The sequence below is a fragment of the Castor canadensis genome, chromosome 5 (assembly GCF_047511655.1).
Source record: "Castor canadensis chromosome 5, mCasCan1.hap1v2, whole genome shotgun sequence".
NCBI lineage: Eukaryota > Metazoa > Chordata > Mammalia > Rodentia > Castoridae > Castor > Castor canadensis.
Genome location: NC_133390.1, coordinates 54,629,827 through 54,918,184, shown reverse-complemented (window position 1 = coordinate 54,918,184; position 288,358 = coordinate 54,629,827). Strand labels below are relative to the sequence as shown.

The following is a 288,358-nucleotide window of genomic DNA, read 5'->3' as shown; positions in this document are numbered from 1 at the left end:
ATGATAGCTGATTATAAGCTATCAACATGGTATTATCAAACAGAATTGAGAAAAGATACACAAAATTGGTTCTCGTGAGCCAACACAAGCTGGTTCCAACACTCCACTGGGAATGCTAAACGAGCCTTACTTTATCCATATTATGGAACATTATTCAGCTCTTCTCAGTGGGAATTAAAGTATTCCAATGGCTTTAAAGAGATCTCCACTATATGCTCATAGATGAGATAAGGAAGAGGCAGAGAAGTGGGTGTAGTGTACAATCTCATTTTTTATATAAAAAAAGACCCAGGGTAAACACTGTGTATTTGTGTGTATATGAATGTAAATATTATATGTGGAGAAATGTATGGACATGTACACATCAGGCTAATACTAGCTCTTTTGTAGGAGAGGAAGGAAGGTGAGGCTGGTGTAGTGAGGAAGAAAAACTGATGCCACACTTGCTGGCAAATTAAGGGCAAACATATTAATGAAAAATAAGGACATCAGCAATGAAGTTCTTAAAGACAATAGACATTGTAACATAAACTGAGGAGAATAAGCCAGAGGAAAACTCAGAGCTGTTTCAGCACTATTCTCTCAGCCTTAATTGGCAAAGACTCTACCAGTTGCTTTGAAAGAAGGAACTGGAAACTCATGAAATCCCACTCTATCTATAAAAGATATATTTTTTATATATCTTTATATATCTTTTGAACATTATGAAATTTTATTTGAAGATCAAAAAAATTAACAGAGGCAATTTTATGTAATATTTTATGATATAAACATATGTTTGCAAATAGTCTCATTAAATTTTCTTAAATTAATATATTGTAAATGTTCTAAATTCTACAATAAAAATATGAGAAGTCATTCTCATTCTTTCTCTAGAGATGAACTGTTTTCGGTCTATTGAAGGCATATTCCTTTCCTAATGAACTTTACTATCACTTCCACTACAAAGCAAAACAAAAGATAGGAGAGGAGTTGAAATCAGCAGGCAGAGTAACTAATACACAGACATAAAAATCTCAGAATGGGAATTTTTTTAAGTTGAGTCTTCCAAACACTCCTACCATAAACAAAAAATAAATAAAGCAATCTTATAGAGTTGCTATCTTGTCCTGTGCTTAGGTTATCTTGCTGAAAAAAAACCCAACAAGTCAAGACACAGGTGGTATTGCTGTGAGTTTGCATACAGGAAAGGTGGAGGAGGGGTAGAATGACTCTTTAGAGCTGTGCTTTCCTCAGTACACATGTGCACTTTGTTTATCCTTTGCTGTAGCAACCCACTGAGCAAACCTGTGCAAGAGCTGTCTGTGCATCTTTCTACCAAAAGGCTAACATGTATTATATAAATACATGTTATTTATGTGAAAGTGCTGATGCTTTCACAATGCACATGGCTTGTCAGATCTCTCCGCTTCTTTGTTTAGGCCAATCAGTCTACCTTCTCAGTGTTTCTCTTGAACTCTCTTGAACTCTGTGATGATTTGCATTATTCACAGCTTCTTCCCTCCCTGCATTATTGAATTTCATTCTTTTACATTTTTCCTTATAATTAAATGATCCCTATCAGATTTTTATACAAGTGTATACAGAGTTTCCTGTCAAAGACTTCTTTCTGGTATTTTCCAACTCTTCTCATTTATCTCTTCTGTACACTAACATTATGTCATCCTGACTATGTTCCAAATTCCTTTTCAACTCCTGCTTGTTTTTGGAAAGGCAGTTACCAAATGAATATTGTAGCCCCAGATATCTTTGGATTATAATGTGTCTTCTGTGATGAGTGTGTGCAGCCAAACACAACCCTACATTCCTGAGTGCACATGCAGTCGCCAATATTCTGGAGTGGTGAACACGGGCAGCAAGGACAATTTTCCTATGTGTCTACTCAGAACCAACTTTGGACCTGAGTGTCTCATACACTAGGGTGTTCCTATGAAATCTTTCCACAGGGTCTGCTTCACCATGAAACGCCTCCAAACAGGATTTAAGGAATAGAAAAAATAGGATGACTCAGTAAGAGAAAAGTATACATATAAAAAAAAAATCAGGTGAGGATATTGCTTTATAAGGAATGACTAGAAAACTGGGGGAGGAAATTTCCTCCAGGGTATTGCACCCTAGGAAGATAGGATCTTTGTGAATGGCTTCCTCCTTAGCAACTTGTCCCAAAATAAACAGAGGACAGTTCTCTTGATAGATTTTATGACATTCTCTGTGACTGTGACAATTAATTTCATTATAAAGTTCCTAGGAGTGAAATTTGTATTCAATACACTTTTTCAAATGTTGCTTCTCCCTGATTACCTTTTCTGAAATTCATATTAGACATACACTAGTGTTTCTTATTCTTTCTTTTTCATAATTTCCATTAAAAAAAATTTTGCAGCCTCCAGTTTGCATTCTAGCTCAGTAATTCTCTCTTCAGCTGTTCTAATCTATTCTCTAACCAGTTATATAATAATGCAGAACGAGTACCTGTTATCCAACATGTTTGGGACAAGATGTGTTTCAGGTTTCAAAATTTTTTGGATTTCAGAAAATTTGCATATTCACAATGAGACATTTTTTAGATGGGACTCTTATGTCTAAACACAAAATTCATTTGTTTCACCTTGACCTTCTACACATAGCCTAAAGATAATTTTATACAGTAATTTTGATGTGCCTATTTTTTTGACAGCAACCTCTCACATGAGGTTAGGTGGGGAATTCCACTTGTTGATGCTCACAAATTTTCAGATTTTGAATCATTTTTGACTTCTGATTTTTGGATAAGGATGCTCAGCTATAAAGCTAATAATACAATAGTTTGTTCTTATGTATAAGTTCTCTGGGTAACTTTTTTCAAGTATTCCCTCTTATTCTTATTTTGTGGATTTTAGTCCTTCCTCTGTCTTCTTGAAGAGTTTAAACACACTTATTTTCAAATTTTTTTTAGATTTCTCCCTTGTGTACTCTGTGGATTTGCAAGACTATAGTTCTTCATATGTTTCCTTATTATCATTTATGCTTTTATCCTTAGAGACTTTTACGGTCTACCAGATGCTTATGCATGAGTCTTAAAGAGACCCTATCCTGTGGAATTTGTCCAAAGGTCTGTCCGAAGCTTACAGAGATCACCAGTACCAAAGAAATTAAAATTAGGTTAAACCTTCCACTAATGTGTGATATAGGTTCCAAGTAACAAATTTTCTTGAATGATTCCTTTCATGCTTTTGAGCCAAGGGACATCCCCTGTCCTCACCCATGACTGAAGTAAACCATTCCTAATCCTAACTTTTATTTATGCAGAGAGCACCAATTCCCATGTAGCCATACCCCAATCCAGGGATTAGACCCTGCACCTTCTGGCTTCCAGAAGAACCATTTTAAATGTGATTTGTGAGAAGAGAGAACTGGATCATATCTTCCTTCCTGTCCTCCAAATCTCCCAAAGATTCCAAGACGGAGCAGAAAGTACAGCAGGGGAGCCCAGGCCTCAAGTAGGAGTGAGAACAAGGCAAGATCCCTGTCTTAGAGAACTGGGGCAGGTTATTGAAGTGGAAACTCACAATTAGAGAAATGCAAAATAAGGATTCTGGACCTCTGTAACTGGAATTGGAGCTCAGTATGACAGCTTGCTGAACTCTTGAACTTAAATTACCCTCTGAACATGAACCAGGGCCTGGGGCAAGCTCACCAACAAGTGTAGGCTAAATGCCTTAATTGTAAGGAAGACTGGACAAGAGGCAAGAAGCCAAGCAGGTCATTTGTTATAGTGCTGACTGTCTTTGGATCAGCACTCTTTTTGCACTTAAGGAATGGGAGGAAGTAGGGTGTTTACTTATAATATTTTTCATATATTTTTGTGGTAACATTTTATGGAATGCAACTTTATTATTTATTGTAATTTGAAAAGATCCAGATCTATAATTCCAGACTTTTATGATGAGATTCTAGGATCGACATGCAAAAGACTCTAGTGAAATATTTATTTTTCATATCTTAATCTTATGAATAATTTTCAAATAAACCATAAAGCCTAATTGCTGAATTATTTTTGGGAAAGAGGTCTCAATTCATAGAGACTACGGTAATAAGAAATGTATCAGGAGTAGCTTAAGGGATATGTTTTATTTCATGATGATAATATTTTGGAGCTAGACAGAGATGGAAGTTGCACAATATCATGAACGTATTAAGTACTAATGAGTTGTTCTCTTAAAAGGGTTAATTCATGTTCTGTGGATTTTACTCCAATAAAAAAGTATATCAGAAAATATTCTTGATATTTACATATTTTGTTCAACACCCTTAATTATATTTAACTCAGCTATATTCAATATGGGTCAAAAATGAAACATGGAAATGGAAAATATTGTCCAATATCAAACTTAAATATTAAACTCACCATCTATAAATTTGCTGTTCCCATTATTTTTTGTTTATCTGTGGCACTTGAGGATTGAACCCAGAGCCTCATGCTAGGCAAACACTCTACCACTTGAACTATGCCACTAGCCCTGCTTTTTGTTTTTGCTTTTGAGACAATTTTGGAGTGGCAACAAACTCATGATTCCCCTCCCTCTGCTTCCTCAGTAGCTGGGATTAAAAGCATGTGCCACCATCCATAGCTCATTAGTATTTTTTAAGTATTAATAACTGTATTTAATCTTCTTCAGTCCTGGTTTTCATTTTGACACAGTTCTTTCCACAGCCATTGGTGGAGTCACAGATTCAAGCACCTGGTTTCCTAGTACTTAGGTCATTGGACACAAGGTAAAGAGGAGAAATATAGGCAATAATACATTTCAAATTCAGGAAAAGAAGCAATGATTTTTATCTAGGCATTCCCAATCCATAGTAAACAGATCTCTAAGCCAAGACAAGTCTTTCTAAATTAGATGGGAAATGAGAGCAAGCTCTATGAGTCAACTTGGAATGTGAATGTCAGGAGACCAAGGCAAACCAGATCATGAATGAAGGATATAAGGGAAGTTGCCCTGGGGTAAATTTAGAACTAGCTTTAACAGCAACTAGGCATCTCTATTTACTGCCTCTGCACTGACCTCAATTCTCCTACTGCTGATCAAAGTAGGAGATGCTTCCCTGTACATTCCAGATAGTAAAACTCTGGAGAGCAGTGACTGAACTGTCCAGATCCACTACTAAGCAGGAAAATAAAACACTGATTGGCCCACTCAGGATCATGTTTCCATCCTGTGCCCTGGAGTACAGGACTTGTGATTGGCACCTGTCACAAGATTGGGATGCAGGAAAAGCAATTCACCAAAAGAAGATGTTACTGCTCAGCACATTCAATGAGTTTACTGTACAGGAAAGTAAACATGCTCTCATTCTGCATTAAGCACTTTTCAAACGTACTTCATACATTTCTCATTTTATCCTCCTATAAGATGTGTTATTATCACTGTATTATGTTCATTGAAAGTCAAGTTCAGAGAGGTTGGACTTACCCAAAGATAGCGCATATAAAGTAAGGATTGTAATAATAAAAGAAAAAGGAAAGGAAAAAAAAAAAGAAAAAAAAGGAAGGGGGAGGGGGAAGGGGGGTAGAAATGACCCAAACATTGTATGCACATATGAATAAAAGAAAAAAAAAAGAAGCCAGAGTGCCATGGACACATTATTCCAAAGCCCATGCTCTTTTGCTGTATTGCTGGAATGTAGGATCAGTGAAAGCTTGAAGAATGACAGTTTCCTTGCTAGTTGCCACTAACTTGCTGGGTAGTGCCATGCCACAATTTCTCATTTTTGCATTTCCAAATATCCACAAGGATCTACTGACTGGAATGCACCCTTTCTGAATTTCAAGCAGCAGAACTAGCAAGACCTGGAATGTCGAGTACACTGTGACATACTTCCTGTTTCATAAAACAAAATCTTCTCTCCAGTCACTCTGAGAATCAAAATCCAGAGCAACCTCCCCCCCAATGCAACAAACATACAAAGAGAAAAACCACATATTTCCTCTTATATAGTGCTTGTATACCTGTGTGGCTCAACCAAGGGATGTGTAGTGTCAGAGAAGGCTCTCTGGGGCTTTCTTGCATATGATAGCCTGGTGACTGGCACTTTCTGGATGGCTGAGCCACTTTCTCAGTTCCTATGCCACTTCATTTCACTTTCACAAGAGAAAAAGAGATGTCTCTGGGATGACACAGGATATGAGAAGTGGAAGTTGAAAATATAAAAGCCCAACTTTTTTGACATCATGATTTTGTCCAGGGCTGCTCTTAAATTACACCCTTTCAAAGATTGTAATTTGTTACTAATAAATCCCTCATATAGTTATTGCAAGTCTCCATTATACCAAGCAGTGGATGTTGAGCCCAGTGAGATGAAGTCTCCACCCACAGAGAGGGTACAATCATATAAATAAAAGCTTAGGTAAAGGGATTTTGCTAATCTTTTTTTTCCCCTTATGATTCAAACCTGCCTGGGGTGCACTGTGGTATATTAAGTCACTCTAGAGTTCAAATTATACTGTCTTCAAGGAATTTATCAGTTGAGAAGTCAAGTCATGTCAATGGCCATACCACCCTGAACGCACCTGACCTCTTCTGATTTTGGAAGCTAAGCAAAGTTGGGTCTGGTTAGTACTTGGGTGGAAGAAGTCAAGTCATAAACCAGAGATTAATTAGTAATACAAGGCAATATATGGTAAGTAACAAATGACCTGTGGTATCAGTGGATTATTTCAAGGAAATAGAGATTACTGTTTATTTACTCGTTATGGAGTTATAAGACGGTTTGACTCTGTAAAAAAAAAAAATAGTGCTATTTCATAGCTCCAGTTGCAAGAATTATAAAGAATGATGGAGAGGGCAAATCTAACTAAGATACATTGTAAGTACATATGTCACAACATACAAATATTGTACATATGTACAAATGTTGCAATGAAATCCTCCTGAACAAGTAAAACTTTTTAAAAAGAATTGTGTTCACTGATTAAAAATATAGAATAGCTCTAACAGTTGACAGTAGGAGCATAGTCACCTAAGCTGAAATATAAAGCATGGGTGAGAGTGGATATTCACTATAAAACCATATATTATTTTTATTGTTCTGGGGTACTTTGTGGCACTGACAAATTTCTTACAATATATCATACTTGAGTTCACCATGTCCATCGTTCTCCTTTATCTCCCCTCCCCCAGTTCCTAGGGGAATTTCAACAGTTCTCATTTTTTCCATTCACATTTATGTGTACACAGTGTTTGCACTATATTCACCTTTCCCCACATCCTTACCACTCCCATTGGTATCAACCCTCAAATAGGACCTGTTCTGCCCTCCTATTCTCTGACTTTGTATAAGAAAAAAAGACATTTTTGTTTGTTTATGATAGCTATATAGGAGTTTCCTTGTGACATTTCCATGTGTACATGTATTATAACCTGAACTGGTTCATCTCCTCTATTTTTCTCCTTTCTACCTTAGCTCCCTTCTTATGGTGATATCAAGAGGTTTAAAAATTCTAGGTTCATTTTTGTATAGGAAGTACATCAACCATATTCACCTTCTTAACTTCCTTCTTTTACCCTCCGCCTCTCATATGTGACCTCTCTTTAGTGTGACCTGTTTTTCATATTGCTTGTATTAGGTCTATATTCCACATATGAGAGAAAACGTGGTTTTTGGTCTTCTGAACCTAGCTAACTCACTTAAGACAATGTTCTCTAGTTCCATCCATTTACCTGTGAACGACAAAATTTCATTCTTTATGACTAGCTTTAGGTATACCACTGTATCAATGACAAAAAGTCTGGCAAATATCTATTTCATATACTCTTCTGAGATAAATTGACACAAGTTTAATTTCTGCTCTATCTGACCTCATTTTTCATCTTTTCTCCATATTAGTTTTAACACAATAATTATTAGCATTTATTGAGGAAGTACTGTATATTATTAGGATTATCTCTAATTCTTATACTAACTGTGAGTTCAATTCTACTATCATCACTCCTTGTTGCAGATATGAAAATGTGGCAACAGAGTGGCTAATAACTTGATTAGGGGCACACACTTTGTAAATGGAAGGGTCAAGATTTAAGTTCAAGCAGACTAACTCAAGTCCAATTTTCTACCATTATATGGTTCCATGCATAAAAAGGAACATCAGAACTGAATCCATAAACTAAGGTAGTCTTGGTCTTCACAAAAGAAGGCTTTCATTTACTTTTTCTTTTAAGTGTTCATCAGCACTTCTCTACTACTTTATCCTCAAGTCTGTAAACATAGAATAATAGCATGTGGATATCGTAGTGTTTTCTAATAACATCTTAGCATCCTTTGGCCAAAAACAAAAAATGCATTTTAATTTACTATTTTTTCAGACCTCACTACATTTCACCATTACTGCTTTGTGATCCAATAACACAAATGTCAATGAAAGGGAAGACTGAAGCTGTACACAGAGTAAAGAATGGAAGATGAGTTGGGAGGGATGAAAAAGGTAGTAGCCATTGTAGTGTGAATTTGGGGAGTGGATCTATTTATTTAACACTGGAAGATGTGTACAATATTAAGAAAGGAAGGGGTACAGAATTCTGTGATGGTTTACTCTGTGCTATAAAAGGAATCCTGCAGCTCACCTCAATTCTGTATTTTGTTACCTTTTGATAGGCTTCATTATAGGTCTAACTTTCCTCTTCTCACCTCTTCTCTGCTCTCCTCCCATTCCTCTCTTCTCTTTACCTCATTAAGCTAGTGTTGGTATTTCTTCTGAAAGCTTCACCAGACAAAACACAAACATCTTTATCTATGCTACTCTTTCACTCATTCTTAGTTTAATTATATAATTGGTTCTATAGCAATGTTTTGTGAAACAAAACATGTCTCTTAAAAACAGAAAAAATTGTAAGACTTTAGTGAAGTTTTTGAGTTGCATATTCAATCTAATTTCCCAACAAACATCATTATTTCCATTTGTGCTCTTCACAATCTCTCTATAATCATTGATAAATCTCTTAAAAGCATACACTACCTCAATTTTCTTGTTTGCAAAGTAAAACCTGTTCTTCTTTTTACTAGAACAGAATTTAAGTGAGAAGTAACTAATGAGAGAAAAGCACCATAGAGCCATAAAAATTACTATAAATGTTAGACTGCATTATTGTCCGGATCAAATTATACCTTAGGTAGTCATATTCTGTTTAATGATTTTCCTTTAGTTCTCATTATTGGTCAAGACTTCCTATCTTTTTATATCCTTTACTTATTTATTTCTCCCCCATTTTCTCTTCTATAACCTCAGCCTTCTATCCATCTCTCTAACCCTGTATCTGTCTAACTCTCAGATTACACTCAATTTCTTTGTATTCTTTTTCCTCTTCAGTTCTCACTCAAAATATCCAAATTTGCGTTAATTCAGGAATCTGCCTTCTGTAGTCCTAAACCTGGACACTGAACATCTATGCAGAAAACGTTAAAACAAACAAACTGTTCATCTTCAGGACAGTTTCAAATCTTGGCTAGCTCATCTGTACCATAGTGGATGCTTTTGTTGTTGTTAGTGGTTGTTTTCCATTTCCATTCCTGTCAATGATTGTTTCAGATCCAAATCTCTCTTCTTAAGTTCTCTAATCAGTTCCCATACTATCTTTTATAGCAGAATTCCTTATTTCCAATTGCATTGACACTTGTGAAGCCATCAAGATGATACATCTCAACTTCCATGCTCCAAATATGTAAAACCAAGTTTTTTCTTTTCCCTGTTGACTATGAACTCAATAGCTTCATGTATATTTTAAATGAATCCCTAAGCCTGTATTTTCCTGATTCTTCTGGGACCTTGCTCCTACCTCCCACCTCTATATTTTCAACCTCTCCTTCTTAACTTGCTCTTGCCAATGAGCCAATAAATGTGCTAAATCTCCCCGATATAAATATATTTCCCTTTAATAGAATATATCCCTCTATGAACTATCTTTCTCCATTCTTTCTCATCTAAATTTCTTAAAAGATCAGTTTACATTTCTATCTCTAATTAGTCCCTCATGTAGTCATGCCTCACACAGAATAATAAAGATTCTTCCCCATCACATACCTGGGAAAAAAAATTTACTCATTTAAGATATCAGTGACTTCCTTATCACCGTATCTATAGGTAAGTATTATCTCTTACCATTCTGGACTTTACTCTTGCAATTGAAATTAATATTTTTTCTTTCTAAAAACAGACTCACTCACATAAAACTTTGTAGACCATGGGGTTCACATTCTCTAGCTTAAATTTCCGTATAACTTCTGGTAAATTCCAGTATGCCTCCTTATTGAGGTTTATACTTCTGACCTCTTAAAACTGCTTCTCAAAACTGCAAGTACACTATACACTTGTATGAAAATGTCATAAAGAAATCCATTTCTACAATTAATATGCACTAATAAAAAAGGAAAAAAATAAAAATCACTTCCAAAGCTCTAAAAAGTAAAATATAAGAGAAAAGCAAATGTAAGGAGCAGCCACTACTTTCAAAGCTGGAGTAACCACCCAGAGGAGAGACTTCTTCCTCTCCAGACTGAGAATAGGGAGAACAGGGAAGAGCACAACTGTGACTCAGTGAGTGTCAAAGAAATTTCCATCATGTTACACTCTGAGAGGAGTGCCAGAGGAAAATATCACTGGTGCTGTTGGCATTTACAGGAGCCTGGCACTGGGTAGGTAGGTAACCAGCCCTGAGAGAGGCTGATAGCAGAAAAGCAATGCATGGTGTAGGAGCCTATTGGAAGCAGCAACTGCAACAGGAAAGAAAGCCCCTTGTTTCCCCAAAGTTTATCACCATTCCATTTGAAAAGCCAAAACATTTAAACAGTCCACCTCTATTTTTATGATGTATCCAATGATGGGTGATTTGGAGAGGCAATAAATTGATTATTCTCTCTCTCTCTCTCTCTCTCTCTCTCTCACACACACACACACAAACACACACACACACACACACACACACACACACACACACAGAGCTGTGTTGTGAGGTTATTGGCTTCATTCCATACACTTTTACTAGAAGATCCCAACCCAATCATTAGGTTTAGCTATCAAATATATGAAAACAATTCTTAATTGGCATTTATGGTTAAAATCTCCTTGGAGTTTTGACCTCATATATATCTGGATGTGCCAGAAAACTCCAATTGGAGGGCTTAAAGAACTCCCTAAAATTAAACTGTCTCAACTTCAGCCCATTGTCATCCTCTCTAAATCTATTTTTTGGGATTTTTTTATACAAGATAGGGGCTATTCCTATCTACCTCATCTCTCTCTTTCTCTCTCTCTTTCTCTCTCTCTCTCACACACACATACACACTCTTACTTGTTCCATTGTCCTTACCTTTCCTGATTCAATAAATATGCTGTTAACCATCAGAACATTTCTCCGATATATCTAGTATTTTCCTTTCTTTCTAGAACTCCACGTTCTGAAAATGCATTATTACAACAGCATGTTGGTTGGTTCTAAGAAAATCCTGTCAGATTCATTCTCCATGTTATCTATACATGTTCATACTTTTTCTATGTCTCCTCCTTGTTTATAAGAAGAAAAAACAAAACCTAACATAATACATGATGGACTCTCAATTAATATTTGAGGCACAGGTGGCTCATGCTTGTAATCCTAGCTACTCAGGAGGCAGAGATCAGTAGGATCATGGTTCAAAGCCAACACAGGCAAATAGTTTGTGAGATCCTATCTCGAAAAAACCCTTCACAAAAAAGGGCTGGTGGAGTGGCTCAAGGTGTAGGCCCTGAGTTCAAACCTCAGAACCACAAAAAATATTTGAAAACAATGAATAAATGACTAAAGTCATTATATCAAGAAAATTTGGAGTTGCGAAATTTAACATTATCCTCTATGGTACCAGGTACAAGCTCATATTTTTTGAGGCAGATAATCATTATTTGACTTTCTCCACCCAATGACCTTCAAAGGTAATTTATTTTAATGAGTTAATATTGAACCTTTATGCTTTTCTTCCAGGAAAGCTCCTTGTCAAACATCTTTCTTCATACTGCTTCTTACCTAAGAAAAAATTTCTGTTTCTTATTCTTCATTTCCTTAATTCTCCCTAATGACTTGATGGTATGTGGACTTTCTTAGGGAAAATAAGGAGAAGCAAAGGGTTAGAAATACTGAAATAATTTATGAATAATCTCTCCAGGAAGTTTATATACCAAGAATCCAATAAGAGAATATTCTCCTGCAGAGCTCATATGGGAAGAACCTGAACAGTTTCATTTCATTGTCATTCATCTCATAAATAAATGTCAATTAGCCAAGAAAGTCCTTCTGTGAAGTAAGTGATTATGAGGAGCAGGATGTGAATTTAATGAATAAGTATGACTTTGAGGGATATCAGGTCAAGAGATATAAAATCAACAATAACATATCACTGGGGTTTAGTGGTTGAAGTGATGCCATCTAAACTGTCAATTCCTTTTCACACATTGTAAGTCTATCTTCTCACAGCAGTCTATTTGCTACTAATGGACTCACAATATTTTAAACAAGTAAAATGCTGTTATAAAAAGAAACAGAAATTAACTTTTGTTTTAACACATATATCAAAAAATGAGTCCTTAGATTCAATTTGATTTATTTGCTTTAACATGAAAATATCTATAAATTTATTAATGTAGGTCAAATATAATAACATAATAAAAACAGGTGATGTGGATAAATTAAATTTTATCAAAGCTTCAATCATAAAAGCCAATTATAATTGTCAGAATGAAATAAGTTTCTATGCATTTTATAATAACACTTTCTGTAACCTGGCAAAGTTACAGCTAAAAAGACAAGAAACATTGTAAAACTAAGGATTACATTTGTCAATGTAACTAGGAACATTTAAAACATCCTGGATACATACTCCAAGAGGGAGACTTCTCAGAATGGGGCATTCTAGTGCCTTGAACTTTCAGTGGCATTAGGAATCTCTCTCAAAAGGAACTAGGTGGTGGTTTTTCTGTTTTAATGTTTCCAAAGGCTTTGATGGTACATGATAAGGGCTTAAAAAATCCTTCAGTTTTCCAGCAGCTTGTCTCTGCTTCATAACATTTAAGTACATGATCCATAGGTTATTAAAAACCTGTCAATGTTTAGCAATCACTAATTTGCTTTCTGTATTTGTCCTTCCAAATAAATTCCAGTACCTTTAGGATGTCTATTTTCCTTTTCTGTTCCATGATGACTTTCTTCTGCTACCAAGAGTTATAAGTGAGAATTTGGCTTTCATTATGAAAGAATGAGACAGGCAGTGTTACTGGAGGGCTCCTAAGGATCCAATCGGGTCAAATTCATGGACAGGTTTTCCTGATGGATTTCTGGAAAGACGCAAAAAATCATCTCAATAGTCTACTTGAGAGATGACTTTAACATTTTACTCTAAAAGATTACTGTGCATATTGGTTATGTTTTAAAATTTGTACTTTTCATCTATGCCAGTTAATTTTTTTAAAAACTCACACAATTAATATTAATAGGCTAAAATAATACTTAAAAGAGTTTTTAAATGATGACTTAACCATAGAAGAATCATACTATGATAATTATTTAAGTTGTAGCAAATCACCATGAACTGATTTTAGTAGTTTTTAATATTACATATTTTAGATCCAAAGTCTCTTTACTGAATTGTTGAATTTAAACTCCTCTGAAACATTAGATTTGAATCCTCTCTGAAAAAAGATTGCAACGCCTTTAAATTGGACAAAGGAAAATAAAATGTTTCTCAGAATGTACTCCTGGCCTTATAAGGCTTTAGGAAGTATGTGGAGGTGAACTCTTTCCTGAGGTGTCATCGTCTCTGAGGACTAAAAGGGGATTCATTTGCCAAGTGACGTTGCAACTTCATGGTTGGGCTGCTGTCTGGAAAAAGAGTCATGCTCTGTTTAGTAATTCCAGTATTTCTTCCTCTTCCTGTAAATGAAGAGCATAAGAGTAGGAAACTCATTCACAAATGAGGAATAGAAATATGTATCCCATGGGAAGGAGCCATTTATAGAGTTATCTAAAAATATGCATTTGGTCAGGTCAGATGAGATTTTGCAACATTACTGTTCTATCCATTAAGTTTGTACACTGGCTTTGTGTTCCTTTCTGGAGCAGGGGTCATTTTGAAATACTAGGAAACCAGAGTTGCCAAGGAGATAAATTATTATATAGCTAATTTCTTTGTATCTAGATCATATGGGCTCACCCAAGCAGAACTTACCCATATCTGTAAGGTTAAAAAAACTAATAGTTTACTTAGGATTCCTTACTGATAACATTGCTTTCATCATATAGTATTACAAGTTATAGTCTTTTTAATACAGCATATAATTTTATGAGTTATTAAATAGGTCATAAAAGTAACTGGGTAAGGGAAAACTGAGACACAGCAGGAAAAATCCAGGTCATGGAACTTATCAGGCCCACTTGACTACAAAACTGATCATTCTTGGACTCTAATTGCTGTATTAGAGCCTGGAGAGGTTTGTATCACAGTTAAGGGTCCATTTGAGAATGGGCACAGACATAAGGGACACTCATTGTAGACAAGAGCCATGGTTCCACACACAGACACAAACACAGTGATGCTAAAAATCAGATTTTGACTGCTTTGGGACTCAGGCACAAAGCCAGGAGTGAGAACTAAACCCTTTCTAAGCCTCTTTTTGGCTCTAGATTCTGATTCTCTGTTTTGATATCTTGGGCTTTCTCTCAATTGTAAAGGAAGACAATTTTTCTTGTGATCCAGATAAAAGAACACATTCATATTTATTCAAGGCAATATTCAACTGATAATTAACCATGGTTTTAGTCTCTAAAAGTAATGATTAGACTTTCTGGCATATATATATATATATATATATATATATATATATATATATATATATAAAATTTTGGAGGGCCTGTACTGAGTTTGACCTTAGCCTCAGGCTTGCTAAGCAGGTGCTCTACCACTTGAGCCACACCCTCATTCCTTTGTGGCTATAGTTATTTTTCATATAGGCATTCCTGTCTTTTTGTCTTGACTGGCCATGTTCCTATTTAACCCTGCTGAGTAACTGGGATGTCAGGCCCATTCCACCATGCCCAGCTATTGGTTGAGTTAGTCTTGCTAACTTTCTGCCTGGGCTGGTAGCATATATTTTTATCCATGTGACATCCAGGAGATCCATCACGTCCCATCCTTTAGAGAGAAGCTACATCTAGCTCAAAGGATCAAAATGGAAAGGCAGAGGTCACACTTTTTCTGAGATGATGATCACTGACTGCTTGGGAGGTTGCTTTCTGTCCAGGGTCCAGGGTCAGCTTACCACCTCATTCGTTTAGCATCCCCAAGACCATCCTGCTATATATGCAGCTATATGTGCTTTTCTTTAGTGAAATTGTGGTGCATTTTAAAGGGATACCTAACAAAAGAAGAAAAAAGTAAAGCTATATGGAAAATAATACATTCTTAATTTCCAAAGAGAAAGCACTAGAGCAAAGTTCTTCCCAAGGGAGTCTGCACATAATTATGTCCCCAGACACTTCTTAAACTTACCTTCATCCCCAACCTCCATAATGAAGTAAATGGCAATCCTTTTTAGTACTTTCTTTTCTAAAACTGCTCTTGGCTAAATTTCACTTTTTTTTTTTCAGGAAACTCTAGCCCTGCCTATTCCCTAGATATTCTTCTTCCATAGTGTGTTTTCCCAAATATGAGTCATATACTTTGGATGCTTGAGAAGAAAGCATTTTAAACACGTAACAAGGAAATATTAACTAATTAACTTCTGTAATAACCCTTCATTAGAATGGAGGAAAAAAATAAATTACCCATCCTCCAATTGAAAGTTCCTATCAGTGTCCTCAATCAGAAAAGTGAAATGAAGCTCAATTTGAGAATGAGAAGTATTACCCTCTCTTTTTCCACTCTCCTGGCCATTTGGAGGTATCTTACATATGTGGAGGAGGGGGAGATACTTATGAAACTAGGTCAGGAAAAGAAGAGCTCAATAGCAACAAAATGCGATCATCATGTCAGCAGAGTCAAGTGTTGATTACAATATCAGCCACCAAGAGTAACATTGCTGGAATGTCTAATGGTGTCCAAACCTGGTGGTGACAGGAAGAGTTGTTCCTAAATTTTGTGTTTAATTTTTCTGATTTCTGGTTTTGTAAAAAAAAAAAAAATAGGTTTCTTGGCGGTAAAATATTATTGTCCTTTTTCATGGAATATCTCCTACCAACTCAATCATTTAACTCCTGGTTATCTTTCATTTCCACAATTTAGTATCATGGCATGTGGGAAGCCAAAAGATTGTTTTACCACACATAAATATGTTCACTTATGGGGTTTATTAAACATTATTTGGATTTGAGTGTGCTATTCTTGCTCAACATAAATTCTGTACTAGTGGAGAAATAAAGAGAAGGGCTACATATAAGTAAAAATATATCTCTGCTTTATATCTGATAAAGGTAGTTTATGAAACATCTTGTCCATGGAACCAAAATGGGTTTCTTCTGGTGGTAGGCTCAGGGATTATCATTTGGGGAGAGTTGGGAAGCAGGTGCATCTTCCATTAGCTGCCTCACATTCAGCTGCACATGGGGCTCAGGAGGAGCCATATCTGCTCAACAACCTTTTGTGTTTTGATGTTGGACATTAGAAAAAAGAACGTAGATCAATGTAAATCAGACTTCCACTGACACAGCAATCACATAAATCAGTCCCCTTTCCCAGGAAAGGAACAAATAAAAGGTCAGAAAAAGGTGGATATTCTGTGTGAAATTTTCATGAACACTGAAGTCCTTGTTTTATAAACAAAGTAGAACATGATAATGAGTCTGATAACTTTTGGCAAATCAACCTGACTTTATGCCATGTCCTGAATGTTAATGTTTTTGAAAATGAGTGATTATACCTAATAAATTTTATACGATTGCTATCTGTTTCTTTCTTCAGTGATTGTGGTAGATTCTTTGTTAAATTTATTTAACAAATTCTTTATAACAGATACTAGGGATTACTTTAGATAATCAAGTGTGTAAACTTGATTATCACACACTGTGCTGAGGGTGGCAAAAGAGGAGAATGATGGGGAAGGCCTCACAGAGATGAGGATTCTTAAAAAATAAAAAAAGGTGCAGAGGAACTGAATTGACAGACAAAGAGAGGGGAAAGTATTCTGGGCAGAGAAGCACACATGCCCCTTTGTTCTATTTCCTTCACTATGGAACAACAGCAACTTATACTAGACAAATTACTCACTGGACTCTGTTCCACTTCAAGATCAGGATTATAACAAAAATGCAAAAAAAAAAAAAAGTCCCGCATTTTTCTTTTTCCTTTTATTTATTTATTTGTTTTGGTGGTAGTGGAGTTTGAACTCAGGGTTTCATGATTGTTATGGAAGCACTCTACTGCTTGAGCTGTGCCTCCAGGCCTATGTTTTGGGTTTGGAGACTGTGTCACTTTATAGACCGGGTTGGTCTGGAACATGTGACACCCCTGCCTTGGCCTCTGAATGCTGAGATTATAAGCATGAATCACTTTTTCTGGTTTTGTATTATTCTTCAATGTCTTTCTTCTATTTTCACAAGAAAGGAAAGTACATCGTAAAACCATGGTTGATTTCCTGGTAGTGTTTTCCTTAATATCTATGTTTGGGGTGAGGGGGTTGGTTTTTTGGTTATGTATTTACATATTTTTGTATGTTTAGAGAGTAAGTACAATTTCTGCCATACATAGAAATAATTTTTATATATAAAATTATTTACTGTAGCTGGGTAGTGGTGGCTCATGCCTACAATCCTAACTATTCTGGAGGCAGAGATTAGGATGATTACAGTTTGAAGCCAGACTGGGCAAATAGTCCACAAAACCCTATCTCAAAAATACTCAACACAAAAAAGGATTGGGGGAGCCATTCAAGTGGTAGAGCTCCTGCTTAACAAGCATGTGGTTCTAAGTTCAAGTCCCAGTACTGCCAAAAAAATTGCTATAGTACCTGTTCCTTGAAGATTTTACAAAAGGCCTTTCCTAGGACATTTGCTTGCCTAATTGCACTGTAAAGTCCTTGAGATCATATGACAAATTGTCTCAGTCTGGAAAGCAAATGTTATGACTGTACCATGCCTGAGAATTCACAACATATCTGGGGACAAAAGTTGATCATGGTAAATGAGGCAAGCATCAACTGATTTAGAGCTGTGAAGTCTTCATAAAGAAAGTATTTGAAAGAAGTAACATGATTGCGTTGTGCCTTAAAAAATCTGAGAGAACTTGACTGAAAGAAGACGGAAGAGACAGAGACTAACTGTTAAACCATTGCAGTTTTCATAGCAATTAATAGCTTATTGGAATTTTAAGAAGGATTAATGAGAGAGAATACTGGGTGCATTAAGAGGTAGTTGGAGTTCAGTTTGACAGAATGATTTTAGGAGATGGAATAATTGAAATTAGGGAAGAGAAGAGTCCTTCACTGAGATTAGGAATTCCTCAGGAAAAGTAGTTGATGGGGCAGTGGGTGGGGGAAGACAGTGAATTTAATTTAAGACATTTTTAGCATGAGGCCTCCATGAGATAATCAGATCATGATAAATTGTGATCATTTTTACAACTAATTAAAAAAGTCTCTAGAAGTGGATCTAATTTTTCAAAAACTGACAAAAATGCCTTCAAAGTGGAGTTGGTATGCAAAGTATGCTTGGTGTGCAAATGATCCTTTTTATTGTTTTTATGTTCAAGCAGTTTGATTATAATTTAGTTATTTATGTAGCTTTCTATATTAATATACGGTGCTACTTTAGCTCACATTGACATATCTCTGTATAAACAAAAGACCAGTGAAAGATAAAATGCTTAAGTGATTAAAAAATAAGAATTGAAAAGGCAAAAGTCTGAAAAGAAAAGAAAAAAATTCTTTGTGGAAATATAGACTATTCCAGTCAAATCTTTGCTTCCTTCTCAGTTGCGTATTCAGTGCCAGCCCATAGTTTTATTCTGTCAGATCTGAGGCAATGTTTCCAATGAAACATTGTTTCCTGACACTTTAACATATAGTCCACAATGACATCAAATTTCCTTAGTTAACATCCATCCCCTTTTTGTAAACTCCAAAGTAAGAAAACTTTAAATAATAGAAGCAAGATATATTCTCAAATATATAATCCCAGCAAATGCCTGATGTCTTAAGATTTTATAAATAGTCTACTTTTGTGAGCTCTCATTAAGAATTATCTGAGAATTACTCAGAACATTAAATAGCAATTATCTATATGACTAAAGTTTAGGTCTTAAAATACTCTTCTTCAGAGGATTAAAATAAGCAACTGTGCTCTACATCTGTCTGAATTCATGTAGTCAAGGTCATCAGTTTCAGGGAAACCATTTACATCCATTAAATATTGCATTTCCCAGATTAATAAAATATATTAAAATATATACAATTAATAAAATTATATTACACAGCTATTTTTGCCAGATTGAACCATGTGTGATATTCCAGGAGGCGTTTGTTTTGGTAGCACAGAAGAGGAGTGAATCAAATTTATCTAAGTGCCCAATAATCTAAAAAACAGAAAATAAATAGAAGACGATTATATAATGTAAAATTCTGACAAAATTTAAAATTTTTTCTTGAATTTTAAGACTGGAGAACCATTTAGCCTGAAAGAATACATAGAATTTCTTAAATCAGTCACCAACACAATACCTTCATTTCGTATAGACCCAACTTCCATAACTACATTGTGTGTTGGAAATGGGCAAATAATTAGTCCTAATATATACATATAATTATTTGAATGTCTCAACAATCATTTGCTAAATGAGCAAATTGGATTAACTATATATATACTGCTTCATTAGGCATATAGTATGATGTTTATTTAACTATGATTTAATAGAGATAACCATATATAATAATACAGAATAAAAAGAATTGTATAAGAAATGTCTTTAACGTTGCAAGGAAACTCCCTGTGTAGATATCTTATATAAGCAAAAATGTCAATTTTTTTTTCCCTTTTACAAAATTGAAGAACAAGAGAGCAGAACAGGTCTTGCTTGGGGTGGGGGGTGTTATACCAATGAGAGGCAAAAGGAGGTGGGAAAAAGTTATGGGAGGATGAATATGGTGCAAATACTATGCACACATGTATGCAAATGAAAAAATAATACCTGTTGAAACTGTTCCAGGAATGGGGGGAGGGGAGATAAAGGAGAATGGTGGAGGAGGTGAATTCAAGTATGATATATTCAATATATTGTAGGAATTTTTGTAAATGTCACAGTGTATCCCTGCCTCGCACAATATTAAAAAAAGAAAAGAAATTTCTCCCTTCCATCCCTACCCATCTTCTGCTGCAGCCTTCCCAGTCTTTCTCTTCCGGTAGTCTACCCAAAGGAAATCAAGAAATCACTGTTATTTTATTTATATATATATTTATTTGTTAATATATATGCTATTTGGAGGGTGGTGAAACTAAAGAGGAGCAGAATAGAAGGTAGTTAGGTCATTGGGTGTGCTCTTGGAGGGGATACTGAAACCCTAGCTCCTGCCTCTTTCTTTTTGCTGCCATGAGGTGAATAGGCTTACTCTGTCACATATGCTTGCCATGATGTATTTTGCCACCTCATGTCCAAAGAAACAGAGCTTAGCAACAATGGACAGAAACCACTGAAACCATGAGCCAAAATATTTCCTCCTTGTAAGCAGTTTAATTTTGTTTTTAATTAACATATCTTGAATATTGGTTTATATTAATGAATAAAGGATTGTTTTTGCTTTTTCATAGTATAAGCATGCATTTGCAGTATATGAATGAGCCATAGATTTAAAAATAACTTTTTCCTAAATATGACTCAAGTTTGGTTAAAAGCTACACAGACCTGTGAAGGCTCAAGAGCAGAAAATTCCACTTGCTACTAGGTCAGTCTTAGTTTCATGTCACTTACTGGAAGAATCCACATGTAAAGGAAGAGTTTCTCCTTAAATGGAAGGGTCTCAGATGTGCTGCTCTGCCTCAGGTGGTTTTCATCTTGAGAATTCAGTCCTTGAAACACTTAGATTTTTGACATATTTAATTGAAAAAAGTGAATATAGTTATAGGTAGATATTTCCTCTGTTTTAAACTTAAATGATACATTTAAAATTTTTTATGTTGACCATATATTAATTCAATAATTTATGTTAATAAATGTAATAAAAAGATGCAAAACTCTGAGGATTGTAGGGTCAGAAAATTCTCAATCAGAGGAAGTTTGTGCATCTGACATCTCACAAGAGTCATAGAAACAGCCCAGCCCATAGGCTTCTGCCTGTTGCTTAATAGTCTGGGATTCTTGAGTCAGGAAGTGAATTCCTGAGATAGTCTGTGGGAATTTCTTGTCTCCCTCCCAGATTCTTATTTGGAAACCATCAGCAGAAGTTACTTAACATAATGGAACTTAGGAAGACTTGATCTCAAAAGCTTACTCAGTTACTGAGCTTGCATGTCATAAATCCACAAAGTCACCTCATACTATCAGAGCTCACAAATCAAGGTAAATAGCAGAGTGTGGAATCCTGTCATTCTCCAGCAGCTTCTCTGGAGCCTCACAAGCTCCTTGAAGAGATCTGGGCTCCCCCAAGACAACTTGATGTAAGATATAACCCACTTCTCTAATTCACTGCAACTGGGAATCTGTATTCCTTTGTATTTCTCAGACTAGTCTTTCTACTTAATGTTCCCTTTTTCCTCACAGAGTTCATCATTTCATAGTATTTTACTGAAACTATTACTAAAACTTAGCAATGCAGATTTTATTTTGAAGGATTGCAGGTGGGGAAAAATGACTAAGTGTATCTCCAAACATACAAGCATACTTTATTTTGGGAACAAAGAGTATCACTAACTTGATTATAGATTCAATGTGACTAGTGCCTGAAATGTGTTCTCTGGTCATTAATACAATGTTTGTTATATTCCATGTTGACTCAGACTCTTAGATAGGATTCAGTCTAGTTTTCCCTCCCATTAGATTTTATTGCATATTAATTCTACTGAACTCCAATGCCTTTCTACCATGTAGTGAGCCGTTATAGGCAATCATTTCTTTTTTCTTTTTTTGGTGGCACTAGGGTTTGAACTCTGAGCCTCATGCATACTAGGCAGGCGCTCTGCCACTTGAGCTACTCTGCCAGCCAGTGAAACCTTATAGATGCAAATCCAAGGCCTTTGATCACGCCCAAGTCTGGATCTTGCCTTCAGTATTTCCTGTCCACAGTTCTGCTACATAAAGGAAGTTCTCCTAATGTGTGGAACTTCATCCAGAATTCTCTGCTGCACTGGCCTAACTAAACTTCCTGATAGCAAAGAGTCTATTATGTCCATGGGAACTTGCTGTCTCCATTGGGCACTATGCATGGGATGGTTTTTCTGAGGCAGTATCTGTAGCTAAGTAAGTTTGTCCAGTTTTTTCCTGCTTTAAAGATTGGTCTTGTACTTACTTATTTTTTACCTTAATACTGTGGATTGTTTTGGTTTGAAAATGATTCATTTCTAAGTCTACCTGAGCTACCAAAATTATCTTTGAGGGCATTTCTTAAAACAATTAAATCTTCCTTTTGTGGCAATGCAATCATGTCCTGGCTGACAATATTGTAGCCAATGAAATTGCTATGGTTTGAGTGAGGTTGAATGACCCACAAGAGTCCAATGTCATTGAAGGTTTGGTCTGCAGGACTCAGTGCTGTTAAAACTCTTTATTGGTAGAGTTTCATAGGAAGTCCTTGGATCATTGGCAGTGTGCCTTTGGAAGGAATCATGAAACACTATTTCTGTCTCTGACTTCCTGTTTGGTAATACAAGCTCTTCCATACACATTGCCTATGGTATGATGTGATACAGTGGAAGAAGACCACCTTCTTCAGAGCTAAGTGGATTTAGATGTCATACCCTTGAATTTCCAAAACGACAAGCTAAGTAAACATTTCCTTTTCTATATATTAACTGCCTCAGATATTTCACTGTAGTAACACAAAGCAGAATAATACAAAAGCTATGTTCTCAAGAAAGCTATTCTTAAATTTTTTGGGGTGTGTTGGGAAATGAACCCAGTCTTGCATACTCTGTACCACAGAGCAACACCCCCAACCTCAAGAAAGTTATTATTAATTGCCTGTAACAGGATTGACTGCCTTTATTTTTCTTCCAATACAGCTTTGATTTATGACACTCCATACTTACCACATTTCACAATAATAAAAAATTGCATACTATTCAGCATCATAGTTCAGTGTTTAGCATATTGCCTGGCATGTAAAAATGCTCTATAAATATTTGCCAAATGAGTAAATGAATGAAAACTGGAGTTAAAGGAGAAAGAACAATCAGAGAGGGATATGTGAATAAGCAGAGAGCAACAGAAATGTGGCATAATCACCATAGATAATTTCTCCAAATATATGCTTATATTAAAAGTCTGATATATAACCATGATTAAACCTTAAGTAAACTCAGCCATATATGGCAATGTGATAAATGGTAATAGAGTAAGATGGATTCTGAACCAATGAACAGGGTAATTTTTGAGAAAAAATGTGTTAGAAAGAACAGTTGGAGAAGGGATATAAATACAATTTATCACAGATTGTTTCCTAGACTTTAACATGAAAGATGGCAAAATGATATTTAAAGACTATCATCCTATAGGTTGTGTGTATCTGTGTGCATGTTTTTTTAAATTAATTTTTTTATTAATTTATTCATGTGTGTACATTGTTTGGGTCATTTCTCCCTTAATTATGTTTTAATGAAAAAAGTATAATAACCTGGAAAGTGATGATGCAAAAATGAATAAATGATTCAGTTGTCACCATGACCAAAAATCTGCATGAGATTAAATACAAAGGAAAGATCTCAAAACATCAAGTGTGTTTAGTAAGAGAATTATAGGAAACATATTTTTGTACTTTATAGTATTTTCTAAAATTATATTTAGGAAGAATTTATTGAATGAATAGTTTACAAATCTTCTTTTTCTTACATAGATTAATTCAATGATGTATAATTAGTTCCCAGGACAACTGGCCAAGTTGTAAATCTGTTTCCTTGAGCAAGCATAACCTTAACCATTGACTCCTTCAACACAATAGGGCAGTAAAACTCATCATAAAAGAATTATTAATGACCAAACTAAACATATTGTCATATCTTTGAAATGAGCTAATTATTATTACAAAAATATTTTGATATATTAAGATACTTGAAGGCAGAGCTCTGTATTTTTTCACTTCCCTGTAACATATTCTTCTAAAAAGATGTACCAAAGTATGTCAACTAGCATTTCCATTTATACTTTTCCATGTATAAATGCACAATTGTGTTATGTGTACAAAATGTATAATATAGATAAGCATATTGCTACTGTCATATATGAGTCCAAAGCTACTTTTGAAAAACAAAAAGCATATAAATTCAGTTAACTTGGGCAAACCCCAAACCCATATTTTAAGTAGGAGTCAAAAAAATCAAACATTCTATGTATGGGTGTGTGTATATATATATATATATAAAATATGATTTTATACAATATAAAATGTATTTCCCTGCTCTTACTGAAAACTAGTAAAGAGACAGATTTTTGGTATTACCATAACTTTTGCATTTTAAATTATGGTTATTTTACTTTTAAGAATGCAGTTATAAGATTAAGGTATCTTCAGTGGCAGAATGCTGACCTAGCAGCACACACAGGGTCCTGGTTTTGATCTTTAGTACTGCAAAAAAAAAAAAAAAAAAAAAAAAAGAAGAAGAAGAAGAAGAAAAGAAAAAAGAATAGTAAAAAAGAAAACAGAATACAATTATAGAAGCTTTAAAATTAAATTATAAGTATTTGTACAAAAGGAATAACTATTAACCCTGGTCATAATATCATAGCTAAAAATCACAGACAATTTAATTTCAGACAAATGTCAAATGAGAGATGGCCCAACTTTTATTAACTGAATACTGTTCATCAGTAAAATTACTAGAACATCAATTACTTCTTATAATTAGTTTTTAATCTCTAAATTTCTGTTATAAACATTCATTGGCAAAAAATCTTGAATTATAATAGTTTTCTAATGCATTTTCTGGTCTCAATAATTAAGCTTCAAATTCACAAAATTAATTGAGCTTAATAAGAAAACTTCATAAAAATTAATGTTTCCAAAATGTGAAAGAAGTAATTTAATGTTGAAATTTATTTTGATATTTAATTAGAAAAATACATGAATGTCACTGTTTTATAACCAACCGTTAGAAAAATCAGAATTTTACATTTAGCTCATGTGATAAATATAGTATAAATTTTATTAAATAACTTTTATGAAACATTTGAGGAACAGACTACAAATTAACACCCAAATTTTAGACTCTTAACATCATAAAAATTTGTTGCTTGCTCATGTGATAGTCTGACTCTTGTTCTTCCTATCCTACCTAGGTAACTTCCTTCCATGTGGTGATTCAGGGACCCAAGTATCTTTGGCTTTCTGTGACTTTAACTCTTAATGCCTTAGAATTCCTTTACATGTATTTGGCAAATAAGGAGAAAGAGCATAGGGAAGAAATACTTACTTTGTAAATGTCTATTATTCTGTCATGTGAAAAGATTGTTATCAAATTGAGTGAAAAGTCAATATTTCCTTTCCTCCATGCCTGTATTTCTGTTTGGATCATGTTAAACTAATGAGTTTTATAGTTTCTATCACTCTGCTTTAGATTTAACCAAACTAGAAAATAATTTTCTACTTACTTGATGAATGAGTGGCCTATTTTTGTCCATTAAAAACATTATTTTGGAACGATGGAAAAATTTTAACTATGTTAAGGTTATAATTTATATCAGAATAGTTAGAAGACACCTTAAGAGAATAAACACATTAAAAACATCAAATCATTTGTCTTTTCCAATTTTACACATTGTCATCTTTCATTCTATAAAGTTAACAGTGAAATAATTAATCATCACTTAAAATATCTATAATTTTATAGGCTTTAAATCAGTTAGTTTTGCGTTCTATTTTGTTCACAGAGAACACAGCCCATAGCGGTTTCATCAGGTAAGTCCAATTTTTGTCCTATACGGTTTGTCTGAGGGTAATGGTCTACCTGTATCTTATCCTCATGGCTGCATGATTGATCTTACACCTGTGGTCCAGGTGGAAAGTAGTAGAAAAAACAAATGACAAAAGTGCTTTATCTTAGCAAATTTTTGCCTCTCCATTTAGGAGGCAATAACTTTCCAGTACCTTTCTCCTACATCTCACTGTCTGACACTGTGTCATGTAGCGAGCTGGACAGATTATTGCCTCAAGCAAAAATCAGACTTCTCTGAGGAAAAAAGGGGTCAAATGAGCAGTTGTGTATTTTATTGTTTTTAAGAACTACCATGAAGAGTTTTGATAATTTCTTTTTAAATGTTACCTTTACAATTAGGACAAAATCATACACCCAAATCTTCCTGAATGATCATAATTTATTTTGCTATCACTCATATATTTTCAAATATACCATGTAACCCTTTAATATTATAAGTGTTCCACAGAAATAATTTAATTGTCAGTTTTTAACTTCCTTGAAAAAAACCAATTTAACTCAGCACTTTGAGCCATTGAAAGTTCTAGCCCAAAGGAAACTAAGTTTTGATTTCATTTTTTTTGAAATTTTAGCAAGGATTTATTTTAGTGTAACAGGATAAAGAACAGACATAGACAAGGAGGGGAGAGAAAGAAAACAGAAACATTTCCTGTTCTCCACACAGGAAATGGGAGCAAAGATTCTTTAAATTTTGATTTCTGAATAGCTTATTGACTCAGTCTTGAAACGGATATTATTTCTTTGAATAGTATTTTGAAATTGCATCAAAATGTTTTGTTATGTTACATCTCTTAGGCTATGTATTTTGAAAACTTGTCATGTATGTATTATTGACGTTTATATATACCCAAGTTTTTACAGCATAGTACTCATGGTAAATACTCATAGCAAATGTGTATTAAAATATAAAGGGTATATACACACTATTGTTTTATAATCTCATTTTAATTTATTTTATCTGCCTTTTTCATAGCTTATTCCAGGAAATAAGGACAAACAAGTCAATCTTGCACTTCAAAGAACCATCATGAATGTATTTTCAAGATGGAAAATACAGATCCCACAGTGAAAATCTGGAAAACAGTACTGGTTGAAGATGTGGCAGGACTGTATAACTCAAGAAAAAAATGCGGGTTTGCAATGAACTCTGAATTCAGATACAAAACCAGGCAGGCCTTATTATCATGGTTAATTGAGAGCTAACTACAGAGACAGCAAGCAGAATGTAGGAACTCCTCACTTGTGTCCTAGACCCTAAGAAAAAACAGGGAACTGTGTATACTGGAAACTGTTCATGCGATATGAATGCGCATTAAAAGAGATCAATATTATGTCAGTCTGCGGTACTCTGGATTCTGGAGGCAGCATCTGGGTCAATTCTACAAACTAAAGATAAAGAGAATTTGTTTCATTTGCTGATTCAGATATTATCCTATCAAATTCCAATACAAGTTCTTAGCCTCAGGCCCAATAATGCATTGTATGTGTAAGGGAGAGTTCAATGAGGAGACTTGGGGTGGCTTCAAAGTCCTTCATCTTAGCTAGGCAGCTTAAGCTGGTACTGAGGCAGTTTGTTCTCCAATAACTTTGTTGCAGAATTTAGCCTGGAGAAATATTTAATTTTGTAATACTTTGGGTTGATTTCCCCATGTTACTAAAGGAGTGAAAAACTGAAAGCTTGTGCCTTGGGTTGTTTGCTCAGAACTGAGACATTAATCTCAATCTTCTTTTGATTTAACTACTTCATCCCTGATTCCTATTCCTTCCAACTGGGATTTACTGATTTGTGAATGTCACAACATGAACAGTAAAATACAAAGCAGACTTTTGTAAAAAGATTGAAAACTAAGTTCATGTTTTTTGTATGTGGAAACAAAGAAGGAGAGACTGTCAAGGATGTAAAATATTTTCCAATATGATTTAAACTTTTAATTTTAAAGGAAATTTTAAAGGAAGTTAAGTAAATAAAAATAAAGCAACTAGAAAAAAGTTACCTTAAAGCAATAATTAGAGATGGAAAATTCTTGAGTCTACATTAGAAATGATGGCGCTATGTTTCTTGGAAATTTCAGTTTATATTGAATTAAAGAATTAACTAATGAGAAATAATTGAATTTCTTTAAAATTGAGTTTATTTAGCAATTAAGTTCATTTCCTTTTTTTTCTCTAATGTTCTCTTTATTTATTGCTCAGGAGGTTAAGGTGAAAGTGTCCAATAAGAGCTATACTATCTAGTATGGTAGCCATCAGACCATGTAGCATTTAAATTTGAATTTTAATTAATTAAATGTAATTTAAGACACAGTTCCTCACTAACATTAATCACCTTTCATGTGTTCAGTAGCCACATGTGGCTATTGGCTGCCTTATTGGAGAGCCAAGAAGAAAGGTTATCCTTGCTGAAGGCCCAGTTGGATTGATACTACAAAAACAACATGGCCTCTAAATTTAAACAAACCTTGGGATATATCTTCAACTTTGGCATTTACTTACAAGCTAATTGATTTCCTTGAACCACAATTTCAATTATTAATATAGATGTAACATTTTCTATCTCATGTCAATGTTATTAGGATGAAATGTTATGACAGTGTTAGGTCAAGAAACCTTAGTTTAGGAATCGTGTGTTCTGGGAGGGTTAGAAGCATAGGCTTTGGAATCAGAAAATTTTGGATTTGACTCTAAGTTCTGCAAATAGTGGTGTTATGATTTGGAGAATGTACTGCTTTCTAAACATCAGATCCATAAGATTGGGAATAACACCTACCTCATAGAGGTATTGTAAGAATTAAAGAATTATCTGAGCATATACAAATATAGTACCTTTCATAGGGCATGATAGAAACTAAGTAGTCAATAAATACAAGCTAGTAAGAGTTATCTATCACACAAACCCAAGACAAATTTGTGTGTTACAAGTAACTTACATAAATTCAACAAACTAAAACAGAAATTATAAAATGTGCCAAATATGGAAGTAACAATGATAGAAACAATTGTCATTGGTGATATTAGTAAGGAATGAGATATACCAGTAATCCAATTAAGTTGCTACTAAACTGAGGTCATTTTGTCATTATTGTTCTGATGGTCAATGTTTTAAATAATACTTCTTATTTAATAAGTTACCACCATTCCTTTACCTAATTGACAGATAAGTCTTAAAGTACACTTAATAGAATGAGATTTTAAATTATAATTTCACTTTAAGTAAATAAACTTCCCCCTTGCCACATATTAAGTTATCTTAACAGATAATGGGTCGTTTGAACACCACAAGTTTAAAAGATATGCATACAATGTTTCGTGATCGCAGTGATGCAAATATGGAATTCTTTTGTTTTTTAAACACTTCCATGTATGCACATTAATTGTACTCCACAGGAAAGACTTCAGTGCATTTTAATTCAGTTTGGAAAAGTTGCGAAATTTAAAAAGAAAGATTCCCGATCATTTGTTTGATTTGTGGTTTTACCTCCATGATTTTTTGTATGGATAGATTCTTTAGAGATGGTATTTAAACTTTATGCTCTATACTTTAACATTTTCATTTGAACCTATAAGTTTTTATATTATGTGCCCTATACTAGCCATGCTGAAATGTGTGTGTGTGTGTGTGTGTGTGTGTGTGTGTGTGTTATGCACATATGGCAACTTGGAGCATCGAAGTATATAAACAACATTTAAGGTAAAAGATGGAGTGAATATCTGCTTATTAAAAAGTAAAAGGAATTGTTAAAACAGGAGATAAAAGCTGCATGTGTAAAGCACTTGGTAGAGTATATGCATAAATATTGAATGGGCAGTAAGTTACAGTTAGCTGGGAAGAAGTTCTGATGTGTCATTGCACACCAGGATGACTAAGTAATGACAGTGTTCTATATGCTTTTTTTTTTTTTAAGAAAGGATTCTGAAAGTTTGCACCATAAAGAAATGATAAATGTTTGAGGAGATATGTTTAACCTGGTTAAAACGTTACACAATGTGTTCATCTGCTCTGACATTACATGGTACCCCATTGAACTGTGTAATGTTTTGATATAATGTATCAAATGAATTAAAATTTTAAAAATACTATCTTTTTCATTCACTACTGGTTTGGTTTTGCAGAAAGAAAAAATAGTTGTGGTGTTAGCAATTCAAAATTATTGTTTCTAGGTTTTGACTACCATGCAAATGAATATGAAGCAAGCTGTCCTGGCTTAAAATGTTAAACACATATGTTTAACATTCTCAAGCAACAGGAGAGCAAAGATTACTATTGCAATAACAGCTAAGTTAAACTTCTCTAGAACTACTGTTTTCGTGTTTACACTATGCATTGTTAATTTAGATAAATTTCATCTTTCTCTAGTTTTTGATGAGTTGGTGAATTACATATCATCTTTGAGTACAGAAAAAATATTTTAACAAGTGTTGATACTGACCATTCACAGATCAGAATTTTAAAATATTGCTCTGATCATTTTGTCCATTTTGGAAAAAGTAATGAGATATTTTTAAAAAGCAAATGAGGCTGACTTCATAAAACTTTATTTTAGCTGCCTTTTCAAAAAAGATATGAAAAATTGAAAAAGAAATATAAATTCCATAAAATGAGAAAATATTTACCCTCCATGAATTAAACCTGGATGGGAAGAATAAAGAAAGAAATGAGGCAATTCATTAAATATAGCTATTATTGAACATCATTTGTGTCCAAAATCTTAGTGTTAACATTTTAGTCTATTAAACAGGAGAAGTCCCAGACTGCAGGCAATTAGCCTACAAAACGAAGTAATACACAAACTCAGGCAAGTAAAAATGAAAGTATTGTAGTGGTTCGTATGAGGGGAACTGCCTACCTAAGGGAATCTGAAAATATTGTAAAAAGAAGTAGAATTTTTGCTTGAGCAGAAGAAACTAGAGGGGAAACATGCTACAAAGAAGTCCTGGAAGGGGTAAATGCAAGTTATGCCTCGATTACACAAAATAGTTCAGTTTGGTGGTAATGTAAGACATGAAAAGGAAAATGTTTAGAAATTATTGGGAGAATGTGCGCTGAATGAAAATCATTTCGAATCTGGCTTCTGTCTACTGTATGGAATAGACCATTGAGACAATAAAAATCATTGTGTGTGTGTGAGTGTGTTTTAGACTGGCTCTGTGATCCTCCTGCATCTGCCTCCTGAGTGATGGAATTGCAGGCATGATTCACAATCCCTGGCTTCCTAAAATTGTTTTGATTGAAGGAGCAACATGACTGGTGATTTTGGAAGACTAAATGAAAGAGATCAGATGTGGAACCTTAATGAATGACTAGTCCAGTGATAGGATGGGGAACACCTGCACCAACAGAGCAACAATATCACTGAGAAAGTTTCTGGGAAATGTACCTGGCAATCGATGAGATGTAATCATAAGGGAGAAAGAAAAATCAAGGAATTTTGAAAATTCGTGCCTGGAGAGTTAGGGTTACTTCTTTGGAAGGGGGAGTGAGACAGAGGAAGGGCCCCTAGAAACTTTCATTGTGACTTCCCTGTGACCTTGGAGTGTGGAAAGAAGGAAAGGCAGGACAGATGATGTGAGGATCAGGAATGACTGATCAGAACTTTGCAGCCAACCAAAATGCTGCTTTCTGCATACCTAATTAGCATAGAGATAAAACTTCAGATCACATCATTTCTCAGCACCCTCTTTTGGGAACCCCCCCCAACACTGGGGGCTCTATTCTTCCACTTTACAGTTTTCTATGTCAATAAACATTCCCACTTTACTAAAAACAATGGGCCTGGAGTTTAGCATGAAATGGGGAGATGATGGTAAAACTTTCACAATTAGGGAATTCAGAAATGTATAAATTTTAGACGTGGACTGATATGGTAAGATGATGAGTTTAATTTTTCTTCATACTTTTAAGAAATATCTGTTGGTATTTATTGAGTGAAAATTTTTATTTATTTATAATATAAATTTATTGATTGATAAAATGTTGAACACAAGAAGAGGGTTTATATTTTGTTGGAGAAGACAGGAATACTTCTTGAAAATGCAAGCAAACATAACCTAAAAGCATAACTAATATGAAAAGCATAAAAAAGAGGAAAAACTTAGTCATACTTGTGACTCCAATAAAAAAGTGTGTTTCTAGTGAACGAAAATGACTCAAACTATATTCTGAAGGATAGAAAAGGAGTCAGAACAGAAGACGATAGTAAAAGATCTTCTCAAACAGAAGCTTTGAGTTTGACTATAAGAACAACTACCATCATTTACAACATTTTATGGAGAGAAGCAAGATGGCTGTGTGAGAAATGGAAAGATGGACATATGGTTGAGAAGGTAAAGGAATGGGAGGTGTAACCTAGGAAGCTGAGGAAAAGTCAAGCCATGCAGGTCCTTGTGAGGTAGGTCAGTGTACTTTATTCTAAGAACAATAGGATGACACTGAAACAAAAAATAAGGATGAAAAACATCATAGTCAGAGGAGGTGGTAATACAGACTGGTGTGGTGTTGTGAAAGAGAAGGGTAAGTGAACCTGTTTAACAGTATTTCAGAGGTAAAAAGTATGGTTTCGGGCTACATTCAACACTGTGTTACAGAGAAGGAAGGACAAAGGTAACTTCTGAGTTTTGTATGGGCCAATGGATGAATAAGATGAGTGTCAGTGAGAAAAGTTCACATAAGAGGAGGCTGTGAGTTGGGATTTGAATATATGTAACATCAACAGGATTTCTAAATAAATATATTTGCATATTTTAGAAATGAAGAAAAGATGTTTCTGAGGTTGGTAAAAATGGAGATAAAGACTTGAAAGTCATTGGCTGGGAAGTGATAGGAAAGCCATTACAGCATTTGAAATCCTAAAGTAGAATACAGAATGAAATGAAGGAGACCAAAGACAGACTTTTTTTTTTATTATTGTTGTACTGGGGATACATTGTGACATTAACAAAAGTTCTTACAACATATCATAGCTGAATTCATCCCCTTCTTCTTTCTCCTTTATCCATCTTTACCCCACTCCTCAAATAGTTTCAGTAGGTCTCATTTTTCCATTTACATGCATGTGTACATAGTATTTGCACCACATCCATCTTCCTACAGCCTTTACTTATAACCTTACACACACACACACACACACACACACACACACACACACACACACACACTGGTGCCAACTCCCAGACAGGGTCTATTTTGCCTTCCTGTTCTCTGTTTTTGAAAAAAGACATTTTTGTTTGTGTAAGATAGATATATAGAGTGTTTTGTTGTAATATTTCCATGTATATACGTATTATATATAACACAAGGCAGAATTTTAAGAAATATCCATATGAGAAAATGGAATACATTCCTGGGAAGGTGGCAGAGAAGATATAATCACAGAGATAGGAATAGAAAATGAATGATGGGGCATCATGGAGTTTTATGAAGACTGAATTACCCATTTAGTTTATGTATAATCTTTATTTATTTCATGATATAAAATATGCAAACATTGTCTTTTGTTGTCTTCTGGACTCATGCCACTCAAATACACAACACACCAACACACATTCACACACACACATGCACACGCACACACATACACTGCTGCCTCAGTAACATCTGCATTTAGACAGATTCTTGCTGTATTCAATTGAGATCTTAAAAAAATTAGAGGGAAGTGAAACACCACTTTTGCATTAAGTGTCAAGAAGCTATAGTTATTGTTTGTCTGAGTTTAACTTGTTGAGATATTATGGCATGGAGCCAGTTTAACTCAACAATGGATGGTATTAGCAATGTAATAACAAAGTCATCAGCTTACATAGAAACTATAAAAGGATATTCACTGCATTGTTTTTGCCCTTGGAATGCTCCTTCCTTCCTTTCCTGTTTTGTTGCTGCCATAGGATGTCAGCTCAGATTTACTGTCATTGTTGTCATTTGGCCAATGAATATCATGAAATGTGGTAGGCATTTAACCTTGTGTGAGTCCACAACCAAGTAGTCTGAAGTCTGACTCCTGGAAAGAGGTTATCATGTTGGTTGAATGTTCTTAGAATACAAATGTGTCAGTGAGGTTGGTCTTTTATCCCCCAAATAGCCCTTCAGAATTTCTTCGTATTTCATACAAAAATTAGAGTAGCTAAGAAATACAATATGTTTTCTCACACAGTTTTCAAAGCATTTCTTCAGATTTAGGTAACATCCTGAAATTCAATGAGAATTGCCCTGAAAACAAGAACAACATGAACAAAATATCATTTCATGGGCAATTAGCCTAAGGCAGGATCTCTAACCCTCAGCATTAAGGAGGTTACTGCACTAGTTACATACTTTTACGAAATGTTACTTATTTTGGATAAAATCATTCTTTGTTGTGGGGAACTGCCTGTACATTGTAGAATATTTTGCAGTATTCATGGCTTCTGTCCTCTAGATCTAAGTAGTGTCTATCATCCCCTGCACAAATAGTAATCACCAAAAATGTGTCTAGACATTGCCATATGTCATGTGGGGGTGGCAAAATGACCCCAGTTTGAGAACCACTGACTTAAGAGATGTGTCCTTAACCTAAATCAAAAATGAAAAGAGTTTATAAAATATGCGCTGTGTAATTGCAAATTAAACTTCCCTTGCACTTTCTGTCATCATATAATTGTACGTAAAGAAGAGATAAAAGCTTCAAAATAGTAAAATAATCTCCTTATAGTAATAATTTTTAAAATATTTATTATCCTAATGAAAAATTGATTAAGCTCTCTGAGGTGGTATTTTGATTTTTTCCATAGTGTTTCAAGTTTTAAATACCAGTTTTATTCACTCATTTAACAGCATGTGTACTTACATTCCTGGCAATAGATGTTGAGAAATAAGCAAGGGTTGCTGCTGCTCCAGCAGAGGTTAAATTCTATTGCAGGGATCCAGAGCGCACAAATAACATTTGGTTAAGCAAAGGATCAATAGAGTTTGATGTGATTGAACAGGGATTAGCAAACTATGTCGGTTCGTTTTTGCAAATAAAGTTTTATGAGCACACAGTCACATTTGTTTACATATTGTCTATGGCTGCTTTTCTGATGCAACCAAGAGTCAGCTGTGACAGAGCCTGTAAAGTCTAAACTATTTGCTATTGGGTACTTTACAGAAAATGTTTGTGGCCTTGGTAATAGAGTGAGATTGACGTGGCACTTTTTAATTGAGTAATTGGAGAACAACATTCTGCATAGATGACATTTAAACTGATAGCTGACTACTAGAAAATGGGCCTGAGAAGGTGAAGGATGAGAGAAATCAAATGGAGAGGCTGCCATGAAATCCTTAAGGCAAGAATAGGCCAGTGTGGGTGAGAGAGAAGAATGGTCAGAGAGGAGTTAGGAAACATAAAGGAGGCTAGATCATGGAGGGTTTTATAGATAATCAGAGCTTTGACTTCAAGTGAAGTGGGAAGTGGAGTAAGATTTGACAGTTTTGTGTGAGGTAAAGGAAGTCACATCTAATTCGGAATAACCTAGTTGTTCTGCTAACTTTGGGATATAGTAAGTCAAAGAAGATCAATCAGGAGGATAGTTGAGAAGAGAATATTGCTTCTTGGACCGGCCTATTCATTGAAGAGATGGAGAATTTGAGATAAGTTTTGGTCTTTTTTTGGCAATACTGGGGTTTGAACTCAGTATCTCATATTTGCTAGGCAGATACTCTACCACGTGGACCTCTCTACCAGCCTTTAAGATAAGTTTTTAAAGTAGAATTTTCATAAGTTAACATTAAGCTAAGCGTTAAGGATAAAAAAAATAAGAGCAATTTCTAAATTTTTATTATGGATTTGCAGAGGTTGCAATGCTGTTTACTGATGTGGGATTCATACAAGTGGAAGTGGGCTTGAAAGGTGATGATATCAGAAGTTCTCTTTGGGGTCTATCACATATTCATGTGGAAATACAAAGTAGATATTTGGATATTTGATTCTGGAGTTGTAGGGATAAATCAAGAGTTGGAGATAAGTATTTAGAATGGATCTATTGATGTTATCTAAGGTCATGAGAGCAGATGAGTTCTCTTAAAGAGATGTATATAGAGAAGAGTAGGTCACATTTACAGATCAGCTACAGAAGAGGATGAAGCAGAAGATAACCTAGTGAGGAAGAGCCAAAACCAGGAACATGTGTTGTTCTGGAATTGTTATTTGAAGAACAGACAATCACCTTATGAATCCATTTTATGCCTCATTGTACAAGAAATTAAGAGTTAATGATATTGGGTTACTAGTAACAGGTAGTAATCAGCAGAGTGAGGACAAAACTCAGATTTTCTTAGTTATCTTACATAGACAGTTCTTGTAACCATGACATATCTTGAGATAGATGCTCTGTTTTTGTCTACTTAGCAACTTTTTGAGGAACTATTTCTTTACTTCATTCTTACTCTATGCACTGTCAGCTTATCAATCTCATGGCAACAGTAACTGTTTATATAAGCCAAGCTCAGGTTTTTTCCTCAAATTGTTTGGTGACTGTTTATTACAGGGGTAATAAACTGTGAGAATGATGAAGGCCTAGAATTGCCCATTGCTAACCAGCTACCACATGGGAGATAAGCTTAAGAACAGAACCAATGAAGAGATAAAATGACAAATGTTCAGTCCCTGGAAACTTAGGGACTGAGTTTAGCAATTGTACAGCTACATGCTGCTACTCTCCATAATTTTTCTCAACTACTTTCAGTTGAGGTTTTGCCATTTGAACCTCGAAATCATGGTACAATACTTTGCATTGTTTACCTCTACATATACCGGCATATTTCTATTTATTACTTTAGAGCTGCTTAAAAAGTGAGTGTTTTATGATAGTGACATGTTCCAATTTAAAATTAGGCAATCAATTTAACTAATATGGAAGAATTAAGGGATTTTCAAGGCTTTTCCTTTCATTTTTCTTTTTTTCAGTTTTTTTGTTTGTTTGTTTTTGTACTGGGTGTGGTACATTGTTGCATTTACAAAGGTTCTTACGATAAATCAAATATATCATACTTGAATTCCCTCCTCTACTTCTCTCTACCATTCCCCCTCCTCTGATTCCTGGAACAGTTTCAACAGGTATCATTTTTACATTTACATACATTCGTATACATTGTTTGCACCATATTCATCCTCCTACCCATTTCCCCACTACCTCCCCCCTTCCACCTGTCCCAACATCCCCCCACCCTCCAACCCCTCTCCACTGCATCTCCTGCAGGATCTGTTCTGCCCTTCTGCTCTCTAATTTTGTAGAAGAGAAACATTTATTACAACAATTTTATAATAAGAAAAATATGGCATTTTTGCTAGTTTGAGATAATGATAGCTACATGGGGAGTTTCCTTGTGTTGCTCCCATGCATATGTGTATTACAGCTCCAGTTATTCCACTTTTCCAGTCCTCTTCACTCCTCCATAGTCTGCTTCCCTTGCTGGCCCCAGCCAATTTAAAATTTCTATATTCATTCTGGTATAGCGAGCATATCAACCTCATTCAAGTTTTTGGTTACCTTTTCTTACCCTATCTCTCCCATGAACAGCCCTCCCTTAGTGTGACCCATGTCCCATAATGTTGGTACATTTGTTTCAGGTCTATAATCCGCATATGGGGGAAAGCATGAGGCTTTTGGCCTTCTGGGCCTGGCTAACTTCACTTAAAATGATATCCTCCACTTCCATCCATTTACCTGTGAATGACAGTATGTCATTCTTCTTTGTGGCTGAGTAAAATTCCACTGTGCATAAGTACCACATTTTCTTAATCCATTTGTCAGTAGTGGGACATCTTGGCTATTTCCATAGCTGAGCTATTGTGAACAGTGCTGCAATAAACATGGGCATGCAAGTGCCTTTGTTATAACCAAACTCACATTCTTTTGGGTATATCACTAGGAGTGGTATTGCTGGAATATGTGACAGATTTATTTCTAGCTTTTTAAGGAGCCTCCATACTATTTTCCATACTGGTTGTACTAGCTTGCATTCCCACCAGCAGTGTATGAGGGTTCCTTTTTCTCCTCATCCTTGGGCAACATTTATTGTTTCTGTTCTTTATGGTAGCTCTTCTAACAGGAGTGAGATACAATCTTGGTGTAGTTTTGATTTGCATTTCCTTTATTGCCAGGAATGATGAGCATTTTTTTCATGTGTTTTTTAGCCATTTGGACTTCTTCTTTTGAAAAAGTTCTGTTCAATTCAGTTGCTCATTTTTTATTGGGTCATTGATTTGAGGGGAGTTTAGTTTTTTTATCTCCCTTTATATTCTGGTCAGCAGTTCTTTGTCTGATGTATAGCTAGCAAAAATTTTCTCCCATTCTGTGGGTGGCCCTTTCAATTTAGAGACCATTTCTTTGCAATGCAGAAGATTTTTAATTTCATGTAGTCCCATATGTCAATCCTTTCTTTTAGTTGCTGAGTCACTTTTGTTCTACTGAGAAGGTCCTTGCCAATGCCTATTTGCTTCCAGCGTATTCCCTGCTTTTGTCTGTTCTAGCTTCTGATATTAAAGTCCTTAATCCACTTAGAGTTGATACTTGTAAAGGGTGACAAACATGGATCTAGTTTCAGTTTTCTACATGCAGATATCCAGATTTCCCAGCAACATTTGTTGAAGAGGCTGTCTTTTCTCCATCCTATGTTTTTGGTATCTTTGTCAAAAATGAGGTGAGTATAGTTGTATGGATTCTTATCTGGATCTTCTATTCTGTTCCATGGGTCTTCATGTCTATTTTTGTGCCGGTACCAAGCTGTTTTTATTGCTATTGCTTTGAATATAGTTTGAAGTCAGGTATTGTGATACCTCCAGCATTGCTCTTTTTACTGGGTATTGCCTTGGCTATTCACAGTCTCTTGTGCTTCCAAATGAACTTTAGGGTAGATTTTTCAATCATTGTGATGAATATCATTGGGATTTGATGGGAATTGCATTGAACATGTAGATTGCTTTTGGTAGTATAGCCATTTTTACTATGTTGATTCTGCTAATCCATCAGCATGGGAGACATTTCCATCTTCTATAATCTTCTTCAATTTCTTTCTTCAGTGGTTTGTAGTATTCTTTATAGAGGTCATTTGCATTCATCATTAAGGTTATTCCCAGGTATTTGATTTTTTTGAGGCTATTGTAAGTGGAATTGTTTTCCTATTTTCTTTCTCAATCTGTTCATTGTTATGGAAAGACTACTGATTAAGTTTATTTTGTATCCTTCTACATTGCTGAAGCTGTTTATGGTGTCTAGGAATTTTTTTTTATCTTTTAGTTATAAGATCATGTCGTCTGCTAATAGGGATAGCTCACCTTCTTCTTTGCCTATTTGTATTCCTTTTTTTTTTTTTCTTGCTTCTGTCTTATTACTCTGGCTAGGAATTCCAAGATTATGTTGAATAGGAGTGGGGAGAGTGGGTGCCTTTATCTCATTCTTGACTTTAGGGGAAATGGTTTCAGTTTTTCCCCATTAAGTGTAAGTTTGTCATATACAACATTTATAATCTTGAAGGACATTCCTTCTATTCCTAATCTTCTTGGAGCTTTTATCATGAAGTGGTATTGAAATCTTATCAAAGGCTTTTTCTGCATCTATTGAAACGATCAGGAGGTTTTTGTCTTTGTTTCTGTTAATACGATGTATTACATTTAATAATTGGTATATGTTGAACCATGCCTGCATTCCTGGGATAAAGCCAACTCAGTCATGGCAAATGATCTTTCTGATATGTTGTTGAATTTGGTTTGCCATTATTTTATTGAGGATTTTTGCATCAGTATATGTTAAGGGAATTGGCATGTAGTTCTCTTTTTGGATGTGTCCTTGTCCAGTTTTGGGATAAGTGTAATACTGGTCTCATGGAATGAATTTGGCAGTGTTCCATCCCTTTCTATTTTGTGGAAAAGTTTAAGGAGTGTTAGTATTCATTCTTATTTAAAAGTCCAGTAGAATTCAGTGGAGAATTCATCAGGTCCTGAACTTTTCTTTTTGGGAAGACTCCTTATCGCTGTTTCAATTCCATTGCATGTTATAGATCTGTTTAGGTGATTAATATCCTATTAGTTTAGTTTTGGATGGTCTGTGTATCTACAAATGTGTCCATTTCTTCTAGATTTTCCAATTTATTTGAATATAAGTTCTCAAAGTATTCCTTGATGATTCCCTTGCTATTTGTTCTTATATCCCTTTTCTCATTTCTAATATTATTCATTTGGGTCTTTTCTATCCTCATTTTAGGCAGATTTGCAAGGGGTTTATCAATCTTCTTTATTTTTTCAAAGAACCAGCTTTTGTTTTGTTGATTCTTTGTATGGTTTTGTTGGTTTCTATTTTTTTTCATTTTGGTCTTTTTTTTTTCCTCTCCTTCTACTTGTTTTGGGTTTGGCTTGTTCTTGTTTTTCTAAGAGTTTGAGATGTAGCATTAAGTTGTTTATTTGAGATCTTTCTGTGTTTTTATATATGCACTCATGGCTATAAGCTTTCCTGTTAGGACTGCATTTGCTGTATCCCATAGGTTCTGATGGGTTGTGTTTTCATTTTCATTAAATTCCAGAATCTTTTTTATTTCCTCCCTTATTTCTTCTTTGACCCACTGATTATTGAGAAATGTGTTATTCAGACTCCAGCTGTTTATTTTCTGCTGCTGCTTTTGTTGTTGAGTTCTAGTTTTATTGCACTGTAATCAGATGGTATGAAGGGAGTTATTTCAACTTTCTTATATTTGTTGAGACTTGTTTTGTACCCTAATATATAATGTATTTTGGAGAAAGTTCCATGAACTGCTCTGAAGAATGCATATTGTGCTGTCGCAGGATGGACTATTCTGTAGACATCTATTAGGGCCTTTAGATTCATGCTGTGATTTATTTCTAGGATTTTTTGTTGCTGTTGTTAATTTTTTGTGTGTATGTCCTATCTACTGGTAATATAGGAATATTAAATTCTCCCACTACTACTGTGTTGAGGTCTATATGTGGTTTTAAGTCCCTTAGTGTATGTTTAACGAAGTTGGTTGCATATAAGTTGATATTTGTTATTTCCTCTTGATATATTGCTCCTTTTATTAGTATGAAGTGACCATCTTTATGTCTTTTGAGTAATTTAAGTTTGAAGTCAACTTTACCTGATGTAAGTATTGCTACTCCTGCCTCTTTGGAGTGGGTCATTAGCTTGATAAATTGTCTTCCAGCCTTTCACCCTAAGTCACTGTTTGTTTCTCTCAATAATAAGGGTCTCTTATAAACAACGATTGTCAGGTCTTCTTTTAGAATCCAGTTTGCCAAATGATGTCCTTTGAGGGGGAGTTGAGTCCCCATTTGATGTTCATGATTCACAGGTTTTTTCTTTTGATGAAGTCACTGAGTTCTTGCATATTACTTTCACAGCTTTTTAGTCTTTTGGCTAAAAGTTCTTCAGTTTTTTTCTTTAGTATCTATTTTGTCTTCAAGTCCTGAGATTGTGTCTTCCACTTGTTCTAGTCTGCTGGAGTTGCTTTCCCTTGTATTTTTTATTTGATTTAAGGAAATTTTTATTTCCAGGGTTTCTGTTTGATTCTTTTTTCTGAGGTTTTCCATATCTTTGTTAAATTCCTCTTTCATATCTTGTGTTTTCTTCTTTATTTCATATAGGTCTTTTTTTATAGTCTCCTTTGTTTCACTTTGGAGTTTGTTGAAGTCCTCTCAGAGTTCATTTAGTTGTTTCTGTCTTCTCAAGTCTTTTATTTGTGGTGTCTTGATTTTCCTTGAGTGCATCTTGTACTTTCTGGTTAACAGTGTCTTGTTAACCAGACACAGTTACCATGGGTTTCTCAGTGATCTCATCCATAATTTCCTTTTTGAAATATTTTTTGTGGGTATCACTGAGTTCATTGGTGATATTTACCATTGTTTTGTTGGGGTCAGTGACTGGGTATGCATTTTCTTCATTTCCCAGTGAATCTTCTATTGAATTGTTGATCTTTGGGGAGCCAGTAGGATTCCCTGAACTCCTTCTTCTTTCCATGCTTCTATGGTGTGCTGGGCTCCTATGTTGTTGAGTGATTAATTGTGGGTTTTAATTACCAGTTATCTTCTCCTTGACTCAATTACTGTGCTATGACTGGTTTAGTCATTAGCTAGGTTGATGTGCTATTTCTGTTCTCTGATGAGGCAGTATAAATTAGCCATAACAAATTCACTGATTCAATGCAGGACCAGTTATTTACAAAATATGTATTGAGTACCTTGGTGATATTAGCTATAATCTGTGGAGATTGAGGGGTTAATGGTTGTTTGGGTAGAGGTAGATACTTAGGTATTGAAAGAGCTGGACACATAAATAGAAGCAAAGACAAAAACCACTTGATCATCTCAATAGATGCAGAAAAAGCCTTCGACAAGATCCAACACCACTTCATGATAAAAGCTCTAAGAAAACTAGGAATAGAAGGAATGTACCTCAACATTATAAAGGCTATATATGACAAACTTACAACCAACATCATACCTAATTGTGAAAAACTGAAACCATTCCTCCTAAAATCAGGAATGAGACAAGGGTGCCCACTGTCTCCACTCCTATTCAACATAGTACTGGAATTTCTAGCCAGAGCAATTAGGCAAGAAGAAGAAATAAAAGGAATACAAATAGGTAAGGAAACTATCAAAATATCCTTATTTGCAGATGATATGATCCTATACCTTAAAGACCCAAAAAACTCTACCCCAAAAGTCTTAGACACCATAAACAGCTATAGCAAGGTGGCAGGATACAAAATCAACTTACAAAAATCATTAGCTTTTCTATACACCAACAATGAGAAGGAATATATGGAAACAATTCCATTCAAAATAGCCTTAAAAAAATACCTAGGAGTAAATTTAACAAAGGATGTGAATGATCTCTACAAGGAAAATTACAAACTCCTGAAGAAAGAGATCGAGGAAGACTACAGAAGATGGAAAGATCTCCTGTGTTCATGGATCAGTAGAATCAACACAGTAAAAATGGCTATACTACCAAAAGCAATCTACATGTTTAATGAAATTCCCATCCAAAATCCCAATGACTTTCATCACAGAGATTGAAAAATCTACTATAAAGTTCATTTGGAAACAAAAGAGACCATGAATAGCCAAGGCAATATTCAGAAAAAGAGCAATGCTGGAAGTATCACAATATATGACTTCAAACTATATTACAAAGCAATAGATTGGCACAAAACAGACATGAAGACCAATGGAACAGAATAGAGTAGCTGCATATGAATCCACACAACTATACCCACCTCATTTTTGACAAAGGTGCCAAAAATATACAATGGAGAAAAGACAGCCTCTTCAACAAATGTTACTGGGAAAAGTGGTTACCCATCTGCAATAAACTGAAACTAGATCCATGTCTATCACCCTGTACTAGTATCAACTTAAAATGGATCAAGGATCTAAATATCAGACCTGAAACTCTGAAGCTACTATAGGAAGGAGCAAGAAACACTCTGGAACAAATAGGTATAAGTAAAGTCTTCCTCAATAGAACACCAGCAGCCAAGCAACTAAGAGAAAGGATGAATAAATGGGACTTCATAAAATTAAAAAGCTTCTGCACAACAAAAGAAATGGTCTCTAACTTGAAAAGACCACTCACAGAGTGGGAGAAAATATTTGCTAGCTATACATCAGACAAAGGACTGATAACCAGAATATACAGGGAACTTAAGAAACTAAACTCTCCTAAAATCAATGAACCAGTTAAGAAATGAGCAACTGAACTAAACAGAACTTTTTCAAAAGAAGAAATTCAAATGGCCAAAAAACACATGAAAAAATGCTCACCAACTATGGCCATAAAGGAAATGCAAATCAAAACCACACTAAGATTCCACTTCACCCCTGTTAGGATAGCCATCATCAAAAACACCACCAACACCATATGTTGGCAAGGATGTGGGGAAAAAGGAAACCCTAGTCCACTGCTGGTGGGAATGCAAGCTGGTGCAACCATTCTGGAAAAAAATTTGGAGACTTCTTAAAAATCTAAACATAGATCTGCCATATGATCCAGCAGTCCCACTCCTGGGGATATATCCAAAGGAATGCAACACAGTTTACTCCAGAGGCACCTGCATACCCATATGTATTGCAGCGCTATTCACAATAGCCAAGTTATGGGAACCACCAAGATGCTCCACGACTGATGAATGGATCAAGAAAATGTGGTACTTGTACACAGTAGAATTTTATGCAGCCATGAAGAAGAATGAAATCTTATCATTTGCAGGTAAATGGATGGAACTGGAGAACATCATTCTGAGCAAGGTCAGCCAGGCTCAGAAGACCAAAAATCATATGTTCTTCCTCATATGCGGACTTTAGATGTAGGGCAAAGGCAGCAATGTGGTTGGAGTTGGATCACATGACAAGGGGAGAGCGCATACGGGAGATATAGGAATAGGTAGAAAACCCAAAATATGAAAACATTTGATGTCCTCACTCCAGAGGAACTAATACAGAAACCTTAAAACAACAGAGGTTATCATAAGCAGGGGATCAGGAACCAATGTAAAGATCAGTTAGAGTTGAATCAACATGGGTCATAACACATGCGTACATGAAAGCAATGCTAGGAATCTCTCTGTATAGCTATCCTTAACTCAACTAGCAAAAACACTTTGTCTTCCTTATTATGCTTATGTCTTTTCTTCAACAAAATTAGTGGTAAGGGCAGAACAGGACCTGCCTGGAACTGAGGGGTGGAGGAGGGGAGAGGGTGAGAGAATGACTCAAACAATGTATGCACATGTGAATAAATGAACAAAAAAAGAAAAAAAAGAAAGAGCTGGAGCTGGAGGAAGGGGTAGGGGGGAGGGGTGTGAGGCTTTGGGGTTTCTAGGGTATAAGTCACTAGTGTATGTTGAGGTAGTTCAGTTGTTGTGGAAGTGGGTACCATTCTCAGGGTTGTTGAGGGATAGGAAGGATGGGATGATGAGTAAAGTTGGTATAATAGACTATTCATTGGTTGGTACGTTTTGAGGAGGTCAAGGTAGTAGGGGGAGAGGGAGTAGGAGGAGAGGATGGTGAGTAGGAGGAAAGGAGTGGGAAGAACCTGGACAGAGGTGAGAAAAAAAATTTGGGTAGAGAAAGGGAAGTTGGGCAATAGAGGACTGAGTGAGTTAGTGTTAGGACAGAATGGAGAAGGGAATTAGGTAACAGAGGGAAGAAAAAGCCAAAGAAAATTAAAATTAAAAATTAAAAAAATACAAAAACTGAAATAAAAGTAAAATAAAAATAAAAAAGATATATATATATATGTATATATATACATACATATGTAAAAAAGTCAGTTCAATGAATGTTCTGGACTTTTTCCTCTGATTTCAGGTTAAGGTGGTGATGCTTTTATATTTTATAGGGACTTTGGCCAAGATTGTCCATTCTTAAGGTTGGTATGTTGGTTTGTGTGGCAATGAGTTTTGCTCTTCCCTGTCAGACAGCTTTGAGGGGGCTCAACTCTGGGTGTTTGAGCCTGGGGTTCCTTAGTGGGGTGGGGCCTCTGCAGCAGGCAGGTTCTCAGAAGTGGCTCCCTGAGGGGTTGGTAAATGAGCAGCCCCTTCCTCTTATAGGGCAAGACTGGCAGGTTAGCAGTTTTTTTACTTGGTTGAAAAAGGATCAGCTACAGGGCAGTGCAAGCAGGCAGCAGACAGAGATTTTGTGTCTGCTTGTGTTTGGCAGGTCTCAGTCTTTCCAGATGCTTACAGCAGCTCTCTTTCTGCAGTTCTCTGTGTTGTGTTATTGTTGGTGCGATTGCAGTCACACTAAGGTGGAGAGAAAGCTGCACAGGCAGGTGGCAGTTGGAGTTTCTGTGTCTTCATGTATTATGGCAGGTCCAGGTACTCTCAGATGCTTGCAGGTCTCTGCTATTCTCTGTGTTTTGTTTTAGCTTTACCGACCCAGGGGGAAGGGAATTAAGAGAGAGAGAGAGAAAAAGAAAAGAAAAAAAGCCCTGGATCATCTTGGGGCTATCTGATCCTACTGCCAGCTGTTCCAAGTCAGCGAACAGATAGGCGGGGCAGCAGCAGCTGCCTGATCCTGTACCGGCTGTTATATACTTTTTAAAGTTAGTTTAAGAGCCAGTCAAAAGTATTATGTGCCCCCTCTTTGTTGGTGGTATCTTGGCAGAAAAAGCAGTATGACCCAATCCTTGCTGCCATGAAAATCTGGAGTAATCGTTTGAAATCATGCATGTCAAGGTCTCAGGGTCCATCAGCTGTCTGCCATCTTGATTCTCACCCCCTCCCCTTTCATTTTTCTACCAAAAATTCTTTCAACCAAAATTTTTCATTTTTCCAAAACTTTAACACTTTAAGAACTGAAAATTTTAACTATTTCTACATTCAAGACCACTGCCTCCTTTCTACTTACTCCTTACTTCCACAGCTTGATGAAGGGGAATAAATATTTCAGAACATGTCTGTGGTCTTTAACATGTTTTGTCATATTTATTTTCTTTCTTACCCTTGCTGCACTTGAGGTCCAACTTCTTAAGTTGGTCTTCAACCTAAGTTCTTACTATGATTCTTATTGTTTCTCTAAATTGCAAATAATGCAATCATTTGGTCATTATTATTATAATGAAATAATTATTCTCTTCCTAAAAAGTCTGCTTCTTTAAACTTGCATCATTGCTTTATTGCATTGAATGGAGATAATAAGAAGTATGAGTCCTCATTGGGTGATGGAAGGAATAGAATTTTCAAGTATTTCTTATTTCATTAGGATGAGAAGGAAAAATCTGACTTCTATGACGGTAAATGACAATGATGATCACATTGGTTCCACATTTTTCCTAGATGAAATGGCAGACACTATTACTTTCTTTTATTGTAAGGGAGAAAGTAGTCTCCTGTTTTCTGGGCCTACCTTAAGGACACTCTCTGCAATCTTACATTTAAGTGCCCACCTCTAGGTCCTATAAATATTCTGATTCTACCTCTGACAGTCTTTATACCTCCAATGTCTTTATACCAGAATCTGTAGTGAACCTTGTTGGCGGTTATGAACAGGGTGGACTTGACTGAAATTCATGACCACCAGCCTCTATGAGTTAATTTTAGTCACTGTACAGTTCATTTCCTCTACTGCTATGTCTTTTTTGCTTCACTGAGAGTTATTATTTCAAGTTCTATTTGTACTTTTGCTGGCCTAATCTGATCTAGTTTTTTTTTTTTTGCATGTTAGGTTATTAATAAAATTTACACTCAGGTAAGTGTCATTCACTCTTAGCATCCCTCCCTAAATCATTCACTATTTGGATCAAAACTGGCACTTACTAAATACTTATATTCACACTTTGTGCTGTAATAACTGCTTAACTCCTCTTCTATTTTTAATGCAGTTTTATGATACAAGCATTGTTGAAGACTCTTGGAATGAATTTCATTTAGTTCTGATTCTACCTCAAACCCTCAAACTTTAAATAAACATTTTATTTTACATAGTGAGAAACTTCCTCATCTAATTAACAATTAGAAATTAGAAGCTATATGTATGCTAAACATAAATCTAAAATATACAAGCATAAAAATATTCTCAAATCCTGGTTCAACTTCTCCTTAATTATGTGCTGTACATGGAGTTTTATAAACATTTCTTCTTCTCTTAGCTTTCTATTAAATCTTAACACCTCAAGAAAAATGTCGAGCCATTGTTAATAGTTATCATTATTATTATGGTTAATAATATCCATTTTAAGAATGAGCTAAATGTCATCTGATGTGAAATAAATTTGAACCTCTTCCTTCATTAGTGAAGAGACCCTGTAAGAAAGATTTGACAAACTTTCTTAGATTTGGTTCTATGAACTGTGGCAAATGTTCTTATCTATCATTAGGGTTTGGTTATGTGTGAATATTTTTGTACATTTTAAAACTGATGGTTATAGAAAAGTTGTAGTTAATAGTTTTATTTAAGCAATCAGCAAGCTGGGTTAAAAAACACTGAGTAGCATTTTCGATGAAATATTTGTTAGCTTAAACAATAAATGACCTGTTATATTACATCAGTCGTATAGAAGACTGCCTTACTGCCTTAATAAACTAACTGCATAAAATGACCAAGTCCAAGTAGTCTTTACAATGGGAGGATCTCTGCAACAGTATCATACCTGAGCACCATATTTTAAGAGACAGAAATTGATCTATGTCCAGAAGAAGAAATACCAAAATCAAATAACTTGAAGATCTGTTTAAGAAACTAAGGTAATTTATCTAAGGAACAGAAGATTCAGAGGAAGATATGTTTTCATATTAACATACTTTAAAGAGTTTTCTACCAAAAGGTGGATTGCATTTTACTTCATGATCCCCACTGGGAGAACTAAGGTCACTGAAATGTCTTTGAGTATACATACATTAGCTCTTTGTGAGGAAGAGTTTTCCTTTAACAATTACAAGTGCCTAAGTGCAAATGGAATTTTTAAGCAAAGACAATTATACCACAAAGTAGGTTTATATTTGAGATCGAAGTATTGCATCTTCCTAACGGAGAGATTATGCTCTATGCTAAAATATTGCCTCTTCTATCAAACTGATGATTATTTAGCAAAATATTGGAATGTAGAGGAAAGCAGCGAATCTCCATGAAAAAGACTTTTTATATGTAGTCTTAAACCAAGGCATATAAAAATGAGTTAATCACAATCTCAAATCTGTTCCCTTTTTTGGGAGGAGGGGCGATACTGAGGTTTGAACTCAAGGCTTCCTGATTACTAGGCAGGTGCTCTACTGCTTCAGTCACGGTTTCAGCCATGCCTCTAAGCCTTTTTGCTCTGGTTATTTTGGAGAATAGAGTCTTGCTTTTGAAACTAGGCCAGTCTGAACTATGATCCTTCAGCCTTTTTCCATTGAGATGGGGTCTCATAATCTTTGCTCTGGCTGTTCACATGCCCCATTTCATCCTCCCAGAAATATCTAGAATCACAGGCGTGATTCACTGAAGCATGGTTCTGTTCCCTTTTTTGACTTCTCTAATTTTGTCAAAGATGTATAGACATTTCTGACCTTTAAAAACCATATTCAACTAGAGTCAAGGTTGAGACCCTAGTCCTTGAAAAGTGTGTCTAATGATCATCCTTTTAATTTCTTCTCACTGCTAGAGCTACCCCATAATTTCAGACCCTAAACTGCTCAAACATAAATAAAATCAATAGTCTCCTAAGAAGAATCCTCACTACTAGTCTTGTTTGCATTTTTTCAGATACTCCACCATATAAATAATACTTCCTTCAAATACTGATTTTATTTTACTTTTCCTCTTTTCATTATAGAAAACTCCCTGTAAAATTCCCTATTGACTATAGAATTGGTACAAATTCCAAACTATAGATTTAAAACTTTCCATAGTTTAACTTTTATTATCTGTTGACTTTTGTCATTTTCATTGTGAACTTTCTGGCATAGGGCTGACATCTTTCTTTCCCTGGGACATATAGACTTGATGTTTCATTGTGTCTCCTATGTGCATTCCATGCCTCAACCTTTAACCCCATTCCTGAATTTATATTTCCTTCGTTCAATATCCTTGAATGTGTCTAACTTACTTGCTTCGTGACAATTCCTTCCATTACCTGTATTGTCTTAAGTTAAACACTTTAAAAACTTTTTATAATAGGCATTGCAATTATATAGCTACAGTAATACATGTTGAATAAGCCAATAGCTCTCAATTTACAGTATGTATGAGAGAAATTCCAGATATTTTAAATCGTCCTGCTCATTTTTTTAACCAAAGACATTTTTCAATTGTGTGCATCTAACCACATTCCACAAAACACTTATTCTCTACAATATTAGACACAAAAGCACATGTGGCAACATTCATAGATAGGAGACGACACTTCCATCGGGTGATTTAAAGCTGAAGAAGCAGAAGACAAGCTATTCACAAAGGATTTTACAAAGAAGCTTGCTTGGAAGCTGGATGAGCCATGGAGCATCTCAAACACTTTGCTATTTTTAGTTGTGCCAAGAAATAGCTAATTTCATGCAAGAATTACCTTGCACCTGACCCAGAGCAAAGACTTTCTGGCTATTCTTTACATATGCTGATACAACAGCAGAACTGTTTCATGTTTAAAAACCAAAGTAAGGCAGAACATAAGAAAAAGAGAAAAAGAAAAAAAAAAAAAGACTTGTAGAGTATTGAACACTTTTTCTTTTTCTTTTCTCTTTATTTTGAAGGGAGTGGGGAAGACTTATTTGTAATTGAAAAAGAAAAACCATAAAGATATTTAGCAAGTGGGAAGAATTGAAGTGGTTATTTTCCCCAAGAACTTTTCAAGACCTTTTTATTTTCTGATGTTCCTTTAGGAAATTGACTAACTTGAGCAGGTAGTAGTTAGGTCTCTTGCTCCCTACCCACTGTTGTTATTCAACTCAAACAATCCCCTCATTTATCCTATCATCTGCATTAAAAAAAATCAATGTTCACAATTTTGATTGCCTTCTCAGCAATCTTCTTGTGACCTGTGAGAATAAGATGGTAAACTGAAAAGTGGTCATTTAGAAAGCAGGCACAGAGGGAAGGAGAAAAGTAGGAAATCAATGGCATCACCTCAGTCCCTTCCCAAAAGGCTACTTTCAAAAATGCTGCCTTTTATTTTCAAATATATTTTTCTTCATATTAAGGTGCAACTCAGCAAGTAAGTAAGGCTTTGATCAGTATTTTTTATAGATAATTCATGAGTACTCTTTCATTATGTAGAATATATAAGCTGCACATATTTCCTGACCTTGTCCTCCCTCTCCTCATGAAAGTATATTTTAATAGTACATCTTTATTGTCATTAGTATTCAAGATTAAACAAAACAAAATCTTTTTGATTCTTTTAATATTGGAAATAGATGTTTCTTCTAACATTATATGTTAATAAGATAACATGCTTATCTTTATTTTCTCTTCGTTTCTTACTAATCCAGAACTCCACAGTGGATCATCTGAAAAACTCAAACAAACAAACAAACAAACAAATAAAACAAAACAAAACACCCACACACACATTGATTACTTTCATTAGTGTGTTTCTGCAACTCCTGTCCAGTTGAAACACAACCTGTTTTGAAGTTACTCTTCCTTGTGTCCAGCTAGAGAAATTTATAAATCCTTTTTGGTGGGCATCACTATCCAATTCAAATTGATCTCCAAAGGCCTCTGTGCCCTCAGAATAGATTGCCAGTTTTTCCCTTTGCTGTTCTTTTCCTTTTCTTCAACCCAAAACATTCACTGCTTTCTTTAAGTGCCTTTTGATTTGAGAAGACAATTTTGTCTCCTACTTCATCTAGTAGAATTAGAAGCTACCAGTACGTTCACCCTCAACTTCTTTCCTCCTCTTGAAATGCATTTATAATGTATACACATAATCATTACCTCCTTTTTATTTTCAGAAGTCTCCTCTTTTGCATGCTAATAGGATGAAGTGCCTTCTAATCTTTCTTTCTAAATCATTTCTCAATATACACACTCATGCTTAAATTTCTCTTATTCCAAAATCTTGGCCTTCCCCATCCCCGCCCATCTCTGTTTATGTATAGGCTTTGTATAAATTCATATTTGCATGCTTAGCTGGATTTCTTAAAAAAAAGAATCTCTGCCGGTCATATTCTCATTTCCCATTCTTTTCAATCCATTCTTGAGTTGACATTGTTTCCTCTAAGGTCACAAATGATCTCTCAGTTGTTAATTCCTATGGATCTTTTGCAATCTTTTTTTTTTTTTTTTAAATCAACTCCTTTCTCACATTAGAAAGTGTTGCTTCCTCCATGGTAATACTGTTCTTCCTTTAATTTCCAGTTTATATTGCTTAACTTTGTTTCTTTTGTGATTTTCTATTTTGTCCTTTGCTTTCCTCTGACTGTTGGTCCTCAGGGTTCAACTTTCTACTAAATGCTTTTCTTACACTATATAACTTCCCCTTATAGTTTAATAACTCTTAAGCCATGTTGCCCAACTTATAATCATATATGTCTAATAAATATATTTAAGATGTACATCCACTTGTTCTAAATATGTCTTAAACATCCCATTTTCAAAACAAAATTCATTTTCCTTTTCCTGGAAATAGACTGTCCTTTGATATTCCCTATGCTCATTGCTAAGGCCATCTTTACCTAGTCATTAATTCTAGAATATAGGCAGTCATTCTTGACTACTCCATTTCCTGCACATACATTTCCTTTAATTATCAGTGACTAATAAATTAACTAATCAGTGGTTCTCAGCCTTAGTTGCTAACTAGGATTGCCTGGGGAGTTTTAAATATATCCCAGATCAATTAAAACAGAGTCTCTAGCAGCAGAGCCTAAGAACTTATTATTCTAATGTGCAGAAAGGATTGGCAATCACTTTTCTCAATGTTTCTCAAATATGTCACTTGTGTTTTTTCCTCCACTACCATTGTCCCATTTCATGTCCTCATCGTCACTTGATGCATGTCTCCTAATTGGTCACCCTGCCTTTAGTCTTATCTTTCTCCAATCTGTTATCCAATCTATTCATCAAGGTGGATATTCTCAAATGTAGATATTACTATTTCACCTCTCTTCCTCTTTCTCCATTCTCTCTTCTGGCTTAAAATCCTTCCATGGTTTCCTATCAAAAAAAATTTTTTTTAAATGGATCAAATCTAAGTTCTTTAAATTAGGCACACAAGGCTTAATTTTAATCATCACTTGATGTTTTTTGACATTTGTTTTTAATTCTTTCCTTCCCATCAAATGAAACTGCTTACTTTCTGTTCATACATAGACGTTTACTTTCTTTTGTGTCCTTGCTCATGAGCAGTCTTCTGACTAAAATGACACTCTCATAATGAATTCCTAATTATATTTATCTTATATATCTTGGTTTAGTAATTACTTTTTCTTCAAGTTGGATTGGCTGGCTGCCTTTTCTCAAGTTTTCATAATGATGTCTTCCTAAGAAATCTATGCTTTCATAACTTGAGTTAAAATGATCTCTTTATGTTCCTTCAATCTGTTTGGAAACCATTACTGGTACTTAATCACCTTTGAATTTCCTTGTGTCTAGTATAATCCTTGGCATTTATTTGATACTTGTTAATGGGCTTATTGAATAAATGAGTGAATGAGTGGTAAGAATTCATGGCTGATAAAATAAAGATCACTGTCTAATAGATTTTGTCTTCTAAATAACCAAAAAATAGATTTAAAATAGAAAAGGATAATTTTTATTCATTGAGAAAGATAAAACCATTTGGGAAGACTTTCTATAGATTTGGGGGATATTAGATCCTCAACAATATTGTTAAGAGTTACTCTTGGAGAGAACTTGCCTCTTGTGAGTTACATAATCATTTAAGATCTTTTTGTGTTTAATTTGGATTTTTGAGTAGAAAAATGGATATATAACTGGTCCATAATAGTTTGATTATCATTAATTTTCACATAATTGCATGGTTTACTTACTAAGAATTAATCTCCTGTTAACTTGGGTTTATTAGTTATATTGTTCAGAGTCTAGTCACTTTGGATAAGTTTGATAATTTATAGATCCATCAAACTGAGGGATGTGATCAGTACCAAGATCTTTTTCAGCTTTAAGATTTCTGATCTTATACTTTTAATTGAAAAATAAAAAACATGTTTGATATTGTATTAATTTGGTATAAATCAAAATCCATGGGAATTGTAGAGAAACTTGTGACAAATTCTTTAAAATTTTACATTCTTTACCCAAAGTGTTATAGTTAAGGAAGATTATTCATATAATTTTCTCAATCAAGACATATTAAGAAAAGAATGGAAAATGCACTGTGAAATAAGAGGAATGCAACCTGGGCATGAAGGAGTATAGAACGATATGGAATAAAGAATAAGTAGCTGAATTTTTAATTGGTTATATTTTTTCCCAGAACAAAACACACATTACATTCCAGACTTTTTGTAGCTACATTAGGCCATGGATCTAAGTTCCGGCCTTGAGCCCTTTATGAGAAATATTTGTGGAAATTCTCTAAAAATTAATTAAAAGAAATGAATTCTGCTGGATATTTGATTTGTCCTTCTGACTTCCTTCTTCACTTTTAGTCTGAAAATCATTAGTAATGGCTGGAGTGCCAATAGCCATTTTGGAATATGTGGTGATTCTGAGGGCCAAAGCCAGGTATTGGAATAGTACAGAAGACAGGAATCTGGGCTTTTCAAAAATTTTGGAGCTACAATATTTACCTGTAATTCCAAACTTTAGGCTTTTTGGGTATGTGAGAAAAATAAGGTTCCATTTTGCTTAACTCGTTGAGCCCAAACTAGAACTCAGAGTCTGTTTTTATCTGACGAGTCCTTGACTTGGCATCCTTCACCATCAATTATTAGTATGTATTAACAGGATAGATGGGAAGCTATTCCTCTATGTAGCAATGATTTGTTAATTCCAAATATGACCAGGTCATATTTCTCTTATTTATACCTGTGAATTTGTGTCCATATTCTTTTTGGGAGATTAGCATTGTGTGTGTGTGTGTGTGTGTTTGTGTGTGTGTGTCTGTGTGATATTTTGTTTTTGTGTTAGGATAGTCAATGGTAATCTACCTGGTAAGTGTTAAAGAAAGACTTGGTATAGGAAAAAGTAACATCTTGCCTGAAATTGTGAATTAAGTGAATTCTCCATCGTGCATAATGGAATCAGCTTTATATTTCCTATGTAATACCTTAAACAGATCATTCATTCAACTGACATTCTTTTAAGCTAAAAAGAGTTAAATAAATTATAAGAGGGCTTTGTTATTTAGTCAACTTATGTCTAATATACAGGGGTCACTGTTGAATTTGGAGAAAGTAGAAAAAAGAAAAGGAGAAAGGTTAGACAAAAGTATAAGTCATTTACCCAGATAATTGCCTTCTTAAATTTTTTCAAAAAACAAACTTTTACCAGCCATGGTAGTACATGCCTACAGTCCCAGCTATGTAGGAAGTGGAGGTAGGAGTATCACATTGTGAAGCCAGCCTGGGCAGAAGTACATTTCCTATCTGAATACAAACTAAAAACCAAATGACTCTGGATGTGGCTGAAGTGGTAGAGTGGAGGCCCTGAGTTCACCTGAAGTACCATTGAAAGAAAAAATATTTCCTGTGTTGAAAGACAGGAATATAATCTGTTTTTTCCCCAGATGACATCAACCTATTGGTATTTAAATTAATATCAAATATTAATGTGTAGATTACAAGTGATTATAGCTGTCTCTTTAGTGCTCTTGTCACAAGTCTTGAGGTATCACATATGCTTATAGTCAGTTTGCTCATATTATTCACTTACTGATCACTCTGGTGCTTGCAAGACTCTTCAGGTAGGAGTCTCTCCATCCATCTCACAGCAGGATCTTCCAGGAGAGCTCTACCCTGCGAAAAGGAGGCTATGTACATGTTCCAATCCCATGACTCCCAGTGATGATGAATTTGCTTTAAACTTCGTGGGGCTGCACACCAACATGGTCTGTTTAATGAGCATACTATTTCTTTAGCCAACTCTGTTAGCTTGGCATTCTACTGCTTATTTCCTGAGTATCACAAAGTCTACTAAGATAACATTTCTTATTTAAAGCACCATAATATGCAGTCTTTTATCGGGCTCTATTTCTTGGACTTCAATCCACCTCCATCCCACCTCCCATCTTTATTCTTCCATGCATTTTATCTCATGCTCATAGATGAACCAGAGTGCTGATGACCCATCAGTTCATAATATATAACCAAACTCTGAATTCTAGTTTGAGCTCAATGGAACCCCTGCAGCTCTAGAACTAAGTTGGCACTCTAGATAGCTTTGATAAATAGCTAGTTGAGAATAAAGCTGCAATTTCTTGATCGTATATATGTCAGTGTGCATATATGCACATATAATACACATGTGTATGCATACCTATATATGTTACATACATATACCTATATGTATAACAATATACAATAAAAGTTGTCATCTGTATCAACGTGATATGTTTGATACCACCAACAGTGCCATTTTTTCATTCTCATCTCTTTCAGTTCTAAAACAAAATACAAAAGGAATGGCACATACTACAACATGTATATTACTTATTCAACATTTATTCAGATAGAAATATGAGTAATATACTTAGTTATAATATGTATGTTTGGTAGTGTGCAGAAAAGCTTCTATACATGGGTTTAGTTCTTTTGAGTTTATTTTAAAGGTTCTTTTTATGACATCAAGGATAGAGCCACAAAATGTTTTTCTTTTTGCAGTCTCCCTTTAGTACCCATCACTAGTCTTACTGAGTAAGAGAGCTACAGATGGGTAGAGAAGATACGGAGAGGCTAGAACTTTTGTGTGTACTTTTGTACACAATGTAAATGTTGAGCTACTTTTTATTGACATAGAAATAATGGCATAAAATGATATAAAAATTACTTCCTGAACTACATTTTATCACCTTTGCAAGAGCACACTTTGTGTGTTTTCAAACAAAAATCTTAACCATCTGAATTTAGGACTATAAAGTATGTTTGTGACAACACAGGATCCTTCACAGTAACAGCCATACGGTTAAAATGCTCACTTACTAGAAAGTGGTTAGACCCATTGAGAAGTATTTTCTTAAGCTATCTGGTTAGAGAAAGATTTGAAACATTTTTTAAAATGATGCAAAAAGTCACACCATCTGAGAAACCCAAGGTGTAAAGTATATCCCACACTACTGTAGTGGAGAAAAGTTCCAAACTATGAAAATCCAGAGCAATTGTTTAGCAGCTTGTGTGGTCGCCTTTAAACAAATAGAAAGAAACAAACGGGGTTCATTCACCATACGATCTTGTTGAAAGAGGGTCCCAGTACAGTAGTTTTTTTATTTTAAGACTAGCCAGATGTGCACCTTTCTATGGACAAAAAGGATGGAGCCACAGGAAGAGAGGTTAAATTATGCTGGAAGACAATGGCAGATACAAGGTTGATTTTTTACAACGGAGAAAAATCTGTGTAAAGGTGATTCAGACAAAATACAACAGCTGAGTTCTCCTCAGTGATTTGTGCAGAAACGAATTGAATAAAAAGAGCAACATACATGTTACTACTTCCCATTGTTTGGTACATTTAACTGCCCTGGCATGACCACCAGAGTCTATTTCTTTTTCACCAGCCTGATGTTTGAATCCCTCTAGAACTAATAGTAAAACTGGAAACACTCAGAACTTTAGGAGTTGTAGTTGGCAAACAGGTTTTATCCTTAGCTTACTGGATGTGAGGTTCACAATTCGTCTTAGAAGCTTGATGACTGTTGCTCTTTTTTGATAGCCAACAAGAAACCCTGTCTCAAAGCTGCTTGGCTGAGGTCCTGGGTAGAAGAGTTTGGCAGCCCTAGGGAGATGGATTTCTTAAGCCTGTGACTCGCCCAGAGTGGAGAAGCAACACCCTCCAAGCCTCTACTCTGTTGCTAAGAAACAAAAGACTAGGAAGGTGAGCAAAGCAGGAAGTCCCGCCTTTTAGCCCCAGTTGGCTTTGGCTCCCGCTCCCTACGCTCACGCCCACCTGCCCACCCTTCATTGGATCGCGCCTTAGGGCTTGCCTCTCTAGTTTCAGGACATTTCCCTTTTCTAATTTCGCTCCAGGAAAATCCAGGCCCATTTCCCTCTGAGTTCCTTTCCTTTTGGGACGTGCGACAAGCGGGCCTTCCTTTGGGGCCATTGTGTACTGTGGAGGACGTGGACCCGGTGGTAGCGCGAGGAAGACGGGCGCCTCCAGCCCATTGGCTTCACCCGCTGTCGAGCAATTTGCGAGCTCTCAGGATTGGCTTAGTGGTTCCCAGCCCCGCCCCCGGCCCCGCCCCGCGGCTGAGTGTCTGTGTATGTTACAGGGGTGGGGTGTCCAGCGAGTGGTCTCCTCCTCATGCTAGTGCTGCTGCGGCCTCCCGAGAGTCGGGCGGGAGGGGAGAGCGGGTGTGGATTTGTCTTGACGGTAATTGTTGCGTTTCCACGTCTCGGGGGCCTGAGCGCGAGGTTGCTCCTTCCCGGAGAGAGTGCCATTAGGGCGGCTACACAGTGCCCGCCCGCCGGAGCGAGCCCAGCGCCCCGAGCTGCGTGCGTGGAGAGTGGGAGCGCGCACACGCGTGTCTCGGGGCAGCCACCGCGCCGAGAGCTCGGAGGGACGGGGCGCTGGGGAGGCTGGGCGCTCGCTCCGCACGGGGGCCCTGGGCAGCCGGGCCACAGAGGGAGAGGGGACAGCCCAGCTTCCAGCTGCCGTGGCGACTGCCCTGCACAGTTTGCAGGGGTCACTTAAAAGCTTAGAACCGGGCGGCCGGGAGGGGAGACCGGAGGCTGGGAGCGCAGCCGGCCCGAGGTGCGCCCACCCTGACGCGGGCGCTCGGACAGCCCGGGCTGCGGGGCGCTGGAGAAGCCAGGGGTGCTTTGTCCTCCCTGCCTTCGTCGTCCTCCGCAGCTGAGGTCCGAGAAGAGGCCTGAGCAGGGAGGGGACACAGACGTCCTGAAACAATGCTTTGGATACCCTTTTACCCTTAGGTGAGATTAGAGGCGAGGAACCCAAGAGTGAACTCTGCCTTCCCTGCCCGCTCTTGTCAGTTTCTCAGCCGCTTTGGAAAAAAACGACCTATTTGTTTGCTGTTTATTTGGCTTTGGGGAATAACTACTCACCGCCTTGGTTTAAAGGACTGTGTGTTCATGTCCGCACTTGGTGGTTTTAACCCGGGAAATCCAAGTCCCTCGCCTGTGTTGACAACAGACATGGTCCTTAAGTGTGTGTAGAAATAGACTTTACATTTTATATAATAACTTGGAGAGATCTAACAGTGAGTGTGAGGTTTCTGAGTGAGGCCCCGAAACGTGTTCTAGGAGTTAAAGTTGTAGTATTTTGAATTAGGGTTAAGGCAGAGAGGGGGAGAACATTGTGTTCTTATGTATATGGAGAGAACTTACTTGTTTTGTTGTTATGAGTTGGGTATCAGTTAAGCTTTAGCTATTTGAAACTTGAGAAGGATGCATCTTTAACTCAGTATTCTAAAAGGAAATCTAGGGTCATTGCTCCTAAACTTACTTTATGTAAAATGGAGAATGCAGTTACATAGGGCTATTGAAAAGTTGATCTAGGACCTTTGGGTTGGTCTCATTGATGGAGGAGAATGTAGTGTATTCAGGTTATCCTGTTTGCTTTCCTGTGGGGTAGAATAAATTCTTTCTTACTCAACTAACTACTTTTTAAAAAATTTGCCTTTCAAAGAACTAAAATTCCAGATGGCAAATTCTATGAATGGCAGAAACCCTGGTGGTCGAGGAGGAAACCCCCGAAAAGGGCGAATTTTGGGTATTATTGATGCTATTCAGGATGCAGTTGGCCCCCCTAAGCAAGCTGCTGCTGATCGCAGGACTGTGGAGAAAACTTGGAAACTCATGGACAAAGTGGTAAGTTAAGTCTGACTGTGTGTTCCTAGCCATATTCATCCTGGATGTGGTTTCTCCAGGTGTATGAATATATACTGTTAATTAATAATTATGGATATGACAGTAGTCTTTTGATTTGTATTTAACATTTTTATTCTGAGTGTTTTGAAAAGTTGGGTTCAGAGCAAAAACTTTGGTTGTTTTTTACCTTTTGTCCTGCTCTTCAAGGTTCAGAGTTCTTCTACATACATGACTCAGATATGCAAAATTTTTACCACTGGCTGCTTTTTGTGGGTGTATGGTCATAATATAGTTTAGAAATGTTTGTTGAGTCTCATGTGAGGTTGTGTTGCTCTTAGATAACAAAAAGGTGCAAACAAGTAATTTAACAAATTGTTTGATGGAGCAATTATGACAACCACATGTGTGATGCTCAAAATGTTTACTCAGGAAAGAACCAGATTAGTCCCCAAGTGAGGAAGTAGTGTTTGAGAGTTTCCATTTTCATCTTTGAGAATTCATCTTCATTAAGAAACTTTTTTAACTTTTTTATTGTTAATGGTATAGTTACAGTTTCTTTCATCTACTATTCCATTTTGAAACAGGAAACCTTTTCGATTGCACATTGTTTATTGTGAAAGGAAAATTTATGTTGGGGGTTGTGGAGCTGAGAGTGTCAGAAACTTCTGTGGGTTTTGCATGTTGCTTTCAGACGAACTCTAATTTTACAACACGAAGTGAAGCTGGATGTCATTTCTCAGAGAAGTATAGTTAAAAAGACAACCTGAATATTTCACAGGGATCTACTGTAAAACTGTAGGTTTCAGGACTATTTATGATTGTAAAATTCATATGATAAAGATATAGTGTGCTGCTTTTCAAAAATTAGTGCTTTGTAAATTTGTAGCAGTTGCACTTCCTGTATATATTGGTAATGTGTGTAGCAACTTATGGCTTAATAGATATTGGGACTAATTATAAATTTAGTTGAGACAGGGCTTTTGATATCATTTTAACTGCAGAAATGGGGATTAAAAAATGCTCTTGCAAATATGTGCCAAAGCCTACCTGAATCATATGGTAGCAAGCACCTTTGCTTTGTTATGTTACTATATAAAGTAACAGAACACTTTACTGTATAAAGTGGCTACAAAGAAGCCACTATTGGGAATATTAGCAATGCAGTAGGGTGACTTATCTTTATGGGAACTATAGATAAGATGGATGAATGATGGGCCTGTCACTATATGGCTAGTGGTATTAAATGCAGAGCCTGAATATTTCTGACATAAATATCCTTAGTTTTGGGTTTCAGTGTGACCTATTTAAACTTCTGCCAATTTATTCAAATTGTTATATTAAAGTGCTCCAGACAGAATGATGTCAGAGTATAGAACATTGTAACTTGCTGCTTGGGGTCAGGTTTGGTTTTAGTATTAGACATTTAAGAATGAGGAGTATGCAGTTGGAAAACATTACATATATTTGGCAGGCATAATATCAGCTGTTTTTGCTTTTCTTTAGAGTTTGCATTTGAAAGTCATTCTTCTTGCCTAAATCATTATTTGGGAGTAAGAGAAGGGCTTCAGGATTTTGTCTAATTTGTCTGTCATACAAGTAGGCAGATAGATTTTACAGAGGAGCTGTTACTGCCTGTCCATATACTTCTTTGAGTGGTCAAAATTTGTGTATTTGTGGAATGAGAATTAGAACATCAAATCAAAAAGATTTATGTAAGGAAGTGGTGAGCAATACTTATTGTAAAGTCATTACTGAAACAGTAAAAAAGGGTATGTGTAATTTTGGCCTGTGACTGGTTATTAACATAAGTTTTATCTGCTTTTAATTATTTCACCATGAGTTATGGTAAAGCGGATGGTTATTTGATAGTTAAACATCTGTCATTGTTTATTTTATTAACCCTTTTGTGGGTTTAGGTTTAGCTTCTATAGTTGAGGAATTTGACTCACAAGGATATCTATTATCCAAAGTCTCTACTTAGTGGGATGTGGGTGAGGGTGTTGGCAAGGGTGCATTACTGTGGCTTTCCCTATTTATCTTCATTACTTGTCAAAGATCAAAATGGTGAATGCATCTGTGGGCTTTGTGGAGAGGAATCACATGAATTATTATGAAAGAGCCAGTACGTTTATTCATGCTCTATCACATAGTAATAGAAAAGCACTGATAATTATTACTTGGCAACATATGTTATTGAAGTGTGTAATGTAGAAGCATCCCCACATGTGTTCATCTTTTTGTATTTGTCACTGGTGAAGGGAGTGGTTCATAATATCAACATTGTCTGATGATTACATCAGAAACTTTATCATTAGTCCAAAAGTCAACTCCTTGACACATTACCTGTTTTTTTTTTTAATAACTGTAATAGCATGAATTTAGCTTGTGAATAATGGAAAACAGGAACTTTCAGGTCTAATTGGCTGTTAAAGAAAAGTCAGGACTAAGTGTGAAGTGAGCATAGTTTTCTTTATGAAGCCTTCTCATAAGGGCAGATCTTTCAAGTTTAACTAAAAAGTAAAATAACTTATTTTATAGGAGATAATGAAGCAATCTTGGACTGTAAGAGAAATACCTGGTGGTGTGGAGTTTCATCATTCTTTGGTCTATAGAACTTAAAATGATCAACTGAGATACCAGTTCTAACTAATTGTTCTGTTTTCAGAGGGCAGGCTTTCTCTCTAAGGTCTCTGACTGTAGGACAAATTAACTCATTTGGGTTCTTTTTAAGATATGTAGAGTGTTTTGTAACAACATCAGTATCACAGAGGTACCACAGTGCTTGTACTGAATAAAGGAAAAGCAATGTATGTCAAAGCATCCTATTTGTTTAGATTTTTTGGTCTTAGCCCTATGCATCAGTCTAAGTCAATAGCTGATCCCCAAGCTTCAAAACCTATAATCAGTGGATGCCTTTTTGATGCAATGATAGACTTGGTCTCATGAATACATGTTTAGGTTCATCTGTGCCCAAAATGAAACTTGGAGTTTGTTCCAAAGTTATTTACAGAAACAGAGTTTCTTAAACACTTAATAGGCATTTATTGAAGACCTAGTATGTTTGTATTAAATGCTTAGTACTGAGATTATAAAGATATACCCTGCCTCTGGTCTGCATAGGAGCTCAGAACAGCACCAGAGCAGAGCATATAAGTGGATAATTGCTGTGTAGTGTGGAAAGGGCTGTAGCGTAGTATAGTGGGAGTAAAGTAGAGAACATCCACCTTATTTTTTTTTGGCCACTGTTAAGTTTTCTGTCTGGATACTCCTGGCCATTGCCTTTTAGGAATAGCATTATTGTGTTCTTGTTGAAAATGCTGAAGTGAGGGTAAGGAAATGATTGCTAATCAGTATGTTCGGAATCATAATTTATTAATATGAGTGTCGTGGTTTTCACAAGAGTCTTAGCCAGGTGATGGAAAATAGAAGAAATAGTTTTCCGTCTAATAGACGCTAAGTGTACTAAGCATATGTGGATGCCTGGGAAATTAGAAAATAATTGATGCTAGAGCAAAGTGAGTGAGTTGAGTACCTGCCTACGTTTTTGTCTTTCTGTCCTTATCATTTATTCAAAATTACATGAGAGTATTAAAAGCATTTAAAAAGTGACGATGTGAAATAGCCCTTTCCTGCCTTTTACTCTTAGTACATTTAGTACTCAAACTTGAAGTAGAATTCATTCTGTCTTTATAATTTCATTATGTCCATGATGTATTTTAAAGTTTATCAATCAAAAATGCTTGGACTGTATATAAATATTTAAAAACTTTATTAAAAACATTGAATTCCTTATTCCTCTGGAAAATATTCTGTGTGGAGTATAACTTAGGTTTTGGATGCAAAGTGTTTGTTATTTTGAGAATATCACCTTTCTAGGACCTTGAAACAGGGAATATCATTCATTTCAGTATTTTTCATACAGTTCCTTTGCTTTATTGAAGATGCTCTCTGAGCAGAATCCTGGGTCTTAGTAGATTTGGATAACACATTTAGTGTCTGGACAATTTTTTTAGTATGGAGTTGGATTTGTAAAATGATCCCAAAGTTTGGTACTTGTGATTACTAGGAAAAGCTTTATTTGATAAAGTACAAGATTTATAGGAATCTAAGTAAGAGTTACTATGCTTTATCCCTGTGATAGAAGGTAAACATACAACAAAATCTTTAATCAGTAGTCCTTTAACTCCTATAAAAATTTTAGCATTTAGATTTTGAATCAATTTCTTTCTTTCAAAAGTTGTTTTGCATGCTTTCTCTTGACTTCCTTCCTCATTTATAAAATCCTAACTATGGAAAGGTTGACATTTATAAATAACTGTGCCACAGTACAATGTAGTAAGTGCTATGAATTGGTAGATACAAAATACTGAGGCATAGTGTGTGGTGGAGGTGAATGCTGCTTGCTGAGGGTAGCAGTTGATAGACAAGGACACATGAAGAAGATACCATGCAGGTGTTCTTACAGGATGATTTGGATTTCAGTGAGATGGATGGCCTTGTTAGCTGAACAAATGATGGAAGATTATTGAGTGAGAGAAGCTAAATTAGAGGATGATGATAGAGGTTTTGACTGCTTTCCCATAGAATTTTGACTTAATTTATTTGGTAGATAGATAATCATTGAAGGCTTTTGAGAATGAAGAAGAAAAATCTAGGCTATTCCTTGATCTACTACTTTATTGACTCTATGAATGTTGGTTTAAGAGAAAAGACAGTGAAAACAGGAATAATGATCAAAAGAAATGAAAACATTCTAGATAAGAAATAATTGGCTTAAAGAATTGACAGTTGGTATAGCAAATTTTGGTTCAAGAGTAGAAGGTATTTTGGAAGTAACATCTGCAGATCTTTACGGCCCTTCAGAGTTAAGAGAATGAAAGAGAAGGTGAAGTGAAAGTGACTCTTGAGGTTTTTCAGCCTAGTTGATTCTGAAGGCAGTGATGCTTTTAATGAGATAAGGAACATAGGAAGGAAAAGATTGAGCTTGGGGGTTGGTGTATGAGTTTGATTTTTGGCCATATTGAGTTTGATCTGCCACAGTGAAATTCATTTTGAAGTTAGAAAATTGAGTATGAAGTTCCAGAGGGAAGTTAAAACTAGTGACATCTATTTGGTAGATGTGTGCATAAGGGTCATCTCAAAATACAGACCTGTAAGATACTTCTAATGCAGAGCAGAAGAGAGTCATAGACAGAGTCAGAGAATCAAAATTTTTGGAGCATTAGGAGGTTTTTAAATGGCTACAAAGAAAAGAATCCTACAAAGAACAAGAACAAGAGGTAGAAAACTGAAACATTGACTTCTTGGGTAATAACAGCTTTTAGAAGATAGCTTGAAGTTTTCAAAAAATTTAGTTGTAGTAGAGAAAACAAAACAAGATAAAAATTTAGAAAGTCATTGAAATTCATAATTAGAGGCATTGCTAATCTTTGCAGAGTAATTTTACTTATTTGATGGGGTTAGATTAAAATGAGGATGTAGATTACTCAGAAATTGTTCTAGAACTGTACCAACCATAAAAAAGGAAGTTCTGATAACTTGAGGATTTAGAAAAGATTTGAAATTAACTCTGTGGTATGTGCATGGGCAGAATGCACTCCACTTCCACTTACACAAGAGAAGTGAGGGAATGAATATGCACAGAAGTTTTGAGAGAATTTGAAAATTTTATGTTGAGTTGTTAGGAAGTAATTTAAAGCATAATATTTGTGATGTTTAACCCTTGTTTTTAGAATTGTGTATTACAGAATAAATAATATATTTTAAACTATCTTCTAGCAATTAAGTTAGTAAATAAGTAAAAAATTGTAATGGTAATCTGTTCTCATCTTTTATATGAGGATCAGCTTAAATACATGTTGCAAATTTAATGGTGCCACCACACTATTTTTAGCTAAAGTTTTATTTTAAAAAAATGTATTTGTAGGTTGCTAGTTTTTTCCTAATAATGAAAGAAGCATTTTCATAGTATCTAACTGAAATTTATAGCTTTTTAACATACTAATATTTAATTGCTTAACTCACTCATACTTTCATACAATAGCAATTAATGAAAGTTATTAATGTTTGTTTTTTCTATTTTTTGGCTCTACTGGGGTTTGAACTCAGGGCTTCATGCATGCTAGGCAGTTGCTCTACTGCTTGAGGCACACCTCCAGCCCATAGTTACTTATTTATGTTTTACCTGTTCCAAGACTGGGTATTTTATCTGTAAGTGTTTTCTTCAAAGTCTCTTGGGTTTGAAGAAACTAGAAGATTCCATGTCAGCTAACAAAAGTATTGACCTGGTCTGGGCCTTATTTCCTATATAGGACATTCCCAATTTTTTAAGGGTTCTGATAGCATGAGGAACTTTATCAGCTAAAAGAACTTTTAAAAAATCATAATTCTCCCCCAAAATGACCAGTGTCCTTTATTTTATTCTGACACTTTTATAAAACCTACAGAGATTTTGTGTCTTGTGTTGGGACATAAAATATGGAAGAAGAAATGCTAGAAAAAGTGAGCATCTTGTAAATACTGAACACCGTGCCTAGCACTTCATGCTTCCTCTTCAAAGGATTATAATACCCTAGGAGGTTTCTAGAAGAAACCTGGCCAAGGTTGTAAAGCTTGGACGTGGCAGAGCCAGATCTTGGATTTGCTTGATTCTAATGTCTGTGTTAGTAGTGTGAGTGGGTCAGGTACACCGCTTCATGGCACAATATGATTCTTCTTCTTTCCACAGAAAGTATATCAAAAGGATGTTTGCTCTTTATATTTGATATTATTGAATTCTTCTCCAAATTTTGTACTCATTTTTAGTGATGTTTATTCAATAATGACACAGATACCAAATTTGTATATTTCTTTTGAGAAATCTTTCCTTACTTTGTTCCTCTCTCCCCTCCTCCTTCCCTCTATCAAGTATTTATTACACATCTACTTTCTGCAAAGGAGAGAAATAGACTTGTGAGGAAAACAATGTGTACTTCACCTTTCAGGAAGTCATATTCTTATTTGGAAGAAAGATAGTGAAAAGAAGAATACACAGCTGACGTTTTAATTAGAACAAGTTGGCTCATTAGTGTAACTTTTTATATCACCCTTCTAAAGGAATTTATCATTTTCTCCAAATTATACTATAACTAATATTGAGCTCATGACCAATTTTACATTTTAACTTTGTTTTGCCCAATTAATATCTGTGAAGAGTGTCATAATATTTCATATTTTTCACATTTTATTCTTTATATAGTTTATAATTTTATATACTTAGAGAGATGAACTGAAATGGAAATAACCCAAAGGACTCTTAGATTTTTTTTTTTTTATGTAATGACATACTTTTATGTAACTGTAGTAAAAAAACTTCTGATGACATTTATCAGAGGAGGACAAGGATTTCTGACCCCTGTGATATTTCAGGGAGAGGGGTTTTTTAGTAGTAGAGCACTTGACTAGTACACTTGAGACCTTGAGTTTGCTCCACAGCACTCTCCCCAAAAAAGTTACATTTAATTTTGAGAGTATGTTACTTGATTGCATGGAATGCTCCATTAAATGAAGTAGTATATACAGTATGGAGTCATATACAGTAGTCATATACAGTATGGATGAAGTCATATACAGTATGGATGCAATTCCTTGCTGCTGAAACTGCTTTTGTAAAATTTCTTTCATATGTTTCAGGAGCACCATGGATTTGAACTTTGTTTGCAGGGAATATGTTAACTGACCTAATATCTCTTTATTAGCTTTTGGCTGGAAATTTTAACTAAGAATCATCCAGGAAATCTCTTTAAATATCAGAGCTCCAAGAATATTTAATAGTGTTGCAAATTCTTATATCAATAGTAAATTCTGTTTTTATATTTGTGCCTTTGCTTCAGAATGGTTAAGTATAAATATATATATACACATACATATATACATACATTTAGGTGTGCAGATACATATTTATTAAATTATGTGTGTTCTGTGTAGATGTTAAACATGTTTTTAGGTATTTGAAGCAATGTGGACTAGATGTTCAAGGAGAATCTCCTTAAAGTCCCTAAGTATATGGAAATAGAAGAGTCAGAGGAAGAGTGCTTCATTCCCATGTCCACATATCAGGGTTCTAAGTGGTGATCTTAGCAGGTTGCATTCTGTTTTAGTATGGTCATGTCAAAATGAGGAAGTTGTCCTTGGTGATTTCCAAGGTTCTCTGTAGAACTTTAAAATCCTTTGAGTCAATGACTATAATTGAATTTTTAGCCTAATTCCAAAACTAAATGTTTTACCTTCTAGTTCAAAAGACAAGAGTGATACTGCTAATGAACCAGTTCTTTTATACACAGTCTGTGCCCTAAAAATTTCATCATTGTATAATGTGACTGAAGATTCGTTTCATTGTGACAGCTCTTCTGTTTTACCACCATCTGTAATTCTGGGAGCAACTTAAATATTTCTAGAAGAGGTTGAAGTCATTTGAATGTAAACATGAACCTTGTGGTTAGCTTGATTTTTCTCCTTAATGTACTGCTTTTAGAAAAGCTGTTATTCTTTCTCTGACTTTTGCAGTTCCTTGTACATAGCAGGCACTCAATAAATATTTATTGAATAGAATTGAATTTGACCTGCTTAGAAGTCATATTCCGGTGCAGGGTTATTCATTTTCGGCAGGAGCTGTCATAAATCACAGGGTTTAATAGTAATCCAACTGATGAGCTGCACATTCAGTGGTATACATTGAACTGTACACTCAGTTTGGTATTGTATGTTGTACTTCCTCAAGTACACATTTAGAAAACAGCATAGCCTGAGCTTTGATGAATTGACTTTGGTCTATTTCAGATCTTCTGTACCACTAACCCCAAAGCTTTCTTATAACTGCATTTTATTCCTCTCTTGACATAGTGCCCCTTAAGCCTTTGCATACTGCTTTGCCTGGAATTCCCATTATTAAAAAAATTTAGATATGCTTTTCTTGATGCCTTTGTTGAATATGAGTGAGCTGCTTCTTTTCTCTTGTAGCAGTTAGTCTCATCACTAACTAGTCTCATCATAGCCCTAAATTCTCCTGTAATTCTTCCTTAAGCCACCAGGCTTTCCCACTAGACAGCTCCTTGAGGGCAAGTCTGTGATTTATTCCTCTCAGTTTTTCTACCATTTGAAACAATGCCTGACATATAAACCTTTGTTGAGTTAATAAATGAGTCCTGAAGTTAATGTAAATTTGCAAATGGGATAAAATAAAAATGGAAATGAGTTTGGAAAGGATCATTAATTATATGTGTAATTATAATTAAATTGTGCTATAGCTAGAAAGAAGACTAGCCTGAGATTCAGAAGATGCAGGCTCTTGTGTTGGATTAATGTTTTTTTAATAGTCCCTTAATCTTTGTAGTTTTTAGTTATTTTTAAATCTGGAAATGAATAGATGGGATGGGATCTTTACTAAGATCCCTTAGAGCAAGAATTACATTGCTCCTAAGTTAATTATAGAGATCTAGGTCTCTTCTGCCAGACCCCTTGAGGCAGGAAGTATATTCTAGTCATCTATAACTTCCTGGCATTAAGCTCAGTACCTTGTATATAGTAGATATTCAAACAATTTCACCCAATAAAGCAATACATTCCCACATGAATTTACAACTTTAAATATGAAAGCAAGAAAAAGGTCAGGTAGAGAATAGTTAATTAGATATCTGTAAAACTTAAAAGTATCTATCAAAGAAGAGTTTTAACTGAAAAACTGTACCTTAGAGATATTTTCATTAATAGGTTAAAAAATTCACCAGTGCAGGAAATGAATTTGAACTGTCCTATCGCCTAACTACAAGTTAATAATTTATTAATCTGTGATATGTTGTACAAGTACATGTTGGTGAAATTAAATTGTGTCTGCTGTAGGAAGTTGGTGGTGGTACTCTTGAAATTTTTGTATACTCATGATAGTCTCTTCTGGTTTAAAGAATTGAAATGCCATATCTTATTTCAACCAACATGTTTAATCACTGACATTGGAACTTAGTCATTAGGGCAGATGAGTTTCTTTGATTATATCATTGTGTCACAAACATAAAAAGGCAGCTGAAAGCTTTATTAGCTCCTTTAACTATACTTTTATAAGATTTGGTATTATTTAGCAGATGAGGTGCCATTTTGCCTTTCCAAGAAATTTCTTAGTATTAAAATAATATTCTTGAATTTAAAGTAAACCTACCCTTCTGGGTTTTTAACTTGTATACTATACTTGTGTTGTTCAATTGTGAAAATAAAGGAAGTTATTCAGTGAAACTATTTGTAAAAAATTGTGTGTGTGCATATACATATATATATATTTCTTTTTTTTCCCCCCCAGAATCAATCAGCCAGTCATCTATTCACTTATCAGTTGTGTACTATGTGCTAAACCACTTTGTTCTAGGAACTATAAACAAAGTGTAAGAAAATACAGTAATGCTGTAGGTTAATGTGAGAATTGGTCATGTTGAATTAAAGGCTAGTGGTTGGTGATTTGAGCTGATGGTCCTCCCCTGCCCTGCCTCCCCACCAACAAAAAGTTTGAGTGATTTCTTAAAGAAAGCAAATGAGGCAGTGAGTGTAAGAAGGGTTCTTATTTTGTTTGTTATTTTCTTAATGTATTGTGTTTTTCTTGAAATTATTGCAGTTCACCTATTTTCTGTTTGTGCCAGGCAGTTTTGTGAGTGTCCAGGGGGCAGATCCATATTTTATGAAGCCTGAAAATCTTACCATTTGGAAGGATGCTTCTAAAAATAAATAATATGAAAGTATAAATACAGAATTGGGTATAAAGTGAATTTTCTTTTGAGTGAGAAAAAATTCACAACAAATTATGCATTTAAAAAAGCTGATAAATCTATAGATGTCATTGAAAATGTCTAGGCTAGTTTTTGGCTTTGTACATTTTATTCTTTGTGTTTCTTTCATTACCCACATACACTTCCAGTCTTGACCACTCTGAGATGCATTCAACTCACCCGATTTTAGTTGTACCTTCCTTCCTGCACCCATGGGAGGGAACTTGTAGTATTTTTGAAACCATTCTTTTTTAAAAAATTACTTAAATTAAAAAAAAATCATAGTATAGAGCTAGGGAGTACAACACAATACTTTGGTATAATTATACAGTGAACTAATTACTATAGTCAAACATTAACAGATCCATCACCTTTTTATAATTACCTTTTGTGTTGTGGTAGGAGCACCTAAAATCTATTCTCCTAGCAACTGTTAAGCACACAAGATGATGTTAATTACAGTCCTCATGCTACGTAGTATATCTGTAACTTGTTCATCCTAATTCACTGCAGCTTGTACTCTGTGACCTACTACTCCCCATTTCCTCCCTCTCCCTTCCCTGGGTAACCACTGTTCTACTCTGTTTCTATTTATTTGTCATCTTTATTTTTAGATTCTGTATGTAAGTGAGATCATATAGTATTTTTCTTTCTGTGCCTGGCTTATTTCAGACTGCTGACAATAATTTAGCTATTTATGGAAGTGACTATACGCCTCACATGTAAATTCCCCTGAACTCAAACTAATAGTATCTCCAACTCAACTTCCCATTAGCCAGATTTCAGAAATGCCAGTGGTCACACTAGTGCCACAGAACAGGAAGTTGACTGTGATGGAAGGGAAGTCATACAGAAAAATGGCAGAAATATTAACCAATTATGTTTAAAATATATTTCTCACATTTTTAATCAAATATATGTATGTGATATGTTACATATAAATAAATGAGGGTGTTAGAAGACTGTAATGTATCTGAGAGACCCAGAAGTGCTCATTTCACTACCTTCTCAGTCTGCCTTTATGTGTTCATTTATATTTTATAAGATTGCTATACTGTTTCACTATGCATGCTCTTGTTAATTCCCAAAGATTGCCATTAAAATTTTAGTTTAATTGGAGAGTTCCTGATGCCTTATTTGGAGGGGCAAAATGATCTGTTTACTTTTTCTTGACTAAATCAAATGAACCATTTAGACGGCAATACAGTACATAGTTGAATTGCTACCTTTTTTTTTTCCTGGCAGAAAGTATTTTCAATTCTGTAATCAGACCTGAAGACTCCAGTGGTTAGGTGGTACCTGATGGCATAACTGGACCAATATAACATGTTTATAGGTTTCTTAGGCACTATAGATAGGAGGAAAAGACTCATTCTGAGCTGACACCTATTTAACTACTTAACTCATTTGTTAAAATTGTACCTGTTTGTTTTATTCTCCTTAGGGTTCAGAAACAATTAGTGTACTAATTGGTACACTGGAATTCTTTTAAACTATGTACATTAGGACATTGTGGAAAAGAGAATTGAAACTTTTAGGGTTGAAAGCAAGGATGTGATATAGAGAAACCTGCATAGGCTTGATTATAGTTGGACAAATGCGAATGTTTGTTATTTATAAATTGGGGTAACAAGATCATAAGTTATATTATAGAAAATGAAGAAATGAGGCATAGTTCTATTCATTTGTCTTTGTTCTAAGAAAAAAAATTATTGTTTGTACAAAATATTTCTTTCTTTGTTTTTAGGTAAGACTGTGCCAAAATCCTAAACTGCAATTGAAAAATAGTCCACCGTATATACTTGATATTTTACCTGATACGTATCAGCACTTGCGGCTTATATTGAGTAAATATGATGACAACCAGAAACTTGCCCAACTGAGTGAGAATGAGTATTTTAAAATCTACATTGATAGTCTAATGAAAAAGTCAAAACGAGCAATAAGACTTTTTAAAGAAGGCAAAGAGAGGATGTATGAAGAGCAGTCACAGGACAGGTAAGAATATTTTGGGTTGTTCTGTACTATTTATGTTATTTTTTGCCACCTAGTTAACAGAAATATCATTATGTATTTGTTTTGAAGAAAATGTCATTCACTTTGTGTATTTGCACAAATTATTTATGATGTTAACTAAAACATGAGCCGTTGTTGTTTTCCTATAGCCTGTAGTTTTAGAATAGTTTTAGGTTCATAGAGAAGTTGCTCAGAAAGTAGAGTTCCCCATATACTCCACCGTCACAAGTAGTTTCTTGAACATATGTTTTAGAATTAGCGTGGTATATTGATTATAGTTGATGAGCCTGTATTGATCAACTAAAGTCTAGAGTTTAAATTTAGGGTTCATGGTTTGTGTTTCATGCATAATGTCCTATATCCACTATAGTCCTAAAAATGCCCTGTGCTCCACCTGTTGTCCTCTGTCCCTGCTCTTTACTTCCTGAACTCTCAACAACACTGATCTTTTGATTATTATTATTATTCTTTTTATTATTCATTTATTCACATGTGCATACATTGTTTGGGTCATTTCTCCCCCGTGCTCCCCACCCCCACCCTCTCTCTCCCACACCCCCTCGCTTCCAGGCAGAACCTGTTCTGCCCTTATCTCTAACTTTGTTGAAGAGCGGGCATATGCATAATAAGAAAGACAAAGCGTTTTTGCTAGTTGAGTTAAGGATAGCTATACAGAGAGATTCCTTGCATTGCTTCCATGTACAAATATGTTACAACCCAAGTTGATTCATCTCTAACTGATATTTACACTGGTTGCTGATCCCCTTCTTGTGTTGCACTCTGTCGGTTTAAGGTTTCTGTATTATTTCCTCTGGAGTGGGGACATCAAATGCTTTCCTGTTTTGGGTTTTCTACCTATCCTCATACCTCCTATATGTGCTCTCCAAGTCCAACAACATTGCTGTATTTGCCCTAGATCTAAAGTTTGCATATGAGGGAGAACGTACGATTTTTGGTCTTCTGAGCTTGGCTAACCTTGTTCAGAATGATGTTCTCCAGTTCCATCCATTTACTTGTGAATTTTAAGATTTCATGGCTGAGTAAAATTCCATTGTGTATAAATACCACATTTTCTTTTATTTTTTAAAATTTCTTTTATTCATATGTGCATACAATGTTTGGGTCATTTCTCTCCTCTTCCCCCTGCCCCCACCCTCTTCCTCCCTATCCCCTTGCTACCAGGCAGAAACTATTTTGCCCTTATCTCTAATTTTGTTGAAGAGAGAGTATAAGCAACAATAGGAAGGACCAGGGTTTTTTGCTAATTGAGATAAGGATAGCTATGCAGGTAGTTCACTTGCATTGCTTTCCTGTACATATGTATTACATTCTAAATTAATTCTTTTTGAACTAACCTTTTCTCTAGTTCCCGGTCCCCTTCTCCTTCTGTCACCTTAAAGTTTCTACACTAGTTCCTTTGCATTGAGGACATCAAATGCTATCTTGTTTTTTTTTTTTTTTTTGAGTTTCTTGCCTATCCTCTTACCTCCCTTGTGTGCTCTTGGCTCATCATGTGATCAAAGTCCAATCTCCTTGTTGTGTTTGCCCTTGATTTAAAGACCGCATATGAGGGAGAACATATGATTTTTGGTCTTCTTGGCCTGGCTAACCTCACTTAGGATGATGTTCTCCAGTTCCATCCATTTACCTCCAAATGATAAGATTTCATTCTTCTTCATGGCTGAGTAGTATTCCAGTGTGTATAAATACTACATTTTCTTAATCCACTCATCAATAGTGGGGCTGTTTCCATAACTTGGCTATTGTGAATAATGCTGCAGTAAACATGGGTGTGCAGGTGCCTTTGGAGTAACCTGTGTTGCATTCCTTTGGGTATATCCCCAGGAGTGGGATTGCTGGATCATATGGCAGATCTATGTTTAGGTTTTTAAGAAGCCTCCAAATTTTTTTTCAGAGTGGTTCCTTTTTCCCCACATCCTCGCCAACACATGTTGTTATCGGTGTTTTTGATGATGGCTATTCTAAAAGGGGTGAGGTGGAATCTTAGTGTGGTTTTGATTTGCATTTCCTTTATGGCTAGAGATGGTGAGCATTTTTTTCATGTATTTTTTGGCCATTTGAATTTCTTCTTTTGAGAAAATTCTGTTTAGTTCAGTTGCCCATTTCTTAATTGGTTCATTGGTTTTGGGAGAGTTTAGTTTCTTAAGTTCTCTGTATATATTTTGGTTATCAGTCCTTTGTCTGATGTATAGCTGGCAAATATTTTCTCCCACTCTTTAGTTTAGAGACCATTTCTTTTGTGCAGAAGCTTTTTAATTTTATGAAGTCCCATTTGTCCATTCTTTCTCTTAGTTGCTGAGCTGCTGGGGTTCTATTGAGGAAGTCCTTGCCTATACCTATTAGTTCCAGAGCGTTTCCTGCTCCTTCCTGTACTAACTTCATAGTTTTGGGTTTGACATTAAGGTACTTGATCCATTTTGAGTTGATACTAGTACAGAGTGATAAACATGGATCTAGTTTCAGTTTCTTGCAGACGGATAACCACTTCTCCCAGCAACATTTGTTGAAGAGGCTGTCTTTTCTCTGTCATATATTTTTGGCACCTTTGTCAAAAATAAGTTGAATATAGTTTTGTGGATTCATATCGGGTCCTCTATTCTGTTCCACTGATTTTCATGTCTGTTTTTGTGCCAGTACCATGCTGTTTTTATTGATATTGCTTTGTAATACAGTTTGAAGTTGGGTATTGTGATACCTCCAGCATTGCTCTTTTTGCTGAGTATTGCCTTGGCTATTCGCGGTCACTTGTGTTTCCAAATGAACTTTAGGGTAGATTTTTCAATCTCTGTAATGAAAGTCATTGGGATTTTGATGGGAATTGCATTAAACATGTAGATTGCTTTTGGTAGTGTAGCCATTTTTACTATGTTGATTCCACCAATCCATGAGCATGGGAGATGTTTCCATCTTCTGTAGTCTTCCTTGATCTCTTTCTTCAGGGGTTTGTAGTTCTCCTTGTAGAGGTCATTCACATCTTTTGTTAAGTTTACTCTTAGGAGTTTGTTCATTGTTGGTGTATAGAAAAGCTAATGATTTCTGTAAGTTGATTTTGTATCCTGCCACCTTACTGTAGCTGTATATGGTGTCTAAGAATTTTTGGGTAGAGTTTTTTGGATCTTTGAGGTGTACCTTTTTTATATAAGGTATAAAAAAGAAGGAAAAGAAAGAAAAAAAAGGAGAACCACAGAAATCAACAGGGAGAGAGGGTGGACAATCAAACAGCGAACAAGACAAACAAACATTTAAAGAAGAGAAAAAAAAAATTCCTAGTTCAGGAACAGTGGAATTTCTAATAGTTCTGGTGTTACTACTTCAGTATCCAGTCCTGTTTGTCTGCATCTCCTAGGCAAGTTGGAGCCCTCCTTTTTCCTCAGTGTAAGTGACATGGAGAAGGTTTTTATGGGATGGGGGTTCAGGGTATTGGAGTTTTTTTTCTACTTCTTCTTCTTTTTTTTTTTTTTTTTTTTTGCCAAGTGTGGTTTCAGCAGAAAAGTATTCTATTTGGTCTGCTGAAGGTCTCCCAAGTATGTTTGGAGCTGGTGGCTGGTGGTCTGGTGGGCAGATGGTGGCGGCAGGCAGGTCCGCAGTGAGGTGGGGTGGTGGCAGCGTTGGGGTGGTGGCCCGCCTGTTCTTTCAGTGTATCCTGGCATGGAGAAGCCTTCAATGGGCTAGGGGTTCAGGATGCTGAAGTTTCATCTCTCCCTTGTGCTTTACCTCAGCCAAGTGTTTCTCCAGTGTCTCAGCAAAGTCCCCGATTTCACAGAGCTCATGCAGTCTGTGTCTGTGTCCCAGTCGCCATTTTGGGTCCTCTCCTTGATTATTGATCTTTGATTATTGTTACAGTTTTGCCTTCTTTGTCATGGGGACTCATACAGTATATAACTTTTTGAGATTGGCTTCTGTTCCTTAAAGTGCATTTAAGATTCCTCCATGTCTTTTCATAGCATAATATCTCATTTCATTGTATTGTTTTACTATAGGTTGTTTCTCCACTTCCATATTGAAGACCATTTTAATTGCTTCCAATTTTGAGCAATTCCGTGTAAAACTGATTTAGGTATTTGCTTACAGGTTTTTATATGGACTTAGGTTTTCAACTCTTTGGGATAAATACTTAGAAGGTTTGCTGGATTATAAGATATGCTCATGTTTAGACTTGTAAAATCTTAGCTGTCTTTAAATTGGTTATAACATTTTTCATTCCCACCTGCAATGGCTGAAATTACCATTTGTTATTGGAGAGACAGTGTTTATGACAGTTTCTGGTTAAATTTTTCAGTGTGGTAATTGTGGGTAGCAGATACAGCTTCAGCCACCATACTTTGACTGTTAAGTGAAACTGGGGTAGCAAGACTGAAGTGACATCAGCTAGACCATTTCTAGCCAGGATTCTCATGTAGAAGCTCTTCATTAATGTTTGTTGCATGGCTATTTCAATATTAAATTTTGTGATGTCTTAAACTAAATAAAGAGGTAGATTTTCCATTTCTAAGCTACTTTAAATTTATCTAGAGCATTCACTGATAGTGAAAGCAATATTAATTAACATATACAATATCTTAATATTGGCTAAATTGAAGTTTAGTTTAAGACACTTAACCTCTGGATTTTAGTTCCTTGCATTAAAAAAACTCTGAGAAACTTTACATGTTTCTTTGAGATTGGAAAACATACTCTCATTTAGTCTGTTATATCTTAGAGTTGTGTAATGGAAAATTTGGTTATCTAGGTATGTAGACTCTAAAGTTGCTTGTAAATAATGGCTAAACAAATAGAGCACGCAAAAGCATCAAAATCAAACATAGAAAGCCCTCTGCCAAAGGTACAAATGGCATAAATGTTTATGTATGTGAAATTTGCTGTTTAAATTATTGACAGCTTCTGCATACTCATGGAAGTGTGATGGATTATGTAACTCTGGGCTCATCACTTAGTTTTCTGGGGCTCCTGGTTATGTATCCAGAGGGTGGCAAATCACCCAGTTGTCTTTCACCTTTTAAGCTCTGCAACTCTCTACAACTACCAGTGGGAATTTGAATTGCCACAAGGTTCCAGAAGTAAGGTAGAGAAGTTTCATAATGACCATTTATTTTTATAGGCTTTTTAAGATGGCCAAAGTTATGAGAAGCCACATGTTTACATGAAAACTGTATTTTTCATTTTGTAGTCCTACCTTTGAGCTAATACAAGTAGGTTGTTTTACAAACCTCACTATAATTCTTATTCAAATTGCACCTGGGAGTTCTTGGTGGTTAAGTTAAGTCATCCACTGAATTTTATTTTATAGGGTATCAATATCCTGGCCTGGTGTGTAATTTTGAGGTGTAGGAATTTGAGTGGAGACGGTGTTTATATTGGATGTAGTAACCATGTGGTATCTCATGTTTACATCTTCTGTAGAACGTTGAAATATTTTCTAACTCAGTAGATGTTCTATAATTTCCCTTGTTTTGAGTAGTCTTAATACTTTTGCCTTTTTATGTGGAAGTATTTCATGGGGGACTTTTATAAATTTTATGTACAGATTTCTGTGGACAGTGGTTGGTCACAATGTGTTCACTGATTATGATAAGGCAACTCCATAAATTGTTTATATTCATATGTGTTTTAAGTGTCCAAATGAATTTTGTTCATTCTTTCCTAACTTTAACTGTAAGTCAGAATTTATTGTTTCTGTGGTGGTGTAGCATATCTCTAAGTGGGTTTTACTATCATCCATATTCTGTTTTCTGTGGCCAGCTTTTTTATATAAAACTTGCAAAAGATAATTGTCTAATCATAATTCATAATAAAGTACCATTTTTGGTATACCACAACAAAGGCATAGACTTTTGATTTCGGTTTCTTTTGGTAATAATATGATTGTACATATTCGCTGCTAGGTTTTCTTTGGATTTTAAATGCAAAGTGGTGTAAAGTATACTATTGTACATGTAGCTCTGTGACATTTTGCTCCATAGAACACAACAGAAACTTCACACAATGTTCTTATGGAAGTTAGGAAACAAATTACCTCGTTTAATAGAATCACTACTGAAAATGTTAGACATACTGATGACTGGGAATGTTGTAAATTCTCAAAATGAAGTATGATAATATTAAAATGATAATTTTAATTTTTTTGACTTGAACCAGCATTGGTTCAAGTGATTCTGTACTTCACTGATGGAAATTGTGTTGGGGTATGTATGTGAGTCAAAATGTTAATTTAATGTTCTTGCATCTCTGTTGTGCCAATAAGAAATTTCTGTCTGAATTTACTTTAAATACAAGTGGAAAAAATTCACGTGTCAATTCTGAAACTGACTCTTTTCATCAATTGCTAAAGAATGAGTAGCCTGAAGTTTTATAAGCAATTTCACATAAACGTAGTATACAGTAAATATAGTAAGTATAAAAATAAATAAACAATACTCAATATGTTTCCTGATTACTCAATTCCTGTAGAAGGAGTGAGTTACAAATTGTAGGCAAATGTATTTTCTGCTGCAATGGATACTCAGGCACAGTGAACATCTCTTGCTTCGAGAATGGGCATCCACAGAGGAAAGGCATGCACAGGTTGTGTGAGTCCCTTCATTGTTGTAAGAAATCTCCTGTTCACTTTTCCCATGTGTTATTTATTTATTTATTTCAAACAAATGGGCCTCACACTGAGTTGGTGCTTCTCTACCATATCTAGCTCATTCTGATCTGGCATTTCTGGGAATCGTGATTCTGTTAACTTCTGGTACACATAGAATGTGTATGTCAGAGAGAAGGGGATTGAAAACATGTAGAGAAGTCTGTGGTTTGGAGTACAGGGGAAAGGAGATGGTTTATATCAGATTGCTTTTTTGTGGCAAAAGTCAAAATGGATGTGAAGGTAGTTACTGCTAACAAACGTTCCATGGCCAGGAGGCTCCTTTCTTCTGTGATTTTACTGGTAATTTTATCAATTGAGTATTTTAAAAGTAACATTTATTCTCTTACTAGGGAAGAAAGTATGAATCAGCTGCTCTGCACCATGCTTTTTAAGAACACCCAAAACAGTGATCTTAGTATATTCATTTTCCCTGTTTTAGCACTGCTAAAAGGGTGCTAGGAGAAGGGTGGTAGGACCCATTTCCTCCTCCCACACTCAGCTTCACCATGAAACTTAAACCAAAAGTCAACAGAGGTGCAAAAAAATAGTCCTGTACTTGATAGGCTATCTGTGAAGAAAGTAAAGGTGTGAAAAAACTTATGCCAGAGAGGAGAACATAGAGGTTGTCTTATTAGTATCATTTCAAAGCCCTGGGCCCATTTTTTATACACTAGTGTTATAGAAGACCAGTCAACACTGAGGTGAAATAAGGTATATATGTGTGTGGGAGGAGTTTTACATGATAATGTTCATACTGATAAAGATTTAATCAGGAAGTATTTCAGCATGGAAAAATTCGGTCCATAAAGAGGATAGCCATGAGTTCAAAGCCCAGTGCTAGCACTAAAAAATCCACCCAACCAAACACACACACACACACACACACACACACACACACACACACACACACAAATCAAACAAAATAAAAGAGTTTAACCTTTATTTGATATTTTTCAAAAGAATCAGTTAAATGTTTTTCTTCATTGACCTGGCTGGGCCAAAGAAGACATATATTACATTAATAAATTGCCTTTCCCCTCACAGTACTGTATCAAATGCCTTTCATTCTATAAAATATCTATTATTTAATGATACATGAAAGAGGATAGTTTATATTCATTTAAAGTAAATTTTACATTTTAGAAAGGTTGCCTAGTCTTTCTATTTCTCTCTTTTCTGTTTCCTATGAACTTTTGTAAATGTCACAGTGTACGTCCAGCACAATAAAAAAATAAAAACAAACAAAAAAGAAATGAACAATTACTTTGAATTCATTGGAGAAAAGAAAAATTGCAAGTAGAAAATATAATTTCTAGGTAAATCAAAATGGGTACAAATATCTTTTCAACATACAAATATTTTACTATATGAAGCGGCTATTAATTTTTTCTATATTTACATTCTCAGCATTTTTTCTTTTAGATGTAGGACTAGAGAATTAAAACATGAATTTTTGGTATTTCAGAAGATTCTGTGTAGTAGTTAGTCCTCTCATGTAAAAGTATGTTTGCCCAGTGGGAAGTGGGATTTTCTGTAGAAAACTTGAACATATTCTGAGATTGAATTTACCATCAAAGAGAAAACAGTTTTATTTAGTCATGAGAAGAATATTTTTATGCATATTTTGAGCATCTGAGCAATGTGAATCCCCTTTTCTAAATTTTGGAAATGAAGGGCTCATTTCCTTAACATACCATGCAGCAGAAGTCACATAGTCGTTTAGACAAATGTTTTCAGAGTGGAACAAAGGGCGTCTGTTAAGAGTGGACAGGTGAGAGCTTGCAGACTCTGACTGTTAAGGACTTTATGGTCCTATATGTTTGGCTAACTGCAGCCCTGCTGCTTTGCTGACTAAATACAAAGTAGTTTTCTTGTTGATTTTTGTTTATGTGAAAAGTGTGAAAGTGGTTCCTCTAGCCCCCAGCAATTTTTTCTTTGGTGTACAAATTTCAAAATAAAAAATAAAATAAAATTATTCATGTTATTTAAAATGAATTCTACTGCTTCTATAAAATGTTAATGAAATGTTTACATTTAATCCCTTTATTTGCTGTTTATTTTGTTTACTTATTTTCTGCTCACATTAATACCATTCAGCCCTTAATTCTTGCTTTTTTACAAATATTAACATTTTATTGCCACTTATATTTTCCAAGTCAGATTACATATTAAGCGAACAAAACATTTGGATTTTGAAATTGGGGAAGTTTTCCTACAGATTAGAGTTTATTAAATATTTATGAATTCCCAAGATAACCATTACATGATAAGAGAATAAGCAAACTCACAAGACTCGTAAACATGGCGTTATGGTTGAATACCTTTTATGTTTTTCAATCTTAAGGCAGCTTATTAAAATTGATGTTTTCCTTTCAGTAAATATCTGGTGACATTCAAATTTGATAATTAAAATCCAGAAGCATTCAAGAAAGAATGCCTGTTTTTAGTGTCATAACAATACTCCCACAAAGAAGGTTGATGAATGATGTCTTTCAAGGGGCAGATTTGTTATTTAGTTGGAGAAAGCTCCTTTGGCAGTTTCTTACAAAACTAAATTAAAGTGTGTTTATAAAACAGACAAGCTGCAGTGATAATCCTATAGCCTGAGGAGTGTTTGAATATCTAGCCTGAGAAGAGTTTTATTTTCAGCAATTAAACAAAGTAGTAGTTTTCAGGAATCTAAACAGATTAGTATGAAGTGCTAATTGGGTAGGGTGTAAAACTGATCACATCTGACTGTTTTGAAGTAAAGTCCTTCAAAAGTATTCAGTTTTGAAATTCATTTTTAATATCAATCGTCACCTTAAAATCATTGTTTGGGCATGAGTTCTTGTTGGAGTGTACATCTGTACATCAGTTGTTTATAGATGTGCTAATTACAGCAGGACACATATAGGAAGCCATTATTAAAAGTACCCTTTAAATAGATTATAGTAATAGAAATTGAAGCCTATCTCATTAGAACCATTGAGGAACAGATTAAATCAAAAGATAATTTAGATCTATTACTGAAATAAATGTGTTACCTTAAGCACTTAATCATATATATGATTGTAATACATACATTTCAAGTAATCACAAATGTGTGACTGTATTAATTACCTTTGACTGACATAACAAAGTACAACAAGCTGGGTGCCTATTCACTTCCATTTCTGGAGGTTGAAACTCTGAAATCAATAGCCAGCTGGGCCATGACTTGTCTGAACCCACTGCAGAAATGTGCTGCCATTTCTTTTTCAACTTCTGGTAGCTTCCGGCATTCCTTGACTAGTGGCAGAAAGATTCCAATCTCTCCCTCTATCCTCATCTGGTATTCTCTCTGTGGTTAAATTTTTCTCTTGCAAGGATACTAGTTGTATTAGATGAGGGGCTGCTGTAATAATCCCATCTTAACTATTACATCTGCAAGAAATTATTTCCAGATACAGTCGCAGGTAGGATTGAGGTTAGTACTTCTACATACTGTTTTTTAGAGGGCACAGATCCCTTATAACATTGAGTAAATATGGTAGTGTAAAATTTATGCTAAGGAGGAGTAGACAGTTGAAACATTATTGATTAAGTTGAAATGTGAAAAACTTTGTTTTTTTATTATTGATTAAGTTGGAATGTGAAAAACTTTGTTTAGTAGAATATAATGTCAAGCAAATTATACTTAAAATTTATAGAAAGGCTTATAAACTCAAATTATTTTTGTAGCTTTTAAAAATGAAGTGTCTGAAAAAATGAATGGTGAATTCATTAGTAATTTGTTCATATATTGAGAAACAGTGAAATCAACATTCATAAATCATAATTTTCATATATATTGATGTAAATATTTTGTTGTAGCATTTGTACTGATTTTAATGTGTAAATGCTATCTCAAAAGTTTTTAATAATATGACTGTATATTTAATTAGAAACCATAATTGTGTCTGAAGTTCTAGGTTTTGAGTGCTACTAGACTAATGCTATTACAAAACTATTTTTTTGTTAGTAGACTAAAATGTGTTATGCCACTGTAATATGTAATAAATTTTCTATGTATATGTCATTTATTTTTGAAATCCCATGTGTATGAAATGGTGGGTTATCCAGACGAACAGTGAGAACTTTTGTTTCTTTTGTGGTGCTGGGGATTGAACCCAAGGCGTCATACATGCTAGGCATGTATGTGTGGTCCTACCGTGGAGTTAACCCCAGCCAGTGGAAACTTTTGAATATAACCTTTTTCTATTCTTGTTGGCTTTGTTGGGGTAGAGGAGAAACCTTTAAAATTAAAGGAGGAAAAAAATGTGCTAATGTTGGTTCATCTAAAGTTTGTTACCCTTTAAAAGAGAAGACAGTTTTGTTTTGTTCTTTCTTCATTGACTATATTTCATTCTCTTTTAAACTTCGAATACTGTTGACTCATGTTTCGACCCAAATAAATTGGTTTCACCAGGTGAGGATATGTTAGAAGAATGGTGTTATTTATCTTAACCAATCAGTGTCTGTACTTCAAAGATGAGTGCCAAATTGTCCAACCCTATTTTCTGTCTGGAGAAATGATATTGATTGGAAATTTCATGACTTGACAGGGAGCGTGTAAGTGCATTCATGTGTGATATAGTTTTAAGGGATGTCTCATTACCAGTTGGCGTGGATGAGCCTGTAGCTGTTAGCATGTGAAGGGTATTAGCACTGTATGCCTGTTTCAACCTTGTTTCATGAGGACTCATTTAAGCAATTAGTACATATCATGGCCATGAAAATAGCTCTTCTCATATTTATTAAACCAATATTAATATTGCATGTCAACTGGCCAGGCAGTGAACTTTTTTTTCAAACAAGACAGTTTGTGGTTATTAGTTAAATTCAGAAGCACTACTTAAAGCTTCTTATCTTCTGCAAATCTCTCTCTCTCATGCTCTCTCTCTCTCTCTTTTTGTATGTGTGTGAAATGTTGCTTAAGACTTTTATAGCTTTTACTGTCTAGATAAGCAAAGTTTCATTTCTTTCCTTAAGGAAAGAAATACTGTTTTCTGAAATATATTAATGAAAATAAAACTTTAGGTCATTTTATGTATATCAAAAACACTTTAGTTTTTGTTCTAAAGATTTTTCTCTTGGACATTTGATTTTCTATGATTATAACATGTGGATCTGTCAAGTTTATTCTCAGTCCATAAATATCAGAAAACCCTAAGATTTCCTTACTGGTCAGCTGGGTCTCATTTATCTTATTAAAACAGGTGGGCATAGAGGCAATCCCCAACAGCAAATTCTCCTTACAAAGTATGTAACTCTCCTGCCCCGCCCCCCCCCATAATGTTTTTTTGTCTCCTGGTATAATTCCAATTTTAGTATATTCTCTTAAATTCTTATGTTAAATTGTGCTTTTATAAAGTAACAGAAACCTTAAAGTTGGTAATTTATCACAGTGCTTTTTCCCACTATATCAGTACTTGGTAAATTATAGCCTATAGGTAATATTCATTTTGTGCTACTTTCTGTAAGTAAATTTTCAGTGGCACACAGCCAGACCTCTTCATTTACTTAATTGTCTTTGGTCATAATGGCAGAGGTTAAACTGCCACAGATTCCATATAGCCTGCAAAGCAGAAAACATTTGCTGTCTGGGCCTTTACTGAAAAATATGCCAGCTCCTGCATTATTGATGCAATCTATAGCTATCTTAGAAACTTGGCATTCTAAACTTTGAATATTTTCTGTTTTTGCTGTTTTATCCTATATTTCTGCCAGTGATGCTTTATAAATTACTGACCATTGTGGTCTTGAAGGGATATAAAATGTTAATACTGTAACAATGGTTGATAGCTAAAGTCCTGCTAGATTAACTTTTCCTATCTTGTGGCAGTATTTTGAGGTATATAATAATTTTAAAATACAGTAAATTTAGGCCTTTTTAGTTTTTCATTTCTTTTTAGTTTTGTTTTTTTGCAGTAGTGGGGATTGAACTCAAGGCCTTCTGCTTGCAGGTACTCTACAACTACAGCTTTCCCTCTAGTCCTGTCTTTCTTTTTTTTTAGCATAAGGTATGACACCAGTGTCAGACAGGCACTTAATCTAGAGACTTTCCTATATTTTCTATGAATCAGATGTGTTCTAATTCCCTAATAATTAAGTATAGGTCCGCAAACACCATATTCACAGAAACTTGTGAATTTGTCAGTGAGTATCTGAGCATCTGTGTTTTAACAGCATCTTAGCTATTTCTGATATCTTGCTTGTTCTTAGAATCCCTACTAGTCAAATCATCCCATTTAAAATATGAAGTTAAAAAGGACCCTTGAGAGGTGCCATGGGTGGGAATAGAGTCCTGGTTGTATTCAGAATTCTTTTCACTTGACTAAGCCATCACATCATCTTGGTAGGAATCCACTCCCTGTCTTAAGTCACAGAATCCCCAAGAAGGTTAAGTTTCTGTATGGTCTTTAAGGGTGTTTGTTGGACAAGATGGATTGAAAATCTGCATGTTCTTTTCAGATTAGCCTACCCACAAGCAAACCATAGAATTTACCTCTGTATGATTGCCTTTTGTTCTGCTATTTTCCCTCTCTTTCCTACTTCCTCCCTCTGTATGCACATCCTCCTGCTCCCTATCATTGCCCCCATGCCCACCTCCCTTGTTTCTTCTTCTCTTCTTTGTTCCTCCTTCTTCCTATTTTCTGCTTTCTTCTTTCTTCTTTTGTGGCAGTACTGGGATAGAGTTCAGAGCCTCATGCTTGCTAGGCAGGCACACTACTACTTGACCCACTCTGCCAGCTCTTTTTTGCTTTTGTTGTTCTTGACATAAGAGTTATGCTTTTTGCCTGGGTTTGTGATCCTCCTGTTTATGCTTCCCTGCATCGCTCAGATGACAGGTGTAGGCCACCACTCCCAGCCATTGGTTGGGCTTGGACAGTGATCTCCACCTCTCAAGTAGCTAGGATTGCAGGGTTGACCCACCATGGCTGGTCCCCCTTCAGCATTTTCTGATGATTCCAGCCAAATGTCTCTTTTCTTTGACCAAACCATTTTTCAAGGCCTTTCATGTAGTATTAAGTATGTATACATTGTCAAATATTGCTATCTTTGTTAAGTGGTGATACAATATACCATTTAAAATGTATTAAAAAAATTTAAAGGTAAAATCACTTTTATTTCCCGCTATTCAAAAACACTGCTTTATACTTGACAAACACTTACAATATGATGATTATTTGTCTGGATTACTAGAGGATTATTTGAAAATCCTGATTTATTTTCCTAGACTGCCATGGCCTGACAAGAAAGGGGAATGGGAAATTTTTACAGCAGTTGAAAGACTGCTGCCTTGTAGAGTTTGTAAGTAAACTCTGACTATTGTCTTTCTCAGATTTGGGCAATGAGTTGTAGTGAGTTTGTAAGGAAAAATGTACATAAGTATACCATCATTATTTATTATAGAATAATTATATTTTGAAGCACCTTTCAATTTTGTGTGTAAACAAATGTCTCTAATGGAATAATATTTTTGGACAAAGTTTATGAGATTATTACAATTTGGAAGCTCTTCTTTAATGGAGTGCCTTGTAGCTCCCTGTTGGACCTGTAAGATAAATCCCTAAAAAAATTCACAGCTTCACTGTACTCCTTCAAATCAAGCAAATTAGGGAGCATTTTTCAAAAACTCTTCTGTTGACTTATTAGTTGTATATCTGAATGTCTATGGGTGTTTTCACTTCCTCTCATTCTTATTTTAACATTTCTTTAAACTGTTTTTGTTTCTGTTCTATCTTGTATGCGTGACTCCAAATATACCAGACTTTTCAGTAACTGGGGAATCCTCCAAAAACTATTCTTTCAACATGAATAGTCCAGTTTCGTTTGGTCTGCATTATTAACAGAAGTACTGCATCCTCTTTACAGCTGTTTGTGCAGCAGGTAGTCTTCACATCGGTTACTATTCTAGAGGCAGGGCATAAATACATGTACATAAATCATAATTTTTCTTTTGCTCTAGGAATTGTCTTGTACTCTTGTTAATGAAGTTCCCTGATAGAAAAAAGGATTTTCAGACTTGAAAATTACTTTTCAAATTTCACCTAAAGCTATTTTGTATTAACTGCCATTTCTTTTTTCTTTCTTTTTAAAAGGCAAGTTTGGAGTGTTGGATCTGGGATGTATGCTACCCCCTGAACCCTCCTTTTTTTTCTCTTGAGTCTATCAGCTCTGAGATACGTCTGATAACATATTGAATATGTAGCCAGGGCTTTTAAAGAAAGGAATTGCTGTTTTCTTACACCAACCAGCAGACTGAGAAACAGACTTGAAAGAAAAACAGAGGCGTGTGTGTTCTCACAGTGTATTATTGTCGTGCCCCCTCACATAGCTGCTCAGATTTGTCAGCAGTCTGTTTTGACTCATTATATTGAGGTGGGGGTGGTTTTGTGTGTTTTTGTAAGTTAACTAGTGTAGGATGTCAGTTATCTCAACTTCACCATTTTGTTTGGCCATGTTCCCTCCAAGTAAAGAAACAGCCGCATTTGGCTTATTTTGCAAGCTGGTTTTGGGTGCTGAAACTTGTCCTTAAAATAATTGTCAAATTGTTTTTCTTTTTTTATAGTTCAGAGGTCAAAACCCGTCTTCTTTCTTGTTTCATATTACCTCTATGACATGTTCACAGTATTTCATCGTATTTTCCCAAACTAATTTGAGAGCCTATTTGAGTTGTCCTTTTGCATTTATTTTGATAGTTCTTCTGTAGTAAAAATTAATTTTATTTATTATGGCACTTTTGGGAACACTGTCATATAATACATTTTGTTTCTTAGGAGATAGTTTTAGACACATATAACCACTCTAAATTTTTTTGATTGGGTATTTCTTGAAAGAGAGGATTGGGTGTACTAGACTTAATTGGGAAGCCATTAGTAAAGAGAAAGTGTCTCAGATCTGTCTTGACCTTTTTACTATTTCCTAAGAGAAGTAGTTGGGAGTTGTACAACATTGTGGACTTCCCACATGTATCGAGACATTAAACTTGGGAAGTAAAGCTTTATAGATGAGATTCAAAAGGCAAGCAATATTTCCCTCGAAGCGTCCAAGGTTACCCTGTTTTTAAAGGTCAGCTTAGATGTCTGGTGTCTCAGATAACTTTCCATTATGGAAATTTCTTTTATTCACTAATTCTGTATGTGTAGCATCATTCTAGCAGCAAATTTAATTGTTCTTTGTATGCATTTATTGTAAACTGTCTTTTTATGTGGGCTTAAAATAGCTGGAAAGCCTAAATGACTGGAATTCTTTTAGCATTTTTGGTACTTGACATTTAAGAGAGACAGATGGCAAGTAAACAAGGTGTGTAGGACTTCATTTGCTGTACTACAGTCTCAAACGACTGTAAAGAATTTTAATTAGATGTTATTGTAGGAAGTTTCTGATTTACTGCAGGTCATGGAAGCTTGGACAGAAGTGGGAAATGTATAGCAACAAGTATTTTAATGTATTAATAATCCACTCTTAGTTGAACTAGAACTGGTAGGTTATATTTTTAAGAGTGTAAACATTTCAGAGTCTCAGTATATGTTAGTAAAACTGTTTTCTTACTTAATTTTAAATAATACCATTTGAAATTTCTAGGTGGGGTACAGAATCAGCTCTGTTGAGTTTAAAGATTTAAAAAATTACTCCTGCAGTCTTACCCACTACTTCATACACAACTTATTTTCATTTTTCTTTGTGATAAGTATTTCTATTTTCCCACAGCTTCACTGGACATTTTTTTCACTGCAAGATAGTAGTTGTTACAAATCATTCAAAATTCTTTTAACAAAAGACTTTCTGTGAAATACAACCCTAAAGTAAGAGTTTTTTTTTTTTTTTTTTTTCCCAAATTGAGGGTAGTTTTTAGAACTGTTGATGATATAGGAAAATATGTTTATATGAAACCTTCTCAGGTTATCTTAGAAAATGGCATGTTTCTTTTTACCAGCACAAATAGGAAGATTTTGGAAAAGTAGTTGCTTCTCACTATTGAAAATAAAAAGCCTTGAAAAATGGTTACTTCTGATATTTCTTGGAGGTTAGCAAGTCATATGTGAAAAGGCAGACTGTCCTTCAGTTGCAAAATGTTACTTAGTTTGTATACCTCATCTGTTCTGGGATACTCTAATTGGTGAAAAAGAAAAGCTTCCAGTGAAAGGTTCTAATCATGATTTTTTTTTTTTTTACCATTAAGATTGCAGTATATCTGAAAAATACAGAGTATCATGTGCTAAGGCTGTGGTAAAGTTATAATTGAAAACCAACTTTGTTATTTGGCAAAAACTTAGAAAATACTAGAATTTTGAAAAGACCTGTGTATGTTTAAACACAAGTAAGACTTTTTTTTTTATTTTGGTTTTGTACTCACATAGTAAATTTAGTGCTAATTTTTTTTGTAAACACAATATGATATCAATATTATGTAGTATTTCCCATTTAGTTACTGGCATGCATTGCTTAATGATGGTGATAAGTTCTAAAAGCTGTTATTAGGCAAGTTTGTCCTTGTGTGAATATTGTCGTGAGTACTTACACAAACCTAGATAGTATAGGTTGATCATTGATGTGGCCAGTGATGCAGTCAAGACATGGGAAGTATAAGATGTGTGAGGCTGCTGCTGGTATACCATAGCACATTGTTAGGCAGTGAACATTTGTTCTTATAAGTAGGAATGTGTATACTCTAAAATACTGGTAAAAGTATACTATATTAAATCCATAAATCAGTAACAGTTGTTTATTAATAGTATCAATTTTTATGACCTGTACATACTTATAAGTGCTATACTTTTGTATGATTAGCCATAATAGGTTTTTTACACTAGTATCATCACGATCATTTCAGTAATGCAGTGTTATGATTTCACTAGGTTATACCAGTTTTTTAGCTCCCTAAATGATGGGACTACCATCATTTATGTGGTCTGTGACTGACTTAAATGTCCTTATGTAGTGTATGACTGTGTATTAGTCGTCTGGTTTTTCCTCAGTTGCTAGAACATTAGCTCCTATGTTGATTTAATCAGCAGTTCTCATGGTTTAATTGTAGCAATACTATCTACTATGTAAAACTATATAAGAAGTAGTTTCTTGGATTATGATTAAAGGCCCCATGTATTAGAGTTTTCAGAATTTGTGGCTCATGGTAGTATATGGTTGTAGTTCCAGCACTGTGGTGGCTGAAGCAGGAGGATTACTAGTTTGAGGTCAGCCTGGGCTATGTAGAAAGATTCTGTCTCAAAACAATAACAACAAAAAATATTTGTTCAGATAGTCCCTATATAAACCATGCTTTTATTGTCAGAGTTTAACTGTGTCCTTAATCTTTTTTTTTTGAATAGCTGAACTCATTTTTATGTGTAATAGGGAAGTTTTTGTATTTGATTTTTAACTTCTTGCTGTGTTTTGTTTTTAAGTTGAAAAATAATTGTATGTTTATGGTGTGTAGCAGGATGCTTTGTCTATATACATACATATACCTTGTGGAATGGTGAAGTCAATAATTAACATATCCATTACCTCATATACTTATCTTTTTTCATGGTGGAAACAATTGAAATCTACAATCTTAGCAATTTTCAAGTATGCATTATTATTGACTATAGTTACCACATGAATGGTTTGAACTCGTCTGACTAGAGTTTTATTTACTTTGAGTAACACCTCCTCAATTGCCACCCTCTGTTCTACTCATCGTTCTCTGGAGAAGTTTTTATTGCTATGTATTCTTTAAGTATATATAGTTAATGACCTGTTTTGAAGTTTAAGAAAAGTAAAACAGTGCGTATTTAGTGAGTATTGTTTAATTCTAGCTTTGTCAACCTTTAGATCTAGAAAAAGTTACTTTTGTTTTTCTAAAAGGATGAAGGCTTTACTTAATTGTGAAATTCTGATTCCCTTGTGATACTTTAAATATCTCAGGAAATTTTATACAAAGCTGACAATTTTCTTAGCTGCTCTAAGATTTCAGAAAAATCTAAGTTACTCATTTTGATGGTAAGACTTTAAAAGAGCAGCATATTAAATTTTGAAGTTTTTATGAATAATAAAATCATATGAATTATAAGGATAATACCTAGGAATATGAATCTTGCTTCTTTTCAAATCAAAATTAAATTCAAACATTTTTACTTACACTGTCACTGAATTCTGAAAATAATTTGTAACATTTCTTACTCGAAAATGAAACCAATTATAAGCAGGAAAAAATTCTATTGAGTACTTTGAAAGTCAAATTGTAAAAAAGTTATTTATTTTATCTTACACCAACATCTTTAATTTTGTCTTTAGTTTTACCTATGTATGGAAATTAGTAAGGTTGTCTGTGTTGGAGCAAGATAGGTGGTCTGCTTTCACGGTTCTGCTTAAAGCAAGATTCTGGAATGTTTTCTAGAACCATCATACTGATGAGTTCTATTATTTGCCAGCCTCTAAATCAGTGTTCATTATTCAAGATCTTGTGGCTGAACTGAGTGGAAACCCATGCTTACAAGAAATACCAAGCAAGACAGATAATGTGGTTATTTATGTGAAGCATTTATCATTTATATTTCCCCACAGTCTGCCTATTTAGCCCCATTTGAAGACACCTTCATTCCCATAGGTCTTCATGCTCCTGCCACTCATCAGTCTGCAGTTTTTCAGTCTTTCAAGACCTCTACATCTTCAGCTTCATCTGTTTGAAGTGTTTTTTTTTTTGTCAGCTACCTAACTGTAGCTCATTCTTTAGATTTTAACATAAATGTTATTAGTTCTCCAGAGAGCCCTTCCTTGACTGATCATTTGAAGTTTTCCACACGTTTTTTCACTCATGGAACTCTGTTGTCACCCTTCTAGAATATATCATAATTTACATTTCCTTTCTTTACCACTTGCCTCACAATCTACCACAATCCTGCATGTTATAGGTAATTAATACTTATTGAAGGAATGAGGCATGAGTATAAATTAATTTCAAGCTATGTCCTATTTAAGAAGCATTGTAAAACTTGTTAGGCATTATTAAAAGTATGTATGGATAGGATATATACTACAGCATTATTAAATCTATAAACTTGTGTACTATTTCATTTTTCATTTTCTGTTTGTTCTAACAGAGGCTGGTTGATTTGTAAAGAAAGAAGGTTTAATTGGCTCCTAGTTCTGGATGCTGGAAGTTCATGATAGGGTGTTTGGTTGCCTCTGCTTGGCTTTTGTTGACGGCCTTATAGTGCTTTGTGTATGGCAGAAGAGTGGAAGAACAAGTAGGCATATGCAGAAGAGGTCAATCATATCATGAGAGAGGAAGCAAGAGAAAGTGATCTGAACTTTCTTTGTAATCAGAAACAATTGCATTAACTAATTCAGTTCTAAGAGAGTGAGAATTCCCCCACAGCATTACTCCATTCAAGGTAGCAGAGCCCCTATGACCAAACAGTTCTCACTAGGCCTCACCTCCCAGCAGTGTTGTATTGAAGACTTAAGCCTCAGTAGGAGACAAACTGTATTCAAACGAAAGTAAGGGGTGCTGTTGGTTGTTTTTATTTTGCTCAATTTTGTTTTCTTTCTGTGGTGGAAAGAGAAATACAATCCAGAGAAAGTTAATTAAATTGGGCTTGTTAATCTGGTATGATGCAGAGGTTGTTTTTTTTTTTTTTTTTTTTTTAAATTAGGCTGGGGATTATATTTTCATGTGACATTTTAGAAAGAATAAAAAAGGCCATGTAAGCCACTTGTGTAACTCTTGCCTGCTGATCCATAATTAGAACCAGGGTGTAGAGTCTGTGTCTGTGTAGAAATGAAACATTAGAATTGCAAGTGAAACCTTTTCCACATGTTTGATTATTTGTTATTACATTAACTGTTCAGAATTAGCACATTTGAAAGTTTTACTGCGAAGTAAGAAAAATACCAGATTCTGTTTCTTCTTAATACAAATTAAATGAGTCCAAAATCTTTATAACAAAGGTGCTATTTGGTGGCACCTTAAGTTAATTAGCATTTATGAATACTGTATTTTGCATAAAGGAATTTTGGTGTGCATCTTTTCATGAAATAGATGAATAGTATTGAGGCGTTACCTTATACCTTCATGGAATAATTGTCATCACTGCTTTAAAAATTATATCATGCCAATTTATTACAATTTTATAATGATTTCTTACTTTGAACTCTGTCTTATACTGGGCAAGGGATTGAATTTAAGATTACTTTGACTAGCTTTTTGACTTCAATCTGATTTTCTTAACTGTGTCTTCTACTTTATCCCTTTGCTCAGTAACTCATAGTATAGGATTCCATCTTGTAGATTTATTTGGTGCTCTTCATTTGAAATCAGTAATCCCATACTACTTTCTTGCTTATTCTTAAATTTCAGCTTTAGCCTCACTTGTGTAATATTAATTCCTGAATTGCACCAAGGAATTTTACCTTGCTTTTTCTGGGAGGGGCAAAATTTAAGTATAAATATTGCCTCCTTAAATGGATTTTCTTTGACTGCTGCATCATGCTTGTTACAGTTAGTGTTATGGGTGTTTCCTCATGCTTTCTTCCTAGTCTCACTGTATCATCCATTTTTCAAAGTGAATTGATGGTCTTCCCTCACTCCCACCACCTTAGTAGTGAGGATTCAACTCAGAGTTTCATACATAATAGGCAAGTACTCTGCCATTGAGCTAGAGCCCAGCCCTGACATTCTGTTTTTTTTTTTTTTTTAAGCATTTACTAGATAGTTAAGAGCTGGAACTTGAGATTTTTTTGAGCTCTTTCTGTTAAAGCATTGTAGAGCCAGATGTGGTGGCATACATCTGCAAACCCAGCTACTCAGGAAGTAAAGGTACGAGGAATATGGTCCAAGTCTAGCCCTGGCAAAAGCACAAGACCCTATCTGAAATAAACCATACCAAACCAAACCAAAACATAAAAACAAAAGGACTGGGCTGTGGGACAAGTGGTAGAGCACTTGCCTAGCAAGGACTCCAGTTCAATTCTATACTCCCAAAAGTAAAAGGAAAACAAAACCAAACAAACAAACAACCTCCCCCACTCCAAAAGAACAAGCCTTATCTGGTGGTATGGATGGAAATTGAATCCTATTTTGATCCTTTGAGTCGCCTTTTCTTGTTGAAAGATATTTAGGTTTTTTAGGATTCACAGACTAGGGCTTGGGCAGGAGTTAGGCAGAGCAAGGATGTCATGGAAGACATTTCAAGGGATTGATAAATACGCACCTAAGTCAAAAAGTATGTGAAAGCATGTTCTATTGGGGTCTGTGGTGTTGGATGTCTCAGTTATAGGAATTAGAGCAATTTGGCTTTCTTTTTATACTTTTAGTTTTTAGTTCTGCTCTTCTAACTTTTCAATTATGAGTGTGGTTTTGTAAATGACAAAGCTTTGCATTTTGGATATTTCTTGAGTTAGCAATCTCTTGTGAATTACATCCTAGTTATTTTGAAGTTGATGCTAATATTTCATAATTTTGTGATTCACATGATTTAGCATTATATTCGACCACCTGTCATATACAAAAGGCAGTTAATTAATTCCTAAATGTATAAACTTTTGAGAACAGATTTTGATTTTTAAATTTGGTAATTTTTTGTTATGCATTTTATCAGTCACCTTTGCATTACTGCAGTGAATTACCTGAGATAACTAACTTTAAAATAAAAAAACAAAAAGACTTGTTAGGCTTATAGTTTTGGAGATTTGAGGCATAGTACTTGCATTGGCTCAGTTCTGATGAGGAACTCATGGCAATGGCATGGTGGGAGCATGTATCAGAGTGAGTAGTTCAATCTAAACAGGAGCAGAGAGAAAGAATGGGTGGGGTCAGGGTAGCTCCTCTTACAATTATCTTTTTATGAACACTCAATGGGCTACATGTGAACTACCCTATACTCCTGATGACCTAACAACCTTCCACTAGGCCTCACCTCCTAACAATGCCCTGGTCCAAGCCTTTAACTGCAGCAGACCCTTGGAGACACTCAGCCCATGTTCAAACCATAGCATGCCCTAACCGAAGTTGTAGTAGATTTTTGCTTCTTATTAGGCTTCTTGTGTGATAAGCTCTCAATTACATGTAGATGTATGCCTGACTTTAACACCCTACCACAACTTTATCTCTTAAATTATCTATTCAGCGATTTTTCTGTTTCACAAATTTAACTTTAAAACTTAATCTTAGATTGTATTATATTTATTTATTGGAGAAACAGTTTTGAAAAAAATGGGATTTTTTTTTCATTTTTAATTGAGTTTTCATCTATCTCTTACAACTGAATCCAGTTGATCTTTCTTACTATGTGATGTTTTATTAGATTCACTGTATTGGGGTTCTAAACACTTTTTATGATAAAAGAAAAACATTCGGATTCTTCTAATGCTGAGTCAGGGGGAAGTAGTAGAGGAAATGTTGATGAAGGGAAGTACTGCTTTTTCTAGAAAGTTAAGCACAAGGATCTAAATGTCTGCCATATAAACACTGAACAACCTTACTAGGCAATTTTGCAGACCTAGTTGATGACTTTAATTAGAAGTCTTGTCCTGTCATATAGTAATGATACTGTAGACAGTGTTGCACGTTGTTTTTATGTTGACGGCTGTGTACTGTTGTAGAGAAGGGAGAGAGCAGGTACAACTATCACTGTATGTTATTCTCTTTTCTTTGCTGTCTTACTTGTTTCTTATCATCTAAGGCATCAGAATTCTCTGAGTAAGTGTTCCAGTCAAAAGAGAAGCAAGCGAAATTTACCTAATAATTGGGGTTCTTGAGTTTGCAGATATCCTGACTAATTACATATAAAATGAGCTATCCCTTTAAATTAAAAGTCTGTATTTGAAACGTTATTAGGACTGTTTGGAATTAAATTTTTGGTAATATTAAATGATTTGCACTTCTAATAATGGATTTCAATAGTGGAAATTTCTCATACATGAAATAATGAAGACATATTTTGCATATTATAATCATATATCAATTTGAATTAAGAACCTTGTGATATTTTTGATTAAGTGATATGACATTTTAAAATTAAAGTATATGCCAACTAACTCTGAAAGGATTTTCTTTTTAGAAATTTGGGCCATCCTAAAAGTAGTGGAAGATTTGTGAAGCTGTTTGTGAATATATAGCACTAGAATTTGTTGAGTTTAGGGTCTGATGGGAAAAACTGATTTTAGAAGGATGTGTTCTTCCACAAAATAAAGATACCTGCAGTTTCATGTGTGCAGTTGATCTTCTGGCTTTACTGTGACAAAAATGTCTTTTAGTGATATTCATTGCATTCATTTCATCCATGTGTTCAATACTAAAGTGTTTATTTTGTCATAAGCTACAAGACCAGATTAGAAAAATACCCTGTATTTCCTAACACATGCATATTTTATGAGCTATATAAAATTGGCATTTTAAACATTTTTTTCATTATATTAGAAAATACTACAATCTTTTCTACAGCTACTACATGGAAAATTGAAGTTAAAAGAACAATGGCTGTTACTAAGAAATTTTTTTTTATATTCAGGAAGACAGTAATTTATGAAGAATTGTAGCAAGTTGTACACATTAAATTTTTTGGTCTAGAAATGTGGCATTGCAGTTCCCTGGAAGCTTCCGTTCCATGTGGTTGAAGTTTTTTCTCACCTTCTTGAGCTTTTTCATTACTGCTGATGTAAGTGGTATTTTGAAATGTTCCTAGAGAAAGTTGTGTGAAACTTTTTGACCTTTCTGGACTCATGGCTAAGCTACCTTATATCTGATGATTTTCTTTGTTATTTTGGTGTTACTGGGGTTTGAACTCAGAGCCTTCTGCTTGCCAGGCAGCTACTGTACCACTTGAGCTATGCAACCAGCCTTAACTTTTTTTTTTCTTAATTGTGGTATTGGGGATTGAACTCAGGGCCTGAGTTTACTTACTAGACAAGTGCTCTACCACTTGAGCCACACCATCCCCGCTCCCTCATCCAGTCTGACTCTTTTAGTGTGTGTTCAGAACAGAAACTTCATTCTAAAGAACACTTTGGTTTATATTTTACAGTCATCTCATAAATGTTTGTCTCAGAGAAAGATGTATTTTACCCCCTGTGCCAAGGATAATATTATTTAAACTTAATGGTGCATATTTATTAATTTTGTATTGTATGCTAAAAATGTGGGACTAAAATAGGGAAAATAATTTGATTTCTAAAACTATTATTTTGTATAATTCTATCTGTAAGGTATCTTAGCATTGAAATATTTTCTCCTTTAAAGAGAGAAAAATTAAAAAACCTTATTTTTTTGGTTTTATTCATGCAGTGAAATGTATTTAATACAGAGTGAAAATTATTTTATAGTTTCCTTCATCATCTGTATTAATGGGTTATAATTGCCTCCAACATTCATTTTTATCCCTTTTCTGGCATAATTTAGTCCCCATTTTCATCTACCTATTCTAAAAAGAGTTTTTCCTCAGTTCACATGGATCTGATGTGGCCCTGTGATTAAGTTTTGAGCACTGGACAAGAGAAGTGAGTTGTTCAGCTTCTGGATCAGGCCCTTAGAGGGAGACCACGTGCACTTCCCTTCTCTTTCCTTCTCGCTGGTGGCTAGCATGTGAAGACGGTTATGTGTCATCTGTGGTCATGTGGGGGAGGGTGGTGTGCCTTAGGGATGACAGGATGTCAGGGGAGACGGAGCCTTAGTCCTGGATTACCTTGTAGACTAGAGCTGCTAGACTTTAAGCAAGAAGGAAATAAACACCCGTGTCAGCAGATAGTATTCTGCCTTTGTCACATGCAACAAAAACTATATGCTAAAATTCATCACCGTGCTGAGAGTGCCCACCATTTCTGCTGTATTTTTTGAAGTTTATGTTTCAGATTTATGTAGTAATAGATGAAGGCATTGTCATGTGAAATGCAGCTTTACTTAACTGTGCCTTGCTTAGTCAAAAGCAAGCACTGGATTTATGCTAGTAATGCTCTTCAATATTATATTGTCATGATTTATATTACACAGTTATTGGATGTCGAGCCGTTTTGTGACTTTCTAACCCTGTTAAATTTTATGATGCTTTGAGGGTTAAACAGGATGTTGTCTGTTGACTGTCCACATTTCCCGTTTTCAGTCTTTGTATTTGCCCTGCCTTACTGTGTGTTCTTTCTTTCTTCTTCCTCTGTGTGTCTTTCGTTTTCCCCTTGTGCATTTGTCTGGTGTTTGGTAAGTGCTGGTGCCACTTTGTATGGCTAGTTCACCTGAGCTCATGGACCCTAACAGAGACCAGGTGCCTGGCATTATTGCTGAACCACACACGCTGGTGGAATTCAGTTAGTTGCTTGGGGAGTTTGTGGGCTTCTTTTATAATGGATGGAAAAATGCCCTGTGCTTTGCAACCTTTTAAACTAAGTAATACCACTTACAAGAAATTGTGAATGTTATTGGGAACTTGGCTTCCATGAAGGAGATGAATACTAGGGAAAAAAGGTTTCATAATGATGAATGAGAAATTTTCAGAAAGCATCATTTGCTTTGTCATTTTTAGTCCAAAAGGCATCTTACATCATCACACTGGGGATGGGACATAGCTTCACTGAATGACAGGGTTTAGTCCCAAGTTACTTAGTTATATTTCACTATAACAAAAACTGTATCCTTGGCAGAATCATTGTCGACTGTGCTTGAAATTGTAGGTGGAGTTAAAATTGAAGAAGGACCGTATTATAGGAACAGTAGTTGTCCTGTTGGTGTCCTTCCCAAGCTGTATATTTGTGGCTGTACCTGATTTCAATCACATTCTCTTATGTGTAGCTTGCATACAAATTCCAGTAATCTTGCATTTCAAAGACAATTTGGAAATGAACACATGTAGTTTTCCTTACCTGTGGTTCATTTATATTTTAAAATTCATTCTATATATGAATAGAAAAGTAGAGGAAACAGTTTCTTCCATATCAATTTGGGAAACCCTTTTATACTATAGCCCCTATCTCTTGATTCTGTAGTAGTACTAAGTTCACTTGGTGCACTGGAGTCATTTACGTATAATCACTTTTCTGTTCATTTTCAGAAATCTTTCCTTTCACTGCTTCCACAGTTTTCTGACATCTTTAGCAGGCTCAGATTTTCAGATGTCACTATCATTCTTCATAGCAGCGTACAGTATTTGAAGGAAACTTTTTTCCCACATTCTTTTTGCACTGATTATATCATTCTAGGCAACTCTTATACCCACTTAAATGACATCACTCCTAGGAACTCTTACTGTGTCTGTCACTCAGTTGTGTCTTCCTGGTCACTTCATTTTACCCTTTGGAATCTTGAATTCTACAATGCCTTTCTTTAGATATCACCTTCATCAAGTCTTTCTACTTCTCTTATTTCCTAGGACCTGAAACTTGCTCTTAAACTTCTTTGATATTCTCTCTTTTCTATACCATTCATTCTTCTGATCTTCAGATTCTCCTTAGGCTTTACTCATATTCATACCCAACTTGAATCCATTAATTATTAGCCAGTCAGATCTGAGGCCAATCTCTGACTCTTCGAGTTGGTGAATGTACAGTTTGAGTAATTTTCTTAAGTTCTCTGCGTCTCAATGTCCTTCCATGTCTGGTATTGTAATATCTACCTAGTAGAGTATTTGGAACGACTTGTAAAGATACTGGTCAACTGCCTAATTTAGTTTCATGCATTTCGTAGTTACTAATAAATGAGAGCTGCTTTTACCTTTTCTATGAGGATTGTTTGAGAGAATGAAAGAAAATGATGAAAGGGTGAAGTTGGTAGCAAAATAGTGAGAGGTTAATTAATACAGATCTGATTTTTAAAAAGCTATAAGGAACTATTATGCACATTAAAGATTATGTTAATACAGTTTATATTATGGTAAAGTTGGTGACTCTAGAGTAGGAAATTTGTTGGGTTTTATATTGAAAAGTTAGGGTGTATCCAGGTTAGAATGTCTTGTGTAATATTTTTTCTTTTTAATGGAGATCATGTTTTATACTACATTATCTGGTTTTATTACTTCTTTATGAATGACTTAATAGAGAACATTTTATGTGTGTAGTAAGTGTTAGTGTGTTCATTTCTCTGGACAAAGAGATAATGGATTTCTTTTGAAGTGTCTATTATTTATTTTCTTATAGGCATTATATACAGTGAACTTGAGTCTCCATAAACAAAATTGGATGCTGGTACCATTTTGAAGCCCAGAGTGCTTGACTTTAAATTTCATAGCATTAGGATTTTTTTGTTTAGGTACTTAATTAAAACAGTCTTCTTAAGAATTTAAATTTAACTAAATTGATTTTGTTCACTTTCCTAGAAATTTTATGTTATCACAGTACTCTCAAAGATGATGTTCACATTTAAAATGAAATGTGAATGGAAAGATTGTGGTGTACGTGTTGATGTGGTACACTGTTTATTATTCTGGGAAGTGAATGCTTAATATCACCCTATGATAGTGACATCATCCCTTTTCATATTAATACTTTCACATCCTTTCATCAGGAAGGGTCAGTCAAAAGCAGATAAAAATATCAATTAATGGTGGAGCACTTTGTATCTTTAAAACAATGTGATGCGGAGTTTTTTTGTCCTAAAAAACTGAGACACGTGCTGCATGGCAGTAAACGCTGCAATATGTCCAATTTTTATTAATTCACTTATTTATTCATTAGTTCCTCAATATCATTGAAGGAAGAGGCAGCGTATACAAAAATGCTATGATTTGAGTGAATGACAAGTTCTTTAAAGAAGAGTGCTGTTGGACAAGAGGATAGACAAAGAGAAGATGCTTTATAATAATATTTTTGGTGCAATTTTGGTTATACACTAGATTTGTGTGTGTGGTTCTGTAATTTCCTAGTACTTTTGTGTGGAGTGGAGACTTATTTCTTCTTGTAGGTCTGAATCTGGAAGGGGTGCAATCTCCCTGTTAGTGGCTGAAGCAAAATGAAAGGGTGTAGGAGACTCCCCTGCCCTGAATACCCTGCTGTCTTCTCCGAGTCACATTGTGGTTGAATTGTCAGTTTCCTCTTCCACTTGCTACCTGGAATCCCACAGTTGGTGTCACTGTCCTATTTTAAGTTGCTGTAACCACAAACCACTTGTAGATTTGTATAGATTACAGACTGGGCATCAAGGAAAGGCACAGAGAAGAGAGGGGTTAGAGAGGGGAGATGAGAATTCACAAAGACAGGCTGACTGTACCTCACAGTTTTCCTGAGCCAAGGCAATGTTTGTGGTATTTAAATGTATGTGACAGAAATATATGGCTTTTGATGTAGGTTCCAGGTACATGTTTTTGAACTTGCTTGGGTGGCAGAACAACAGTTGTAGTCCATTTTACTTATATAAGCAGAGAAGGTGCTTGACATTTGAACTTGAGTCCCTGGTAACAGTCTCCACAAATAATTAGCATAAAATTGTATTGTAAAGAGAGACTGTAGTAACTAGCGCTTCTCACTATCACCCCACATTAATACTGTGACAGTGAACTCTGATGAAGTTGACAACTTATAAATCTGGAATTTTGGGAATGCTCAAGTTAGAGGAAAAAAACATCACTAGGCTTAAGGTTAAGGACTGATGTGAGGAGGGGAATATCATGAAAAGGAAGGGGAGGGGACCCTGGCCAGGTAGAATTCAGCACAAGAGAGTAGGTAAAACTTGAAAGAGAGAGTAATTGTGGTCTATACAGAAAAGCAGTTTCGTTTCATGCTGAGGGGCATGGATCAGTCTGAGTCTGGCAGTAGAAAGAGTAAGTAGGCCAGTAGAAAGACACTAGCCTGTGTGTCAGAGGTGGCAGGTGACTGAATCAGGGAAGGATTTGGAATACACTGATTGATTTGAAAGTACATTAAGCGAAGCTTGTAATGTGAGATCCTTAAACTGATTCCGCTGAACTCAAGATTATCTTGTAATGTTATAAAAATAGTTTGTGTATCTGACAAATATCTATCCTGAACTACTGTGGCCCAGAATGGAGATGAACATAGCTAGAAAAATACAAATCCTAGTGGTTTCTTCTGGAGAGGGAGCTCTCCTTCTCACCTTTTCCCTAAATTATGTAGATGGAAGGCCTCCAAGAGAGGCAGAGATCATACCAGGCCAGGGAACCATCTGTCTTGGGGCTACCTCATTCTGTGTGGTTTCACCAGTTGCACTGATCAGAGCCAGAAACAGCTGTTTCAGTGAGGTTCAGACTTGCCATCTATTTTTGGTAGAAGCAAGAAGAATGTCAGAGGTTTGAGTTTTAGGGCCTTTTGTAAGGGGTTAAGATAAGGCCTTTTAGACCTTCTGCCCTCTGTCATTTCACTTACCCTATTCAAGCAAAGCCTTTCAATTTAACACACTTAACTGCTGGGGATGAAAAGGCCATTGAACAGATTCTATAAACAAGTATTTTTCTAATCATAAACGGAACACAAGCAACACAAAGATAGCATGTCAACCAGCAGTGGCCAGAGGAGAGGAGCAAGCCCCAAGAGCCTTCTTTCCTCTGCTCTGGGGCAGCAGTTCTCTTTCTTTGATTTAAGAAGCAGTGAAGTTATAAGGAACAGAAAATTTTGATGCACCCAAAGGCAGTTATTCAGTTCTGTAGATGGTGCTACTGGGTAAGATGTGAATATTGTTATATGTGATTAAACAAGTGTTGCTTTTATTCACAGGATGGAAAAGCCAAACAAAATAGACAGTATTGTTTAGGAACAAACAATACAGAGGAGACCAAAGAAAATTTTCATGTCAGACCCTATTTTTCCATTCAATTCTAAAGGATCCTAGTGTTATCTGTAACTCTGTTTTAGATTTAATTTGTTTATTTTGTTTGACCCTAAGTATGCCTGAACAGATATTAACCTCCCAGCAGATGTTACTAATTGTGGACATTATTTTAGTTTTCTTTCAAAAGGAGATGGTCCAATTCCCAGTACCCAAAGTAGAGAATATCAGTTACATACAGAATTTTGACCAGCTCTAGAAAGTGTTCCCCTTTGCCTATTGAAATGCTCATCCTAAGAATGAGATCTGAGCTGAAAGAGGTGTGAGAAATATCAGGTCTGATAAGTGGTAGGGCATTTTCTTTTACATTTAGCTAGCTTTCTTGAGCAGCTAAACAGTGCCTCTCTTACCTAAAGACACTTAAACATGTCTCAGTGAAAAGTATAATTTGTTGCTAAGCATTGTCAGTGTATATGTGTACACGCCATATACATGTGTAGTCACATATAAATCCAAATGAATCAAATATAGTAGCAAATATAAATTACAATTCATAGTTGTAAATGATAGAGAAGTGATTAAATGAAACAATGAAACATTCCCTCCTATAAATTGAGGAGCCATATCTCTCTGTGAAATTATAGGAACTTCCTTGAAGTATTAAACAAGCAAAAATATAAATGAATGAAACAAAATCCTGTTAGTGTGCTGAGTTGGGTAACATTAAGGTGAATAGGAGCATATATAGACATTGGTGTTTACAACTTATGATTGCTTATATCAGGACTGGAAAGAAGTCAGGTTAAAGATATAGAGAAATATTAAGAAAATAGAAGAAATAGTTAGGGATGAAAGGAAGGGAAATAAATGAATACAAATCTTGTGTTTGCCTTTATACATTTTAGTGCCAGGTTGTAGGTTGGATGATTTCAGTACTGGCTTGCATGTCACAGAGTACAAATGCACTTGGAACCAGCACTTCTGAAATGTCCTTCTTTTGTAATCAGGTTCTTTTCCTACCTGCCCTGCAAAGGGTTTTTTTGAATGTTTGTTTTGTTAGTGACATTCATGTGACTCTGTACTCTTACTGTGAAATTTTAGCATCCTATCTATGGACTGGCTTTTGTGATGGGATACTATTTAGGATGAAAAAGAAGTTACTGGTTACATTATTTGGTCCAATACTTGTGTTTTTTAAGGAAGGTGAATATTTTAACCTTAATTATTTATTTGACCTTGGATTAGGCCAGTGTGTTTCCATTTGAATAGTAGATTATACACATGTGATCTTTAAGGGACTAGGATTATAGAACAATGTTGACTAGGCACTTTATTTGTGTACAGATGTATTTTGTGTTTGGATATAAGAAACAGAACAAGCATCTGTATCGATTTTCTTCATCCCATAAAATTATGACTATAGAAACAATATGATTTTGTTTCCTATTTGGCATTTGCATAAAATGTGTTGGGATCATAGTGTTTTGTGGTACTTTATAAACACCACTCAGTGTTCTACCTTAAAAGGTATAGTAAAATGTTCTTTTTAAGCCAGATCTTAAGAACTCCCATTAATACTATTGAAGTTTTAGCTTTTATAAACTTAAAATTTCATTTTTCCTTAATAAAGATCAGAATGGAGCAGAAAGTAACAGAGATAGAAAATAAAAATCCTAGGACTTTTGAAGGAAAATGAATATTTATACTATCATTTCTAGTCATTTCTTTATACTGTGGCAGAATCTAGTTTTTCTGAATGTATATTTATTGGTTTTTATGGTATGAAATTCTTAAAAAATATTATCCCAAAAGAATTTCTTTCTATACAGTTTTACATTTTATTTTATGTGTACTTTTGAAATTCATACAACTTAACTATGGGAGGGGCTTAAAACAAAATACCTGGTGTTCCCTCTCCTGAAATGCAGCAGTTTATTTCCCTTAGGCACAGATGAGTGGCTGATAGAACTCAGAATTGGCGAGATTGAGCTTTACCTTGGCCATTCTGTTCAGTTTTGTACTACACATTTTTTCCTAGATTCAAATTAAATCTTCTCTTTTAACTCTTTCTTCTGACTTCTTCGCTAATTCTAATGGACTTAGGGTAAGTGTAGATGTCGCTCTAAGGATAATATTAGATGATACTGTATTTCAATTAATGTGGGTTGAACATTTTCAGGAACATAACAAATAACACAAATGAAACAAAACAGTACTATTATTTTTGAGAAAGTTGAATTGTCTCTGCATATATGCTATTTTCAGCCCATAATGCAATTTAATGGATTTATTAATTTCATTTCGGAGAAACTTCCTGATGTAACTTAAATATTTATACTTGCAGGTTTTTTTTCTTCAAGTGGTTTTACACTGGTTGATCATATTTAGTTAATGTGTGAAGGTAGAATTAGTTAATTTATATCTACATTTTTACCTAACCTGAAGCACAGTGGAGTTACTATATAATTGCTTATAAGCGGAAGGATTTCTATTTGCAGATTGGTGGGTGCAGTTGTGAAACTACGTCAGAGAGAGTTGAATTGAAACAATTTTTTCACTGTAGTTTTTTTGATGTAGTCATTTTCTCTAACCAATTAATAACACAAGGGAAGTGACCTTACCTTTTTCAATTTAAATCTTTAGGCTTTAATTATTCTATATATATATACTTCATAACTATCAAAAGTTTTGATGTAGTAGAATAAATTAAAAATAACTATACTCTGTTGATAATTATTTAAATAACACTAATCTTCAAAATCATCCATTTTTCTAAATCTTTATAGGCTTTTCATGTTTTGATTTATTGGTTGGTGAATTCTTAGAATTTCTGTTGTCCTCAGTTATTTAGAGAGTATTATATTCAATGGTATTATACAGTTACATTTACGATGTATTGATCATCAAAAGTGATCAAAATCATCTGATTATTTGTTGGTAAGTACATGTTGAGGTTTTATTTGTTGCCTACTTTCAAAAATGGCTGTGCAATTTCTGTGTTTTTATTGATATGGAAAAGCTATGTTGGCATTGTGGTTTATTTTTAAATTTTTTGAGTACTTTCAATAGGTACAACTACAAATGTGACTACATTTCATTCCTTTTATAGTGTTTCCAGTTGACCTATTTCCATTTTAAATACCTTTTTTTTTTATGTCTGAACACTGCCTTTTGTCGGTATGGAAGTATAATCTTAACAAATGTTGATTGTTGATGATCATGGACAATTACAATTAATGACTTATTTACTAGATGGAATTATTATGGAGTGGAAAGTTTTTGTTTTTATGTCTAGAATACAATTTTATAACAGCATTATTTGTGCTTTTTAATACTGCTAAATTATTAGTTCCCACTGTTTGGAAAAATTGCCAGAAGTTTCCTTAAGTTAATGTTTCATTAATTCTGATGAAATTTGTGGTATTTTTCAAAGAGCCATTTTAGTATTATTGTGATCTATTTTAAGGAAAGCAAATGGATTCTTGGAGACCACAATTATAAAAAAGAGGTAATGTAATTAAAATTTTTGAAAAAATTTGTTTGCTGATCATGGTGGCACACTTCTGTAATCTTCATTCTCAGAAGGCTGAGGCAGGAGTTCCAGGCTAGCCTAGGCTACATAGGGAGACTCATCTCCAGAACAAACAAAAATCAACAAAATGACAATTTGTTAGTTTTTGCAAACAAATTTTATTCTAGGAAACAACTTTCAATATAATGACTGAAAATGATAAATTGATAGATATAAAACTTAATAAGAAAAATTAGATTCTGTTGGTTATGCTGCTGTCTTTGCTTTATGTATATGTATTCAACTCCTCAGATATCCCAAATTCCTATTAAATACCAGCACCTCCCACAACCCGAGAACTTGCAGGTATCACTTTTCTACCTGCCTCTATTGCCACTTCAGAGGTGTCCATAACTCGTACAGTTGTTCCCAACTAATGCCATCTGTAATTTCTTAGATTTCAGTATTTTACATTTTTTACATTTTTCAGAACTTGTGCTACTAAGATTTCCATTGACCCTGTTTGGCCTAATAGAGTGATCTGTGCTGTGCCTCCCACTGCTTTCCTGAAGTAGTCACCTCTTATTTTCAAATCTTCTTTCCCTTAATAATAGTCATCGTTGTTCCTTCTTGAAACTATGCTATGTTATTTCAGCCTTCCCTCACTCATGGAAAGAATATTGTTAATGGCTGCCCTCCAGTATCTTTTTTTCTTTCATTGTGCTGAAACTAGAGAAGCCTTCTTTAACACTGCAATTCCATTATGGGCAATTGCTTTTGTTGCAAAAGATTAAGTATATTTTTGTAGCAGTATTTTACATACCATTTCATTTCTTACTACTTCAGATTTATCTCCATTTCTTCATAATCCTAAAAGTAGCCATGCTAATTTTCATCTGTCTTTAGTCATTATTTCTCTCCCTCTCATCTGGAATCTATTCATTCTTCACACTCAGCTTCTGTCCTACCTCTTCCATGAGGCTTTAAGCCTTGCTCATTTCTCTTTGTCCTGAACCTAAGCTTTTTAGAGCATGCATATCAGTGAGTGCCAAAACACTTTGTTTTACATTATAGTAGTTCTCCTTATCTGTGGTTTTACTATCCACATTTTCAATTACCTGTGGTCAATTGCAGTCTGTAAAAATTAAATGAAAAATTCTGGAAATAAACAGTTTATACTAAGTTTTACGTTGTATGCTTTCTGCATAGCATGTTGAAATCTGGTGTTATTCTTTTCCACCCACCTGGGATATGACACAGCCTTTGTCTAGTGTATCCATGCTGTATACACTACTCACATGTTAGTCATTTAGGTGGCAGAGCCTCAGTGTTTATTTTCAAATAACCCTTGTTTTACATATTAGTGGTCCCCAAATTTACGAGTAGTGATGCTGGCAATTCCTAAAAGCTATGCAGAATCTATGAAGTTGCTTGCTTTAAATGAAAAGGTAGAAGTTCTCAATAATAAGGATAGAAAAAAAGAATCATGCTGAGGTTGCCAAGATCTAATATTAGAGTGAAACATACATGTATGATTTGCTACTGTCTATGGTGTCAAGCACGCACTGGAGATCTTGGAACTTATTCCCAGGAAGAAGGGGGGAGGACTGTTCTTTGAATTGTAGCTGACTTGCCAATTCATTGAAATGTAGGTTCCTTTGGCAAGAGTATGTATTTTTTTGCTGTCTACTGCCATAATGCCAGACTCATCTTTTTGATGTTAGGTAAACTTGATGACTGATTGGACTGTTTAAGAAAGCTGTACATCAACTTTCAATCAGAGACTGTTTCTTAAAAGTGTTTGGCTTTGCATTAGGTAAATAGTCAAGAAAAATAAAGCAAATTCAGTTCCTGTACTTAATTCTAAAAGTGTCTTTTTCTTCTCCTTTTTGTGCATTGCTTTAAGAAGTCCTTTCTTTTAAAATGTTATTTAGCATAATGAAAAATATTTATTTATTTGTTTGTTTTTGCAGTACTGGGGATTGAACCTAGGGCCTCACTCTTGGCAGGCAAGCACTGTACAACTTGAGCTCTTCCCCTGGCCTGTGTAAGAGTTCCATCAAGGTCCTAGTGAGCATAATATACCCAGTGGCTTAGCAAACCAGAGTGAACTTTTTTTTTAGTGCCTATTTATTTTTTTTGTTTATTCATATGCACACAATGTTTGGGTCATTTCACTCCCCAACCCTCTCACCCGTCCTGTCCCCCCTGCCCCCTCCCCCCATCCGCTCACTTCCAGGCAGAAACTGTTTTGCCCTTATCTCTAATTTTGTTGAAGAGAGAATATAAACAATAATAAGAAGGACAAAGCATTTTTGCTAGTTGAGATAAGGAGAGCTATACGGGGAGATTCCTCGCATTGCTTAGAATGTGCTACATTCTAAGTTGATTCTTCTTGAACTGACCTTCTCTCTAGTTCCTGGTCCCCTTCTCCTATTGCCCTCTGTCGCTTTAAAGTTTCTACATTAGTTCCTTTGCATTGAGGACATCAAATACTATCATGTTTTTTGGGTGTCTTACCTATCTGTACCTATACCTCCCTTGTGTGCTCGCCTTATCATGTGACCAAAGTCCAATCCCCTTGCTGTATTTGCCTTTGATCTAAAGTCCACATATGAGGAAGAACATATGATTATTGGTCTTCTGAACCTGGCTAACCTCGCTCAGGGTGATGTTCTTCAGTTCCATCCATTTACTTGCGAATGATAAAATTTCATTCTTCTTCATGGCAGAGTAGAATTCCATTGTGTATAAATAGCACATTTTCTTAATCCATTCGTCAGTAGTGGAGCATCTTGGCTGTTTCCATAACTTGGCTATTGTGAATAGTGTTGCAGTAAACATGGGTGTGCAGGTGCCTCTGGAGTAACCTGAGTTACATTCCTTTGGGTATATCCCCAGGAGTGGGATTGCTGGATCATATGGCACCTCATCAACTAAGAGAAAGTATAGATAAATGGGACTTCATAAAACTAAAAAGCTTCTGCTCAACAAAAGAAATGGTCTCTAAACTGAAGAGATCACCCACAGAGTGGGAGAAACATTTGCCAGCTATACATCAGAGAAAGGACTGATAACCAGAATATACAGGAAACTCAAAAAGCTAAACTCTCCCAAAATTAATGAACCAATAAAGAAATGGGCAAGTGAACTAAACAGAACTTTCTCAAAAAAAGAAATGAAATGAACCTTTTAAAGAAAGAGAAGCTCACATGCTAAATGTGAAGATTGGGCAAACCTGTTTAGCAGTTGTTTTAATGGTTTAGAATAAAATACAGACGTGGTTATTTCAAGTTACCTCAAGGTAATCAACTAATTATTATTTAAATGTATAAGGATGGTCGCCTTTTATCATTTTAATGTTTTTATAAAGAGGCAAACAAGATTACATGTGATGACCCTTTGTAAACTTTGTAAATTTGATTGGATATGATAAAACTTACTAATATCCCATTGTAATATAAAACCACTAATGGTCTGCCTGTTTTTTTTTTTTTTAATTTTACCACTACATTCTAAGGGAATAAATATATCTTTATTTATTAAAGATATAGGCCCTCTCCCTATGTTGAAAGTTCACATTGCCCTGAAGGGGTTCCCAAACTAGGAAAAAACGGTATGATTTTGCCTAGAAGTGTGCTAGGACATGCTTTGAGAGAAGTGTATCAGAGTACTCCTGAACCAGCAGAGATTCCTTATACCAGAATGTGCTGATGGCAAAGAATTATGGAGAAAAGCTAGTGTTCGAATCCCTCTTTAGAAACATGGAATATTAGTGGGTTGAGGATGAGAGACTGAGGCGCTACACCGTGCAGGACGTAGACCAGGAGATATGTGGTGGTGGTGGTGGTGGGAGGGTGGGATAGGAAATGTGGCTCTGGATACTGGCGATGTCAGAGATTGAAGGTATCTGTATCTTAGACTGCACAATTTTTTCATACTCATTAGGGCATGAGGAGTGAATGAGAGGAATCATCTGATCAGAGGTATTTTATGAAGATTTGACATCACCATCCAGGATCTATTGGAGCTTGATGAAGTGGGTAATTGGGCACTCCTCAGAACCTACTGAGGTAGTATAAATCAGACCTAATTGAAGCCTAGATTTGAGATAATGGCAAAGGGAATGGAAAAGAAGAATGGGCACAGGAGTGACTTTAGAGGAGGCAGCAAAACTGCATGCCATGATTCTTTGTGTGTCCAGGAATCTATTTCCTCATTATTTCAGCATCTATTTTACACTTACTATATATTCAGTGGTGGAAGGTGCTTTATTAAAAGATTTTAGTTGTAACATCAGTGTTTATTGTCATGACAAGTTAGGTTAGATTTGTTACAGAATTTAAATGCAGTTAAATGTAGTGTTTGCATAAAACAACAAGTGACAGCAACAGCTTCTGGAATGGTGATTAATGGATTTAGGCATATGGATGAATCCTCATATCTGGTTCTCCTTTGTAAGTATCATTTTTCATTGTCTCGGACACATGTATAAACAGAAACCACACAAAAGCTTTGGTTGAGTGAATTTAATTTTGTCTAAAATCTATCCATATTTTGGGGTCTACTCCTTGATTTCTTAAATTCTGGGCATAAAAGACATGATGTTTCTTTCATTTTCATTAAAGGAAAAAAATTAGAAGCAAAACCATGTAACCAAAATTGTTCAGTTGAATTGCATTTGGAGCCACAGTGCAGATGTGTTTCAATATCATCAACCAACTCTTCTGGTCTTGTGATTTTTCCTTCATGGAAGAGTCCCTTGGGCTTTGCAGGCAGGTTAGGTAGATTTTTTTCAATGAAATGCTGTCTGTTGTGGAGGAAGAGAAAAACAGATTTCCTAGAAGTAGTAAGAGTTGGAAACAGTTACAGATTTATAAGTTGAACAAGTTGTACCTGTTGTTCTTAGGTTTGTTTTGTGGTACTGGGGTTTGAGCTTAGTGTCTTAAGCTTTCACAATAGACCCTCTAACATGCCCTCACCCCTTTTTGGCTTTAGTTATTTTTCAGATAGGGTCTAACACTTTTTGCCAGTGGGGCCTTGGGCTGTATCTGTGCCTCTCATGTATCTGGGATTATAGAGATGAACCACCATGTCTGGTTTACTCATTGAAATTGGGTCTCACCAACTAGAACCTTGATCCTCCTGATTTCTGCCTCCTGAATAGCAGGGATTCTTAGGCATGCAGCACATCCCATATGCCACCCCCCATGGTGTTTTGTTACTGAAATTTTTGGGTGGAGGTCCTCCACCCAAAATTTTACAATATTGATTCCTTATATAAAGCTTACTTGTGCTTGCTATGTGTCTTTCTCCACAAAAGTATATTCTCTAATATTTTTGTGATGAATTATATATACAGCATTGCTTTTTTGGTCTTTGGGGACATAACTGTACAAACTCTACAAGACCAATTTTTCCCCTGCTTTATTGAAGAATATTTGACAGTTGAAGCTAATTTGAATTTGTAATTATAATATGGACCCATTTTGTACTAAAAAATGTTAATATTTAGGAAGAGGATGAATGATGGTTTTTACAATGTTACTCAAAATACCTCTGTGTAAAAATTAAGTTATAAATGCAGTAAAGTGATTAAGGAGGCACCCACTTTGTGTGCAGTGATAACTTAGAATAAATGAGAGTTCCTTCATTCCCATACCTGTCATTATCAACTTTTAAATCATTTTCCTCTGAAACAGGGCAACATTGGGGTTTTGTCTCATCTAGTTAGCTCGATTTTCTTTTGTTTTATGTTTGCATTTGTCACTTAGAAAGAATGCTTTACTTTAAGGTGGAATGTTCTCTAGGTTTTTTCTTATTGGTTGATATGAATTGGTTGACATGTCTTCTTTCCAGGGAAAGTGACCTGCCATTGTTTTCCTCTTGTGTGCCCAGCACAAATGCTCCGTCTTAGCAGGTTAACTGTAATGGTATTTGAAACACTGTTTTTGAATTCATAGATGCTTCTTTATTCTTTGCTTCATCCTTTAAAATTCACATTGCCAGCTAGTTCTCTGAACAGCTCTGAGACATAAGTGGGGTTGATGATTTTTTGTTTACATTTTACAGATCAGAAAATTGGAAGACTGTCAGTGACCTATGTAAGGATGACAAAATTGAAATGAGAAGTTAGGACTATGACATTTAGATACTGACCTTTGTTAAAGCAGTGATCAGCGATGTGCTTAGCAATTGCCTTACATGAATTTATGTAGAGATGAAGGGGACAAAGAGTAAGCATTGGATAGGGCTCATACCTCACACATATCTCACACCAGCCTCCTCTACTATCTTTGCTGCATCCCTGCTGTGACAGCCCCTTCTTTCACAGTCCTTTGTAATTACTCTACTCTGCTCTCTCTCTCAAAACAGAGTGGTCCTTATGCTCATCTCTTCCTCTTGCTATCCTCAGCATCTTTTTCCTTCAGATACCATCTCCATGTCCTCGCATGGCTCTTGGTGCAGTTGCCGGGATACTTTCCTTTGGCCTGCTTAGTTTCATTCTTGCCTTTCTCCCTCTGACCTGTGAATTGTGTTGACTGGGATGTGTCAAAGCTTGTTTTTATTCACTATTGGGTTCATGGGTACATTAGCCACTTAGGCATAATATGTGCTTAGTGAATACTTGTTGAATAAGTGGGTGAATTTAATACACTAACTTCCCTGAAATTTGTAGTGTAGTCTTTTAACGTCATAACCAGCCAGTCATATGGGTCAGTTTCTGCATTTACCAATCTGATCTTTTTTTACTGTCAGGGCTGTTAGCAGCAAAGCTGAGACGTGGATAGTATTGGTAGGTTTGAGTCATTGTAGGAGGGTAAGTTAAAACAAGAAACAAAGTTTAAGAAGAGGAATGGAATGATGAAAGGGAGATGGAGTGTTAAAATAAAGCACAGGGTTATAGAATTTCAGAGTATGGTGGAATGCTGGAAGTTATCTAGGTAAATCTGTCTCACTGTCTTTAAAACCTCTTAAAATTAAAAGTTAGCTTCTCTAGCATGATGTTAATATTTGTAGCATAATGTCAATAGCAGGAAACCAGAGCTCATTCAGATCTCTGTGCGTGTTTGTGTGTGTGTGTGTGTGTGTGTGAGAGAGAGAGAGATGCCAGTCACTTTTAAGATGAGAAAATAAAAGTTTATAGACTTCCTTCAGTGACTTATACAAGGTCCTCAAGCCATGAAGTGGAAAAAAATGAAACTCCATGCTGCTGTCTGCTCACCAGCCATGAATTCTGTCATAAAATTCTGCAAGTATCAGGGGTTCTTCATTAGTATTGAGTGCTAGAATTTGACTAATCTTTCTATATTGGAAGATATTAAGTATGCCTCTCAGCCAACTCTGTTTATACTGACTCACAGCTGTGGTTTTATCAACTGGGGTCTTTGTCTTGATTGGGATGAAAGCCCTGCTTTTGTTGGTGCATAGCAGGAATCCTCCTTCCTCTACTCAGGGAAAGGCCTAATTAAGGTTTCCTGAAACTGCCTTTTAATCACTTGGATTAGAACAAAAAAAGAAAGGTTTTTAATCACATGCATACCTGCTAATGCTTTTCTTCTGGTATCTAATTGCTTTGATAATAAAAAGTAGTAATAAAAGTAGAGACTTAATAGGTTTTAAATGTGGTTTCTGAACTGTTTATGTTACAGAATATGTGTCCATTGTGTATTAAACTTATATCATGAAGTATTTAGTGCCTAAAACTTATCAACCGGCAACTTGATTTAGTATTTCCTGGAAGTATCAGGCTTTCATACTTAACAAGAAGTATAAACAACATAATATAAAGCTTGATTTCATTTGGAATTTGATTTAAAAAAATCAAACCTCTTCCCCTGTTGCAAATAAAATGACTATAAAATGATTTGTGAATAGAAATTATTTTCTCAAGCTGTGCAGTTATCTCTCTGAGCTTGTTAACTGTAGGTTCCTTTGACTTTTAATTTTAGATTTAAAAATAAAACCTATGTGTGTTGATATTTCTCCCCTAAATTATGCTGAGATACTTAAGCTTCTAATTTGTTTTTGTCATTTGTCTAAAATAGGCTAGTTAGTGAGCTATAGAATATCTTTTAAAATGTGTGATTCTTAGGAATTTAGAATTAAAATTAAACTGCTCTGAATAAATTAGATTCACAAAAGAATAATTCTAGGCATTTTAGTTATCTTTTTCATAAGAAAAAAGATTTGGGGCTAATAAAGTTTTATTTTTGTAATAGAGCATGCTATTGTGAATACTATTACAAATATAATTAATTTCATTAAATAAAATGAAGGGAAAACATTCCCCAACTGAAAGTCTTTTGAATTGACACCATTTCCTGGCTGATTGATATTTAATGGACATAAATCCATAGCAGAACCAGTTTAACAATTTGTAGTGCTCTTGGTAAGAGCTTATTTCTGAGTGTACACCTTTTGTATTTGATAGGACATTGCTTATATTTCTTTAAGTCAGTGGAGAGTTTTAAAGTTTCTTTTGTCTTCTGTCTACAGATATGTTTCTTAAAGAATTTTAAGCTGGATATTTTTGCTATATTACTTTATGTGCAGTTATTTTGGAGTGTTGTATCTTTGCATCTAAGTGTCTCATGTCTTTCACCAGATCACTTCAGATGCAAGATACCAGTGGTTCTGTCCACATATGTAGTTTACCTTCACTTTATTGTTTTGCTACATACCATTGAACTGTGTATTGCCCTTTGCCCGGTTCTGAGTCCTCATCTGTTTGACAAAGTAGTGAGCCAACCAGGATTTGCAAAAGAAAACAGTAAAAACAGTGTCTGGCATTTTGCTGGACCAGCCTAGGATTTGTACACATTCCTTTCTCCCAGTCTTTGAGTTTATGACTCCAGTATCCATAAGCAAGAGTGAGCCTAAAGCAGACCTTTAGGAATTAAAGGAATTAAAGGAATTTAATTCCTTTGGGAATTAAAAGGAAATCTCAGATGGTGCTGAGGTTATTCTTTTGCTTGCTTTCCTTAGATTAGATATATGCTCAAAAAATAAGGAGAAGTCTGAAGGTGCTTTCGAAGGCTAAGGAGGAGCTGTGTGACAGAAGCATCCATCCTACTGAGCTGGTTGTAAGGTCTCCTTCCAGCCCTCCAGTGTTAGCTTCCAGAGAAGACAGATAACGTAATTTTTATAATTTTACATAATCTTCAGTAGTGATATTCCATTTGGGTCATTCATCTGGACTACATTGATAATCTCCTAGAATTAAACTCAAATGTTGGGTCTAATACTTTTAATTTTATTATAACAAAGGGGAGTATAATGAAATAAAGTTGTTTTGTTTTTTTAAATTTACTATATGTGTGTATTTGTTTCCATCTCTCCGTTCATTTATTTAGGTATCTTTCTGTACTTTCACTATTGCATCACTGTTGCCCAGAATTGTGGATGACAGATGACTGAACTCCACAGATATTGGATAATATTTAAGTATTTTGTGTTTTAATTTAAGCAACTAGCAGATATAAAATTGGTTCTGACCTTAGAACTTAAAAGCTACCATCCACATAGATAGTAGTGTTAGCTTTTGAATATAATTTACTTTTGTGCCTGTCATCACACCCAACTTACTGATTGAAATGGGTCCCCTTGACTTTTTGTCCCTGCTAACCTCCAGCTGCAATCCTCCCTATCTCTGCCTCCTCAGTAGCTGGAATTTTAGGCATGCACTACCATGTCTGGCCCTAAAATGATTTTAAAAAGTTATCACTGAAAAGCATTTGAATCAACAATCACTATTTTCTGTAAATACTAAGTCAATCTAATAAACCAAAATACTTATTTTTGGAAATATCAGCAATGAATAATATTTAATACTATCCTCATCTTCTTAGTGAATGTTACTGTAGTTGACTTAAAGTATGAGATCTAATTCATGGATTTTGTTATCTTTAAGAACAGTTATTAAGCCAGATGTGGTGTCTGTAAATTCCAGACAGAGGAGCTGAGGCAGGAATATCACTTGAGGTCATGAGTAAGAGGCCAGCCTGGGAGCAGCCTAACAAGATTGTGTCTCAAAAAAAGGAAACAGAGCAAAAAAGAAGAAAAGTTATTATATATTTACTGTATGCAAAGCTTGTGTTGAAAAACAAAAGAATAGAAAATATGACTTCTGCCTTTAAGAAATATAGATAAATACAGAGTATAGATAAATGCAGCGTAATTACACAAGGAAGCGTATAACAAAGTACAGATACGGCATATCATAAAAACACACAATTTGTCTTCATGGGATCTGAGGGTGAATCAGTCCTTGGATAATCTTTTTCTAAAATAAAGACCGTAACATAAATATACTTACAGGAACAAATAATTACTAAAATATAAAAGATAGGGATTAAGTATTATATTAAGATTTGAAGGGACAGCATAAGTAATTTTGTTTGGTCACTTATACTTTTAACGTTAAGGATGTTTAAAATTAAATTTTGTTTTATTAAAATCATTAAGTTTTTTTTTTTAAACCATCATTTTACATGAAAAAGTTGAATAACTTTGTAGAAGGAGGGACATTATCCTCTTTTTGTTGTTTTGGTTTGTTTGAGACAGAGACTGACTGTGTAGCCCAGGCTGGCAGCAAACTCATGATCCTCCTTCCTCAGCTGGGGTTATAGGCATGTTTCACCATGCCCAGCTAGTGAATTATTTTAAGGTTATTCTTTGAAAATTTGTGTGGAAGATAATTGTCATGTTGATTTTGGAACATTCAGTTAAAGTAGATGTTAGTATTTAAGCAAAATAACCAAATTGGTCAAACAGCGAAAGGATCAGCCATATCTCTTAGGAAAAGTTCTATGAACAAAAATTCCTTCTTAGTAGCTTGTTTTCTAAGTGTATGAAGCAGCGATATACTTATTGCCACAAGTGGTGGTGTAATGATTGAGTACTGACTGAGACACGTGGGCATTCCAAGTCTTGTTCAGGTTATACCTGTAACTATTTTTATAGTGTCAAGCTGGGCTCCTGGACTACTACATGTCTAGCAATTGTGTTACACCACATTACGGCTAAAGTCCTTTCCAGCTCTCCAGTTCTGAACTCAAGAATGATGATGGTGAATAATCTTTGAACTAATAAGGTAATCTTGAGAAGGATCCTGATTTTTTTTTTCTTTTGAGCAAATGCATCTGTAATGTCACACTCAAGTAAGAATGAAATCTCTTCAAATTTCTGAGTTTTAAATCCAAAGCAAATTTCATTTACTTTTTAAAAATTTAATAATTTATCTTTTGAGTCCCTGCTGTGTCTTGATAATGGGAGTAGGTATTGTAAAATATTTTTAAAAAATATACATATTCAGATATATACATGTATTATAACTGTGCACACATATATGTATATATCTTCCTTGTGAGTAAACTTGGGTTTCCTTTTAATTGTGTGTGTTTTTCTGAACATAAAGTATATATTGACCTACTGAAAATGCTTATTGAACACATCATATTCTCAGGATTCTTTTCAAAACTATATTGCTAGTTAGTGTAATTGAATTGCTAATAATGGAAAATAAATTACCTATCATGATATTTTTGAGGAAAAGTCAAATGTTTAGGAAAATATGGTCAAATTTATTTCAGTGATATTTGGTTCTATCTGAGAAATTTGCTTGAAAATTGTGTAAAGGACGTGTGCTATTCCTAGTATAATTGACATAAATATTTAGTTTGGCATTAGTCAAAAAAAATTTTTTTTAATTAGATAGTGAGAAAATATAAAAGAACTTTTTGTCATGTCTCTGAACAGCTAAATAATAGTAGCCTAGAAATTCATGTGGTTCCACTTTGAGATTTGCAGTAAAAATGAGTTGCTTAAAATTTAAAAAAAAATTTGGAAAAAAAAAAAACCCAGTGTTTAATGGAAATTAGCCTCATTTGAGTTCTTTAATTCTGGTAAAGCAAGATTTAATTCTAATCATTTTGTTTTATTGATCAATATTTTAAATGGCTTTCAGATTTTTTTTTTCCTATGTCCCTTTTTTGGAAATTTCCATTCATTAGTTTGCAACTTAAAATTAAAGGAACTTGGTAGAACATGTGCTGCTTCCTGTGGCACATCTGATTTCTTTGAGTTGGTTTTTTTAGCCAGCTATTTGGCAAAGCTTAGTGAGGGGTTAAGGCTCATCATATCTTTGTGACCTTTGAAAAGAATATCCGTTTGCTTACACCAAATAGGGATCTGGTACTTAACCACTTCTGTCTGTTTTGAGATGCCTTAATGAGTCAGTTCATTACACCATAAAAATAAAGTAACAAATTCTACTTTTATTTTGAAGTGGAGTTTTGTGAATATTTGAGAGTATTGGTAGTTTTCCCATTGAGGACTGTGTTCACTGTCCTAAAGTTTTAAACTGGAATACATTTTTGAGGGGAAAATATAACTTAAATAATTAAGTGAAAAGATAAGTAACCCCTTCAAGGGCTAAAGCATATAACAAACTTAAGTTCATTCCATTATCTGAAAGGATATACATTCTGCTTTATTCACTTTGTTATATTAATCAACATTCAGGTTATTTTAATTTGATTTTCTACTGAGAAAGGACTACCATCTCCCCACCATCCTCATTTGGAGTAGTAGAACATAATTAAAACTATCACTTCAGAGAATTCTAGGACACAGAGGAGGGCACAAGTGAGCCACTGCTCCTGCCCCCACCACCACCACCATCACCACACACACACTTTCAGCTTGAAGAAGACTGAAGGCATAAGCAGAGTACTTTGAGGTGGGCTCCTTAGCTCTGAGGATCACTCCAGGAAAGTATAATCTGTTTAGCCATGACACTTTAAAAGGAACTGTATTTACCAGAAAATAGTAGTTATGGTAGAGATCTGAGACACACAAACTGTCATGCAAAGATAAATCAGTAGAGGCTTGAAAAATAAATCCCAGGCTTCATAAATTCACAGCCTCTCTTCTCCAGTAGAGTCGAAAGAAATAAATACAGTTCCATAATTATTCTACAAATTGTGTATTCTAAATCTCTTGGGTAATTAACACAACTAAAAATTACACATTACAATAATCACAACTAGGAAATTACCTGAAATTGCTTGCTCAGTGAATATCTTTCAGCAACCAAAATTTGTACATAAAATAACTATGCATGAGAGCTATTTATAATGAACTACTTGTTAGCATTGGCTGGTGTGAAGACTTTGCTGATTTCTCTAATTTAATTTTCATCAACACTACAGGTTTAAATGTTACCTGCCTCAGTGCTGAAGCCAGAGAGTTCTCCTATTCTTAGAATAAAGCAGTTAAATTATACTGTCAAAATGGAATACCATGTCAAAATATATGTATATATCTATAAAGAAAATATTTATTCCTTTATATGTTAATCTCTTGCTAGCTTTGTTAAATTTCCCATTATTAAATGAAGACTTAATTAAGTGTCTTCTAAGTGTTTTAGGTAGTAACTAATTGAATAGTACAATCCACTAATAGCTAAACTGTCTGAATTGCTTCAGTAAGATTGAGGCTTTGTGTAGACAGGGTCATTTGCATAACTTTCTAATCCCTTTAAGCAACTCTCATAAAATATAGAAACACATAAATGATTTTTATGGGTAGATGCTTTTAGGATTTAAACATTTTTTTTTCATAACTTGATCTTGGCTGTGAGATGTACATTGTAGCTGAGCAATGTCTAGGTCTTTAATGTCTGAGTGTCTGGGCAAGTTGATTTATGTTTTTAGTTGGCCACTCTGGAGAACAGTCTTTCCTAACCCTTCTGGCTCAGATACCTTCAAGGATATGGTAGATACGTAATGGAGTCTTTCTATCAGGAAGATGTACGCAAGCACATGAATAATTTTTCATTAGGCCAAGAAGGAATTCATGAAACTAAGAAACAGAAAGAGGTCTGTTCTTGCTGGAGAGGACTGGATGTTGGCAAGGAACACTCTGCCTGAAACAGCGCCACCTGCTTGGGTAGCTGTGGATCCTGTGTGTGAAAGTTGCAGTAAGGAATGAGTTAGGAGTCAGGCACAAACAATAAAGACACACAGGAGCTGACATCGTATGTGGTATGGTCTTATGTGGGTGTGTGAGTTTCTCCTTGAGGTATTTCAGGTTTATGTCACATTGATGATTTACTTTTGAGACTATCTTTAAAATTAGTAAGATAATTCAGCTAATTATTTTTGAGGAATTGATATTCTTTTCATTTCAGGTTTAAATTCATATACTTTTCATATATTTGAAATAACTTCCTTATCTCTTCCTAACATCCTTGGATCTTTAAGGATTTTTCCTAGGTTATAGTGCAAAAGTGTCAGGTTGACAAAGGTACCATATTAAGTTTGGCACCATTTCTCAAGCATATTTTTTGATAAATCCTGCTATCCTTAATTCTTACCCCATTGTGATGTTGTTGTTGCTAGCAGCAGATTATTTCAAAATTGTGCTTGTCCATGCCATAAGAACAACAACAAATAGCCTAAGAGTCTTCAAAGTGGGCAGTGGGCAAGGCCCAACCTGCTGTACGAAAACCCATCACTGTTCACTGTACCACATAGAGTGAAGGAAGAAGACCATTTCACGTAAATTAATGCAATGATGTGGTTAAGTGCATCAGAGTTCTTTGTAAAATAATTAAAATTGTGCGGAACTGTCTTAATGTTTAATGCTTACTTAAAAGGCTCAATGAGTAATTTAACTAGCCATTGTCACAGGATTACTCATTTTAACCTTTGAATTCATTATACTTTAAGTAGCTAAACACATTTTAAATAATCTTTAATATGTTGAAATATTAAAAGTATTGTATGCTTTCTAATTAAGAATTCTATATTTTCCTACTTTTATAAATACGGTATTTAACACAGCAGTAAAGTATCATTTAATTTCCTATACCTGCATTTTGCTTGCTATTAAAGTTATAGACCATTTTTCTGTTAGTAATGGCTGCTGCTTCTTTTATGCTATTTTTCCAAGTGCTGTAAAAGTTATTTTTATTAATAAGCCAATATTTCAGCCCCAAAGAGAGGGTAAATCCTCTCTGAAGTTTAGCTTTCAACCTGCTCAAGTCATGAGTGATTAAACATTTTTGTCTGTGAAAGTTTATCAGTCAAATATTTTAAAAAAGTGTTCTAAGACTTTTACCAGAAACCTTTTTTGAAAACATGCTAAGGTAGTATTGTCTCTCTTTATCTCAATCTTCAAATGATTGTACAAGCCCATGAAAGGAAAAATCCACCCCCCCGCCTTTTTTTTTTGGACCAAGAGTTCCTTTTACTGTTTTACCTAATTTGTTTTTATGTTAATTTGCTAAATTTGATTCATGCAGTTGTTTTCTAAAAGCCAAAATATATGTCTTTTTATTTTGTTCTTATTTTCTTTCTACTCCCCCACCTTGCTTATTCCAGATTTATCAGTGGCTATTACTAGAATATTGTTTGGCTAACAAGATTGGATTTGGTGGTTTTGTGTATGTTTTGTTTTCCTAGAAAGTTTTATGTAATTTTAGGTTTTTTTCAGCAAACCTATTGTAGCTAGACAAAAGCTTTGCATTTATAGAATCCTAAAGTTCATTTTTCTGTCCAACAGTAAGTCTTGACAATGATTCCCAATCATGGCAATGCATCAGAGTCATTGGGGGGCTTTTAAAGTAACACCAGTGCTGTGATACCCTCTGAGGCTCTGGCTGATGGGCTGGACTGAGCCCTGGCAGTGGTAGGCTAAGCCCCTCAGGTAGTTCTGATGTGCAGCCCACCTTGACAGCCAGCTACTACATGTTAGAAGGTACCCGGAGCATCTCCTCCTCAGTGCTTTTCATCCTTGCATACACATTGAAATTACCTGGGGAGTTTTAACAATTCTGATACTGAATCCGAGCTGTGGAGGTTTTGATTTCATTGTAGGTTTTTGTCGGTGTGTGTATATTTTTAAAATGACCTGGTGATTGTAGCATGCAGGCAGGGGGTTGAGTATCACTGATCACATCTTCCTTTTTGTCAGATGAAGAATCTGAGGCTTTAACCATAGAGTGTTAAGTGACTTGTCAGGGAACCACAGAATCTGAGTTTTGATCTTCGGCTTATCATGGGTTTTTACCAGGACAGCATATGTTTTATAAAAGTATGGGTTTTAGCTGTCCGAGGAAGTCATAAATTAAGCTCCTTCTCTGCTTACCCCAGAAAATGACAAATATTTTCTCTTATTTTAAAACTGGAAATCTGAAAATTCATAGCTAGGATTTAGTCATTACTATAGTTATGACATGAGAAAAATTAGGAGGTAGATACTAGAAATACAACATATCCTATAATTTTCCCACATTCTCTGGAAGCAAATCAGTCAAAGAAATAACCAGTTGAGACTGTGTTAGGCTAGGTTAACTCTAATTATTTCCATAGGAGAAGCTATGATGGAGAAAGTTCCATGATCCTATGGTTGGAGTTACTACAATATACATGACAAAGTATATATCGATAACATTAATAGCAAAGACAGGACTACAGCAGTGCTTCAGGAGTATAATTTTCAGAATGTTAGAAAATATTATAGGCTGAGCTACATAGTTCCCTATATTCATATTTGATATATATATATATATTTAATATAATATAACAGATATATATTTGATTTTCTAAAGGGAGAGGTAATTGTTATCTTTCTTGCTACATCTAATTACTTCCCAAACACACACAGTTGCAACCCTGACTCTAGTTTTACCTGTAGCCTTTATACCACCTGTACTATCTGTTACATATTAGACTTGTCTTTCCTTAGTCTTCAGACTTACATCTTCATTGACACAGGCACTACTCTGGGAATGGGGGGAGGGGAAATAAAGGAGAATGACAGAGGGGGGTGAATTCATGTATCATATATTTGATATATTGTGAGAACTTTTGTAAATGCCACAGTGTACCTCAAGCACAAAAAATGAAAAAGGAAGCATTTGTTCAATGCATTATATAGACCATATAAACTCTTAGAGCAGTGGTTCGCAAAGTGTGATCTACAGACCAGCAGAATCATCAGAGAAGGAACAACTCTGGGAAACTTTCTGGAAAGAATATTCTTAGTCTTCACCCAAGGGCTGCTGAATCAGAACCCTGTTGGTGAATCACAGTTGTCAGTGCTTTAAAAAGACCTGTACATTTGTTGATGCTCACTATAATAAGGTGAGGATCACCAAATGTTTTTGCTTTCCCTAAGGGACCTAGAATAAAGAATATTATGGTAGTAGATGTATAGTAACCATGGATGCTGGATATTATTCTAGGTGCTTTGACGGATACCATTATAGTGTTTACCACTTAGTATCTGTATCAGTTGCCTCTTATTGCTCAGTGAATCTAGTTGTCTAAAAGAAAAATCATTTCTTTTTTTTTTTTTTTTTTATGACTCGGGATTGGCTGAGTTGTTCCTGTGGTCTGGGATGCTTATCTGTGGCTTCGTGGCTTCGAATGGCCTCCCTCTGTGTGTCTGGGGCTTCAGCTGGATGTGTCTCTCATCCTCAAGGAGGATAGTGGGGCATGCCTAAATAATTGCATGAGACTTCTTGTCAGCAGGAGAGGGGACCCACCAGTGCACAGGACCTTCACAACCTGTCCTTCTGGTGTGCTTGCTAAGGCTTCTTGATGTAAACAAGTTACATTAACAATTACATTAACAAGCATTGATTCAAGGGTGAATATAGACTCCACATCTTTATGGAGAAGCAAAGGCATATGAATGTAGGCATGGGGGGAATTGGTATCTACTTTGTCATTTATTCCATACGTACTTGTTGATGATTACAACTTGTTTGTTTTTCACAGAATATGAATAGCCTTATGGTATAAGGTATATATCTTTTGAGAACTAAAAGGATGACATTTTTTGACAACTGCCTTTATGATTATTTGTCTGAATCTTGTGATTTTTATCATGGAAAATTTTTCTATTCCTTCCTTCTGTGGAAAAGGTGTCTCAAAATACACACATACACATTTTAATCTGTGGATCTGTAACAAATTTATATGGTATGTCTCTACATATCATACTTTTAAAGATAGGATTATATTTGTGTGTACTTTGCAGTCTTCGTGGGGATATCTTTGGAGTATGTTTATCAGTCATAACAATAGCTTTAAGTCTGTTCTGAGTTGAGTGAGTATGGGATGGGCCATTGGTATAAACACCAATTGAAAACACATAGTAAAATCCTGTTTGTTGATATATACTTTAATGCCCTTTTCACCTCTGACTTCAAAACTGAATGTTTAAAAATATTTTTCTGTAATTCCTTTTCATTACTTGTTATGCTAGTTTTTAAAATTGTGGATGGGACTAGTCTGTATATAAAAGTTGCTAAAACAAACATCATGGCAATTGGTATCTCTTCTGTTTAACAAATATGTGCTAATTGTGCAGTTATAATTTTTACTTTTAAGGGGCCTTGCATATGCTAACCATGCAGTTTTGCCATTGAGCTTCACCCCCAGCCCAGTTATAGTTGGTAAAAATGTTCTCTTATATAACATTTACATAAAATATTCTAGTTGTTTTCTGCCCTTTATTTACTTTTAATACCCTCTTTCCATTTTTCCTTTTTTCTTCAATTTCTCAGTTGCAGAGACTTCTTTGTTCTTTTGTTTTTTCCCATTAGTAAGATTAGTGAAGAGTTGTCTCCTCTGAGATATCATGTTATCTTTTACCAGTATTGATATTTCATTTAAAAGGAAGGAGTCCCTTCTTCTACTGTTCTAATCAACTGTTAGCTTTCTCTGTGATGTCCCACTGTCTAAAACAGCATCAGTGCCTACATAATATGTGTTCTTCCCTCACACATACTCATGCATCAGCAGGCAGGAGATTCTAACATGTAGGCTGCAACTTTTCATTTGAAATTTCCTATGTTTGCATAAAACTCTTGTCACTCAAAATAAGCAGTAGGGGAAAGAAAAAAGGTAGTTCCTTGATTTTAAAAGAGGAAGTCTCCTTCCCCCAACCCTAATTTCAATCTTTAACATCTGGTTCTGTGTGCAGATGGAGGGGAGGATGAGGAAGAAGCAGATTTATATCTCTTTTCAGCCCCCTCTTCCCCTAAATAGTTTGATCTCTGGTATTATTTCTGTTTTTATTGTGGACTTCAGGGTCAGATGTTTTTGTTAATGATTTATAACAGTAGAACAGAAAGCTGTGGCTAACACCTTACAGTTCTCTGAGCAATTGCAGTGTGACATGCCAACATTTCAAATCTCTAGATAGGGTTAGATTTAATCATTGTTTAATGAATTACATTTTTCATGAATTTTTTATTAGGATATATTTGTTGTATAGGGGATATTCATTGTGATAATTCCAAATAGGCTTGTGTTTTACATTGGTTAGATCACCCCCACAGTCTCTCCCCCTTGTCCCCCTCCCTGCCCCACTTAAAACTATTGCAAGAGGTTTCTTTGCTCTGTTTCATATAAATACATGAAGTCTATCAGCCATATCTTAATCTTCTTTGTTCACCCTTCCCCCTCCCACAAGTACCCCTCACACATACTCTATACCTGTACTACAGTTCTGTCTTTCATTATTAATATTTAAGTTGAGTTTCAAAAGGGTTTCTGTATATATCTACACTGTGGGTATACTTTGTTTTGATCCCTTCAACCCTTTCCATCTCTCCCTTACTTCTTTACTTTCCACACCCTGTTTCTCAACAGCTTTCAATACATATCCTTATTTTCTTTGCCTTCACAGATGTTGTGTTTTATGATATCGCTGGTGCTCTGTTCTCTTTTCCTTTCCCTCCTTTCTCAATTTCCATAGAGTAGTTCCACTATTACAAATATGTCCTACATATGAATTTTTATATGATCATGGTTTTTTTTGTGTATATATTTATATATCTTCCACATATGTGAGAAAACATGCAGCCTTTGTCTTTCTGAACCTGGCTTACTTCACTTAACATGATGTCCTTCAATTTCATCCATTTACCTTCAAACTACACAGTGTCATTATTCTTTATGGCTGAGTAAAACTCCATTGTGTTTATATACTACATTTTCTTGATCAATTCATCAGTTGTAGGTCTGGGTTGTTTGTAAAGCTTAGCTGTAGTGAATAGAGTTGTGATGAACATCTGTGTATAGGTGTCACTATTGTGTCCTGACTTACGTAAGTTCCTTTAGGTATATGCCCAGGAGTGGTACCACTGGATCATATGGCAGTTCTGTCTTTAGCCTTTTGAGGAATCTCCATACTGTTTTCCATAATGGTTGTACTAATTTGCATTCCCACCAACAGTATATAAGGATTCCTGTTTCACCACACCCTTGCCAGCATTTGTTGTTGTTTTTGCCCTTGAATATGGCCATTCTAACTGGTGTGAGATAAAATCTTAGTGTAGTTTTGATTTGCATCTCTTTTATAGCCAGGGAAGTTGAACACTTCTTCATGTATTTATTGGCCTTAAAGAACTCTAAGGAGAATTAATTATTCTGAGGAAATAAATTATTACCGAGTCCTATGTATTTCTATTTTATTTTAGAGGCAAAACAAAATGCAGAAATTCATCTGCTAATACTTATTTTAAACTTTTAACTTTTGAGAGGTAGTAAATTCACATGGGCAGAATTCAAAGAAAACTGTGGGATGCATAACGCTTTTTGAAACATGTACTTTTTGAAAAAAAATTTAGGGTTTTATTGTATGTCTAACATATTTTTGAAGTAGCATTCTTTGAAAAGTAGATGCTTTGTAACTTGCTAAGGTTATCCTGTAAGTTAGCTGTGTCTTAGAAAAAGTAAATGGGAGTCTGCTTCTGATAATGTATGGCCATTTAAAAATTGGAATGGCAAAATGTCTTGGTCTGTATCTGTTGTCCTCCTGGCACTTGAGTGCCAGCCCATTAATCAGTAGCCCTTTAGCACCCCTGCATTGCAGTGGGTGGAACCATGGGAGACTGTCCTGTTCTTGCGCCTGGGTGGATTAATGAAAGTGCAAGAACTTCCATTTTCCGTTTTTCTTTCTGCTTAAATGTACAGAACTAGGGGATGACTATGGAAGAGAAATTCATACTCGTGAAAATCATGGTCCTGATGTCTGAATCAAATTATAAACTTGAAGTAAATTACAAACTTAGATCAGCTCTAATTTTACCTATAGGTTTCACATATGAATATCATAACTTAGGCATTTTTTATTGGAGAACTGAACTTTTTAATTAAAATCAAGAGTTTATTATGTGAAGCCCATGGCTCAATTTCCCTCTCCTCTCCTCCCCTCCCCTCTCCTGTCTTCTCCTGTTGGTGCCAGTGGAGAGGGGAGGTGGCGGGGAAATGGGTCACAAGGGTGAATAGGGTACAAAAAAATGTGTACACATGTAAGTAAATGCAAAAATGATACCTGTTGAAACCACTCCAGGGATGGGGGAGGGGCAATGAAGGAGAGAGGTGGAGGGGGTGAATACAAGAAAAAATAATAGGAGAACAATTAAAATCTGGGCACCATAAAATAAAAAACAAAAAAAGAACTTATGGTGTGTTTGTCCCCTGTGCTCAGAGGTGCTTTGTGGTCCTAAAGAGTGAAACCCTGACTGCATGATTTTCCAAGTTTCTCCTTTCAGAAGTTCCTCTGTGCCTAACTGTGATCTGGAACTAAAAAATACAGTAGACCTGTTAGTCAGTCTGTCATTCATGGAATACATATTTTTTGAGACTTTTGCCTTTATTCTTTTGGTATGGTAGTGTTACTTAGTGACAAGTAGATTATAGGTTCTTTGTTTTGTTCCTGAAATAAATAGGAGTCTGTATTAGTTACTGTTCTCATTGCTCCAACCAAGCACCTGTGAAAAACAAGTTAAAGGAGAAAGGATTTATTTTGATGCGTGGTTTGAAAAAAGGGGCAGTCCAGGGTGGTTGGTACTATGCATGTGGGAGAACATCATGGAGGCTGGTGTGCGGTGAAGCTTCTTCACCTCATTGAGATCTGGGAATCCAGTGCTAGGTATAACCTGCAAAGACCTACCCCCAGTGACCTACTTCCTTTAGCTAGGCTTATCAGCCTCCCCAAACTGTACCACCAGCTGGGGGCCAAACATTCAAAACATGAGCCTGTGGAGGAAATGTCACGTTCAGTCATTAGTATCCTAGGTCACTTTTCCCTATTTTTGTTGTTAAGTATTTCAGGGTCTTTTTAATAAAAGTACCTGGAAACCAGCAGTTTATAGAATACCTTTCTCCTTTAGTTACTTTATATTGAAAGGCTTGCTTCTCTACGTGGCAGATTTTCAGACCAGTCGTTAATTTTACATTTGATTTATTGCTTACTCCAAGTTAGCTCTCCAAGTTAGTCTCTTGCTGCCTTTTACTTTCCTCTGTCAGGTGCCAGAATGTAGCAGTACCACCCTTAGAATCCAGTAGTTCACCTCTCCTGGACTTGGTCCACTCTGGGATTGTGTCTGTCACCCCTCCCATGCAAAGTCTTTTTCTCTGATTAGTGGATTTGTAACAAAGTAAGATAACAGAGCTTGATTGACATTTTTCAAGGAAATTTATTCTGGTGAAGTAAGAAGAGAGGCCCCTGATTACTCTTTAAATATTAAGTTGGAAGGAGATATATAGCAGTGAAAAGAATCAGGTCTAGGGGAAAGAAGCACTTCAGTGGTGCATTTGCAGAAGATATTTTTTTATTTCCCTGGTGGCAGGTCTTAACCATTTTTTCTTCTTTGCTGATTTTAAGGATAGAACCAGACATAGCAGAAGGATTGCTTGCATTTAGGAATCTCATAGGTTAATGGAGAGTGATGAAGATTGTTGAGGGAGAAGCAATTTGCTCCTTTCTCAGACTCAGCATAGGTGAGCCATATGTCCACTGAACCAGGGATGACCAGGGTCATCTTGTGTTTCCTTTAGTAGTAGGAAGGAAACAACAGCCCTTTCTCTGACCTCTGCCAATATGTTAGTGTATCAGAAGCATTTAGTTTTTTCCCCAGGAGAGAAATGTAGGGTAAATTGGGTGTGGTGATGAGGGGATTTATCCATCTGATGTGGGTATTTTCAAAAGTGAAAAGTACAGTCTGTCCCAGGACTGGTCCCTCTGGACTAAGGGTGATTCTTACAGGCTTATTGAGCAAGAGAGATGAAAGATGATAGTCCTAGGAAGTGTTGTCCTTGAAGAATGACCTAAAAGAGAAGCTAAATCAAGGTAAAACAATGATTTTCCCACCTTCTAGTGACTTTAGCAGACTTCCAGCACATTGACAGTGTCCAGTGTGAGAGGGACAGCTGTGGAGTGTGGATAACAAAGTAGAAGAGTCTCTTTTACAAATCTTTGCATAGGAGTTTAAATCATGAGGCTGCAGCTTTATTTAGAGGAAGAACAGTAAAAAGTAAAGGATCTCTGTGGTCCCTGCTAAACCAGTGCTTTCCAGACATTAACTTGTACATTAACCACCTGGAGAATCTTACTAAAGTGCATGTTTGATTTAGCATTTCTGGGGTGGGGTCTGAGATTCTGCAGTTTTTAAAACTCTGAGGTGATGTCTCTACTGTTGGTCTAAGGCATAAATTTTGAGTATAATTGTTATCCTTTGATTTAAATCAAAGTATACTCATACTATTGTATATGTAGTTTTTCCTTTTTATACTTCAATATGAAAATGCTATTCACAATTTGATTGAGTATTGATAATGTATGTTGGGGTTTGGTTATACTTAGTTCAGTTTTTTTTTTTTGATCATAAAAAAAAGGTTACATTTCTGAATATTTGGTGACTCATATCTGGAAATGAAGGAATTACTGTGGTATTTTGAAATGGAGACACATCTTTTCAGAAGTGCATCAGCAATGTGATCTCTAAGCCTGTTTCAAATGGTAATACTCTGGGGGCCAAGAGTCTGCCAAAGCAGAACATCTGCTTTGAAGACCCAGGCTTCTGGTGCATTCCTCCTCTCCATGCACTGTTGTTTTTTGGCTTGTTTTCTCAGTTTGTAACATCTTGATTCTACTCTACCAAGGACACAGGGAAGACAGTTCATTTACAATCTAACAATAAAGTAAGTGCTCTCAACATAGCTTTAAAATTTTGGATAAAGTTCTGTAATGATTAAATTATACTTTTGTGAAACATTTGGTGTATTTTTCTTTTTAACCACCCCGCTGACTCCCAGCCCCCCTTTACTGCCCATGCAGTCCTCCCAGATGGAATCACTGCCTATATATATCTCTGCATCCTTGAGTAGCATAAATAGATGGTGGGCCTGTGCTGGTAAGGTGGGCAGGCTTGGGTGGGGAGGCAGGTTCATTATCTATGACATGGTCTTGTTGCCTTTTCAGCCACTCTTCCCTAAATGCCTATCACTTCTGCCCCTGTAGTCTGTCATTTTGTCAGACTGATCTACACTGGCTTGCTTTCTTCTGCTAGGTTTGCTGCTTTAATCTAGCATGTTCTTCTGTCTTTGCTCTGCCCTTTAACACTTTTCTGAAGGCCAGTGGAGTTGAACATGCTCTCCTTTTAGTCCCTGTGCTCTGGAAGTACCTTGAAGGTACCTCAAATGTACAGTTACCCTCTGTTGTAAGCTGTTTATTTTTAAGTATGTAACTATCCAGTGGACTACACAGTCTTGGATGATGGGAATGGACTGATGGTTATCTTCTCTTTCCGTTGTGTAATACAGTGGCAGAACATAGCAAGTTCTCAAAGAATATTCATGGGATTTATTCATTTATTTAAAGTTAGTAGAATTCCATAGGTATAGATCATAATTTCTACACATATAAGACCTTTCTGAAAACAGGGAGAACTGATGTCTTTGTAAAAACGCTAGACTTTTAGACAAAGAAGCAGTAAGCTGTGTGAAGAGAAAGATATGCAGGAAAAAAAAAAGATTAACTGGTGTTGTTTTATAGACTCATCTTTATGGATTATTTGTAGCTTTCCCCCTTTCCTCTTAATATTTAATTCTTAAGGAATAGTTAGTCAGGAAATAACTAACCAAGGAATAAAAAAGTTCTAAATTAGTACATAATCCTCATATTATTCTAATGTTTAACTGAAGGATTAACAATTATTATTTTTTAAATTCTGATTTCTTATTTCTATTAAATTTTAAATGAGTGGTATCTCCAGGAGAGAAATAATGGCTGCTTTTGCTGTTTAGGATATAAATTAAATCTAGCAAGTCTTGGGTATAGCAATATATCTATTGAATAATCATCTCACTAAAAGCATTTACATGGGTAGTTTAGGAATAGTGATATGTTCAGCAGTAATTTTTAAATATGTTTCAAAATTATTACAGGTACAGCTGGGAACCAAAGGAATTATGCTAAAAAATAGTGTTCATCTTTAGTGTTGATAAGTCATGGATTATTAATAGTGCTTGACTTTTAACCAGAGACCCCAGTAAATAGAACCAGGCAAAGCAACATCCATAATGAGTTCTTATTTAAATATACTTCAAATCTAGTTATGTTAAATTTTCTTCAGAAAACATAATTTCAATGACAGCTCAATTAGAAGACACTGCTGTAAAGTCTCTAAACATACCGTGTCTTTGCTTATGTTTTACCTACACATAACATTAGAAGATTCTGCACACTTGACTAAGCACTTCAGGCTTATAGAAGTTAAGTCTATGTCAGTATAAATCAATGGGTTAGCTTAACATTTTGTAGGTCAATTCATTGTATGGTTGGATAAGTAAATGTATTTTGGAAATTAATCACAACAGATTTCTACTGATTCAAATCTTGTTAGGCTGCTTTCTAATTAGGATACTCCAGATTTCTTTTAAAAAACTCTTTTGGTTGGTTGGTTAGTTGTATCAGTATTCAAAGCCAAGTAGCTATTCCCTTCAAAACTGTCTCATAGGGAGGGGCAGCATCCATTGCCACACAGCCCAGCACCAACCTAAGAAGGGACAGACAAAGCCCCTGCCAAAAGTGTCAGCACCTGGATTTGAAATCAGAGGAAAGAGTCCAGAACTTTTGGTGAACTTTTTTCTTTTTAAATTTTATATTATTTATCTTTATTTTTACTTTCTTCACCTTCTCCCCTCCTGCTTTTTAAAAATAATCGATTGTTACCTAGCTCCCTCTTCCATTCTGTCCAAATATCAGTTTGCTTAGCCTTCTCATGTTCCACTTTCCTTTCTCTCCCCCAATTTTTCTTGTTTTCTTCTGTTCTCTCCTCCTTTCTTCTCCTTTCCCTTCTCTTCCCCCACTTCTTCCCAATACCCATACCTCTTCCACACTCATCACTCACTGAATAGACTACGATACCAACTTTATGCACTACTCCCATCCTTTCTCTTCCCCAATGACTGAACTATACCTTCACATACATTAGGGCCCATTTCCTTGCAGCCCTCATACCTCATATCTACTACTGTTTAGCAAACTACTCCAAACCTAGTGGCTTGATTTCACAACAGTTATTATGTGCACAGTTTTATGTGTTGGGTGGATGGTTTTTCTTATGTGGTATTTGTTAGGGTACTGGTTCAGCTTTAAAGTCTGTTCACCTCCCATGCTTAGTAATTGGCTCTGCCTTGCAGCTAGGGTCTCAGTGGGCTTCCTTAAAGGATGGGAGCCAAATCTAAAAACATTTTAAAAGGAAGGACTACAGATCTCCTAAGTCCTGGTCTATCAGTATCATTTCCACTCTCTCTACCATTATACAGTGTCATTTCTCCCACTGTCTGTTGACCAAAGAAAGTCACATGCTATTCCAGATAGAAAAGGAAAGGAAGTAAAGTATACCCCATATTGTGAAGAGTAACAAAAGAATTTTTGACTACGTTAAATCCCTACAAATCCTATGGGTTAAGTTTTGTTAAAATTTGTATATATTAAAGATGAGAAATCTGTGCTAAAATTATGCTTTAAAGAAGTGTGTGTCTTTAGTGTTGATAAGGTTTAGAGAGGTAAAGGCAGTGCCCATGGCCGTCCTATCATGATGTGGCTTATGCTTGCAGTTCAGTGTGACTTGGCTCTCAACTTGGGGCTCTTAGCCATTGTAATACATTTTTCAGTGGTGTGGGCAGACTAGAGGTCTTTCTACTCTAAAACCCATTGCTAAGGATGTTTTCTTGACATGCAATTATTCCGTTTTCAGTCAGACTGATGTAAATACCTCTCGGTATTTAAATCATATTATTGAGGAGCTATTATGTGGTAAAAGTAGCAGTCTCTCCAAATTTGGATATTTCTGAATCACTGGGTGAGATGAAAGGTAAAATTCTTACATCTGATATTGCCCTCTGCCTACTACATATAGGCACATTTCATCACCAAGAACAAATAAATAAAGTCAGCTTTTTAACCAAAATTCTCCCAATAGGCATACTCTGTTCTACTGCAGGCTACGTTTTTCATATGTTTTCAATATTCCAGTGTGTACTATTCATTAACATGAAACACAGAGATTTTAAATTGCCTTCTTTTGGTTATTTCTGCTGCTTTGTGGTTTTCTTTGTTTTGAGAGCCAGTGTTATTCATGGTTTTCCCTTTGTTGAAAAAAAGGAATAAAAGAAATGTCAGAGATTCCTATGATAGTAAAGAACAAAAGTAAAATCAAGGCTTCAAATATAGTATTGAAAGTTTTTGTCAGCTTTCTCTGTTAGGTTACTGACATTTTTATTTCAGGATTTCTGCTATCTAAGACTGAAACATATTGAGAAGAGTTTGTAAGTTGTGAACATGGTATAGTGCATTGGCTTCAAGTTCTGAAATGGGCTCAACAGTCTTTGCCTGTAGCACATGACCTCTTTATAGCGAGAGCTATCTCGTCACCTCCTGTTGACCAGCATAAAGGGAATGCTGTGAGTCCTTAGAATTTGTCCCATACTCCTTAGTTTATAGAGGAAGATGCTTTGGGTAAGTTTCACAGCAGATTTGAATCTAGAGCCCAAGGTTATGAGCACCATGTTTTCCTCCACTGTACCCTAATATTCTCATAATTAGCCTTGTTATTAGAAATACGGGGTCCATTTATCCATGTTCTTATTACTGCCATTCTGCTGTAGAACAAGTTGTATTCAGTGTAACATTTGCTAGTTTTAAGAAAGTCTTAGTCTTTTAAAAATATGTATAACTTTTGTATTTAGAAAGTCTACATTGGAAGAAAAATAACTTTCCAGCAGATTCTCACTTCTAAAAAGATAGAATTTCTCTTTGAGGTCATCTCTTGTACTGTTATCATACATATACATCATACATCAGTAAACTGAAGAAAAATGTGGTCAGTGGAGTCGTCTGATCATGTGTGCAAATACATTTTTTATGGTGATGCATGACAAAATACATATGGTATGCTAATTTGTCAAACTGTCAAGGGCTTTTTCAAAACTTCCTCAGAATATTTTGAGTTGTACTTTTTAGAAAGATGTTACAAAGGTGGGAGATAAAGTTTTCAAATAGATTTAAGGATCCACACTCTCATTCTTTGAAGTAGTTTAGACTGTATACTTAAGCATGTGTCCTTTATATCTTCTTTTTATTTTAAAAATATGAAATTATAATTTAAGAGTCCTTCTTTAGGGGAAGGATTTGGAAAAATATTGGTTGGCAATTGTGAAAGTTCTATGGGGAAAAGACTAATACATGTCCAGAAATTATAAATCAAAGTGGTTAATGTTGAGAGCCCCAGAGATGTCTTTTTTGATTTGAAAGACAAAGCAGTGTGGTTGCCAGTGAGGTTCTTAGGAGGATGGGAGTCCTTGCATGGAATCTAGAAATCTGTTCACTCTTCTGCAGACATATTCCAGATTTCCCAGGTAAATCAATATAATAGGTTTTCAATGACATTTTTATATCTTGTTGAAAATAGGACAACTTTAAATAAGAGAGATAAATCATTTACAAAATTCTACTACACATATTACTATTGTTAATGTCATTTTGTGTCTACCTTCCATTTTTTTCTATTTATAAATTATCTGAAATGCAATATTTAGTCTTTTGATAGAATCAAGATTCTCTTAACTTGGTTTTACTGGACATATTGTGTATTATCTTTTATTTCTTACTTCAAACTTTTATTTTATCCCCCTTGTCCCCAAGATGTTATAATTATAACCAAAACACATGGGAATGGGGATTGTTTGGTAAATTCATACATTTTGTTTATTGTTGTATATGTGCCAACAATATTTTAGATGCAGGAATAGAGACAGAATAAGTCTTGTGATTTTACTTTTTGTCAGCGTTGTACAACATGAGCACCAGAGAGATGAGCCATATCTTTCCTCCATTTGTGGTTCATTTGCCTTTCCACCTGCTCCATTTCCAGACAGCAAATTTGAGGTGAGACAAAATTATCAATAAGGAAAATTTCCAGAACCTAAAAATGGCAGGGAATAGTTAGTGTTGTGGGAAGCTATGTTAGTATGGCAAATGTGTTCCACTTACTTGCGTTTCTGCAAACTACACATGAGGATGACAGCATTAGTTTCCATTATCTTGCTGATATTTTGTTTTCCCATTCATGAAGAAAGAAAAAAAATGATATGGAAGAAAAAGAAAAGATCTTGGAACTCATAGAGCAAAGATTTTTTTTTTTTTCTGATTTAGAGCCAAACCCTAGATTTTTAATTCTATTAAAGCAGCTTTTGGAAAAAATACTTTTCATCAAGGTTTGAGAATTTGATGCCTTTGTATGCAGTGTTTCTATAAAATGTTTTTATATGCTACGCCTATCTGTTCCTTCATTAGAATTGTTTTGAGGTCAGGAAATCCTTTCTTATTTATAGCTTTAAAAATATTTTTATGACATTAAATTTTCAAATATTTCAGATAGCTATAATGTGTAAAAAAACTGTTACAAATATAAGACTTTTTTATTCTCTAACAGACTTGTGGTATGATAGAAATGAAATTCAATATGTATATAAAATAACCACAAATACCCTTCAGGAAAAGCTGTGTTGTGACAGGTAAAGTAGGTTGGCATTTAATGGTCTGATACGTCACATGAAAAGAACAGGGAAAAAAATACCCCTTTTGAGTATTTTGACTTAAAACTGGTACATATTAAAGTTCCATGAACTGGGTCATAGGGCTATTATGTCAGTGGCGGGATCCTTGGGACTGTCTTAATCCAAAGTGTGGATCAGGGAATGCAGGTGACCATTCCCATGGCTTGAGGGGAATTCAGACAAGTGGTCTGAGAAAGTTGGAAAGGCTTGCTTGGCCCCATGGACAGTTACATTCTTGAAGAAAATAGTATTTGTAGGAGAATTTTTAGCTGTATCCCATTGAGAAAAAAAAGAATCAAAAGTCATCCTTGATATGTGCAAAATGATTAAAATAAAAGTGGTGGGGTAGGGAATGTCAAAAGTAAAAGCAAACTAAGAATTTTCCTGCTTGGTTTGGTGTAGGGCTTAGAAAAAAACCTTATTTTTTTCACTTATATATTTAAATGAATGTGGAGAACCAGAAGTGATACACACAGACTAATTGACATTATTATGATTGTGATATCATGTAGGTTTTCGTTTGCTTATTTGTTTTAATGATAAACTAGAAATTGCAAATAGCAAAAACAAAAAGTAAATCTAGGTTTAAAAACAAAAAAATTGTGGCAGTTTTTCTTCTAATGTCAACTTTTCTGTTGGTGGTGGTGAGACTCTCCCTTACGCCAGGCCAAGAAAATATAGTTTGATTTTCTAATGTTTCTTTTTCTTTTCTTTTTTTTTATGGTTGTGCTGAGTGAGGGTACATTCTAGCATTTACAAAGGTTCTTACAGTGTATCAAATATGTCATACTTGAATTCACCCCCTCTACTGCTCTCTTTCATCCTCTGTCCCCTGATTCCTGGAAGTTTGAACAGGTGTCATTTTTGCATTTACATACATGTGTATGTATTATTTGCACAGTATTCTTATGAAAAAGAACCGAACAATGTTCTGAGTTTTATTGTTTCTGTATGAATCACATAGTAATCCTGACTTTCCACTTGGTTCACAGAACTTTCCTTGTACCTTGTCTTAAAGGAATTAAACAACTGATTTTTCTTTTTTTTTTCTGTCTCCATTAATAGACTGGTCTCCTTTTTTTTTTTTTATATATTTATCTCAAAAACGATACTTGTTACAGATTAGGTTTAATTAAAAGAAGTCTAAAACTAAAGGCAAAAGAGTTTCCTTTATTGAAGTAGGTATTTGTTAAGCTTTTAAACCATATGAAAGTATGAACGATCATGTCGTACTTTAGTAGATTTTCATAAAAATTTCCAGACAAAACCATTTGTTGAAATCATCAAAGAAGTATTGTTAAGCTTGCTTTGGCATTGCTGCAAAGTTAAAACAACTAGCATTAAAAATCATTTGGGAAGCTTTACGGAATACATCAAGATAAGATGTATTATGGTCCTTCTCTTCATGCACATGCTGTCATAATCCTAGGACATTTCAAGTCCGTGTGAATGACTTCATTCAGTACTGCAGCTGTCTAATTCCTGGCCTGATTCACCTTCCTTCACTGGACTTGCCCATCTCAGAGTCACGTTCTGATCACAACTGTCTCCCAGAAATCACAAACTCCATTCCTCACAATTGTTACCATCTTGGTTCTGGTTCTAGCTCAGCTTTATTTCCACTATATTGTTCTTTATCTTGGAGATCCTCAATCCCCTCAAATTAATTGCAAGTAGGATTCCTTCATCTTTATCTTTGTATTGGCAGTGCATATACCAAGCCTGGCATATATAATAGGCACTCAGTAAATATTTGCAGAACAAATGACTGAATGTATGTATCAATTACTCATCCATTATTCGCTGTTTACAATAATTGTCATAAGATGAGAATGATTCTCAAGATAGCCATCATTTTTTAATGGATGATGTTATGAAAAAGAAAGATTACTGTGATAATTATTCATAATTTTTATTAGAAATGGTAAGTAAAATTTGTAATAACAAATTTATTTATTGAATGCAATGGATTTTACTTTGATATATTAGGCTGTTACCTACATGGGTATGTTTTCCTCACAGGAACTCCATGAAGCAGTCATTTTTATTTAAATTTTTCAGAGATGAGGAAACTGATTCAGAGAAGTTAAGCAAAGTGAGGATATGAACCCAGTACTTTCAAACTTCAGATCTAAACCTATTAATATAGTATACTTGAAATATTAAACAGAATATATTTTGAATATTTTGGGGAACTACTCTATCATATTTGAAAATAACATAATATGTATGAGTTATTTTAAAAGGATGTTTATAAATTGTCCATTTACAGCTATTTATTTAAGAAAACAAGTATATTTGCCCATATATGTGGGCAGATAGCCTTTTGCTCTTAATATAACCTTGTATGTAACATAAGAGAGTACTACACAGAGATCAAAGAATTCCCAGGGTTCATCTTGCACAGCCAGAATTTCGGTTTGGGCTATCATGGCTGTGGTGGTGGTGAGTGGATCATGTAAGTAAACATAAATGTATGAACTTCCTTTGGTTATGCAATGTTTTGAACTGACTTAGTTTACTAAATTCTTTTTAAGCTTATAATTCAGTTTTCAAGGAGTAAGATAGGGTAGGTTAAAGATTACCCTACTTCTGTTTTTGGACATACTCCTGTTTTGTCTTGTGGCTTGAGATAGATTCTGAGGTTTTAAAAAAATTTTTCCTCTTCCTTTTTTTTTTTTTTTGTATTACTGGGGATAGAACCTATGCTAGTTAAATGTTGTACTGCATCCCCAGATCAGTATTTGGACTTTTTAAAGCTTTTTATTTTTTTCCACTCGCCTTTGAAGTATTGAAAACTGTAAAGCATTTGGTAGGGGGAAAGGTGTAACAATACACTTTTACATAAACCTATTAGGACTAGTTTTAAAATAGACTCTATTCTCATGAGGGAGAAATGAAAGGCAAGACTTACGTAAGCCTAATCTCCTTACTTACTTGGGAATCAAAGTGCCCCAAGGTCAAAAACAGTGCAATTTACCCTCTAACCCATTTCAGAGGGCATTACATCACTAATACAGTGGAAATTGCTCTTTAGCTGGATGTGCGTTTCATTTTAAGAACTGCTGTTTATATTCTTTATGTCCTGCCTTTCATTTTATGTTGAATTTGTTTCACTTTGTAAAGATTAAGAAGAGCATGTTCTAGCTTTTAAATGTGAGAATTGAATTATTAATACGTTTTTGATAAAAAATGACCATTCATTTCTTCAAAAGCAGTACAATTCTCATGAACTTTGGACCTCACTAAAATAAAGTATCATTTGAAAGTTTTTTACAAATTCACCATTTAAAGCTTTTTATTTCCTCCTTGGTTTATGACATAGCTGTTCCTCAATGGGTAAAATGCAAGGACTGCCTGCAGTCTAATTATATTGGATTCTTTGTGCATCTCTTATATTTAGTGGGTGCTAACAATCAAATCTTGATATGAGTTTTATTCATTTTTCAAATTTAACTCATCAAGTCATGTGGCTATAGTTAGCATACACTGTGCTCACCACATTGTATAATAATGTTTTCTTCACATCTTTTTGTGCCGTACTTCATGATTAGTTCCTTAAGGGAAGATTGTCTTCCCCTATCAAACCTTGTTTAGCTCCAGGGTAATTACAGTATTGCTTTAGCCACCTTGAATTAGAAAACCCCCAGCCTAAAAGTAATTATGCTGGTTCACTCTAGTTCAAACCCACATTTTATTACAGACCCCGCTTGCTAATTTTAAAGAAATCAAAAGGACTGAATTTAGGACATTTTGTACTAAACAAATTAAGTGATATGTGATATAAATTTTTTTAGTTTTTTATTATTTTTTTTAAAATTTATTCATTTATTTTATTATCATATTACTGTGCTGGGGGCACACTGTGGCATTTACAGAAGTTATTACAATGTATCATAGTTATCATTCTCCTTTATCCATAGCCCAGGCTGAAGTACAACTGGCAATCCTGCTTGCTGGGATTACAGGCATGCACCACCATGGCAATAATCTTGACATTGCAGACACACTTCTCATTCATTTTTAAATTTTTTTTCTCATTTATTCTTATGTGCATACATTGTTTGTGCCATTTCTCCCCCCTACCTCCCACCCCCTACCTCTCCCCCTGCAAAAATTTAATTTATTGTTTTGTGCTGCTGGGTTTTGAACTCAGTTCCTCATGCTTGTTAAGTCAGAGCTGTACAACTTGAGCCATACAACCAGCCCTGTTTTGCTTTGTTTATTTTTCAAGTAAGGTCTTACATTTTTGCCTGGCGATCCTCCTACCTGTGCCTCCCACATAACTGGCACCACAGACAGGCATGTTACCACACCCTGCTTACTGATTGAAATGAGGTCTCTAGCTTTTTGCCCCAGCTGTCCTGGAGCTGTGTTCCTCCCCATCTCTGCCGCCTGAATAGTTGGGGTTATAGGCATGAGCCATCATGCCTGACCTCAAATTTTTTTTTTATAGTTATTTTGGACTAAGAGAGTTTTAGTTCTCCTAGACCTCTACTATTCTTAATTAGTAAGCATCAGATCTCTGCTGAGCAGTCATCATTTCTGGTCATACAATGGGAAATCAGGTGGGTGTAGGGAAAATTGGCTACATATGGAAAGAATGCATAATAAGGAAAAGTATTTCATCTTTAAAGAACAGCTCTAATTGTTGCCTTTCCCCTTGCCTATTTGTAGATGGTTAAAGATGGTTGTATCTTTCTAGTTTTTATTTTCAAAATTGCAGTTTACATAAGAAAATGGATGTCAGGTACAGACTGGGGTATAGAATTAAAGGAAACACCACCTGCCTTGAAAAATACAGTAAACAAAAAGTTACAGGAGCATATAGAAAAGAAAACTTGTTTACTGTGATAAATATAAAGGCATTGAACAGTTAACTATCAGTTCTTTTAACACATTAGATTGCAGCCTTTTTTGTAAATAATTTTCTTCAATAATGAATTTCAGATTGATCATTTATATATATAGTATATATGTGGTGTGTATGTGCATATATGTGTGTTTTTATGTGAGTATAAAAGTAAAAGAAATATAAGTAAGTTCTGATATAGTTGAAAAATAATGTTACCTGAATCTGATGAGTTCAAATAATTTTAACAGTGTGAACTTCAGTTTCAGTACTAAAGGAAAATATATTTTTCATTGTTTTAGTTTATGCAAGAAAATAAAAAATGTAGAGCTAGAGTTGTAGGAACAAGAAAATAGAATTATATATTCATGAAAAATTATTCAAGTTTCTAGAGTATAAATTATAGGATGTTAACTATTTCTGCTCTAAAGTTGAGTGTCTGCATAGCCAGTGAATCAAACGGTAATCAGTGGTTTTGTGTTCAGACTTTAGACCTAATGAGTAAAAATGAAAAACATTTGGATATGATTAAAGAACAAAGAAACATAGAGGTGGAAAGCAACTGTTTCAGAAAATAAGGAACAGTTGGTTCACCCTAATTATAACCCTATGGATTTTTTTCTTCTGTCTTATATGTATCAATTGGAAATTCAGTGGAAAATTAACCCTCTAGTCTAATTATAGGAATAAATTCATTTCACATTTTCTAAGGTGACTTTTGGTTTCCTTAGACTGAAATCTTAATGGTCAGTTGCACTTCATGTTGGGCACAGGTCTTTTCTTTGATATAGTGTGACAGTTCTCTTTTCACTTCCTAAGACTAAGCATCTTGTATCTGACATCATCTAAGTGAGGATGTACTGCTGTATATGAGGAAATCAGGTCAATATCAAAGATTTGTCTGATTAACAGAGGATTTGCATTTGAATTAGGTTGAGCCATGCACAGGGTAACTGGCTCTAACAAAAATGATGGAGCATTTATGTATTATCTAGTGAATTTGCAGATCGTTTGTTTTTTGCAATAAAATGCTGCTTAACATCTGATTCCATTTTAAAAATAGACATATTTTAAATAATGTGGATTAGTTGCCATTTTTATTTTTACACGTGAGGGTAAATGTATTTAGGGAATAATATCTATTCTTATTCTGTGTTCATCTTATGTAGAAAGTTCCATATTTCTTTTGTAAATGCTTTACAAAGAGTGACATCCATTGACTTTATTGATAAGTGCATGTCACATGACCTTTTTGGTATCAAACGTGTTTTTTTTTCTTGTTATTTGAGGCTTTAAATACAGATACATGAGAAAAATGGAGATTTTAATGGCAAAGGCTTGTTGAAATATTGTATGGTCTTACAAGTTGCAAGTTTGATAGCTTTGCCAATGTTAATTTTTCTGTTATTTTCTAAAACCACTTGCCTCCATCTTAGCTCCCAATACACATATAGTACCTGGAGCATCAACACAAAAATATATTTAAAATATATACATATAATTGTGCACGTTTCATATATATATATATATATGTATATAGTTCTGGTGATTCTGAGTAAACAAAACTATAAAGAAGTAAGGTCATGCTGATGTGGTGCAAGTACCTATAATCTCAGCTACTTGGGAGGTTGAGATCTGGAGGATGGCAGTTGGGGAGACCCCATCTCAACAAACAAGTTGAGTTTGGTGACTCACTTTATAACCCTGGTTATTTGAGCGGCTATAGGTAGGAGGTTTGCGTATTTGAAAGATAACTAAAGCTAAAGAGTACTGGGGGTAGGCTCAAGTTTTAGAGTTCCTGCTTACCAAGCACAAGGTCTTGAGTTCAAACCATGTACCTCCTGCCCTGCCAACAGTAACAACAAAAGAAGTAAGGTCAATTGAAACCTGAAAACTTACTCAGTATTTTCTTTTTCAGTTGCTTTTTTATTATCTAGCACTAGAAGTTTGGGCCTGAATGACATAATTAATATTGTAAACTTAAGAAATACTAAGGTGATAGTATATTTTGCAGTATGAAGCATGTTTCAAATTCTGTTCCGATTTCCAGATACATGGAAATTAGAACAGTGGTGATCCCTGAGTTTTCCTTCTTTCTAAACCATCTTTTCATTCGATCATAACTTTTTCCTTTTGAAACATCTTGCCTTAGTCTTTGATTCAATTTTGGGACCCAATTTCTTATAGCAGTTCCCTTTTTATTGTTGTTATTGTTGTGCTGGGTAGGGGTACATTGTAGCACTTTATAAATGGTCTTACAATGTATCAAATATATCATACTTGAATTCACCCCTCCAATGAAAGAGAACAGTTCCTTTTAATAAGAGGAGCATATAAGAATTTCCAGGGAACTTTGAACATATGCACGTATTCAAAACCCATCATCAGAAAATCTGACTTACCTCCAGCCTTTTCTCTCTACTCCATCTGTCAAACAACCACTTATCTTCCTGGAATTTCCTCTCTTATAGCAACATTTTCCTGGATTTACCAGATAGAAATAGTCACTCTATCTTTTGCTTAGAACATTTGTATTTATTATTTTTTTAAGTGTTTCTCTTTCCCATTCAACTGTGAGTTCAGTGAAATCATGAAATTATTTTTATCATGTTTCTCTTAAATTTATGTATGAGTAAGTGATAAGTGAAACCTTGTTAAGAATTTCAATGTGCAGTGTTTTCTAAGAACATTGTTTTTGGGGTTATTATTAAGTTGAGGTTCATGATCAAGACCTTAGTTGATATATATATACATATATATATGTATATATATAGACATAATTTGATTTGTCTTAATATAGGTTCCCTTTAAATCAAACTTATAGTCAGATATTTATTTTTCTTTTCATTTTTCCTCCTGTGTCTACAGACGAAATCTCACAAAACTGTCCCTTATCTTCAGTCACATGCTGGCAGAAATTAAAGCAATCTTTCCCAGTGGTCAGTTCCAGGGAGATAACTTCCGTATCACTAAAGCAGATGCTGCCGAATTCTGGAGAAAGTTTTTTGGAGACAAGTAAGTAAAAATAATTTTTATAGTTTGTATTCATCTTAACAAGGTTACCTAATTGCTATCCTGCCTCCACTTCCATGTGGAATAGATTTTACTAGAGTATTTGGAAGTAGTATTTGAGTTTATTTTTGATAAGTATTTTGATTGATACTTGTTCTGGTGTAACCACCAAAACTATACTGTAATAGTAAAATTATTATGCCTTAATAGTTTTTGTATTAAAAAGTAGCATGAGGTTAGACAGGATTATTTATCCTATAAGAATTCGGAGTCTGTTTGCTCTGAGAGCAAAGGAACATAAAATAGTTTATACACATGAGGTGGTCATAACTTCTTATAACTTAGTGTTCACCTATCACATAATTAAGAGCTTTAAGAACTCAGAAAGTCCACTGAGTTTTGTATTAATAAGAATAGTAAGAATTGGTTGTTTAAAGTCAGTATAATTTAAAACAAAACTTTTGTTGGGCTTTTCTCAGTAGGATGATCAAGAAGTGAGCATCAGGAGACAAACAGTTTTCTCAGTAATCTTTTTTAGGGTCTCGTTAGTGAGAGAGCACCCTTGGAACGCTCTTGAATACAGTCAGCATTTTGAGTATTAAGGAGGAAGAGTGACGGCCTCTACAGAGATTGTTTTAATACTGTTAAAATTCTAAATTTATTCTGTAGCTAATGAAATTACACATATAAAATGTGTAGATATGTTTTTTGTGACTTTAGTGCTTTGACATTAGTGAAGTGTAACATTTGTTTTCCTTTTTTGTGTTTTACAAAATGTTAATAGTTACCACCATAACTAGAACATACTTACATAGAATAAAGCACATCTTAATAGATAATTTTTGGTTTCAGAAAGGTTTTCTGTTTTGTTTTTGTCCTTTAAATAGGATTTTAAGCTATGTAGCTATGTCGCCCAGGCTGTCCTTGGACTTGCTATGACGTCTAGGCTGGCTTTAAACTTGTAATCATTGTGCCTCAGCCTCCTAAGTGCATGCACCACCTTGCCTGGCTTGGTTTCAAAAATATTAAAGCCTTTATCTACTCAGGAAGTGGAGATTGAGAGGATCATGGTTCAGGGCCAGACCCTGCAAAAAGTTAGTGAGACCAAAAATTTTGCAGGGTACCATCTCAATAAATAAGCAGCATGTGCCTATAATCCCCGCTACATGGAAGGCCATAGGTAGAAGGATTGCAGTCTGTGGCTGGCCCTGGGCAAAAATGCCAGATCCTATCCAAAACATAAAGCAAAAAAGACCTGAGGGTATGGCTGAAATGGTAAGTCACCTGTCTAGCAAGCAGGTACTGAGTTCAAATTCCAGTATAGCCAAAATAAAAAACTAATTAAGGCCTTTTTTCACTTCTAAAATTAAACTGTATTCTGAATTATTTTTAGTAACTAAAGGAGACAAAAACCATTATTGCCAATAACATGAACTTTGTGTATTCTAAATGTTCTCGTTTATAATGTTCCTATATCCATTTCTGAATGAGAAGTTAAAAGTTTCATTCTTGTCTCACGTCTAAATTAGATAATGAAGGATATTCTAATGCCATATTTGTGAATGTCAGAAAGCAGAAAGGGCTTGATGAGTTCTGGAAGGATGAATGGGAGAGTTTGCAGCTCATATATTAATGGTGTAATCCCAGTGTAAACATTTGGTGACCTTCAAGATGAAATTTCCTGTAAATTTTTAAGGAAGTATATGAGACAGATTGTTCATGGTATTATATTTTTTAAAGTGAAGTTTCTGGTGAGTTATAAAATTGTTTACTTGTCATAAGGTCAGTGAGAAATAGAAAGTTGCTCACATGTTTTTCAAGACAGGAGTTCACTTTGCTGGCACCTCAAGCCACAGAGAATTATAAAATTGAAACATCTTTTATTTATTTATTTATTGTGGTACTGGGGTTTGAACTCAGGACCTCATGCTTGCTAGGTAGGAGCTCTACCACTTGAGCCACTCTGCCAGCCCTAGTTGAGATTTCTTTATTTCTCTTTATTTACAACCATAGACATTAAAGGTCTGAAATTTCTGTTGAACTGCAGTGCTACTGAAATCACTACTGCATCGAGTCGGGGAAATTTTGAAATACTGTTTAAATACTCCTCCTGTTTCCCAAATCCTTCTGCCTGTGTCTCTTGTTTTCACTGACTCCAATAAGCTACATAGTTCATCTATAACATTTTTAGTTTTGAGAGCCAGCTTCGAGTTGCTTCTAGCACTTGCACATATTTCTGTAGTTTTCCAAATTAATGATATATCTGTGAGATTGAAGAAACTATGAATTTTCACCATGTTCCATGTATTGGAATAAATAAACAAGTAAACAAATGCTGTAAATGTTCAGTGGGTTGAATTCTTTTATCTTCATTTGCTGTACCAATTTGTATTTACCTTAACTTTGTTCTTGTCTTGACGCACTCCTGTTATTTACCTCACTACACATTGATGCCTGACTAGTCTTTAACACCATTATTTTCAAAAACACAATTGTTGGGAGACTGGTTCTAAGAACAGCCACAGATTATGATATTTATAAAGTGGTTTTTAGCTTAAAATTATTACTAACTTTTTTTTGCAAAAGGGACAGAGTCAACTGTAACAAAACATCAAGATTCAATTAAGACTGGGAATAAGCTATTGTTCATAGGGCTATATAAGACTCATAAGACAATTTCAGGATTCAGACCTCATGAAAATGGGGAATAGGGAAACAACTTTAAGTGCCATATGCCTAATGCTTTATTGTTGTGCCTCCCAGTCTTTTTAAAATCATGGCAGGGCTGACTGCTCTGCCCAGGCCCTGAGTCCAGAGTTAAAGAGGGTCTGATTGCTTAGAGGCCAAAGGGGATCAATAATAAAAAATGGGTCATGACAGAGTGATTGGGAACTCCCGCATCTGTTAAACTTTTGTGCAAATTCACTTAATATTTTAATACATAAATCTTGATTTTATTTTTGTAGTCTGTTGACCGAAGATACTAGAAATAGAAAAAAGAAAGGTGGTTATTGAATATATGTGTGTAAGTAAATTATGCAAAAAGCACAGTACAATAACAAAATGAGTCTTCATTGTTTGGAAAACTGGTTTATTATCCTGAAACTTTTTAAGCAAGAGGCTCATAAAATGTATAACTAGCTGTTCAGGAAGGAAAGAAAGAGAGAAGAGGGGGAGGGAGGAAAACATTAATGTGTTTAGACTATGTGGCAGTTATTTTTCCAAGAATGAAAGGTAGCAATTGGAGATTTAGTCATAAGTTTCCAAATGAAGTATAGTTCAACAAGAACCAATGGATATTAATTCTTGAATCTTTTCTTTGTGTCTTCTCCTCCCCACTTTTACTTTAGTTTGTTTTTTCTTCAAGTTCAAGTTCAGACTCTTCCCTGAATTACTGCCAACAGTGTTCTGATTGTTATCCCTATCTTCTAGGATGTTTTTTTTTTCTGGTGGTACTGACCTTGGGCAGACACTCTACTGCAAGAGCTACTCCTCCAACCCTATACCTATCTTCTATAATGGCTCATTCAGTTGTTCTGAGACTAGTGAGCTCTCTAGAAATCAGAGCTGATCATTCTCATCTTTTATTGTAAATAGTGGTTCTGGGACAAAGTCTAAAACTCCATCAACATGACATCTGTAGGAACTGGATTTTTTGTTTGATTGGTTGTTTTGTTTTCTAATTTCATCTCTTTGTACTCAGTTCACCTTCAGAGACACACACTATTCAACACTACTCATATTTTTTCTTGCATACTTCTTTTTCCATACTTGGTTATCTTTGCTTCCCAGTCCCTTATGTCCTACTCAGCTTTCTTTGACTGCCCAATCTAAAGTGGATATCCTTACTCTGTGCTGCCAAATACCTATGCCCACATCCATCATACTGGATTATAATGAACTGCTGACATGTTCACATTTCCCATTTGAGAAATTTCCAACAGAATAGAAAGTTTCTTTGAAGGCAGATAATTCTCTTACTTTTCTGCATTGTTCAGAGCCTGCCACATTTCCTAGAATGTATAGGCAATAATAATAATTAGCAGACTGTAAACATTACTGGATGGACAGATGAACAATGTCTGTTCTCCACTCAGTTCATAATGACTTTTCCTAAGTTGATCTACCTATCATCAATTCATTTTGTTCTACTCCCTGGGTGTCTCTGTTCCCTCTTTATTTTCTTCCATCCCAGAATTTTGGCCATTTTTTCAAATTCAGTTCAGAAATCAAGTCTCCTTTTTTTGTTTCTCCTCAGTCATATACATCCTTCCTCACAGTAAACCAGTGCATTCTTTTATTCTTGTTATAGTTTAGAAATGCTTCTCTTATTGAGTGTAGATTTTCTGTGCTTGATTGTGAAGCTCTTTGATGACTTCTCACACAAAATTTAGTAAAAATAAGACATACATATTAGTTTTATTATAAATTAAACTTTGTCGCCAGTATTCTTACAAATGGTAGCTCTACTTTTGATATAATCTTTAACTGTTTTTAAATGGTTATTGAATGAGTCCTTTGAGGATTGTTTGTGCTGCAGATACTCTGCAGTTGTTGGTTGATGTATGAGTTACATATACCATTGGGTCTGCTCCTTTATGTATGTCACGTTCTTCAGCCACACTGTCATGACTCTTCTGTGATGCCTTAGCAGCTGCAGGTTTCTGTGTCTTTGCTCATACTATTTCTTCCAATTTAATGTTTTTATAATCTCTGCAAAGTCCCTAAAAGTTCATCCTCCTCATGATTTCCCCCTGTATTGTTATTATTAGACTGTTTAATTCTTAAATGTCTCTAACCTGTTGCTTATCTTCTACATTGACTATTTTCTTTGTCTTATTAAAATATTTGTGTAGTTATCTTTACATTAGTGTATAAACTTCATGAAGTCAGGTTTATTTTATTCATATTTGTATTTCTGAAGCAGCTAGCACAGTGTGCCTTATATAGACTTTCAGGAACTGTTTTCCATTTAATTCAAATGAGTTGAGATGTAGAGGGAGATGAAAGGATGGAGAGACAGAACTTGCTTGACTGGGACACAGCATGCTTAGGTAGGGCTGCAGGCACTGGAGCCGGCATGTGTGTGCTGGTGCTGACTGCAACATTTCCTAGCTTTGTTACTTTGGGAAGCTACATGGCTTTTCCATGTATCTGTTTCCTCATTTATAAAGTGTGTATGAAGCTAATAATACCATTATCCAGGGCTGTTGTGGAGGTTAGAAAGGCTAAAACCTATCTATAGGTACATAAAATTGGCACATAACATGTAACCTGTATTGTAAAGAAACTAAACAATTAAAACCTTTGATCTTACCCTAAATGTTATGAGCATATTTATTATTCATTCCATAAGTAATACAATTAATATTTGATTTTGATAGAAGTTCCATACTCTCTAGCAATATAAAAGCAAAAGCCAAAAAACAGTTAAATATAAAAAATAGAAGTGTTCTGATAATGTGTATCTCTATATAAAAGATTTAAGGTGGGAAATGGTCTTGATACCATGGGTGAAAAGTTACCTATTTATTGCTCATTTATTGCCTCTCCCTTTGATTTCCTGAGGAAGTGGTGCGGACCTTCTTTATTTTCCTGTATTTTCCTTTCACTTTCAATAAGAAACAAGGGAAAATTCTTTCTTTTCCTCTCTGGTGAATAAGGTACATGTTCTTCTGATATATTAAATAGATCAGTTTTCTCTCTTGTGAAACAAACAGCAATCTAATTATATTAATTGAAGGAAGAGGTACACAGTCGAAATTAAGGACTATTACAATGACATTGTGTAGCATGTTTTCTAGGAAGAAAGGAAGGAAAAAAGGGATAGATGGAGGGAAGGAGGGAAATAAAATTGAAAAAAATTGCTAATTAATATTTTTATTTAGCCAACTTCATTATTGTGTTTTAAAAAATCAAAGTATTTTTACGTGAATGAGAAAATAAAACTTACATACTTAATGCAGGCTTATTTTGCTCAACTCCTTGTAAAAAGATCCTAGATATAAAGGAGGAATAAGATGCCAAGTTATAATTTTAATTCTAAGCAAAATATATGCAATTTGGGTAAGACAGTATATACAGAGATGATAGATAAATACTTTAAAAAATTAGCTCTCAGCCGTTAAAAAGTGCCTAAGGAATACCACATATAGTAAGTTGATTTGCTAGTAGTCATTAACTACAGTGGTCAGAGGAGTGCTCTGCCTTGGTGGAGAAGCTGGTCTTTAAAGCTTATACATACACTAATAAGAGACCTATCACTATTTAGTGGGGAATGCCTTGGGTGACTGATGATAATCAGTCTGGTGTCTACTATAGTTCAAAAGAAGGGTACATAGTAACTTCAAGGTAACATAAATGCATTCTTCATTTTTTCTTCATATTTTTTTCTTTCTCTTTACTCTAAAAGAATGCATTTATTTATTGAGGGGTTACGATAAGTAATTGGCATTTAACTCAGTGAAATCACCATAATTTAGGTTATGGTTTTCATCCTTGAAACTTGATTTTATTAGAATGAACAACAGGGTTAGAGAGTGGGCCTATATTAAGTAAACCCACAAACTGTTCTAAATCTCAGAATAAAGATTTTATTAATTTACAATGGTTAATGCCACTGGCATGAAGAGGAGAAGTCTTGCATCAATGAGATAAGCTTTACATGGAACCATATAATACTTAGGATATTTCTTGGTGAGCAAAGACTCTTAAGTAAGGGTCTTGGTTTATGATCCACAGTAGAGTCTCCTCTACTTCAAGGACCTATCAATGAACTTGAAACTCCTTCCCTCCCCTCCCCTCCCCTCCCCTCAAAGATATTCAACCTACTTACAGAAAGATGGAGATGAACCAGTACTGAAGGATCAAACTAGATAAAAAATTAAAGTTTTCATAGATGAAGTTAACAGCCAGCCATTATTCTGATGCCTCATTTCATTTATAAAAATTTCTGTAAGTCTCTTTTACAGCCAAACTTGAGTAGCCTCTGTGGGTTACAACAGAGTAGATTTTGAGTTTTTGGTGTACATTAAGTAGGTATGTTGGATTTTGGTGTATCCCAAGAATGTTGGACTTTGCTGTGCAAAGAATAGACATATTGGGCATTGGTGTGCATGGAATAAATGGTGTGCCCTGAGTAAATGCATTGATACGGCTGTACAGTGAGTAGGTGGATGATTTTATCTTATCTTTACCAAGAATGCTGGTTTTCTTATAAGGATTCTTAGCTTCACTGTAATGCTAAGTTTATTTCACAATAATTTGAAATGTAACTGACTTAAATTTCAAAAGAGACCCCATATGGAAATATCTGGGAATGCTGGTTTCCTTATAAAGTATCTAATAACTGTTTCCCCAACTCCGCGAGGCCCCAGTTCTCAGTCCCTCCACGCGTGTGCCCTTCTCTGCTAGAGCTTTCTACCTCGCTTTCCTCCTGTGCTGCAAAGAACTCCATACCCAAAGGCCAGGAATGCAAAACATCTGGTCCCCTTAAAACCTGGCTGGGCTCTACTCCAGTAACAAAATCCACAGTAAGCATTGTCACCTGGCTCTCTTTGTTTGCATCATCTGACTGGGAATTGAGGCTCAGGGAACAAGTGAAAGAAACTTGTGATGCTCTGACCACTACTCTTGTTGAGTGGGAAAAAGTTCTTTGACCCAGACACATAGCATCTTTGGCCAGCATCCATGAAACTGTGATAGATTAAATTGTCAGCTTGTGAGTAGGTTCAAATCCCAGACTGTACAGTTCTTAGAATCAGTTTCTTCTGTTTGAGAAGCTATCTGTGATTTAATAGCAAGATAATTACATTTTAAAAAAATCAGTTTGTTGAAATGTATTTTTCTTCATAGACTGCTGATTTATCTTTCTAGTCTGTATTTTGAATGTTGATTATTATGAAATATAATAATTGTTTTCCCTGTATAGTTCTGTTTTTTCTTTTGTGATTACTTTATAGCAAAGTAGTTATGCCAAATTATCAGTAGTTTCTCTCATTACAAGGACTTTTTGGTGGATATAACTATGAATAGTATGTACACAATTTCTTCAGAGGATATTGTTGCAAGTTATTTCTTTTGCCTCAATTTACTTTATATTTCTTGTAAGCTTCACTTATTGCTTGTTAACCTAATTGACCTATGTTCAGAGGTTTGTGAGGAATTTTGTTTCATTATTGACTTTTTTTTATAATAAAACAGTTCTTATTGCTAAAACTTTACTAAACTTTGCTGTGAACAGACTTTCTAATTTTAGTGTATGTGATTTCCTAACTTTATTTAATCTGATCTCAGCACATCAAAGGCATGAGCTATTATAATTCATGAACTTAACAAGTGTTACTTAACTTTCAGAGAAAATATAATGAAGACCAGTTGTGTGTTAGAAAGAAAAGAATAAATATCCATTGTTTTAAGATCAGAATCTTTCTTTTCTATTGTCAATGGCTACTAAGTGGAAAAAATAAAACTAGAATTCTTAAATATTTTTATGCATTGCATATTTGAAGCTCTTCTTCTTGTCTCTTTTCATCCATAAACTGTATTTTCAAAGTTAGAAAATGAATAGAATTATCTATGAAGTAATTTCATAGCTATAGTAAATATTTTTCTTGTTCAAAGGTTAGGATGTGAGACAAGAAGTCATAGAGAAATCTATCTCATGAATGAAGTTACTGAGAAAAGTAGTAATAAAGTACTGATACAAAGTATTTTCTTATTCTTCAATTCTATAAAAAATTTATGATTCTAGGTTTAGGTTGCAGACTATGGAGATGAGAAGGATAATTGTCTGCTGTACAGAGAGTAATGCTGTCTTCTATAGACAAAATATCATGAGTTTTTTGAGAAGGAAAAGAAATCTATCACAAAAACCCAGTGACAATGTCTTTCTCTATGAAAGTTGAGAATTTTCATTTCTGAGGAAGAATGGTTAGATCTACTTATGAATATCCCTGGTAAACATGGTTGCAGTCATATCAAAGAGGAGCACGTTTAATGCAGCTGTTTGACCAGGGTGGTTTTTCATGTGCTCTTTCTGTAGGCTGCTGGGAAACAATTGTTTTTCCCTTACTGATGGAACAACAAGAGCAGTAATAGCCTGATAACAATCTATTTTCATATACGTCAAGAAGTAAAGTCATTACAAAAAAATTGGATTGAAGTAATAACTACATACAAAATGTCAGCAGTCTTAAGAATCACAGTTCTAATATTTTGCATCCCTAATAAAAAACCAAAGCATATCAAATATCTTATGAATATCCTATTATCTTCTGAACAAAGTTAGCCCTTAATTTAAAGGTACTAATGCTGAATATATCCTTACTGATCATGGTGAATTTTCTGAAAACGTCAACATAATATTTATAATAGGAGATGGAATAATACAGATTGAAAAGGTTTTGTTTTTGTTTAAAGTCAGCATAGCATTATATATGCCTGAGGTAAGATGGGTTTTAATCCATCACTACCACTGCAACAAAGCTGGCAAGCAACAGATATGTTGACTGCATTGTCTCCTCCAAAGTTTCTTTAGTCTTGGATTTTCAGTGCAATATTTTAAAAAGTTTAGTACATAATTAGAGTTTAATGTGCATAGAGAAAAACGCACAAATTATAAGTGTAGAATAAGAACTGTTCCCAAACTGAGTACACCAATGAAAATGCTCCCTAAGGGGACTGCTGTCTCACCTGTGCTGAGAGGCCCTACCCCAGCCTCCTCAGCAAGACCTATCTAGACACTGCCCACCCACAGTGTCCTCCCTTGGATTTTCATAGTGAATCAGAAGTACTTGAGTCATACAGATTCAAGTCCTTTAAAGATTTAAGTCCTTTAAAATAAGTTTGTCTTCTTTGACTCTTAATTATGTTTTTGGAATTCCACCCTGTTCTTGCATATGGCACTACTTTACTCCTTCCCCTCGCTCCACCATATGTCTATTCATTGTATCGTTGATGGACATTGAGTTCCTTCTCTTTTGAATAATTATCAATAGCAAACTTTTCTTGTGCACTTTCTAAATATCACCTAGCATTTCTAATGGGTGTGTGTGATTGAAGTTGGTGGCTTTTGAGTTCATGCAGCATTGTAGTTTTAGTAGACTGCCAACAGTTTTCCAAAGTGCTTGTACTAATGTAATCATCTGTGAGCAGTGTCTAGTGGTTCTGATTGCTCCATGTCCTCCTCAGCCCTTCATAGTGTCATTAAATTTTTTTTTCAGAACTGGAATTTGAACTCTGGACCTTGAGATTACCGAACAGAACTCAGCCACTTGAGCTATGCCACCAACCCTTTTTTGCTTTAGATATTTTGGAGATATTGTCTTGCAATTTTTCTTTGGGCCATCCTCAGATCACAGTCCTCTTCCTACAGCCTCCTATATTGGCAGAATTATAGGTGTGTTGTACCATACTTGGCTAGTTTGTTAAGATGTGATCTCATTAGCTTTTTACCTGGACTGGCCTGGAACTGAGTAGTTGGGAATATAGCCATTGTGCCCAGATACATTTTTTTTTTTTTGTAAGAAGTTGTTTTGTCTAGGAGTAAAGTGGAATTTCTTCATATTTTAACTTTATTTTTTCCTGATGATCGATAAAGTTGAGCTTCTCTTCATATGTTTATTGAGCCTTTGATTTCTTTGTGTTGCCAGTATATGGAAATTGCTCTTTTTTTTTAGTTTGTACTTATTTATGTTATTTATCTTTAGAAGTCTTTATGCATTATGGATATGAATCGTTTGTTTATATGTATATAAATGATTTCTATTAATGTGTGGATTCTTTTTACTTTTTGTTAATGATATCTTCTCATGAACATAGGTTTTTAAATTTATCTTTTCCTTTATGCATTGAATATTTAAAATTTTTTGAGCACATTTAAATTTTTTGCCTGCTCCAAAGTAATGAAGATATATTCTTATGTTTCTTCTAAAATACTTTGTTTTTACTTTACATACTCAAGTCTAAGATGTACTTAAAACTTATTTTTTAGTATGATAGGAGGGAGAAGTCAGGGATCTCCTACCACTTGTGCACATTTATCAAAAGCTGCATATTCCTCCTGGGTGCCATATAGAGTCATGTTATCATTAGTTCTCATGAGTGAATGCATTTGCTTCTAAAATTGGAGTTTTGTTTCATCTCTTTATTTGTCTATTCATGTGTTAATGCCACCTCTTAATTAATGTAAAAAATATAAACTTTTCAGTGTTGGTTTCACTGAAGGTTGCCTTATTCTAATCTTGGCTCTTGGTATTTCCCTACGAAGTTTAGAATCAGTTTATTTCTACTACAGAAATACCTCCTGGGATTTTTGATTAAGGTTTTATTAAATCTTTAGATCAATTTGAAGAGAACTGACATGTTTATACTACTGAGCCTGACAGTCTATTAAAGTGTTCCATCTCTTTATTCATGTCTTTTATGTCTTTGACTGTGTGTGTGTGTGTGTGTGTGTGTGTGTGTGTGTGTGTGTGTGTGTGGCCTTGCTCAACTCTTGGTAGCTTCATTCCTATTATATCAACATTTTCAGAAAGCATTGCAAGAGTGAAGTATTTAAATTTTATTTTCTATGTATGTGTTGCTGATTTTTAGAAGCATGATTTTTATATTGGTTTTATATTCAGCAAACACATTCAATTCCCTTCTGATTTCTCATACTTTAATATGCAGTCTTTTTTGTAATTTCTATATACAAAATCACATCATAGGCAAATACTGCTTTGTTTTAATTCTTTCTACTACACAATGCTTTTTAAAGGTTTAATATATCATATATTTCTTTAATCCATGAATGGAGCTGGGTGGGATGGCTCATGCCTATAATCCAAGCTAATTAGGAGGCAGAAATGTGTAGTATTGCAGTTCAAGATCAGCCTGGACAAAAAGTTGATGAGATCCATCTCAACCTGTATGCTCAGCCTAGTAGAGTGCTACTGTAACTCCAACTAAATATAAGTAGGAGGATTGTAGTTCAGGTCAGCCTGGACAAAAACCTGAGACCCTATCAGAAAAATAACTAAATCAACAAGGGCTGGGGTATGGCTCAAGCTGTAGAGTGCTTGCCTAGTAAGTGCAAAGCCCTGGGTTCAAAACCCCAGTTCTGCCAAAAAAAAAAAATACTTTGAACAGACTCAGAAAATGAAAAATTATAAAAATCACAGTTCTTCCTCAATCCTCTAATCATCAATTAAAATTTGTGGTGATCTTTCTAGACAGAAATAGTTTTAAACATTGGACAATAAGAAGGGACATAATAATTGTGAAAATACCATTTTCATGTAATAAGCTATCAGGGACACTTTTGTATAGTATTGAACACACACACACACACACACATAAGTGCATGATTTTTATATTGGTTTTATATTCAGCAAACACATTCAGTTCCCTTCTGCATATATATATATATGCATATTTATGTATATATATATATATATGCACTCTACTACTTGAGCTATGCCCTCAGCCCAACATGGTAAATATGTTCCTGTACAAATTTAATTGCTATTAAATGTTTTTCTACTCCATTGTCACTCATGAATTTACTTGTTTTAGCTTTTTGTGATTATGCACAAATCTGCCTTGAAGACCTTGTGGGTGAGTTTGCACTGCTATTTTAAGTTTTAGGCAAACTTTCCTGGAAAGTAGACCTTGTGGGTCAAAATGCAAAGCCTTTGGATCCTTGTTGCCAGTTTGCTTTCTGCAAGTGTTGTGAGGTTCTCAATTCACACCTTGCATGTGTGTAACTTCTTGTTTCCAAACACTGTAGCCTTTGTTGATACTTTCGCCTTCATTATGTGCAGTGCCTTTTTTTTAGTGCATAAAATCTGTAGCCTTTTATGCACTAGAGTTTCATGAAAATATTTAACCTTTTTCTTTTCATATTATTTTCCCAACACTTTGTTTCACTCCTTTTACTTTTGTCTTAAAAGTGCAGGATTTTCAAATTAGAGTAATACACACTTTCCTATTGGAAACAAGCCTGGAATTTTGAGTGATCGATGAGTTGCTGACCCACTGATACCTTTTTAGTTTTGTTTTCCTGCACCTAACTAATCTTCTTTTCTCTAAAAGGGAGCTCTGTTTTTCAAGACTTTTAAAGATAATTACTCTTTTTTGTATATACAGATTAGGATACATTGTCTATAACAAAACTATAATGTATCCTTACATATCATATTTTTATTTCTTGTTACATTGTGTGAAGGAAGCTATCACTTAAAAAAATTCATGTAAAGATTTCAGTGTAGTAGGAGAGTAGTGGTAAACCATCAATAAATGGCAGATCTTATTTTTAATTAGAACTCTAAAGATCCTGAAATGAGATAATTGTAATACCTACCTGACCATTCATTGGTCTTGTATTCTGTTCCTTATAGATTGACAATTATTTGTGGGGTTTGGTTTATATTAATGTAACTCAGCCACAAACAATGTGCTTTATAATTATAATTGTCAAGTAACAGATCAAAGATTTCTCATGGTGAGAATGTGAAGCTTAACTTGGCATGTTTATGGTTTTTTTAATTGTTATTGTTTTTCTTCCCTATCTCTTTTCCTTAGGTCATTGCCACCACACTTAGGTTCCTACATGTTTTAATATTTTCTCTCACTGGTTTTGTTTCTAGGGGAAGACGTAATTGGAAACATTGCTGTGTAATTGTCTTCCCATTGCTCCTGCCCCATGCACCTCAGGAAAGAATGTGCTAGCCACTTCTAGTCCTCTTTGGGCAGTTTAGATTCTGTGTACATCGACTTCAGAACAATGCTTGTTTGCTTCGTTTAAAAGACAATTTTGTACTCCCTTTCTGTTCTTCACTCATGAAACCCTCCTCCTCTACAGTCCCCCTATGTCCTACACATCTGTGGTTTGCCAAGCATATGAAAGGTGTGGGATCTGCTATACAAACTTTTCTTTGTGATAATTTAACCAAATAATGCTCTGTCATCTTCATAATTGTTACTGCCTTCACTATTTCCAGTGAATGAGTGATGCTTATTTGGGCTTTAGGGTTCATCACAAATGAACTGTGATAGAGTCCCATTCATGCAAGTACTGTGGAAATGTAGCCTTTAATTTGGAAATGGTTGTTCTGGAGTAGTGTGTTAGAATAAAATTTTAGAAATTTGCGCATCATGTACAATTTTCACTGGAGAATCACTGTTGTCATACGAGTTAGATGTGCATGCACCTTAAAACATCAGATGGTGATAACTTTATGCTAAGTACTGAAGATTTCTAGCTAGCTAATTATTTTTTACTTTTATACTTTATACACCAAACAAACATTGAAGGTATCTATTTGGCCAATTTATTTATATTTTATATCTTGTACCCAAAACAAAACAGAGTGTTGTGCTTTTCTAGACCAGTTAATATCCATCCTTTCCTTTTCCTTTCCTCTTTCCTTTTTTTTCATTTGTCTTTCTTGTTGTGGCACTAGAGTTTGAACTCAGGACCGACACCTTGAGCCACTCCACCAACCCTTTCTTGTGATAGTTTTTTTTCTCATTTGGGCTGGCTTCAAACCTCGATCCTCCTGATCTCTGCCTCTTGAGAAGCTAGGATTACAGGCATGAGCCACTGGCTCCTGACTCCGTGCCATTCTTAAATCCGTAGATCTTTGATCAATTTTTTTCTCTCTGAATGTTAGAGTTTATATTCCTTGTGTTTGTTAGGTATTTGGAACTTGAATTTGGAAAAGGAAAAATGTGCCTCATGGGAGCTACTTTCATGGTCCCTGTTATCCTGGGGCATAATCACATATTTACATTTCATTATAAATTGCTAGCTCTCTAATATTATCAAAAGATTTCCTTGCTCTTTTAAGAAAAAGCATTATGTTAATCAGAGTCTGACGTGTGTTTCTTCTAAATGGCATCTGATGTGGTATCTCTCTTCAGTTCTCTGTGGTTTCCTGTTTTTTTCATACATAGAGAAAATCCCTTTGAGGTATTAAGACTCATATTTTTCTTCTTTTATGGTACATCAGACCTAAAGTTTCTTATAAACTTAACATTATATTCTAAGCTGTCTGATCATTCATTTATGCCATATCACACAAACTTCCTTGGAATTCCTCTAGCCCTTATGTGTAGCCATCAACTGTGTCTTTTAGAAGCTACCTGTCTTACCCCAAAAGTATGTGTTTTTCAGGAGCAGAGATGGTATATTGAATGTCTGTAGTTATTTGCCCCAACAGTGCCTTTCCCTAGCACATGATAGATACAGCAGATCAGTGACTTTCAAAAGTGGTCACCTGAAAACTGACATCTGTCCATTCTCAGGCCCCAAACTGCGTACAGAGCATATTGGCTGGATAACCTCTGTGTTAAGTCCCTTCCAATGACTCAGTGCATGCTAAAGAGTGGCAGCCACTGCTATGGATAATGATTCATGAGTGTCAACGTTGTAATTTCCATAATGCATCATTAGGAGATCAGCGCGAACAAAATTTAGACCATTTCTGCTTCAGTAACTTATTTCTCAAGAGACAATGATATAGTAAAGAAAAACCTAACATTTAAACAGTTGCTGTCTTTTAAGACGCATATAGCTTTTGTGCTGTACTATTTTGAAGACTAGAGATTAAATTTTTTAAAACAATGTAATGTTACTTCATGTATTCAGGAATAGGCATTTGGTATCTAAAAGGAGGAGGGCCTAAGGAAAGCATGAGTATTACTGATTTTCATGGGGTTTGGGCAGAGAATGGGTAAATATTGGAAACTGACTAGGTAAGTGAATGGGATAGAAGTTTTTCTTTGTTACCATCCTGTGCTCTTCTAGATTTTAGAAGCATGTTAATACATCTTACTTTTGGCATATGATAATAAAGATAAATTAGTGAATGGATATTGGATAAATAAATTCCCATGAGATAACTGTTTTAATTATGTTTATAAAGCAAGATTTTTCTTTGCATTGATATGAAAAGTTTAGATAATCTGTGTTTTGCATCTGTGCAGAAAACATCTGGAGGTAGCACATAAGTCTTGATGACTTTCCACCATAACTTTCTTGAAATGTGGATATACATTATTCTTTTGTGTAGCAAATAAAGGATTCTCACTATTATATAGGTTGACTGTCTTGTAATTATTTTAAGGAAACAAAGGGCATAGTTAAATAACTTTGTATGCAAATGAAGAGGTCATGCTGCATAAGACTTTGACCCTAACATATTCTTTTGGATGTCTTTCTAGAGAACTCTTGATAGCCAAGAGAAAATTTGATAGTTTGAGAGAAAATTAAGATTTTTGTCCTATTCTTAGCAAATTCAAAATAGCCATGTTAGCAGAACTTGTTACATGTGATCTAAATTAGGAATAATCTTCTCAACTGTTTATTAATATAAATACTAAATTAATTTTAGGATTTGTGCTGTTTCAATGAAAGGTGTGTCTTCACTGATGCTTAATTCACTTATTTTGTTTTTCCCTTGTGTAGAACTATTGTACCATGGAAAGTATTCAGACAGTGCCTTCATGAGGTCCATCAAATTAGCTCTGGCCTGGAAGCAATGGCTCTAAAATCAACCATTGATTTAACTTGCAATGATTACATTTCAGTTTTTGAATTTGATATTTTTACTAGGCTATTTCAGGTAAGCATTATTCTGTTTATTCTAGCCCTTCCTTCTTCTCATTCCTCCTTCTGTGTATGTGTGTGTGAGTGTCTGTCTGTCTGTCACCCACACACAAACGCAGACATGAAAAGAGTCATCTTCATAGTCAGTAATTTCATTCATATAAATGTTTGAAAATTCCTCTAAGTTTAGAGTGAATCACTGGCAGAGTTGTAGGTCTTAGGGGCCTGGTGATTGCTTATCAGATTTGAGAGGACTCATAAAGAGGAGTTCTGTTTTAAATACCTTTTGTAGTTTCTCACTTTGTTCATCTTTTAGCTCAAAGACTGATAGGATCCAATATTTGCAGATGGGTTTTTGCCAGAGTTGTAACCCTATATTTCTTCTTTATTAATGGCATTCATTAGGTTAAATGGTAGTCAAGTTAGAAATGACCAAGTTGTCTCCATAGAAGTATACCAGGATTTTATGCAATTATACAAATTGTTTTGCTCATTCAGACATATAAAATGAATAATTTCCCATATCAATAAATATATTTACTGATACAATTTTCAGTTTCTGTATAATATTCCATCAAAATTGTGTGTCATTATTGATTTAACAGAAATCTCTTTGAAAATATATTTTTCTCTGTTTTCTTCCTACTATAAACAAATCTGTGATGTACTTTTTATTCTTTTTGTTTTTATTTCTTAAATCAATCTCCATAATTATTTCTACGTAGATATTCAGAAGTAGGCAGCATCACATTGATACTATCATTTTGTTCTTTTGCATATGCATCTTCATGCATAAAGACTTGAAATTTGTGTTTTAAGTTTGACTTTGCCACTAAAACTCTGTTTTACTCATGAGATTTAACTGCAATAGGCACAAAATGCAAGGATCCCACTTAAAATGTTTATGATTATAAAAATATTAATTTTATAGTAAATAAGGTAAATTGATTAGAAACCAGGTTTACTTATGTACTGGAAAAATTCTTATTTTAATTGAAGTATGATTTATTCTAATTGTAATATTCTTTCAACAAAAGTGTAACATTGGTTTCAAGTTTCCCATGTTATATGACTTTTATGTTTGAATTATGACACTCTTGGGCCCTCAAGGGCAAGGATTGGGGACTAATTTATATAAGAGAACAACATTGCATGGGATTAACTTAATTTATTAAAGAACTGATTAATAGGAGACACATTAACTCCTGTCAACAATATGAACAGGATAGACTTTGTTTTAATTCAAAACCATAATTCTACTTTGGGTTCAGGATAAGAAATTATTGCAGTACATGTGTTTTTGTTTATTTTATATTTCTTATAGTTTTGTGATTTTTTTTTTTCCTTGATGAACAAAGGTTGTCCGCTCATCTTTTAAAAAAGGTTTTCAGGTATATTTTAAAAAAATGTTGTGTTGCCCAATACTGACAGATTTCTGATAATTTTATAGAATAAGTATTTTGTTTATTTAATATGATACAAGACTTTCTAAATAAGAGCTTTTTCTTTACTTTGCAAAGGAAGAAAGCAAAGTAATTTTCACACATTAAACTTAACTGTTCATTTTAGAAAGTATATATTTTTTGTGGTGAGCTTAGATGACTTTTTAGTATGGGTATTAAATGCTACAATGACTCAAATTTATATATTAAGCATATGAGGACAGCTTAATTTTGTTTAAATGCTTATCTAAACTGCTTCTTAATACGTGCATATTTTTCTTACAAGTTGTTTCACTTTAAAATAGACAAGTAACCTTAATACTTTTAGGTGTGAATGTCTTGTATTACGTTCACTGAAATGGGAGAGGAAAGAGGTTTTGTTTTTAAAGTAGAGCTACTGTAAAATGTTCTGGATAATAAAACCAAAAATCTAAGAATGCCTAATCTCTTTTAAAACACAATTATAGAAGTACCTGAAAAACTATGGGTAGCCCTATCTCTGAGATTCTTTATTTCCTTTGATTTCTATACTCATTTTTCAAATGCTTTGGCTATATTCATGAATATACCTTAAAATATGATGAAATTGATTTTATGATAGTATAACTTCCTCTGGTCTTTTATTTTTACACACCTTTAGAATTGAGTATTCTTTTTTCTTAATTTTATTATATTTATTAAAATGTTATGTTTATATAGTTTATATGAAAAAATGGAAGTTATGTTAATACTGTAACTGCATAGACATATTTCACTATTGTATGATACTGGTGGCTAGTGATAATGAACTCTTCCATCTCTGAATTATTGGTAGTTGGCATTTACAGAGTATCATCTGAAAGTGGGTTAGCTACACTCATCTGAAGTAGAGAAAGTAATAAGGGTTTGAAAAAGTACTCAGCAGAGGCCAAAAGATGAAGTCAAGAATTGCAAAAGGTATAAAAGAAGCAAGAAAGCTTTCTTCTTCTTGCCCCTCATCCTTCTATTCAGGAAGAACTTAAGCAAATTCTGGAGAATCTTTGGAAGGATCTTGTTGTAGTTATGTGGCTGCTTTCATCCTTTCTTCTTTTTTTTCCATCCTTTCTCTCTTTATATTCTCCAGGTAGTTGAGAGATGCTGGGATAAGCAGATGCTAAGGACCTGGAATGTTGTATAGGGATTTTGCTTCTCTTCCCTCTCTCTGGGACTGCTGCTTCCTTTCTTCCATTTCTCTACTATAGAGCAGATTGGATTATTGAGAAATGGGGCAATGAATTTTTTGGGGGGAGCAGGATAAAGTAGGAATGTTTGGGGGGAATATTCTAGTCACAATGGAATATAGAGCATTAATGGAATAGGGAGAAAATAAAAGAGGAAGAAAGTCATTGGTTATAGCAAAGAGTTATTCAGCTACTTGAGTTGTTAAGTCAGTAATTGGTTCTTGAAAAATAGAGGCATTTGGGAAATGGAGGGTCTAGTTTCTTTAATTCACCTAATTGTTGTTTAAAAATCTCCCAGTAGTTTCATATTCATGTGTGTGAAAAATTTTCCTTTAAGTGAAAAAAAGTGAATTAGGAAAATAATTTTTACCTCCAATGTACTTTGTTTTGCCTTTTTTAAGCCATAAGTTTACAAGATACTTTTTAACAGAAAGGCAGAAAAATACATAAGTACTACATGTTTCTAACTGTTTTGAGTGGGTTGCATTTACAAGAGAAACAGCATACACTTTATTCTGTTATATAAGTATTTTTTGCAGTGAGTAGCTGACCCTCTAGATTATGTACGAAGAAATGGTTGCTAAATACTGTAGCAGCTGGGTCTACACTTCAGTTTTGTTTTATTTTTCACTTCTGTTTTGATCTGTTCTTTGGCTCTCTATAAAGGTTATCATTTTTTAAAACAATTATTTCATTACTTTGTGTGGACTTTAATGGAAGTGACCTCAATGTTTGTTTGATATTCTTTCTATCTTTGTCCTTTGTGAATGGAGAAGCAAATAAAAAAGCAAAACCCAAGATGTATAGAATAACAGTTTTTTTCTCAGTTGCCTTTTTAATATATACTGTTATTTTAGTCAACCTCTAAGAAGAAAATTGAAAACATGCTTTTTTTTTTCAAGTGCAAAGACAGAACATCTCATGTTAGTAGTATTCTCCAGAACTCCTTTTTAATCCAATTAGATATTTTAATGTGATGAGGAAATACCCTAAAGATTTTTCTTGTTATGTCAAAAAAAATGCTAAAAAACTCTTTATTATTAAATCATTCTTTCTCTCATTATCCTCATCACAAGGGACGTACATAGTCCTTGAAGAATTCCGCCTTGCTAATTTTAAACTTGCTTTACAATAATTAGTAACAAGTCTCAAAGCAAACAAAAACAGGAACCTACTCATAATCATGTCTGGAGAACTGTTTCAGCAGCTTTAACTGTACAACATAATATACCTTCTGTTTTTCTTTTCTTTTAAGTAGAAGATTTGAGTGAAGAATCTGGCACAACAGTTGTAGTGGTCTTCCAGTTCCTTAGAATAATGTAGCGTCAGCCTTAAAAATGTTATAAAGATGTTTCATCCACACCCTCAAGCAAGTTGTCTAGCACTGATGTCCCTTTTTCTCTTGCCATGATAACTTGAGGGTCAGCTAATCAGATTAAAGAGACATTGATACATTGATTTAAAAAATGTATTTTGTGAAAGGTTTTTTACATAATTCACTTTTAAACCCTTAACCTTTCCCCAATTCATAATTGCATAAGGATAAGCCAGATATGAGTACAGTAACATGTTACTTTGGAAGGAACTCTAGCCATTTATGTAAGTCACTATTTAGAGGCTATGTTCAACAATTATCCCTACTGATGACTATGTATCTGACATAGTGCCTGGTTGTGGTGTCCATGGATGAGTGAGACTGAGTGAGACAGGCATGGTCTGTACCCTTAGGTAGCTTATGGTTAATGTATAACCTTTGCCAAAAGGTTATTTGCTATGAGGTTATTTCTTATTCTATAGAATGAAGCACATGAGTACACAGTAATGTATAGAACAGATACCAGCAGATGAGCATGTGATGAGAGGATATTTGGGGTAGAGGAGGAAGAATCAACAAATAAAAGACTTGGAAGGGGAAAAGTGTTTTTGTCTTCAGGCCCATAGCAATGAGGCCATTGTGGGTGAAGAGGCAGAAAGTAGAAGAGAAGTAGCAGGTGGGGACAGAGAGGCTTCTGGGGATCAAACCCTTTGAGGCTCTAAGTTTACTTACAAGGACTTTGATCTTACTTGAAGTTAGAATATTTTAAACAAAAGTTGTATGGTTTATATTTTAAAATGATCACAAGTGCTACATTGAAAATAGACAACGTAGAAATGACGTGGTTTTCCTTTTTGCTGTCTATATTCTATTCCTAAGGAACCTATTTTCTACCTAATCACATTTTTCCAAAAAAGAACAAACTATTACATGTTTGTTGTTAGTTAATAAAGGTTAACCTAAGCCACATAAGCTCATAGTAACTTTTAAAATATCCAGAATTTGATTAAGTGTGTGAAATCATGGTTTGACATATAATCAGTTGTTGATATTGTCTAGTAATCTCTTTGAATTTATTTATGTTTTTAGCCTTGGGGCTCTATTTTACGCAATTGGAATTTCTTAGCTGTAACACATCCAGGTTACATGGCATTTCTCACATATGATGAAGTTAAAGCACGGCTACAGAAATACAGCACCAAACCTGGAAGGTAAGACTTTTTAGCAGTAATACTATATGATGTATTTAAAGAAGAAATAGTCTCTGTGTTCATATCTAAGTAAATCAGTAACACCATGGGAGATGGGGTACAGTGGAAAACCTAATAGTCCAAAAGGGTGCTTTATTAAGTCCTTTAAATTGATACATTTTGCTTATTCTAAAGCTTAGTATTCATTAAGTGAAAAAAGTGTTACTATGTAATTTGTTAAATTTAACGATTTATTAATCCTCCTAGCTCTGCTTTTCATATTGGAGTAGGACATTAACATATTGTTTTATGATGTCTAAGTTTGTGTATGTTTATATGTGTATATTTTAATGCTTGAATATTGTGATAAAGACAAAATAAATAGATCAGTTTTATGTTCATTATTAGGATTTTTTGAAGACATTAGTTAGGCTTTATGATAAATATAAGTAAAGTATGTATCAATGTATATAAAAATACATTTATGTACTTGATAAATACATATAAGAATATCAACAATGTTGAAATCTCAATTTCATGTCCTTGCAGATTTTTACTTTAATACTTCCTGCTCCTTTACACTCTAATTGTGTTTTACTTTTTCAGAGATAAAATTGAGGGAGACTCACAGAGGTTGAGCATTCAGTCAGTCCTTCTGACTATGACCAGGAAATCATACCTTATTAATGGAAAACATGAGACCAGAAAATGTATCTGTTCTCTGGCTCAGTGCATTTTCTTTCCCATATGTCCTGTCTGGAAGTATGTTAGGCACAGAGTAGGCCTTAGAGCGCTAGCATCACTGTGGACAGTGAGTTGGTACAACAGTCATGACAGTAAGAGACCTGTCCTTGGGGTCTTCACATTTTACTTCAGGATGTCACTGCAGTGTCCATTACTGCACTGGTTTTCAAATGGAGACTATTTCATTTTAAGAAAGCATTTGATTTTTTTGTCTATGTTTTTCTTCTGGGTACATTTTTATTTGATTTGTTCTGCATATGGCATATGTCCTGTAACAGAGTCTTCCTAAGTTGAAGCCAAGAGTTTTTATTCCTTTCTTCTCTGACATAATTTAAATTTCCATTTTAAAAAAGAATCAATATGATATATAAAAAAGGAGCTAGTGCTATGAAAATAATTAGGATCCTATTGAAGTCTTCTCTTTAGATTAAGCCGAGTTGGCTTAATTATTGTGACCTTGAAAGCAGATCACATGTTTTGTTTGTTGACAGGGGCTTAGATGGATCATTTTGTTTTTCATTCAAGGGTCTTACCTCACCAGATTTTTGCATAGTAAAAGCTGAAATGGATAGTCTATAGAAAGTTATAATGTTGTAAATTTCTATATTGTTATTTAAAATATGTTTAGAAAGACACTCCATGAGCAAATCAAATAATTTTGATAGGAATTTGCTTTGTAGAATATCTGTGCTTAATAATACCTTTTTCTTGGAAATTATTTGATCTCTTAGGCTTAACAGTAAATGAAATAGACATTTGGGTTCCTTAAGTTATCCTTTATTTGGGTTAAATTTAGCAAAACATTATCTACCTGGTTAAGTGTTTCGAGGGTTGGGAGTACAGCTCAATAATAGAATACTTAATTAGTATGCATGAGGCCCTGGGTTTGACTCTCAGCATCACATACACAAAAATATTGTGAATCTAAGGAAACATACCTTGAGCAACTTTTAGTGTTAAAAGAGTGACTTTGAAATCTAAACCACCCTGTCGATATGTAAAAAAAAAATCATCTGATTATGGTAAGCATACCATTTTGTAGAACAATTTGCTAAAACAGGCATAAATTATGAAGTTGAATAGCAAAAGAAGTGAGTGAGAGGAAGAAATTCTTCTAAAAAGATATGTGGTAGCTTTCAGCAAATTGTTTGTAATATTGTAAATTGTTTGGATAGTTGCATGAATTGCTTGAATTTCCTCTGTAATAATCAGTTTTTGAAGCACCATGCTAAAATAGTGTTTAGGAAAGCAGAAAAGAAATGTTAGTTAAAATCTAAGCAATTTCACATACATGCTTTTTCATCATTTACTAGATTTTTAGTATACGAATAATACGGAATTACTTTTGAAATGTTAATCTTGAATATTTGTAATTATTTTCTTCATCTTAGTATCATATACTTTTAAGTTCTTTGGAAATCCTTATTACACAAAAATCTTTAAGATTTCTACAACTAACTCTTCATTCGAAAGAATAATACCATTTATATTTCTTTTTGTAACAAGTAATAGTGATCTTCAAGTTGTAATCATAGTGACTTTCTATTTTTTTTGGCACTTTTCATAACATCATAACCCTTAGTCTGGGTGGAAATGTCTGAGCTGATTCTGATGAAGGGTGCCAGTAATTGACATGTTAATAGCCTATTTTCAGATTCTCTTAGGAGACTATGTTCTAAACTTCATTGAAAAGGTCACTTGTGACATTTCTATAACAAATATGAAGTTCTTCATATTAAAAAATCACAAATTCTTGCTTTCTTTGAAAACTCAATTTTCTTGATAGGTGAAATCATGTTGCACTACTAAATATAGCAGGTAATTAAATCCAGTGAGTATACCACTACTATATTTGCTTAAATTATATCTTGTAATGTTATTTCTTTGGTACTTGGTTTATCAATTACTACAGTAAATTAAGAGATACTTATATTTTCTTTTTTTACTCATTTCTTACATTCATAATACAGCTTAAATATAGCCAGCAAAGTTATTTTTGACCTGTTTAGTGGGCTTTAAAGTTCAGATAAGGATGTCTTTATGGGAAGATTAAGTATAAGACACTTAAATAAAGAGATGCTCTGAACTGAGTGAGATAAATAGCTGAATGAACAAATGAAATGTCTCTTTTCACTGGAGATTAATTTTAAGGAATTTGTCTTTCATTTAATTTATGTTTTTGAACTATTTGTGTATTGAAAGTTACTTGGCTGGCAGGGTTAGGTGGCAGCTACAAACTTGACCTAGTTTCTTTCTCATAAATATAATAGTTCTGCTATTGAGATTCATTTTATTTGAATCACTCAACTGGTTGAAAGGAAAATAAACAATTTATTATATGAACAAAAAGCATAATTTCAATATTTAAATTATAAGGTAATATTTTAAGTTCCACAATAAAAACTGGCTCAGTTTCTAAGGTGAGATGGACAAAGTAAATTTGTACTTACTTATTTCATTTTTATTTTCAAAAATGGTTTTTGTCATTTCAGAGCAGAGCATTTTCATACACAGCATCCCTAATGGTGATGGTAATAAGTCATTTATTAGTGTACAACCTCATTAATTTTGTTGTATAACACTGGAGGTATCTAAGTGAGAAGAAATTATTATCAGCGTTTCTTTTACAGATTGATAAACCGAGAACTGCAATGATATTAAAAACATGGTAAAACATAGAAATTTATAGCAGGATCTCTAAATGATTATGTTTAGTTTTCTGATTAAAAAGAAAAATAGTAATGTATTATTTATTAGTTGCCATACTTTTCTAATGTGATTGGACATCATTTTCTCATGCTTTATAGCTACATTTTCCGGCTAAGCTGCACCCGACTGGGACAGTGGGCCATTGGCTATGTGACTGGAGATGGCAATATCTTACAGACCATACCTCACAACAAGCCCCTCTTTCAAGCCCTGATTGATGGCAGCAGAGAAGGCTTGTAAGTATGAGAAATGGGTGCTGGGTACTTATGACTTGAGAAATAGAGGCTACCTAGCATTTGAGAAAATGGATAGCCAGGCTGATGACCTCATGGTTTGCTTTCTACCTCAAGACTAGCTGTATATATACTAAAGTAAATTCTTTAAAATAATTGGCTTCTCTTGCTTCATGTAAGATTAAAATTGCACTGGGCACCATCTTAGCTACTCAGGAGGCAGAGATCAGGAGGATCACCATTTGAAGCCAGCCCAGGGGAATAGTTTCTAAGACCCTATCTCAAAAAAAAAAAACCCATCACAAAAAACGGGTAGTGGAGTGACTCAAGGTGTAGGCCCTAATTTCAAACCCCAGTATCACAAAAATACAAAACAAAACAAAACAAAACCCTAAAACTGGTAGTTTTACTTTTTATTTTCAGTGACATTTTTACATTTTTCTCCTTATCCTTTTCTCCCTCTGCCCCTTCCTTTTCCTTTCTCTTAGTATGCATTCTTTTATTCACACTAATAATGAATCCATATTCAGAATTATATATTAATAGCTAAATTCTTATATCCCAAGTTGTTACTTGTTAAGATTTTTAAATAATAAGTTTTTGTATTGTTTTAGATTAATGACTCCTACACCTCCCTGCTCCCTCCCTACACACTCACATAAAGTCTGGACAATCAATTAGGCCCTTCATAGTAAATATATCTGGTTCTTTTCATTATAGTTAGATACCATTTCCTTCATCCTTTCTTCTTTCCTTGTTTTCTCAGTGTCACCTCATCATACTGCTTTGTCTTTACCCTTTACCTTACCAAGTAACATAGACATAAATGTAATTCAGCTTTCAGTATGGATTTTGATAGTCCACCACATTTAGTGAGGAGCAGATGGTATAGAACTTTAACTTTTCCAGAGTACTTACTGAAAAGCAAAGAAAGGGATGGAAGAAGGATGGAAGGAAGAAATTTTTTTAAATTACAGAAGAAAATAGGGAATCTATATGAAGAAAAGTAATATTTTTCAAAGTTACAAGTTTTTAAGAAAGGAGTTATGTGGGTATTATATGGCAAGTTGCAGATCCAGAAGTGTATTTCTCTTTTTATTCTAATTTCCACAAATTTGCTGTTCTTAGATATTTATGCCTTACTTCTCCTGCATTAACGATTCATTTCTGTAGCTGTTGATTCATCATGACTATAAGCTTTTTGTTTAAAAGAAAATGTAAAGTTTTAATTTATAAAGAAGATCGGAGTAGGCAAATCTGCACATAGAACAGTTTTGTATTCTTGTTGGCATTGTTGTGCTTTTACTTTTCAAAAGTCAGTCACCAAGCAACAACTCCAGTGTTGTCAGCATTAAGCAAACCCTCTACACTCTTGTTTAAATGAACTTCTGATGTTTACACACAGACACACACACTGCGGCATCCTAGGAGGGAATGGCTAATTAAATCTGATCTTCAACTATAGATTATTATAAAGTAGATTTCATTATATTCATTGGATAGGGATTTTTTTTTTAAGATTAGTAAAGCCATAGGATAACAATTGGTTCAGCCATCATCATGGTGACCTGTTTTTTTCTTAATCAATAGTATATGACATAAATGACATTGAGGTGTTGATGATCAGTCCAGATTCTGTACTCCTTCACTGCCACTTTCAGTGGCTTAGCAGCGTCTTGGGTATGCTGAGGACAGGAGTCATCACATTGCCCAACAAGTTAAATATAACTTTTTAGCCTTTCTGCTAAAGTACTTATTTGTATTTTCATTTTTTTTCTTCTTAGAATTTCTACATATTTTTGAAGTGTGATAAAATATTTCCCACTAATCCTTTTAGTGATTATTTTAGTACATGAAAATAAAGTTACTTATCCACTTTTGTTTATAATTTTTCATTTAATATTTGTAAAATTTCATAGCCCTATCTGTAATAGCAGTCTGAATTTTATCATGGTCACATGTAGTCACCTCCTTTTTCTAAAAAATCGTTTCACTGATCTGTACCTTCCCATATAAGAATTGTCTTTTTGATTCATCTTTCTGTTTAACTGCAACAAAGTCTAATATTTAGTATTAGTTCTAAGTGTTTGTATGGTCTTCATTTGATGATGGCTATTTTTGATTCTCAGGAAAGTACTTTTAGTAGTTTTAACTTTAGAATATTTACTAGTTTAGCATTGTATCCTTAATACTTATTAAGCCAGCTCATGTAGAAAGATGTTAAACAGAATTAGCAATAATTGAGTAAAATGATAGTATCCAGCAGTAACATTGAAATCATATTTTAATCAAAATGGATATTTACCACATAATAAACTTAATTTTCACTTGATATCTGAATAATGATTAAGCAGAGCAAGAGGGCATTATTTTTATAACTTTTAGCTCAGATTTCTATGTTCTATGACAATATAACCTTATGCCTACAGACCAGTCTGTGTTTGTAACTGTATTGAAGTCAGTGAAACATAGAATTATGACATTTTCTGGATTTAAAAAATCCGTTTGCATACATTTATATGTGTGTGGAGTGTGTACATGTGTATATACTAGGATGAATAGAAAATTGAGTTAGGAAGGAAGAAGTTGGGAAAACTGTAGAAAAAGAAACACAATAGAAGCATTTGAATGATACTTGTGAAAGTTGGGGCCTTTAATTCTGTTTTTCTCTCCATATGATATAAACATCATGTAAAGCAATACAGTTAAAATTGCCTGTGCTTCAGATTAAGGATACAATAATTGTAAATAGCAGTATATTCAAGCTGTCTTGGAATAGAACATAATTGGCCAATAAGTTAATTTTTGTAAACTTTTATGAGGATCATATATTACCGGTATTTAATTGAAAATGGTTACTTTAGTGGTCGAGTTCATATTAATTATGCATTTCATACAAGACACAGTAGGAGAATATTATTGATTTATTATGCAAAAAAGAAAATATAAAATGGTGGTACAAATATTGTAGAATCTGATTTATTACATTCAAATGCAGTTAAAACTTAGATTTAAGGTAATCAATTTTCTGCTTAAATTCAGTTATCTTTATCCTGATGGGCGAAGTTACAACCCTGATTTAACTGGATTATGTGAACCTACTCCGCATGATCATATAAAAGTGACACAGGTAAGGCTAATTCTGGGAAAAGATAATAAGTATCTGTAGTACCTTTGAAATAAGTCAGAGTCTATATTAATACTATAGCTAAAATTACTTACAAGTACATAATACAAAGGATGACTTAGGGAATTCTAAGACTAACATGAAATTACATCACATATTTAGAATCAAAAATACTTACCGTTTATGTTTTTCCTTACAATATAATGTTGGCATTTATATAGAAATAGATAAATCAAAAGTTAGATAGATAGATGTCAGGATAGAGCCTTAATAAAGAATAAAACAGTAAAAATTATGTTTCATGGTATAGTTTTTACAGTCAAATGAATAATTGAAGGCTTTTGAAGATAATAATATTTTTGTCTAACTTCATTGTTGGCAATCTCAGATTATGAGTGAAAATATAACTTGGTAAAACCTTTCAAATAATATGAAACTATCATTAGACTATAAATGCAATATATGTATTGCTGATTTGTACATGCAAAGATATGTACAGTAGGGTGTTCACTGTAGCATTTCTCATAAAAAACTATAAAGTACCAAAATGTTAAGTAATAGATCAAATAAGCCATAGCATATTTAATAGAATAAGAGGGTGGTACTTCTACATATTTACATAGGAACTTCCCCCTCTTGTTCTGTAAAAAAGTTCCACTTATGTAAAGCTTAATTTCATTTTATAAAGTTACAATATGTAGGTCTAATTTTTCTAGATAAATAAGTTTCCATAAATGAGTACATAAGTATACATCTCAAAAAACACCAAAGTGGCAATAGTGTTTAACTGAGGAAGGATTAGAGAATCAGGGAGAGGATGAAGGGGAACTTGGATATTTTGTTTTAAAATCTAGGTTAAAAATATTTTTTACTTTAGATATGTTCATACTTTATGGAATAAAATAATAAAAATCAAAGGAAAAGAAAAGGCAAGCAAAAGAGAAATTATAGTTTTATTTTTCTACAACAGCAAATAATGAAGTAGTTCATTTGTAATTTTTCAGGTTTCAATACCTGTGGTCTTGATATTAAGTAAAACACACTCATTGACACTTTTATATGCAGTGTGACTAGCTTTTAAAATTTAATATATGATTCCCATTTTTTAAATTTTGTTTTCTAGTATATTTTCTAATATGTGCAAAAGGACATTAAGAAGTGAGAGTTCCTCTTTATAAACGCATTTTTTAAAGAATAAATCTTGAAAAGTACTATTCCCTTAAGAATACTACTCCTGCACTTTAGGTTTCAATAACTTCTGCACCTCTAGTTATCAACTGATTATGATTTTTTATAGTGCAAGCTTGCTTGGATACTTATAGGCAATGTAAGTACTTACCTACTATTTCACAAATGTCATTAATTCATAACTTACTTTGGATTACAACAGATAATAGTTTTCTTCCATTTTGATCTGTTGTCTTTTTCTTTAATTTGTCTAAAAATCAGGTATACATTTACATACATTACAGCAGGTGGATTTTGAGTAAGTGTGTAAGTGTGTGCATTTACCTCTGTATCTGTGTGTATAAACCAGTACATTTAAAAACATGTATATTCATATTTTTCAGCTGTTTTGTAATATGTTTGAGGAGCCCATAGAGTATGTATTCTCATTCCTTTATTCTACTCAGGGTCAGGTACATTGTAGACACTTACTGGGCTATAGCTTTGCTTTTTTATACAAATTTTGATCTTTATAATTCTGTTTTTAGCCCTCATAAATAACACTTGGTGAAACATTTTCTTTACATTTACTAATCTGTTTTGGTATTCTTCATGGTAACGGGTTTTTTAGTATTTGAACCTTGAGAATTTTATTATGCTAAATGTTCTAAACTTAAAAACCTAGTAAATGAAAATAAGTTTAGTAAACTAATTTTTAGTTGCTGAAGTGATTAGTTTTCTTGACTGTTAGAGAAAGCATGTACATTTTAGAGTCTGAGACTGAATTTAGAATTTGAGAAAAATAATTAAACCCATGGGAACTCAAATGTTTTTTCTTAAATTCAATGAATATTATGCTTTGGAGATTATATAAACTACCACACACAACTAGTGTGTAGCATGCAGGAAAGACAAGTATTGCTTGTCTTTCATTCTGGGATTCCTAAAGATTAATGGGAATAAAATTCTGTTTAGACAGAATGGTATGTTTTCTTCAGTTTCACTACCAAATGAGTTGAGAATATGGCATTTACAAAGGAGATAAAGTCAGTTATATTGCCACTTTAAAATCATAGGTTTTGTCTTTTGAATCAACTGTTGAAGCAAGTTCCTTTTTACAGGGATAGTATGAAACTTTAAATAATCCAAACTATTAAAAAGCTTATAAAATTGCTGGTAAGAACTCAATGTTTTAAAAACTCATTTTGTAGACAAAATTGTGATTACGAATTTAAAACTTGTCTTCAATGATAACATAATTCTGACAGGATCAAATGTGAGGTATTTACTATAAGTCTTGTATTTGAGGAAATTAGATATTAACATTTCATGCTAGAAATATATTAATATTGACTGCTTTTTCTCCCTGTATTACAGGAGCAATATGAATTATATTGTGAAATGGGTTCAACTTTTCAGCTCTGCAAAATCTGTGCAGAGAATGACAAAGATGTCAAGATTGAGCCTTGTGGGCACCTGATGTGCACCTCTTGCCTTACAGCATGGCAGGTATAGCAAAAACATAATTCTCAACAGTGGTGTCATGTTCACATTCCCTACAGATATTTTCTTTTCTGTTTTCTTTATGTTAATGAGTCAGGTAGTAATATTCATACTTGATTTATTTGAAATGGTTTGAATTTATATAATTTTGTTTTTCTGTGTTGTATATTTTTTTCTTTTGCATGTATAACTCAATTTTATATTAGTTCTAAGTAGTCCTGCCTTGGCACTACTGCTCATTACAGATAATACATAAGGATATTACCAGCTAACCATATTAATACAGTCTAGCGTGTGTCATATTCTGCTTATAGTCAATCAGACTCTGAAGCAAAGTAAACTATAGAAGACAAATCTTATACTGTTGTTTTCACTCAGATCTCTTCTCCTGAGGGCTGTCATTCCTTGCTCACAAATGTCTCTGGTTGCTTTGTATGGTTAAAATAGGAAAATCTTTTTAAAATGCGTAGTTACATATATAATTTACATTCCCTATCCTATTACTGAGCCCTTCCAGCTCTTGATCTTCTCTCTCCTACTCTATACTTCAAAGGAAGGATGGGTGAAGAGGATCATGGAGACAGGTGTGCAGCCTCAGAGGCACATTGATGACTCGTCATCTCATTACTTGATGCTGAAATACAGTCATTTTCACATTTTCATAGTCTTTAAAAGAAGCCTCCTTTTTGTGGGGAGGGAGATATTTAAAAAAAATGGGTAAGCAAAAGAGGAAGAACTGGAAATGCACCATAATTGGTTTAGATTTTCAGAGTCACTTCTGAATTCACAGATATTTTTGTTGTTGAAGTGAAATTGTTCAGCATCCCTACACTTCCCTCCAAGATGCATTTGGTTCATATTTTGCCTTAGGTTTTCTGGATCTACTTGCCTTTATTTCCTGTTATCCCTTCATTGTGTTCATGAATTTTGCATAGTCTGGGGAGATAGGTGTTAGAGGAGGAAGGAGGTTCAGTATAGCATCAGCAAAAATTGTTCTTAGCATATGGATACCTGATTGCTTTTTATGTTAACAGAAATAGTTCTGTAAGCTTAGCAATACCTTTTTAAAAATGACATCCAAAATGTTCAACATGCTGGTCTGTTTGCAAATGTGTTGTATGTACTGTGACAGGTATTGCAGAGGCACTGCTGACTCAGACACTGACTTCTGGGGGATTAGTTAGCACTGGGTTAGCTGATACCTGAACTGCCAAAGGAGCCAAATTCAATTGGTCATCCCTTTGGATTGACACAAGCATTCACTGTGGTAGTACATTTCTCACAGGTACAAAAAAATGAAGCTTTTACATTTCTTTCTAAAGAAAACCAGAATATTAGACTGGTACTGACTTCTAGTATACTCTGCCTCTATTCAGGTTTGATGTCTATCAGCCAGTTTTCTCCAGAAAACTAGAGGGTACACGTGCAGATATGTTACATGTTTTAGTAATTCAGTTATTTCACTTGGTACTATACTTAGTATTTGAGGATTAAGAGGGTTAAGAGTTGGGAAGAAATCTTGGATCAGTAAAATTTATTGTTTAGAGCGTTATACAAAATAGCTGTTTATCCTGTGGCTCAAGGTGAGTTAATAAGTATGGTTGAATATAGGAAAATTTTATTTGTTCATTCTATATACTTCTTTTTTTTAGTATTCATTTATTTATATGTCCATACATTGTTTGGGCCATTCTTCCCTTGCCCCTTGCCCCCTCTCTCTCACCCCACCTGCTCTCCTATACACTTCTTGAGAGTTTTATGTCTCTCTTTTTTTTTTTAACTTCAAGGCCAGTACTATGTCCTTTATTAAGTTTGTGAACAGTTTTCTAAAGGTCTGTTACATACAAAAGTCGTAGGATTATCTTTCACTTGTTATTGCTCTATTGTTAGTACTTAGCCCTTTATTTTATCATGATGCTGCTACGTATTGCTATGCATTCTCCACATGGTGTAATTCCTCTGATAGTCACTAATCAGTTCCTTGATTCATTTCATGATTTTTCGTACTGATCTAGTGATAGTACATGTAGATATGTCCAATATTTATAAATTATTAACATTTGCTATTTCTCTTTTTTATGCTGAAGTACTTCTCAGTTTCATTTTTAGAAATTGAGGAAGTACATAAATTGTCAAGCACTGGAAACAGCATTTAGGTAAAATTTGAGCAGGAGTATATGAGAGAGAAATAACACGGCAGTAGTTTAGTAACTAAATTTGTAAAAATGACAAATTCAGAAGTATTCAGAAAGTTGGAATAATAAGCATATTATACTTATGTCCCTAGTAAATAATAATACACTAGTCTGATGATTAGATTCTTTTATATAGGTTAATAAAAATATGCAGAAGTTTTATTTCAATATTAACTCAAGGTTAATATTGAAATAACACAAAACAGTGTTCTACTAATAAATATCCTGATGCACTTTGTATATGTCTCTGTAAGCACTTACCTCATTTTATTATAACTATTTACATAAGTATCTGTTTCTCTTCTAGAATGTGAATTATTTTACCTGTTTTTGAATCCCTGTCCCCTAGTATTATATTTACTCATTGGTACTTAGTAAATATTTGTAGAATGTGTGCTACATTATTTAAAAGAGAGAGAAGTCTAAGATTACAATAAATACAAAGACAGTATTGTAGATCAGTTGTGAAAAGCCTTCTAATATCTGTCCAGTTATTTCCTGAGAGGTAACTATGATCTTTCAGAGACCTTTTATTGTGCTGCAGATCTCAGAATGAGTTTTAAAAATTCTAAACCACAGATCCATTCCCTTCATTCCATAGCTATTGTGTGATTTCCTTTGACTTCTCACATTTTTCCCACTTATATTTGAACCCCATTATTTATTTTCATTGTTTGTTGGCAGTACTACCAGCACTATCAAAGAAGTAGTAAGACTGAGTTTCTGTTTATTTCTTTTTACCCCAAGAATCATTCATTTTGATCCCTGATTCAAGTTTTCCTGCTCTTCTCTCTAAATAAACTTGTTCTTAGGGAAAGTTTTGAGAAGTCTGAAGTGATATTCCAGGGTCCCTGTATCTTAGTGGGCTCTTACTGGTCAAGGAAGCCTCAGCTTTTGATTATCTTCTCTTTGTGATAACCCAGCATTTCTACATTTCCATGCAGATTCCACATACTGGTGCTTCCTGCCAGCCAGCAGATCTGTTTTGACAGCTTTCATGTTGATGTTTGAATAATGTTTTTGATTATTTAAATGTATTATTGAAATTTTTCTTCATTATTTAATAAAAATAAAGATCTTACAAAGTTAATCCAGTTTAAAAAAAAATTGAAAAACAGATGGTCTAAAAACCTCCTATTTGTAGTCTGAGTTTGGGAGTCCTGGTACTTAATCTAACTGATCATGAAAAAACAAAATCATAGAACATTTTCTTAGTTCTGTAATAAATTGTCCAACCTGTGTCTAAACTCATCTGGATTAGGTACAGGTAGGAATATATGTCTCATTTTTCAACTTTTCCATACTCAAAAAATGGTATAATGCTAGAATTCATGTTTTCTAACCTTAAAGCCTGTGGTTTTGTTTTATATGATTGCTTTTCCTACGAAAGAGAAACAAAATTATGCACAGAGAGAATCCATAGTGCTGCTTACCCTAACTGGCTTAGTAGAAGCAAACCTGATTGCTTCAACCATCATTCCCCATGATCGCAAATCCATTCTTTATTCATTTATTTAAGAAACATTCCTGGAGCAGCTGCTGTGTTCCAAGGTCTATACTTACCTCTGAGCTAAAAAGAAAATTCAGACACAGTTCCTACCTTCAAGAAGTTAATACTAATTCCAGAAGTTTTATAGAAGGGGTTGGTATTAATAATCACTTGAAATGAGTATTCTGTTATCCTTCAAATTTAATTATGGATGCGAGACATTTTTTTTCTACTTTGCACTCCTTGGTTGGCCATTCTGATACGAAAATGATTTCAAAGGCTGAATGTTTACCAGGACCTAATAAATCAGTCAGAATCCAATAGGAAATACTAAACCTTGACCATAAAACATAATGTGTTCAATCAATGTGCATTTTTAGCAAGTTATTCCTTACCAATATTTCCTTCCATTTGATGCCCTAGTTTGGTTTAATTGAAATTCATTAGAGACTTAAATCCATGTAATTAACAGAAAACCTAAGAAATGCAGGGTAGCAGTGTCAGTTAGTTGTCACAGGCTGCAAGTGGTTACTCTTTAATTGCTGTCATAATGACTCATTAGTCTTGCCCCCAGAAAGGTGTCAGATGCTTTTTTTCTCCTTCTGAAACACCTGTATTATTTAATAAATTGAATAAGCATGCCAGAGTTTGCACAGAATACTAAATAACCCAAATGATCACCTTTCCAGAGGCATTCTGTGAAGTAGCATTACTCTGGGTGCGGCTTCTGTTCTACCCTTGGTTAATAAAGCTTGGAGAGCTTTCTTTCACTTCCGCATGTTAATAGAATATTAACAAAATGTTTATCTTTATAGCCTTGAATTTCTGCAGTCTTCCTTTGTGTAGAAGTGTATTGTGCAGCAATGATGCTGCAGGGTTACAACATGAGTTGTAAAATAGGCATTGTTTCACTGTGTGTTTTTTCAAGGAATCTAGAAAATGACTTCTGAGCATCTGAATGGCTCAAACTCTAAACTGAATTCCTCAAATCTCCCATCCAAAATAAAAATGAATCTCTTTGTCAGTTATGAAGCCATATTTTTAATTGCTATCAAGAACTTTTATTCAATTAAAAGTGAAATTAATTTTTCCTCTGATTATTATTCTTGGATATTTCTTTAAAATATTTTAACATTCCAAAGTAGTAGTTCGCAGAAAAGTTAGTAAGTGAAAACCACAATGAGCTGTGATTTTAATATTGCATATAATTAGAGATTTATGGGTCTTCCATATTTAGAGAGTATTGTTGGAAAAAATATTGGATAGCTGTCGAAGAGGTGAGAAGCAAGCACAAGTGGTCACCTTTAAGGCTTCAGAAGAGATAATCATAGGGTATCTTCCTTCAAATACAACCATCCTTCAAATTTTCTAACCTCATAAAATTTTTTTAACTTTAGTATTACAAATAAGCAAATAATATTTGCCTTTGAAAATTCTTTAGGTCAATAGTTCTGTTGTGAGTACATTTTATCTTTTTGAATAATTGCTATAAAGTAGAGTGGAGCTTCTCTTTCGTTTGGGGTGTAATGAAATGGCTGTAAGAGTTGTCTGAAAATCTTCCAATGATGTCACAAGCTAGAGTAATGCAGTATAAATGAAAAGGAGGAGACTAATCAGAGAAAATCAAATCTGATCACATAATCTACTCTCAGTCTGGCTAAAGTAGAAGGATTCTTTTGTTTTCATGTTCTTTGCTTGGGTGATAACAGATATTGACAGTTTGGAAATACTTTTAGTTGACTCTAACTTGAACCTTTTATACATGCTTTAAAATTGACTGTATTAAAATATCCTCAGAACTAAACTGAGAAGCTTCATGTAAAATCTAACATTTTACATTGGATTTAAGGAACAAATATCTAAAACAAAAATATGTAAAAATACATCCCAAATAGCATATAATTACTCAAACAAGTTTTCATCTTCCTATTAAGAAACTGAAACTTTTGAAATAGAATATACAGTATTCATTAATTATTATAGTTTCTTTCATCTCAAAACTTACAATTCAAACAGTTTAAAAATTGTTTTCTGTTAATAAGTGATCAGTTGCAGTCAGCTATCTTGAAATTTTATTTTATCCTAGACTATGATGTGAGGTTTCAAACTACTACATTCTCTACATGCTGATACCAGACTGTAGGAATGAAATGATCAGGCTCTTAAAATAGGTCCTCTTGCCTTGATTTTCTACTCAGTACTGCTTTTCTAAGTGTGATATTCATCAAATTATGTAAGCTTTCAATTTTCTTCTTAGCAAAATGAGAAGAATAACTGTATCTGTATGGAAGGAGCAAATGAGTTATTACAGATACTGAGTTTGTAACAATACTTGTTTTTATTGTCCAAAATATAGTGATTAATAGAGCCATTTGGGGCACATCTCATATTTCTAAAGGTTAAGTAATTTATACCAATAATTCCGTAATAATTTTAAACTGAATTCATTTCATTCCAAAATAGAATTCCAGTGGTAATGTGAGTTTTGTTTCAGATGCTAAGATGTGTTCCCTTAGTTGTATGTTTAGTATATTTCTTTATTTTTGAGACTGATGTATGTGTAACTAGAATTTATGTAACACTTTAAGCTTTGAACTAATTTATTTTACTAAGTCTTTTTTTTTTTTTTTTTTTCCTTTTTGCTATACTGGGAGAGAGCCTTTTGCTTTCTGGGCAAAAACTCTACCACAGGAGTCATACCCCCAGCCATTTTTGTTTATATTTACTTTGAGATAGGGTCTTCCTAACTTTGCTTGTACTGACCTTGAACTCTACATCCTGCTGCCTCTGGGTCCCAAATAGCAGGGTTTACCATACCAGAATTATCTCAGTCTTTAATCATCACAATGTAAATAATGTTCCTTAAATTATGCATTATCTCATTATTCCTTGCAAATAAGATACAGTGAATTTTCCATGTCATACAGTGTAATTGGTAGAGGTAGAAAGCCAGCCCTAATGTCCTAATTCAGAAGGTCTGTGTAGTTTTTCTGATTCACTTGTATTTTTTAGTGGGGATCCTAAATAAAAACTGGAGAAAGCTAGACTCACTACTGTCTTCTTCCTTATACATTATAAAATAGCACCAAAAAAGGTCTCTTCTACTGTGGGGCATTTGCTTTGATTATTTTAACTTTATTTATTCTTTCATTCACACTTCTTAAGAAGAAATTATTGAATATCTGTGGGAAATGCTGTGCTCTGAAAAATACTTCCTATTGGCCCAACCTACATTTAGTCAATTTATATAAAATAGTTGCAAATATAATGCCATATTAATAAACAGATTTAGGCTAACTGCAAACTACATGAAATACAGAAGAGTTACATAAATTAGAAATAACATGTATGTACATACACATGCAGGAAAATTATAAAATGTGCTCTAAATGAGACTCATGAGCTGCATGGTTTCCTTAGGGCTCTTCCTGTACATTGTGTGTATGAGAAGACATGTCAGTCTTCTTTATCATTCTGAAAGCAAATAAATCATACTGCATGTAATATTTATCTTCAGATATTTCAAGGAAAGTATTTAAGGTACAGTGCATCTGTCTGAACAATATTTAAACAGAATATGGAAAGAGAGTGTTGTATGATAATAGTGATTGTTAGAAATAATCAGGGCACTGCCGCTATCACAGATCAGACAGGAGCTCGAAAGCTGATGGGCAAGGCAAAACTTACTTCTGCAGAATGGTGTGCCACACTCTGACTAGAGTCAGGCAAGCAAGAACACTAGGTATAAGGGCCACCTCAGTTTTTATCCCCAGTGCAAGACTTCCCCTTGCTCTAACAAAGGGAGCTTGGGTTCACAGTCTTCGTGATTGACTAAGTTTGAGGTTTAGGGGAGGGCATAAGGGAAGAGCAGATAAGATTGGAGAGCATGGACACGAGACTTAATTTTATTGTGTACCCAAAGACAAAGGGGTGACCCATGAGGTGGGAATTCTAGGATTCTGGGGAAACTGAGGACTGAAATGACTGTTTGACCTGAAATGGCAGCACCAAGTATATAAATAACTCATGGGTCAAGGGGACCTTAAAGGAGAGATTCCTATGGACAATGATTGTCTTAAAACTAGCAGTTTAAGTTTTAGGACATCTGATGACAAACAATTCTCTGCTTAAAGGCAGAAACTTTACAGAGTTAAGCAAAGTGCCACAGAGCACATAGGCAGCTGGGGAAATTAGCTAAAATCTACACAATGATGGACATACTCCATAGTGTGGTGGGGGGGTAGGGGGAGCTTGAACACACGAACGTGAGATTAAGAATCTCATGTTCTACCAGTTGAGCTACCTTTGACAGAAAAAGACCCAATTTAATTGACTCTCACAGTGATGTTGAGATGGTATTGACAATATTTAGTTGAAATTTTTCATACAGTGTTTGTGGAGTAGGCAAACCTGAAGGTAGAATGTCTAAATTTTTTTCCATTTTTCTGTTATTGTTAATATATTTTGAATTTACCTAATATTAGAGTTAAATGTAACATCATTAATTTATATTGTTAATGTTTGGATTGTGAATCTGAATTACTTTATCATGAGTGTATTCTATATCTAAGTTTCTGAGTTATATGGTATTCACTGATAACATCTGTAGTCTTTAATTTGGAAATATTATTTGAGGAAGTGAAAGCTACTGAGTCAATTAAAATAGATGGGATCTTAAGTACTTCCTCTTAACATTCACAAGATGTGAATATGGTGAGGATGAAATTGAGTTATTTATTGGTCTTTCTTCATTATCATATGCTCTTTGATCTTGAATTAAGTATATGTTGACAAAAACATTATTTTAATTATTGAGGCACAATCCTGATGAGTTTATATGTCTATTAAAGACCTTCTTCATGTGTACTCAATCAACCATATGGCAGAAAGAGGACAGAGTAACCAAACTGGCATTTGAGGATTTATGGTTAAGCCTAATTTGCATATGACAGTAGTCAGTTTATAAAGAAAGAGTAATGGTGAAGTCATCTTAAAATAAGTACCACTAAGGAGACACAGGCAGTGTGATCTATTAATAAATCAACGTGGATATTCATTGCAGCTGTTTTATTGATCTGTGTGTAATGTAAACTCTCAACAGTGGGTAAAACCAATTGGAAAAAATCTTTTGTGATACTTAATCTTACAACAGCTACTAAACACTTGTCAGCGATTTGTGTTACGTTAAACCTTGAGGTAGGAAAGTTAGAGAAAAACTTAAATTCAGTTTTAGATGAGCTATTTCTTGTATCATCAGGATGCTGTTTATGCCTTTCACCTACTTACTCTCCTTCAAATCTAAGTTTTTTAAGTTACCCTTATGAGGAAATACATTGCATAAACTGGAACTCATCCTTAACCAAAGCAACATGTAAATTGACATTGAATATTCTAAGAAAAATCTTTGTTGCCTAATAGAGGAGATAGCACATTTTAGACACTTCACTCATAAATAATATTTAATTTTTTAGAGTGAGTAAAATAATTTTAGTTATGATAGTTGACTCAGAGTTGCATCTTTAAAAGATTTGCTGCATTTAGTTACACATACTAAAATATTTATGGATGAATTCATGTTATTTGTAAGTGGAGGGAGCAAGCAAAGGTACAGAGAAACTAGATTGAGCCTAGGTTGATTATTGGGTATTATTGGGTGGTGAGTATGTACAAATTCATTACACTTTTGTCACTAATGTCATGCATTTTTTAAAATTTCTAAAGTAATTTTAAATGTATTAATTAATGAAATGTCCATTTAGGGCTCAGAATACTGCTTTCCATTCTTGTGATAAGCACAGAACATTAGTTCTTTCATAACTTACACACATAAAAACAACTAGATTCTTGAGATTGCTTATGTCATGTACATATGTTCAAAAGTTCCACTACTGGTACATAATAGGGATCCTTTTTGGCTTTTAGAATGGGGAGATTTTGCCTAGATTAAACATATATTGGGTGTTTTCTTAAATTTAATACTCTTCTTAGCAAAAGGTAAGGGTATGGTTTAGATTTCTTTACATATTTCCCCTTACATTAAAAAATGTCAATGAGATGAGGTTACCCAAAATAGAATTGTCTTAGTTTTATCACCTACAAAATTATGGATCACGTAGATTTGAAGAAGCTTTGGAGCCCAGTATGCCTGAACATATGTGGTATAGACATCAAAACATTCCTAGGTTTTTCACACAACTTTAGTTCACTTTTACCATTCTAAGTTATTTTGGTCAGGCTATGTGACAGCAAATGAATAAGATGTGATTATTTTTCATTAAGCGAACCAAAGAATTTTTTTCTCTTTTTGACAATTTATTTGTCAAAGGTGATACTTATTAATCCAAGAGAAGTTAAAAGAAACCACCTACCTGCTACAAAATAGTTGTATGGTTATTGTCTAATGAGAGAATGGATGGGATGATTTCTCTCTCTCTCTCTCCCTTTTTTTTTGGTAGTAGTAGGGTTCAAACTCAGTGCTTTATGCTTGTTAGGTAACTGCTCTACCACTTGAACCATGCCACCAGCAGTTTTTGCTTTTTAATTTTTTTCAATAGGATCTCCTGCTTTTTATGAAAGCCACCCTTGACCTGCTAACTTCCTGCTTCTGCCTTCTGGGTAGCTGGGATTATAGAGTCTACCACCACACTCATCTTGTTCTTTGAGATAAGGTCTCCTAACATTTTTCCTGGGCTAGCCTCAAACTGAAACCCTCCTATCTCTGCATATCAAGTATCTGAGATTACAGTTGTGAACCACTGCACTTGGATCAAGTATGGGATGGTTTCTTTTAAGATATTAGCTCTTTCTGCATCCTTGTCTGATACCTAAAATGATGTCAATTTATGCTGTTTCTCTCTTAAAATACTTTTATGATTATGACCTTTTTAAAATACAGTACTAAATTCATAGCATAATGCAGAAACACCAGGGAGGTAAATATTATATACCATCTCTGTCTAGAAGGCAGGGTGAGATAAGATCTTATCCTATTCATTGCTAATTGTGAATTGTAATGCAGTTAGTTTAGAGAAATGCTTTGGGAGACTTGGAACAAAACCTCTAACAGTGACCGATGAATAAATGTCTAAATGTTTTGAGCACAACTTTTTGTACTGTCTAATTTGAGAGTCAGATTAGTGACAAAGCTTACCATGTCACAGAGTGTTATTTTCCAAATGAACTATGTTGAGGTGACAGGCTTGGCATTGCTGAGACCGCGTCACTGAGATAGAATGTGAAGAAGGAGAGGCTTATGTTCCCTGGCAGTCGCAGAGGTATCAGTACATGGTTGCTTGTGTACATAACTTTGGCCCAATGGCCAGGAAGAACTCATGGAGCAAACCTTTTCACTTCAAGTTCCTGGAAGCAAAGTGAGACAGGGAAGTGGCTGGGTCCCAGAACCTTCCAAGGGCATCCTGTGGGTGTCCTTCCTTCTGCTAGGCCCCACCTCCTAAAGGCTCCTCCACTGGCTGGCCACCTAGTCTTTACCATATGGGCTTTGGGGGGACATTTAAGTTCCAAACTGTAACAGACATTCAGAAAATCGATTGCTTGTGAATATAAAATTATTTTCCCCACTAATTCCTTAATATACAATATTTTTAAAAACCTAGGTTATTTAAACAGAAATACTTAGCCACAATTAGTATGCATAAGAATTTTTCCAAAATTGACTTTGAAATGGAATGAATTATTTTTATTGGTACAACTGCTTTATTTATCGTGAATTTTTACCAAAATGTTCCTTTTAATAGAATGGTTAATTAGCACTATTGTCTTTTTATAAAGAGGTATGTGATTCAATTTTCAGTATTCTAAAGGACTCAAGCTTTGTATTAGATACATAAATGAACATTCCGTGAAATGAAGGGGTGGGCTCCTATCTTTGGCAATCTAAAATTTTAAGAAATTTTTCTTTTCTTTTTTGGTCAATTTGAAACATTGAACTGGGTGTTGAACTCAAGACTTGTGTTTGCTAGCCAGGTACAGTACCCCTCAAGGCATTCTGACAGCCCTTTGTATGTGTGATTTTTTAGATAGAGTCTCGGTTTATTCCTGGGCTGGCCTGGACTGACAGGCATGCACAGTTGTACCCAGCCATTGGTTAAGATGGGGTCTTGTGAATCGTGATCCTTCTGATCTTTGCTTCCCTGTAATTAAAAACCACAGCCATATTTTCTTGACTCCCTGTTTTATTTCCCCTACCTCTTGAAGACATATCTTCCCCTACTTCCTACCCTCAAGTCACTTTTTTATAACTTATTTTTATAGATGTAGAACATTGACACTTCTCTGGACTGTTTGTCATGAACAAGGTTCAATGTGCATTTTCTGTTTGTTTAGGAGTCAGATGGCCAGGGCTGCCCTTTCTGCCGTTGCGAGATAAAAGGAACCGAGCCCATCATCGTGGACCCCTTTGATCCTAGAGACGAAGGCTCCAGGTGCTGCAGCATCATCGACCCCTTCAGCATGCCAGTGCTTGACTTGGATGATGATGATGATAGAGAGGAGTCCTTGATGATGAACCGGCTGGCAAGTGTTCGAAAGGTAAAAAAAGAAAACATGCAATCAGTTAGGGTGGTGTGAGGACATGAAAAAGTGTTGTCACAAATTAAGACTGTCTTTGAGCTCAGGAAAGAAGAATTCTGTGTTCAAAAGTATGATGAAAATGTAAATAATGTTGACAAGTCCATAAAGTCATAGGCTCTTCTACTCATGGCACTCACACTGGCTTTAAATGTCACAAAAAGGGGTGGTGCAGGTGTAGAGTTAAACACCTTGGAGTGGCTTAAAACATCTGTGAAGAGAAAGGAAAATTGAGGTACTGAGGCTTTAAACTGAAGACCTTGTGCCTAATAAGGAGGCAGTGTACCACTTGAGACATGCCTCCAGTCCAAAGAAAAATTTAAGAAAGGAAATTAAATTTGGAAGTGGTAAAACTGAAGCTAGTTAAAAATATTTTTGTTAAGTCTAAAATAGGTATCTGATAGAATTATTTTCTTAACAAGAATGCCATCCTCCATTGTTGTTTCTAACAGATCAGGTCACTTAAGGTTTATCTCTTTGAATTTACCATAGTCTGAGGTTTGTTCATCAACATTATTAATTCAGAAAACTGACCATAGCAGTTTACTGAGAATGGATGTTACCCCACTGGAGTTTATATAATCAAGTTCACAGAAGACTATTCAGTGAATCAGAATATCAATTAAATAACTTACAAATCAGAAATATAGTGGTTTCTGGACTCCTGGATATCAGGCTGCTCTCTGTATAGAAATACACATAAAATACAGATTGCATTCAGAAATTTTGTGCTGAAAAAAATCAGAGAGAAGGGAGCAATTGTTGTGCAGGTGTCTGGAGATATGGGCAGCCTTCTTTACCTGACTCATGCAGACATGACTAACCAGTCAAGACATTCATCCTCACTGAGTCAGCCATAGCCTACAAAGCCTTTCAACATAGCCCTAAAGAGCTTCCATTGCAACCCATTAGGGTATGGTAGGTAACATGAAAACTAGTAGAGCAACAGTAATGTATAATGACATTAGATTAATCGCTGTAGACATCTGTCTCTGTGATAGAAAAATACTTGGTGCAGAGACCAAACAAGGCATTTTTAGGGTGGCTTCAAGACTGCGTCAAATGTTGTCTCATGGCACAGTCCTGCATTTTCTCTGTTCAGTTTTCCATGCTGACCAAAGTCATTCCTTTAGCTTTTTTACATGAAAAAAATTTTATATGTGAAGATATGGTGGCTTGACCAATGTGCTTACACTCACATTTTGCTTTTGGGCTGGGATGATTTTTTTTCTTCACATCATTAGGTTTTCATAAGTTTCACAATTTAACACATATATTTCGTCCTTTAATGCTATCAATTATATTTAGTTTTTAGTTTTGAATTGTGTGCTTTTTAGAACCAAAAGACAGAAGACAGACATTTGTTGTTCCTCAGCAACCCTGAGAAATGAACAAGAAGAAAAGCATCTCAAAATGAAACAGAATTGAGAATGGAGTCCCAAAACAACTAGAGTTCTAACTTGAGGAGGATTTGGAATAAAGTTGCAGCTCTATTATAGAGCAGTGCTGTGCTCTCAAGCAAATCACTGATCTCTCTCTCTCTGTTCTTTCTTCATAAAATGGGACAGTAAATTATAGTGTTTTCTCCAGTGTTGTGATGATCAAATGAGATCAAGGATTTTAAAACCTAGAGTTGTCAGGTCCCTGAAACTCAACTCTTACTATTTTATTACTAACCTCAATTAAAATTAATGATTTTACATGACATGTTCCAGAATATATTCCACAATTTGAGTTAGTAGAAATCATTTCTTTTCTCTGGATATGAGTGGGAAAGCAACATGTGGGATGTTGGTGAGAATGCTTGTAGAAGACATACATATTGTTCAGTCCTGGACCTACAACCTACTAGTATAGCCAGGTTACATATCTAATCTGAGCCTCATTTCCTTATCTGAAAAATGAGGAATAATACCTTCCCAACCCATGGAAAAAATAAAGTAGTACATGTTATTACTATTGGTTTTGTGGCCATCTTTTCTATGAACTAACAACTTTATGCATAAAATTTTATACATTTATGTGATTATATAAATATCTTGGCCCTGTTTTTCTACAAACTAACAATAATTTTAGACATGAATTAGTATATGTTTAGGTGATGGTATATTTGCCCTCGTAATTTCCTTAATATTGTATCTTAGTCTGCAAAGCCTAAAATATTTCCTATCTGTCCCTTTAAGAAAAAGTTTACAGTCAGGTGAAGACACAGGGCACATTTAAAGAATGTTTATTGAATGCACGAATAATAGGGAATGACAGGGAAGTATTTGAGAAACATACAATACCTCAAGTAGTGTAAGTGACTTAGATGGTAATGCTTTCTAGCTCGAGAAAAAGAAATTTCAATTTTCTTTCCTAAATGGGTTTTCTTCCAGTGTTCTATGTAGAAGCAGGGTCTGAGATTTTCTGAGGCTTTAAGAGTAATTCTTTCAAGAACTTTGTATACCTTACTTTTTGGAGGGGGGTGTGGAGTGACCCTATATGGGGAATTTTGCAATCTCCACCTGTTTTCCAATGAATTAAGGTGAAGCTTAGGTTTATTAGTGGCTCTGACAGTCGAAAGGAAGCCCTAAAAACACAAAGTAAGAACCAGATATGTGATATAAATAATGTATACACATGTATGTAAATGCAAAAAATGATGCCTATTAAAACTGTTCCAGGAATCAGGGAAGTGGAGATGAAGGAGAGCAAAGAAGGGGGCGAATTCAAGCATGATATACTTGACACTTGTAAGAACCGTTGTAAGTGCTACAATGTACCCTACCCAGCACAAAAATTAAAAGAAAACAGAACCAGATTCCAGGGTGACCATGGGGGCAGGCTGGAGGGAGGATCTTCTTGATGGTTTCAACCACTCTGAAGGCCTTCCTTCTTTTCTTTCTCCTTGGCATACTGGTAAGCTTCCTCTCAGGAGAGTGAGGAATATTCACATTAATATTCTCTGTTATTTACCCACAAGAGAGAAAGGATGCTCTCAGGCATTTTTGTCAAAGAATTCACACTTCAGTGGCTTGTGTCACTTAAAACTTCCAAGACAGTGTTATGCTCTCTTATATGTCAGTCTGATATTTTAGAAACGTAAAGAACTTGCAGTAATTAGTTTTTAAGCTGAGGAGTCATTTTAATTATCTGTCTTTATGGCCACTAAGCTATCTCTAATCAGTTAGATAGTGACTTTTACAGTATTTTGTCAGCCTCTGGCACTTAACTTTCATTAAACTCAGATTTTTGTATAGATATACCTATGGATTCTTTATGAATAATTGGGAAAAGTCTCCTTAACAGGACGTATGTTCCTGTTAATTATATTCACATGTAGTATTTAGAGGATTGTTTTCTCTATTGTACTATTACCTCCGAAGGCCGTGGACAATACTTATTTTTCTTGTGTTCTTTGGCACCTAAGTATACTTAGTAAATATTTGCTAAGTGACCCAATAAATGTATATGCTTGAACATGTGTTCTTTAAAGCAGTGACCTGGTCTTATTCATGTTTTTTGCTTTATTCCAGGAAAGACTAAATATATATGTAGAAACATCATAGTAGGTTTTATCCAGTTCCATGTTACAGAGATATCACATGGTAATATTAACACAGTAGCTCTGCTATCTGAATTTTCTTCCTCTTTGTATTATAATCATTTTGTTGTTTCATTCACTCATCTGTTTACTTATTTTTAAAACATTTCATTCCCTCTACTCCACAAATGACTGTCAGTCATTGTCCAGCAGACTGATCCAGTTTTTTAATCTGCCTTTTCAAATATTCATTTTCTCCTCTTTTATGAGCTGGTTAATGACTGTCTTGTGAAATTGTTTCTGCCTGTCTTAAGCTTATTGCATTCTTTAAATTAATAATGCTTCCATCAGAGAGTAGAGAATTGAGCAGATTGTACTTTCCTGTTACCATGGTGATAACCCACAGATGTAGTTAAGTAGTGGCATATGGTATATATATATTTTTTTATTTCCATTATAACTTAAGTGTATTTAATAATACTAATCTTTATGGAAGAAAATAGAAGTTACAAGTGTATGAAACACTGAGTTGGTTTCCTTCCTAGTTAGAAGGAATTTTATGGTTTTAACTAGAAGATGTTTTAAGATTTTGCATGAATCTGTATCACTGCCTGATTTGCTGAGCTGTCAGATTCCCAGGTAATTAGATCGATGTAAGTCCTCAGAGAAAGTTCAGGTGTAATTGGTGTGAAGAGGACAGCCTTCTTTCTGACTTCAGTCAGATCAGAACTAAGGAAGGATAGGTATTGCTATGCAGAAATTTGCTTCCTTTTGCCAGAGGTATAAGGGAATTTGTAATAGTTTATTAGCGATTATATTGACAGAACATACTAGTCACCAAATATATAAGATTATATGCAAAATAAGTAAGAATTTGCATATAAAATATGTGTATTTTTGAGATATCTATGAAAGTTTTCTTTTTGATATTACTATTTTTCATTCTATTTAGGAAGAATTAGACATCAAAACTATATTGGTTTAGCAAGCAGTTGGTTGTTTTTCTTTAATACCTTATCTGCACAGTTATAATTTCATTGCATGACTAAAATAATTTACTACTAAACTCTCTCCTCATTTTTAAACTTAGAGAAGATGCAAAACTGCCAATAGATAATCTGAAATACTATTTAAGGATTAAATAATTTAGATAAGCTTACAATGTATTTATTTTTGGTACTACAAGTAAATTAAAATGATTACCTGTTTTGTAAAAGAAAAGTTCCTGTAACCAAATAATAATTGCTTGCTGTTTAAACCAGCTTTACCTGGTATTTGGAAGCAGTAAAGGTTTCACATGAAGGCATTTTTTCAGTGACTAAAATGTATTTCTTTAATTCCCTGAATGTTCTTATTTCCGAGCCATTCTTATGGAAATATTTCCAAATTATATGCCATCCTTCCCTGCCTTCTTAAAATTGCTTATACAGCTGAGTGAACCAAAGGGGCATAAAAAACCACTACAGTCAACAAGACATATTTCTGGAAGTATACGTTTTGCAACAAGATTTAAAGATGAATTGCATGAAGAGAGATGAGCAAATTGATATTAAAATCACACATCTATTTGGATCAGGATGAAAAATTCTTATAATGTTTAAAGTAAAATATGAAACTTCAAAGAAATTTCAAGGTTATGGTAGCTGCTCACAGGCCAAGATCTTGCCCCTAGAGGCACTTCAAGGGGAAGCAGTAGCCAACAATGTTCCTTACTTTAATAGAGAAGTGCCCTTGGGGTTGCTACCACGTGTGACCCTGTTGTAGTACTTTGAAGTACACCCTATTGGCAGTATTCTTAACAACCTGCGTTTCAAAACTCCAGAAGAAGTCACCTCTTATTCTAGTCAGTATTCTCCAGGTATAATTTTTGGTTTTCCTTTTCTTTATTACTTCTAATTGATAATACCTGAAAATTTCCAGAGTTTACTAGTGGAATTTCAATATTAATTCAACTTCATTTTACACACAGATCAAATACCTAAATTCTTAATAACATAATAAACTGACTATATTCTCTTCCTATAGGAAGAGAATACAATAGCATCTCCTCTACTTAAAGTGCATTTCTGTCTTACTCTGGGTTTCTCCCTAAATTCTTACGGATTGAGGCTTCTGAGAGCATTACTGTGAATAAGCAGAAAATGATTGTACTGTTTTACACCACAAGCCTCATATAACCATTTGTTTATTTCTAGAGGGGACCAATGCTAGAGAAAGCTACATGTGGATGTTTGATTTTGTATGTAAGTGTCACTATAGTAAATGCCTTCTGGATAATATTTTGTATGGGCTGTTTTAAATAACATGTTGATTTTGTTATGTTCACAAATTAATATGAGAAAGTAAGAACCAGAGAATAATTAGCAACAAGGAAAATGTACTCAGGATTTTTATATGTGATAAAAATTTTATAAATGATCTTCATTAATGCTCATGCATTTAAGGAAAAACATTGACTCTCTGAGTCCTGCTCATCATCCTTATTATAGTACATTTATCTACCTTGTTCAGATATGAAAATTCATTAAGTAAAAATCTTGCCAAAAGTATTATAAAACTGACTTTGATTATCTCTAGGGTTGTCAGAACTCTCATCTTTTTAGTAACTGGAAAGATTTTCCCCTGTCCTGTTTTTATAATAGCCTGACTGAGCTTGAAGTTTCTCACCCAGTGTTTTGCCATTTCCATAATAATGAATCTTATTAAAGCTTTTATAAAGGCTTTTCTTTAAAGGTGTGGATAAAATGATGAATTAATAAAAAAGAATGAATCCCTAATTATTAGCAGTAATTGCTGAGCATGTGGTGATACAGGCTTTTGACTACTTCTTGTGCTTTTCTCTAAAGATTTTTGTTAACATTAAAAATGTGGATCCCTCTATTTGCTATGGTAGTCATTAGCATCTTATCCTAAGTGCTAAAGAGTTCTGTAAATTTAGTCAGAGTTAAATAAAGAATAGCTTTTATTTATTTCCTGAAGCAGAAGGATGGGGAAAGAAGGGTGAGTATGTACACATACAACAGTCCAATGTGGTCTTTACATAGTTTCTAGAGCCCTCAGACTCCATGTGATGTACTCATCAGCTTCCCATATTAGAGAACTTAAGAGAAATTGTTATACACCTCTGCTGGTGTGATGATAATGTAGATAATACTATAGGTAGGCCCTGCATTTGGATTTGGCAAAGAGCTGAAACAAACAAACAAAAGATAATTTATTCTAAAGTTCCAAAAGCAAGTGTAATACTAGGGGGAAAAGTAAGAAATACCTAAAATCAAGAAAAAGAAATGTAATTATACTTGAAATGATGGTCCCATCCTTCCTAGTGTAAATGATTTTGGACATTGTACAATAAGTTCCAGACAGTTATTTGTACATTCTGTGTTCCATGCTCTATTAATTAACTTCTCTGTAGGTTTCTTATATTTCTTGTCCTGGGTTCAAACTGTTACATGATTCTTTCCTTAAAAATTAAAATATGTGTACTTAAAGACTGCTTTGTGATACTACTTTATAATAGTCAAAAGTTGAGATAGGTATAACTGTTCATAACAGAAGAATGATTGTGTAAATGCAAGTATAGCCATATAATGCACCCTTCATGAAGAAGCAGCTAAATTATTTTGGTATGATGCTAACCAATTTAGAGTAGATTAAAAGTTGTGTTTGTCATGAATAATAATTATCAATAGCTATACATAAGTATTTTTTAAAACGTCTATATATTTTCCTTAAATTCCAAATTTTCTGTAGTGAAAGTACATTCTTTATACTGAAGAGTGAAAAAGTAAAATAACTAGAAAATTGAAATGACTTAAGATGACAAGTAGCAAAACCAGTAAAGCTTTTTTTTTTTCTGGCCAACAGCTTGACAACATGCATGTATACCCCAAAACTTATGAACCTATTCCTGTTCCTAAACGACTTTTCCTTTTATAATTTGCTATTTCTGTATTTAAGACACTCTCTACATTAAGAACAAAACTATTATACACAAGTTAACTACAAACTTATTTTTCTAATGGTTCTTGTTAGTAACAGAAAATCCAGGAAGCATTTGTTTGGCTTTTGAATCCATTATAAGACTTTTAATTTAGTTGTTTTTTTAAGTTCTTTGATTTGTATTCTTGCTTTGTTTAGGCTTAGTCATGAAAGGAATTGTCTAGGACAAAATTAAAAATAAGAAAGTTTGGACATTTTGCTTAACAATCTGACAGAATTTTCTCTTGGCAGTGAAGATGAGTAAGCTATGACTGGAACTATGGAGCTATAATGGATTGAATTTTTTCCCTTCTACATCAGAATTGTCTTCCTAAGTATATCATCCAAATAAAAATTACACATTTTACATCAGCCTTGATTTTGTAATGCATCATTAATTTTATTAACACATACTATTACCATGACATTGATTAACCTTATTCTATAATCTGACAATAACAATTACTAATACATGGTGGTTTTTCTAAGACTACATACATAGCCTTTTAATGTTTTAGCTGAAATTTGAATATTGTATTTAGTAAAATTGTATTTGAACTCAGGTTATACCTTTATATAGTTATTTTTAAATGCTTGTTCTTTATAATCAGTTGGCATTCTAGATTAGTTTCATATATAGGAACACATAGATAGGAACACATCTTCCATATCAACAAAATGATACCTGTCATTATTTAGAATTTAAATAAGTAATTTGCTGCTCATCTACCCAATATGTTTTATACTTATGTATTAAGCCTGCATTTTTATATACAGACTGGAGATGGTAGTGGTTAAAAGGAATATGGAAAAAATCAGTATGTGATAATTAAATTAGCTTAGTTCATAGTCTTAGAATTTAAAACTGTACCAGATGATTGGTTCTGTGTTGCTTGGTTGTTGGTGGTGCTTTCCCGCCAACAACTCCCATTATCCCTGTCAGAAGTAAAGAAAGGTAAATGGCCTGAGTGATTTTAATATGGGAATAAGAACTGCGGAGGAAGATGTCTGAAGGTACTGAGCGAAATAGCTGATTATAGAGTCAAATTACGGGCTGATATAAATTGCTGGACTAAAGATGACTTTGTTAGACCCAAGTTTTAGGGGAGTTGTTGTTTGTGGTGCTGGAGATGGAACCCAGGGCTTTGCTCATGCTAGGCAAATGCTCTACTACTGAACTACAGCCCTTAGGCATTTGTTTTACCTAATAACTACCTCTACTTGGAAAATTCTGTTACTCTAGAATTAAAATCCTTTAAAAAACCCATAAAAATGCAAGCATTATACACACAGTGTTGTAGTTCAAAGGACAAATATTTTCCATTTTTTGTTTCTCTTTTGAGAAAGAAGAAGAGGGCAAACCTTTTGTTCTTTTCATTAAAGTGACCTGATAAATTTTGATGTTGTGAGTTTTTAATATCCACAAACTTAATTATGGGCTGCACTGTTCAAATTGTGCAAGGTTTCTTTTCTTTTTAGACTTTCAAATAGGGACAACAGAAAAATGTAATTTGTGATTTCAAGTACATTAAAAGTGACCTTTTACAAGAAAAAATAACTTACTAAAATGTTTACAAATTTTCACAGTTGGTGTTTGAATTTTACCAATAATAAAAGTTAATGCAAAGACTTCATATCCCCGTTGTAGAATTTTTCACAGAGATAGCAAAAAGTTCATCAAAGAATGATGCATTATCGTCATAAGGATATTGGTAAATGATCTACTTTAATGTAGGAGTTTATTATAATCTGGAACTCAGAAAAGTTAATAATTTATGGTGAAATTTGTCTATATAATAAAGAAGCTTGCTTCATTTAGTCACATAATATATTCCATCAATGAAATCCTTCTAACTAAGGCAACTTACGGGTATGATAATGCTTAAAAATGTATTACATTTCTTCAGGAGGGCAGTGTAGAATCACCTTCAGAACATAGTTGTGCTAAGCAAAGTCGGCTTCTAGTTACATTCACAAAGCTGCAGAGTCTGCTGTCTTCTAAGTACCTAAAAGTTCAAGGTGATCACTTCACCACACACATTGGTTCCAATATCTATTCTACAGATTTTTCATTATACCCTTTCAGTATCTAACAAGCTCTTCACCTATTTCAAGTCAAAGTCATCCCATTTTCTAAACATGTTAGGAATGTGGTAACTGCTTAAATATTATTAATTTATCCTGTCTAGGGTGAGTGTCAAGTTCTAAGGATGATGGTGGGCTTTTAGCTTCATCAGCAATCTGTGTCCTGCTTCAGGTAATGAGAGAAGTGGGGAATATATACAAAAGAAAATGCTTGGAGGAGCATAGGCCTTTGCAGTATGTGTATCTGTGGCTGAAAAATGTCTTTTCAAGTAAATGTGTGAAGTCCTATGCAGTGTATGTGTGTGGAGGGGGTGAGGGATTAGAACTATGTGACTAGTGTAGAATTTGGGTTCTTCTTTATCAAGGACAGTAGCCAGACAGAAAATGCATTTTTTAATCAAGTAACAGTTTTTCTAGTTCTTAGAGAAAATAATTTAATAGAAATGGTAAAGAATCAGATATTCTGTGACATCTACTGATCTTTAGTGCTACAGTTCTGTGATACAAATAAGTTTACATCACACATCCTTTCTGTTCTCTTCATGATGATTTAGGATGCTCCATATGCTTCAAATTAATGATTGTATGAAGATCCTTGACATTTAATTGGGGGGGGGGGTTCTTTTCCATGTAAAGGCTTAACAAAAAATATTTGGGGATAAACCTGTTTATTTTAAATATACAATTGTTTTATAAACCCTATCTGATTTAATTGGTTTGTAGGAAAATACACTATGCACTGGATACATAGGTCATGTGTAATAAATAAATTTCTAATTTTTATAATATGTAAAGCTTTAAGAAAGTTTTTATAATGTAGATAAACGAGCAATATTCATTGTTGCATTGTGTGTTTCTGGTTACCTCGTAAGATAGACTGATTTCTTGAAGAATGTCTGTATTTGATTGTACTTCACTTGTGTTCTTTTTGCCTAGGCCTTTTCTATAGTGTGTATGAGAAAGCTGTCAATCTGTTTGTTTTCATAATACTACCCTTGAGAGACAATGTGAGCTGTCTTCATCTATTATCTACTTTAACAAATGTATAATAGCAGAGAGCTTATCCAAACCAAACACCTCCATGACAACTGAAAGGCATGCACATCTAATAACAGCATCTTTTGGTTTTCTGTTCTAGTGCACTGACAGGCAGAACTCACCAGTCACATCACCAGGATCCTCCCCCCTTGCCCAGAGAAGAAAGCCTCAGTCAGACCCTCTTCAAATCCCACATCTCAGCCTGCCCCCAGTGCCTCCTCGCCTGGATTTAATTCAAAAAGGCATAGTCCGGTCTCCCTGTGGCAGCCCAACTGGTTCTCCAAAGGTGAGTCAGTTCTATTTGAAACACAGCAACTTTAGGCAACAGTTATTGATTGATCAGGTTGTTTGAAATCCTATTACTTATATTTCTTATATTTTTAATTGTTTATGAACAATTTGATGGGTTTCTCATTTTGCTTATGGCAAGGATGCTATCATATTCCTTGTTACTATAATAGTTACGTAACTATTCAGCAAGAGCACGTCTGTAGCCCCCTTACTTGCTAAAATAAATAGCAGTATAAGTATAGTTATTCTGTAAAAATGGATTTAAAAGGTCATTATATGCATTAAAGTAATTTGCATGCTGCTATCAAATGATATTTTACACTCATTTTCATAATGTCATGACAAGAAAAATGTAATGGGAGTATATTTGCATAAGAGCTTAAGGTATGATAAATTATCACCCATGATTCAAGGTGACTCAAGAGAGAATTATATGTAGTTTTTATACCTGTAGGAATTAATTACAATGAATTACAATATTTGCAAAGTAATTACATTACTGTTTAATATTAAAGGTATAATTCTAACTGCAAATTTAAACTTACAGTTTATTTTGGTTTTATGTGGATGCTTTTTTCCAAATTTGATAATAATGTCTTATACTACACTTTATTATATGAAATTTTAAAAATTAATTCCATTTGCTAATATGCTTTATAATCTTAAATGAGTGGGAAAGCCCATATTTTGTTAGTGTCTGCTTTTCCCTTGGTTTAAGCTCGTATGAAGACTTACTAGGATGTGTCTTAGAATATGTAAACACAAAAGCATATTATTTTATTTTTGTGATATTTTCTAATATTAAGAGCAAAAATCATTCATCAGGTGAACCAGGTGAATAAAAATCAAAAGCTATAAAAGGCACACAGATTTAATTCAGAAGTGTATATCCACATATTTCCATGTAAAAACTAGACTGCTTTTTTTTCCTTTTAAGTATCATAAAATTTGGGCTGTTGGAGTGGTTCAAGTGGTAGAGTACCTGCCTAGCAAGCAGGAGGCAGTGAGTTCAAGCCCCAGTACTGAGGAAAAAAAGAATCAAAAAACTGAAGGAATTAAGTAAATAAGTCTGCTCTATTATTTGTGATTTTTCACTGTTGTAGTAACTCCTAAAGAACCAAACAAATTTGTCACATATTGATTCCACTGTATTGCAATGATGAAGACAAAAATTTTAAAGACATTTTAGTCTTTCAGAAATATTACCAGTCTAGTTTCTATTGAGAAAAATAAAACAGTGAAACAATTTTGATGAAATTTTCCTATCTCTCCTAAATTATAGAAATGTGTAAATTAGTTAATTATCAGTCTGATAAGTTTCTCATTAAATTTCCAGTGTTTAGTGATGTAACAATAAAAAGAAACTTAATAAAAGATGACAGAAATCTAAAAATATTCCATTTTGGCTTAAAAAGAAATCACTACTATATTAGTCTGGAAGTCATTTCAGTGTATAGTACAACTTTCAGTTTTGTATTTTGTTTATTTTTTTTTCTCTTCCTGTCTCTTTAGTCCTCTCCTTGCATGATGAGAAAACAAGACAAACCACTCCCAGCACCACCTCCTCCCTTAAGAGATCCTCCTCCCCCTCCACCTGAGCGACCTCCTCCAATCCCACCTGAAAACAGACTGAGCAGACACTTCCATCAAGTGGAAAGTGTGCCTTCCAGGGACCAGCCAATGCCTCTTGAAGCATGGTGCCCTCGGGATGTGTTTGGGAATAATCCGTTGGTGGGATGTCGCATCCTAGGGGATGGCTCTCCTAAGCCTGGAATCACACCAAGCTCAAATGTAAATGGAAGGCACAGTAGAATGAGCTCTGACCCAGTGCTTATGCGGAAACACAGACGCCATGATTTGCCTTCAGAAGGAGCTAAGGTAAGACCTATGCAAAGAAGAAGCGTTAAGAGTCTATCTGTTATTCTGATAGGTTTTATGCCCAGCATAAAACACTGAGCAATGTTTTTGTTCTTTTTTTTTTTAAAAACCTACCTAGTGTAACACTTCTCTAACATCTCTAAATTATAAATAATCAGAAGCTCATTAAAACATAAAAGAAGCCAGTAAGAAAGTTCTAAGTAATTATTTAATTTTAATATATAGCCACTAGACAATTTGCAAGGAATTTATTTCAACCTTCGTTTATGTCACTTACCACAATTTTTTTCCCATTAATAATGTGCTAATGTTAGAATCAACATTTTGTTTTCCTTAACTCTTCTAGTTCTATGAAAGTTGAAAAAATTCATATAATTGTGCATACCATAAATCAGTCATTGGAATTAGTTGTTATTGCATAAGTCAATACACTTTAGGCAACCAAGTAAAATGAAATTTTCACCACCTTAAAGTCATGAAACCTTGTTCACTCTTACAAAGTAAGCTTTTATCCGTAAAATTAAAAGACATTCTCCCATTTACTGAGTTCTCACTTGAAGGATATCTCCACTGTCATTTACAGGAAGGAATTTGAGTGTGTAGGGAATTAAAGAGGTAGCAGCAGAAATCATTGAGTTTAGAAGTCTTTGTAGTCCCTTGACAAAGGCTTACTTTGATAATTTCTGGTATTTGCTTCCATGATGTTTTTGATTCTAAGATTATTATCTCCTTCTGAGGGAGTCTTTGCCTCTTCTGCAAGTTGTAATATTAGAGTGTTTACCATCTCTGTTATTCTTAATCGATTATTTTGGGGAACATAATCTAACCCTTCAACATAAAGGTTTGAAGTTAGTGAATTCATCTTATATTCAGGGGCAAGGAAGAAGTGTCAAATATGAAATAAACTGACTCCTGGGTATATGTTCGCCTGTGTGTGTGTTCTGGTACAGTGATAATCAAAACTTTGTATAACAATATAATCGATATAACAATATATCAGTAATACTCTAGAGTAGCCAAGACAGGAATAATCAGTTCTCAAGTGAAGCATTCCAAACTAGGGAAAGGGGCATGGATGGCTTGCTGTGACCCTTTGCCAATGACTCACCTTGGCCCTGTCATTCTCACCTGCTGTAATTAGGATCTCTAAAGCTTTCCGTGAGGTCACTTAAACATGATAAAGTACCCAGAAAAGCAATTAGTTAATGTTTTCTAAAAGTGGAAAGCCTATCTTCAAAAGAACTTTTCCACAACCTAAAATCCTGACTGGAGGGAATTGCTGTCCTTTTTGTGTGTGTGTTTTTTTCCTTTTTTTCCTCCTTTTGCCTCTGTTCATTCATACATTATCACATTTGTTGGCACAAACTCTAATGTGAACAAGGTGATTCTGCTTCAGCACCATGTTACAATATATTTTCTGAATGAACTTTAGAGATACTTTAGATATAAAAGTTATACATATAATTATATATAAGTATTATTCAATATAATAATTATAGCCAATTCATTGACTTCCTATTTCAGGATTCTTTTATATAATATGTTATAATATGTTTCAGCACTAATCTAAGACTGACTTTCTAAGTCCTAGAACACTGCTTTTATGGTATGTTATAGTTTCAAAAACTGGGGTGACAATTTATTGTAGGTCTGAAATGTCATGATTATATTAACTATAAATATGAAATATTAACAGTTATACCTATAAAAGTTTCTTTAAATATTGCTGGGTGGATTTTCATGTCCTAGTCATGGACACAGATAGTATACCAGAGAATTGAAATTTTTTCTCTCACTGAAAGCTAGATTTTAATTTCATCTAAAGATTAAGTCTATATTATCCTCATTAAGATTCACTGAGGTCTAATCTCATATATTGTGTCTATCAATATTGCAGTACTTGTATCCTGAAAGCGAGTTTCTTCTGATAAGCAGTACTGGTGTTTCAACCAAATCAGATTTCTAAGATATCTAATTCCAACCTAGTTGTTTGACTTTTAAGGTAGCTTATAAATAAGGATTTATATATCATTAATGCATTAAATGCTATAAAACAGATCATGTCTCCTCTTTTATCATCTTTGTGAGTGAAAAGTGATTCCACTTTTTTTTGAAATATATCTTTTATTCATATGTGCATACAATGTTTGGGTCATTTCTCTCCCCTTCCCCTCATCCCATCCCTTTCCCCTGCCCCTCCCCTCTCCCCCTCTAACTCCTCACTTCCAGACAGAAACTGTTTTGCCCTTATCTCTAATTTTGTTGAAGAGAGAGTATAAACAATAATAAGGACAAAGCATTTTTGCTAGTTGAGATAAGGATAGCTATACAAGAAGATTCCTCACATTGCTTTCATGTACATATGTGTTGCATTCTAAGTTAATTCTTCTTGAACTGACCTTTTCTGTAGTTTCTGGTCCCCTTCTCCTATTGGCCTCTGTCACTTTGAAGTTTCTGCATTAGTTCCTTTGCATTGAGCACATCAAATGTTATCATGTTTTTTGGGTTTCTTACCTATCCTCATACCTCCCTGTGTGCTCTCGCCTTATCATGTGATCAAAGTCTAATCCCCTTGCTGTATTAGCCCTTGATCTAAAGTCCGAATATGAGGGAGAACATATGATTTTTGGTCTTCTGAGCCTGGCTAACCTCACTCAGGATGATGTTCTCCACTTCCTTCCATTTACTTGCAAATGATAAGATTTCATTCTTTTTCGTGGCTGAGTAGAATTCCATTGTGTATAAATACCACATTTTCTTAATCCATTCATCAGTAGTGGGGCATCTTGGCTGTTTCCATAACTTGGTTATTGTGAATACTGCTGCAATAAACATGGGTGTGCAAGTGCCTCTGGAGTAACCTGTGTCACATTCCTTTGGGTATATCCCTAGGAGTGGGATTGCTGAATCATATGGCAGATCTATGTTTAGATTTTTATGAAGCCTCCAAATTTTTTTCCAGAGTGGTTGTACTAGTTTACATTCCCACCAACAGTGTAAGAGGATTTCTTTTTCCCCGCCTCCTCACCAACACCTCTTGTTGGTGGTGTTGCTAATGATGGCTATTCTAATGGGTGAGGTAGAATCTTAGTGTGGTTTTGATTTTGCATTTCCTTTATGGCTAGAGATGGTGAGCATTTTATCACATTTTTTTTGGCCATTTGAATTTCTTCTTTTGAGAACGTTCTGTTTAATTCACTTGCCCATTTCTTTATTGGTTCATTAATTTTGGGAGAATTTAGTTTTTTGAGTTCCCTATATATTCTGGTTATCAGTCCTTTGTCTGATGTGTACCTGGCAAATATTTTCTCCCATTCTGTGAGTGGTGTCTTCAGTTTATAGATCATTTCTTTTGTTGAGCAGAAACTTTTTAGTTTTATGAAGTCCCATTTGTCTATACTTTTCTCTTAGTTGCTGAGCTGCTGGGATTCTACTGAGGAAGTCCTTGCCTATCCTATTGCTTCCAAAGTGTTTCCTACTCTTTCCTGTACCAGCTTTAGAGTTTGGGGTCTGATATTAAGGTCCTTGATCTATTTAAACATAGATCTAGTTTTAATTTTTTACAGACTGCTAACCAGTTTTCCCTACAGCTTTTGTTGAAGAAGCTGTTTTTTCTCCATCGTTTATTTTTAGCTCCTTTGTCAAAAATAAGTTATGTATAGTTGTGAGGAATCATATCCAGGTCCTCCATTCTGTTCCACTGGTCTTCATGTCTGTTTTTGTGCCAGTACCATGCTGTTTTTATTACTGTTGCTTTGTAATATAGTTTGAAGTTGGGTATTGTGATACCTCCAGCATTTTTCTTTTTGCTGAGTATTGCCTTGGCTATTCGCAGCCTCCTGTGTTTCCAAATGAATTTTAGGGTAGAGTTTTCAATCTCTGATGAATGTCATTGGGATTTTGATGGGAATTGCATTAAACATGTAGATTGCTTTTTGTAGTATAGCCATTTTTACTATGTTGATTCTACCAGTCCATGGCCATGGGCGATCTCTCCACCTTCTATAATCTTCTTCAGTCTCTTTCTTCAGGGGTTTATAGTTTTCCTTGTAGAGGTCACTCACATCCTTTGTTAAGTTTACTCGTAGGTATTTGATTTTTTTTTTTTGAGGCTATTTTAAATGGAATTGTCTTCATATATTCTTTCTCAGTTTGTTCATTATTAGTGTATAAAAAAGCTAATGATTTTTGTAAGTTGATTTTGTATCCTGCCACCTTGCTATAGCTGTTGATGGTGTCTAGGAGTTTTGGGGTAGAGTTTCTTGGGTCTTTAAAGTATACGATCATGTCGTCTGCAAATAGGATTTTTTGACAGTTTCTTTACCTATTTGTATTCCTTTTATTCCTTCTTCTTGCCTAATTGCTCTGGCTAGGAATTCCAATACTATGTTGAATAGGAGTGGGGATAGTGGGCTTGTCTCATTCCTGATTTTAGAGGAAATGATTTCAGTTTTTCACCATTAAGTATAATGCTGGCTGTAGGTTTGTCATATATAGCTTTTATAATTGTGAGGTACATTCCTTCTATTCCTAGTTTTCTTAGAGCTTTTATCATGAAATGATGTTGGATCTTATCAAAGGCTTTTTCTGCATCTATTGAGATGATCAAGTGGTTTTTGTCTTTGCTTCTATTAATGTGCTGTATTACATTTATAGATTTGCTTATCTTACACCACCCATGCATTTCCCGGATGAAGCCGACTTGGTTGTGGTGTATGATCTTTTTGATGTGTTGTTGAATCCAGTTTGCCATTATTTTATTGAGTATTTTCGCATCAACATTCATTAAAGAGATTGGCCTATAGTTCTTCTTTTTGGAGGTGTCTTTGCCTAGTTTTGTGATGAGTGTAATACTGGCTTCATAAAATGTGTTAAGCAGTTTTCCTTCCCTTTCTATGTCATGGGACAGTTTAAGGATGGTTGGTATTAGTTCTTCTTTAAATGTCTTTTAGAATTCAGGAGAGAATCCATCAGGTCCTGGACTTTTCTTTTTTGAGAGACTCTTTATTGCTGCTTCAATTTCATTTTGTGTTATAGATCTATTCAGGTGATTAATGTCCTCTTGGTTCAATTTTGGAAGATCATAAGTATCTAGAAATCTCCATTTCTTCAAGATTTTCTAATTTATTAGAATATAGGTTCTCAAAGTAGTCTCTGATGATTTCTTGGATTTCCATGGTGTTTGTTTTTATCTCCCCTTTTGCATTCCTGATTTTAGTGATTTGGGTTTTTTCTCTCTTCATTTTAGTCAGGTTTGTCAGGGGTCTGTCGATCTTATTTATTTTTTCAAAGAACCAACTTTTTGTTTCATTAATCCTTTGTAATTTTTTTTTTGTTTGTTTCTATTTCATTGATTTCAGCTCTTATTTTTATTATTTCTCTCCTTCTGTTTGTTTTGGGATTTGCTTGTTCTTGTTTTTCTAGGAGTGATTTGAGGTCTTTCTGTCTTTTTAGTATGTGCGCTCATGGTTATAAACTTTCCTCTCAGGACTGCCTTTGCTGTTTCCCATAGGTTCCAGTAGATTGCATTTTCATTTTGATTAACTTCCAGGAACCTTTTAATTTCCTCTTTTATTTCATCGATGACCCATTGATCATTGAGCAATGTGTTGTTCAGTTTCCAACTGTTTACATGTTTTTTGCTATTGTTTTTGTTGTTGAGTTCTAGTTTTAATGCATTGTGATCAGATAGAATGTATGGTATTATTTCTATTTTCTTATATTTGCTGAGGCTTGCTTTGTGCCCTAGGATATGATCAATTTTGGAGAAGGTTCCATGGGCTGCTGAGAAGAATGTGTATTGTGTAGAAGTTGGATGAAATGTTCTGTAGACATCGGCTAGGTCCATTTGCTCTATGGAATGATTTAGATCTAGGATTTCTTTATTGATTTTTTGTTTGGATGACCTATCTATTGATGACAATGGGGTGTTAAAGTCTCCCACTACCACTGTGTTGGAGTTTATATATGTTTTTAGGTCCTTCAAAGTATGTTTGATGAAGTTGAGTGCATATAGGTTGATAATTGTTATTTCCTTTTGGTCTATTTCCCCTTTTATTAGTATGGAATGTCCTTCTTTATCTCATTTGATCAATGTAGGTTTGAAGTCTACTTTGTCAGAGATAAGTATTGCTACTCCTGTCTGTTTTCGGGGACCATTGGCTTGGTAAATCTTCTTCCAGCCTTTCACCCTAAGCCTATGCTTATTTCTGTCGATGAGATCGTCTCTTTTAAGCAAAAATTGTTGGATGTTCCTTTTTAATCCAGTTTCTCAAATGGTGTCTTGATGGGGAAATTAAGTCCATTAACATTGAGTGTTAGTATTGATAGGTATGTGGTGATTCCTATCATTTTGTTGTCTTAGTTGTTTAAGGGTTTGATTGTGTGAAGCTAAATCGATGTTACTCTCTATTTTCTTGCCTTTTCTTCTCCTGTGGTTTGGTATGCCTGCCCTTTCATGGTTATGTTGGCTTTCATTTTCTGTGTGCAGGATCCTTTGAGGAATCTTTTGTAATGGTGGCTTTGTGGTCATATATTGTTTTAGTTTCTGCTTATCATGGAAGACTTTCTTCCCTGCTGCAGGGTTTATTTATTGCAGTTTGCTGGGGTGGGGGTGGGGGCGTCACACCCACCTATTCCAGCAGGCGCTGTTTATTTAGGGTTCTCTCAGGCACCTGCTCCTCCCCTTTTCACCAGTGTGGAGTCCTACCAGCCTGCTACAGCTGCAGTCCTTGTTTATTTAGTGTTTGCATGGGGAACTTCCCTTCCCCCACTCTCAAGTGGAGCTTATAGCACATCAGTCACTGTTGCAAATCTTGCCCACCCCAAGCTCACTGGCAGGGGGTCGCCAAACCCACCTTCTCCGGCAGGCTTGTTTATTTACAGTTCGCGTAGATGCCTGCCCCTCCTTCTCCGGAACACAAGGCACCCCACCCTCTTTGCTACCTGTCTTTTTCAATTCGTTTATTATTTAGGTTTTTGTTTTGTTTTGTTTTTGTTTTTTTGTGGGGTAGAGGTCATTCTGTCCCGGGCGCTATGCTGGTTTATCCCAGGAGTGGCTGTGGGAGTACTGCGTGCTGCTTATTTGCTCACCTGTTGGTCTGCACCTCCCAAGCAGGTTAGGAGCGGGGTCTGGCGGCGCTGGAGCCCTCCTGGTTTCTCTGTGTAACGTGGCATGGGGAAGCTGTGTGTGAGCTGGGGGTTCAGGGGTGTCAGATTTTTGCCTCTTCTTGGTTTTTTCTCCTGCCAGGTGTTTCTCCAGTGTCTCAGTAAGATTTTTCCTTTATGGAGCTCACGCTATCTACTTCCTCCCTCTAGTCGTCATCTTGGATCCTCTCAAGTGGTTCCACTTTTAATAGACCATAGGGACCATCAAAACTTAGCTAAACTGGAATGGTCTAACTCCTTTTCTTGTCTTATTGTTGGGAGACTTAAAGGCCAGCTTTGAGTGACAACTGACATAATGTCACCCTGTACTTCTTAGTTTCTGTCACCCTAAGTTGGATTTTTTTTTTTTTTTTTACCAGAGTCTAGAATAGACCTGGATGGTTTTCACTTCCTAGTCCAGAATTTACTTGGGGTTTTTTTAATTTTGTTTTTTTTTGCTTTTACATTTCCTTACATGTGTATACATTATTTGGCCACATCCCACCCCATTCCTGCTTCTGGGCAGATCCTATTCTACCTCTTGTGTTCTCAGATTTTGTTGAAGAGAAAACAAAGGAGATAATAATAGAAACATAGCATTTTTACTAGTTTCGTCCTGGTCCCCTTCCAATTGTGGCCTCAGCCAGCTTAAGATTACTGTATTTGCTCCTATATATTAAGCACATCAACCACTTTCAAGTTTTATATTTCCTTCCCTTTACCTATTCCTCCTATATGTGTTCCTCCTGTATGCATTCTCCCCTTAGCATGTGACCCATGTCCAATAATATTACTGCATTTATTTCTGGTCTGTATCCACATATGAGGGAGAACATGTGTGTTTTGGCCGCCTGAGCCTGGCTAACTTTGCTTTAGAGGATGTTCTCTAGTTCCATCCATTTACTTGTGAATGACAAAATTCTTCTTTGAGCCTGAATAAAATTTCATCATGTATAAATACTACATTTTCTTAATCCAGTCATCCATAGTAGGGCATCTTGGCTTTTTCCATAGCTTGGCTCTTGTGACTAGTGCTGCAATAAACATGGGTGTAATAACCTGAGTCACATTCCTTTGGGCATATCCTTAGGAGTAGATTGCTGGATCATATGCAGATCTATGTTTAGTTTTTTAAGAAGCCTCCATATTGTTTTCCAAAGTAGTTGTACTAGCTTATATTCCACCAGCACTGTGTGAGGGTTCCTTTTTCCCTGTATCATCGCCAACATTTGTTGTTGGTGGTGTTCTTGATGGTAGCTATTCTAACAGGAGTGAGGTGGACTCTTGGTGTGGTTTCGATTTACATTTCCTTTATGTGAGCAACTTACTTCATCTTCACACACCCCTCACCCCAGTTATTTTCCTTACTTTATAAAAACGGAATAATTTAGTATCTAGAAGCATAGTTGGCTTCCAACTACTTAAATTTCTATACATTTGGATTAAGAAGAAAATGAAAAATAACATCTCTACATGGGGTATCAGAATAAGTTGTTAACAGTTGACACTTTGATTCCAAATAGTTTATCTTTTTTAAAACCAAAATCATCTCCTCTCCTTTTAGTGTAGCTCCTCATTCATATTTATTAAGTAGGGTTTTTAAGTTTCTTGCCAATGTGATGATTTTCATGTTTAAAATAGATTTTTCTCTTGTTTGAAAAGAAAGAATTCTAAATGGGTAGATCACATATAACAGAAAAGGAGAAAGAAGAGTTATAAGAGATGATTTTGGATTTTTAAAAATACTAATGTTTTTAATGAAAATGGTAAATGGTAGCAATGTTTTCTCACCCTTCATACCTAGTGTACAGTTTGTGTTCTTTTTAATCATAGGATCAAAGTGAGTAGAGATTGGAAAACTTTAATGTTGATATGATTCTACAAGCTAAGAGTTAATAGGTTTACTTATCTTGATTTATTGGTGAGAAATTTCTTTCCTATAGAAATGTTTCCATTATAGCCATATGAACCTGGTCCTTAGTAAATGCCTTATTGGCTAAATATTTTTGGTTGGTATTTATTTAATTCCCTGAAGTGAAAACATTTTTTACTAACATGTTTTAAAATATGATAAAACTTGAAATTTATGTGCTTATTTCTAGATCTTAACATCAAATCAATCATTATTTGTTCCTTTGAGAGATTGAAGATACTTCTGTCTTTTTGTCACGTTACTTACAGTTACATTGTTCTAAAGACCCCATGCATAATCATCTTTTGAAGCTAGATAAGTATATAACATGATACTCATTTTTGAGATTGTGACATTTTATACTTCTGGTAAGGAGATATATTTTCATATAAATGATCTTAAAAGTTATCTATACATTTCAGGTGCTGTCTTTGAAGAAATAAGTCCACTGTGTACACTAGTTTTGTTTCCAATCTGCTGTTGTAGGATACCATATTTTTTGGGTGATGAAAAGAGGATTATATTTTTAGATAATATCTAAGTCATAATAAAATATTTCATATGCCAAAATTAAAGTAATGTGATGTCAAGAAGAATATAGATGAATGTAAATCTAGGATAACTCAGTTTATAGTAAGTTATGCAACCTACACTGCACTTTTTTCACAAATCTAAACTTCTAGTAATGTTTTCTTCTTCCTTCAAACTAATTCATCCTAAAGTATGTTTCAGACACTGGGGAATACAAAGATGAATAAAGCACAGTCAAGTGAGGATGAGACCAGTCTGTGATTAATAGGTAAGGTGAAAGAAAAGCATCCAGAAAAGTTGTAGGCTCTCCAGAAAGAAAAATGAATTCTGAGAGGGAAGGTAGAAAAGAGGTAAAACTTTATGTGAGAAGGTCACTGGCTATAGACATTTTATGTTGGCAGCTGTTTTTTTTTTTTTTTTTTTGACTACCTGTTTGTTTTCTCTAGGCATAACAGGAAGGAATATCATGAAGGAGAACAATATGTATAGTGATACAAAGTCAATTTGAACAGAGTATATGCATATATGGAGAAAAGACAGGCAGGGCACAGCTGTGGCAGTGTAGATTGAAACCAGTTATGGAGTGCCTCAAATTCTACAGGAAGTTATCTGGATTTTGTAGGCAGGAAAAAGCTTTTAATGGAGGAGTGATAGAATCAGTGTTGTGAATTTTAAAAATGTAAGTAGTTAGCATTTTCTCTGGAATTGTGGGTTTCAGACAGTGAGCTAGGAAGGCAGAGGGCAGAGGATGTTTCCTTATTGATTCATTGTGACTTTACTGAGAACTGCTTCACTTGATACTGTGAGTCCATTTGCTTGAGAAAATTTGTTTTTACCATTTGCAAGCACGCTTGTCAGATATCTGAGGGACATAAGATAGTATTCTAAGCTCAGAAAGTTGTACTGTATTGCGCTTCCTTAGGTAGTGGCAGCTAAAATGATTGCTGATCTGATTAAATGGATGACAGAACAGGGAATTCAGAATGACATGATAAATTTTGTTCCACTATTGAGTAATACAAACAATCACTTCAAATGAATGGAAATACGAACATCAGTATCTACACATGTAGATCCTTTGTTGTGCTTATTTATATAATCTATTAATTAGAAAAGAGCTAAAAAGAATTCCAAGAATGGTATTAGGCATATAGTTAACTCTCAATATATATTTAAAACAATTTACAGGAAGATCAACCACCAGCATAATTATGTGTATTTGCTGAGGGTATTTCTGTAAACCAGAGTTTATTCTAGCAGTATCAGGAAAGTCATTTTATGGTTAGTGCTAGCAAACTCATCTAAGCCAATCAATAGTCAATATTCATTTAAGTCCTACTCTGTGTAAAGCATTCCATAAAATGTGCTGCATAATGATAAAGAACTAAAAGACCATATTCTGGAAGAGGCTCAGTGTGCTTGAATGTTGCACTAATTACACAAAATGTAATCAAAATATCTCCAGATGCCAAGCACCAAATGAATAAATGACACCTGTTGAAATTGTTCCAGGATTCAGGGGAAGAGGGATAAAGGAGAGCGATGGAAGGTGGAGGGTGAATTCAAGTATGATGTATTTGATATATTGTAAAAACCCTTGTAAATACCACAGTGTATCCCCACCTGGCAGGAAAATTAAAATGACACTATGATATGTAATAGGCCTGAGAAATCATTTCGATACTGTATATCAAGAGCAGCGTTTCTAAGCTGGTTAGACAAAGTACTGTTTGCACTTTAAGGCATATTAGTTGATTGTTTCACAAAATTAGGAAAAGAGCCACTTAATTTCCTTAGGTTGTTGCCCTCCCAGAGAATGAGTTGCCTCATTAACCATGCTTTGTGATTTTTACCAGTGATAAATGCTTATGTAACTTGTCTCTATGAAGTTTCCTGGTAATACATAAAAATGTTGTTCAAGATATGTTATTAGTTCATTTCCTCTCTCATTTGTCTAATGTGCCTTATGAATTCATTTTTCAGTATCAATAGATACTTGAATGTATTGGTATTCCTTTTCAGGTATGTTCTTAATGTTTTCATTATAAAATATGGTTGACTTATTGTTAAATTAGAGCTAATACAGCAAATTGTTATTTCCATATCTACCTTTTATTTGTTACTAAAATTTTATTAAGTATCTACAGAGTTAGATGTTCTGTCATAAAAGAGTAAATTATTGCAATAAAATTTACATTTCATTTTCCTGAATGAATTTTAAATGTATTTATAACAGAAACACTAAAAGGAGATTTGATTGCAGAAATATTTTCTGGTATCTACTCCAGCAGCATGCAAAGAACTTCAATTAAGAATGACTTCAAATGCTCATGTATCAAGCATGTATTTGTCAATTACATGCTTTGTCAATTAAAAGGCATTTTTACATGTATTTGTCAATTAAAAGGCATTTTTTAGATTTTATCGAATCTTGTCATTCATATCTGTTAGGAAATTTCTCCTCTGTAGCAAGGTTCAAAAACTTTGCCATGTTCTGTTATTTGGCCCACAGTCAAAAAAAGCCCATGATAAAATCATTTCATTTAAAGATCTATTTTGTCATAATGTAACCACAGTGTATAGAATATAATGAGGGTAGACTTGAAAAGTAGAAACTGGAATTAAAACATAGGCCCTAGTTTTTAGCGTAAAACCTTAACGCTATAAAATTAAGTACTATAGCTTTGAAGTACATACATTGATATATTTCAACTGTGTTCTTTAAACTCATTTCCTTTCTTATTTTCAGTTCATAGGCCTTTTCACTTTTTCATTTTAAAGCTTTAACACCATTTTAGAAATAGAAGGGAGAAAAAAAAGTGAGAGATCACTGACTGAATTATCCAGGACTATTCAAATTACAACTTGTGTTATACCATCTTGCATCACTATCAGTCTACCTTTTAAATGAGAATTAATAAGAATTTATAAAAGGAGTCCATGATAAAAGTCTAGTGATTACATACAGATCTTAAAATATGTTTAATCTTTCCTTGTGACTGTCTTTACGTAGTTATCCTCTCATTTTCTCCATTTTAACTTGCTCTGATTTCAGATTGTCAGAGAAGCAAAGAGCAGTTTTGACAGTTCATGTAGCAAGACTGAAAAACCTAGAAATCAGAATAACTCTAATTCACAGTAATTAAATGCTGGTTCTCTATGGTACCTTTATGATGAAGTTACCCATTATGGCTTGCGTTGCTCACAAATTAAAGATTATGTATAAATTTGCCTGCACTTTGAAAGCCAGAACAGGTCTGCAGTTACCATTAGCTAGCACTAACATTTGGCCTTGAAAAAACAAAGACATTTCTGATTCTTCTCATGGACTATTGTATCAGGAAGTTTAAAAGTTTCTATTGACACTAAAGAGATATCATTTAGGAACTCCCCCCCACCACTGCTTTTTGGAAGGAAGTGCAATAAGAATTGGACCAGCACTGCATTTTTCTGTACCCAACCCTATCTTTGCAATAAAACCCAAGCATATTTGGGGTAGTATCCTACCTGTTTACTTATTTGGCTATCTGTATCTGAGTTATTTAAGTGATAGCATTGTCTTTCCATGACATTTAAGAATTATATTGTATCTTTTATTTTTCTTCATATAACAGGCTACTACTTTGGATTGTAGTGAAACATCACTACGGTACTACTGACTCCTAAATAAATTGTATTATATTGACATAATTTAAATAAGCTGACATTACATAATATCTCCTAAATTCTAAGAGCTACTATTGTTTTAAGAACCTTCAGGAGTTAAAGTCCTAGAAACTAACTATTTGATTTACTTTCAGGTCTTTTCTAATGGTCATCTTGGAAGCGAAGAATATGATGTTCCTCCTCGGCTTTCTCCTCCTCCTCCAGTTGCTACCCTTCTCCCTAGCATAAAGTAAGTGTTATTGAATTAGGAGATTATTTGTTCATGCATAAAGATGTGGGAAAGAGTGGTTTTCAGGTTGCCAATCTAGAAACTACAGGGTGAAAATAGAAGAATCAATAAAGAAAAATAGCATTCAGTTGGATTTGTAAACTCAAGTACCTAAAATCAAGACTTTTTTATTCTTTCCTGGTAATCACAGCTTCTATGAAATTTATTAAACTGAAGATTGCTTATACAGCAATGGACAAGGAAGCTAACTATTTCCTACATGGAAGAAGAGTGTAGATTGGCACAGTGAGCTCTCTGTTCCTGAGGTGACACATTTTCTCCTCACTACCTGGTTTGACATCATAAAGCAGTCTTTGGTTCCTCCAAGCTCAAATCCATTGAGCCCCTAAGTCCTGTTCATTGTTCCATACAAGTTTTTCATGTTCAGCTAATCTTCCTTGTGCCTAGCTTTGCCTCATAGCTGAACTCCTGAAAGAGCCTTTTATCTATTCATCTTATATGATCTCAGGGTTAGTATCTATGGATGTAAAGCTAGAAAATGAATTAACCCTTGTGTCTCACTTGAACAGTGGATACACAGGCCTACTGGACAGTTTCATGCTATGTATCCAAGTTAATACATGCTGAATTTAAGTATCCCTATTCTTATTTTCTTGTCCTTTACATGAATCAGTCTGCCTGCAACTGATTTAATTTTTGTTCTGCTTTCCTTGGGTCTCTTTCCCATTCCAAAACCACTATTGCTTCTTCTTTTCTATTAAACTGACTATATTCTATTAACTATCTTCTGCTAGCAATAAGATTCTACAGAATTTTATACTACTAAAATATTTTCTGATTCCTAATGTTTACCCTATAATTATGTCTGTATATGTTTCTCTCTTGGTGAGTTTTTGACACAGGTCCTTCCTATGCTCTACTTTTTCAAAAACTTCATCCCAAAGGTCCATGTGCCAGCCTCTATTCTTTTTTTTTCTTTTAATGAAAACTGGTATGACTTCTTCTGTGTAGTGATTAAGACTGATTTATTTTCCATACAAGCAATTATGCATTCTGCTATATGGTTTTCTCATTTTACTTTATTGTGCTAGGTGGGGTAGTATTTACAAAGGTTCTTACAATGTATCAAATCTATCATCCTTGAATTCACAACCGCCACTGCTCTCCTTCATAAAAGGATATAGGGTTTCAAGGTTAATAATAAAAAAAAACTTGTCTGTATGATCTAATTCTTCCATGGAGAATTTGATTGCTTGATTGATTGATTTTACTTTTGTCTTACAAGGTTCTCAATTTTCGGGAAGGGTTGAGAAGTGGGATGGCTATGCTGGGATTGAATGCAGGGCCTTGTGCAAGCTGTTTAAGTACTCTTCCATTAAGCTACATCATCAGCCCAGAAAGTTCCTCACTTACAAATGAGTCTTGGAGCTTCTTCATTCCTTTTCTGTAGTTCACTGAACTGCCACTATGAATATGAAGGAAGGATAAGCTAAATCTCAGTCCCCAAGTAATTTACAATTTACTTTAGAAAATAATATTAATATACATGAAATAACTAGAGAACATTCTTCACTAAATCGTGTAATGCTAACTTGTTAGGTTTATATGAGTTTATTATGTAAACAGCATAAAATTCTGAAATAAAGAAAAATAAAAGCAGACGATATTCCAGACCTTACTCCAGTATCAAGTGTTTGTCTTATTTTGAAGAAGCTAACTTCTGTGGACACAACCTACCTGATAAATAAGAGAATTAGTTTAACTTAAATCTTTTTGACCTTCAGTTTCTTCAGTTCTGCACAGTGTGTTTTAAAGGTTTACTCATCTTTTTTAAACTTGGTTGTTCACATCCCATTGCTGAAACTAGTCTGACTTGGACTATTGTCCTTGGAAACACTGTTAATGTTACAATGTTCAATATATTGTTGTATTTATTGTATCAGTCTTTTGTCATTTTTATAATTAATGGCATATAATTTATATTATAATATCCAATACATTAATAATATTGTAACATTGGATCATATATTATCATTATAATAGGCCTAATTTGGCCTAAGTGTTTAGTGACAGTAAAATGAGTATAGATTATCGATTCTGGAGGGTTATAGAGCAGAGATCTTAGGAAAATGTCACCTACTGAACTAGAGATTTTGGACATTCAAGTACCCATTGCTGTGTCAGGCTCTTGGTTTATGTTTCACAATCTGGTCAAAACAAAATTAGAAATTGCTACCTGACACAAACTTTCAGTTCTAAGTTGAAAATCAGTTTCATAATAAACATTATATTGTTACAGATATTTATCACCGTGTGATAGTCAGATGTTTGATACTGGTACAGTGATCCCCATTTACTTGACAACAGAGACTTCACTGTGATAAGGTTTCCTTTCATGCTAAATTATATCTTTGTGTGCTTCATTGTATAATTTATGTTTAGTCCTAGAACAATATAGAATTTCTTTCTGAAAAATAATGTGGAAGTGAATGGAAAGTTTGTTTATGTAGATTTTCTTAATTTTTCAGAAAATACTTTTTCTAAATGGTTTCTATTTTACATTGATACTTAGCTACAAATATGAAGTTTTAGGTAAATGCTTGAAACAGTTTATTATTTTAATTATAATAACTTACTGGAGAGAGAATAAAAATCCTATATGGATAATTTCCCTTCATATTTAAATTACAATAATTTAAAATATGTATAAATATGTGATAGATTAAATTATGTATTTGCTAAACTATATTTGTTGAAATAATTTCATTTTTTAAATTTAAACTAAGTGCACAGTTAAATCATAGTTGTTTTACTTGACATCTTATGTTGACAGGCAGTGACATTATTATAAGTAATAATGGAGTAATTACTTCCAGGTAAGGTAATGTTCTACAGTGCTGAGCAATATCATTTCTTTAGAATATTTCTCTGTGTCTTTAAATTTGGTAATAGGCCTTTTGTACTTTTGGCATGTTAATGTTAGGCTTTCATGTACCTATATATTACTTGGCTCATGTTTTTGTAGAAGTTTTTTTGTGTTGGAGGTACTATTGTACATTTGTACATGTATATGTAATAAGGTACATGGAGATGCAACAAGAACACGATAAAATCCTTTACTCTTTGGAATTTATGTGAAAACAAAGTAAACATTTAATAACTATATCATATGTTGTCAGCTAGTGGTAAGTGCAAAGAGGGAGGGAGAGAGAGAAATAATGACAGACAGGTTTTTACTTTACATGAAGTCCTTAGGAAAGGCTTCTCTGAAAGGTTGATATTTAAACAAAAACTCAAAAGAATTAAAGAAGTAAGCCATGGAGTTATCTGTGTGAAGAGTGTGATCTGTGTGAGAACACAAATACAAAGCAACTTCGGCTCTGTTTCTCCAGCCTAAAACAATTCAGTGATATTACTTATCCTTCATACTTACTTTAAAGCTTAGGTATACCACACTGCCTTTTCTTTAATATCATGAAAGAGTCTTTAAAATTAACATTATAAAATTAACATTTAGGAGAATATGACTTATATGTTTCCCTGTGTGCAATAATCATTTCAAATATTGTTATATTTTATTTTGCCTTTTCTCTGAGCTGTGCTTTGTTTGAGTTAGGCATGTTCCTTGTGTTTATAATAGCATAGCAAAAGAAATAGAGTGATGTATGTGGCAAGTTTGAGTTTCAGTTTTAATAAAAAATATTTTATATCCTTACCTTCAGATGTTAGTAAAGGAAGGGAGATTGTTATATGTAGAAAATAAGCAAAATGATGTATCATAGTTAAAATGCTTTTTTAGACTATGAACAGATTCTACAAATGATCTTTTTTTATTACAACTTGTCTTTTATTTCTCTTATAACCACTCATTATTTTTGTCTAAAAGTTTATAAGTGTTCAGTAGCATGTGTACTATGCCATGCTTTGGTATACTTAAGAACTATTCTTAAACATTTTGCAACTCAAGGGTGAACTATAGTATAGAAAACTTATCAGCAAATGAACATATTGTAAATATACATAATAGACAAAATTGAGGCTCAAAGAAAATTACTGAATTTGTGAGGCAGTTTCATAGGAGTTTCTTATATATGCAATGAAGATGCATGTTTTTGCTTTTTGTGTTTTCCTGGGAAAGTTGATGGGGTAACTGAGGTGCTAGAAATTGCTCAGATTAGGAAAGAATACCCTTTATAAGGGTGATGTTTGAGGTGTTAAGTGATAAAGTTAAAGGTATTGAAATACGAAGAAAGTCACTTCCTCACACTAGGAAAATAGAATGTTCTGGAGGAATACATTTGTGAAATATAGATGTTACTAATTAAGTACAGCAGTAGATAATACCTACCTGTGCTGGCCTGGAAACTCTTCTCTTTCTTGTTGTGCTTTAGGTGTGCACATGTGGAAAATGAATGTGTCTCATGGAAGGCTCAAATAACTAATGCACAGTGAATTTAATAAAATGTGCAGATTAAAAGGAGGATAGCTTTGCTGTCCTTGGAAGTGTGTCTTCCTGTGCATTGCCAGTGTATTAACTCTGGAATGACAGCCACAGAGCAAACCACAGAGGGAATGTAATATGTTAATATGAAATTAAAGTAATCGGGCTAAATGATGGGAGTGTGCACTTTGCATCTTTAACTTGGAACCAACAAAATACGTAAATTATTCTACTTTGTTTTTATGATATCCTAAAAATTTCCCCAAAATGATTGAATTTTTCTATATCCTGTAAGTTAGAATTCTTCTCTACTGCCAAGAGTAACATACACGATTGATACTAATTCTAAATCTAATCATTTTACCACTTACTTAGTTGGAAGTAAAATTGAGGATACTTTTTGAATGAGTTTGTAGAACAAAAAATTTTTCATGTTACTGCAAATATTGTAATGATTTACATAAATTTAAATGTCTTTGGAATTTTATATACTACTTCTTTATCCTATTTGTACCTTTGTCTTCTAGTTTTTATTTTTCCTTCCAGAAATAGATAAGATCATTTTAATAAAAGATATGTAATACCAAATATGCTGGAAGGATGATATACTTATAAATTGGCCTATTTTTAATCTAAAAATGTTATGTTCTTAAATAGAAAATTTATATTAAAAGCATAAGAGAAGTAAAATCTCAAACATTAGAATTTTTTTTGATGGGACTGGGGTTTGAACTCGGATTTGCCCTTGCAAAGCGGGTTCTCTACCATGTGAGCCACACCTCTAGTCCATTTTGCGCTGGTTGTTTTGGAGATGGGGTCTTGCAAACCATTTCCCAGGCTCACCTAGAACAACAGTCCTCCCTATCTCAGCCTCTCTATTCAGTAGGATTACAAACATGAACCTCTGGCACCTGGCCAGGAACTTTTTAAAAACGGTACAAAATGGGACATACAAGCATTTTTTATATTTATATACATCACTTGACTTTTTCACTTCTGGATATGTCATCCAAATCCATTTAAGAAACAATTTGTAACTAGTAGGTTTTAGCATAAGCCCTTTTTATTCCATAAAATATTAAATAAGCATTGCCTTTCATTTTATTCAGAATTATTCAACCAGTTGATTTGCAGCAAAACAAAACAATGAGTAAAATTTACTTATGCAAAATTTTCTATCATTGAAGGTAAAATATAGAATTAGCCCCAATAGGTGTGATTTTAAAAACTGTCCATTGTTGACTGGTAATGAGGTGCTTCTTTGGAAACTATTAAATGATTGGTAGTAACCTACAACTGGTAGATAATAGGACATTCTTGACATTGATGTGGTTCTGTAATATTTGGCCAAAGATTTTCTTTTTCCTTTTTGTGGTATATAATTGATTTGTGCAGAAAATAGGATCCATTATGTTAAGGCATAGAAAGGTTATTCATAGTTATCATTTCATTTGGTGATAGAACTCACTCTGGTCCCTGAGTTAGCTAAGTTGATGTCCACATTTATAAGAATTTATGAAAAAATGATGTTCTAGATCCCTGTTCTGATGTCTTCAAGCCTCCATTCTGCTGACCCTGCACTTCCCTACCTTCAGCTGGGCAGTATATCTTCTAAATTAACCCATATTGGGTACGACCCTTAGATTTATTTTTAATAATTATTTTTAATTATTATTTTTAATAAAGTTCTTAGCTTTGTGCTCTGTGCTATGACATCAGATCTGTCACTGCAGCACTGTGCTTTATCTCACCATTAACTGTTACTTGAATTCTAAGGTAGCTGTAACAAACAGCAATTCAAAGACCAGTATTGAAAACTGCTTCAAAGAAAGATAAAAAATAAACTTAAAAAATTCTACAGGAGATTTTTTTCTTTGATCTCTGTACTTGCTAGAAACTTAGATATATGGTTAAAACTTGAAGCTTTAGGTTTTTCAAAATATCTTTCTGTAATGGGCACAAAGAAAAGCCACTAAATTGTTTCCATTCTCAGAACTCATTCAACATCACTAATTTGAAAACATGAAATCCAAAGTCTGAAACTTCTCTTGTCCCAAGCTTTTCAGTTAAGGGATACTCAACTTATGGCAAGAAGTGAAAATGGAAGGCCTGATGGCTTCATATACCAAAGGTCTCCTGCTCCCTCTACAGAAGGTGCTACGAAATTGCAGTCATTTGAGTTATGTGTTCTGTTTTTTTAATGAAATAGATTTCTTATGAATTTTACGATGACTAACAAGATGATTTGGGTTCATATGTATTTCCATTTGCTGGCAGACTAATAGACTGTCTTATAGTTGGCCAAGTTGGTTTGTGCATCTTTCCTTTAGCAATTTTCATTAGCATCAGCAAGTAGCAGCAACTATGAAATAAAGTAGGTTTTTGTTCACTTCTTTGAGTTTGTTTTGTTTATTTACCCAAATGAATAAATAAAATGTTTGAAAACTTCTTTTCATATTAGGTAATTGTTTCAGTCATTTTAATTTTTTTACCTAGCCAGGAATTTTAAATCATAACAATAATGTACTACAAAGACCTAAATTCTCTCATTATCTGATTCTAATTATTCCATTTATTTTTAGTTCTTAGTTGTTTGCAGAAATATCTGACAACTTTAATTATCATTTTACGGGAGCATTAAGTTTGATTGACTTAAGCTAGATTTTTTTTCAGCTATCAGTAGTATTCACAAGAGACAAAACATTTGAGACTTCTGTAAAGACTTCATTAATGTATAAAACTAAACTACTGTATATGCATTTGTATCATCTTGCTTTACCCATTTGTTTATTATTTATTAATGTTTTGGTTTGAGTGATTTTTTTATATTTTCTTTATAACTCTGAGACTAGTTTTGTATTTCTCAAATACAAAATGTTTATAATTTATTTCTTGTAAGTATGAAAATTCTTTTATTCCATCAAGAAAGTCTTAACAAAAGATCGGAAAACATACCCATTTGCATTTAGTATAAAAACAACTCAGTTACCCTGTAACAAAAAATGAATGCAACAAAAGAGCCCCTTTGCGGTACTGGGGTTTGAACTCAGGGACTCACACTTGCTAGGCAGGTGCTCTACCACTTGAGCCACTCTGCCAGCCAAAAGAGCTTCTTTGATTTAAGTATGTCACATCAGATTTTTCTGTTCGGAATATTTATTATGCTTAAACTGGATTGGATTTTTTTTCCCTTGGTAGGTGTACTGGTCCGTTAGCAAATTCTCTTTCAGAGAAAGTAAGAGATCCAGTAGAGGAAGATGACGATGAATACAAGATTCCTACATCCCATCCTGTTTCCCTGAATTCACAACCATCCCATTGTCATAATGTAAAGCCTCCTGTTGGGTAAGAATATAGGCAGCCTTGTACCACCTTACAGCACCATTGGCATTACTATTTGTGGGTTTGTTTTTATGTACTTGAATTATGTACATTTGGATTAAAAATCCTTGATTTCCACTCAAAGTTTTATCTTCCTTTGTTATAGTTTCTGCATTGCTTTTCAAGAAAACTAAATGTAATGGAACATTTGTTAACCTCTTCCCCCCAAAAAAATAAATTATAGGCTTATAAAATGTGACTGTACATTACATTTAATCATGATTAATTCAAGTACTTTCAATAAACAATGTTAGTGAATTTTATCAATTTCAAGCACACACATCATGAAGAAAAATTAGTGCTGAAAAACTAATACTAAGGTGTTATGCCAACTTTCCTTAGAATTTTTCTTCATGATATAAAGAGTAGTATAATTTATATTAATTTTGTTTCTTGGTTTGCTACCTGCTTCCATTCAGGTCTTAAAGCAATAAGAAAAAATAAAAAACAAACAAATATTACTTCCCTCAACTTATTTTTTTTTAACCTTCCCTAGTCCCAGATAAGAAAAAAGGAATAGTGATTTTGTTTTTTCTTTCTGTTGCTTGTTATTCTCACTGTAATGGGACTATCTTTAGGATTTGAGTGTCAGCCACAATGAAGTATATAGGAGTTATTAATAGTGGATTATGTGTAGTGAAATACTAGTTTATCTTTACATGAAATCATTTTGCATGTGTAGATTGAATTAGTGAACTATCATAACATTTTTATCTGACATATATGAAGTACTCAATTAAATCTTAGCTTCAAAACTAATTTCCTGAGCTCCAGTTCCCCTCGCATAACACTCCTGAAGCTGTGCTTGGCTTACAGATAAGGGCTCAGCACATGTTGATGGCTCTACTGTCCAGGGTCTCATGACTGACTGAGGGATGGGAGATCCATTGAACTCTGTCATCTGTGCCTTCTTTACATGTGTGCCATTTCCTTAGGAGGTCAAGCCAATTAACTGAAAGCACTTTATAGGTGGAGTGGTCCACTCTTTGCAGATGAAAAAACTAAAAAGTATTTTAATGGCCATAAGTATCTCAGTGAGGTAGATAATGAAGTACTTGCAGAAGAGAAGTAAATCTTCATTTTAACCAGAGTCTTAATAAGTGATGCTGCTTAGTGATATCATCACTCTGCAATCCAGGGCTTCATTTTTCAAAGCAAGAACCAATGTTCTGGCTAATTGCTAGTGCTTCAGACATTTGTTGATAAAATAGGAGCATCGAGAGACAAAGAAATAACTGGGAGTTCAAGCATTGTATCGAAACAAACATATGTCTACTGATCTATTACAGAAAAAAAGTTTTTCCTTCTCATCAAATATAAATTGTTACAAATTTCAATTCTCGTGGCTCTTAAAAAGTATAGTAATTTTTAAAAAACAGAAATAAGATGAGCTACTTTGGTCTTCCTCAGAGTCTCATTTTTTTCATGACTGGAGGAGTAAGGGGCACAATTTTAATTTGTTAAATTTTAATTGTCACATCATAGTGGATGAGATTTTGGTGACAGGCCTCTTGGATCCTGAAAGTAAATTTGAATTATTACTATCATTAACATATTTCTACTGTTATGGCAAAATAATAAATGTTAATAATCCCTAAGCTTAATTGGAGTGAATTCTTTACTTAATTTTTTCCTGAAAGATGATGGATGAAGTATTTTATATCCTCTCCAAAACACTTTTTCAGGTTAACACTTCCTTTCCCTGTGTGCTTACCCCCTTTGGAACATCAGGAAAAGTAAATTATCAAAATATATGGAAAATGAAGCAATAAATGAATAATTCAGTTCAGTTTCAGTAAAATCCATACTTATTTTGAAGGTCCAATATATGATAACTATTTTTAAATAAACTATATCTTGCCCCTTAAAGAGAAGTGGCCATCAGAGAGAACAGAAATGAATTTCAGGTGAAGCACTCTTGCAATATCTATTCAAATATCTCTGCTATCTCCTCCAGTATGTATACACTTTTACTTTGATCTAAGAATTCAGAATAATTTGAGAAAAGTAAAATGTAAACATACTTTGTGTAGTTCATTGTTAGACAGTTATTACGCAGCCGGATGCTAATATGCTAATGGCAGAGTATGCTCCCCAACTTCTATTCCTGCTGTCTTGTCATGACCCAGTTTTAGCCATTATGTTCACAGTATAATTAAAAAGCATCACTACCAGCCTCAAAGAGACATGCCTTTTTTACTGAATATTACTTTATACAAACACCCAGATTAAAATACTTATTATATACCCAAAGCCTTTAGTAAAGTCATTTTTCCAAAGCATTGGCAACCAGAGGTTTGCTTGTAACAGTAGTAAGTAGTAGTATAAGCTCTAGGTCTTCAAATATTCCTGCCAGAATTTTAATGGAATTACCAGAAGTTTATTAACTTTGCTTACTTTTATTTTTATTACATAGAAAGTTTAATTTGTATAAAATGTAATATTAAATTCTATAAACGATTAATGACGCCATTGAAACTGTTAGATATCTTTTGCCTTGGCACATAGTTCTTTTACTTCAAAAAAACTTGTCCAAGTATTACAGAACTTCCAAAGAGATACATTAATTTCATAGATGTATTAGGGTACTAACAGTTTCTGTGGCCCTTGTATAGCCTTCTGGAACTGTTTTGTTCACATTTAAAAGAGAGAGACACTGTTTGTTTTCAGAAAGATATTTACTTCTGATTTTCAAAATAAGAGTATCTGTATCCTATTATTGGAAGAGTCTCCAAAAAAGATAATATATTTATTTTCATGCTGTATTATATGAACAGTGTCTATTTTCTTCAAACCCACCCCCAACAATGGCTGTTAAATGGACTTTTAAATCCTGATATAATTCTTGCCCTCTGATCTCTGCTTCAGGTCTTGTGATAATGGTCATTGTTTATTGAATGGAACGCATGGTACACCTTCAGAGATGAAGAAATCAACCATGCCAGAGTTAGGCATATATGTAAAGGGTATGTATGTATGGAATATGTTTTATTTTGCTATGAACATATTAATGGTCAGAATTTAAAGGCAAAATTCCACACCATTTTTGTACTGAAAATACATGAAGGTTTTGTGTTATCCTCTAGGAGATGTTTTTGATTCAGCCTCTGATCCAGTGCCATTACCACCTGCCAGGCCTCCAACTCGGGACAATCCAAAACATGGTTCTTCACTCAACAGGACGCCCTCTGATTATGATCTTCTCATCCCTCCATTAGGTTGAAACTTTAAAAAAAAGTTTTTAACTAAGACCCCCTCCTTACTGTTTCTCTCCATATCTGCATTATTTGAATTAAGAAATTCAATGTAATACAAACTCACTGGGTTGTGAATTTCCCTGAAATTAGAATGGGTTCTCCAGGTGTTGGTGGTTACTTCCAAGTTCATGTGACCATTACACCACTTACATTGTTTAACTAAAGGGTTGGGTGTAGCTCAGTTTCAAAGTACTTACTACCTACCATGTGCAAGGCCCTGCGTTCCACTCTGAGCACCATAAGAAACAAAATAGATGACTAAAATCATGATATGTGAAATGACTTTAAGTTGTGAAACTATAGGTGATTTTTGTATTTTTGTGTGCATGTAAATTTTCTGTAATAACAATATATTTTTTTGTAATCAGAACAGAACTATAAACTAGATAGTTTCTGGCCATGCCTTTGCATTACAATTCTCTTAAAACTAAAAAGACAGTAGTAGTGTAAAATCTGACCACTTATTGGGATTCTGTCAGGTAGTCACTTCTATATTAGATACAACCTAAAGACAGAGAACATTGTTCTTCCTGTCCCTGTGTTCCTGTGTTCGAGTGTTGAAGTGTTAAGTGAGATTTTCTTCAAGTGTAGTGATTTATACCTTTATTTAAGCAAGAAATGACCCTGTCTCTCTTAGGCTAAATGTAGAAAAGTAAACACTTGTTTATAGATAACTGAGAACAAGTTGTTTTATACTAATTATTACACATTCAGAGAATCTTGTTTTGTTTCAGACTGTAAGAAACACTGTGTGTTTGTGTGTGTATACATGTGAAGATACACTTAGGTATGTGTGGATGTTGAAATTGTTGCTAGTGTCAATGTTAACTTCATTAACTCTAGGTAGGAAGCTTCTCACCATAATTTTAGAGGAGGAAGACAGATTCTCCACACGTATAATGGCTTCCCAATAATAAGTCACAATAACATAAAATAATGTACAATAAAGGTCATTTATAAACTTTTCTGAATTGGCTATGACACTATCAGAAATAGGAAGTGAACTTTTCTATTTTCTCATAAGTAGCATGGACCAGTGTTTTGAATTGCACAATTGCAGTGAGTTTTATTCCTGTCCTCCCTGTAGTTCAGGGCTTTATTCTCACCAACATTAATTATAAGAGCCCCTAACTTTCTTACCTACAGACTTTTTCTTCTTTGTGCTTCTCCCTGTACACTGATTATCTAAGCCTTTATGGCCTAGATCATCACTGTTCAATAAAAATATTTTGGGGGACATAAGGATCTGTATATTTACCTATGGTTAAGTGTAAGTGAGGTTTTGTTCATTCAGATGTAATATACTGCCAGGTATAATGGTACACACCTGTATTCCCAGCTACTCAGGAGGCAAAGGCAGAAAGGTGAGAGTTCAAAGCCAGCCTGTGCAAAGTTAGCAAGACCCTGTCTCAAAAACAAAATGTACAACTAAAGGGCTGGGGGAATGGCTCTTACCTGGCATATGTAAGACCCTTTGGTTCAATCCTCATCACCACAAAAATAAATAAGTAGATAAACAAAGAAATAAGTGTGGATGATGGCTAACTTTATAGGATAATGTAGATAGATGTTCCAGCCTGTCACTTTACATCAGCCTCCCTCTAGTGTTTCTTGTGCATTTCATTCTTCATTCATACTATTCCTTCTGCTTACGTTTTGTACATAAATGTTTTTGGGCCCTGTGATATTCCAGATTGTCCTGTTCATCAGCACTTCATTGAATGCCTCTTGTATACATTTGTCTTCTTTCTTCCAATGCATTTATCTCTTTTATGGAACTAGTCAAACACTTTCACCTGTGAATCATACATACTTAGAAACACTCTGTATCCTTTCATGGAATCTAAGCTCCTTGGATTAGAGACTTATGATTTTGATTCTCATATTACTCAGTTTCCTAGTACGATGTCTGATATTTAGGCTGAAAAAGATTTGAATATGATAATGTGATAGATGGCTAAATATTTTAATAATAACACTTTCTCAACTATATCTTCAAATATTTTAAATTAGAAAAATATTTATGATAAGAAGAAATATATTGTAGTATATATAAGGTAATCTCAAAGAACGGTAAGACCATTTTTTAAAAAAAATTCTTTATGTTTAAGTCATTCAACTTAACCACATATGAATTATTATTGGAATAAAACTGCACAGAATGCACTTTTATTTTTTTTTAAACAATCAAGGTAAGGAAAGCTATGAGTAGACTAGTAAGATGTAGCAGAGGAAAAATAAGTAGACATAAAGTCATGCTGCAATATACAGATATAAGTAACTAGCTTTTAGACCACAAAAAAGAGACCTATATTTAAATGTTCTTTTTAGAACCTTAGTTTAAATGAGCTGAAATCCAGTGGAACAAATTTTATGGGATGATCAAAACTACTCTATGATAATAAATTATATGTGCATGGTATGATTTTCTAATTAGAGCCCATGAACTCTTTTTTGTTGCACAGAAACTTCTGTTTTGCTTGTATGACTGGTAATAAATTTTAGTTCAAAGTTCCAGTGTCCTAATATTGTAAATACTACAAGGAACCATGAGCTGTTTCATAACCTTCAGTGATGTTTTTCTGGAAAGACCTGGGGAGGTAGAAAAAATTTGCATGGGGGCAATTGAAATGTATGTGTTTGTGTTTATTCTCCAGCCACTTGAAAAAAATAGATACTATTATTATCAGAGTCAGCGACCTGCTTGATAAATCCTGCAAATGAATTTATAAGCAGCAAGAGAAAATCAATCATTGTTTTTGTCTGATACAGTGTGTTTTGATTAATGAAGTTCTGCTGTTGATATTGACCTTTCTTTAAACACAGGTGAAGATGCCTTTGATGCCTTCCCCCCCTCCCTCCCACCTCCCCCACCTCCAGCAAGGCACAGTCTCATTGAACATTCCAAACCTCCTGGCTCCAGTAGCAGACCATCCTCTGGACAAGACCTTTTCCTTCTTCCTTCAGGTAGGAGGTTAAAAAGCAAAAGGAAACTTCACTTAAAAATATTTCTAAGCTCATACTATCAAATAGATGTTAATAATCCCTGGTTTAATACCACCCTAGCAAAAATACTCCTGGGTGTTAAGAGTAGCATTGGAGTGCAATTTGTTTGTCAGTTGATTGATTTACTGCCAAAAATGTTACAAAGATAACAAGAACAATACAGAATCATAGGATTTAGAAATGATGCAATAGAGATAACCCAATGCACATAATCCCTTTAGATTACAAAGGGCTCCCTAAAAACCAGAATGGCTAAGTAATTGGGCTAACAGAAGGGGAGAGAAAATTTGGGCTATCACTGTTCCCAATGTAATTTTGTTCTAATAATAGCTTTTTTTTAATTTTACAAGATATGCCTCAGTGTCACAATTTTATTCAAATCATAATATTTTGGTAAATTATATTATCATACATGAATAGATCATTTTTCTGGAGAATGAGCTTTTTATTTTTGTTGCTATTAATGCTTCATTGCATATACTCAAATTATTTGTTTTTAAGGTAGAACTAATATATTTTTATATTAGTATACTTTTAGATGTTTGAAATGAGAAATAGAAATAAAAATGAAGAGACAAGTTAACTATCTGTTTATGTTAGAATTATCAGGGAAAAGAAAATATATTCATACATTCAGTTGTGTTGGATCTGCTGATACTAATATTTCCAGTCTTTTAGTGATAATATAATCTGTGCTCTAAAATTTTTGCCTCCTGGATTTGGTTTGGTAACATGAGGTAGAGACTTTATAGCCTTGTATAATGGTGCATGCCTGAAGTCCTAGCATTCAGGAGGCTAAGGCAGGAGGATGTGGAGTTCTAGGACAACTTGGACTATGTAGTGAGACCCTGTCTCAGGCAAAAAAAAAAGAGAGAGAGAGAACATTTACTTTTTACACATTTCCACCTGAGATAAAATCACAGACAACCTTTCAAAAGTGCTCAGTTTCTCCTTTGTCTACCTATATGCCTCAGTGAAAACATGGGACTCTTAACCATTATCATTTTTCTCTATTGATTACTAGTCACTTTTAACATTTGTTTTTTCTGGGTTTTTTTCATTTGGTTTGAGACACAGTTGTGATCATATAGCAACATATACGGATTCACTTTTTTAAGTGGTTTATTTTTCAAGAGCAGTTTTCGTTTGTTTTATTAACAGCATCATCTAACCCCTTTTTTAGATAAGTCCTGGTCCCTGTTGCTTAGGAATTCTCTGGATGCCACCAAAGAACAAGCATCACAGCCCTGCTGAGACAAGTAGAAAATATGAATAAGTGCTTAGGCTTTTATTCACGTAGCTACATATAAACACTGGTGATATATTTTCCTATTTTTCCCTTACTCAAGTCTTTGTTCTATACATGAACTTTAGCATTATTTTTTTTCATAAATGAAACATTCTCAATCTTAAACTTTAAAAAAAAGTTTTTAGATGCTAAGTTCTAGTTTCTGAGTAGATCCCCACAACATACCTGTCACCTTTTATAGATGCTACATAAGCCCCAGTAGATAAAACCTCAGTATATCAATTTTTTTTACAATAAAGCTAAGCTTTGCAAGATTCAGAGGAGAATATATTGAGTGTCATTTTGCAATGAATTGAATACATTATGCTGTCTAAAGAAATACAGTGGAAGATTCTTGACAACAGGTCTTCATGCTAAGAATTAAACTTCATGAAAGAATACAGGTGCCAGAGTTCAACTCATAGTTTTAGAACCTTAAGCATAAACAAAGATGATTGTCCAGCTTAACCACACTCTGTGGGCATCTGCCATTGCTGTTTTCTCTGCTGTCAGTCTGTGATATATTAATCCAGTACAGTGGTAAATGGTTTCTAAATATTACTGAGGTTAGGTTTCCTTGAGGAAATAGTTAACCCTGATTAAAGACATAGGGTTATCTTAGAAAAAGATGTTGCATTTTTCCCATGCTATTACATTAAATACCTAGTCAAACCTATCTCTTTATTCAAGCACTTCTTTGCACTTTATCCAGTCACTTCTTTGCAGTCGCAGTTTTCAAATTGCAGGTCTGTTTCTACACAGGAGCCTCATGATTCCCATAGGATCAAGGAAGGAAGCCAAGCAGAGCCATGCCTCTGGTTCTTCTTTTATGTTTCCCATTTTAGCCTTTTATACAAGATTTCCTTTGGCAAAATAGCAACTGCTGTACATGAGCCATCTATTCTGGACAGGCCAATCATATCTTAGCAAAACCTGGAGTCCTCAACAAAAGCTTTGTGATTTCTTGTCTCCAAACTCAAGGCAACTGCTAGCACATATGTGCTTTCTTCTATATTACAAAAAAAAATCCTTTTATCCTGGTTGGTTGAAATAGGTTCCCCTCCTACAGCTTCATGCCAGGAACCTGAACTTGAGTGAGAAACAAAGCAAGGGCAGCATTTCTGTCTTGCTCATACCCTTTACTGAATGTCTATGCAATGCACAAAATATGCAGCCCTTATTTCACTTTTCTTTCACAACTTTTCTAACCTAGAATCCCTTTTGAAGTTCCTATCCAATCTTAAAGTCATAATTCAACTCTAAAAGCTAGGAAAATTGACTTTATTAAAGGAAAATAAATTTTTCCCCTTGGATTTAGAAATTATCTTGCCTAAATAAAATGCAAGGAAAAGCTACATCATTATAAACAGTTTTTGAAAGGATTTAGTGAACTTTTTAAATACAATCTTCATGAAGTACTGTCATAATGTGACAGAGCTCCCTAGTCAGGGAACTTGTGCTGTTTAGAGGTAACACAAAATGAGAGGAGTGGAATCCTCAGCAGTGTTCATCCGCTGTGGAAAACACTGCATTCAGGTATTGAAGAATTAACGGGCAAGAGTCACAGTTATATTAACTGTCACCTCCAGATCAGCAGCATCTGCAGCAGCTAGGGATTTGCTTTAACATGAAACTCAGGGAGTAATATTCAGCAATATGTCCTCACAATCCCTGTGCTTATTTTGTGTCTGATACATGTACACATTTTAGTAGCGCTGAGCTAGGGCGTTAGAAAGAACTGTAGCCAGGGTTGTAAAGGAAATTCATACTTCCTCAAGGAAGCAACAGTGGATTAGAGGAGCTCAGGATGCTTAGCTCAAAGGAGAGAATACAAGAACCTTGGATGTGTGTTAGAATTGTCCTATCAGTACTGTCCTTAATTATAGTATGCCCTAAAGAAAGATGGGATTTGTTTTCTGTCACCTGAGAAGGTAGAAATAAGACCAGGAGGAAGTATTGAGAAGAAAATTTCATTCATCATATGAAGAAGTTCCTAAATTATTAGGAATTGTACTTTGGGATTAGTGAGTTCCTAACCCTGGATGATTTCAACCAACAGTAGATAACTTTTTATTAGATATTGTATGAACATGAATTAAAGAATGAGGGTAGTAAAGAGGGGAGAATTTTTGTCACCTAAAAAGCTGACTGAACTACTCTAGCAATTAGATTTTATGTGGGTATATTCTTTTAAAATCTGATAGACAACTGATAAATTTTGTAGATTATATGTTACAACAATGGCACATAGTTTTAATTGTTCGATTTTATTTGCCTCTTTTTCTGCACCTGACTAAATTTTTGAAAGTCTTTCAGATAGTCAATAAAAAAGGAATTAGAAAAAATATTCCATATTATCTCCTCCAAAAGATAATCCTTGATTATCTGTCCAATTTTTTGCCAATGCATGTATGAGTTTCTACTTACGTAAAATTCATTTCACATAGTATATGCTACCTGTAACCTTTTTCCATTTCCTATGTCATGAGCAGCACTAATGCTATTAAATATTCTTACACAATATAATTTTAATGAATGCATGGTTTCTTATTTACTTAGCCAACACTTTTCTCCCAGTCTTTAATTGTTTTTATAATCTCTAAAATAAACATTAAATTTTCAATTTTGCAGTACTGTGCTGTAAATCACAGGTAGTAGTACTTTGTCTTTTAGAACCGATTGATCCCATTGTATATATTCATTTCTCAAATGTTTATTACCTTATAAATGATACATTTACGTTTTAATCCTAAATGGGGACATTAAACTTTGACTAGTTTTTGAAGAATTTAGTTTTGAAAAGCTTTACTGCTTTTCAAAATTTTCTTATCAGGGGACAATTGGTAATTATTGCATCCTGTGTAGTTCTTGTGCTATATACAATGTCTTTCCTTCAAAGCGTAAATTCTTCCAACCTTATAACTTCCCAGTTTACCCTGTACCTAACCAATAGCATTGTTAGTATAAGGCAAGACAGAACTACATGGTGGTGATTGAACTGAATCATAAGTATTTTTGGTACTTATAATAATATTTTTAGTATACCTAGTGACTTTTTAAGTAAAATAGATTAATGTAATGTAGTACAGCTCTGTATTTTGTAGTTTATGGTGCTGGTGTGTCTCCACACTTTACTTTTACAAAATGTAGATGATTTGAAATGGTGTAAGTATATGTGATAAACCTGTAAACTACCTCTAAGGAAATAGCAAGTGTATGTATTGTAAAAGACAATCTTTCTTCTGACTTAATGTTATATCAGAGGCGTTCAGAATGCACAATAGACTACAGTACATTTTACTGACTATTTAATTCTTAATGTTTGGGATATTTAAGAATTTATACAGAAATTACCATATTTGGTTCTTTTGATTGTTCTAAAAACCCAAAAGATCAACTATTTGTCACATGGAATTTGTTTTACCTTCTCAGTCCTTCCTAAAATATTTCAACAAAATGAAGCTGGTCCGTTGACTCCAAATATCAAAAGCTAAGAATCTGGTAGTTATTTTAATATTGAAATTAATGAAAGCAAGTTTCTAGCCTGAGTCAGAAAATCCCCAGCAAAGCTGGTGATAATTATTTTGCTCTAAAGGGGATTAAAAAAATGTAGTAATTAACTAATAGCTTTGAATCCTGCCTTACATTACCTAGTCAAAAATTAGTATAAAAAATAGGCAAATTTTGAGCATGTATTTTCTCTTAAATATTCATATTCTTATATATCCTTAATGTAAAACCCAAATGAATAGTAAACCAAGAAATAAAATTTAGGTGTTTTGTTTTTTAACAGTATTAGTGCTTAAATTCAGGGCCTTACACAAATTTAGTCTATTTAATACTTACAATCTTAGTCTTAAGTTAATATCAGTTTCATTTGCCTGTTTTTCTACATTTAAGTTCATTTTGGAAGTGTTTTAGATAATGAAAAAATTCATCCTGCTGCCTCCAAAAGATAAGCATTGATATAAATTGATTTATGCAAAATTTGTATCTGCATGTATATATTTTAATTAGCAAAATATTCATTAAATGCAAGCTATTTGCCAAGCAGCATGCCGGGTGCTATCTTTCCCTTAAGAGATATTATTTTAAAGTATATGAATAAGTTAAGATCCTGCCCTGAAAAGAACTTAGGGAAATTTCAAATAGCATTGAAAGAAGAAAGTAAGATGAGAAAGGGATCCAAGGTGGAGGTAATGGCCAGATAAATTATTAGTGAGCCAGAGAGTCAGAAGTAGTGTTCATCTATTCTTTAAACAAGTCACCTCTCATCTTTAAACACATATTACTAATTTTAAACCAAGTAAGCATATGCTTCTAGTTTTTAAATAGAGCAACATTGAAAAAAATCTTTGTGTTCCTTTAGTTACAGTTAGTAAACATTGCTAGAAGTAGTAAAATATTTTTTTAATTTATCTACAGTTTATATTCCAGTGATCCAAGTAACAATACTGATTTTTACCATAGGATGTGTAGCGTAGTACTTTTTATATAGATACCTTATATGTACAGAAGATTTTTACATACATAGATTCACTTAACCTATGTAATTCCCAAATTTCAGGTCTGCCTAATGCTTAAAGAGAATAAATGATTTGATAATACTCATGAGATTATGATATCAATCATGAAGTTCCTTTTCTAATTTATTGTAGAAAATTCTTAGAGTAGTTTTCTTCAGCCAGTTGACAGAGATCATCCTTTCATTTGCAACCCTATCTTTATTTTTAAGATCCTTTTTTTGACCTAGCAAGTGGCCAAGTTCCTTTGCCTCCTGCTAGGAGATTGCCAGGAGAAAATGTCAAATCCAATAGGACATCACAAGACTATGACCAGCTTCCTTCATCCTCAGGTGAGTTGACTAATAGCAGTAATAATAATAATATCTTATGTTTGCATAGTGCTTTTTGCTAGTCAGAGGACTTTTTTTCTTTACTTAACTTATTGAGCACTGCTTGCCTAAGAAAGTATATTTTTATCACCTTTACATTTCGCTTATAAAGCTTGTATTATAACAGGAAAGCCCACACCCTCAGGCAGAAAAAAAATCACAGTATTATTTCTGATCATTCAATAAAGTCACTTCATTCAAAGTCATTCTTTGAAGATTTTTTCAGTCTCTGACTTTTCTTTTGTCTTACGAGATTTGAGAAATGGGATGATCTTTATGTACTGAAGTGCCATGTTCTGTTATTTCTCCACTGAGGCAGAAATCTCTTTAGAATTAATACTAGCCCCAGACTAATATTATTAAATAAGTCATTAACTCTTATAGCTTACTTAGAGGTTCTGTGCATTGCTTTGCCACCATCTATCAAGTAGAAGACGTTGCATTTTAGTAAATGCAAGCCACACGCAAACAATTGGTAATGAAATGCTGCTGTTTTGCTTCCTTATGAGAGAGGTCTTCTTAATAGCTCCCAATCTTCTATAGTACCTTTATACCCTCGTTTTCATTATTTTTCATAGTACTTATTGCTACCCAAAATTCATTATTCATTCATTTCTTTTCTGTTATTTGTCTGCTCTGATGGTGTATTAAAATTTTGAAGATAGACTAGATAGTTTGGGTTCATTGCTTGCCTTGAGTCAGCTCAGATTGCTATTACTAAATATCATAGTCTACATATCTTAAACAGCAAACTTCGATTTCTCACATTTCTGGTGTCTGGGAAGTCCAAGAGCACTTGGTGTCTGGATGAGAGTCTTCTTCCTCATTCATAGGTGACCATCTTCTCTGTGTCCTTACCAGGTCAGGGGAATGCTCTGGGATCTCTTTTATAAGGATATGAATCCCTTTCCTGAAGGATACATACTCACTCGCTCCCAGATGCCATCACGTTGGGCATTATGTTTCAGGTGGCGATTGAGGGGAGAGTAGGGCACAAATATTCAGCCCATAGCATTACTTTATCCCCAAGTACTTAGAAGAATGTACAGCATACTTCTTAGACAGACTGGTGGACGATAGGTGGGTAAAAGAAAAGAAGAGAATTTGATGTCTGCATTAAGTTTGAATACATGCATTTTATGAGCAATATGTTTGTGTCATGCTTGTAAACACTAGAACTCTTCGCTATGTAGATTTGTATCTTATTGCAGGATGTTGGAGTTTTAAGTTCAAACTCTGGTTTGCAGATTTGTGCGTTAGTAGACTACATTCTGTTAACTTCTGAATCCAGCTAATTAATGAGCTTCCTTGAGAATTGTCAGCATGTTGGTTCTTACTTGATGCTCTACACGAAAGATGCAAAATTCCCTCTATAGCTTTATGAATTTTGACGTTCGTATAGCTCAGAAAAACACAGAATATCTTATTAACGTTCTGAAGTTTTGTTCCGTGCTCTCTTTTCAGTTCACTTCTAGTTGCTTAAACGTTTCAGATATGTCTATGGTAGACAGTAGTTGTACCAAATGGATAGACTTGATGAAAATCAAGAAAAGACACTAACAGCCCCCATGTAGTATAAGGAAGCAAATCTTTATATTAGGACAGCAAAGCAGTTAAAAGGCAGCTTTGAGAAAAGTGCAATGACTGATTTAAAATAATATATTCAGTACCATCAACTCTGGATTAAAATAAACATTTTCAAGTTACAGGGAAAATTCTGGCTTACACACTATTTTCACAGCTTCTTTACTGTTTTCTCTATAATATGTGGGTATTGTAGAGCCTAGAAGAACATCACTCACATATATGAGTTTAAGTGGTATGAAATCCAATTAGCATTACACAAGAAATTTCAGGAAGAACTATGAGTCACAAATCTTGCTGAAACACCCCAAATTGCCACTTACCAGGAGCCTGAATAGTTTTTTTTCCTAAGGAATAAAATAGTACTGATTACTACTCTGAGGGCCTTAGCTAGTTGTGACATCTAATATTTCAACCTACTCCCTAAACTTTCTTTACAAACACAGACCACAGGAATAAAATACCTTCTTTCTACCTTATTGTTCACATGCAGCTCACTGGCTTATTTCACATCAGCAGAGACTGGTTTTGCCTTCTGAATCAGGTCATCTTTCCATTCAAAACCTGAGGCTGGATGCTATGTAACTTCAGGATCCTAATAGCCTTATTTTTCAATAAATAATCTTTTAATTTAAGCCTTTTCAAAATGACCTAATAAGATATCTGGTATACCTTAAAAGTTAAATTTCTATTATCTTTCATGGCTGTCTACATAATTTAGAGTAACTTATTTATGTACAAGCTTTCTGAGAAAGAGTAATTCCAAAGAATTCAGAAATACAGTTTCATTGATTTAAAAATATCTTCCTGTTCCTCTTACCTAAAAAGATTCCGTGTGTGTGTGTGTGTATGTGTCTTCCTGAATGCATAGATAGACAGATGATAGATATGTAGATATACATATTTACATATATCTACATACACAAAGAGCCTCCCAAGTGTTTTATTCCTCCCAAAGAAGATATTTTATGATTTCTGTTAAGTTTTTTAAATGTAACAATGTAATTAAATGAGTATGTCACAAAAATAGTTAACGAAAAATAAGATGCTACTGGTTTGTGTTAAATTCACATATACCTGTATTGGGACAGATTTTTCACTAAAAATCTACTTATTTCTTTATATGAAATTACTCACATGTAGTTTATATCTATAATAGCAATGTGTGAGTTTTAAAATTTTGTCAGTTTGCTTTTTCTCTTTCAAGTGTTACACTTGAAAACAATCCTGATTTTCAAAATGGGGATAATACCTATTTAACATAAGATAGAATATTAAAGACTTTACTTATAAATATAATAAATAAAAATAGTATTGAACATAAAATAATGAGCTATTACTGTCATGTTCTTATGTCTTCATTTTTGTCTCACTGTTTCAATGCTATCTTTCTTTAAAAATCTGCACAGATGTTTCACAAGCACCAGCCAGACCCCCCAAACCAAGACCTCGCAGGACTGCACCAGAAATTCACCACAGAAAACCCCATGGGCCTGAGGCAGCATTGGAAAATGTCGATGCAAAAATCGCAAAACTCATGGGAGAGGGTTATGCCTTTGAAGAGGTGAAGAGAGCCTTAGAGATAGCCCAGAATAATGTCGAAGTGGCCCGAAGCATCCTACGAGAATTCGCCTTCCCTCCTCCAGTCTCCCCACGTTTAAATCTATAGCAGCCTGAACTGCGAACACCAAAATGTAAAGGAGTTGACAAATATTCCAGGAATATGGAGAAGAGAAGATTGAGGTGGAATTCAAGAGCAAAGGAGTCTCCTCATGTGGCATCTTGAGAAGCGGGGCCTTCGAGTGCAGCTTCTGAGAAGACTGCTGCTCAGTCAGGATGTCGATGCTGTGACTTCCTTGTTTTTGCTAGCCATACTTTTAAATCAGGGTTGAACTGACAAAATAATTTAAAGACGTTTACTTCCCTTGAACTTTGAATCTGTGAAATGCTTTCCCTAGTTTACACGTTGGCAAATGCAGTTTTTGTTTTTGTTTTTGATACTTGTACTGTGTTCTTGACAGACCCTTTGTAGAGTGGTCAGGTCTGCTGTGATACTTCCTGTCGCCTCCCTTGCGAGGCACCTTTTCATTTTGATCTTTCCTTCTGCATCCCAACACCCAGTCCCAGGTCCAGTTCCATTTCTTCCCTTCACAGGATGCTCTGAAGGTTCTGATTTTCAATGTATCAAACTAATGCAAAAAGAAAAAGATGTGTGTGGTCTTCACTACTGAGTCTTTGGAAATGATCACTGTTGAGAGATGGGAAAAAACCTGAATGTAGAAAGCATTCATTTGTCAATAACGATCTCTTATAAGAGGTTTTTAAATAATGTAAAGGAGCCTCCCTTGCTAAAGTTTTGTAACTTTTAATTTTCCATATTTTCCATCTCTGTCATCCCAGGGTGCCATGATGCTATAAAAATCTGAAACATTAGAAAACAACTACAGATGTGGGAGAAAAACACTTGCACAGCACAGTGCCATCCTGAAGTAATATAATGAGGTCCCTGATAATTATGCTTACATTACTTTCAGGCATGCTGTAAAAGAGGACCTTTTTCCTAAACCATATTAATAAACTTCAGGTACAATCATCGACATGTCTTTCCCAAAGTAGAATAGAGTTCATTTCTTGTTTAAGTGATTATACCCTAGTTTCTAAGAGCTGTGAGAACAACTTCATAGCACAATGGAAACGTTAAATTTTTGATGCACTGTTAAGTGCCAGTGCTACTGTGGTGACATCTTTTTTTTTTTTTTTTTGCAAAGTTCTTAGTAATTTCCTCTCTGCCATCAAATTAGGGTTCATATTTAAATTTGTAGATATTCCCATTCATTGCTCTATTTTGCTCCATTCAATCAAGTGAAAAGTTAACATAGTTTTGCCTTTTTTGCAAAGTGGTGGTTGGTTCTTCAGAAACTGTGTATTACTTTTAATAAATCTGAAAATTTTTATTGAGCACCTGCAGTGCTTGGCAATGTTAGACACTGTGTTTTTAAAGCACAAACTCTTACATGCTGATTGTAGCATATTTCGTTATTTTCATATGCATTTTGTTATGGTAAGAGTCTCTGATGGATGAAGCCTAGAAGGTTTCCACCACAGCTTCAGAATTTTCCAGCATCTTGCTTTTTTCATTCAGTGTGTCTATGCAAAATGATTGAACCCACAGATAGTTTTCTAAATGTGGACTTAATTGTGGGTTTGTGCATCCTTCTACCACTCCTTTTTTCACACCCAGTGTGAGGTGAAAAGATGCTTTAGATAATGAGTCTCTCATCATACTTGAGAGAACATGGCAGAACATCTGATAGATTTGATAAGATTAATGTTGTACATGACTCATGCAGATAACCAGGTTGACCCAGGGAGGGAAACTAATGTATTCCTTTGAAAAGTGATACTTGACCTTTCTTTACTGGCTTTCATGGGATGAGATGATACTTGAAGACTCACAGGCTTTGCTTAGTTTGTGCTCTTATATGAATTTGTTCAGGTGATTTAGAGCTGGTTTTGTCCCTAGAAGGGAAATTTTAATTTGCCTTAGATGATCTTCCTTTGAGTAGGTATGAGTATAGTTTTTTATACTTTTTTAAATTGTACTGGCCAATTGTCTATTTCTTTATGAACTCTGTGTTAACATCGTCATGATTTTTCATTTGTTTTATCAGTGTCTGATGTCACATTGGGATAGCCTTGCATATTTTGGCCTTCTTGTGACTTGCTAATGATAGGTACAATTTAAGAGCCAAAAATTACCACTTCGTTGTGATAACATTCTTTATAGATTAGGCAGTGATGTAAAATAAGAATATTGGAAACATAGCACCTTCTCATCCAGTTTTCAAACTATGTGAAAATTTTTAGTGAGAATTAGAAAGGAGAATATAAATATATAGTGAGGTTTGAAAAATAACTTTTGCAAAAACTTTTTTAGCCTCCACCAAATCCATGTCTTAAACTCAAGAGCATCCTTCTGTTTTGTCATTAGCAATAGTGAAAAAAGTCCTACAGCATTCAAAGGAAAGAGGGACACTTTGTATCAGACATTATCATGAAAACTCATTGCTATCCACTGCTTATGATATCACACAGAAAAAGAACTTTTTCAGGAAATAATTAAACCAAAATGTTTTTATTATAAAAGTGACTACCTGTTAATACTTAGAAATGATCTAGACTTTGTTCACTGTGATCCAAACATTTCTCCTATTTCTCAAGATTCGCTAAGATGATTGTTTTTAAGCCAATAGTACAATCCCTAAGATTACAACAAATCTGGCCAAAATTAGCCCTCCCATATATTTCAGGTATATAAAGACATGGATTTATCCTCAGTGATATTCCAGTAAATATATTTCCAGAATATTTTTGGGTATCTTTGGTGGTTTTTTTTTTCACCCATGATATCTGACATAGCCAAATATTTTAGAATTGAATTGGAGCATTTTATGCTGAACTTGGACTTCCTTCCGCAAATACAACCTTTGCTTCTTTGTTTCCTCTTGCCCACATTGTGGTCTTAATAACCAAGCCCTAATTACAACCTCAAAGGGCCCATTTGTTAAGTCAGTATTTCGCACACCAAGAACACTTGCAAAGATTTCTTCATAATGTGAACTTTTAAATTTTTCAGTTCCAGAAGCATTTCCTAAAGGTTAGATACCACGTTTTCTTTCAGATTTTCAACTTGAATCTTTAGTTTGCACTGAATTCTCTTAATTTGGTTTAAAAAAAGAAAAGCATCTCTTAAACTGACAGATTCAGAAGTAAATTACAGATATTTTAAATAATAATACAGGTACTTCCTGTTAACGTGGAAATTTAGTGCTTCTAGGAAGAGTTTCCAGAAAAAAAGACAGCAATAGAGTGAAGTGTTTTCTTCCCAGTTCTATTTCATTGTTTTTTAAATGCCTTTTTAAAACTTGTCTAATGTGGCAAAATAGTTATGTGTTCAATTAATTTATATTTTATTCATTCTTTTTTCAATTCTGGTTATTATGTAACCTCGAGTACTTTATCTGTTCTTTTAATGTATTTTATAAATGAATGTTAACAAAATAGAGTCTGTACTTTATTTTTCAAATGAACACAAATATTTTAGAGCACTTCTATGATGTAATTTTTCTTCTTCATGTTAAGAAAAAGATAATACTAAAGTGCAGAATGGCTATCCTAGATGATTTTGTTATTAAACACCAAGACCATATGTCTATGAAGATAGTCTGAGAAGCAAACTATTCTCATGATATAGAACTGAAAGTCAAAGTTTTATTAAGGTTTCAGGTAATAAATACCATTATCTGAGAAAGGTTGAAGGTCTTCAAGATGATAATATTAGATAATTGATAATTCCTGGTTAACAGTAACATCTGTTTCTGTTTAAATCCTTGACTCTTCTAATCATTGGTTACTGGCCAGAATATCCTGGAAAGATAACAATAGATTTAAAAAAATGTTAATAATTTCTTCTAGGTCAAGAATCATAGCAGAATGTTGTGAAGTTAGTTGGAACATGCAAAGGTCCATGTGTAATAAAGATAACAATAATTGTTCCCTCAAAGTACAGGCAGGGAAATGGAAGATACACATAAGCAAGTAATTCCATACAACAAATGTTGCATGTAAGTTGCCACATTGTAACCCCTCTGGCTTTCTACAGCTGGGTTTCCAGGCCTGCATACCTCTTTATACTCTCCCTTTGCAGCCCCTCTTTGCTTCTGCTGAGCCTGCAATTGCCCAGATGTGTCCCATGTCGTCACTACTGCTAGCCCTTCCTAATATTATACTTTCCCTTTTTCCAGCTTGGCTAACTCTCACTTCAGAAAGAAGCTCATGTCTTGCCTCTGTGAAGCACCTTCTGACTTATCCTACAAGCTGAGTTGAGTATGCCAACTTTTATGTCTCACAACACCAATATTATAACACTATGTGATTATGCAATTACTTCAAAAATGGGCCCATCTAGCATGAACTCTAGAAGAAGGAGCTTATGAACTTTATGTATGTGTACCAATCTCCTAACATACAGTCCCTCACATAGTACAAAAATAAAATGTTTCTAGTGAATGGACAATTGCCCTCTTGAGCAGCAGCCCATAATAGAAACAGTCCTGAGTCCTAGTCCTAGCTATCTGTTTGGAAAGACATCTTTTTGCTTTAATCTTGCTTTCTTCACTTATAGACTAGAAGATAGAATAAAACAACATACTAATGTGATTACATTAGATGCTTTAGTTTTCATTCATTAAATGGGGAGCAAAAATTAATGACAGATTCACAAGGTAAAAGCTAGATTCAAATACATATTTTGATAAAAGCTTAAATCTACTTTTTGCTAACTTAGGCTAAGAGAATATTTTCACCAAGAAGTTATGGCAAACATTTCTAGTCAAATATGACGACTCAAATTCCCAGGGCAATGTAAGAGTACAGACTCTGGGATTGCCACCCTACCATCAGTCCCCACCTCTGCCACTTCCAGGATCTATGGCCTTAGGAAGCATTCTAACCTCTTTGTGCTTGCCTCATCTGTAAAATGGAAATAGCAGCCATATCCATAGTAAATGTTCAATGAAATAACTGAGTGAATACATTAAAAAAAAAAAAAAACTTAGAGCAGTGCCTAGGTTAGCAAATGCTTAGTAAATAATAGCTGTCATTATGATGCACCCTGCCCAGGGAACTTAGGCCAGTTTCTCCCAGAACTGACAGCAATGATTTCTCCAATTCACATGGCAAAGGGTTGTTCTGGCAGTTTTTAAGACCACACTGGGAAATGATTATTATGGTTAAACTGAGGACATTTGAGACCTTAAAAAGTAATAAGCTATCCATCCTGCCAATTGATTGTAAAGTTCAGTTTTTTACTTTGCGCTTGTATTACCATCATGCACTCAACCTGTGCTTACAATTCAAACCCAAGACAAGGAAAGTACAGATTAGAGATGGATGAGCTGGCAGGAATGCCAAGGGCAGTCTGGAGTGCTCAAGAGCTGCTTTCAATTTGGAAATCTAGTTCAGGTAAAATAGTAATTTTGTTCTTGGGATGTGGAGACAAGTAACATAATGAGTGGGTCACTTTAGATCTCTCAGACCAAATGTGACAGAATATTGAAGAGGACCTTTCCTTTATTGATGGAATGAGGCTAAAGCTCCAGTGCTGCAAACAGCACGATATCTTACTGCTTCCATTTCCAAAAAACCCGCATAGTAAGGATATGTAGTACTCATTAAGAGGATGGTGACAGAACCCTGTCTCCAGCAGCACCCCTGTCCCAAGATAACAAGCAGAAAATTATGGGCTCATGGCTTGACCTGGCAGAAGTGAATGACAGATTGAGTCCCCCTCTTCCAATCCAAGTAATGACAGTTCCAAAAGAAAGCTGATGGTAGACACTAGAGAACTGGCATCCCATTCCATTAATGTACACAATGGGCTTACGGATATGCCATCTATAAGCACCCGAATAGAGTGGAGCAGTACCATAGAAGGTCAACAGTGAACAAGGTGGCAGGCATCACCACCATTGTAAAGCTAGATCATATTTCCCTGGGACACATAGGCCCATGTGAAGGAAGCTGAGCTTAGAACCACCTTGATAGGACCTGAGAAGACCACCTGCCGGGAACACAAACCCAAGCAGCTTTGACGTGCACTCTGCTGGCCCAGGCACTAGGGAGTCAAATCAGTGGATATTTACTATCAGACAATACAATGAGTGGTCCACTAAAGAACATAAGCATAGGTTCAGTGGCAATGGCGCCACACTTGGGAACTCAGAATATAGGCAAAAATGACAGTCAAGGTCACACTCCAATGACACCTGTGAAGTTAAAATAATACTACTTTCTTTTATAAACGTTTCTTGCCCTGTCCCAAATCTGAAGAGGCAACAGCTTAGAATGAAAAGTAGTGAAGAGGAAGGAGTAGATCTTGCTCATTCTCTGCTCTTAGTTCCTGAAATAGAAGCCCAGTCAAGACAGGACTGTGGACAGGCTAGGCTGAATGTAGGTGACTAAACAAGGACAAAGAGAGTTAATAGTCAAAAGCAGCAATTAGAGAACAAGAAAACAATTTTGTTGTCAGCCCAGATTTTTCAGTACATTGGTTACTAGAAAAACAAAGAACATTACATTAAAAATAGACTTTGGTGGTTTCCTTAAGTTATAAGAAGTTTGCAGTTTGAGACCCATCACTATAGGGTCTTCTCTGGTAAGATGCTGTGGCCTGGACACATACAGGAAATTCTGCCTGACAGGCTCAGTTATGTCCAGCCCTCAAGGGGCAAAGTCTGGCTGGCCTCTGCCTAGTCACTCAAGCACAGCCCCTCTCCTGTCAGCCAATAGTGTAGGACCCAGTCTCTTCCCAACTATCCCTTCACCGCTGGCATTTCTTCTCCCTTAATGAACTACTCAAATCTTGTTGGTTAGCTTGTTTATAAAGTAAATATGTGTGTTGTGAAATAAAGCAGCTGGCAGCAACTTACCTATTACATCAATGGCTATCCCTAAATTACTCTCAAAAGGAACCAGTGTCCCTAAAGAACCATTCCAAGTAAGACACAAGGAAGTTAAACTTAACTACAGGTGCCTAGGCTTTAAGCTATTAAGACATGAATCAAAAATAGCAGTACCAAGGTGTTTATTTGTATAAATATTTAATCAAGCAATGTATAATGTCTATCTGGAATTTCTTACAAAATAAGGAGGAGTAGATGGTTGGCAGCAAGACTAATATATCTCTATTGCACATTATAATCAGCACTAACATAATTAAACATTTATATAGCATTTTGGACTTGGGAAAGTTTTATATTTTGTTTTCAAGACTGTAGATCTCAAAATTCTTGTGAAGCAGATACATTTCACTTAATACCTTTTCTTTGCAGATAGAGAAAATTTACAAGCCAGAGATCATAGATAATTTTCTCCAGGTCACTCAACAATTGACAAGAGACAGATTTATAATCTGCCAATTAGTCCCATTGCACATTAGATATGAAAATTAGACCTAAACACAATCAGGCAAGATCTAAACAATCCTTTCACAGCAAGAAAGGAAATTTAAAATGAGTGACCTTCCCCTATTACCACCATTGTATATGGGAGCAGACCATATACATTTATGTTAGAAACATGATACGTTTACCTATTGACCAGTGTCTTTTTAAAGAATACTTTGTTAATTTGTCAGCCCTATCCTATAAAGTAAACAGAATTATATAGTTGACGCTGGACTACACACTGCAAATTTTGCAAAGCAATCTATGACTTGAAAGTATGAGTGAGTTAAGTGATCCATATTCCAAAATGGCTGAGTACCACAGATCTTTTTGGCTAGCCAGTTTCAATGCATATAAGTACCTATATAAAAAAATTATTTACTGCTTTTATTAAAAAGTGGGAAAGAAACAAACCTATGTTACAGCCTGCTATTTCTCAGCAAAAGTAAAGAGGTCTAATTGCTAGATAGAAGGAAAAGCTAGTAAGTAGAGATGGGGAACAAATAATTGTCTCACAGGTTAAATAAAAAAACATCTGTTTCATTTGAGAAGCTTCAATGTGGAGCACAGAAGCACTTTTGGCAGCCGTGCTATTAATCTCTAAGAGGCTATAAACTTGTCATGGTAAGGGCACTGCAAATTCTGCTTCAGTATACTTTGCTTTTCACATTAATGACATTTAAGGGCACTTATACCTCTCATCATCACTTCAGTGTTTGAGAAGACCAATGTTCCTGTTTTCATCTCAAAGGACCACTACCACTTCAGCATATGACTCATCAATCCTTTGTGATATTAGCCCCTTAAATTAAATTTTCTTGGAGTTGAAGATGACAGCAAGAGCACTTACTTCCCTTTAAGGATCACATACTTTCTTTCCACCTGGAAAGTTCAAAAGTAATCAAACCCTCCACTGTTGATTAAAAACAATTCAGATATCAATAAAGAAATTCAAGCTTAATTTTCCTTAGGAGAATGGTCAGGATGTTTGGTAAAACACACTACAGAAAAAGATATGCTAAACTATAAAATAGTTTTTGCAGTGCTTAATGCTCTGGTTGCTTTTATGTTCATTTCCTAAGTTAAACTCTAGCATCTTCAGAAGTGACAGGCATCAATTCTAAACTGATGGATACATAAATTGCTTCCCATAGAAAGAATTACATATGCCTCAAGATCTTGTGAAAATCCACAAGTGACTTTAAGAGATGATGAATAGCTTTATTAATGCTTTCTACATTAAATACACACACACACACACACACACACACATTCTTAAGGTGGCAATCCAAGATAGCTGAATAGAGATGCCCTGAATGCAACTCTGCCACAAAGATGAATTTAAGCAGCCAAGGAAAATCCATTGTGAGAAGGGTGAGAGAGGGAGAGCTCTGGAAATTAGCAAAGTGAACCCTGCAAGCAAGTAGTTGAAAGGCTACCTAGAGAAAAGAACAAAGAAATTTGTAGCTTCAACCCAGGCTTCCTGACTGGGGGCAGGGAATCCACAATGCCATCATAAAGTGAGTGGGAAAGTGACAGCACCCACAATCATAAACACAGACCAGTAGTCTTAACTACAGAAATCATGGTATTTAAAAGCTTTAAGTCCAGTTGAGGGAGCAGGCTAGCCTAAAAGTGACTCCTCTGCTCCAGTCACTTTGGACCTGCCCCAACCCCAAGAACTCAAACTACAATTGCCACTGCTAGATACTATCTTGGCTGAGGAGCAGGCAGCATAACCTTGCCAAAATTCTTCACCCGGTGCATGCCTCACTGGGTGGAGGACAGTCCCCTCGGCATCCCGCAGCTTCAGGACCAGTGGCTGTCATATCAAAATATTGGGACTTTAGAACAAATTTCAGTGCTTTTTAACTATTTTTAAATACTGAAATGAAAGGAGCTCAGCCAAATCCTTTTTTAAAAACCTTGTATTACTCTGATATTAAGCTTGGTAAAGATTTGAAAAAAAAAAAAAGTTAAAAGAGAGCTAGAGATACACACCCCTGATGAACACAAATGAAAATTTCTTAGCAAAATATTAGCAAACTGAGTTCACCTCAAAAAGATCATACATTCTAACCAAGTTGGATTCATCCAAGGATGCAAGAATGGATCAACATGTGTAAATTAATAAATGTGATACAACACATCAGCAGAATAAAGGACAAAAATCATATTATTTCAATAGATGAAAAAAATCACTAAAAAAATTCAACATCCCTTCATGATAAAAGTTCTTAACAAATCAGATATAAAAGGAACATACCTCAAAATACTAAAAGGTGTATGTGAAAAAAAACTCACAAGCAATATACTTAATGGCAAAAAGCTGAAAGCATTTTCTCTAAAATCAGGAACAAAACAAGAATGCCCACTTTCATCACTCTTTTATTTAATATAGTACTGAAAAACTTAGCAAGAACAATTAGGCAGGAGAAACAAATAAAAGACATCTCAATGAGAAAGGAAGATGTTAAATTATTCACATTTTCAGATGACATGATATTACACATAAGAAAATTTAAATACACCATCACAAATGTATTAGAATTATAAACTAATTCAGTAAAATAACAGGATTTAAAACCAATATAGAAAAAATATTAGTATTTTTCTATGCCAGTAATGAACTTACTGAACAAGAAATTTAGAAAGCAACCCCACTCACAATTGCTATAAAAATAGAATATTTATAATAAATTTAACCAAGGAAGTGAGATTTCTACAATGAAAATTATAAAACATTGATTAAAGGAATTTGGGCCAGGTATAGTGATGCAGGCTTAAAATCCCAGCACTTGGGAGGCTAAGGAAGGAGTACCTTAAGTATGTGGCCAGTCTGGGCTACAAGAATGAGTGTCACTCACACAAAAGAAAAGATATCCCATGTTCACAGACAGGAGAATCAATATTGCTAAAGTGACCATACAACCCAAACCAATCTATAGATTTAATGCAATTCCCATCAAAGAACCAATGACTTTCTTCACAGAAATAGAAGAACAAAAACAAAAACAAAACTTAAAACTCATGTGGAATCACAAAAGACCCAGAATAATCAAAGCAATCCTGAGAAAAGAAAAAGCAATGCTGGGGACAACACAATACCTAACTCCAAAACATACTAACTAAAACATAAAATACTGGCATAAAAACAGCCACATAGACCAATATTACAGAATAGATAAACCAGAAATTTATCCATGCTCATAAGGGTGACTGATTTTAGACAAATTTACCAGAACATACATTGAAGAAAAGACAGTCTCTTCAATCAGTGGTACTGGGAAAATTGGATGGACAAACACAGAGGATGAAACTAGATCCCTTTCTCCTCACCATATGCATAGCCAACTCCAAATGGATCAAAAATCTAAATGTTAAATATTAAACTGTGAGGCCACTACAAGAAAATATAGAAGAAACACTTGAAGATACTGGTGGAGGCAGTGATTTTTTTTTTAGAAAGGACCGTAAAGTCTCAGGCAACAAAATAAAAATATACTGATGTGATTGTATAAAATTAAGAAGCTTCTGTACAAAAAAGGAAACAATAGAATCAAGAGGCAACATACAGGATTGAAGAAAGTATTCACAAACTAGTCATCCAACAAGTGACTGATGAATAAAAGGAATTTTAGAATCTGTACACCAAAAAAATCCAATTTTGAAAATAGGAAAATGTACTAAACAGACCCTTCCTAAAAGACAACACATAAATGGCAAAAAGTACATGAAAAAAATTCTCAATCTCACGTATCCTCAGAGAAATACAAATCAAAACCATAATCACCCCAGTTAGAAAAGCTACCATCAAAAAGAAAAGAAAGAAGGCAGGACTCATGCCTGTAATCATAGTTACTCAGTAGGTTGTGATCAGAGGGATCACAGTGTGAGCCCAAACCATGCAAAAATGAGTGAGACCCTCATCTCAACCAATAGCAGAATGTGGTGGCACGTACCTGCCATTCCAGCTATATCGGGCAGTACAAATAGGAGGATCAGGGTCCAGGTCAGCCTAGGCATAAAGTGAGACCCTATCTCAAAAATGAGCAATGCAAAAAGGGCTGGTGGAGTCACTCAAGTGGTAAAGTGCCTGCCTAGCAAATGTGAGAGCCTCAGTTCAACCCTGTACTGCCAAAAAAAGAAGAAAGAGAAGGAGGGAGAGGGGGTGAATAGGTCGAAGAGGAGGAGGAAAGGAGACAGAGGAGAAGGAGGAGGACAGGAGAAGGAGAAGAAGAATAAAAGACAAATACTAACAAATTCTGGTGAGAATGTGAGGATGTGGAGAAAGGGGAACTCATACACTATTGGTAGTAATATAATTTAATATATTCATTATGGAAAACAATATGTTGATTCCTCGAAAACTAAAAATATAGAACTGCCATACAACCCACTAAGTTCCCTTATTTCAATGTTCCTACCTATAATTCCAACTTCCCTTATTTCAATGTTCCTACCTATAATTCTATGCAAGTTCCAAGAGGAAAATTCTAACAAGCTAGTTGTCTCAGTGGAAAGCCCCCAGAAGGTCTGTGTCCACTAGTATATTTTCCCATAACCTTGGAAGTTATTGGTTTTTTATATAATTCTATTAACTTCATCATCACAAAGCCACAGGAATAATGTCATACACTCAGTGAGATCAGATCAGTGAACTACAATACTTGATGATGTAATCCCTCCAAGGTTCAGTTCCACATCCAAACATAAGAAGTTTTGACAAACATTTATTTCAAAAATAGATACATGTGGGAAAAATTAGTCTACATAAAACAATCTCTTGATCAAGACTATGAGCACAATCAAATCTTATAATCTGCCCACATTTGTAGTGGTGCATTTTTTTAAAAATGCATTTAAAAAATTTTTATTAGCATTTATTAGTTGTATAGGGGGGGTTTCAGTGTGACATTTAGATATGTGTTTGCAATATATCTTAGATTCACCCCCTCCATCATTGTCCTCTTCCCAACACCCCCTTTATTAGTGTATATTAATTATACAGTGTGGGGGTTTCATTTTGATATTTGCATACATGCATATAATTTATATTCATCATATTCACCTCACTTGCTACTCTTTCTTATCCTTCTTCCGCCTTCCCCCTCCTTTTTAAAATCTTTCTTTCAACTTTTTAAAACGGATTTCATGACGGCCTTTTCATAAAACTTGCATTTTCCTTCCACTAGAAGATATGTGGGGCTAAGCTAATGACATGCAGCATACACACCTAAATCTGATTTTTGGTACCCCTGCCAATAATAACTCAGATACATTATAAGCAAATCTTTTTAGATAAGGATATACTTTTCATTCAAATTCAGCAATGCAGGAATTTGAAAGTCAACACAATTTAAGGCAGAATTTCTAGACTTCTAAACAAACTTTCTGTTCAACACATTGCTGACTTCATTATGTTATTAGGGAGATTAACCTTAAGCACTTACTGGTTTAGTTCTGAGAAAGATGAATGACCTTTTATTTCCATCAATACTGTGGGTTTACTCTAAATCCCTCAGAGTTAAGTTCTGGAAACCTAGAGATTAGGTTCTGGAAACTCTGCAGTCTCTCCTGTTATCTTAAGACACCCACAGGATAGACTACAAAGTCTTTCTGCTGGAAGAAACCTTTAAAACCCATGTGCCAACTGTGAACTTTTTTGGGGCATTACTGAAGAGATATGTTCATAGATGGATAGATCTGGAGGGGTGTTCAAGTGGTCACCCTGCTCGTCTTCCTGAACTCATTGCTTTGTCCTTCTTATGTTAAGAGATATGCACACCATGTGCAACCCAGGCCCATGCATGCCTAGATTTCTAAGAGCTGTTAGATATTCTCAGTCAACTTCAGAAAAGGAGTTCAAAGCAACACAATACTTTTAGTCATGTCAATTGAAATCAAAGACACATTCTTGACATCTTTCGAAGCTAGCTAACATGCAAGTCCTGTTCAAATTCCTTAATGTATATTTAGACACAATTAAGTTTCCCTTAGGCTAAAATATATAGTGTTATGACCTATAATTCAAATATTATCAGAGCATGTTCAAACTTTGAGTTCAAACTGTAAGTGCAACAAGATGACAGTTACAATTCCATGCTTCATTTTTGCAAGTGCAACATCTACTGTTGAGGGCTACAAAGGCAATTGCTTCACTTAAAAATATATGCCTTCCTGGACAGAGGACATCGTCTGATTAAGTTCTAGGGACAGCAACAGGAGTAGGACAACATTCCTGATACATAGTGTCTGCAACCCCTTGTCAGCTCGAAGAAGATACTGGAGATGGACAGCCCTCCTTCAGCAACCCCCAAAAAGAATTTTTTTGGAATATTGTCTCTCAGGGGGAATTCCAGGCAGGCTAGAATTAGGGAAAGTTTGGGACTGAGACCCTGACATACCTTAAGAGCTCCACTGTAATTACAGTAAGTTAGAAAGAATGGGAGCATCCTCCCTCATGGGTGAGGCATGTGAGAATTAACATAGGAGTATACAGGACTCCACACAGCTCCTCCCTGGGCTCAAAGGCCAAGGAAGCCCAAGTAATTACATGCCCTGTCCCCACCCCATGGCTCAAAGGTCACTGGAGCCAGGGAATGACATGCCCTCACCTAGCTCAGGAGCCACCCATTCCCCTCCTCACTCATTGATTATTGAATGGAAATCAACCTGGTTTCTCACAGGTTATCATAGGTTTTTAAAGAAAAAGAGAAGGCTGCTCATTAAGACTCCAGATTCCACCTGGTCCCCACCATGCTACCCTTTGTATTTCCTTTTCCTAACTTTTAATAAACTCCATTCACACACCCCCTATATCTGTGTGTGTGTGTGCCTTAGAGTTTCATTGTCTAATGGAATCGATTGTATGCACTAGTACAACAGAACTCCACACTAAGTATCTTTATTGATAAGTATTAGATCACTATTGCAGATATATCTTTATAAATTCTCCACTAATATGTGGGTTAATTAACTATGTGCATGGATATGTGTTGAGACATGTATCGTCTGAAAGTGATTTAATGGAAAAATACCCTACAATTCTAGTTCTGTCACCAATTATGATCCTTGACTGTAATTGTAAGATAATTGAAATACTTGTGACTTGTTTCCTTAACTGTTAAGAAAAAAGAACACTATTGCTTTTCCTTTATTTAAAGGAACTTGGGAAAAACTAAATAAACATTTAGTTGAAAAGTTATGAAAACATTTAAAACCATCTAGTACTATATTGAAAGATGCATTACCTTGACCATTGTGAATGAGTGTTCTAGTGTATGGCTGGTGAGTATGTATTTTAGAGGAAAGGAGGCATTTTTGGAAAGATAGTCACTTCTTCATCTGAGACATCCCCCCAACTAATCAGCACATAGCAAATCTGCTCTTTCATCAGTGTTAAAACTGTGGCAGCCTGAGGTCGTGACATAGCAATTATACTGCAGGAATGAGACATTACTATCACTAGATGCTGAAGCCGTAACAGTCCCACCCAAAAGGGAATATATCAAAGAAAATGACATCGAAACCACTGTGCAATGAGGAAGGGAGCAGGAGGATCCAAGAAGCAAACATAAAACAAAGTTCAGGAGGAGGATAAAGATACATATTTTTTAATTTTTATTTTATTCATATGTGCATACAACGTTTGGGTCATTTCTCCCCCCTTTCCCCTGCTCCCTCCCTTACCCCCCCACTCCCTCCCTTACCTCCCCAACACCTCACTACCAGACAAAAACTATTTTGCCCTTATCTCTAGTCTTGTTGAAGAGCGAATATAAACAATAATAGGAACGACCAAGGGTTTTTGCTAGTTGAGATAAGGATAGCTATATAGGGAGCTGACTCACATTGCTTTCCTGTACATGTGTGTTAACATCTAAGTTAATTTTTCTCAAACTAACCTTTGCTCTAGTTCCTGGTACTCTTCTCCTATTGGCCTCAGTTGCTTTAAAGTATCTGCCTTAGTTTCTCTCCATTGGGGGCAACAAATGCTATCTAGTTTTTGGGTGTTTTACCTATACTCATACCTTCCTTGTGTGTTCTCACTTTATCATGTAATCAAAGTCCAATTCCCTTGTTGTGTTTACCCTTGATCTAATGTCCACATATGAGGGAGAATATACAATTTTTGGTCTTTTGGGCCAGGCTAGCCTCACTCAGAATGTTCTCCAGTTCAATCCATTTACCTGCGAATGAAAACATTTCATTCTTCTTCATGGCTGCATAAAATTCCATTGTGTATAAATACCACATTTTCTTAATCCATTTGTCAGTAGTGGGCCATCTTGGCTGTTTCCATAACTTGGCTATTGTGAATAGTGCCGCAATAAACATGGGTGTGCAGATGCCTCTGGAGTAACCTGTGTCACACTCTTGGGTATATCCCCAAGAGTGGTATTGCTGGATTATATGGTAGATCAATGTTTAGCATTTTAAGAAGTCTCCAAATTTTTTTCTAGAGTGGTTGTACTAGTTTACATTCTCATCAAAAGTGTAAGTGGGTTCCTTTTTCCCCACATCCTCGCCAACACCTGTTGGTGGTGGTGTTGCTAATGATGGCTATTCTAACAGGGTGAGGTGGAATCTTAGTGTGGTTTTCATTTGCATTTCCTTTATTGCTAGGGTGAGGAGCATTTTTTCCTGTGTTTTTTTGGCTATTTGAATTTCTTCTTTTGAGAAAGTTCTGTTTAGTTCAGTTGCCCATTTCTTTATTGGTTCATTAATTTTAGGAGAATTTAGTTTCTTGAGTTCCCTATATATTCTGATTATTAGTCCTTTGTCTGATGTGTAGCTGGCAAATATTTTCTCCCACTCTGTGGGTGTTCTCTTCAGTTTAGAGACCATTTCTTTTGATGAACAGAAGCTTTTTAGCTTTATGAGGTCCCATTTGTCTATGCTATCTCTTAGTTGCTGAGCTGCTGGGGTTCCATTGAGAAAGTTCTTGCCTATACCTACTAATTCCAGAGTATTTCCTACTCTTTCCTGTATCAACTTTAGAGTTTGTGGTCTGATATTAAGATCCTTGATCCATTTTGACTTAATATTGGTATAGGGTGATAAACATGGATCTAGTTTCAGTTTTTTGCAGACTGCTAACCAGTTTTCCCAGCAGTTTTTGTTGAAGAGGCTGTCTTTTCTCCATTGTATATTTTTAGCGCCTTTGTCAAAGATAAGTTGGTTATAGTTGTGTGGCTTCTTATCCAGCTCCTCTATTCTGTTCCACTGGTCTTCATGTCTGTTTTTGTGCCAGTACCATGCTGTTTTTATTGTTATTGCTTTGTAACATAGTTTGAAGTTGGGTATTGTGGTACTTCCAGCATTGTTCTTTTTACTGAGTATTGCCTTGGCTATTCGTGGCCTTCTGTGTTTCCATATAAATTTAACGATAGATTTTTCAATCTCTTTAATGAATGGCATTGGAATTTTGATGGGAATTGCATTAAACATGTAGATTACTTTGGGGAGTATCGACATTTTTACTATGTTGATTCTACCAATCCATGAGCATGGGAGATCTCTCCACTTTCTATTTCCTCAATCTCTTTCTTTAGAAGTCTGTAGTTTTCCTTGTAGAGGTTGTTCACATCTTGTGTTAGGTTTACACCTAGGTATTTGATTTTTTTTGAGGCTATTGTAGATGGAATTGTTTTCATATATTCTTTCTCAGTTTGTTCATTATTAGGGTATAGAAATGCTAATGATTTTTCTATGTTGATTTTATATCCTGCTACCTTGCTATAGCTATTGATGGTGTCTAGGAGATTTTGAGTAGAGTTTTTTTGGGTCTTTAAGGTATAGGATCATATCATCTGCAAATAGGGATATTTTGACATTTTCTTTACCTATTTGTATTCCTTTTATTCCTTCTTCTTGCCTAATTGCTCTGGCTAGGAATTCCAGTACTATGTTGAATAGGAGTGGAGATAGTGGGCATCTTTGTCTGGTTCCTGATTTTAGAGGGAATGGTTTTAATTTTTCTCCGTTAAGTATAATGCCGGCTGTAGGTTTGTCATATATAGCTTTTATAATGTTGAGGTACTTTCCTTCTATTCCTAGTTTTCTTAGAGCTTTTATCATGAAATGGTGTTGGATCTTATCAAAGGCTTTTTCTGCATCTATTGAGATGGTCAAGTGTTTTTTGTCTTTGCCTCTGTTAATGTGGTTTAATACGTTTGTTGATTTTTGTATGTTAAAGCACCCCTGCATTCCTGGGATGAAGACTACTTGGTCATGGTGAATAATCTTTTTGATGTGTTGTTGTATTCAGTTTGCCATTATTTTCTTGAGGATTTTTGCATCAATGTTCATTAAGGAGATTGGCCTATAGTTTTCCTTTTTGGGGGTGTCTTTGCCTGGTTTTGGGATAAGTGTAATACTGGCTTCGTAGAATGTATTTGGCAGTTTTCCTTCTTTTTCTATTTCTTGAAACAGTTTAAGGAGGGTTGGTATCAGTTCTTCTTTAAAAGTTTGATAGAATTCAGCAGAGAATCCATCAGGTCCTGGACTTTTCTTTTTAGGGAGACTCTTGATTGCTGCTTCAATTTCATTTTGTGTTATAGATCTATTCGGGTGATTAATTTCCTCTTGGTTCAGTTTTGGATGATCATATGTATCTAGAAATCTGTCCATTTCTTTTAGATTTTCAAATTTATTTGAATATAGGTTCTCAAAGTAGTCTCTGATGATTTCCTGGACTTCCATGGTGTTTGTTGTTATCTCCCCTTTTGCATTCTTGATTCTACTAATTTGGGTAATTTGCGTTTTTTCTCTCTTCATTTTAGTCAGGTTTGCCAGGGGTCTGTCGATCTTGTTTATTTTTTCAAAGAACCAACTTTTTGTTTCATTAATTCTTTGTATGGTTTTTTTGGTTTCTATTTCGTTGATTTCAGCTCTTATTTTTCTTATTTCTCTCCTTCTAATTGTTTTGGGATTTGCTTGTTCTTGTTTTTCTAGGAGTTTGAGATGTATCATTAGGTCATTGATTTGGGATCTTTCAGTCTTTTTAATACATGCACTCATGGCGATAATCTTTCCTCTCAGGACTGCCTTTGCTGTGTCCCATAGGTTCCAGTAGGTTGTTTTCATTTTCATTGACTCCAGGAACTTTTTAATTTCCTCTTTTATTTCATCGATGATCCATTCTTCATGAAGTAATGAATTATTTAGTTTCCAGCTGTTTGCATGTTGACTTTACTTTTGTTGTTGAGTTCTAGTTTTATTGCATTGTGATCAGATAGAATGCATGGTTTAATTTCTATTTTCTTATATTTATTGAGGCTTGCTTTGTGCCCTAGGATATGATCTATTTTGGAGAAGGTTCCATGGGCTGCTGAGAAGAATGTATATTGTGTAGAAGTTGGATGAAATGTTCTGTAGACATCAAGTAGGTCCATTTGATCTATTGCATATTTTAGATCTTGGATTTCTTTATTGGTTTTTTGTTTGGATGACCTATTTATTAATGATAATGGGGTGTTAAAGTCTCCCACAACCACTGTGTTGGAGTTAATATATGCTTTTAGGTCTTTCAGGGTATGTTTGATGAAATTGGGTGCGTTGTCATTGGTTGATGATTATTATTTCCTTTTGGTCTATTTCCCCTTTTATTAGTATGGAATGTCCTTCTTTATCTCGTTTTATCAATGTAGGTTTGAAGTTTATTTTGTCAGAGATAAATATTGCTACTCCTGACTGTTTTGGGGGGCCATTGGCTTGGTAAATCTTCTAGCCTTTCATCCTAAGCCTATGCTTATTTCTGTTGGTGAGATGGGTCTCCTGTAAGCAACAAATTGTTGGATCTTCCTTTTTAATCCAGTTCGTCGAGTGGTGCCTTTTGATGGGTGAATTAAGTCTGTTAACATTAAGCGTTAGTACTGATAGGTATGTGGTGATTCCTGTCATTTAGTTGTCTTAGTTGTTTGAAGGTTTGATTGTGTGTACCTAATTGTGGGTACTCTCTACTTTCTTGCTTTTTCTTTTCCTGTGGTTTGGTGCTGCCTGTCTTTTCATGGTTAAGTTGGGTTTTACTTTCTGTGTGCAGAATCCCTTGCAGAATCTTTTGTAGTTGTGGCTTTGTGGTCACATATTGTTTTAGTTTCTGCTTATCATGGAAGACTTTTATTGCTCCATCTATTTTGAATGATAGTTTTGCTGGATAGAGCATCCTGGGGTTGAAGTTATTTTCATTCAGTGCCCGGAAGATCTCACCCCACACTCTTCTTGCTTTTAATATTTCTGTTGAGAAGTCTGCTGTGATTTTGATGAGTTTACCTTTGTATGTTATTCGTTTTTTCTCTCTTACAGCCTTCAGTATTCGTTCCCTAGTTTCTGAACTTGTTGTTTTAATGATGTTATGTCGTGGGGTAGTTCTATTTTGATCTGGTCTGTTTGGTGTCCTGGAGGCCTCTTGCATCTGTATGGGAATATCTTTCTCTAGATTTGGGAAATTTTCCATTATTATTTTGTTGAATATATTACGCATTCCCTTCACTTGCACCTCTTCTCCTTCTTCGATGACCATGATTCTCAAGTTTGGTCTTTTGATGGAGTCAGTGTGTTCTTGCATTTTCTTTTCACAGGTCTTGAGTTGTTTAATTAATAGTTCTTCAGTTTTTCCTTTAATTACCATTTCATCTTTGAGTTCTGAGATTCTGTTTTCTGTTTGTTCTATTCTGCTGGATTGGCCTTCTGTTTTGTTTTGCAGTTCTGTTTCATTCTTTTTTCTGAGATTTTCCATATCCTGGGTGATTTCCTCTTTAATGTTGTCTATTTTCATCCTGAGTTCATTTATTTCTTTAGGAATCATGTTCTTTGTTTCACTTTTGTGTTTATACAGTGCTTCTATGGTTTATTTTATTTCTTCTTGTGCTTTCTCAAATTCTCTATTTTTGTTTTCTTAGAATTTCTTGAGTGTCTCCTGTACATTTTGGTTGACCCTATCCAGTATCATCTCTATAAAATTCTCACTGATTATTTGCAGGATTTCTTCTTTTAGATTATTCTTGTGGGCTTCATTGGGTTTTTTGGCATAGTTTATCTTCGTTTTGTTGTTGTCTGGATATGAGTATCTGTTTTCTTCATTTCCCTCTGCTTCCTGTACTAATTTTTTGCTGGGAGGAAACTGGTTTCTCTGTTTTTTCCATCTTCCCATCATTGCCCTTGGTATTGTTACTGTCCCTGTACTGTGTGCAATTAAGTATTTTCTAACTTGTAATAATAACAATGGTGACATTTAGAATGGAAGGGTGAGAGGAGAGCAAAAGCGAAGAAGGTAAAGAAAAAGGGAAAAACAAATAAACAAGTAAAAAACAAAAAACAAAAAAACAGTGTCAAGGAAATAAACAGGGAGAGATAGTATACTAATCAACAGTAAGCTAAACAGTCATTAGAGAGACAGAGAGAGGATAAAAAAAAATCCCCAAGTTCAAATGCAATAAAGTTTCAGTCTTAATAATTTTGGTGTTAGTCCCTCAGCCTCCAATCCTGGAGATGGTGTCTCAGAAATAGTTCTGTCCTTGTCTCATCAAAGGGGAAAAAAAACAAAAAAAACAAAACACAACAAAGTGTCCCAAGTTCAAATGCAATACAGTTTCAGTAAGTTTTTCAGCATGCAGGTGTAGTTCAGTTGTTGTCTCATCAAAGGAAGAGGGAAAAAAGAAAGGGTCTGGAGACAGTTCTGTGAATGTCTATCTGAGGCTGTGGCTCACCTGCCTGCTGCTGTCAGCCTGCTGCTGCTGGAGGCTTTATTTATGCAGATCTCAGGGATGAGCTTAACACCCACCTATCCCCCCCACAGGCTTTGTTTATTTAGAGTTTTCCTGGGCACAACCTCCACTGTTACAAGCTTTCCCCTTTCCAAGCACACTGGAGGAGGTGGTGCTACACCCGCCTTCTCTGGCCAGCTTGTTTATTTACAGTTCATGTGGGAAGTGTCCCTTCCCCCCTCTCCAGTGGAGTTTTCCTCACACCACAACTTTTACAGGCTTTCCCACTCCAAGGTTGCTGGGTGGGTACCACCACTCCTGCCTTCTCTGGTCGGTTTGTTTATTTACAGTCTGTGAGGGATTGCCCCTCCCCCCATTTGGTGCTCAGGGCACCCTGCCCTTTTTCCTATGTCTTTTTGTTGTTGTTGTTCATTATTTAGTTTGTTTTCTTTCTCTTTTTTCCCTGGGTATGGGTCAGTCTGTCCAGGGGGCTATGCTGATCTGGCCCAGGGTTGTCTGTGGGAGTACCATGTGCCACTTAGCTCACCTGGTGGTCTGCATTCTCTTGCTGGTAGGAAATGGTGTCTGGAGGTGTGGGAGCCCTCTTGGTATCTCCATTTACTAGGGAGTGGGAATGCTATGCACAGGTTGGGGGTTTGGAGGAGTCAGAGTTTTGCCTCTTCTCAGTGGTTTTTCCTGCCAGGCATATCTCCAGCATCTCTCCAAGATTTTATTTTAGGAAGCACTCTTTTTGCTTCCTCCCTCTAGTCACCATCTTGGAATCCTCGAGAATAGATATTTAAATGACAGAAAATATATGGCACTAATCACCACTGGATCACATCTTACTTTCAAAAGGCACTTGTGGCAGATTTAGCATATTTGATTAGCTTTAATAAATAAAACTTATTGTACTTGGGAAGTAGGCTGTGGGCCTATAATTTAGTTTTGAGTGTGAGAGGTTTAAGATGACAGTAGGACTGGTGTCAAGGAAAAACATGAGAAGGAAGACAAGGTCACTTTGGAAGATTTGTCAGTCTTTTCTATTCAATTCCTCAGTGTCTCCTCAGTGTCCCAAACTGTTTTAGACCATTTTCCACTGCAAATAGCACAATATCACAGACTGGTTAAGTTTTAACAAAAACAGTTTTACTTTGGCTCATGATACTAAGAGGTACAAGGGTGACGGGTAATACTGAATGATGATCTTCTTGTCTGGAGGTGGTGTGGGATATCAATAGCAGGAGAGAAGGAGGGACATGTATGTGCCCTCTAGTCTTTCTTATTAAGCCACCAGTAGCCAATGATGGACACTCTACTGTAACAGCATTATCTAATCCTAAGCACTTCCCAAAGGCCCCATCTCTGAATATCATAGTTGGGTTGAGTTGTCATCCTCTTAATGCCTCACAGTGGGAATTCAACTCCACTGAGAATTTTGAAGGGAGAAAATCATATTCAAATCACAGCACATATCACGTAAGATATGTGCTATGTGAGTGAGATATAGTCCCTGCCTCAATATTTTATGGTTTGGGTTGTAAAGGGACACATTCATAGCTATGTAGAATGGAAAGAATTGGACATCTTACAAATATGAACAGCTTGTTCCTTATTACTGACACTTAAAAGGTACTCATCATCTCCCCCCCACATTTTTATGTAAGAGGTTATTTTCATGGTGCTATTTTCCATACACATACTTTGATTATATTCACTCTCTGTATTACTTTGTCTTATCTCCTCTTCCATCTCACCTTCTGCTTACAATTTTAGTGAGTTTCATCAATACTATTTTCATGCATGCTTGTAGTGTACTTTGATTGCATTCATCTCTCCATCAACTTCTCCTTTGCCCTCATTCCTCCCATTACTTTCCCCCCAATCAAACCCCCTTTTACATTATTGTCATATACATATATATTCATAATATGTGCATCTTTGTAGGTCTTCATTCTACATATGAGAGAAAGCATGCAATATTTATCTTTCTGAGTCTGGCTTATTTTGCTTAACATGATGACCTCCAGTTTCATCCATTTTACTGCAAATAATATAAATTCATTCTTCTTTATGGCTGAATAACAGTCCAATGTGCACACATACATTTTCTTTATCCATTCATAGGTTTATGGGCCCCTAGGCTGATGCCATAGCTTAGCTATTATGAATAGTGATGCAATAAACATGCAACTACTTTCTTTGATGATGATAGAATTTTTTTTCTCAATGCTCATGTCCAAGTACTTTCCTGGAAATATATTTAGCACCATTTCTCTCTGCTAGCTAACTGCTAAAAAGAAATTGTGTGATGAATATAATCTGGTAATTAATTAATACAGATTTGGGAGTCAGATTGTTTACAATTAAATTACTGGACTACATATTGCTTGCTATGATTTGGATCTTTTTTTACTGTTATCCTGGGTGGGAGTACATTGGAGTATTCACAAAGGTTCTTACAATATATCAAATATATCATGCTTGAATTCACCCCCTCCACTGCTCTCTTTCATCCCTCCTCCCAGATTCCTGGAAGCTCATGTGTTGAAGGCTTGGTCCCCAGCTGATGGTGCTATTGGTAGATGGTAGAAATGTTGAGAAATGGGATCTATTTGGAGAAAGCAAGTTACTGGGACTGTACCCTTGAAGGAGATATTGGGACCCAGGTTGATTTTTCTCTTCTTCCTGGCCACCATGAGGTGAGCAGCTTTATTCCACCACACATTCCGTTTTGTGATGTTCTGCCTCTCCAGAAGCCTAAAGTGATATGGTCAAGTGACCATGTCTGAAACCTCTGAAACTGAGCCAATATAAATATACCCTCCTTTTAATTTAATCTTTTCAGGTATTTTGTCACTGTAATTGAACATTGACTAACACAGGAAAGACCTTTCTGATCTTTGACAAGTTATTTATCCTTTCTAAGTATTATCAGTAAAGTAAGGATAATTATATCATAACATTGTGGAATAAAGTGAAGACAGTTGGCTTTCCATATCCTTAGGTTCCACATCCATAGATTCAAACAACTGTGAATAGAAAATATTGGATTTTAAAATTGCATCCATACTGAACATGTATGAACTTTTTTCTTGTCATTATTCTCTATGCTTTATGTATAAGGGATTTGAGTGCTTGTGGATTTTGGTGTCCACTGGAAGTTCTGGAACTAATCTCCCTTGGATACTCATGGATATCTATGTATAACAAGCACTGAATTCAAGTATGATATATTTGATACATTGGAAAAATCTTTGTAAATGCTACAATATACTCCCACCCAGCATAACAAAAAAGAAAAAAATACTAGTTACTATTTTCTTTTGTGGGTTTTATGTTAGTTTTCCAGTCCTTCTATAACAAATTACTGAAGGCTGTGTGGCCTAAACATCAGAAATTGTTTTCTTACACTTCTGGAGGATTCAAGTCCAAGATCAAGGTATCACCTCTCTTTGGCTTAGAAGTAACCACTGTCTTGATGCCTCTTTACATAGTTTCCCCCTATGCCTGCACACCCTTAGTGCTCAGTGTGCTACATTTCTTATTCTTATAAGAATATAAGTTGGATTGAAATAGGATCTCCCATATGACCTCACTGAACCTCAATTACCTCTTCAAAGGTATTTACAGATCTAATATAATCACATTTTGAGATTCTAAGAATTAAAACTTCAACACATGAGTTTTGGAGTGGGCACAATTATGTCTCTAACACGATATAACATACTTACCCTAAATTTCACATACAAATTTGTGTGACCACATCCTAGAAGATGGTGTTAAAATTTTTTCTACACCTCACATACTCCATCATATGCCTTCCCAAACAACACCATCTTCTTTTCCAGAAGAAAAGATTTCTATTGTGAGAGATAAAATATGCCTGTTCTTGAATGTCATATAAATGAAATAATATAGTATGTCTATCACTATAACTGGCTTATTATAGTGAAAAATATATCTATCATATCCATTCAGGTTGTTCTATGTAGTAGTAGTTTGTTTTTTATAATTGTTACATGTTGTTACACCCCAATTTGTTTAATCACTCTAGTGAAAGGTATGTGTGTTATTTTCTTTTGAGAGTATTATGAATAAAGTTGCTATAAATGTTCTTACATAGGACTTTGCTGAAAATATGCATTCATTTCTTTTGAGTGGAACTGGTTATGTAAAGATATGTTGGTTAAATTGCAAACAAATGAAGTTTTCTAGGTATCTTTTTCATATTTGTTTCTATTTTAATTCAGTACTGTTGGAAAACATACTCTGAATTATTTCAATCCTTTGCAATTTGTTCAGATTTTCTTTAATGACAATGTATGATTTATTCTTGTAAATATTCTATGTGCATTTAAAAAGAACCTAGTCTTCAAATATGTAGTACAATATTCTATAAATATAATTGGATCCAATTGAGTGAAGTTGGTTCCTCACTTTTTAAATATCTTTTATATTTAAAAGGGTAATGTTTTGTATTGTTAAAGTCTCTAGATGATTCTGTTTTTATTTTCCTATTTCCTTTAAATAATTAATTTATATATTTTGAAAGTCTGATACTAAAAGCACACAAATTTGGACTATTACTTATTCCTGTTGAGTTGACCTTCATTATTATGGAATATTCCTCATAATCTCTAGTAACATTTTTTTAAACCTACCTTCCTTATATTACTAAAGCCACACTTACTTTCTTTTAAAACATGTACTCATGGTATTTTTTTCAACACTTTTGTTTTCAATTCTTGGTTCTTCACATATTTAAAGTGTTTCTTGTAAACACATGCAGTTGTCTTACTAGTCAGCTTGCTGATCTTTGTTTTTTAACTGGAATATTTAGTCCAATGAATTTCAATCAATTGCTCATATACTTAGGTTTAAGTTTATTCTCTTGCAACTTGTTTTCATTTATTTTTGCTTATGTGTTACATATTTCCTTACCTTCTTTTGTATAAATCAAGTTTCTTTATTATTCCATTTTTCCTCCATTATCAGCAAAGTGATATAGTGCATCAGATCATTCTATTGGTAGTTACAATAATAATTTAGAGAATGTAATGTACTATTACAACTATTGATTAACTGAGATTTATATTTTTCTGATTTGAAATTGAATTTCCCTGGAACTGCTTTTATAGAACCTAGTTATCTTCTGAAGCAAGTACAATCTATTATTTTCTTAACTATATTAATTCATTCATTTAAAAATTCTCTCCTGAAAATGCATATATTTGAATCATCTATGAGTTTCTTTTTCTGGTCTCTTATTTATTTTGGCTTTTTCTTCTTATTTATTTTGACTGGAGATTACCTTATAATTTCTGAATGGTTGCCAGACATTGTAGATGAGAAACTGTGGAGGGTTTTGATATAACCTTTCTTTAAAACAATCATTTAAAGTATATTAAAGAAATGTTGAGTTTAGGTGGATCATTTATTCTTTTGAAAGTTAAATTAATTCTTTCTTAGGTTGAGCTATTTGGGTGTTATTGTAAATTCTAGGGTGTTATTGTAAATTCTAGGGTGTGGTCTTCCAGGGCCTTAGTTGTTTGCCTGATACTTACAGGAACCATTTAACTTGACAGAATTTGGACATTCATGTGCATGTCATCTACATAGTGTCCAAAGCTGTACTCAGCTGTTTAACATTTGGCTGCTGCCATTTTCTTTGTTTTGTAAAATCTTTTTCTCTATATGTGCAGTTTAGAATTCAATAACTTGACAGAAATTATACATGAACTTTCATCCTCTCTTTTCATGGCCCTTTTCCTTCTGGGATTTTACCCTTAGCATCCCTGTTGGCTGAAGGCTCAGCTCATTTGAGGACTATTACCCTGCTTAGTTATTCTTTAATAGTTATTAAACACATGTATATACTCATGTGCACATACACGCACGCACACACACACACACACACACACAAACACAGTTTAGTATTTCTTGGCCAGTGAGTTTATCTAATACCAGTTACTTCATCAGGAACAGATCAGGTACTCTGGGCTAATATTTTTAATGCATCGATATGGTTTCTCCAGAATAGATTTTAAGTTTTAGAGAAAGGTAGACTTTATCACCTCAGTTAAATTGTGTCAATGAATGTAGATTTCTGGTATTATGACAGTTTTGGGGAATTTTTTGTGCTTTGTGGACATTACAGATAGTGAGGACCACAAGGAAAGTGTTCAGGTGATAGTTGCATGAAAAAGCCTCTTGATAGTCATACATCTAGGGTTCTGAGAAGTGTACCATGAGAGAAAGGATGAACAAATGAAATGGGAAGAGAGAAAAGAGTTGGGAATTATTTAAAAAGTGCATGTCAAATAAAGACCATAGAACCAATGAAACATGGGATGCCCTGCATCGAGCACTATAGCAGATACAATGGCACAATTTTTAGGGATAATTGAGGATATTTTGTCCCAATAAATGTATAATATTATAGTGAAAAAAATATTGAATAGAAAATTATAAGCAGCAAGTCAAATGTTACTTAGCTGTTTAAGACAGCAATATGATTTCTGAAGACAGTACAAAGTAGAATTCAGCATGCATGTATCGAGCTTAAATTCATCATCAGTTAAAATAGACTGAAGTGAATAGAATGATCAACAAGAAGGATATAAAGTTTCAATTATTAGCAGGAGAAAAATTTTAAATTTATGCATCTTCTAAAAAGTAAATGTAGCCAACTGACAATTTACCCCAGTGTGTGACAGGATCCAAATTCCCAGTTTGCATACCTTATCTAAAAATGGTGTTGTCCTAAGGAATGTCTTCTTTTTTGTTTTGGCCTTCCTATATCCAAATTCTGTGGCTTGCTAAATACTGGATGATAGTAATTAGACTCAAAAAATCCCAAGTGTTTTTTTAGAGAATGAGGAATTTGGAGTATGTTATTTGAATGGTAGTAAAGTTTAATTCCATTTGCACATGGGTATAGCCCAAAGTTTACTGAATCATAATCTCCAATTATTCTCACCAAACCACTGTTTTCCCTAGGAATTAAATTATCCCCCCCTTAATTCACATAGCTGTGTTCAAAACCTGAACACAGAATACCCTGACCTTTATAGCTTATTCAACTTCATTTTTGTTCAACTTTATAAAATACTTTGTTAATCAAAAATATAATGAATTTGATCCTTGAAAATATGAAATTAAATAGTTATTCTAAAGATAGGAAGGAGTGTGTGTGTGTGTGTTATACTAAAGTTGGAATTCAGGGCCTTGCAATTGCCAGGCAAGTGCTCTCCCACTAGAGCCATGTTCCCAGATCTTTTTGCTATAGTTTTATTTTTCAGGTAGGGTCTCATGCTTTTTGCCCAGGACCAGCCTCATACCATGATCCTTCTACCTCTGACTCTTGTGTAGCTTGGCATATAAATATGTACTACCATGCTTGGCTTATTTTTGCGATAGGGTCTCACTAACATTTTTTGCCCTGGCTGGCTTCTAACCACATTTCTCCTACTTCTGCTTTCCATGTAGCTATAATTATAGAGGTATGTCCACCAGCCCACCCTTCAGAATATCTTTCTTGATCATTGTGAATCTAGTATTTATATTTGATTCATAGCAGAAGCAATGTCATTTTTGATTCTTTAGAAAACACAGTATTTCTGGTTAAAGAATATAATTACCTATGAAATCAAAACATGTCCTCCTAAAAGTAAGTAGAGATATTGTGTGCAATGAAACAAAGATTCATTTGAATTCATAACAGAGCTTGCAAAAAAGAAAAGAAAATCTCAAGATGCAAGAAACAAATAGTTAAGAAAAAACTAGAGTAACGAATATGTGAACTTCTGCGGTGGCTGCTCGAGGGGCTGGTATTGTTTTCAAGTATAGAAGTGTTTTTTTTATAAAGCTTGTGCAAAGAAAGTCAATAGGGCAGTGACCATGTAAAGTATAAAACTAAGATCTCAAAGGACTAAAAATTCAGCCAAAGGAAAATTAGGAAAAATCCCATGCATAGGCACAGGGAATTGAAAAAGAAGCTTACTTTTATTAACCTGGACTCTAAATAACAACAAGCATCCCTTGAAAGTGTGAAGAGAAGAGTTATGAAAATCCTGCTTATCTGAGTCTTGAAATTACAATGCCATTGGGTTCCAGGGCCTTTAAATCAAGATCAATCAATTCACCAAAAGTGGTTGATGGCAGGTAATGTCCCTTTAATCCTGAAAGAAACATTACATACCACAATGATAACTATCCATCCTTTCTACAGAAAATGAAAGTTCATTACACATAATGATGTTATGAAATCCACAGGAAAAATATTCACCAAAAGCAAGATTTAGAGGTATAAAAAGCTTAAGTATTACATGCACAAGAAGTATTTAAATTGATGGAAAATAAGCTGAAAACTAGCATGAAATAGATATGGCTGATATAATTATTGAAATATTAAAAAAACTCAAAGGTGAGATACAATAAAAAGGACAATAAAATATTTGAATAAGGACTAAACATAATACATAGAAATACAGATTAAATGACGAGAACATGGATTTGATGAACACAAACAGAAGGCAACAAAAAATAATCAATTAAGGGACTTTGGAGATATAATCAAAAGGCTAACATAACCTTTTATTAAAGGAGTTCCAGATGGAGGAAATGAAATTATGGACAGCCAGTTCTCAAAATACAAGTCTAAGAGCATATGATAGAAATGGTGAAGAAAATGAATGCTTCTATTTGAGAAGTACAAAGTGCACAAGCTAGATAAGCAAAAGTCCATATCTAGACATAGTATATAAGATACCTAAAAGCCAGACAAGGATCACATGCAACTGGGTAAATAAGCAGAGTTAGAAAATTTCCCAAGAGTTGACTTCTGTTCCTAATGATGAAAATGTAACAAGAATCAGACTTAACATCCTAACATAAAAGAAACAGAGAACTAAGTCTGCAGGTTTGAAAAATATCAGAAAATGTTTGAAAAAGCTACTTTTTTCAGACATTGCAGCACAGGAAGTTTCCAAAGTTGAGGAGTTGAAAATCATAGTTAAGGGAGACCAATGCAGATGAAATATGTAGGGCAGAGTTCCAGAAAGGAGAGAGGTAGGAGGAAGGTGTGCCATAGATGCTTTAATTAGTTTCTCTTTGAGTCTCTACTAAGAACTATGTCACACATGCATAGAATAAAATTCCACAAACCAGAGTAAAGAATGACCAGGAAGCTGAAAAAGAACAATTTCCAGAGCTCACAATGGGTTGGGGTTATTTGAGTTCCAAGTAACCAACTTGGAAAGTTTTCAGCACTCATGGATGAAACACCAAGCTTTAGCAGCAGGATAGACCGATTTGAGGTATGTTACTATGAATGAGACTTTACACATAGATCACCGTGGAACCCCAGTCACAAAACTTAAAAGTCAGACTCAAAGGGAGCCAATTGACCTATAAATAACTGCATTCCCTCTTAAAAGAAAGCCTAGCATTCTTACAAGTTAGACACTAACATCCAGACCCTCAATAAAGTAACCATCATAATGTCCCACCTCCTGTCAAAATTACTAGATATGTTAAGAAGCAAGAAAATGTAATTAATTAATTCCATTAACAGAAACAGTCATAAATGCCAGAAATGATAAAATAAGCATACAATGCTTTAAAATAGCTGTCATAACTACATGTGTGTATAAAGGAAAATATGAAGCAAATTTGAGGTGCATTAGACTTTAAAAAATTGAAAGTGCCAGATGGAACTGTGTGTGTGTGATGGAACTGTGTGTGTGTGTATGTGTGTGTGTGTGTGTGTGTGTGTGTGTGTTTGTGTGGTACTAGGGATTGAACTCAGGTTGTTGCACTCACTAGACAACCACGCTACCACTTGAGCCAGGCTTTTTGTTTTTACTTTGTTTTTTGAGATTTTGTTTTGCGGTATTGGGATTTGAACTCAGGGCCTGCACCTTGAGCCACACCACCAGCACCTTTTTGTTATTTTTTTCTTTTTGAGATAGAGTCTCGCAAACTATTGTGCAGGCTGGCCTTGGACTGTAATCTTCCTGATCTCTGTCTCCTGAGTAGCTAGGATTGCAGGTGTGCTCACTTTGTCTGGGCAGGCTTTGAACTCACATCCTCCTGCTTCTGTCTTCCAAGTAGTTAGGATTACAGGTGTGTCACCATGCCTGGCTTAAATGGAACTTCCAATGATGAAAAATACAATGTCTGAAGCAAAAATTTCAGTGGATTGATTTATAGCTGGTTGGACACAGTATCTGAAGATATTTCAATAACATATTCCTAAGTGAAACAGAGACAGACTGAAAAAGAAGTATTAATGACCTATAGTCTGAATCAGGTGTTCTAATACACCACACACACACACACACACACACACACACACACACACACACACACACACACACACAAGAGAGAGAGACTGAGGAGGGGGAGAATACATAAAATAAATACTTAAAGAAATTTTGTGTGAACATTTTAAAATTTGGTGAAAATTATCAATACTGATCTAAGAGGCTCAGCAAATCCTAAATGGAAACTAAGAAAACCACACTGACACATAACTTTCAACTCTAAAAAAAAAATACTGAGAAAAATCTTACTGACAGTTGTCCTGCCCACTGAAATGAACATATACAAACAAATGATATTTTCAAAATGATGAAAGTAATAAACTCTCAATCAAGAATATATCTCTCTGTGTGCATACACCTTTATTTTTATTTTTTTTTATTTTTTTTTCATTTTTCTTTTATTATTCATATGTGCATAAAGACAGATGAAAATTAGCATGGCTACTTTTAGGATTATGAAGAAATGGAGATAAATCTGAAGTAGTAAGAAATGAAATGGTATGTAAAATACTGCTACAAAAATATACTTAATCTTTTGCAACAAAAGCAATTGCCCATAATGGAATTGCAGTGTTAAAGAAGGCTTCTCTAGTTTCAGCACAATGAAAGAAAAAAAGATACTGGAGGGCAGCCATTAACAATATTCTTTCCATGAGTGAGGGAAGGCTGAAATAACATAGCATAGTTTCAAGAAGGAACAACGATGACTATTATTAAGGGAAAGAAGATTTGAAAATAAGAGGTGACTACTTCAGGAAAGCAGTGGGAGGCACAGCACAGATCACTCTATTAGGCCAAACAGGGTCAATGGAAATCTTAGTAGCACAAGTTCTGAAAAATGTAAAAAATGTAAAATACTGAAATCTAAGAAATTACAGATGGCATTAGTTGGGAACAACTGTACGAGTTATGGACACCTCTGAAGTGGCAATAGAGGCAGGTAGAAAAGTGATACCTGCAAGTTCTCGAGTTGTGGGAGATGCTGGTATTTAATAGGAATTTGGGATGTCTGAGGAGTTGAATACATATACATAAAGCAAAGACAGCAGCATAACCAACAGAATCTAATTTTTCTTATTAAGTTTTATATCTATCAATTTATCATTTTCAGTCATTATATTGAAAGTTGTTTCCTAGAATAAAATTTGTTTGCAAAAACTAACAAATTGTCATTTTGTTGATTTTTGTTTGTTCTGGAGATGAGTCTCCCTATGTAGCCTAGGCTAGCCTGGAACTCCTGCCTCAGCCTTCTGAGAATGAAGATTACAGAAGTGTGCCACCATGATCAGCAAACAAATTTTTTCAAAAATTTTAATTACATTACCTCTTTTTTATAATTGTGGTCTCCAAGAATCCATTTGCTTTCCTTAAAATAGATCACAATAATACTAAAATGGCTCTTTGAAAAATACCACAAATTTCATCAGAATTAATGAAACATTAACTTAAGGAAACTTCTGGCAATTTTTCCAAACAGTGGGAACTAATAATTTAGCAGTATTAAAAAGCACATATAATGCTGTTATAAAATTGTATTCTAGACATAAAAACAAAAACTTTCCACTCCATAATAATTCCATCTAGTAAATAAGTCATTAATTGTAATTGTCCATGATCATCAACAATCAACATTTGTTAAGATTATACTTCCATACCGACAAAAGGCAGTGTTCAGACATAAAAAAAAAAAGGTATTTAAAATGGAAATAGGTCAACTGGAAACACTATAAAAGGAATGAAATGTAGTCACATTTGTAGTTGTACCTATTGAAAGTACTCAAAAAAATTTAAAAATAAACCACAATGCCAACATAGCTTTTCCATATCAATAAAAACACAGAAATTGCACAGCCATTTTTGAAAGTAGGCAACAAATAAAACCTCAACATGTACTTACCAACAAATAATCAGATGATTTTGATCACTTTTGATGATCAATACATCGTAAATGTAACTGTATAATACCATTGAATATAATACTCTCTAAATAACTGAGGACAACAGAAATTCTAAGAATTCACCAACCAATAAATCAAAACATGAAAAGCCTATAAAGATTTAGAAAAATGGATGATTTTGAAGATTAGTGTTATTTAAATAATTATCAACAGAGTATAGTTATTTTTAATTTATTCTACTACATCAAAACTTTTGATAGTTATGAAGTATATATATATAGAATAATTAAAGCCTAAAGATTTAAATTGAAAAAGGTAAGGTCACTTCCCTTGTGCTATTAATTGGTTAGAGAAAATGACTACATCAAAAAAACTACAGTGAAAAAATTGTTTCAATTCAACTCTCTCTGACATAGTTTCACAACTGCACCCACCAATCTGCAAATAGAAATCCTTCCGCTTATAAGCAATTATATAGTAACTCCACTGTGCTTCAGGTTAGGTAAAAATGTAGATATAAATTAACTAATTCTACCTTCACACATTAACTAAATATGATCAACCAGTGTAAAACCACTTGAAGAAAAAAAACCTGCAAGTATAAATATTTAAGTTACATCAGGAAGTTTCTCCGAAATGAAATTAATAAATCCATTAAATTGCATTATGGGCTGAAAATAGCATATATGCAGAGACAATTCAACTTTCTCAAAAATAATAGTACTGTTTTGTTTCATTTGTGTTATTTGTTATGTTCCTGAAAATGTTCAACCCACATTAATTGAAATACAGTATCATCTAATATTATCCTTAGAGCGACATCTACACTTACCCTAAGTCCATTAGAATTAGCGAAGAAGTCAGAAGAAAGAGTTAAAAGAGAAGATTTAATTTGAATCTAGGAAAAAATGTGTAGTACAAAACTGAACAGAATGGCCAAGGTAAAGCTCAATCTCACCAATTCTGAGTTCTATCAGCCACTCATCTGTTGGTGCCTAAGGGAAATAAACTGCTGCATTTCAGGAGAGGGAACACCAGGTATTTTGTTTTAAGCCCCTCCCATAGTTAAGTTGTATGAATTTCAAAAGTACACATAAAATAAAATGTAAAACTGTATAGAAAGAAATTCTTTTGGGATATTTTTTAAGAATTTCATACCATAAAAACCAATAAATATACATTCAGAAAAACTAGATTCTGCCACAGTATAAAGAAATGACTAGAAATGATAGTATAAATATTCATTTTCCTTCAAAAGTCCTAGGATTTTTATTTTCTATCTCTGTTACTTTCTGCTCCATTCTGATCTTTATTAAGGAAAAATGAAATTTTAAGTTTATAAAAGCTAAAACTTCAATAGTATTAATGGGAGTTCTTAAGATCTGGCTTAAAAAGAACATTTTACTATACCTTTTAAGGTAGAACACTGAGTGGTGTTTATAAAGTACCACAAAACACTATGATCCCAACACATTTTATGCAAATGCCAAATAGGAAACAAAATCATATTGTTTCTATAGTCATAATTTTATGGGATGAAGAAAATCGATACAGATGCTTGTTCTGTTTCTTATATCCAAACACAAAATACATCTGTACACAAATAAAGTGCCCAGTCAACATTGTTCTATAATCCTAGTCCCTTAAAGATCACATGTGTATAATCTACTATTCAAATGGAAACACACTGGCCTAATCCAAGGTCAAATAAATAATTAAGGTTAAAATATTCACCTTCCTTAAAAAACACAAGTATTGGACCAAATAATGTAACCAGTAACTTCTTTTTCATCCTAAATAGTATCCCATCACAAAAGCCAGTCCATAGATAGGATGCTAAAATTTCACAGTAAGAGTACAGAGTCACATGAATGTCACTAACAAAACAAACATTCAAAAAAACCCTTTGCAGGGCAGGTAGGAAAAGAACCTGATTACAAAAGAAGGACATTTCAGAAGTGCTGGTTCCAAGTGCATTTGTACTCTGTGACATGCAAGCCAGTACTGAAATCATCCAACCTACAACCTGGCACTAAAATGTATAAAGGCAAACACAAGATTTGTATTCATTTATTTCCCTTCCTTTCATCCCTAACTATTTCTTCTATTTTCTTAATATTTCTCTATATCTTTTTTTTTTCATTTTTCTTTTATTATTCATATGTGCATACAAGGCTTGGTTCATTTCTCCCCCCTGCCCCCACCCCCTCCCTTACCACCCACTCCACCCCCTCCCGCTCCCCCCCTCAATACCCAGCAGAAACTATTTTGCCCTTATCTCTAATTTTGTTGTAGAGAGAGTATAAGCAATAATAGGAAGGAACAAGGGGTTTTGCTGGTTGAGATAAGGATAGCTATACAGGGCATTGACTCACATTGATTTCCTGTGCGTGGGTGTTACCTTCTAGGTTAATTCTTTTTGATCTAACCTTTTCTCTAGTTCCTGGTCCCCTTTTCCTATTGGCCTCAGTTGCTTTAAGGTATCTGCTTTAGTTTCTCTGCATTAAGGGCAACAAATGCTAGCTAGTTTTTTAGGTGTCTTACCTATCCTCACGCCTCCCTTGTGTGCTCTCGCTTTTATCATGTGCTCATAGTCCAATCCCCTTGTTGTGTTTGCCCTTGATCTAATGTCCACATATGAGGGAGAACATACGATTTTTGGTCTTTTGAGCCAGGCTAACCTCACTCAGAATGATGTTCTCCAATTCCATCCATTTACCAGTGAATGATAACATTTTCTTCTTCTTCATGGCTGCATAAAATTCCATTGTGTATAGATACCACATTTTCTTAATCCATTCGTCAGTGCTGGGGCATCTTGGCTGTTTCCATAACTTGGCTATTGTGAATAGTGCCGCAATAAACATGGGTGTGCAGGTGCCTCTGGAGTAACATTCTTTTGGGTATATCCCCAAGAGTGGTATTGCTGGATCAAATGGTAGATCGATGTCCAGCTTTTTAAGTAGCCTCCAAATTTTTTTCCAGAGTGGTTGTACTAGTCTACATTCCCACCAACAGTGTAAGAGGGTTCCTTTTTCCCCGCATCCTCGCCAACACCTGTTGTTGGTGGTGTTGCTGATGATGGCTATTCTAACAGGGGTGAGGTGGAATCTTAGTGTGGTTTTAATTTGCATTTCCTTTATTGCTAGAGATGGTGAGCATTTTTTCATGTGTTTTCTGGCCATTTGAATTTCTTCTTTTGAGAAAGTTCTGTTTAGTTCACCTGCCCATTTCTTTATTGGTTCATTAGTTTTGGGAGAATTTAGTTTTTTAAGTTCCCTGTATATTCTGGTTATCAGTCCTTTGTCTGATGTATAGTTGGCAAATATTTTCTCCCACTCTGTGGGTGTTCTCTTCAGTTTAGAGACCATTTCTTTTGATGAACAGAAGCTTTTTAGTTTTATGAGGTCCCATTTATCTATGCTATCTCTTAGTTGCTGTGCTGCTGGGGTTTCATTGAGAAAGTTCTTACCTATACCTACTAACTCCAGAGTATTTCCTACTCTTTCTTGTATCAACTTAAGAGTTTGGGGTCTGATATTAAGATCTTTGATCCATTTTGAGTTAATCTTGGTATAGGGTGATATACATGGATCTAGTTTCAGTTTTTTGCAGACTGCTAACCAGTTTTCCCAGCAGTTTTTGTTGAAGAGGCTGTCTTTTCTCCATCGTATATTTTTAGCTCCTTTGTCAAAGATAAGTTGCTTATAGTTGTGTGGCTTCATATCTGGATCCTGTATTCTGTTCCACTGGTCTTCATGTCTGTTTTTGTGCCAGTACCATGCTGTTTTTATTATTATTGCTTTGTAATATAGTTTGAAGTCAGGTATTGTGATACCTCCTGCATTGTTCTTTTGATTGAGTATTGCCTTGGCTATTCGTGGCCTCTTGTGTTTCCATATAAATTTAACAGTAGATTTTTCAATCTCTTTGATGAATGTCATTGGAATTTTGATGGGAATTGCATTAAACATGTAGATTACTTTTGGGAGTATAGACATTTTTACTATGTTGATTCTACCAATCCATGAGCATGGGAGATCTCTCCACTTTCTATAGTCTTCCTCAATCTCTTTCTTCAGAAGTGTATAGTTTTCCTTGTAGAGGTCTTTCACATCTTTTGTTAGGTTTACACCTAGGTATTTGATTTTTTTTGAGGCTATTGTAAATGGAATTGTTTTCATACATTCTTTTTCCGTTTGCTCATTGTTAGTGTATAGAAATGCTAATGATTTTTCTATGTTGATTTTATATCCTGCTACCTTGCTATAGCTATTGATGATGTCTAGAAGCTTCTGAGTAGAGTTTTTTGGGTCTTTAAGGTATAGGATCATGTCGTCTGCAAATAGGGATATTTTGACAGTTTCTTTACCTATTTGTATTCCTTTTATTCCTTCTTCTTGCCTAATTGCTCTGGCTAGGAATTCCAGTACTATGTTGAATAGGAGTGGAGATAGTGGGCATCCTTGTCTGGTTCCTGATTTTAGAGGGAATGGTTTTAATTTTTCTCTGTTAAGTATAATGCTGGCTGTAGGTTTGTCATATATAGCTTTTATAATGTTGAGATACTTTCCTTCTATTCCTAGTTTTCTTAGAGCTTTTATCATGAAATGATGTTGGATCTTATCAAAGGCTTTTTCTGCATCTATTGAGATGATCAAGTGGTTTTTGTCTTTGCTTCTGTTAATGTGGTTTATTACGTTTATTGATTTTCGTATGTTGAACCACCCCTGCATCCCTGGGATGAAGCCTACCTGCTCGTGGTGAATAATCTTTTTGATGTGTTGCTGAATTCGATTTGCCATTATTTTGTTGAGGATTTTTGCATCAATGTTCATTAAGGAGATTGGCCTGTAGTTCTCCTTTTTGGAGGTGTCTTTGCCTGGTTTTGGGATAAGTGTAATAGTGGCTTCATAAAATGTGTTTGGCAGTTTTCCTTCCCTTTCTATTTCATGGAACAGTTTAAGGAGGGTTGGTATCAGTTCTTCTTTAAAGGTCTGATAGAATTCAGCAGAGAATCCATCAGGTCCTGGACTTTTCTTTTTTTGGAGACTCTTGATTGCTGCTTCAATTTCATTTTGTGTTATAGGTCTATTCAGGTGATTAATTTCCTCTTGGTTCAGTTTTGGATGATCATATGTATCTAGAAATCTGTCCATTTCTTTTAGATTTTCAAATTTATTTGAATATAGGTTCTCAAAGTAGTCTCTGATGATTTCCTGGACTTCCATGGTGTTTGTTGTTATCTCCCCTTTTGCATTCCTGATTCTACTAATTTGGGTTTTTTCTCTCCTCATTTTAGTCAGGTTTGCCAGGGGTCTATCGATCTTGTTTATTTTTTCAAAGAACCAACTTTTTGTTTCATTAATTCTTTGTATGGTTTTTTTGGTTTCTATTTCGTTGATTTCAGCTCTTATTTTTATTATTTCTCTCCTTCTATTTGTTTTGGGATTTGCTTGTTCTTGTTTTTCTAGGAGTTTGAGATGTATCATTAGGTCATTGATTTGGGATCTTTCAATCTTTTTAATATATGCACTCATGGCTATAAACTTTCCTCTCAAGACTGCCTTAGCTGTGTCCCATAGGTTCTGGTAGGTTGTGTTTTCATTTTCATTGACTTCTAGGAACTTTTTAATTTCCTCTTTTATTGCATCGATGATCCATTCTTCATTAAGTAATGAGTTATTTAGTTTCCAGCTGTTTGCATGTTTTTTGTCTTTACTTTTGTTGTTGAGTTCTACTTTTACTGCATTGTGGTCAGATAGTATGCATGGTATTATTTCTATTTTCTTATATTTGCTGAGGCTTGCTTTGTGCCCTAGGATATGATCTATTTTGGAGAAGGTTCCATGGGCTGCTGAGAAGAATGTATATTGTGTAGAGGTTGGATGAAATGTTCTGTAGACATCTACTAGGTCCACTTGATCTATTGCATATTTTAGATCTTGGATTTCTTTATTGAGTTTTTGTTTGGATGACCTATCTATTGATGATAATGGAGTGTTAAAGTCTCCCACAACCACTGTGTTGGCGTTTATATATGCTTTTAGGTCTTTCAGGGTATGTTTGATGAAATTGGGTGCGTTGACATTGGGTGCGTACAGATTGATGATTATTATTTCCTTTTGGTCTATTTCCCCTTTTATTAGTATGGAATGTCCTTCTTTATCTCGTTTGATCAATGTAGGTTTGAAGTGTACTTTGTCAGAGATAAGTATTGCTACTCCTGCTTGTTTTCGGGGGCCATTGGCTTGGTAAATCTTCTTCCAGCCTTTCATCCTAAGCATATGCTTATTTCTGTCAGTGAGATGAGTCTCCTGTAAGCAACAAATTGTTGGATCTTCTTTTTTAATCCATTTTGTCAAACGGTGTCTTTTGATGGGTGAATTAAGTCCATTAACATTAAGTGTTAGTACTGATAGGTATGTGGTGATTCCTGCCATTTAGTTATCTTAGTTGTTTGAAGGTTTGATTGTGTGTACCTAACTTGATGTTACTCTCTACTGTCTTGCTTTTTCTTATCCTGTGGTTTGGTGCTGCCTGCCTTTTCATGGTTAAGTTGGGTGTCACTTTCTGTGTGCAGGATCCCTTGCAGAATCTTTTGTAATGGTGGCTTTGTGGTCACATATTGTTTTAGTTTCTGCTTATCATGGAAGACTTTTATTGCTCCATCTATTTTGAATGATAGCTTTGCTGGGTAGAGTATCCTGGGGTTGAAGTTATTTTCATTCAGTGCCCGGAAGATCTCACCCCACGCTCTTCTTGCTTTTAATGTTTCTGTTGAGAAGTCTGCTGTGATTTTGATGGGTTTACCTTTGTATGTTACTTGTTTTTTCTCTCTTGCAGCCTTCAATATTCTTTCCTTAGTTTCTGAACTTGTTGTTTTAATGATGATATGTCGTGGAGTAGTTCTATTTTGATCTGGTCTGTTTGGTGTCCTGGAGGCCTCTTGCATTTGTATGGGAATATCTTTCTCTAGATTTGGGAAATTTTCCATTATTATTTTGTTGAATATATTACGCATTCCCTTCGCTTGCACCTCTTCTCCTTCTTCGATGCCCATGATTCTCAAGTTTGGTCTTTTGATGGAGTCAGTGAGTTCTTGCATTTTCTTTTCACAGATCTTGAGTTGTTTAATTAATAGTTCTTCAGTTTTTCCTTTAATTACCATTTCATCTTCAAGTTCTGAGATTCTGTCTTCTGTTTGTTCTATTCTGCTGGATTGGCCTTCCGTTTTGTTTTGCAGTTCTGTTTCATTCTTTTTTCTGAGGTTTTCCATATCCTGGCTGTTTTCTTCTTTATTGTTGTCTATTTTTGTCCTGAGTTCATTTATCCATTTATTCATTGTGTTCTCTCTTTCACTTTGGTTTTTATACAGTGCTTCTATGGTTTCCTTTATTTCTTCTTTTGCTTTTTCAAATTCTCTATTTTGCTTTTTCAAATTCTCTATTTTTATTGTCTTGGAATTTCTTGAGTGTCTCCTGTAGATTTTGGTTGACCCTATCCAGTATCATCTCTATAAAATTCTCATTGAGTACTTGTAGTATGTCTTCTTTTAAATTATTCTTGTAGGCTTCATTGGGTTTTTTGGCATAGTTTATCTTCATTTTGTTGGAGTCTGGCTCTGAGTTTCTGTTCTCTTCATTCCCCTCTGGTTCCTGTACTAATTTTTTGCTGTGGGGAAACTGGTTTCCTTGTTTTTTCTGTCTTCCTGTCATTGTCCTTGGTGTTGTTACTGTCCCTGTACTGTGTGTAATTAAGTATTTTCTAGCTTGTAATAATAACAATGGTAATATTGAGAATGGAAGAGTGAGCTGATATGGAAAGCAAGAAGTTAAAGAAAAGGGGAAAACAAATATACAGACAAGAGGGAGAAAGCAGAACAAGGTATCAGACAAGAGAGTTTCAAAGGTATAAACAGGGAGTGTTAGTGTACTAATCGACAGTAAGCTGAACAGACAATAGAGTGACAGAGAGAGGATTGAAAATCAAAGATAAAAAAAATAAAAAATAAGTATATGAAAGTAATATCTATTTATAAAAATGAATTAAAATAAAATGGAAAATAGAAAATTAAAAAAAACAAAAAAAAACCAAAAACCAAAAAACTTCCAAGTTTATATGCAATGCAATTTCAGTCTTAATAATTTGGATATCCGTCTCAATCTCCAGTCCTGGAGTTGGTGCCTCAGATGTTGTTCTGTAGTTGTCTCATCAAAGGGGATGCATAAAGTAGAACAAAACTACACTCACACACACACAGAGGAAAAAAAAAAAAAGCCCCACCAAGTGTCCCCAGTTCAAATGCAATACAATTTCAGTAAGTTTTTCGGCTTGCAGGTGTAATTCGGTTGTTCTCTCATCAAAGGAAGGGAGAAAAAGAAAAAAAAAAGCATCTGGAGGCAGTTCTGAGAGTGGTATCTGCAACTGTGGCTTGCCTGCCTGCTGCTCTCAGCCTGTAGCTGGAGGCGTTATTTATGCAGATCTCTGGGGTGAGCTTAGCACTCACCTGGTCCCAAAGGCTTTGTTTGCTCAGAGTCCTCCTGTGCGGGGCAGGGGGGCCTCTGCTACAGGCTTTTCCCTTTCCAAGCACTGGGAAAGGCGACACTGCCCCGCGTTGTCAGGCCTGCGTGTTTATTTACAGTTCACGTGGGAAGTGGGTCTTCCCTCCTCTCACAAGCGTCCCCACTCCTGGTTGCTGGCGCGCCCCGCTCCCGCCAGAGCCTCTCCGGCCCGCCCGGCTCGTTTATTTACAGTCCCGGGAAGGGTTCCCTTCCCCCAATCTTCAGCGCTCAGGGCGCCCCACCCTCTTTCCAGCGTGTCTTTACTGTTCTTATTGCTTAGTACTCAGTTTCTCTTTTTTTCCCGGGTGGAGGTCAGTCTGTCCAGGGGGCTATGCTGCTCTGGCCCAGGCTTGTCTGTGGGGGAACCGCGGTACCGCGAAGCTCACCTGGTCCGCGTCTTCCCAAGCCGTATGGGCGCTGGCCACTGGCGGCCCGGGGGCCTCCTCGGTTCTCCGTTTAACGTGAAGTGGAGATTCTCTGCGCCGGCTGGAGATGTGGAGGAGTCAAAGTTATGCCTTTTCTCGGTGATTATGCCTGCAAAGTGTGTCTCCAGCGTCTCTCCAAGATTTCACTATAGGAGGGTCGCTTTCTGCTTCCTACCTCTAGCCGCCATCTTGGAATCTCTGCATACACCTTTAAATAAAAGATGACGAAGCAAAATCTTCTTTCATACCATAGTGGAGATAATTCAATTTAAGCTCTGTATGACTACCAAAACATAAACTTCCACGAGAATATCCAAGAGAGTAAAAGAAATTATACATTTCTGCTTGAAAACCATCTTATTTGATACTCAACACACAGCATGAACTTACCTTATATCTGGGCTATATTCCTTATAATTTTAAATCATCAGAGGAAATCTAGGTTATTCAGGAAATGGTTTTGGAAAAACTAACTTTGAAAAAATTTAAATTGCTGGTTCACACAGCAATAAGTTTGGGATGGACAAGAAACTTAAGCATGAAAGATGAAACCATAAACATGCTATAATATAATATAAGAAAATATATGACCTTATCATGAGGAAGACCATTTGAAACAGGACATTGAAGCCACACATAAAGGTTGTGTGGGGGATAGAATGGAAAAATACCCAATTCCCTTGCTTTTCCTTATCATTTTCAGAGATGTGCGTGAAATAAGACTCATGATCTGGGGATCAAAGGATCAGTTTTATGACTTGTAGAGTTGACTTGGGAACATGATTTTTTTCCTTGGTCAGTTTTCTCTCCAGAGTGCTGTATATTGGTCTGGTCAGTCTCTATTTCTGTAGGGGAAACAGGTGCATGAGGAACAGACATTCTTTCCAGCAGATGAAGCACATAAATCTGATTCCATAGAAAAGATAAGCTACAGATGCAAAAATATATTCAGTGCATATAACGAGGGATACAATACCCTGATTCTCACATGTTGGCTCCAATAGATTTAGAATTGCATTTATTGTGCTGGAGGAAGAGGTGTCTGAACTGCTCTGGAGTTCCATGCTTGAGTAACCCCCTGAGGGAGACTATCTTCCCAGTTCCTCTTCATCTCATCACTCCACAGTTGTTTTCCTCACATCACCAGTAGGTGCTTTGAAATCTCTATCAAGGTACAGAGGGCAGCAGACACACACTGACTCTGTACTCTTTCTAGTCAGTATGAATAAGTATCCAAATGTTGACAAAATGCTATCAATTCCAGGTGGTAAGATAATATTTTGTTCTTAATTTTTTCCTATATCTCTTTATTTCCATCAACAGAGGTCCAAAAGGGCCCTCAGATTCTGCCATCTGTGACTCAGATTGAAACAGATTAAATCTCAGACTAACTCCATTGTGCAGGATCATTTTCCTTCATTGTTAGTATGCTAATTCCTGGATAAAATTCTCACAAACCATTACTGTTGCAAATCTCAGTGAATTTTTATTAGCACTTATTAATTGTACAAACTAATGGGTTTCAGTGTGATATTTCCATACATTCATATAATGTTCTTTGTTATATTTACACATCTATTACTCTTTCTTACCCCCTCCCCATTTCCTAGTAGACTTAACATGTAAGTAAATGGTCCTTTCAACCCAGTAGCCTACCACCACTTATAGCCACTCTACTCCAGCTATCTTGTCTTCTACTCTACCTCAACGACTCTCTCCAAGGTCTCTCTCTGGACCTTGTCATTTCTGACAACTTCAACCCTCATAGCAAGTTTTCTCACTGCTATCTCTTATCTTTCCAGGTTATCACCTCCAGTACCCTGACTCCTGATCCCTCAGCCCTGCCCATACTTCCAATCTAGTGATCCTACTTCCTGCCATCCTCTTTCATAGTCCTGATGTTCTCTTTTCCTTCCTTCACAGCTTAAATCCTAAATCAACCATTAAAATTCATTCATTATATGCCCCTTGTTGTCATATTCTCTTGGTAAACTAATTCTGATTAAAATAAACACTGGTTAAATCAAATTCTCTATCTACACCATGCATACAGCCATGTCACTGAACATGAGAAAAGAGTCTCACTTTAAAAACACGATCACAAACCTCAGCAGGGCCTTTAACACCAGCCAGAAATCCTGCCATGTCTCCCCAGCCCACTTATTCTCCCACTTCCTAGATAATTCTTTCACAGCTTTTCTCTCTCATCAAACTTCCCACACCTCCTATGGCACCTTCACTCTTAGCTGATTATTTTGCTCACACTTCACTGAGTAAAAGAAAACTGGAGAAATTTATATATGCCTTCTTAAGACTACCACAATCCACCTTTGCACATATATACACTCATGTGATCCTGCCCTCCTATGAGCATGGGCACACTTAGATTCAGCCTCCTCACCTGATACCCAGAAGAAATCTCCTTTCCCCTGCATAATGTCACACATTCTGCATGTACACCAGAGATCATCTTCTTTCCAGGCCTTTCTCTTCCAGGGCAAGAGAACAAATGGGAACCTTCCCTGTTAGTACTTATGTAACACATAAATATTCTGTTGGTGTATATACATCATAGATTATATACTTAAACATATATATGTATATATATATGTCTTTACATAGTAGTAGTATAGTAAGGAAGACTGAAACACTGATAACAAATTTTGGTACAATTATCCCTTAATATCTATGGAGGACTGGTTCCAGAACCCTTTCTGGAGGCCAAAATATCAGGTTGCTTGAGCCAAAAGGCATTGCATTTGCATATAACCTACAAACATCTTCCTGTTACTCCAAATCAGTAGATTACTAATAATATGTAATGCAATGCAAACTCTATGTTGCAATTATTAAATTGCATTGCTTAGGGAATAATGACAAAAATTATCTGCAGATTCAAAGTGCATGTAATTTTAAAAAATATTTTTGATTTCAGTTGGTCAAATCCATGGATATGGAGCCCAAGGAGATAGAGAGCTGACTATATAAGAAATGGTGAGGAAGACACAAACCCAAATAAAATCTAATAATATTTAAAAAGAAATGATACTTTTTTCAAATCAGTAGTGAAAGAAGAAAACAAGCATTTATTGAAAGTCAACTATTTCCCAAGGAACAAGTCATCTCATTTCTACAAAAATAAATGTCAATAAGGAAGCCAAGACTTTGAGCAGCTAAATATCTTGCCCAAGGTCACATTGTCAATAAATGGCAAAACTGGTTTTTCCCCAGGATCATCCAAACCAAAGCCCATTCTCTATTCATTATATTATGAGAGAAACACCATAATTTCTAGGGTGAATGGTCCCAATGCAATTTCCTAGTACTTTTCATTTCAAGACCTTTCTTTATAATGAATGCACAGCTCTGTGTCACTGCGGCAGAAGCCAGTGTATGCTTGGTTAGGTCTGGGCTTGCTTTGCACTGTCCAAGGGCAGCATTCCTGCCTTTTGCTAAGAAGCTGCCAAGACGGGCCCCAGTGGCAGAGGTATTTCAGTTGTGGGTGAGCTGATTCCTCAATGTGTGTTCCCTAATCCATTTATAAAGTGCTTTGGGAGTCCTCTGGATGAAATGTGTCCTACAAATGTAAGTTATAGTTTCATTTGCCCTATAGTTTGGAGCTGCCTGGTGATTTAATTCTCAGTGCACTGTATTTTTTAAAGTGTATTTAAAGAGCATCTTTTATCTAGTGGTAAACTTTCTAAACTGCTCTTTCAGAAGTTTCCAAAACAAAGAAGTTTTACAGAAATTTTTACAAATAACCACTTGTCACCTCTGGACTCCTTTGTGCTTGTTGCTTTATATATTCCTGAGCTATTCCTCTCCTCCTTTGAGCATAATACAAGGTAAAGAGTTACGTTCTACATTCTACATTCATCCTACATTCCTAAATCCACAATTGAAAAATATAAATACTTTCTGCAGTGGCAAGAGGAGCAAAATCATATTTTAAGCATATTAATTTTCTGAAAGCATAGAAAGTTAAATAAACATGGTCTCTTTCCCTCAAAGGACCATAAGGTAACATGCAAGACAAGGCAGTAGAAAAATTGCATCTCCAATATTACAATCAGGAGATTTGGTCTATGCTCTCCATTGTGACTGCACATGATTTCACAGCTTGAGCAAATCATGCCATCATCTCAGACCATGAGTGTGGTGATGTAAGGCTGGAGCAAGTGGTTTCATCATATGTAAATGAAAGCATTGAACATCCCACAATTCTATGAAACTCATAAATTGATGTCAGGTTTTTGTAGAAAAATCAGAAAAGTTTATGGTACACTTGGATGGATACTATGATACAGTCCATTGACCAAAACATCCATCATGTATGTGCACACACAGATAGATTTTAATATTTTAATGAACATGAGGGCTTTATAAATAGTTTCATTCAACCCCTCATCTAACACACACCTAGATGACCCCCATTCAGTGGAGCTTCAGCCTAGGTAACTTGGCCTTATAATTTAGGTATATCTTTTGTTAAATTTCACCTGTTTTTCATAGATGTTCCATAATCCAATGCCTCTTAATCAGTCACTATGATCTTTGCAGGAGACATAACCACGAGAAATAGCTATTGAGCCCACAAGCTGAATTACTTCAGCTTGTGAAGTAATTCACTTTTGAAAGCTAGTTTTTTGTTTTGTTTTTTCACAGATGAGCCCTATTATGCTCCACCCAAATTTATAATTATCCTAAAACAAAAAGTTTAACTAAAAAATTTCTTTGTCACTTGGGATTTGCAGCACAGTTTACTTAGAATGTCTCTTACATATTTATGCACACACTTTCAGAGTAGGCAAAGTTCTAGATCATCTGGTTCAACCCTATTATTTCAAAATGAGCATGCAAGACCAACAGAAATACTATTTATATACATAACATCTAAACAGAATGGAGGTGGAAACACATTTATTAGGTGACTATTTTGTGGCATCAAGAGTGCTAAGAGGACTTCTAAACACAAGCCCGGTTTACTTTCTAAGAACTCTTATACGTATTTTTCCAACTTTCCATTTGAAGAAATTGAAACTTGTTGCAAGTCACAAAATTAACAAGTAATAGAGCTAAATTCAAACTCCCCATGCTTTCCACAGCAGTCATCTCTCTGTCATCTGTCTGATTCTTAAACTCTTCTCATCATAATTTACTATAAAAATATTATGCTGTAGCCCTAATACATATAGACACATGTGTAATAAACCTTTAAAAAATGAAAAAAGCTAGTATTTTCCTAGAAAAGTGTTTCAGATCTTACCTAAAATCTTTAAATTGTGATGAACTGATAAATTTGAAACTTGAAACAATATCACCAGTAGCTATTTCTAGGCTCTTTTTTTGCTCTTTGTACTATATACTTTTGAAATTAATTGTAAGCTATCATTTCATTAAATTTCTTTCCCATCATCCTTAAAGAAATTCACAGCCCTCCATACATCACAGAAATTCAAAGAAAAGCAAAGAGGACCTCAGAAAATGTAATTATTTAACAGTTTTGAATGAACAAATGATCTCAGTTGTAGTTATGAAATCAGCAGGCTGTTTAGACATAGGGGCAGAAAGTCATTGAGGTAGAAGATTTCATCTTCCCAAGTTTAATGTCTCTCTGGGAGACATCCCTGATTCTTTCCACAATTGAAAAATTTTCCAAAATGCTTCTCATTTGTCTTAATAATAATAAAAATCACTTCAGTATGTTTCATGTGTCCCATTTTGGGGGTTTTATTGTGTTCTTAGATTAGATGTGAATAATATGAAGGTTCTTTACCATAAGTAAAAGGCAGACACATTACTATATAGAGACCCAGGATAGATTTGATCACATTCAGTATTTTAACATCTGAAGTAGAGTGATGTAAAGGCATCTGACTTATAAGGAAGATTTACAAGACATATATTTATCTATTTAACAAAGCAAATGAAAAGTACATCTCTATTTAATATTGCTCACAAAGAAGAAAGAAGGGTAATTTAGTTATTTCATTATAACATAGTCAGACTTCACGTTAAACAGAGAAATTAGGAGGGCCCCCAGGCCGCCAGACGCCTGCGCCCAGATGGCTTGGGAAGACATGGACAAGGTGAGCTAAGCAGTATGCAGTACTCCCACAGACAACCCTGGGCCAGAACAGCATAGTGCCCTGGACAGACCGACCCCCACCCGGGGAAAAAAGAGAAACTGAGTAATAAGCAATAAGAACAGTAAAGACACATTGCAAAGAGGGTGGGGCACCCTGAGCGCCGAAGAGAGGGGGGAGGGGAATCCTTCCCAGAACTGTAAATAAACAAGCCAGGCCTGGCCAGAGAGGCTTCTGCAGGAATGGGGGTGGGGTGCATGCCCAGCAACCAGGAGTGGGAAAGCTTGTGAGAGTGGTGGAGGGAGGAAAACTCCACAGGAGAGGTGGGAAGACCCACCTCCCACATGAGCTGTAAACAAACATGCAGGCCTGAGAAAGCGGGTGCAGTGTCACCTCCCCCAGCGTGCTTGGAAAGGGGAAAGCTTGTAGCAGCAGCTCACACAAAAGAGAACTCTGAGTAAACAAAGCCTGTGGGGCCAGAAGAGTGTTAAGCTCACTCCTGAGATCTGCATAAATAATGCCTCCAGCAACACAGGCAGACAGCAGTGGGCAGGCAAGCCACAGCTACAGACACCATTCACAGAACTGTCTCCAGACTCTTTTTTTTCTCTCTCCCTACCTTTGATGAGAAAACAACTGAACTATACCTGCATGCTGAAAAACTTACTGAAACTGTATTGCATTTGAACTTGGGACACTTTGTGGGTTTTTTTTTTGTGTGTGTGTGTGTGTGTTTGCAGTTTTGTTCTACTTTATGTGTCCCCTTTGATGAGACAACTACAGAACAACACCTGAGGCACCATCTCCAGGGTTGGAGGCTGAGAAGGACACCCAAATTATTAAGACTGAAACTTCATTGCATTTAAACATAAAGGTTTTTTTTTCTGTTTTTCATTTTGTTTTATTTTAATTTATTTATATATATATATTTTTTCTTTCATTTACTTAGTTTTTATTTTTATTCTTATCTTTATTCTTTTTTTTATTTCAATCCTCTCTCTGTCTCTCTAATGCCTTCTCAGCTTACAGTTGATTAGTACACTGTCTCTCCCTGTTTATATCTTTGAAAGGGAATGCATAATATATTCAACAAAATAATAACAGAAAATTTCCCAAATCTAGAGAAAGATATTCCCATACAGATGCAAGAGGCCTCCAGGATGCCAAACAGACCAGATCAAAATAGAACTACCCCACGACATATCATCATTAAAACAACAAGTTCAGAAACTAGGGAAAGAATATTGAAGGCTGTAGGAGAGGAAAAACAAGTAACATACAAAGGTAAACCCATCAAAATCACAGCAGACTTCTCAACAGAAACACACAGAAACATTAAAAGTAAGAAGAGTGTGGGGTGAGATCTTCCGGGCACTGAATGAAAATAACTTCAACCCCAGGATACTCTACCCAGCAAAACTATCATTCAAAATAGATGGAGCAATAAAAGTCTTCCATGATAAGCAGAAACTAAAACAATATGTGACCACAAAGCCACCACTACAAAAGATTCTGCAAGGGATTCTGCACACAGAAAGTGAAACCCAACTTAACCATGAAAAGACAGGCAGCACCAAACCACAGAAAAGAAAAAGCAAGACAGTAGAGAGCAACCTCAACTTAGGTACACACAATCAAACCTTCAAACAACTAAGACAACTAAATGACAGGAATCACCACATACCTATCAGTACTAACGCTTAATGTTAACTGACTTAATTCACCCATCAAAAGGCACCGTTTGATGAAATGGATTAAAAGGGAAGATCCAGAAGTCTGGCAGGCAAAGGGCGGAAGTAGAGTGCCCAATTCTGCCATCATGGCTGAAGAAGAGAAAGATGTTAGAGATTATAATTTGACTGAGGAGCAGAAGGCAATCAAGGCCAAGTATCCTCCCGTCAATCGGAAGTATGAATGAAGTGAAAGTACTTAATATTGATCAAAGAAATTTCAAATCATGGTCAATTGGGTGGGGAGAAGAATTTTCACTGTCCAAGCACCCTCATGGAACAGAAGTCAAAGCAATAACATACTCAGCAATGCAGGTCTATAATGAAGAGAAACGAGAGGTTTTTGTGATCATTGATATTTAAGACACCGAAAAGAAAAAGACTCCTGTAAAAAAAGTCCAATAAAGAACTGGGTTGTGTTTTTTCTTCAAAAAAAATAAATAAATAAAAAGGAAGATCCAACAATTTGTTGCTTATGGGAGACCCATCTCACCAACAGAAATAAGCATAGGCTTAGGATGAAAGGCTGGAAGAAGATTTACCAAGACAATGGACCCCGAAAACAGGCAGGAGTAGCAACACTTATCTCTGACAAAGTAGACTTCAAACCTACATTGATCAAACGAGATAAAGAAGGACATTCCATACTAATTAAAGGGGAAATAGACAAAAAGGAAATAATAATCATCAACCTGTATGCACCCAATGTTAACACACCCAGGACCTGATGAATTCTCTGCTGAATTCTATCAGACTTTTAAAGAAGAACTGATACCAACCCTCCTTAAACTGTTCCAAGAAATAGAAAGGGAAGGAAAACTGCCTAACACATTTTATGAAGTCAGTATTGCACTTATCCCAAAACCAGGCAAAGATACCTCCAAAAAGGAGAACTATAGGCCAATCTCCTTAATGAACATTGATGCAAAAATCCTCAACAAAATAATGGCAAACTGAATTCAATAACACATCAAAAAGATTATTCACCACGACCAAGTAGACTTCATCCAAGGAATGCAGGGGTGGTTCAACATACGAAAATCA

The 288,358-nt window shown here is 34.9% G+C and overlaps 1 protein-coding gene and 1 pseudogene across 4 annotated transcripts; both read left to right on the top strand.

The window, feature by feature from the left end:
- The first annotated feature begins 57,889 nt into the window (after positions 1-57,889).
- On the top strand, positions 57,890-239,715 carry Cblb (Cbl proto-oncogene B). 4 transcript variants are annotated; one of them, XM_020183482.2, is made up of 19 exons: positions 57,890-58,042; positions 59,318-59,499; positions 72,034-72,284; positions 143,799-143,945; positions 160,396-160,552; positions 165,582-165,703; positions 169,234-169,371; positions 172,411-172,498; positions 175,040-175,171; positions 187,193-187,396; positions 198,166-198,351; positions 199,869-200,234; positions 213,624-213,718; positions 221,358-221,504; positions 224,409-224,506; positions 224,627-224,758; positions 227,624-227,764; positions 233,827-233,946; positions 236,979-239,715. In XM_020183482.2, the coding sequence occupies exons 2-19, from the start codon at positions 59,332-59,334 to the stop codon at positions 237,236-237,238; spliced, it is 2,952 nt and encodes a 983-aa protein (XP_020039071.1). In that variant the 5' UTR covers positions 57,890-58,042; positions 59,318-59,331; the 3' UTR covers positions 237,239-239,715. The 4 variants fall into 4 exon arrangements, with proteins under 4 accessions (XP_020039071.1, XP_020039074.1, XP_020039072.1 ...); XM_020183483.2 differs by lacking the exon at positions 57,890-58,042 and adding an exon at positions 58,049-58,602; XM_020183485.2 differs by lacking the exon at positions 221,358-221,504 and having other exon boundaries at positions 57,915-58,042.
- Positions 239,716-287,328: 47,613 nt separating this feature from the next.
- On the top strand, positions 287,329-287,737 carry LOC141423454 (protein archease pseudogene; annotated as a pseudogene).
- Positions 287,738-288,358: the final 621 nt, after the last annotated feature.

Bases quoted from the DNA above. Each gene is read 5' to 3' on its own strand.
- Cblb (XM_020183482.2), top strand. From the start codon at position 59,332: ATGGCAAATTCTATGAATGGCAGAAACCCTGGTGGTCGAGGAGGAAAC. The intron at 172,499-175,039 runs GTAAGGCTAATT...CCTGTATTACAG, and splicing joins ATCATATAAAAGTGACACAG to GAGCAATATGAATTATATTG. The intron at 221,505-224,408 runs GTAAGAATATAG...TCTCTGCTTCAG, and splicing joins AATGTAAAGCCTCCTGTTGG to GTCTTGTGATAATGGTCATT.